This window comes from Anolis carolinensis, chromosome 1, assembly GCF_035594765.1.
Source record: "Anolis carolinensis isolate JA03-04 chromosome 1, rAnoCar3.1.pri, whole genome shotgun sequence".
In the NCBI taxonomy this organism is placed as follows: domain Eukaryota; kingdom Metazoa; phylum Chordata; class Lepidosauria; order Squamata; family Dactyloidae; genus Anolis; species Anolis carolinensis.
In genome coordinates, this window is record NC_085841.1 from 70710689 (window position 1) to 70940930 (window position 230242).

A 230242-nucleotide genomic window follows, 5' to 3' on the forward strand; every position below is an offset into this window, starting at 1 on the left:
CGCACAAGTTTGAGTTGTGCGAAGGCCCTCCCGGCCACCGCCGACACCTGAGCCTCAAGCGTCAACGCTGAATCCAGGAGGACCCCCAAACTGCGGACCTGTGATTTCAGGGGGAGTGCAACCCCGTCCAGCACAGGTTGCCACCCAATACCCCGATCCGACGCACGATTGACCAGGAGGGCCTCTGTCTTGTCAGGATTGATCCTCAGCTTGTTCCTCCTCATCCAGTCCGCCACAGCGGCCAGGCACTGGTTCAGCATCCGAGGGGCTTCCTTGGAGTCAGGTGGAAAGGAATAGTGGATTTGCGTGTCATCTGCGTAGAGATGGCAACGCCCTCCAAAACTCCGGATGACCTCTCCCAGCGGTTTCATGTAGATGTTAAATAGCATGGGGGATAAAATAGACCCCTGCGGAACCCCACAGGTCAATGGCCAGGGGTCTGAGCAGGTGTCCCCCAGCTTCACCATCTGGGAACGACCCTCCAGGAAGGACTGGAGCCACAGCAGAACCGTGCCCCCGAGCCCCATCCCGGAGAGCCTCCCCAGAAGGATACCATGGTCGATGGTATCGAAAGCCGCTGAGATATCCAGGAGAACCAGCAGGGTCACACTCCCCCTGTCCAGCTCCCTGCGGAGGTCATCCACCAAGGCGACCAAAGCCGTCTCGGTACTGTGCCCAGGCCTGAAGCCCGACTGCGAGCGGTCCAGAAAATCAGTGTCATCGAGGAACTCCTGGAGCTGCGTGGCAACCACCCGCTCCAGAACCTTGCCCAAAAATGGAAGGTTGGAGATTGGTCTGTAATTGTCACAAACCAATGGGTCTAGCGAGGTCTTTTTTAGCAACGGTTTTACCACCGCTTGCTTAAAACAGGATGGAAATGACCCCTGACCCAAGGAGGCATTTATTATGGCCACAAACCACTCCAACAGCCCATCTTTGGCCAGTTTAACCAACCAAGAGGGACAAGGATCCAGAGCACAAGTGGTCGCCCTCACAGACCCAAGAATCCCCTCCACGTCATCAGGAAGAACAAGCCGGAAAGAATCCCATAAGATGGAACCGACAGGTGCCTCGGTTACCTCCGCTGAAACCACAGTCAAGCTGGAGTCCAACTCATGACGTATCTGAGCAACTTTGCCTGCGAAATGGTGTGCGAAATCGCTACACCGAGTTGCCAAGTCATCGGGAAGCTCCTGGGCCTCAGGAGGCCGCAGGAGCTCTCCAACAACTCGGAACAACTCCGATGGCCTATTGGCTGCAGACGCTATGCGGGCAGTCGTGAAAGCTTTCCTGGCTGCTCGCAGAGCCACGGAGTAAGCCTTAATAGCGGCTTTAGCCCGTGCTTGGTCGGACACATCCTGAGATTTTCTCCAGATGCACTCTAGTCCCCTCCTCGTACGCTTCATCACGGCCAGCTCCTCAGTGAACCAAGGAGTCGACGTGACTCTACGCAGCAAAAGGGGACGTTCGGGAGCGATCGTGTCAAGTGCCCTTGCCAACTCGCTGTTATAACGATCAGCCAGGACATCAACAGGATCGCCAGTCTCCAGAACAGGAAGATCCCCAAGAGACCTCAGAAGTCCATCCGGATCCATCAGCCTCCTGGGGCGGACCATCTTAATGGGTCCACCACCCCTGCGGAGGTTAGAAGCCACGGCGAAACTTAAACAGATCAGATGATGGTCAGACCATGACAATGGAAGAATATTTTGCTCTTCCACTCTGACTGTCCCACTGTCCACAATAAAAACCAGGTCCAACGTGTGTCCCGCCTGATGTGTGGGCCCAGATATAACTTGAGTCAGCCCCATGGTCGTCATGGCAACCATGAAATCCTGAGCTGCACCTGTTAATGTGGTCTCGGCATGGATGTTAAAGTCTCCCAAAACTATGAGTTGTTGGGAGACCAAGGCCGCATTAGAGACCACTTCTGCTAGCTCACGCAGGGAGACTGCTGGGTCGCGGGGTGGACGGTACACCAACAGAATCCCCAAGCTGTCTCGGGCTCCCACCTTCAGCAGGACACATTCAAACCCCATAGATTGTGGAACGGTGCATCTGATCAGGGCGATAGACTGCCGAAAGATCACTGCAACTCCACCTCCCCGCCCCTCCACCCTGGCCTGCTGATGGACCCCGAAACCCGGTGGACACAGCTGGGTGAGATTCACCCCACCCGGTTCATCCAACCAAGTCTCGGTAATACATGCCAGATCCGCCCCCTCATCCAGGATCAAATCCTGGATGATAGCTGTCTTACCATTGACGGATCTGGCATTCAGAAGCAGGACCTTAAGGTTGAGGGGTCTGTCCTGGAGACTACCACACCTATTCCTCTCCAGGGTCGCAATAACTCTGTTGCGCTTCTCCCTGGGTTGTTGGTGACCGTTCTTCCTTCTCCCCCACACCACCTCAATGGGCCCCCCCACGTGAGAACCCTCCTCCTCCTGAGAGATTGGCTTGTTGAGATTGCCAATTGAAGGGGATAGTCAGCTATCCTGGGATGAAAGGCCTCCAAGTGTATTTGATTGTTTAAAAGAGAGGCTTATCTCCGCTGGTATGAGAGAGGAGGAGTCATCTAATATGATAACATCATCTAATGAGGGAGGGGGACTAGGCACAGCTAATGACTGATGACAGGGCTGGGGGGTAGAACAGACATGGCTTGAAATTAGAGACTCTTGTATTTCACGAGTCAGTCCAATGTCTAGGGGGCGGATCACTGGGTCTACTAATACCCTCTTAAGAATAATACCCCATTGTTGGAGTTTAGGCCCGTACAAAAACAGTTCTTCCAGTAACATTCTATCCTCCAGTCCAATGAGAAGACATAAGGAGCGGTTCCAAGATTGATAGTCTCTGCGAAGCCAGTCAATGGTCTTGATCTTCACTTCCGACCGGCTCATAGAAAGAATTTGAGAGAGAGATATATGGACAGCTCGCTTTGATGACCATCTGCCTCTATTTAGCAAAGAGTCTGAGACTTCCACTGCCACCTTGTTGGTTCGCAACAGATTGCAGGAAGTATCTCGAGATTGTCCAAACAGTTCTGGGGACAGTGTGTTGTTTGTCCTTTGGGAGACTCTATTAATTTCCTTCCAGGCCACCCTCCCCTGACCCTCTTTCCCAGATACTAGCCCATCCCCATCCTTGGCCACTTCCAAATCTGATCTATTAACTACTTTCTGCTCCTCTAGCTTTATTTTTCCATGGTCTTCCAGAGCGTTTAGTTCCTCATTGATGTTAGTGGAACTGGTTGGTACAGTTGTTATAATGTCTATAGGAGAAGGGTTTGTCGCAATCAGGGAGATTCCCTTGAAAAGATGATCAATTTTCTTGTTCAGTGTTTCCAGTTGATACAAAACAGTGCTGAACGATTTTCCCAACAAATCACATAGGTGAAGTAGTTCATTTTCCTTTGGAAATTCCTGCCAACTCATTCCTAATACTTCCTCAAAAACCTTCCTATAGTAACCACTCTAATCTTTCAAAATTAACACACCGTTCCTACTGACTCTTTCCACTCAGATGTATATCAACCAACATGCGCACACCATCATTCACATTCTAATACCAACAATATACCAGACAATTAACTTCCTGGAACTCACGAATCCTATGTGATCACTTCCTATGTTTAAGTACCAGATACACAGATCCACTTCCTATCAACAATCAAATCTGTCTTCCTGCATCAAGATAAAATTTTCTCACTCCTATCTAAATACACACACATACACACTCAGAAAGGGGAGGGGAGAAGAGAGAGAGAGAAAAAATAATAATAATAAAAAAATAATAAAATAAAATAAAAATAAAAAATAAAATAAAATAAAATAAAATGGAATAAAATAGATGGCGGCTTCAGCACTGAGGATCCTGACAACGCCGCTTCATACAATCCCCCTGTTCAGTAGAGCCGATGAAGAGGGCCCAGCTGTCTCTCTTTGAAAACTGAAGGAGAGGGTTGGGAGAACCGCCCGGTCCGGCGCGGCCCCAAAGCTCAACTCTCACCACGAAGAAAGCTGGGGAGGAGGCTGGGAGGCAGCACAACAAGGCAGCGGCAGAAGCAGGAGGAGCACAGGCCGGCGGGAACAACTCAGAGGGCCATCCAACGACGCAAACCACCGCAGGCCCAAATGTCTTCTCTCCATCCAAGCCGCTGGTAAGGCTCAAGGAAGCTGCCCGGATCGGCGCAGCTTCCAGGGGCTCGCGGTAACTTTAAAGGCCCAGGGAGGAGGTTGGAGACGGGGGGGGAGGAGGCCGCCCGGTCCGGCGCGGCCTAGATCTAGTTGTGGGGGCCTACCAGGGGTTGCAGGAGGGCCGGTAGGGAGTCGAGAGAGGCCGCCTGGTTCAGCGCGGCCTCCACCGTCGAGGGAAAGCTGAGGACGGAGCTAAGGGTGGTCGCCCGGTTCGGCGCGGCCACCCAAAGACAAAGGTGGGGGTCGAGGGCCGCCCGGTTCGGCGCGGCCTCCGCCGTCGAGGAGAAGTTGAGCAAGGACCCAAGAACAGGTCTCGTAAATCGTTGGAGATGTCCGCTGGCGGCCGCCCGGATTCGGCGCGGCCTCAGTTTCCCCAACAAGAGCTGGAAGCAGTCACCAGAAGCCTTCGGAGGCTCTCAGCTCTTAGAGGCTCCCTCGGGCCGAGCAGATAAGATGGCGCCCAGGCTTCTTCTCCACTTCTCCCTCTCGGTCCTCTAAAGCTCCCGTCGACAGCACTTACGGCCCTCACGTACCATCCAGGACCCCAAGAGTAAGTCAGCAATCTCACCCCTCAGGCGATGGGAGCGACGGGGGGTCCACAATAGTATATATAATAATTTTAAATTCCTCGCCAGTGGAGCTGATCATGGGGGCTGTTACTATGCCGCCATCTTTCTCTCTCTTACATATACATCTGTACTTTTTGTTGAGCAAAAGGTGTATTCAGTTTATGGTTTTATAACTAGTGTTTCATGAGTGTAATTATTTCACAAGAGCCAAAATCCTACTGTAGTCCAGACTAGACTACAGTCATTGAATCAATTGAATTTGCTTTATTTACTGGTATTAAAGTAACAGTCAGTGTACATTCTCCCTTGCATTGTGGCACACTGGCAGATAATCAATCAGCTGTACAATGTCAGTACTTAGTAGAAGTGTGGCAGAGCACAATCATCATATAAACTATGTGGATATAGATTACTTCCACACAAGGTCAATAAGTGATATTGATCCTTTGTGTTTTCTAAGAATGTCACTGAAATATCACTCCAGACCATAAAGGGGAGTCAATGGCTTTATTGTTTCAAAGCATAGATGAGTGGACTGTGACCCATAGACCACATATAAGCATTTATTAGAAGCACCATCTCCCCAGCTTTAAGGTCAAAAGTAAGTAGAGAAATCAATTAAACTCTGTTTAGCACTTACTCAGAAAACTAAAAGCCTTGTTTGAGTTACAGTCAACTCTGACCCTGTCTTAATGTGACATTTGATTTAATGTGACATTTGACTTATTGGGTTAGGGTTAGGGTTGATATTATATGTTATCTAAAGTGTGCTTTTTAGCTATAGGGATATAACAGCCTTTAAGGGGATGCCCCCAGTGAGGTGAGAGTAAACTTTCATCCTGATATTGTCCATTTTTGCAGAAGCAAGCTTGGAGAAAACACCTGACATGTATTTGTCACCATTCCCTTGATAATTTCTTGTCTCTTTGCAGGAATATAAAGTTGATGAGCATGCAGCCATACAGTCTCGGTGGGAAGAAGCATCCAAAGAAACAATAAAAAGAACAACCAAACCATGCCCCCGCTGCCATGTTCCAGTAGAAAAAGATGGTGGGTTTTATTGAAACATATCCCAACAGCTTCCACAACTCACTCTCGCAATGTCAGTTTTACTTAAAAGCCAAAAAAATGTAATACAGTCTGGGTTATCTCTTGTCCTCTCTAGATTAGCTCAGGAGTCCGGTTTGTTTTCTATGCCAGGATAATACTGGTGTTATGACTCTGGTCTTTCCAGATCCAATTCATAAATTTGTCTTCTGTGATCTATCTTATGAAAAATTGATGGGGCAACTTTGTGATTTTTTGTGTGACTTGCAGCCCACTTTCAAAACATACCATCTTATTTAGAATAATAATGAAATGGTAAAAATATAATTTACATGCCTATAAGCATCAGACATATAAAGCTGACCTTTATAAATGTTTTTTAAAGAAAATGTAAAACAACATTCATACTATTAGGAGTATCTCATGCACAAAACCCAAGCCTAACATGAGACCAAAAAAGACCCCTTAATAAACCACAGGCGTCATCCTAGCACTGTATGTCCTTCATTTGTAATATGATGGAAGTATTTCCTACCAGAGCTCTGGGCTGTTCATTCTTCTCTGCATTCAGGTGTCCATAGACATTAGCAACATTTCATTTTACTCCTGTAGCTCCTGTAGTGCCCTTGAACTTCAGTTCCCTTTAGCAAGTAAATACAAACCTCTGGGTGTGTCTTTAGCTAACTATACCGTAAGGAACAGTCAGATATTTTGTTCACTCTACATTGCAAAGTAAGCTGACCTGATCTTGCACTTCCCATACTAAAAGACTGGAATGTAGATACTCCTTCAGCAGCTATGCATTTGTGAAATCATAGGGAAGCACTTATGCTGCATGGCAATCCTCGATAGACTCATAAGACGCATCTTGCTCTTTCTGTAATTTTGAGCCATGTCATGTAATAATATGGCCATCTTGCCAGAAAATTGTGTCACCCTGTGACAGGTTTAAAATGGACTCTTTTTTTTTCTTCAAGCCGAAGAGTACAGCTTGCTAGGAACTAGATGAAGTTGCCCATTTCATGCATACAAACACATACATTGAGGGATGGTTCAAATGCATATAGAGATCATGTGTGTTTTCATTCGTTATTCTTTTGCTAATAAATTATCCTCTCATTTTACTTACCATATTCTCATTTGGTTGTGGATTTCCATTTTTCTCCAGGAGGATGCATGCATATGAAGTGCCCTCGTCCGCAGTGCAGATTTGAATGGTGCTGGAACTGTAGCCTGGAGTGGAACAGAACTTGTATGGGAGATCACTGGTTTGATTGATGACCATCTGAGCCAGTCAAGAATTTATGCAACAAATGAAGTCCTAACTGCCTTTTTTTTGGCCTACCTACCTACCTGTGCAAATTATCCATGTATATTCAGATAGTTTTGTTTCCAAACTTGAAAATCAAACCAGAGGATTGAAGTAGTCAGATGGCATTGACAGGTAGTTGCTTCCATTTCAGTGAGGCTGTAAATTTGCTGTGAACTTTTAATATGAACTCTAAAGCAGCTGTCCAAATGCTGAACCTTATTCCTCAAATAAGTTCAGCACCTTAGAAAACTCCTTTGAAGTTTGAACCAAATCTAAGTGAAAATACTCACTTCTGACATGGAAGCCACCAGCTGCCAGTGTTCATTTTTTATCTTCCTTCCATGGGAATATGGGTCATTTTACCAGTGGCAATACTACTTTTAATAATTTTGTTCTTTGATCTAAGAGTGGATTTCTGTACATATTTTATTCTTCAAATCTGAAATATGAATAATTGGGCCACTCACATCTGTTTCAACTATGCTGATGTTATATTCATTATCTGAGCTTGGTATGAATGATTCTTCTACAACAGTTCTATCCTCCCAAATAAATTTTAAGTTCAAAACTCAATCAGTGGCATTTTTTTGTTTTTGCGTGTGTTTGCCTGTTTGCCATCTTTCCACATAGTGTGTAGATTTTTCAGCATTTGCTAAGTTGAGGTGTTTTTGGATAATTTTTTGCTTAATAAAATGCTTAAAATATTCATTACACCTCCATGCAATGAAAAATATTATTTCATGTTGCCATGAAAAGGCTCCATTAAAAGAATATCTTATTGTCCTCACCTACTTTGCAAATCATTAATTGGTGGAGTGTGAACTTGAGACTACAGCAGGGTGGGCAAGGTCTTTTAGGTAAAAGCCAGAACCTGGATTTGCTCTGGGATCATTATAAGAGGTTGTTCTGGGTATAATATAGGGCTGCTGATTTTCATTTTTTTACCTATTTCATTTCATTTCTTTTTTTAAAAAAGCACGTGGTAATATTTGCTTCCAAGAAGCTTCTGCACATAGAGCTTTCCATGTAGTATACAGTGTTAAAGGAGTTGCATTTGGGGATTCAACTCGTTTTCTACAGGAATTAATTATGTATTTTTGTGGAATCTGCACCAGATTTTGATGTGTACTGAATGTTATACCTGCCCACGATGGGGACACTAGGACGCACAACAACTTTAGGCTGGAACTAGATATGATAGCAGCAGATACCTGTTCGTCAGACAGACTACTGACAAAGATCTTTAAAGTAGGGTGGGACAAGAGGGAAGAGAGGTTGTTGAGCAGGCAAAGAGTTTTGAACCATTCCTCTACCTGAGCTGTTTTTCTTCTAATTGGGCTTATTCTGTACTGGAGGAAAGCAGATGGGAGGAAAAAGTAGCATGACTAAAAGAAGTCACCACTGTCTTCTCTCTGTTGTGTTTCTTGTCACAGCTATATATCTATTGCTGAAGACAGGGATTTTCTGCCCGCAAATCACGTTCACTTCATCTTCTTTATAGTGAATAATAATTGTGTTACAATGATGTTATATCAAATAATGAAAACAGAAAGTGTTTTTTTATGAGTTGCCTTCTCACAGTGATTGTGATTGTGGGCAAATGTGAGGTGGGTCTACTGTAAATTGCCACAAATGTGTGTAAATACGGGATGAATTCCAGTGAAAGGAGAAAGAGAAGTAGACAGTGTGCACCACTTAAGAAAATGTGTGAAGAAGCAACCACAAAGTAAAGGATTAAGCTATGGAAGAGAATAACCGAGCCAGAATATCAGAATGAAACTGTAATTTTACAATATCTTGTACACCTTGCATTCATTTAATGGAGTTTGCAGAAGCAGGGTCATGTCTCCCTGGCATGAGGGGGGGGGGATTGCAACAGGGCCCCTGCTTCTGTCTGTCTCCCGGAGATAATTCACAGGAGGGGATAGGATCAGTGGTCAGCTGCATCCTAATCAGAGCCCTAATGATTACTTATGGAAATCCAGAATGAAGTATTTTGCATATTTTGATTGGTCCAACTGAGGTATTGGTACAAGATTGATTTTAGTTCAAGTGAAATGAAGAGGAAAACTCCTTCAATAGTTTCATCATTGATTCCTGTCCTAAACGCCGTTCCCTTTAAAGACACATAATAATTAGTGGATCCCAGTAATCAATTTCTTTGTAGTATAAACTTTAGAGGATGCTGAACTCAGAAGAAATAAAACTTGCTCTCAGTGATCAATGATGTCTTAAACTTAATTAGTCCTTCATAAAAGGCAACCCCAACACAGCTAAGTTAATATATAATACAATATTTATTCTGCTAAATTTGTTAATGAAGTAAATTAATACATGCCTCTAGTAATGGCTCACTTTCACTGTGTGTCAAGCTGATATGGTGATCAAGCCAGGAGCTGACTATATTACACCATATAACAATGTTACTGTGATGTTTTAGTTATATAATGCTCTGCTATAGGATTTAGTCAACTGACTAATCTTTTGATCAAATTCTCTTTGTTTTCAGTTTATACACCCCTGTATCAGAAGATACACCTCTGTATCTTTCTCTTATCAGAAGAAATCAATACACCTCTGTATCTTTCTGTGATCAAAGGAAGCTTTCTTTTTCTTGGTAATGCTGGTAGTGAAAGCCTCTTGTGGCAATCCTGCAATTTTTTACCTATTTGTGTTAAACATATTGGGTGAGATTCTTTGTGGCTCAGATGGAACATATCTGCTTCACATGTACAGCTCCATGCTGCCTTCCCACTTCCCAATATTCAGTGCTGGGACCACTGAATAAACAGGTGGTCAAGAAGTAGGAAACTTCCTCTCAGCCCCATTGCAGTTTAATAAAGGGAGAGAAATTATTATTATTATTATTATTATTATTATTATTATTATTATCATCATCATCATGATCATCAGCATCATTATTAACATCCCACTTTTTCTCTATTAAGAGAAACTCTGAGCGATTTAAAGAGGAGTGTTACCCTCTTCCTTTCTCTGTAATGAACTGCAATAAAAATAAGAGATAGTCCTCACTCCTTAGTTGCTTATTTCTGCCCCAACATAGCAGTCGCCTCAAAAGTTGTGATTATGGTATTTTTGACAAGGAGTAGATAATACACTCACTAAAAATATTCAGAGCATTTTAGAAACTTCTACCAGGGTGACTGGACTTCAGTTTGAATAAACTGTAAGTATAGTTCAAACTTAACAGGAAAATGCATCTAATTTAACCTAATGTTTAAACTTTATAGTTGTAGTTTAATCAGGATGCCTTCTCTTTTTCATTTCTTGAGCACTGCCTGAACCTAACGGTCTAGGAAAGCCAAACTAAATGAGAAAACCCTGTGCTTTTCAAAAGTTGACTGAGATCCAGTGTCTTCAGCCTTAACATTTTAGAGGGTGCAAATTCCAAAATCATTCTGCTGAACTCTGCTAAGGATTTTGGAGAGTATTTGATTATAATGTTACAGTACTGCTGTATTAATAGGATGGGTTCCCATTTCTTATCACATTAACCTTGTCCTGTTTCCTATGGCAACAGCATCTCTCAGTTTCTGGTAGAATGGTAAATACAACCCAGAAGAGAATATGCTGGGCCAACAGCTTGGAATAATTTTAAACAATTTCTCTAAATACTGAAGACGTTTTGTTTTTATAAACAGGAATGAGTCAAAATGAGTTCAATGACTACAGCACACAGTGCTATTAAGAGAGTAAAGACAAAATCAAAGCTTCATGTAATGCTGGTCTTGATTTATAAACTGTGATGTAGTAAAGACACATCTCTCAATTTCTGGTAGAATGTGTCTTAACATTGGATTGTATTTAAATATGATTTTAGGTATGCTTTTTAATTTTAATGTAAATTTCTCATGTTTTATGCTGTAGGCACTATGTAATGCCATTTGTAAGCCACCTTGAGTCCCCCCAGGGGTTGAGAAAGGTGGGATATAAATATAGTAAGTAAATAAATAAAGAAATAAAGACAATACTTTTTATTAGCAAGGACATAGGAATAATCTGCCACTCCCACTTTGGACATTCCTGTTTGCTTGAGGTTTAGCTTCAATCCCTAAAGTAATTGCAAAGAAAATGGATTTTCCCAGAATTTCCAGATATTGCTTAAGTTATCCCTGTTGTAGTCTAAAATATTTGAGAATGGCTTTACAAAAAGATAGGAGCCCCGGTGGCGAAGTGTGTTAAAGCACTGAGCTACTGAACTTGCAGACTGAAAGGTCCCAGGTTCAAACCCCGGGAGCGGCGTGTGCGGCCTCTGTTAGCTCCAGCTTCTGCCAACCTAGCAGTTCGAAAACATGCCAATGTATGTAGATCAATAGGTACCGCTCCGGCGGGAAGGTAACGGCGCTCCATGCAGTCATGCTGGCCACATAACCTTGGAGGTGTTTACGGACAACGGCGGCTCTTCAGCTTAGAAATGGAGATGAGCACCAACCCCCAGAGTCAGACATGACTGGGCTTAACGTCAAGGGAAACCTTTACCTTTACTTTACCTTACAAAAGAACTGTTCCTGGTGGAGCTGAAAATTGTTAGCAATTTAGATCTCCACTGCCACCAACCATGTTGGACTTTCTAATGTGGGTTGGGGTATCCCTGAAGCCCCTTTAATGACTCATATATATTGTGGCAAATTTTAGAGGTAACTTTTCACTTGAAAACCAGCCAAATGACTTCACATAGCAAGCCACAAATGCTATGTTACATTCCTCCCAGACCTTCCCCAAAACACTCTAAATCTCTCCAAAATGGTAACTGAAAGTAACCCATTGTGACATACCAATGCTTTTGGTTGGAAAAGTAATTTCTTTCTGATAAAGGTGTCTTTTAAAAAATCAGAACATATCTCGGGAAGGCAGGAGCTGAATAGGAGTCTCATCAAAGGCCATGTGCATTCTTGCAGGCAGCGCAATTCCAAATCCTTATCAATTCTCTAACAAGAAAGACACTGGAAAATGTGAGGGAGTTATTACAGTTTGTGATGCAAATACCATCTCAGCATCAAGTTTGTGGTTAATTGTTTTGGAAACTGATTCAACTGGAAAATGAAACGAACAATTTCCAGTTTCAAATTTAGAAATTGGGCTATATTTCATCCCTCTCCTCCCAGTTTACCAGAGATCATGATATACTAAAGGCCTATGAGATACAATTCCATTCAAAAAGATGCATTAGATCCCAGTCTGAAACATTGTGGTTAAAATTGTGTGCTTTTTAAGGCAGTTTCAAAGAAGCATGTGAATTGGTTACATTTTTTTAAGGTTACAATGCCAACCACACTTGACAGGGATGAACACAGCCAGACTTACTTCTTGAGAAGTGTTAAGAAGCTGCTTTCACTGAAGCTGTCAAATCCAACAAAATTCTTTTCAATCTGTACTGTAAACACTTTTCATTTCTAAAGTAGATCACTATAACAATAGGTTTAAACCTCTTTTACAGTTTCCATGAAAGCGTATTCATCTTCCAGTGTAACACTTCAAGAATAATATAATTTCTGTGAGAAATATCACTGAAGAATATAAAGCACAAAATTTTGTTCCCAGCTGATACTAAGAAGAGCTTTCCACAGTGATAAGGATACTTGTATTTTATCATTCATATGCACAGAATAGATACAATATTGACATAATCTCTAGGTCATTTAAACGTATCAGATCCCATATGATCTTGGAAGCTAAGCAGTGTCATCTTTGATTAATATTTGGATGGGAAACAACCAACAAAAAAACAGATACCGTAGACCGTAATTCAGAGAAGGCAACTGACAAAATAACCTGTAATTATTCCTTATCTAAGAAAACTCCATGAAATTCAGAGCCAGAAGGTGACTGGAAAGCACACACATATACCATGGCAGTAATTGTGTAATTGTGAGGTTGTGATCTGGATCTGTGATCTCATAACTGCTAAGGGTTCACATTTCCAACTGTTATCTACTGAATGTAACCTGGAAAACCTACCTTTTCAGCCTGGCTGTTGTGATTACGCTGCATTATCAGAGATACAGTTCACAAGACACACATGGCTGAAGTTCACACAAAGAAAGCCATGGTCAGCATTCAAAGTCAAAGTACCAAGTCCAAACAATAACTGATAGGGATAATCCAAAGTCCAGATTCAATTACCAAAATCAAAGCTGGAGAATTACAGGTGCAGGTTTTGAACAAATAATAACCAACCCAGAAAGATTGAATGGGTTAAGGACCCAGAAAACAGCATTGAAGACCACATGTAATCCATACAGCTGCATTGTGCCTACCCATGTCCACAGGATCAACCTTTCTGGCTGTACTGCCTATGCAAAGAAATAAGAGGATGCAGTCTTCTGATGCCTTCTGTTTGTACACTTTTTGAGTCGCATATATGCACTGAATGGGAAGATAGTTATACAGTGATACCTTGACTTAAGAGTTTAATTAGTTCCATGACCATATTCTTAAGTTAAAACATTCTTCTCTCAAAGCAAATTTTTCCATTGAAATGCATTGAAATGCTATTAATCTGTTCCAGCCTCCAAAAACTACCCAATTTTTTCGTTATGTGTTTTTAAATAAGAAAATGTACTTTATAAATGACAAATAATGTATAAAACTTTCAGAGATAGGCCATGCTTTGTTCCATCCAGCACATTTAAGACAACAAAATGTTTGTTGGCCAGTGTAACAAACAGCATCATTTTCTTCATACTGTAGTTTATTTGTTTATTTATTTATTTATTTATTTATGAAGTGTATATCCCATCTTTCTCCAGTGAAGGGCTCAAGGCGGCTTACAGCCAGTAAAACATACAATATAAAAATTAAACAAGTTAAAACCATAAATTAAACACTAATTAAAACCCCAATAAAATACATTAGAAACCACCCTGATAATATGTAACCAAGTTGAAGGGCCTTCCCAACCTTCGGATATCACTATTTTCTTCCAAAGACTTCCTTGAAAAGGAAGGTTTTTAGGCTCTTCCTGAATGCCAACAAAGAGGGTGCAGATCTAATCTCCCCTGGAAGGATATTCCAAGCCACTACCGAGAAGGACCTCTCTCTAGAGATCTTCAAATGAAGAGTGTCACGGATGCTTGAGGACACCAGAATTTCCACACTTGATCTTAATGCTTAATTTCAGCTTCCCTGCTTCCCTCTCTTGCTCTTTCTCCCTCTCTCTTTCTTAAAGAAAAACATACAGTACCATGAATAAAATGCACAGAAGTGAACAAACCCAAACTTCCTCAGTGGACAGAAATTTCTCAAAGGAAGATCAGGCAGGCAAAGGCATGTAGACTGCTCTGGTCTGCTGGAAGCCCTGTGCTCTCACATTAGACTGAGGCTCTACTGCACCAGGGTGGACTGCAATCTCTGGAATGGAGTTTCTGGATTGGATTCCTCCCGGAATGTTCAGGGGAAGCAATCACATAGAACTGGAGTTTCTGTGTTGCAGCAAAAGCCACAGCTGCTCCAGATAGGAATCCACCCCAGGTTGTGTTTCTCTTTGCCTTGCTGTTAGAACTGGTTGAGAGGGCAGAGAGGCCTCTTTTGCACTGTTAGTAGATCAAAACAACATTTGGATGTTAACATGTCACTCTGGGCCAGGCATGGACAAACTTAGGCCCTTCAGGTGTTTTAGACTACAACTCCCGGTTGACTGTTAGGAATTGTGGGAGTTGAAGTCCAAAACATCTGGAGAGCCCAAGTTTGTCAATGCCTGCTCTAGCTGAGTGATGATTTCAAAGTTAAAATGTACTTATGTTGGGACAGTCTTATACAGAGGTTCTACTGTACATGCATAGAGCTGTATGTGCATCAAAATTTGGGGAAAGCGCCTTTCTGCCAGTTCAGTAGCCATGATGGCTAGAAATTTTGGTAGATGGCCATGCAGTAATCTTCTCAAGCTGTAATATAGACAGCTTCTACTAACCAATCAGTTTAGAAAAAAAGCTTTGCCACTTCACTTATGACCTTATCATAAAGCCCCCGTGAAGCATACTGTTTTACCAGGCTTCTGGGGAGGAGAGAGGGAGTAGTGGGATAAATCTGTCACCCCACACAGCTCCCTCTCGGCAAGACTTTCCTCATAACATGGGGAAAGCATCACCATTGTGAGAAGCGTCCCGTGTTGCTGGAGAAAGCATCTCAGGATTTTGTGATCCAGTGCGTGGGATATAGTTGAAGGGGAGATACCAGGACCATAAAGGGGAGGTCCAGTCTCTCTCTGCCAGTACTCCCAGGAAGCATGATGACTGAAGAATTCTAGGAACTGCATTCCAAAAGCCTGCATTTTGAAAGCTCTGGCAGTGATGGTCATTTTGCCAGTATATGTCAGAGTGAAATGAGGCCAACATCTGGAGAAAAAAATCAGCGGAATCTGTTTCCGTAAAAGCAGCTCCAATGTCCAAGACAGGAGAAATATATTAAGAGGAAGGGGGTGGGTTTAGTTTGCTTGCCTCCCTCAAATTGCTTTGTCATGAGTTAGCTTTTTGTTTGCTCTGATCTCCTCATCTCCCTGTTTGTTTTCTAGCTCCTAGATTTCTAAATAATGTATCTGAAGTACTTAATGAAAGTTTAATAAAGAACCATCTTGGTTTCTGCTGTGAATGATGGTTTTTTTCATCCTGAAGAGGACTGCCTTCCTCCTACCCATGAAACTTATATAAAAGGTACAATAGGTGACTTAGTAATTTATTAGCTTGGTCTTTGGCTTTGAATCAAAAAACTTGTTGTTTACATTCCTTTACACTCAACCAGAGGCGGTCCACAGGTGAGCCCAATTAGGCGGTTGCCTGTGGTGCAATCGTTCCGGGGGCGCCGCCACCACCACGGGGTTGATGTGCAAGGTTGATGGTTGAAGGCTCACCAGCCACCCATCTGCGCGGGCCTTCTCAACCCATCTACCTTGCACTGTCTGTACATCAACTTCGCCGCCGCAGCTGCAAGTGAGGCCGCGGCACACAGCGGCACGCAGGGCGGGCAGCCCCATGCTCGCATGCACCCACTTGCCCTGCGTGCCGGCGGGCTCACAGTGGCATGGGCCTGCCTTCCAGGCAGTGTGTGCGCTCTCCAGTTGAAGCAGCTGGAGAGCACGCACATCGCCCAGAAGGCGGGCCCACACCTGTGTGTGCCCGCTCGCCCTGCATGCTGGCGTGCGCCACAGCCTCCGCCGCCTCTGGTTTGTGGGGGGTGGGCACCAAAATTCGAGGGGGCACCAGAATTAGGTTCGCCTACTACTTAGAATTACCTCGGGCCGGTTCTGCACTCAGCACAATTCAATGCTGAAGTGGCAATAACAACTCTAGTCCAAGATGCCAAACTTTGATGAGATTTTAGAGCATATTGGAGAGTATGATCTGTTCCAGAAAAGAACATTTCTCCTCATTTCCCTCCTCTCTGCTGCCTCGGCCCAGTCTATATTGGATTTGTTTTTCTAGGCTTTATACCGGAGCACCGTTGTCTGACTCTTGAAGTGGCTGAGTTGAGCCGCAGGTGTGGCTGGACTCTAGAAGAGGAATTGAATTCTACTGTTCCAAAGGGAGAGACTTTCATCCAGCAACACACAAGATACAATGTGGATTGGAATGCAACTGATCTAAGCTGTACGAAGCCACCGGAAAACTTTAGCCATCTGAATGGCAGTATCCCTCTCACCACTTGCCAAGATGGTTGGCTTTACGATTTTTCCATACAGTCCATTGTGAGTGAGGTAAGTAAAGTCACAGAGATGTTTCTCCTTAATTTTTGCATGTGTTTATACTGAGACATTTAGAACAAGGGATGGAATCCCAAGTTATGATTGCCCAGAATCCCTGATTAGCCATGCTAGCTGCAGCTTCTGGAAGTTGAAATCCAAAACATGAATCCAAAGCTCTCCAGAATTGTACTAAAGCTGAGGAGCAATATGAATCACAATCTACAGTGTGCTGGACAGTCTCTAGAACAAAACGTATCAACCTATCATCAGCCCCAGCCTAACACAATTAGTGGTCATGATGATCAGAGTTGTATTTCAAATTGGCGGATGGCACAAACTTGGAAAAAGTTGGTGTAATTTTATGTCCAAGGCAGGGGTGGGTGGGGTGGAAGCTGTACAAAGGGGCCAGTGTATATAATATTTGTTGACTGCTTTGATTCACTTTAGATAATTGTTTCCCAAAGCAGCTTGTTATGATTGAGCCTCATGGCTCTGTTACTGACAGACGTGGGCGTAAGACTCCTCGAGAGTCAGATACTCTCGAGGAGCGAGAGAGAAAAAGACTGCGAGACATATTTGCAGCACCATCTGACGAGGAGTCTTTCGAAGGGTTTACGGAGAGAATGGAGGAGGGGCTGGTTAGCTCAGAGGAGGATGAGATGGATTGGACTCGGGTAAGGGAGGAAGTGGGTGCCACTGGCCATGATGGGACAGAAGATGAATGGGGACCTTCAGGATTAGACCCATGGTTTAGCTGGAGGGATGGGACGGGATCCACAGCTGGAGATGCTGTTGGGCGTAGTCAGAGGTGTTCCAGCTCTGACGAGGAAAGTGATGAGGAAACGCCCGGGTTAAGGAGGACAGCTGACAGTGATGAAGATTTGTAACTGGCATAAAATGGGGCTTGAGAGCAATTGCAAATTGCGTTGGGCAAGGTAATCTGGGCAAACGCTTGGGATCCGTGTGTGTGTGGGACGCTTCCCTGAAGACTTGTGTGCTTTCCTGTGCTGTGACGTAAGTTGATTGGAATCCAGGGTCAGACGGCGGGAGGGATTGTGTGGGCATTTGTTTGTGCAAACCTGTGCTTACTCTTATTAGCTTGACCTTCCGTCGTCTTCTTGACGGACGCCATCTCCTGCTTTGAGAACTCGGACTGAACTGACCACGGCTTGTCTTCCCCCCTTCTTGGACTTGGAAAAACTACAAACGTCTGCTTCTGGCTTTGATCTACGGAACGGAACTGGTCTACTCAACTGCTACAATCCTTGGCTGATTTACTCGTGTTGGAGATCCTGTCTGCTGTGTGTGTGGGGGAGCGACGCAAGTTACTCTAAGCACAGTGTTGGCAGCAGAGAGGAATCTGCTGCCAATTAGTTGCATTCTTTGTATCTTTTGTTCCTTGGCTTTCGTTTCGTTTATACCCAGGCTGAAGCAAGCAGTTTGTTTTTACCCGGATTAAACTCCGGTTTAATCCGGTTTATCTTTTGAACATTTACTTTTGCCCCTTTTTGCTCCTAAAGGCAAAAACTGCCTGGCCCTTGTGTTTTACGGGCATTTTTGAGTTCTGTAATCTAATAAACTCTGTTACTTTGAATCTTGTGGCGTTCTGTCCTTGACAGATTGCCCAACGCCCATAAAAAGTTTATTGCAGCAATAAACCCGTCAGGAAGACGATGGATGAGTTAAGGGCCAAAGTAGACCAATTGCAAACGGCTTTTACCGTTATCCAAACAGCTCAGGCTGTGAAAGGACATGTTTTGACTCCTGAACGCTTTGACGGAACCAGGTGCAAGTTGCCAACCTTTTTGGCACAAGTGGAGCTTTATTTTTCTCAGCTCAGTGCTCATGCTTTTCCTACAGACACTAGCAAGGTGGCCTTTATTTTGAGTTTGTTGACCGGTCCCGCAGGACAATGGGCCACTAATTTAATTTTGGGAAATGACCCAGTCAAGGACAATTTGAATAATTTCAAAAAGTTGTTAACTGATACTTTTGGGGATCCTCTCCGCACGGAGAACGCTGGGTGGGCTCTGTATCGGTTGAAACAGGGAAAGGGGACTGTTTTGGATTACTTAAATAAGTTTAACCTGTATCGCCACCAGCTGGATTGGGGGGAAAATGCATTCATGCTTTTATTTACTGCCGGGTTAAGTGATATGCTCCAGGATGAATTAGCACGCTTGGAGCCGGCTGAAAGCTGGGACGCCTTAGTAGCTAAGGTGCTGCGTTTAGACGCAAGGTTCGAGGCTCGTAAACACTCAAAAGCAATGTGTGCGCCACCCATGCATGTAACCAGGGCACCTGTGGTGATGGGGGAAGGGCCCATGGAGCTTGGGGTCTTTAAAAAGCTGTCTACAGAGGAAAAGAGCCGTAGGAGGCAGCTGGGCTTGTGTTTGTACTGTGGGAATGCTGGGCATTTTGCCAAAAATTGTAATGTGAAACCTTCCCAGCTTTCGGGAAAAGGCCAGCCCTAGTGCGACGTGAGTCCAACGCACTAGGGCTCCTCAAGCAGTCAACTGAGGGGAGGAAGCATGTTTTCGTACCCATTACATTATCTGTTGGGGGAAGGGAACTTGTTTCTACTTTGGCACTGCTGGACTCAGGGGCTACGGTCTCCTATGTAGATATTGAGTTTGCTAAGAAGCATGGCATTCCTAGAGTGCGCAAGGCATGCGACGTGTGGGTGGAAGGAGCAGATGGGAGACTGCTGGAGACTGGGGTGGTTAACCATGAAACCTCAGCAGTAACGTGGGAGGTGCAGGGAGTAACGGGAACGTTTGTGTGGGATATTACGAGCTTGCCTAGATATGATGTGATCCTGGGGATGGATTGGCTAGCTGTAGTAAACCCACATGTAGATTGGGCAACACGTAAAGTGATCTTAAAGAGGCAGGATTGTTGCACTCTAAATGTTACTCATTCTGATATGGAGGGAGTGCCTGCTGAGTATGGGGAGTTCTCTGATGTATTTTGTAAAAGAGAAGCGGACAAATTACCACCGCACAGGCCATATGATTGCGCCATCAAGTTGGCAGAAGGTGCGAAACTGCCAGCAGGGAGGCTGTATGCCTTGACTGTACCGGAAAGGCAAGCTTTGCGGGAGTTTCTAGATGAAAATTTAGCCAAGGGGTTTATTCGCCCATCTAGTTCTCCAACTGCGGCACCGGTATTCTTTGTAGCCAAAAAGACTGGGGAACTTAGGTTGGTCTGCGATTATCGGATCCTAAACAAATACACCATTCGGGATAGGTACCCGCTGCCTTTAATCTCGGAACTGTTATCAAGGGTGCAAGGGGCTAAGGTCTTTACCAAGCTTGACCTGCGGGGGGCCTATAACTTAATCCGTATACGGGAAGGGGATGAATGGAAGACGGCATTTAACACGTGTTTCGGATGCCACGAGTTCCGAGTCATGCCTTTTGGGCTTTGTAATGCTCCTGCGGTATTCCAGAGGTTCATGAACGATGTGTTCAGGGACCTAATTGACCAATTTTTAGTGATTTATTTGGATGATATCTTGATTTTTTCTAAGGACGAGAAAGAACATCGTCAACATGTCAAGCAGGTTCTGCACCGACTGCGGGCTAATGGGCTTTTCGCCAAGGCTTCCAAGTGCGTCTTTCATGTGCCTGAAGTGGAGTTCCTAGGTCATGTAGTGTCAGGTAGGGAACTTAAAATGGACCCACATAAGGTTGACGCCGTCAACTCATGGCAGGAGCTGAAGACTAAGAAGGATGTACAAAGGTTCTTGGGTTTCGCTAATTACTACCGGGAGTTTATTCCGAATTTTGCAAAGCTCACGGTACCTTTGACGCAGCTTCTGCGCAAGAAACAGCCATTTGTGTGGGGGCGGGAAGCTCACGAGGCGTTTCTACAACTAAAGTCTAGTTTTCAATCGGACAACATACTAACCCATCCTGATGTTGACAGACCGTTCGTGGTAGAAGCGGACGCTTCTAGCTACGCGTTGGGGGCTGTATTGTCTCAGAAGGATTCCTCAGGGACCTTGCGTCCCTGTGGATTTTACTCGCGGCAACTAACACCCTTCGAGCAGAACTATACCATATGGGAGAAGGAGTTGTTGGCGATTAAGGTGGCGTTTGAGGTGTGGCGGCACTGGCTTGAAGGGGCACGGCACCAGATCGTGGTCAGATCTGATCACAAGAACTTAGAGCACTTGCAAACAGCAAAGAAGTTAAACCAGCGTCAAATCCGCTGGGCTTTGTTTTTCTCCAGGTTTAACTTCAAGGTGCAGTTCGTGGAGGGGAAGGCAAACTTGCGGGCCGATGCTTTATCCCGCAAGCCGGAATTTAAGACCAATGAGCAGGTAGTATGTCAGACCATCTTGCCTACTGCCTCTCTGTGTGTTGTAGATAATGAGCTTGGGTTACATGACCAGATCCTTGAGGCTCAGAAGGATGATGTATGGACTCAGGAGCAACTGATGCTGCTCTCTGCAGGTAACCGTACCATACTGCCGCATCTCCAGGATCAAGACGGGGTATTGGTGCGTAGGGGGCAGGTTTACGTACCAGTAGGGACCCTCAGGTTGGAGGTGATTAGAGCCCACCATGACGAACCCATGGCTGGGCACTTTGGCAGGTTCAAGACCGTACAGCTTATCACCAGGAGCTACTGGTGGCCAAAGATGCGGCAAGACATTCTGCGCTTTTGTGACAGCTGCGCCGTTTGTCAGCAGAGTAAGACGCCTGTTGGGCGCCCTAGAGGGTTGTTATCGTCTTTACCTGTTCCGGAGAGGCCATGGCAAATCATTTCCATGGATTTTATTTCAGATTTGCCTAAGTCTGGGGGTTATACTTGTATTTGGGTGGTGGTGGATTTATTTAGTAAACTGGCTCATTTTATTCCTTGTTCAACCATTCCGGCGGCCCCTACGTTGGCCTTACTATTTACAAAGCACATCTATCGTTTGCACGGAGCACCCGAGGTGATTATTTCAGATAGGGCTCCGCAATTTGTGTCACGCTTTTGGAAACACTTCCATGAGTGTTTGGGGACTAAGTTAAACGTGTCTTCAGCTTTCCATCCGCAAACGGATGGACAGTCGGAACGGGTTAATGGGCTCTTAGAGCAGTATCTGCGTTGTTTTTGTTTAGATCAACCCACGGCTTGGGTAAAGTGGTTACCGGTGGCGGAATTTGCTTACAACAATGCGGTGCACACGTCTAGTCAGCATACGCCATTTGAGCTAACTTATGGTTTTCACCCACGGGGAGGTGTGGCGCCGTCGACCAATGTGGTCTCTTCGGACCCTGTGTACCGCTCTTCGGAAATGGCTGCATTGCATGATGTTGCCCGTCGCTTACTGTTGGAAGCTAAGGCAACGCAGAAGACTCAGGCTGACCGCCACAGGCAGGCAGGGGAGGAGTTGGAAGAAGGGGATTTGGTGTGGTTATCTTCCAAACATATTAAACAGGCTGGGGGAAAGTTTGCGCCTCGGTATTTGGGTCCCTTTCCTATCGTTAAAAAGATTTCTTCTGTTGCGTTTCGTTTGCGTTTACCGTCTAGTTTAAAGGTCCATCCAGTCTTTCATCGTTCGCTGTTGAAACTTGATACCTCTAGTCGTCGTGGTGCTATAGCGGAGGGTATCACTGCCACTTCTCCGCCATCGGGGGAGGAGGCCTTTGTGAGAGGGGATAGTGTTATGATTGAGCCTCATGGCTCTGTTACTGACAGACGTGGGCGTAAGACTCCTCGAGAGTCAGATACTCTCGAGGAGCGAGAGAGAAAAAGACTGCGAGACATATTTGCAGCACCATCTGACGAGGAGTCTTTCGAAGGGTTTACGGAGAGAATGGAGGAGGGGCTGGTTAGCTCAGAGGAGGATGAGATGGATTGGACTCGGGTAAGGGAGGAAGTGGGTGCCACTGGCCATGATGGGACAGAAGATGAATGGGGACCTTCAGGATTAGACCCATGGTTTAGCTGGAGGGATGGGACGGGATCCACAGCTGGAGATGCTGTTGGGCGTAGTCAGAGGTGTTCCAGCTCTGACGAGGAAAGTGATGAGGAAACGCCCGGGTTAAGGAGGACAGCTGACAGTGATGAAGATTTGTAACTGGCATAAAATGGGGCTTGAGAGCAATTGCAAATTGCGTTGGGCAAGGTAATCTGGGCAAACGCTTGGGATCCGTGTGTGTGTGGGACGCTTCCCTGAAGACTTGTGTGCTTTCCTGTGCTGTGACGTAAGTTGATTGGAATCCAGGGTCAGACGGCGGGAGGGATTGTGTGGGCATTTGTTTGTGCAAACCTGTGCTTACTCTTATTAGCTTGACCTTCCGTCGTCTTCTTGACGGACGCCATCTCCTGCTTTGAGAACTCGGACTGAACTGACCACGGCTTGTCTTCCCCCCTTCTTGGACTTGGAAAAACTACAAACGTCTGCTTCTGGCTTTGATCTACGGAACGGAACTGGTCTACTCAACTGCTACAATCCTTGGCTGATTTACTCGTGTTGGAGATCCTGTCTGCTGTGTGTGTGGGGGAGCGACGCAAGTTACTCTAAGCACAGTGTTGGCAGCAGAGAGGAATCTGCTGCCAATTAGTTGCATTCTTTGTATCTTTTGTTCCTTGGCTTTCGTTTCGTTTATACCCAGGCTGAAGCAAGCAGTTTGTTTTTACCCGGATTAAACTCCGGTTTAATCCGGTTTATCTTTTGAACATTTACTTTTGCCCCTTTTTGCTCCTAAAGGCAAAAACTGCCTGGCCCTTGTGTTTTACGGGCATTTTTGAGTTCTGTAATCTAATAAACTCTGTTACTTTGAATCTTGTGGCGTTCTGTCCTTGACACAGCTAATGTAAATTAAAAAGAGAAAGAAGACCATGACACAAAGCTTTAAAAAAAAATAAACAAATAAATAGAAAACACAAAATGAAGTAGAGAAGAGAAAAATTAAATTCCTAAAAACAAAACAAAAAGATGGCATGCTACATGTAGGTGAGACTGATATAAAATTGCTATTTTTTTTGCATAAATAAAAAATGCTGCTTCTTGTGTCTTTGCCTCTTTTAATGATTCTCAACCTGGTGTCTCCAGATGTTTTTGGCCTTCAACTCCCAGAAAGCCTAACAGCTGGTAAACTGGCTGGGATTTCTGGGAGTTGTAGGCCAAAAACATTGGGAGACCCCAGGTTGAGTACCACCGGCCTAATTGAAGAAGGCAAATATTCATTTCTTTTAGTAATATTTGGACCTTGAGCAGATGGAACAGCAGAGTCTTCTTTCTGGTAGAAAGTAGAGTGAAAACTAATCTACTTATAGCTGCTTCTTCTCTTACCCATATATAGGCCGGATTGGTTTCCAGCTTGGCTTGTATTTTTTCTGGGAGGTAGAGGTGGGTGGCAGCTTCCAGATTGTCCTACATTCCTTGGCTGATGGCAGAAGTCAGAGTGGTCTTCTCTTCTACTATTCAGCCACAATTAAAATCTGACCCAAGAGCCCTTTGACTGTGCAAAATGTTCCTAATCATCCCTGACATCCCCAAGTACCTGGAAGAGTTGAGTACTAAGGTTTGAAGTGACTCTGTAACTTAATTAAGCTACTCATGATAACGAAGTTCTTTTCAGATGAACTTTCCTATTGTGTCCAGCTAAACTTGGTTGAACCTTTTAAACCCTCTTGAACCTTTATATTTAATGTGCAATATCTAGATTCTAGAATAATTTGGGGCAGGACTTACATGAGTGCTGATGTCTCTCCAGTTTGAGCCCTATGTGTGTCCTTGAGGATTTCTTACTTACATTCAGGGAGCATGAAAAGTCACAATGCCAAGCTTTTGCCTGAGTTAGTGTGGTGGTGTGTCATACTGGATAACCAGATGAACTTGGGTGAGTCATTTTCTTTTACCATAACCTGACTGATGGGGTTGTTGTAAGGACAAAATGTGAAGGAAGAGAGACATCATGTTCTCTGACTGAAAGCTGGAATATGAGTGTAACAAAAAGCATGATTTTGTTTCATTGAGAATTTTTACTACCCCATTCTTCATCCAAAAAAAAATTGGTTCTCACAACAATTTATGAAACCAGTACCAGTTCTCAAGTTTACAGTCTAAAGGTTAGCAAGTACAAGGAATAAGGACCAAGAGGAAGGAGAGAGGCAGATATACTGGTAATAGTAGTACTCAATTGCAGTGATCAAGTTCAATTGTCCAGACGAATGGAGATGTGCATATTCTGGAGTTGATTTTACTCAGATTTTTATCTTTAAGCAGTATATTTTTGGTAGTATGCTAATCTTCTCTTTTTGCCTTCTGATCTCAAGTTATTCAGTGAAAGGGTTTCTACTGTGTAAAGATGGTCCAGGCCCAGGCTATTTGGCTGACCGCATCCCCTTGTATGAATCTGCCTTCGCCCTGAGTTATTCAGGAGAGGCCCTTCTCTCAGTCTTACCTGCATCTCAAGCTCCACTGGTGGGAATGAGAGAGTGGGCCTTCCTTCTCAGTGGGTGTCCCTTGACTTTGGAACTCCCTGCCCAGGGAAGCCAGAAAGGCCCCCTCCCTGCTGTCCTTCTGGCAGCAGGCTAAAACCTTTTTATTCAAACTGCCTTTTAAAGATAAGGGTGTTTCAGATCTGGTCGAGGGTGCTGTGGTTTTTAACTCTGAATATGTTTAAAGGATTTTAACTGATTTTTAAATACTGTTTATGTTTAATTCTATTCTAATATTTCTATATTTGTAGATTTTAAATTGGATACCAATGATTTTATGTCATGCCGCTTTGAGTCCCCTTTGGGTAGATAAACGGGGTGTAAATAAAAATAATAATATGCTGCTGTAAGTTTTCTGGGCTGTATGGCCATGTTCCAGAAGCACCCTCTCCTGACATTTCGCCCACAACTATGGCAGGCATCCTCAGAGGTTCTGAGATCTGTTGGAAACTAGGCCTTCCATAGTTATATAAACCTCCCTTGCTTAAACTCATAGAAAACTCACAGCAACCACGTGATTTTGGCCATGAAAGCCTTTGGCAACACAACAACAACAATAACAACCTGACTCACAAATTTAATTCTTAAATGTTGGCTTTACTTGAACCCTGTAATCGCAAATTGACTTAAAGTGCTATGACAGATTTGCACAACACTGTCTCAACATTTTATTTCTGGGCTGAAGAAAAAGTTCTACCACTCAGCCCCAAAAAGGGATGATTTCCACTTCCAAACAAACTTTTATCATATTTAAAATGTTACCTTCAACAACTGTTGAGATGAATAATAAAAAAGAAAGATAAACTTTTAAATGGTACAAGCACAAAGTTGTGGCAGAAGCATCATTTTACATTTTAATATGTGGATTTGTGGTATTTTTATAATGTTTGTGTTTAAATTACTCTGTAACCCACCTCAAGACATGAGGAGAGGGAAGTAAGAAATAAAATTATTATTATTACTATTGTTATTATTTTCTTCATACTGTACTCATTTCAGCCTCTCTCCCTCTCCTGCTCTCTCTGTGTCTCTTTCTCTCTTCATGAAACCAAACATACCAGGAATAAAAACCACACAAAATCAACTAACCCAACATTTCTGAAAGTTGAAAAGAGCAAAGCAGACAGCAATCTCTCAAAGTAGACAAGGGAACAAAGCACAGAGGCATGAGGCACAGAGGATGCTCCCATGAAGCCCTAAAATCCTGTACTCTTGTGCTAGCATGCCTCCTGCACTAGCTCTTAACTCAAAATGCTGCTCGTATGTAAAGCAAAACCTGGGCTGAGTGACAGCTCTTAACTCAAAATGAATTTATGTCAAGGTTCCACTGTACTTGCATATACATTATGAAATTTCTTGGCGATGAGACCTCCCAAGACAAAATCCATGAATGTTTTATATCTGTGGACCTTGTTTCCAAAAGATACCAAATCCACCTGATCAAATTTTACAGGAATAAAAAATATGCTGAGGATATGCATTCTTTTGCTATTAAATTTTCCAAGTTCTGTACTCAAGCGATTTGATACATTCTGATAGTTTTAATCTGTACATATAATATTCTACTTCTTACCAAAAATGTGCTGTCACCTAAAAATCATGTTTCAATTGTTTATTTGGTACCTTTTAGAAACAAACTTCACATATGAACATCGCCTTTTGGTAATTTTATGTGATTTTAAAATATGTTTGTGCATGTAACCGTAAGTATCACTATCTCAACTTCCAACAAGGAGAATCTGAAATTTGGAATATTCTAGATTTTGGAATTTCAGATAGGGGATGCCAAACTTGTACAACAGCTCCTTTAAAATTATGTATGGAAAAAGAAGTTGTCAGACATTCTGTGTGTAAAAAGTGTTCCTGTGTTGCTATTTAATATGGGAATGGATTTCAGGTGCATAGCAAATTTCTCTATAACATGGGTGACTCAATTTGCTAATGATGAACACTTATCATTATTTTCTTTCCAATTGTGTCTCTACAGTTTGACTTGGTGTGTAAATACTCCTAGAAGCTAGATGTGTTTCAGGCATGTGTGAATGTTGGATTTTGCCTTGGGTCTATATATGTTGGTTATGTAGCAGACAGGTAAGCAGAGAAGGACGGAATCAGTTCCAGATCAAATTTGCTTAAATTGTCTATCTATGTTGTACTTTAGAGAAGGGTAAAGGATACTAAAAGATACTTTGGCCAAGTAAGCTCCTTTTTATAAATTCTTTTTTTAAGTGTCTAACCCCCATTCCTTCTCACCTGCTTTCCAGTTGGATGTTATTTTTTTAGCTACATTGGTATTGGGAGGATGGTGAAAGAGTGTGGAAAAACACATACTGTACTTTCAATATCAGATTGCACTAGTGTGTTTGCAACAAAATGGAATAAAGCTCAAGTTGGGAATAAATGTGATTCTACTTCAGGCAATCCTATTTTAGTTGTGCTTGCATCATTACAACAGGCAATTTATACAGCAGCTGCCTCGAGAATCCCATACTGAGCATGCATAAAGAGCAAAACAGAAAAAATGAGAGAGTAGATAAAATTACCTCTCCAGCTACATTCAATGTAGTTAAAAATGAAAATCATTGGGTAAATTTGCTGAAACACATTAAACCTTTCTTCTTTTTTGTGGTGTAGGAAGTTATCTGATTTCCTTTCATGTTATTTCTGCCTCTGATACAAAGTTTCTGATAAAGAAAAAGTGCCCAGGAACTCATGTGTTTTATTAACTGCGGTATAGCTGTAGTTTTGTGATGTTATCAAAGTTTTCTTGACATATAATAACCCATGACAGCAAATACTGGGAAAATTTATTTCATATATTCTCAATTTAATTTTTAAAAGATATCACTGCTAGTTCTCTAAGATTTTCAGAGAAAACCATTGTTGCAGTGGCTATCTGAGGAGGCTTCACGCTATACCGTTAGGGTTACTATTCCACTTAAATAGCCAGTGTTCCGTCCTATAAATCTTTTGATTTATAATCTAGTGCTTTGGCTGAGAATGCTAAATGTACCTCTTATCACTAGGACTATAGGATGAAACCCATTGAAATAATAGGGCAATAATACTATAGTGTGATTGGGCTCTTGGTGTCCATACAGGTGTGTTTATTCTGAGCAATCAAAATGCTTGTTCTAGAAACTGGAAACCCAGCTTATATATTTTTAACTCCCAATATGCAAGAACCTTTTGCTGCTTTTGAAAACAGGGTAGCAAAATCTAATAACAGAGACAATCACCCTTGACATCTTCATAAGAGTCCACAGAAAGAAAAGCATTTAGGATTCACAGAATGAAGTTAAATGCCATTTGTGTGACTTTTACATGTATATTTTCAAAATGGTATCTTTTTCATTTGTCATTTCCCATTTTCCAGGTTTGGCCGTAAGACAAGCATCTTGATTACCACCCTGGTTACACCTATCACAGGAGTCTTAGTGGCTGTACACCAAACTACATATGGACTGTCATATTCCGCTTCATGCAAGGACTCGTTGGCAAGGGGAGCTGGACAGCAGGCTACATCCTTAGTACCTCTAGCCCTTTCCCTGAGGATGGTATTGCTGAAAATGAAAGAATGTGATGTGATGCCCAATTAGTGAATCAACATTCTAGGGACACTGGGAAAATGATAGTTCATTTTCAGAGAATTCTACAGGGCCAGTCCTACCATTAGGCAAGATGGGAGGCCAGGCAACAGAGTTGGGTGTTGTGGGAGAGGAGCACATTTTTAGTATTATTTTCCTGATTTAAAAAATATTTTAATATGAGGAATACAGATGAGAGATCCTTTTCTGGAATTTCTCTGCCTCTTGTGCTCAAAAAGCTTGGCAAATTATGTCCCTTGTCCTAAGGGCAAGGGACGGAGGTGGCTATTTGCTTCTTTCTTTCAGGCTGCAAAATACCTTGGGTTGCTTCTCCAGTTGCAGGTTGTATAAGGAAGCCATCCTTGCATGCGCTTGCCTTTTTTGTTCTGTGCAAGTCTCTGGTCATATTGGATTCCCAACTTGTTGAAGTGCCACAAACAGTAGCTATCAAATTAAAAGAAAAGATAATGCTGCCAGAAAACTAAATGTTGCACTCCCCTCACTGTAAAAACATTTTCCCCATCTGTATAAAGCAAGGAGGGAAAGCAACAGAGTGGGAGAGCAGAGTTTCACTGCCTACCTGAAATTATGGTTTCACACAACAGCATCACAATAATTTGATGCCAGTGGCTGCAAAAAGCCACCTGTCACCATAATGGCAAGCTCCAGCTATCATGTATTGTGGAAATAATGCAGGTTAATATTCCAGAATACAACTTCAAGGAACTGTAAAGCCCAGCATGCTCAGCATCAAACTGAAAAAGCAGTCTCCACAGATCTCTTATCAGAACAAAATAGATTAATAATTTTACAAAAAGAGGTATTTGAATTATTTTGAAACCTGCACTGCTCATATGCACATTATATTTTTACCAATCATCACCCTATCCTTAAACCTAGTCATGGGCCACTGCCCATTTTCATTTATTTTTCCTGTACTCACCCCAACATACGGTACTCCCCAAAATGTGCTCTGAAAAGCTACAGAGGTGCTTTTGACTGGCACAGAATAGAGGGGAAGAAAGTTTGGTTGCACGAGCTGGCTTTAGGCCTTAGTAATAACTTCCCTCTTCTACCAACTACTTAAATATTACTGAAAATATGAAAGGTAAAAGAAGGGACCCCTTTGTTACTGTATAGCTATAGTTTTATCTTTTTAAGCTGAAATACAAAACACGTCTTCCGTTACTAAAGTTGTTCAGTACTTGAAACAACTATGACCACCTTGATCATACTTTCAAAACACACAGCCCTCTTTCTTTCTAACATCAACCCTAAGATTAATCTGTATTCTATTACTCTGGTATGACTATATTAATGTGGAAACAATTCCTTTATTTTTGCAGTCACAGAAATTGTTGGTGCAAGCTACCGGAGAACTGTGGCCATTCTCTCTCAAACGACATTTGCTGTTGGTCTCCTGATCCTCGATGCTTTGGATTATGCAATTCCTTATTGGTGGTGGATTCAACTTGCTGTCACTCTGCCAACTTTTCTAATTTTGCTCTATTACTGGTAAGATGGCCTTAAAAGCTCCAGTCTCTTATTTCGTCTACATTCTGGAGCCAAGAAACTGAACCTCAGAACAAACTGTGAAATGATGGGCCTACATAGCAAAAAAGAGCCATGGATCTCAGTTGCTTGAAAGCACCATGAACAGGCAGCCAACCTTTTATTGGTTGTAGTTATATTCCTGTCTGGGGCATAGTCTGGAACCTACCGGAAGTCTTCTGAAGGTCCAAAGTGATAACATCATTGCTGTCCTTCTAGCTTCATTGCTACTTTGTGCCTTCATGCCATAGCTGATTTATGGGAACCTTAAGGTTTATTTTTGGAAATATTCTTCAGACAATTTGCTACAGTTGTGTTCTTTTGAGACTCAGAGTGTGGATTCCCAAGGTTACCCATTGGGTTTTCTTGGCTAAGCAGGAATTCAAACCCTGGTTGCTGAGTTCTAACTCAATACTCAGACAATTATGCCACACTAACTTTTCCTCTGTTATACAGAAGATAAAAGGCAGTATTTAGAGGAAGTTTGTCACCATGCAAGGCTGGTTGAGGATTACACAAGTCCTTAAGAGGATACCATGTCTCAGGAACAGATCCAATACCATCAGCCATCATAATAGTGTTAATATTCTAAATGTGAGGCAACAGCCAGGGAGTAGTTTAGGTTTAATTCAGATGAGGACTTGACAGAGCCAGGCAACTTCCAACCAACTATGTATATGAGGTCACATGGTAAGTTGTGTTTATCTGAATGCCTCAGCATAAGATTGCCTGGCCCCGGCCCCAATAAAGGACCAATTATAGATCTGTTTTGATGCACTATTGGAGATCAGCAGTTTGTTTTAACACAAATGGAATAAATTGAGACGGCTGAAATACAAGCACGTCTGTATTACTAGCTGCTGTGATGATTTTACCCTGTGAGTCTCTCTGCTACAGGCTTGTCCTCTGGAATAGGACCCTTTGCTATTCTGCTGCCTTGATTCCTTTAGGTGCTTTCCCGAATCTCCCAGATGGCTGCTTTTTCGAGGTTAGAATGGCAAAGCTATGGAAATTGTGGGTGATATTGCCAAAAAGAACGGGAAACCCTTACCTCCCCATTTTGAAGTGAATGTCAAATGTCACATATATAATGAATAACATTCTTGATAGGCTAGTATATGAATAGAATCGATGGTGGTATTTGCAGCTGTAGCAGCAGACTCAAACCTGAACGAATTACATCATATGGGATAAGGAGTTGTTAGCTATTAAGGCAGCCTTTGCAACATGAAGGTATTTGTTGGAAGTCACTACACATCCAATAGAACTTCACAGTGATGGCTGCAAGACAGCTCACCAGCTGAATCAGCAACCAATACTATAGTCACAGTTCTTAGCCCAATTTAATTTCAAAGTCATAACTGGCTAGCCAATGTGGTATAGACTTCTGCATTGTTGCAATCTGCCAGGGCCCCTACCAATGAATGTTATGTACCAATACCAGTGCCATAATAGTCAGGCTACAGAGCATTTTCTTCTATTTTAAACCCTTCACCTTATGATTCAGGATTTCTGATTCCCTTCCAACTTCCTCCACCTCTACCCAGATACCTGAGATTCCATTGGTCCCTCCTGGCTCTAGCCCCCCACTCTGGAACTCCCTCCCTAGGGAGATTAGGTTAGCTCCCTCGCTATCTTCCTTCAGGAAACAACTAAAGACTTGGATGTTTCGGTTGGCCTTTGGTGAGACAAGCATTAGATAATCAACCCCAGATGGTATTATCCAGTATTTTATTAGGCCCCTAGTTTTATTATCTATGCATTTTATCTCATCATTGTACTCTTGCATAGATGTTTCAGTTCCTCCACCTATGTAGATGACAGAACTGTATTTGGTGGTTCACTGATATTATTAACTATTATCTCTGTTTTATATTGTATTTTGTTTTTTATCTTGTTATACTGTGAATTGTATGTATGCTGTTTTTACTTGATTGTATTGTTCGGACTCTGCCCCATGTAAGCTGCCCCGAGTCCCCTAGGGGAAATGGTGGCCGGGTATGAATAAAGCATTATTATTATTATTATTATTATTATTATTATTATTATTATTATTATTATTACTTCGGCAAATCCTTCCCAGGACCCCAAAGCTCTCTTACCCTTGATCATAGTGGATGATAAGGAAGAATATGAGGTGGCCAAGATCATGGATGCTTTCTATCACAGTGGTCACCTACAGTACTTGGTGGATTGGACTGGATGTGGGCTGGAGGAATGGTCTTGGCATGATGTCTCCAATGTCCATGCTCCAGACTTGGTGCTATCAATTCAACCAATGCTATCCAGTGAAATTGGGACCCCTCTGATTTGTGGAAGAGAGCCATGGTGAGGGAAATGATGTCATCTCTCCTTCCTTGAAAGTTCATTTCTCTCTGAAGATGCCAGTGGACGGGCAGATAGCTGATTGCTTGCTGAGTCCTCCTTTGATTCAGCAGATCATGTCGACTTCAGAGAAGAAAGAAAAGTTGAAGGAGAGGGCCATGAAGTCCGCAAGAAAGATAGAGGCTCTGCTGTGTGACTCAAACCATTCCCTGCAGACAGGGTCATAGCTGGGCGGGGGGGATTAATGGTTTAACCCCCCCTGAAAGAGTTCACACACACACCCCAAACCTGTTTTACTCATGAATTTTAACTGGTTAACAAATTTATGAATAAACCAGGATTTATTTTAGCCTGACACATTTTGAGGGCATTTTGAAATCTTAACCCCACGCCTCCGGCTATGGCCCTGCTGTAGACAGAGCAAAGACTACAATCAAGGTATCAGGAAGAGTACAGCTGTGTAATTCTGAGAATTTTTCATGGCTTCTGACATTGGCACTCTGAATTCTTGTTTGATGTTGAGATCAGAGCACTTCTCTTCTGACTGTAGATGTTGCTTTCCATCCTCTGATTGAAGGTTTCAGGTGTAGAAGGAAATTGTTCCACCAGTGGTATCTATTCAATTTGCAAACAAAGATTGTTGGGTACAATCAATGGTAATAATAAAAATACTGTTAATTATTCAGTGGCATTGCATGCTAGTTTTTAAATGTTGTCAGATAACAGTGATAGATGCTGGATATCAAACTTAAATATAAACATTAACATCTAATATTGTCAGATAACAAGTAACGAAGTCAGCCATATTCATGATTTTTTTTGGAAAATGCCCTATACTAATTTAATGTTCACCATATATCACACCATATATCAGTGGGTGAAATCTTTAAAATAGCAGAAATGGACAAATTAGCAATGATGAACAAAGAAAAAATAAAAAAATACTTTATCAAGGACTGAAAACCATTTCTAAACTATGTTTTAAAAAGAAGACAAAGTTTTTATAGAATGCTTCATAATTTAACCTGTTAGAATTTGTGTAGGGAATTTATAAATAATAAATATCAGACCAGAAGGAAGAATAGAAAAACAATGTAATAGGAAGAACGGAATTATATATGAATGTCTCCAAGCCAAGGGATGGGAAGTCACTAAATTGGGAGGGATGTAAGGTGGGGAGAGCATAACCAAACATGAATATTGTATAAATGTTAGGAAGTAGTGCATCGGTTCATGCACTGTTTTTTAGGAATATGTAAACTGAATATAAAAACATATTAGTCGTAAAAAAAGTGGCTATTGGTAATTTTTCTAAAAGGAGACAAATTCAAAGGGTGGGTTGGTCTTTCATTTGAATGTGGTGTAGATGAAGTTGTTTTTGATGGAGTGAAATGTTCCTTTAAGGAAGGTATAATGTCCTACCTGGAGGAGGTCTCTTCTGGTGAGGAATTGTACCTAATTTCTAAATATCTTTAGTAAGTATATTTATATTGATTCCCCAAATTTAATTTTAAAATTCGGTGAGTTAATGGATGTGGTGCTTGTATAGCTACTGGAGCTAACCTATCAACATTAATGGTTAAAAAACCATTACTGCTATGGATATGAGACACATTATTCCACTTGTCAAAATTAATATTGATGTCTGCTGCAGCCTTCTACTTCTTGAACTGAGGACACAGAAAAGTAAGTAAGGATAGTATCGAAGGGCCATTGCTAGTGCAGCAAAAGATCTAGGTCAGCATCTCTTATGGCAAGACAAAAATTTTAATGATAGGAAAAGCAACATTTAAGTATGTGTGATATTACATTTATGCTAATGCAATAGGATTACTAGCATTATAAGCTCACTGTATTAAAAATAAATTGACTTCTGATCTGTGAAACACTTCAGTAAACACTACTGAGATTAGCTGCAAATATGTGCACATGGTATACTCTGCCTGAAATTGTACCTCCAAATATTGGTGAAGAATTGCATGGCTGTCTTCATCCCCATAATTAAGACTCTACAAACTCTATGTCTGTGCAAAATAGTACATTGCAGGGAAAGAATGCAGAAAGCAGAAAGCCCCAGGGTCTAATCTCTATCATTTTCGATTAAAATTTTCCATTCACAAGGATATTTTCCCATTTTCTGTCTGTGTGAGATCTTTCCTCCTCCCATTTCTGTTTTGCATGCAGATCCCTTCAAGTGAGAACAAGAGTTTGAAAGTCATTCCTACCAAACAAATGCGTGGCTTGTAATCAATTCCTTTTTGCAACAACTAAAGTACAACTAAGTCATATTACTATTACACAGTGAAATAATTATATGATATAGTACATATAGAGAAGTGACTTCATGCCTTTTTGCAGTGTAAGTGGTTTAATTACTTTGTTGGGGAGTGTTAATAGGGCTGGTATGCCTTCACTAATTACAGGCCAACACTGGTTTTAAATAACAATTAACTATTACACTGCTCAACACACATTTTGGTGCCTCAAATGTTAGACCTATTTCTGGGTATATTTGACCTGCTGATTCCAAAAATGGCACCATTTTCCCCTATCAGCTCTAGTTTTTGAGATACAGAACATGTGTCATAAACCAGTCATCATCTGCTTGCCAATAGAAAATCATTATAACCATATCTAAGAAACTAGAGCTGCTGTGGTTTATCCAATGCAATTTTCTATATCAGTGCCCCAAATAACCCCAGGAACAAACCTAAAAATGAGGAAACGAAGATTTCTTTTTCTTGGTTAGACTGTGTTATAGCTGCCTCTAAATAACAAGAAAATGAAGTTTTTCCCCAAAAGATTGTAACAATAACATTAAGAACAACAAGATTCAAAATAATTATATAAGATATGTAAAAAGTGCAATTGCATAGGGGGATGGCACTATAAAACCACTTCTAAATGCTGTTTACCAATAAAATCCTATGATGAGACAATTCCCAAATAAATAATTCAAACTGAAACAAGAGGTAATGCAGGAAGATGAAGCTCCCAAGACATTCAAGCAATGACTGGAAAAGAGCAGAGGGCAAGTTATGTACGTAGTACAGTAACTAATGGATTCAAGATCAAAGGATGTTCAGCTGTTAACATGCCAAATGTTTAAGAAAAGTGCAAAGCTGCATAACATATGGAACAGGAAATGTGAGAAACATAAATCAGAGATTGCTAAACATTGTAAATTTTAAAAAAAAAACACATAAACATTACCACAGTTTGAAAGATCTTAGCAGAACTGTTAAGGGGTCTCTTATTCATAGGGTTGCCATAAGTTGAAATTGATTTGATGGCAAACAGTATGATGTTATTTTTGTAAAAATCACAACTAGAAGAGGAACTAGCTACCTTTCAGCGCCTTTGAAATATAACTTTAACTAATCCTTTTTTAAAGTAACTTCCAGCATTATATAAGCAAATTCAAATTACCTGAAAACATCAGTGAACAAAGGTTGCAAAACTGATAGAGAGAATTCTTTTCCTGTGGAATAATGGGTTGAATATTGGACTAGAACTCTGGAAACTTGTTCAAATCTCCAATCATTCATGAAAACACACTGCGTGACCTTATGTATACCACACTGAGCCCTAGAAAGCCCTGTGATAGGCTCAACCTGAAGGCACACAAGAATAACAACCCCCTAATTACAATTATTATTGAAAACTACAGAAAATATTTGTCCTGGAAACAAACACAAGAACAGGTAAATCCGATCCCTTTTGGGGATAAAAATTGCCCAGCTTCTCATAAATAGTTTGGAATCAGATGAAAGAAATATATATCCTATAGTAAACAAATTTCTGAACCCAGATGAAATTGGATTGTGATCATAAGATGTTCATTTCCCTCACTAACAGGTGCCATGCTTAAACCATCTGCTTTTATTTTATCAAATATTCTTCTTTGATTGGCACAGGCATCTTTGACACAGAACACGCTTTCTGTTTCTAATACACTGTAATAAATATGGACAAACTTCTGTGTTTCCTTTAGAATTCTTCTGTTTTGTTTTACATCTTTATCAATCCTGAGTCATTTTAAAGTGCAGTCTGAACAACTATACTGCAGCTCTGAAACCAAAAGCTAACAAGAAACCTGTATTGAACTCATTATGGGAAAATGATTTCATGAATATTGAATTCCAATTCTAATTTATGAATCAAATCCTAGATTCATTTAAGTTAATGGTAAAACTCCCATTCCTTTGTTTTGGCATTTATCTCCCCAAACAACAAAAAGAAATTAGAGTGGTGATAAGAGAAAGTAATGAATCAGACCACTTACTTTTATAGTCTCTTAAATTCTACATAAAAGGTTACTATAGTTCCACAATGTTACCAATTTTTGCTTCAAAGTCAACAGACATTACAACAAAATATTCCTTTGACTGGTTTATATCACAAGCAGATCAATTTTGATTTCATAATGAGGGCCATATTTTTGTATTCAGCTCAGTAACAGCTACTTGTTGTAATGTAATTAGAATTCCCTCTATAATACAAAAGTATATAGTGTGAGATGATCTTTAAAAGATAGATTTTATATTATTTTAGATGTAGCATGTACTACACCTAGGTTAATATTTATAATAGGTCAAATAATGTCAAAACAGATTAAATTTAAGAAGAAAATAAGCTCCAATAGTTTATCTTTGACCTAGGTGACTAGAAAGAAAGGATTAGCTCCTGGAATACAAGATGGTCACTTGATAAGGCAAAACCACAGCAATGAAGGCCACAGCAGGGACATCCATGACAGAAAAAGACATAGCAATTTAATGAAGATGTATATTGTACTTTGGAAGAGCACAATTCTGAGTTAAAGAAGTATGACATTTTTAATGTAGTGAATATTGAAATGTATCTGTATCTTGGAAATAATCTAGAAAGACAGGTAACTCTTCATATTTGGGAAGGGAAGCATAGTTGAAGCCAAGTGGGGGAATAGCACACACCGAAAGCAGCAGGAGTGGATCAGTGGAAAAGATAAGCAAAGCAGTTGAATTATCTAGGTGGTTAGTATGGGTAGGACACCTAACAGAAGAAGAAACACAAGCTGCTGATGGATTATGGAAAGTATAATGTCCTACCTGGAGGAGGTCTCTTCTGGTGAGGAAAATGGAAGCTTAGGTAACCGACTCAGGTCAAAGGCAAAAGAAGCTTGCATCCCTGCCCTAAAAGTAGAGCACAGACCAATAAATTTCGATCTTGAAGTGAAGGAATTAGAGGTAGAACTACATCCTTCTGAGCATCCCAAACCAAACCAAAATCACAAACACAGGCATGATCTGCCTTAAAATGCTGTGATAATTAGATCCGCTATACAGAGTTACTGGCTGTGAACTTAAACAGCAAAGGCAATTTCTCTGCTACAAAACAATAACTATGTTCTCTTTGATACTGTGACTTTCCCTGCTCTCTAGATTTCTGAAGTTTTTAGATACATCTACACTGTTGAAGTAATGCAGTTTGAAACTACCTTAACTACCATGGTTCAATGGTGTGGAATCCTGGGAGTTGCAACTTAACAAGGTCTTTTGCTTCCTCTGTCAAAAAAAAAAATGCTGATGTCTCACCAAAGTACAACTCCCAGCATTGAGCCATGGCAGTTAGTGGTATCAAACTGCATAAATTCTACAATGTTGACACACCCTTTGTCTTTGTAATGAATCACCAGGCTTGGACTGCAACTATACTTCTGTTCTTATGAATTCTCTATGTATTGTCATTGTTAGATTCTTGAACTAGAGATTTACCCTCCTGGACACTTGTGACTGTTTCCACTCAGGCAATTGTTAGTATTGCTGTTGTGTGTCTTCAAGTTATTTTTGACTTATGGTGGCCCTAAAATGATCCTTCTACTGAGATTTTGAACTGTAAATCACCAATCATTTCACCACATGATGTATGAATTGATAACAAGAAGAGAATGGGCCCTTGGATTGTTGCAGTGCTTCAACATATTTTCAATGTATATCTGTTCCAAACTTCATCATAGTTTAAATGATATAATTCCACTGGTTTGTATAGTTATATTTCTGAGAGCCAATGAATTTTCTGGAAAAAAGGTCTCCTGAAACTGTAACTGTTCAGAACATAGGTGTTTCCCCATGTAAATGTAGTTATAAGGAAGGGAAATACACAAAAACAAACCCTCTCTATTTTGCAAAAAAGCTATCTTGTACTGAACCAGAGTATTGGTTGCATGAATTTCAATACTGTCTGTCTGCTTTGTCTGGCAGCTGTCCAAAGTCTTAGAAGTCTTTCATATTTCTTGTTTGAGGTTTCAGATTTTTCGGGGCACAGTCTGAATTTAAACCACATTTAAAAATAAACATTTTTAAGACCGTATAAATGTTGTTTTCCACTCATCCCCTTGCCAATTACTATAAATGTTTGACTTCCTATGAATGCTCTGTGTCACATTTAAATCCTGGAGCAACTACAGTAGAGTCTCACTTATTCAACACTTGCTTATCCAATGTTCTGGATTATCCAACACATTTTTGTAATCAATGTTTCCAATACATCGTGATATTTTGGTGCTAAATTTGTAAATACAGTAATTACTACTCAGCATTATTGCATACTGAACTACTGTTTCTGTCAAATTTGTTGTTAAACATGATGTTTTGGTGCTTAATTTGTAAAATCATAACCTAATTTGATTTATAATAGGCTTTTCCTTAATCCCTCCTTATTATCCAACATATTCATTTATCCAACGTTCTGCTGGCCCGTTTATGTTGGATAAGTGAGACTCTACTGTATCAGTTTTGCTTTCTCCCCCCATTTAAATTTCCCCCCTCTTTCCATCATATAATAATTTTTTTCCATTTGCACAGACTGAACAGGTACAACTTTTCACATTAATGAGAGGACTGAATTCTGCATTAAAGATAAGGCATCTCGGGGGGGGGGGAGCAAGGTTAAATCAAGACCAAATAGACAGGAATTCAAATCGAGACTTTTAAGACTTAAGCACTCAAAGATCCAACTCCAGATAGATGAGTCTTTCTGTTCTGACTTCTTCCATGTTCAAATCCTTTTAATCTCAGCTTTTTCCCATATTAAAGACATTTATGAATCTTGTCAAATTTTTATCTCCAAAAATATTATTTAGAAATAGAAACAAAATTCTCACTTTTTTCTACTCAGAAAACCTAGAATCCATCAAGAAAATATTGTCACAATTTGCTGATTCATTAATATCAGTCATTTAACCCCACAACTTGCTAACTTATCTATGCAACTGTAGATATTTCCAATTTCTATGTATGGCTACGAAAGCTGAAAAAATGAACAAGGTTGATAGAAAGACAATCAGCCCATTGGAAACGTAGTGTTGGAGGAGATTTCTTTGCAGAGCCACAGATTCCAAAAAGAAATAAATGAGTCTAGGGTAAATCAGGCTTGAACTTTCCCTGAGAGCCAAAATAACTGGCAAAGACATTAATGCTTGTTAAGGCAGAGGGCAGTAGGAAAAAAGGAAGGCCGCACTATGGGTGGGGTGAACAGATTCAATCAAAGAAATCATGGCCCTGATTCTGCAAGATGTGAGCAGGGCTGTTGATGACAGGAAGATTAGGTAATCTCTCATTCACAGGGTTGACATTAATTGAAACAATAACAATCTTGAATGATAAAGGATGCAGCCACCATCAGCACTTGTAAACCTTTTGGTTCAATTCATGTTGTTGTTTATTCATTCAGTTGCTTCCGACTCTTTGTGACCTCATGGACCAGCCCATGCCAGAGCTCCCTGTCAGCCGTCGCCACCCCCAGCTCCTTCAGGGGCAAGCCAGTCACTTCTAGGATACCATCCATCCACTTTGCCCTTGGTCGGCCCCTCTTCCTTAATTCCTTCCATTTTCCCCAGCATCATTATCTTCTCCAAGCTTTCCTGTCTTCTTATTATATGGCCAAAGTACTTCATCTTTGCCTCTAATATCCTTTCCTCTAGTGAGCAGTTGGGCAATATTTCCTGGAGTATGGACTGGTTCATTATTTCCTGGAGTATGGACCAGTCCATACTCCAGGTTCAATTCATATGACTACATAAATCTGGAATACAGGTAATTAACCCCTCTAATGGTTTGGTTTTGCAGCATTATAAGATAAATGAGTTTGTAGAGAACTGATAATTTCACCCCATCTTTCTTTGGGGAGTATAATAATAATAATCGTAATAAATGTTAGGGCACAGCATATAGTCTCATGCTATCCTTGCCATTATCTAGTAAGATAGGTTGTGCTGGGGGGGAGGGAGTTTTGTTTATTGAATTTATAGTCTGTCTTCCTTTTGGAATAGGAACCAAAGTTAGAAATTAAATACCAAGGTTATTAAAATGGTTAAAACATATTTAAGATAACATTACTAATAAATAAAAATATGCATAAATAAGCAATAAATATAAATAATAAATATAAATAAATTAAAATTCAGTGCACCATTTCACACTTCCCATAGCAACAGAATTCACATCTCATAGGTGCGTCTGAACCAAATGATGGAATAGGAAGATAATAGGAAGAAAGCCAAGCCAACTGACCTTCCTGTAATAACAGCCATGGAGAAAGGCTGTTTCCTATGTCAATGAAAGTCGTGAAACCAAAATAAAAATACAGGGAGTGAACACTGTGAGTGTGGATTTGAATCAGGGTCTCCTTTATCCTCATCTAGCACTCTAACAATTACGCTGAGTTGTCTTATTAATGAAGTGGAGTCTGGATTATAAGTAATAACTGCAAATCGGATGTACTAGACTAGATTTATCTTTACTCCTGCTAACCTGAGGTTTAGGATTGGCTCTGATGCTGAAATAATTTTATTCAGCTTGTGCAATGTGAGAGAATTGCAATGTAAGAGAACAGTTATAAGCCTTAACAATAGTCCAATTAGTGCAATGTTCTATCTACTCAGTACATACACAGCTTATGTTATATGGTGACATTGATTCCATTAATCTCCAGCATCTGGTATATTGCTGCCAAAAGCTGAGACATTCTTTCCGTGATTATAGACAGTAGTCACCTTGTATATATCTGTCATTTATTCTTAAGTGCTTTTTATGCTACTTGCCATTGCAACATCCTCTGTCAATGGATTCCAGTGTAAATGCCACTTTGCAAAAAAGTATCTTATTTTTTTCTTGTTTTGAATTCATTTTTTATTTAAGCAAACACGTTTGTGCTGTTGCATTATGAAAATGCACAGAACTTATCCTTAAAATCTATCATAACTGTGTCTCTTCCATTATTTTTTTCAAAAGAGAAATAATCTAATCTATTCAGTAGCTTCCACCAATTGTTTACAAATGGTTTATCATGGAGTTTCTTACAGTCTTGCTGTATCAACTAAAATGGCCAATAGTTTCAATTTTTGTTTTCAGATAAACAATACACACTATCCATAGTTTCTTTAAAAAACATTTGCCTGGATGTTATTTGTCTGAAGTAAGGTGAACATATCATAGCATGTGTGACTTGCTGACAGTCACCCAGTGGGTTTTTCTGGCCAATCAGGGATTTGAACCTTTGTTTCCAGAGTTATCGTCCAGCACTCAAACCACTAAGCCATGCTGTCTTTCCATCGCATTTACAAGAGCCAAAGCTTCCAGAGGCCAACTACTTAATTCTTTACAAGTCCCCACTGGCTTGCCTTTCTGAGAAACCAGGTCTGTCTTTTGTGCTTTACCAAATTTCCAGACAATCATTTGCACATTCGATCTTTTGCTTCTGGTTTTTTTTTTAATCATGATCTAATTGGAAAAATGGCACTCCAGGCATGACACCAGTTGTCAGCCTGGAAAGCATAACTAGGTTCTTTCCTTCTCATTTCTCTGGTGCATGAAAGAGAGATTAAGAGGAAAGATGCTGTACAAAAGGCCCTTTGTCTGAGGGATGGTTTCTAATAACAGCCGAAGGCCATGTGTATGTGTTTTCAGGTATGTGTGTGTGTGTGTTGGAAGAGACTACATGGGCCATCCAGTCCAACCCCATCATACAGAAAAATCACAAAGCACCCTAACAAGTGGTCATCTAGCCTCTGTGTAAAAAACCTGTGTGGATGTGTGTTCATGTATGTATTTGTGTGCTTCTGTATGTGCATATATATGACTGCATATATGTGTTTGTATGTGTGCTCATGTATTTCTTTATGCATGTATGTATGTTTCTGTGTATTTCAGTTTATGCATGCAGGTATGTGTTTGTGCATACATTTGTGCGTTTCTGTATATATGTACTTGTAGCTCTGTGTTTCTGCATATGCATTTATTGTTTATGTGTCTGTATTTTGTTTCTACATGTTTATGTATATGTGAATGTATGTGTGTATACAGCATACAGTATCTGCATGTATATACATGTGTGTATGTGAACCTTTCTGTGTCTCCATGTGCATGTATGTTTATGTGTGTCTAGTTCGGATTCTTTGTGCATGTGTGCTTGTTCATGTATGTGAATACATTTGTTTGTGCATTTTTCTGTGTACCCATGGTGCATATTATGTATGTTTCTTTGTTTTTAGTCTTGTATGTTTGTGCATGTACATGCATGTTGTGTTTTCATGTGCGTGTCGATGTATGTGGTTGTATATGTGCATGTATACTTTTTTGCATCTCTCTGTATGCCTGTTTCTGTGTGTCTGTATTTGTGTGACTTTGTACATGCATGTCTACTGATTTAGGTATATATGTGTATGTGTATGTGTGTGTCCGTATCCCTTTGTTTGTGTATGTTTCTGCATAGGTAAAGGTAAAGGTTTTCCCCTGGCATTAAGTCTAGTAGTGTCTGGCTCTGGGGGTTGCTGCTCATCTTCATTTCTAGGCCGAAGAGCCGGCGTTGTCCGTAGGCTGGCATAACTACATGAAGCGCCATTACCTTCCCACTGGAGCGGTACCTATTGATGTACTCACATTTGCATGTTTTCGAACTGCTAGATTGGCAGAAGCCGGGGCTAACAGCGAGAGCTCACCCCACTCCCCGGATTCGAACCAGCAACCTTTCAGTCAGCAAGTTCATCAGCTCAGCAGTTTAATCCGCTGCGCCACCGGGGGCTTCAATGTTTCTGCATATATGTGCCTAATTATTTCTCTATCTGTGCTTGTTTGTTTCTATGTGTCTGTAGTGTTGTTTGCGCATGTAGGTGTATTCAAGTGTATGTTTCCATGCATCTGCGTGTACGTATGTGTTTGTACCTGCACGTTTCTGTGACTGGATTGCTATTTGTGTATTTATGTGTGTGCTTTTGTATGCCTTGTTTATCTCTACATGGATACATGCATGTGTGTAAGGACATGCATGTGCTTTGGTGCATCTCTGAGTGTGTGTTCTTTTATGTTTGTGAAGGTGTGTGTGGCTTTGTGTGTAGATTTGGGTTATGCATGTGCATATGCATGTGCTTGCATGTGTGTGTGGCTGTGTGTGTGGTCTTGGGTTATGTATGTGTATGTGCTTCAGTGCATCGCTGAGTGTGTGTTCTTTTATGTTTGTGAAAGTGTGTGTGGCTTTGTGTGTAGATTTGGGTTGTGTATGTGCATATGCATGTGCTTGCATGTGTGTGTGGCTGTGTGTGTGGTCTTGGGTTATGCATGTGCATGTGCTTCAGTGCATCTCTGAGTGTGTGTTCTTTTATGTTTGTGAAGGTGTGTGTGGCTTTGTGTGTAGATTTGGGTTATGTATGTGCATATGCATGTGCTTGCATGTGTGTGTGGCTGTGTGTGTGGTCTTGGGTTATGTATGTGCATGTGCTTCAGTGCATCGCTGAGTGTGTGTTCTTTTATGTTTGTGAAAGTGTGTGTGGCTTTGTGTGTAGATTTGGGTTATGTATGTGCATGTGCTTTAGTGCATCTCTGAGTGTGTGTTCCTTTATGTTTGTGCACGCGTGTGTGGATTTTGGGTTATGTATGTATAGTGTTGTTTGTGCATGTAGGTGTATGTATGCACATGTGTTTCAATGCATCTGTGTGGACGTATGTGTGTGTGTACTCCTTTGTGTTTGTACCTGCACGTTTCTGTGACAGAACGGCTATTTGTGCATTTTTGTGTGTGCTTTTGTATGCCTTGTTTATCTCTGTGGATACATGTGTGTATATGTGAGGACGTGCATGTGCTTCGGTGCATCTGTGTGTGTGTGTGTTCCTTTATGTTTGTACATGCACGTTTCTGTGACTGAATGCTATTTGCGCATTTATGTGTGTGCTTTTGTATGTGGATACATGTGTGTATGTGTGAGGACGTGCATGTGCTTCCGTGCATCTCTGAGTGTGTGTGTTCCTTTATGTTTCTGCAGGTGTGTGGATTTGGGTTATGTATGTGCATAATGCTTCAGTGCATCTGTGTGTGTTGCTTTATGTTTGTGCACGTGTGTGGATTTTGGGTTCTGCACGTGCATCTTTTTGTGTTTATGTGTCTATATGGTGTGTGTTTATGGAGCGAGGGAGGGCTCCTTGGCTCAGGTTACAGGAGGTAAGGCGCCTTTTTCCTTTCGCTTCCCCCCCCCCCCCCGGTTTTTTGAAAGGAAGTGACAGAAGGGGGGGAAAGCGAGGCATCGGCTGAGGGCTCCTTTCTCTTCCTCTTCCTTCCTTTCTCCCCCTCCTCCATTTTCTCCCTCCCTTCTTCTCTCCCTCGCCGCCTCACCCTGTGAGGGTGGAGCCTGGCTGGCTTCACTTCTTCTTTCTCCCGGACTTCAATCTCCTCCTCAGCCTTTCTGCAGAGCATCTTGATGCCCAAAGCTGCCTCCCCAGAGAGGTACGTCCCGCTTTAAATCTTCTTTCATATCTTCCTAAACTTCTTGGCCTGAATAGGGCGAGCCCTTCCTCGCCATCCTTTGAAGTCCCTTCAAAAGGGTCTGTGCTGAGGCGGAGCTCGTTGCAATGGGAGTCTTTGTCACTGTTTCAAGCAGGCCTGGGCCAACTTGGGCCTTCCCTCCAGGCGTTTTGGACTTCAACTCCCACCATTCCTCACAGCCTCAGGCCCCTTCCTTTTCCCCCTCAGCCGCTTAAGCGGAAAGGGCCTGAGGCTGTGAGGAATGGTGGGAGTTGAAGTCCAAAACTCTGGAGGGAAGGCCCAAGTTGGCCCAGGCCTGCTTCAAAGCCATTCATTTGGGGAGGGGGGAGAGAGCAACATGTTTGTGCCTGTGTTTGTGTGCCATGCGACACGTTATTCCTAGGCCTCTCCTGTTTCCATGGAAACAGCCAAATCATCCTAATAACAGCAGCAGCAATACAAATAAGAATGGGTTGTGGTCCTAAATGGCACTTGATGGAACATGTTTTTGGGAAAAGGATGCGTTTGTCCAGGTGACTCTTGGCTCTGCCAAGGCTCAGCGCTACTGGATCCTGGGGAGTTGTCGCTTTGCGCTGTCTTTATCCTTTTTCTGCTAACCTGTAGGTCTCCAGATATTTTGGCCCTTCAGCTTCAACTGGTAAACTGGCTGGGATTTCTGGGAGTTGTCGAGACCTCACTGCTTGAGAACCACTGTGCTAAAGAATGTTGAGGCCTCACCAAACTACAACTCCCACGGCTCCATGATATTTTTTGTGCTCATTATTTTTTTTATTTTGTAAAGAAACATAATACATCGAAAGTGGTGGAACAATATATTGATAGGAAAGTGAGGGAGGTGAAAGGGTTCTGAAAGTAGGTGAAGAGAGAAAAACGGAGGGGGGGGGGGAGAAAGAAAGAAAATAATAGAAAGAAGAAGAAAAGAAAGAAAGAAAAAGAATTTTAAAAAATTGGTTTGTCATGCCATCTGGGGGTTTCTGGCTCCATGATATTGAGCTACTGAGCAGTGGAAGCACTGTCAAACTGGGTGTAGATACGCACCCATAGCGGCTCATAGCGGATACACACACACACACACACACAGAGAAAGTAAAGACTTTGTCTATATATTTCAGATTTTGATATTAATGTTAAAATACGCTGTGTGGAAGGGGCCTGTGGTTGTTTTAAAATTTAACAAATGTGTGAAGATAGCGCTGTCTATATTTTGTTTGGTTCTCTTTCAATATTTACCAAAAGTGAGACACTACTAGATAACTGTTGAAAGTTGTGCCTCAAATGATGTGTTTCCCTTCTCTCTGGGAGTAAGGCCTCTCCACACAGCTGAATAAAATCCCACAGTATCTGCTTTGAACTGGAATATGTGGCAGTGTGGACTCAGGTAACCCAGTTCCAGGCCTGTAGCCAGGATTTTGATTCGGGGGTGGGGGTGGGGGGCTGAGTCTGAGTGTGATAGAATCTACCCTAGCAAACCTTTTGTATCGTTATCCCAAAACCGCCATGCATATGGGATATATTGAGCATGGTGATCAGATCATGATATGAATAAACATAACAGTTTAAATAATAAATATAAGGCCTTCTCTTGGACCACTCTGAGAATTTCAGAGGCGGGGGCTGAAGCCCCTCAAGCCCCCCCCCCCCCCCCGGGCTACATGCCTGCCCCAGTTCAAAGCAGATATTGTGGTATTTTCTGTCTTGATATTCTGGATTATATGGCTGTGTGGAAAGGCCCCAAGAGAAAAATGTAGGGAGTGAATAATATGTTGAGTGTGGATTGGAATCCGTGGTTGCATTCACACATCAAAATGAATGCAGTTTGACACCACTTTAACTACCATGACTCAATAGTACCAGTATTTTTACAAGGTCTTTGGCCTTCTCAAGAGTGCTGGTGCCCCATCACACTACTAATCCCATGATTCCAATGCATTGAGCCATAGCAATTAAAGTGGTAACATTTTTGTGTTTGTTTGTGGGTGCTGAACAATTCCGGCAAGAGACAACTCTATTAGAAGAGGTGTTTTAGGCAAACCTGGTTGATTTTGTAGTTTCATAAATTAGAATCAGTTCAACAGTTGGAAATTTGCTGATATAAATCTAGAAACATGTTTATAGACTCTCTTAAAATGAACCCAAGTTGTAGTAATATTTAACCAGCATGATGTTTCCCCCCCTGCTTGGAGGTACAGTATTTATCAGATTTGTACCCTGCTTCTCTCTTCAAAATTGGGACATAACATAGAAAAACTGTAAAATTGAAATAAAATGCAATAAAATAGTTATTTGCTGATATATGTTTGTATGGCATTGAATTGTTGCCGATATATATGTGAGCCGATCTGAGTCCCCTTCGGGGTGAGAAGGGAGGAGTATAAATATGGCAAATAAATAAATAAAATGCAATAAAAATACATTAGAATCCCAGTGTTGGAAGAGACTCCAAGGGCCATCCAGTCCAATCCTCATGCCATGCAGGAACACACAATCAAAACTCTCCTGACTGATGATAAAATACAATAAATGTTACACTTATTGAATGTCCGAAATCTGAAATATTCCAAAATTGTCCTTGAGTGACTAACATTTTTGCTTTCTGATGGTTCAGTGAACACAGACTTTGTTTTCTGCACAGAAATTGAATGTTATGTGAGACTTGGGTCCCACCTCCAAGATACCTCATTATATACCAATTTGCAAATATAAGTACAATCGAGTTCAGGTTATCCGACTTCCGCATATCCGACACTCCGTATTATCCAACATGCTGGCTTCTCGCCCCTCCCCACGGGTGCCCGGCGCTTGGAGAGGCCTGCTGCATGTTGTTGTTTTTACTGGCAGCAACGCGCAGCAGCTTACCAGGAGGGACGAGACTCGGCTCGCACAGACATTTCCCTCCCGGAAAGAACCAGGCGCTTGGAGAGCCCCCCTGTGCATTCTGACTAGAAAGACAGCTGCTTTTCTAGACAGCCAGGGCTTGCCAGGACGGAAAAGTCACCTCCCTCCCTACCAAGCACTGGGCTTGAAGTGTTGCTGCCTCTTTCCAAGCTCCTGGCTTCCTCTTTTGCAGCAAGGGAGGAAGCCCAGGGCTTGGCATGGAGAGAAGCGTCCCTTCCCTCCCTGCCAAACCCCAGGCTTCTTCCTTTGCAGCAAGGGAGGAAGCCTGAGGCTTGACACAGCATCCCTTCCCTCCCTGTCATGCACCTGGCTTGGAATGTGGCCTCCCTATTATCCAACAGTCCTGGTTATCCGGTTATCCATCATTCAGCCCGCCCCTTTATGACAGATAACCAGAACTCTACTGTATCCTGAAATTCAAAACACTTTTGTTCCCAGTGTTTTGAATAAGGGATACTCGGCCTACATTTAGACATTAAATATGACAAAATTAAAATACTGTATTAAAATACAAAACTGATTTTAAAACATTAAAAATGAATTTTAAAAAGAAATTATGAGAAAAGACAAAAATCTCCTTTTGCACCCAATCAGGTTGATTGCCTTAATAAAAAGCACTTTTACTGATGTAAATATGTATCTGTAGTAACTACTATGTTGCTCTAATGGTATTGGACAGACACTGGGTTGGAGGGAGGGACCCTTCTTGTTCTCCTTCATCCTTCCATTAATGCACTGGAGCAAGTATGTGAATTATGACTTCTGATGAGTTAATTACATAGGAGGAGTAAATAAAAATAGCTATACCTGGCACGCAGGCAAAATATTCTAAAGCTAGACATCAGTTCTTCTCATTGTGAACAGTTATTGTCTGACATGTTTGCACAAATAAGAATGTTCAGATTTGGATCTGGCAATTTCTCTCATATCTAAATATCCTAAAGTAGGTCTGATCTTGGAAGAGGAAGGAACTAGCAAAACTACCTCTGAATATTTCTTAGCTACGAAAACCCAATGATATTTTTAATTCTGTTTTTATCATGTACTGTTGTTTTATATGAGGTGTTAAAATGTCTATGTGTTTGATTTATATGTATTTTAAGTTTGTATTATCCTAGGTTCGAACGGTATCAAATTGTTGCTGAGTGTTAGTCGTTCTGAGACCCTCAATGAGGGAGAGAAGGTGGGGTATAAAACCAAGTAAATAAATAAATAAATAGGGTCACCATAACAGCCAACTTGAAAATGCATATATCCACCATTTTCTCATGCGCAAGAGCTGTGGAATTTATTTTGTCTATAATGTTCATTTGTTTTCTATTCATCTAAAACCCCATCATATGTCTCTTTCATGCTGCTGTGGTATATTTTGAATATCATTACTCAGTATATAGTCTGGTGTTTTGAATATATAATGTGGAATGATGTTGTAAAAATTCACTGCAATAAATGCGCTCAGTGTTTAAAATGAAGTCCTGCTGTGTTATCTGCTACCAGGCAATTGTGTCTGTAAAGACAAATAAATGACATTTTAAGGCTTGCCCAGCATAGCCTGTGTCCTCTTGACAACTAGACCATAACTTTATCTACCATCCTGAACTGGCTAAAAATGGGATATAGAATGCTGATTGGTTTGCTTAACTTTGCCCCTAGTAACTGACTTAGTTCAAATTATTTGTAACTATAGCCTGTACCAGGCTGGTATTCTTAGAGTGGAAGGCAAACATAGAAAGTACAGTGTAGAATATTGAGTCTTTTCTTAGCTTGATACTTGGCCTTTGTGTAGTCCCTCCCCCACCCAATACGTTAAGCCAAGTTTTTTAGCCCCTTTTTTGAACTGAAAAAGCCTCCCTCGGCTTATAATGGGGTCAAGGCCAACCTGGAGGCCATTGCTTGCAATATATGATATATTTCTCTCTTGCCCTCCCTTATCAGTGTGTTTTCCAAAGCCTACCTCACTCTTAACCAAGGGAATGTTTTGAAAAGGGAAATACGCCCTTGCAAGTTAGGAAGAAGAAAAATATAGATATCCATTAATCTTATAAAAGCATTTCCCCCTGAAATATTTGTTAATCTCTCCTACAGATATATAGGCATTAACCCCCGCATGCATTTGCAATCCCTGTGTACTTATATATCTGTATCTATCTATCTATCTATCTATCTATCTATCTATCTATCTATATATTATATATGAATTTTCCCCTCATATGTTTGGAGGTCCTTGCAAATCCTATATACATATAGATCCATGTACCTATATAGCTGTATCCATATATATACATTATTTAACATATTGTTGCCTCAATTAATGTAATTTTATTGGTATCTATTTTTATTTTGAAATTTACCAGTAGCTGCTTCATTTCCCATCCTCGGCTTATACTTGGGTTGATAAGTTATCCCAGTTTTTTGTGGTAAAATTAAATGCCTCACACAGAAAGGGAGGTAATATTTCATATAAGATCCCTTTCCCCTTCTCTACATGCAAAGTGATCTAGGCTTTTTTTCCCCATCCACTTGCTATGGAATCAAGTCCACTAGTCTTGGTGGAAAGTACACATGAATTAGTTTGCACTATTCTCACTAGATTCAGTGAGTCCAATGATGCAGTCTCCTTTCAAAGCATTGAGGATTTGTCTGTTAACATGAATGGGGTGTGGAAAGCTTCCCAAACCTGCTGTAAATGTAGGTTTATAATTCATGTTAATTTTGGCAAGTTTAGGTGAGCCTATGTGAGGCCACTCTGTAGCTTTGAGGTTGTAACATGAATATGCTTACAGAATATGCTATTTCCTCCATTGCTTGGACAACTGAATTAGTAATAGTCATAATACAGTAAGTTTATATGGGTACTGAAAAACTGTGGTGTCCACATGTTGTTGAATGCCAATGCCTCGTAGTCTGACGTCATGGCCAATGGTCAGGGATGGGTGAAGTTGTGGTGCAATAATATCCAGTGAAGCCAAATTTCTCCAACTATACTAAACTGCTTTCTTCCACATTCTACACATGGAGCAATTTGTGGCAAAAGCATGATGAAAACCACATCCATATAGAGCAATCCAAAGCAGTTTCATGATATAAAATGCAATGACACCAGTCTTATATCATTGCCTTGGGAGGAAGGTCTTTTGCTCTTCTTGACATATACAGAAAACATTCATGTATATCAGACTTAACACCCTCCTTGTTGCTGAGCTACCAGAGAGAGTGCTAGCATTAAGGGGCAGAGTTGCAGAGTAAGGCATATGTATGCATGGAAGAAGATAAAAGGGACATTCTGCAAAGGTGGGCATTTCTCTGCCCAGGGACCTCTTTGGACTGCCAAACTGCAGACAGAGCAAAATAAAGCTGGAGGTGGCTGGAAATTCACTTCTTTTAAAAAACAAATTAAACATCTTGCTGTTAATAGTAAGTAGCTCCTGAAACCTACTGAAAAGGTGAATTCTCAGTGATGGAGATTTCTAGGAAAGCCAATTCACCCTGTTTTTACATACAAAAAGGATGGTTCAAGAAACTTGGGAAGGGTCAAGTTCCACATAAACAGCCAGGGATTGGGGGTTGGTACAAGCCATTTTTCTGCTGGAACAGAGCCAAAATGCTGCTCAAAAATATCTTGTAGTGCTATTGAGATACAAATTTTTGTCTTCCACTCCTTTTACATTCATCTGTGGAGACACATGATGCAGGCTTCATCTCTGTACATTCTCAGTCTTCCTGGAGAGGCTAGAAATGGATTCTGGAACCTTTTAAACCATTGGGTTATGGCAGTGAGGAAGCTAATTAGAGGAACCAGAACTTCAGTGTGTGTACGTTTTAATATGCACACAGCTGATGTTTAATTGAAATTGTAGTAAGGGATATGTTAAACCAATTTAGTTTAGATGGACTGTTTACCTGTTACCTGCACATTCCATCACACTGCTCTTCCATGCATGACTTCTGCCCATTGAGTGTTGATGTCAGCAAAAGGGAAGCCTCCACATGTAGACCTCTCTAGATGTAGGCTTCCCTGGATTCAGGAACCCTGATCTGAAGTGTGTGTGTGTGTGGGGGGGGGGGGGGGTGAAAATATTTGTTCAAAAAGGTTTGTGTGTCTCTTAAGTATGTGGAACCCTTTTGTACGTGAGTAATATATACATCTGCTTGACTCCTTATATAAATACAGAAATACTAGGTTGCATATATGGGAACCTAGTTAATAGATATTCTGGGGACTATTTGTTCCTCTGCAGTCTGCATTTCCTTAACCATATGTCTTCAACCAACTAAATGTATTTATGAAGGTGAACCTATATCTCTCCTTTCTTGAAAGTCAACATAAGTCAAACAAAATATAACACTGGCATAAAGGCTGAGATCTAGCTGAACACCACCACAGTAAAAGATCCCCGTGGTAGCACTGGATGTTGCTGCACATTATACATCTGACAGTTGCCAAAGGCACAAAGATCCAATCAGCAAGTGCTGCCAATGCCATTTGAAGACAAAAATACTTGATGTGTGCTGGTCTCAGCTTCTACAAGTGAATTTTTGTAAGGCTGTTTAGTTAACGAGAAATTCACTATGGATATACTGCCTGATTCCTGTGATCCAGATGCTTAGATAGCTGTGGTGTAGTGTTTGTGTAGTCTTTCATGGGCACAGAATACATGACCACGTGCAGTTGTCTTAATGCCTGCACAAGTGGGTCATTCTTCCTTGTGTGCAGAATTGGCAGGAACACCAAAAATACTTGGGTTTACCTAGCTGGGTAAATCAAACATTTTTATTGGCAATCCAGCCATGTTCTCAGCACACCTGTATAATATAGGTGTTTCCAGGACTGCACAGTGGGGAAAAAAAACAATAGACATTCATATAACCACACTATTTTGCTTTAATTGTTCCCTTTTAAATCCTCCATTAATTGAATAGGAAAACATCTAAAAAATTGCTACTTGAATATATTCCTTTCTCTTTTTTTCTATGAAGGAGATATTGTGGAAGATAATCAGAGTGGTCTGCCAAAAATGCTTGAGAACACAGCCAGATAAACTCAGAATTATAAATGGGTTTTTATTATGGAAGTTATTGAAGCTTTTAAAATGAACTGTTATAACAGTATATGAATGTGTCTTTTGGTATCTTGTGATGACTTACTGAACATTTTTCTTGTTTAGACTTCTAGACAAGAATAATGCAGGTCATGTATGTTTAGTGATTGTTCTTCCAAAATGTGGAAAACCAGGGATATGTATTTCCTTTAACTTGGGAGAAACTTTCATTAATTTCAAAGTAGACATGCATAAGTATGTGCAGTGGATTCAGGAACCGCATAGCTTGGCAAAGTGGATTATTCTGTGAATATTCTTCAAATCATCCATGGGTCCTATCAAAATCCATAATGTTGCTCCTAAAACCTGCCCTTGACTTATACATGAATATATACAGTAGTTACTTCCTTCACCTTTCTTTCCCTCATGGCACAATGGGCAGGATAGGAAAAATTGCAAATACATCCTGGAACGTAGAGGCAGAGGAACCTGGAGCGATCAAGACTGGGTGGAGCTGACCCCCCCTCCCAAGTGACCCACAAAAACTCCTTCGCAATTGAATCTCCTCAGATATTATCAGTTCGAAATGTACTGAGTGATTAAGCACCGAGAGATATTAAGACAGGGATTAGATTTGAGTTCTGCCAGGAGTAGTAAAGTCTGCAATCCATTCTGTTTACACTGAACATAGGGAGAATAGTTGTACATATTTTATGTGCTTCTTCCTCCTTAAGGATGGTCTAGTATTAATGGATGGGAAGAGCAATTTTACCTCCTTCTGAAGGTAGGCAAAATTAACAATAATTTGGTTGGCAATGTGTTACCCCCTCCTGCAATCCGACCTGTTTGCCTTTTTTTCAAAAGTTCTTTATGTTTCTATTCCACATTCTTCATGGAGCCAAAAACGTTATTAAACAAATATATTTTTAATTGTTTCCCTTTCATGGCTTCTATGGTTTCTGCCTGCCCACCCCCTCACCTTACAACCCAGGAGTTGCAGTTCCTTCAAAACATGGAACAAATACCTTCTGAATTCTTCTCTTTTGTATTGATGGTGTTGGTTTCTTTTTGCCGGTCCAGTGTTTATGGTTCCATACATTAATTTTGTACTAAACCTGACTGGCTTTAAATTAGGACTTGCCCTGCCTTACTATTTCTGGAAAACTATAGTCATACTTGTAAGCTGGTACCCCCTCCAACTTCTTCATTAATATTAGAAATGGAAATTAGAAAATCTCATCATCGTAGCAGCTGTATTTTCTATTAATAACAAGAACCCAGAAGTAACTCTAATTACACTGGTCACAGGAAATGTTTGTTTTCAAATGAAGCTTTGTAATTTCCTCCTGTTTTATCATAATTGAAATAAATCTTTTAAAAGCCAGTAACTTTCTGTGTCTAGCCATTTTAAAATGTTCTAGATGAACAAAATATGGAGATCAACGGAGAGCTTGGAATTAACTGCCTAATTAACTTGTTAAATTATTAATTCTCTCAATTTCTGTAGTTATTTGCCTTTTCTAAATTCTCCAATTAACAATGAAGTTAGAAATATGATTTAGTGAAATAAGCTGTTAGAATTCATTAGAGTATATACCTCTTCCATCTGTTACAGTCAGAAAAACATTCGTAAGGTTTGCTGTCCAAAGAGAAATAGCATTAGGATCAGAGGAAATAGATCATGTGGCTCAGTTGTTAGATAGCCTAGAAAAAACGAATTTTCTGGAGCTGAAGTGAGGGATTTTCTTCAGTAGTATATTCTCTATTGATTATAATGTGGATTATACTTCATGTTATTATATATTATATGGACCTGTGTAGTATTAGGTGAGTTCAACTAGAATTGATCCCTTTATAATTTTACTTTGCTCATATAGTGTTATGGAGTTGGATAATGATGTACAATATTTTCCTCCTTGTGTTTCTTCTTTCTGGACATTTCCTTTAAGTTATTCACCTTTTCCATTTTATTTCCATCCCCTCTCCCCTTTTAACTAAACCCCAGTTAATTTTGAAACCTAGCATTCCAAGCTCTGAATAAGCTGAACAATTGAATGAAGGAATATATTTCAAACGTGGCTTCATTTTCTCCAGCATGTGATAATGTATTGCAAACTTGGGAAATGGAAGTGATCCTCACCTTGATATGGACTTCAGTTGTCATGAACGGCATAATCAATACAGTGGAGAATTATACTCTTAAGAGCATCTGTCTGACCACATACCCCCAAGTATATTATCTTCAATACGTTTTAGCATAAGTGATAACTGGTGATTCCTTGGAACCTAGAAGGGAGATCTTTTCTACCATAGATCAAAATTTCAGTCTTTGGGTGTGTGCCAAGATATTCTGCACCTTTGAAGTATGGGTGTGTGCCAAGATATTCTGCATCTTAGAAGCATGTGTATGCACACAGTGGCCAAGATCCTACTCAAAATCGGAGAAGCAAAAGGCCTTGGTGGTATAATTATACAGGATTGGAGGAGAGAAAAACATCCTTTAGTATCGTGGTGACAGTGGGGTAGTAGTTTTGTTCAGACCTTGGATTGGCATATAGTTGTCCCTCCATATTTGAAGTTTTGCTTTTGCAGTTGTGATTTTTCATAGATTTGATTAAAATGTTATGTCTGGAAATCTTTATGTCTTCCAGCATGACTTTATGGATTGCTTCCTCCAGTCATGCTGGAGGATCTAGAAATTTTTAGAGAGAATACTTCTCTAGGAATCTCTAGGTCCTCAAGAGTGGCTCTGTGGTCAGCTTCTAGCTGAAAGACTTATACATTCCTAGGATAGTGTTTTCTCAGCTATAAAATTAGCAATTTATTTATTGTTTTTTTCACTTTCGCAAGTCCAGGTTCAAATCCCACTCAGCCTCAGAAAGCCCACTGAGTGGCCTTGGGCAGGTCCCACTCTCTCAGGTATAGAGAAAGGCAGTGGCAAAACTCCTCGGAATAAATTTTGGCCAGAAATCCCAATGTTAGAGTCATTGTATGTCAGAATTCATTTGAGGACATTTAACACTCAATGTGTGATTTCCTTATCTTTTTGCTGGGTGTTGCAGCCTGACTTATTTTTAATCTGGAAATGCATTTAAATGATCTCTATAAATGAACATGTTTAAGTTTAGAGTTGGAACATAACTGGAGATCATAAATAATCTTCACTGATGTAGTATTAGTTCTTTAGGCTAGATTCCAGATTGTTAATTTAGTTGTGCCAAAATACTTGCATGCACACAATAGGATTTCTGGTACTGCTGCTTGCATGCTTTCCTCCACCTCAAAACAGCAGAGATTTATGCCATATCATTGTGCTTTAAAACCTTTCCCTCTGGTCCAGCAGTCTTTCAGTTAATAAACTGCACTTTTTAAGGAAGTCAGAACTGCACGTAAATGGCTTCTAGGCAGTCTTCTATCAAGATGAATTGAGAAAAACAGTAATGCTTCAAAGCAAAGAGCCTGGAGAAAGTGTGGTGGTGGGTGATCCTTCCTGAATTCTATACACCAACTGTTACTTCTCCCCCTCCCTGTATTTAGCCACTTCTATATTCTTGTACCACAAGGAATACCAGCCCCATTTACATCATCTTCCATTAAATGAATATTGCATTGCATCTGATGACATGGGTCAAATAAAACATAATGACCTTAATCTCACCATGAACAGTTCACATGACATAATCCAGAGTATTTTGCCAAGTTGTAGATACAACTTCTATAATGCAATATGTTGCCATGGAGTGTTTTGGAGTCTCCTCTAGAGGTTTTTAAACATAGCCTGGATGGTAATCTGTCGTAGTGCTTTGGTTGTATATTCATGCATAACAGAAGAGGGATGGACTGGATGAGCTTGGGGTCTCTTCCAATTCTAGGATTCTATTGTTCTATTTTGTAAACTCACACCATTCTTTGAGCTGAGTGTCTCGTGATGACAAAAAAGCTTATTGAGAAGGCTTATTTTAATTATGTATTTCTAAGTACAAGCTCATGTCATGCCAGTATTTATTTATTTACATTTAGATCCCTTTTTACTGTTAGGAACTCAAGGCAAGGTATATTTCCCTCCTCCCGCCTCTAATCCTTATCAACAACATTGTAAAATAGGTTCGGCTGAAAGATCCACCTGGCCCAAGTTCACCTAGTGAGTGTCATGGCTGAAGAGGGATTTGAATTCTGTCCTCATATGGTTCAAAACCATTATTTGGGGTCCAAATAAATCAGTGGTTCTCAACCAGTGGGTCCCCAGATGTTTTGGCATTCAACTCCCAGAAATACTAACAGCTGGTAAACTGGCTGGGATTTCTGGAAGATGTAGGTCAAAACACCTGGGGATCCACAGGTTGAGAACCACTGAACTAGGTGATTGCTTGGCACCCTATCTCCCATGAGGGCACAAGAAGTACCTACCTTGTCTTATCTTTTTCTATGTAATTTTATGCAATTTTAAAATGCTGCTTTATTTTTATATTGTTTGCCTCGTTATTAACTACTGATTTAATTTAAATTGGATATATTTGTGTGTATATATTATTGTGAACCACTCCTAGTGTCCTTAAGGAGTTGTGGCGGGATACAAATAAAGTTGATTATTATTATTATTATTATTATTATTATTATTATTATTATTTCCCTAAACAGCAATAACAGGTTCATGTGTGTGTCACATGAAATTCCAGATAAGCCACCTATCAGGCAAATAAAATAATGCCATTTCAGAGACATACCACCAACCAGGTGCAACTCCCCATTGGTATATTGAGAGGAGACAGGAAAATCCCATCACCTAAGGGAAGCCTACCACTCCCGTCATCCACGACCAATCATTGTTCCTCCCGACCACTTTATGTTTTCTCTAGAAAAACCCAACCCACAATAGAGGAACAGGATATGACTGGCCAATGACAGCATGAAATCACCAAAAAAAACTTTTTTAACATCCTGTCATAAATGATCTTCCAGTCATAGTTGTCAAAATTTCCGATTGTATTTACACTAAACCAATAAGAAACTATTTATGTACAGTAAGCCAATAAGAGTAAAGTACATTTTTGTTACAGGATAAAATACAGATGGGCTCTATATATATATATAAATGTAATGTTCGTTTTACTATGGAGTAAACAACAATACCACTGAACCAAATCACACCAAATTTGGCCACAAAGGACATAGTCACCTAAAATATGTCTTTCAATCAAAAATATACAGAAAAATAGTCCAAATTACAGAGGATGAGGAAGAGCCTTTCTCCCCCTAACTGCCAGTTAGAAAGGTAGGCTCTGCTGCCTTTAGCCCCCCCCCCCCCACCAGAACCACTGCCTTTAGGCCTCGCCCTCTTCATATCCTAGCAACTCCTTCAGCCAAAATGGCGCCCAGGACAGAGGCAGAGTGCACTTAGGCCTGATCCACACTGCCTATAAAATACAGATTATCTGATTTGAACTGGATTATATGGCAGTATAGACTCAAGGTCCTTCCACACAGCTATATTACCCATTTATAATCTTATATTATCTGTTTTGAACTGGATTATCTTGAGTCCACACTGTCATATAATCCACTTCAGTGTAGATTTTATACAGCTGTGTAGAAGAGGCCTCATATAATCCACTTCTAAGCAGATAATATAAGATTATAAATATAATATGAAATAATTACTGTGGTATAATAATACAGAACAATATAATCTCTAAAACCAGGACAGTAAATAAAGAGCAACCCTCTGAAAGCAGGGAAATTGGGAATTCCAGAAAGGAAACAATCTGGGCCAGCTAACACTTCCCAACAAAGGATTCCCCCAGGCAGGAATCAGCCAGGCTTTGAAGCTGCAAGGCCATTAAATGCTAATCAAGGTTCCTAATTGCAGCATTCATACCTGCCACACCAAGACTATTAATTGCTATTCAAACTGGCCAACCAAGGATTCCACAAGGTAGAAAGTGGCCAGATTTGCAAGCAGCAAGGCTATTCAGTGCTTTTCAACCTGGCCAACCAAGATTTCCTCTAGGTGAAAAATCCCCAGGATTTGAAGCCACAAGGCTACTTCGTCCCATTCAACCTGGCCTAGCAAGGATGCCCTATGTAGAAAGCAGCCAGGCTTTTAAGCTGAAAGACTATTCAGTGCAATTCAATCTGGCCAAACAATGATTCCCGTACAAAGGAAGTAGCCAGGCTTCAAAGCAGCTCTGATTGAGGGTGCTACTCCAGCTACTCCAGAAAACGGCCAGGCTTTGAGGCTGCAAGACTATTCACTGCTATTCAATTTGGCCAACAAATGATTCCCATAAGCCACAGCAACGCGTGGCCAGGCAAAGCTAGTATGTATATATAAGGGCATGTCAGATTTGGCAACCTTCCCCAGGCTTTTTCTCTGATCACTAAAGAATAATAACCTCTGATCTGGCACCCGCCTCTGATGTCTTCTGTTTGGAAGATTAGAGCATCAACACACTGGAACCGGACCTTCGCCTTCTTGGACAACACTTCCAGTCTAAGGCCACTAAACGAAGCACTGTATGAACTAAGCTCCTGAATGGAGACCAGCTCACAATGGATGGCTCACAGTCCAAAATGCCACCCAGGGCAAAGAAAAGAACCTGGATCAGCCCCAGCAAAGAAACAGGGACCCACAAATCATCCAAAACAGACCAACAGATGAGGTTTTGTTGCCTCTCCCTGTCTCAGCAGGCATCTGCAGTATAATGCTAGACAGCTTTCCCACATATAGACTTAGCTAGCAGAGTTGGAAAATATACTTTTGGAGAACATATTTCTCAAAACTCCCTGGTTAACATGACTGACTGTGCTGGGCTGAGGATTCTGGGATTTGTGACTCAAAAATTACACTTTCCAGTCTCTGAGAGAAGGGCACTCATTAGTGTATCATTATCCATTTTATTTTAACTTTCTTAGTTTGTGCATAACTTTTGAGAGCTATAACCTTTGCTTGATGATATTTGTCAAAATGGGTTATTTCTTTTGTCAGACATGCCTGCAGAGAGGAAGTAGTGAAGGGAACATGATATTAATAATACTGACCTTGGAGGAGAAACCAAGATATTGGCGATAACACCACCTATCACTTTCAGCAGTCCATGCAGAAAGTACATGTAAGCTCCTGAGAACATGCTGGCATTCAGGTGGAAAGGAACATGAAATTCTTAGGTTTAATTGCTTGGAAAAAAATCACAACAGGCTGGAATATCTAAAGTGAAATTTTAAGTTCTAAAGAGTAGAAAGAGACTATATTTAAATAATGTATATATTTCTTAACCAGGATTTTAGACTCAAGAGTGATGTGCTAAAGTGCATTTTCAAGTAACATTTCTCTTCTGTCAGTTTGCACAGTGCTGTAATAGTAGAGCCCTGAAAATGTTGTTTATTTTATCAAATCACATGCTGTGAACTATTGCAGCACTGTAGCCATTACATGTGTGAATAAATCAGAAAAATGAAACCCACTTTTTAAAAAATCAAATTATAGCTCTCTTTCATAGGATCATAGAATAATAGACTTGGAAGAGACCTCATAGGTCATCCAATCCAACCCCCTGCCAAGAAGCAGGAAATCGCACTCAAAGCACCCCCGACAGATGGCCATCCAGCCTCTGCTTAAAAGCCTCCAAAGAAGGAGCCTCCACCAGAGTCCGGGGGAGAGAGTTCCACTGCTGAACAGCTTTCACAGTTAGGCAGTTCTTTCTGATGTTCAGGTGGAATCTCCTTTCCGGTAGTTTAAAGCTATTGTTCCACATCCTAGTCTCCAGGGCAGCAGAAAACAAGCTTGCTCCCTCCTACCTATGACTTCCCCTCACATATTTATACATGTCTATCATGTCTCCTCTCAGCCTTCTCTTCTGCAGGCTAAACACACCCAGCTCTTTAAGCCACTCCTCGTAAGGCTTGTTCTCCAGATCCTTGATCATTTTAGTTGCCCTCCTCTGGACACATTCCAGCTTGTCAACATTTCCCTTCAATTGCCGTGCCCAGAATTGGACACAGTACAGTAGAGTCTCACTTATCCAACATAAACGGGCCGGCAGAACGTTGGATAAGTGAATATGTTGGATAATAAGGAGGCATTAAGGAAAAGCCTATTAAACATCTAATTAGGTTATGATTTTACAAATTAAGCACCAAAACATCATGTTATACAACAAATTTGACAGAAAAAGTAGTTCAATATGCAGTAATGCCACCGTGTTTCCCCGAAAATAATACAGTGTCTTATATTAATTTTTGCTCCCAAAGATGCTCTAGGTCTTATTTTCAGGGTATGTCTTATTTTTCCATGAAGAAGAATTCAAATTTATTGTTGAACAAAAAAATGAACATTTATTATATACTGTACAGTAGTTGTCATCATAAACCAGCATAACCAGACAAACTGTGAATCCTATCAAGAATTTCTTGTTACTACCAATATTTCCATGTACAACACTTTATGGTACGCACATTTACCGATCTTGCATGTTCTGGTGTTCTTTTCAGCGGGCATGGTTCCAAACAAAAACTTTGCTAGGTCTTACCTTCGGGGGAGGCCTTATATTTAGCAATTCAGCAAAACCTCTGCTAGGTCTTATTTTCTGGGGATGTCTTATTTTAGAGGAAACAGGGTATGTAGTAATTACTGTATTTACGAATTGAGCACCCAAATATCACAATGTATTGAAATCATTGACCACAAAAATGTTTTGGATAATCCAGAACGTTGGATAAGCGAGTGTTGGATAAGTGAGACTCTACTGTATTCCAGGTGTGGTCTGACCAAGGCAGAATAGAGGGGTAGCATGACTTCCCTGGATCTAGACATTATACTCCTATTGATGCAGGCCAAAATCCCATTGGCTTTTTTAGCTGCCGCATCACATTGTTGGCTCATGTTTAACTTGTTGTCCACGAGGACCCCAAGGTCTTTTTCACACATACTGCTGTCGAGCCATGTGTGAAAAAGACCTTGGAGTCTTTGTGGACAACAAGTTAAACATGAGCCAACAATGTGATGCGGCAGCTAAAAAAGCTAGAAGTTTTTTATTTAAAAATGCCATTTTATCACTTTTATATTTTTCTGTCTTTCCATCCCTCACAGTCCTACCAATAAATGTACTTGTGTTTGGTTTGTGCGTGTATCATACTCTTCATGTGGAAGGAGCAGTGGATTTCAGAATAAATAAATTCTAAGTTTAAAGATTGACAAGAGGGTATTGCATAGACTGTTTTGTTTGAGAAATAGATTTAACATCAAATTTAGTACAATACATCTGGTGTTTTGTACAGGTAAAAATGAATCCATCTATGATATCTTTTGTGCAAATGGTATGTAAAGATTTTGTTGCTCAAGTAGAAAATAGATAAAATAAGTGCAGAGTTTTAGAAGTTTGTGTTTTCTAATGATAGGATTTTCTTGTTGACTTTTTTTACAGTTACCTTCCTGATTTCCTGGATTGTTTTTCATTTTGTGGAAGCTTTGCATTGCCACCTGTGTAAACCATGAACATCGCTGGGTTTCTGAAGTCTCAATTCATTTTCCACCTTCTTATCAGTTACATATTTATAGCCTCGGGACTGATAATCAACTTCATTCAACTCTTCACTCTAATTCTCTGGCCATTCAACAAGCAACTTTTCAGGAAAGTCAACTGCAAGCTGGCTTACTGCCTTTCAAGCCGTAAGATAACTTTATATCATTTTTGTTTTTGTAAAGATTTGTGTTTTTTGGGAATATGACAACATATAAAGGTGTGAAACATTCTGTATTACTTTTGTCAAGTGAGAGTTTTGATAAAATATTTTGACAAAATAATCTTTGGAAGACAGCATGAAAGATGTAACTTTTTAAAATTTGCTTATTGAAATGTGCATGAAAGATGCAACTTTTTAAATTTTGCTTATTGAAATGTGCATGCTTCACACACAGAGTACCAGCATAAGCTCAGCTGTGCTAAAATGAGTCTTGGAAACAGTATCCAGAAGGCAGTTGCACTTGATGATAAAAGATATGTATTTGCATTTGCATAGTGTTCTAGCACATACAGATAGTTGAGATTTTTAAATGATGCAACGGGGAAGCTGGAAGGTTTCTCTAAGTTTTATTAGTTCTATTACATCAGAAATGGCAGTCAACCTTTCCTGGAAAACACTGGATCCACTGTTATGTTCTGCAAAATATTGTATCCTAAGGCTCCCAGAATCTCAGACCACTGACCAAATAGATGGAACTGCTGGGACTAGGAAAAAAAAGACATTTGGAGGCTCAGGATTTGTATGCTTGCAGTTTTCAAGAGGTAAAATTTGTATTTAATGGTTAATATGTAGACACTGAGAGTTCACCCTACAGCATGGATGGGCAAAGTGGAGCCCTGAGATTGTTTGGGCCCCTGTATGGCCCCCTAAAACTAAGTGTTTAGCACACGAGCCCTGCCGATTTCCTAGATTGTTCTTTTTTCTGAACCGAGAAAATAGGCGGATGGGTTGCCTCTCCTGGAAGTTTTTATAATGGTAATTTACTGTTAAACTAGGTTGCAGGATCCACCTGTCCAGGGCCATAGCCAGAAAAAAATTTCGGGAGGCGGGGGTTTGAACCCCTAAACACCCCCCCCCCCCCCGGCTACAGACCTGTCAATATCTGCTTGAGATAGTGCCTGGAGGGACTCTTATTTTTTTTGCATCTCATAGACTTAGCATGGGCATTTGGTTAACCAGTTAAAATTCATTTAACCTGAAAAATTTCGAGGGGGGGGGGGTTAAACCCCTAACACCACCCCCACCCCCCCCCACCCCCCACCCCCGGCTACAGACCTGTCAATATCTGCTTGAGATAGTGCCTGGAGGGACTCTTAATTTTTTGCATCTCATAGACTTAGCATGGGCATTTGGTTAACCACTTAAAATTCATTTAATCTGAAAAATTTCGGGGGGGGGGGGGAGGGGTTGAACCCCTAACACCACCCCCCACCACCCCAGCTACAGGCCTGCACCTGTCTCATTTATCTTTTTGCTGCTCCTGGTTTTGATTTTGTCTGTTATTTTGCCTCTCTGCAGCTCTTGAAAGATCTGGAAGAGACAACTGGCTTTAAATTCAACTTAGTTGCCCATTGGCCAACAAGTTGATGTGGACAGGCTTCCTTGACAACAAGATATTTGAAGTGCACTAGGTATAGACTGAATTAAATAGATGAACTCAATCTTCCCCACACCTGTAGTTTCTATAGTTTTACTTCCTGTACTTTACCTACTTTCTCTGAATGCAAGCAAAGCATTTTTTTTCCTGTCCTTTCCATTTTTACCAGCCCTTTCTCCTTCCTCAAAGGGACTTACAGGTTTAGGGTTCATAGTTTAGCTTGCTCATACTGCTTTTGGGGGCTGAAAACATTAATCACTAAATTAGTCTCAACCTACTCTCCCTACCACATTTTGGTGGAGCAGAATAAAATCCATGTAGAAATGACTAAGTCAAACTTATTATTCTTATTACAGTGGAAAATTCCAGTTACAGTAGAGTCTCACTTATCCAAACTTCGCTTATCCAACGTTCTGGATTATCCAACGCATTTTTGTAGTCAATGTTTTCAATACATCGTGATATTTTGGTGCTAAATTCGTAAATACAGTAATTACTACATAGCATTACTGTGTATTGAACTACTTTTTCTGTCAAATCTGTTGTATAACCTGATGTTTTGGTGCTTAATTTGTAAAATCATAACCTAATTTGATGTTTAATAGGCTTTTCCTTAATGCCTCCTTATTATCCAACATATTCACTTATCCAACATTCTGCTGGCCCGTTTATGTTGGATAAGTGAGACTCTACTGTATTAATTTAATGAATCAAAGGGCAGATATTTTACCTGATTCGACAAAGGATAGTAGAATTAATATGATATCTGTTTATTAAAGCCAACTAGAGCATCATAGAGCAATTACAGTGCTATTTCCTTTGAAGTTTTCCACAAATGAACTAGGCTAGTGACCTGTAATTGTTGTCTAATATAAAAGTAATAATAGATAGGGTGGTGTGTATGTGTGTTTTTTGTCTTTTCTCATCTCTTTCCTGTGCTTAACTGTTAGGTGGCTTGGAAGTCCTTCTTTGCCTCTTTCTATAAGTTAATTATTCTCACTAATATCTCACCTAGAATGCATTTTAAAAGAATAATAGAATAGATTATGCAGCATCCATATTGCATTGAGCCCTATATGAGGCCAATCAAAAGATACAAAATATAAAACAGACTTCTTCAGGCAAAGATAAAATGCATGTAGAGGAAAGAAGGTTAAAATCATGGATTCTTCATCTTGCTTTAAGGTGGTACAGAATAATCAGTGTAGAGCAGGCATGGGCAAACTTGGGTCCTCCAGGCGTTTTGGACTCCAACTCCCACAATTCCTAACAGCCTATCAGCTGTTAGGAATTGTGGGAGTTGGAGTCCAAAACACCAGGAAGACCCAAGTTTGCCCATGCCTGTTGTAGATCAACCCTGGGAAACTTGTCAATAATAAGGAACCAAAATTAGATAGGATAAGGGACCACAAAATAGGTTTGTAGCACCTTACTTTCCAAGTAAGGTACAATTAATGATTAATTTGGATTGTTGCTGTTGTATACCTTCAAGTCATTTCAGACTTAGGATGACCTTAAGACCACTCTATCACAGAGTTTTCTTATCAAGATTTATTAAAAGGTGATTTTCCTTTGTCTTCCTCTGAGGCTAAGAGAGTGTGACTTGCCTAAAGTCACCCAGTGGGTTCAGAGTCATAGTCTGAGCTTCAAACCACTTACACCATGCTTTCTGAATTCTGAATTCCTTCCCTCTCTTTCCTACCTCTCTTCCTTCCTTTTCTCTCTCCCTCCTTCCTTCTCCCTTCCTTCCTTCCTTCCTTCCTTCCTTCCTTTCTTTCTTCTCCCCTAGGATTCTAGATGTCAGATTTTAATTTTTTTCAAAAAGAGATTATAACAAAATACATTATTTCAAAATAAATAACAGCCTAGATAAAATCATTTTAAGTAATAGTTTTCATTTGAGTAGACTGAATTTACTTAGATTTTGTCACTACAAAATATTCCAATTTAAATGGATATCTACATAAACATACATTTCAGCTGTAATCCTAAATTGTGGGCATGGATGGCAGAGAGTTTCTGGGTAATTTTGTCCTTGTCGGTTCTCCAGCATCCAAAAGACACTTGGTGTGTGGTTAGACAAGCTGCTTTTAAAATTTCTCCGGTTAAATTTGAGGCAATGAACCATGTTTGTATGTGGTGAACTTCTGTAGGGTTTTGCTTCAGCTAGTGGTGACCTGTGGGGTATGTTTCTTTTACCCTTTTCCCCATTGTGTATGCCTTGTGTTTGCCTGGATCCTTTCTTATTCAGTGTGACTGCAAGGAATGAAGTTGCAAAGTGATGTTATTTGCGAAAATAATTACCGTATATACTCAATTATAAGCCGACCCGAATATAAGCCGAGGCACCTAATTTTACCACAAAAACTGGGAAATCTTACTGACTCGAATATACGTGGGGGTGGGAAATGTTAAATTTCCCTGTTAAAGCTACTGTTAAATTTCAAAAATAAAAATAGATTCCAATAAAATTACATTAATTGAGGCATCAGTGGGTTAAATGTTTTTGAATATTTACATAAAACTGTAATTTAAGATAATAATAAGACTTTAATAAGATAAGACTGTATAAATCCAATTACTTATTACTTATATACTTGAGTATAAGCCAGCCGAAATATAAGCCAACCAAGACCCTCACTCGAGTATAAGCCGAGGGCTGAAAAATAGGGCGGAAAAAATCGTCTTATACTCGAGTATATATGGTATTCTTATTCACTATGTATTGTAATAACTGTGTTAATTTGTCTGGAGGGTATATAAATTGATGTCAGTAATGGAAACTGTCTTTGTTTGCCGTGGCAGTAGTGATAATGAAACCAAATGTTTTAAAGTTCAATAGTGAAAATAAAATTTAAAAAAAAAACAGGAAATACCTGCTAAGATGGTAGTGGAATATGTTAGGACTAAACTAACATTGGGTTAGTAGAAAATATTGCAAAAATATTGCCTTGTTCTTTTAGAAAGCAATTGGAAATGTTTTTCCCATTTCTGTTCCTATGTTTGGGAGGAGAATCACAAGGCTCATTTTGCCTCATTTTCCAGGTGGCTACAAGGAAACAATAGGTAACATGATCTCTGCCTTTAATTCCTCCCTCACTATTTTTGGAGAAAAAACCTAACACTCTCCAAATTCCTTCTTCCAGAATGCGAAAGGGAAACTATATGTTAACTGCCCTGAGTCCCTCTGTGGAGAGAGGGCGGTCTAGAAATAAAGTATTATTATTATTATTATTATTATTATTATTATTATTATTATTATTATTAATAATAATAACAACAACAACAACTATGAAATGCATTAAGGCAAAGTTTTTGTAAAGCTTTTCAACAATAGCTTGATCAACTTTTTTCACAATTTAACTGAGTTCTAAATTATTGGTATTTTATATGATAGTTTATTCCGTTGAAAGCAATTCTTTACATGTTTACTTTATTTATATCACATGAGATTTCTAGTTGCATTTTGGTATAAGCCAGCCATCTTTGGTCCCATACCACAAAAAATGTGGGATATAAAATTAATGGATACATATATGAAATCTTAATAAATAAAAGCAGGAAGGGTTTTGTAGTATAGTTTTATTCTTAATCATGTCTGCACAGAAATCTTAGTTGTTTGCATACATCCTTGAGCTTATGGAGTTCAAGAATTGCTGTATAAAACCAAAAATCCAGTAGTGGAATTCCAGAGATTTCTCAATTGTACAAGTTTTGGAGAATATTATTGCAGAGATGATTTACTTTAATTTATATCATGGGGTGTCTACAATCCTGTAAGATGAATTATCAGATTTCAACAAGGTTAAATTCCTAGCAAGCCCTATTTTCTTCTGGCATGACAGTACTGATGCAAAGTGAGGTTGCCGTAACCAGATTAGTTAACTTTGTTGTGATCTGTTCCTGCAATCAACAGAAGTGATTTCAAGCAGAGAACACATGGCCATGTTACTGCCTTATGATTATCTATTTTTAAAAGGGGGTAACAAAAGGTAACACAGGAAAATAACATAAATGAGGTTAGTGTAACTATCACACTTTGTCAGAGATGGCCCTTTTATCAAAACATGAACCAGGAAGACTCTTCCAGTTGACACTATCTCTTTCTATCACAAACAAGGACTGAACTCTGTGAACCAGCTGTGTAACAGGCTCCCTTGTGGTTATCGACATAGGAGTGACTTTTCTCCTCCACAAGCTTCTTTGATGGCAGGTGCATTTTGCCTTTCAAAGGAAACCAAAGAATAACAATAACTACTTGGTGTTGAACAAATGCCTGGTAGTTTTCTTTTTGTTCCGTTTCTTTTACATTACCTTGGTTCCTAGGTTTCTTTATAAATAAATAAAGGCAGTGCTAATAACAGTTCTTGTGCATTTCAAAGGGGCATTATTCACCCCGGGATAAAGTTACACTATACAAATTGTAGCTTGTGGATCACTGTATTTGGAGAGTTGTGGCAAATTGGTTTACAATGAATGTTGGGTTTGAAATGGAAGATGGGATGGGATGGTGGACGAGGAATATGAACAATTATTTTATAATATAAGATTGACAGAAATCCCTAAATATAATTAAAACAACTAAAATTCTTTAAAAAGAATGCAGAATCAGGAATTCAAATTCTAATTTCCAGTACTAAGACCATAGAACTATCTAAACATGGATGATAATTTTAAAATATAGTCAAGGTTAAAAATTTGTCAGATTCTATCTATGTGTATAAAGTTTGAACAGCAGACTTCTGCTAAATGAGCTGGAGACTGCTATGAACAATAAAAAAGCAAAGTTATTTGGATGACACTTAATTGTCCAGACTGATAAACTCCAAAGCAACTGAACAATCATACTATGCTTTTTTCCAAGGCGAAGTGCGTTAAAGCACTGAGCTGGAGACCGAAAGGTCCCAGGTTCAAACCTTGGGAGCGGCGTGAGCAGCCGCTGTTAGCTCCAGCTCCTGCCAACCTAGCAGTTCGAAAACATGCCAGTGTGAGTAGATCAATAGGTACCGCTCTGGCGGGAAGGTAACAGCGCTCCATGCAGTCATGCCGGCCATATGACCTTGGAGGTGTCTACAGACAACGCCGGCTCTTTGGCTTTGAAATGGAGATGAGCACCAACCCCCAGAGTCAGACATGACTGGACTTAACGTCAGGGGAAACCTTTACCTTTTACTGTGCATTATGCTATACTGTATATATTGTGTATAAGTTGTCTTCATGTATAAGTTAGGGGCAGATTTGGGGGTCAAAATTATGGATTTCTCTATTCTAAGTCTAGGATAAAAATTCACATAATGTAACAGATCTCTCCTTTTAAAAATAGAGAGAACATCTAAGGAGAAGGTTTGTATCTGTTTGAGGAGATTCAATAAATGTAAGTGTGCAAATTGTGGTGCTCATCTTAAAATGTCTTCATCTACACAGATAGGGAAAAGAATATAAATGAGGAAAAATAATGAGAAGGTGTCCCAAATGTAAAGGATAGTGGTAGCAAGGAAACCAATCTTCCTACATTAGTGCAAAGGGAGTGGTGTAGCAATAGAGCTCCCACCCCATTACTCTTCTCTTGCACAAACTGGAGTAAGAAAGGTAGCCCTCTGTTCTTCCTTTTCAGCTCATTTGGCATCCAGTAACAATGGGGAAAGACAGTTTCAACATTTGAGGTGGAATGTGGCACTGGTCATTTTACTGTATAACTCTCACAAGGCTTTGCAGTCTCTGCAGAGAAGTTTATACAGTTAACCCCCATTAAAAATGGCCACTGTAGTCTCTCGAAGTTACTTGATGCACACGCACACACACACGTGCCAGTTGACCTTCTCTACTGTGGATCCTGCGTCCTGAAGCAGCCAGGATAGATGGCAGGCCCATTTCCCTACCATAATGTTAAGGACAGCATCATGCTCTACAAGATTTAAGATAAAATAAATCAGTTTAAAAGATGACATAAAAGTAACATTTATATTAAAAACTTTGGATTTACATAATAAAACATACAATTATATCAGAAATTATCTCAAAGTACTATATATACTAGCTTTTGTCATCACAGTTTTTTCAGTAACTTCAGTAAAATCAACTTACTTAGCTAAATCATTTTTGATGTATAAAATTGTGAGATGATTAAGTCACTCTTAACTAGTTGTACTTTGCCATGGCTGCTGATCCTTCAGTTTAGAAAAAAAATTTTGTTCGATGGACAAAATAAAATCCAATATTTTATGAAGTTGCCTTTGTCTTCTGTTCATCTGGCTAATTCACCACAACAGGCCCCCCTAATTTTGGGCCCACAGAACTCTGTCTGCCCCCTCCTTCAGGGGCCATGTTCTTCAATATCATCACTTTATATGTCTGAGGTTATGCAAGTGTGAAGGGGTTTGGTTTGGTTTTGCAATTTATAGAGATAAGGCTTGCTAGTCATAATCCTGGCACATAATTCCTACTGATAAGAGTATGAGCTTAGAATATGCTTTCCTGAATATGCTTTTGCCATCTTTGAATGGGAGTCATTTTACTTTGCTTTGCATTTCTCATTCACACACCTTCTACAATAGTGGTTCTCAACCTGTGAGTCCCCAGGTGTTTCGGCCTACAACTCCCAGAAATCCTAGCCAGTTTATCAGCCGTTAGGATTTCTGGGAGTTGAAGGCCAAAACATCTGGGAACCTACTGGTTGAGAACCACTGTTCTAGAAGGAAATGGCTTGTGCCTTTGCAATAGATATTCCTTACTTTGGTCTTTTACTAATCAAGCCTTCCACTTTTGGTTGAACCTCGGGCTGTGTCTTGGTGTGGGACCTAGTGGCTTTGAGGGCGCTGCTGTCATAACATGTGGGGTTTGGGTACATCTGCACTCTAGAAGTAATGCAGTTTGACTCCCCTTAAACTGTCATGGCTCAATACTGTGGGATCCTGGGAGTTTTATAAGTTTGTAAGATCTTTAGCCTTTTCTGGCAAAGAGTGCTGTTGCAAACTATATATTCCAGGATTCCATAGCATTGAGTTACAGCAGTTAGTGGTGTTAAACTCTATCAGTTATACGGTGTAGATGCATACTTAGTTATACTCAAATTGGGGAGTGCTTTTCTCTGCAATAAAACTACCTACATCAAATAATTGTGGATGAAATCCAATTTTACACAAGTACCTTGTATCTTACTCTTTTAGAAAAGCCTGGATTTGTTCAAAAGATCTTCATAAAGTATATGTTTTTTTAAAAAATGAAGGTTGAAAAGAATGAACCAGTAGATTCCCAGTTTACTGTGCTATAGTTCATTTTTTCCAGCTTCTGTGGAGTAGAGTAGAAGATGTAAAATATTTCACTTGTTTTTGAAGACTCGTTCCCCCCACTTGCACATAATTAACAAGTCAGCACAGCTGGTTTCCATGAATATTGCTATGACTGGACAGCATGAGATTTTAAGCTGACACTGTTATTTTGAGAAATATCTTTTAAATTGTATATTCCTTTTGAACTCAGGGTGTTCAGAATAGAGCAGGAAAAGTCTGGAAAAATCCTAGGAACGCATTCTCCATTTTCTTGTCCTGGGGGTAGGGCTATGGATTTTTAAAACACAAATTAACTGTAATTTTAGCAGATTTAAAATAACTGTTACTTTAGGCACATCCCTCCACAGCTTGAAAATATTAAAATATAATTCCAAAAAGCACATCTTAATTTTGCTATTTTTATAATATATTGGGACTTTAGCATCCATGAATTTTGGACATGTACAAACACAGTGGATACCAAAATCCAATGTGCATTTTTCTTTCATTCCCAGTTACAAGGTGTAGCCTATTCACTTTTCCTCCCCTATGATAGTTACAAATAAGATAGTATAATTGTTTGCGCGCAAAATACATGTACAGTATTTGTACAGATTTGGGGGGAAAACAAATGATTGATTGGAACAGAGATGAATCCTTGACCAAAAAAAAAAACGCACAGACAACTACTGCCAAAAGCATTGACTCAGCTACTGGGCATGGCATACTCTCCAATAACCACGTATCATCCAGAATGGTTGCACATACTCTTTCTGGGCTTTCAGTTTTGTGTTTTCCTTCCCCTCCTTCCAAACAACCCAGAGCTGCTAATTACTTTTTACTCAGTTGAAATTTGACATGAATTCTAGTAGGAGTATGCCTCAAAATGGCTAATCTTCTGTTTCAGTATTAATGATCCAGTTTCATTGTCTACTCTCTGTTTTTAATATCAGGGCAAATCATATTGAACTGTAGAATTGTAAATAATCTGATAGGACTGATGAACTAAAATATATACATGTTTGCCGACTCAACTTCTGAGTTTAAGTTTTAAGAATGTAATTCTTAAATAAAGAATTTGTTGTTATAAATAAATAAAGTTTGTTGTTGTATTTTTTCAACTTCAATTTGTAATGGATGAAATGAGAAATATTACTGGTGACTGTGGAAAGTCCTCATAGTAATCAAACTTCATAGAGGAAAGATTCAATACTTTCTTTGGGTTATTTTATTAAAGTGTCTTTATTGCTGAGAGAGTAAAAGAGATTCCATCTCAAAAAAAAGCTGGCTGCCTTCCTCTATCTACACCGAATAGTGTTTCCTGCATTATATTCCTGCTCCCTAATATTTACACTTTTGAAATGTTTAGAAGTGATATATTGAGGACATATTTAAATATTGAGAGCTGCCTTTAAATATCTAAAGGGCTGTCATATGGGAAAAAAGCATCCTTGTTTTCTTCTGTTACAGAAAATAGGCTGGCTCTACATTAGAATTAATGCAGTCTGATAACCACTTTTTACTGCTATTGTTCTATGCTATGAAGTCCTGGGATTTGTAGGCATGAACTCTCTTTGGTAAAGCGAGATAAAAAAAGTTGTAAAACCACAATTCCCATGGGTTGATAGGATTGAGCCATGGTAGTTAAAGAAATGTCGAACTGCATAAATTATGTAGTGTAGATGCACCCTGGGAATTGAACCAATTGATTCACCTTACAGGAGATTCCATCGAAACATGAAATTTGCCAATGGTAAGATATTATTTGCATCACAGTCCTTTGTTGGAGCTTTTAAAACTTTCATCTTTTAGTTGTTGATTCCTGCAAGAGGCTAAACTAAATGATACTTAGGTTTCTTCTGCATCTATGATTCTATGACTAAAGTTGTATCTGGTCTAAAGAACACTCTAGGCTTGGGGCTGTATTAGCAATTATTTTGCAATATTGATGAAAAAAGCTCAAGCCCCCTCAGAATATTACCTAGATTGGTGCTGTTGAATTTGCATGATATATTTGTAAGCCTTCTAATAGTGAGAAAATTTGATTAAAGGCTAGCTATTTTTATTTACAAGCCATGGGAATTTAAAGGGCAATGATGTTAAAAGAACCTTCATGTGCCAGGGTCCTGCAAAGGTTTTTCTGTATTCTTGGACAGGAATCAGAGTCTGTAGGCAGAAGGAATCTGACAGTGGTTGTAGATGTCTGTGTTTTCATTTTACAGTCACTTTGTAGCAGTCGGTACTGAAAGATACGAGGTCAAATCTTTATTCAGTTAAAATAGAGAAACAGCTTTCCTTTTGGTCTATTTTATTCCAGTGATAGTCTTTCTCACTATGTACACCTTGAAATAATACAATCTCATGAAATCCTTTGTTAATAATTATATTTCTGGCTTTTACGGTACTTCGAAATAATGTTAAGATAGTGGTGGTTGTTTACCTATGTGGAAGCCAGCTTTAGCAGTTCCAGTGATTATTCCTACCCCAGTTAGTAGGACAAGAGTATATGAGATTAATCACACACATAATATATGCCTTGATGCCATAACAAGATAATAAAGTGTGAGGTTCTCCTCCTTTCCCACCTGCCCCAGTTCTTCCAAATGGGATCTCTCTTTTTAGCTCTAAAATCCATACTAATATGCTGCACAGCACAGCAAAGACATAATAGCCGAATTAGAACATCCTTCAGTGCAAAATGATTTTCTTTGTAGGCACAGAGCCATCCTAACTGGAAAAAATGGGTTAGGGTGACTATGCATGCATAGCTCAGTTATCAAAGCCTAGGACAAGGAAGATCCTTCTTACAAAGTCTTTTTTATAGGAGCCCAGCCTAGCTCCTGACTCTACTGTCTAGTTTGAAGTGTTTTTTTAATGCAGCATTGTAATGGAAGAGGAGTGAAGGAGGGATGGAGAAAGACATTCATTCATTAATAGGTTATGGTGCCATGGCTGCAATAAACAATGGAAAAATGGGGTTTCTTGTTGATACAGTCTGACTTTAAATTGTCCTTTAACCTTCCCCAACCTCAGAGCCACAAGTGCTGTTGGATTGCAATTCCCATTATCCTCAGTCCACATGGCGGATAATAAAAAGCGATGGGAGTTATCATTGAATAACGTCTGGGGACCCAAACTGGGCAAAAACTAAAGAGCATTTGCTACTATGTAAAATATTTATAATTGTCCCTCTGTATCCACAGTTTATCCATCCATGGATTCAATGGTTCTTTGAAGGCAACTATAAGGCTGATGTGTCCTTCGATCAAAATCCATTTCATACTCTTGTTATAGGTCAGTGGTGTCAAAATTGTGGCCCTCTGGGTATTTTGGACTTCAGCTCCCAGAATTCTGGCCATTGGTCAAGCTGACTAGGGTTTCTGGGAGTTGGAGGCCCAAATATCTGGAGGGCTACAAGTTTGACACCTCTGCTCTAGGTGACCCTGCTGTATCTGGTTTTTATGTACAAGAGGCAGTGTGAGCTTTGTTTCTAGAATCACTTACATGAACAGCAAACGAGAACTAGTGGTTTCACCAGCTACCCTGGGTTGTTGAAAAAGCACAGGTATTAACAATTTGCCATCCAAATGGAAATCTTAAGAAAAGCAGAGTGTTGATATAAATAAATAAAATTCATCTCAAGATGCATTTTGGAAGAACCTTTCCAGTCGAGTCTAGAAGATTCAAAATGTTTTGCTTACTTATGCAAGACTTATCTTAACTGCTGGTAATGTTAGTTTTGAGGAAAATGTTTGCTGAAAACATGAACTGCTTTTCTTTTTTGTGGTGTAGGAAGCTCTCCCTATTCTTTCCATGTTATTTCTACCTCTGGTACCAAAGTTTCTTTTGAAAGCAGTAAGGTCCAGGAACACTTCTACTTCATAGTGGCAATATACTAATATATTCTGTCTATGTATCATTGGGGTTGCAGAGCAGAAAAGTAGTAAAATTCAACTAGTCTTTTTGAAGGTGGTAATAAAGTATTAATGCAATTTTATTATTTCTTCTTGAGTGAAGCTATGACACAAAATCTTCTGAAATATGCAAGTTATTTGTGTCTGTTTTAGCTAAAAACAAAATGATCAATATGGCCTTGAAAAAAAGCATACAGTTTTTGAAACCAGAAAAAAGTTAAATTGCCTGAATGCAAAATTGGTCAAAGCGGGGAAGCTGAGATTTTTTTTAAAAAAACAGGAAAATCTTCTTTGCATTTATAATGCAAGCTTTCAACTGTGTGAAATCTTTTTCATACTGCACTACTTTATGGAAAAAAAGAAAAGAAAACATCAGACACATTTAATGTTTAATGTCTAGCTGTTTTGTTTTATTTCTGGCTTCAGGCGTGGGGGAGGGGAGACAAGAACAGCTCTTCTAATGTATTGGCTCTGATCCACAGGTTTTGATATCTTTCTGTAAGCTATTTAGGCTGCTGTTCTAACATAGCTCTATAAAATTGTTTCTTTCCATCAGATTTCCCTGTGATTTCATCTCAGGAAGCCTCACTTATCTTCTTGCATGCAAATGCAGCTGCTACAAATAGTTTATGTTCCTATTAAGATCTGGCATGAGATTTTTACTACTTGTCATGTTCCTTGGGAACTTTTTCTACCGTTATCATTTCCAGAAGTTGCAAATACAATAGAGTCTTGCTTATCCAACATAAACGGGCCGGGTTGGATAAGCGAACATGTTGGATTAAACATCAAATTATGTTATGATTTTACAAATTAAGCACCAAAACATCATGTTTTACAACAAATAGACAAAAAAGCAGTTCAATACACAATAACTTTGAAAATCCAATTACTGTATTTACTAATTTAGCACCAAAACTTCACAATGTATTGAAAAATTGACTACAAAAACATTGACTGCTAAAAGGCAAACTGTGTTGGATAATGCAGAACATTGGATAAATGAAGGTTGGATAAGCGAGACTCTACTGTAGTACAAAACACACTATATCTGTATCATTCTCAGTCTATACAAATGAAAACATTACACAGCCCAACAAAAAATAGCTTGGTATCTTGGATTTTAGGCCAGTTCTTGGGTTATTTGGGGTTCTGATTTAAAAAAATTATTGGTTAGCCTGCATAAGCTCTCGTTTCTTAGATATGGTTATCTGGTTTTCTATGGGTGATCAGATGGCAACTGGTAGATGGCATATCACCTCTAAAAAACTAGAGCTGATGGGGAAAACTGATGCCAACTGGACAAATATCCCAAGAAACAGGGCACCAAAATGTGTGCTGATCAGTATTATGCCTCTCAACATGCTATTTGTTGTCTTACGTTGATTGTTCAAAGTATATATGGCATCACATTTTCTGACTTTCAATTTCTTTTAAAAAGATACCAGGCTTGCAGCATTTTGGTGACTAAAAGGGCATCAGATTGGGCTGCTTTTAATAGTGATGTTGCCTGAACTGAAGGTCACTTTTGCCTGTGCAAGGCCCTACTGATGCCTCGTGTCTCTGCCTTAGAAAAGCTGAAACTTGAGTTTGGAGGGTCCACCAGAATAGAATTGGGTAGGAACTACAGGGTTGTAGAAGGTAGTCGAGCAATCTGATTTGGATGCCCAACCTGCACAAACAGAAGCACTGGCTCCTGAAGGCAATTTAACCATTGCATTTTGTGAGGCACTAATTCTCTTTTGCAGAGAGGCTGAAAAAACTTGTAAAACTACTATTCCCATGATTCCATAGTTGAGCCATGACAGTTACAGTCCAACAGCATTCATTCTGCCGCTTAGATGCAACCTTGGAGTATTTTTGCTAACTACAGTAGAGCGTTGGATAAGCGAATATGTTGGATAATAAGGAAAGATTAAGGAAAAGCCTATTAATCATCAAAAGCCTATTAATCATCAAACACTCTCCCAAATTCCTCATGATATATTTTATTCCTACTAATTATGGTATTTAGCATTTTTCCTTTCTTTCCCTGAACCAAAAAAGGAGTGTACATTACTTCTGCTTGCACAAGGACACCTAAGCAGTCATTTTGTTATCCTGCATAGGAACACCTAATTTAAGTGTCGTTTGTCAAGTGAGCGAGAGAGATCTATTTTGAGCTTCATGCTGGCTTGATGACCTACATGGCATTAATGCTTAATAAGAGGGAAAAATGCATTCAGGATTGTTTCAGACATGAAAGTCAAAATACTGGAAGTGAAAAATGCAGCCATGTTTGCACAGTCGCCTGTTTGCGGTGAGAGTACACAGGTAATTGTTGTATTGTCTGTTCAGTTACTACTTCTACTATAGTCCCAGGTTTGACTCTAGCATGCCCCTCCTTCCTTCCCTCCTTCCTTTTCTTCCAGGTAAGCAATAACAACTGACTTCATATTCTGTCCCTCTCCACCCACCTTCATTTATAGTGATAATGGTTTAATGCTAGTGACTTCAAATGCCACAAAGACTAAAAATGTTTGCATTTCCTTATCCTAGTTCTGAAGAAGTTTCCTAGCATTATCTCTTGTCAAAGTGTGATTAAAATCTATACAATATAGCAACCAAACACTCATTAGTTTGTAGTTCTCATGCCGTTATGCTCTTGCTATAGGAGAAAGGACATGGTTACACTTTTAAAAATAGTTTCAGATCTCTAGTTTTACCCTATAGTACATTCCTGGGGCACATATTTTTGTAGATCTTCAGACTATCCTTTTCCTGGCCAAGTGAAAAGAAGAGCAATTGTTTCTCTTGGAAACTCAAAGCAAGCATGATTCACTTTTTAATAGATTGTAACCCCATCCCAGCAATGTTTACCATTAAAAATATATTTAAAACAGAAGTAGATTTCCAAGTCACTTTGTTTTTGTTTTTCTGACAGTCCGTGTGGTTTCTGGAGAGTCCAACAGCCAAAAATTCAGTCATAGACCAGCCATAGTTGCCCAATACTGGGCTAAAATAAGCTCTATTCTTAGTCCCAGTTGGAAGGGCTGTGAACCAGTCAAGAAAAGTATCTCAGAGCAGAAAAGTACAGCACAGTAATCAGGATTGGGGATCTGTGCCCTTCTAATGGAGTATAAAGTAAAGGTTTCCCCTGACGTCACATTTCTAAGCCGAAGAGCAGACGTTGTCCATAGACATCCCCAAGGTCATGTGGCCGGCATGATTGCATGGAGTGCCATTACCTTCCCGCTGAAGTGGTACCTATTGATCTACTCACATTTGCATGTTTTTGAACTAGGTTGCAAAAGCTGGAGCTAACAGTGGGTGCTCATTTCGCTCCCCGGATTCGAACCTACGACCTTTCAGTCTGCAAGTTCAGCAGCTCAGTGCTTTAACACACTGCGCTACCGGAGGCTCCAATAAAGTATAATGCAGTTGTAATTCATCAATGGGCGGGGGGGGGGGGGGGGAGGCAAAGACCATCCACCTCTGCACAAGATTTTCGGGACACATACAAGCTGGTTACCTTGGCAAGGTAGCAAGCAAGAATGTGTTCACTCCATTTATGCCTGGGAAGCCCTCCCATTGTCACCAATGGTCCAAAATGTTTCATTCTTTTGGATAGCGGAACAAAAGCCAGTTCAGATAGGCACCCTGTTTTCAAAGCGGTAAACAAAACGGGGCCAACAAATGAAACAAAACAAAACAGGTAGCGATTTCATACAAATGCACGAGACTACTAAATACCATCCTAATACAATCCTAATGAACAGCTGCCATGATTTATTACCACTCATATCCAAGGTTGTTATTACCACTCATATCCAAGGTTGTTTATTACTACTCAAATCCAAGGTTGTTATTTGTTTTTCAGTGAACTTTAATTTAAAAATACCTTAAAGGCTAACATGATTTACTTGACCAAATCCTTCATGGACTGCAGCCCACTGTATGCCCAGTAATCACACACATGCATACACACAAATACAGAAAGAGAAAAAAAAATGGGGGAGAAGGAGATACAAATGGTGCCACCGTAATGATGAAGGCTTTAAAGGACCACAAGAATTCCTTGTAGGTTTTATAATAATAATAATAATAATAATAATAATAATAATAATAATAATAATAATAATAACAACTTTATTTTTAAACCCCGCCCCATCTCCCCAATGGGGACTCAGAGCGGCTTACATGGGGACCAAGCCCGAAAACATACAACAATAAAATGATGAAACAATTTTCCTATAACAGACCAGCACAGCTATTTCTCTTAATTTAAAATATAAATCTAGGGATCAATCTTGTAATTATCTGGCATCATATAACATGTTACGTTACCCTGCCACAGAAATCTGAAGTGTTGGTCCTGGCATGATATGGATAAAACTTGTTGTTTGGGGCCTGATTTTACCAGCTGCTTTGAGAGGATGCTGGAATCCAATTGGAGCAGACTTACCTGGATCAATTTACCACCAATAATGCGTATCAGACAACAGTGAAGTGGATCTGTTTTCATCATCAAACAAAGCCACAGGATACCTAAAACTGAAGCCAGTTCCAACTCAAAACAGGAGGAAATATTTTATTCTAGTAAAATAGGAACTGTGTTTGGGAAAGGTTTGGCTAGGACAAATGCCAGTCTTCTTTTGACAAACCTGTGAAGATAATCACTTCTTTCATGAAAATTCTTGGAGTCTACAGAGTTTGTTTAGGGTATTGGGGACATGATCTGTTGATTGTAATAAAGACAGATGATGTTGTCTCGGTACCGGGAACATGCTTTTAAAATTCTCTTATATAAATACTGTCTGCATTGCCACGTTTTCCTATGACTTCACTAAGATCCCTAGCAATGCTTTCATTTGCAATATTTAGTGAAATATACTGTAGCTCTTCAGCCCAAGTTTTCTTTTCAGGGGAAATCCCAATGGAAAACCACACCCCCATTTTTTTCAACCAGTGTGTTCCTTCTCTTAATTTATCCTTCCTACAGGAAGGTCCTGCCTATTATAAGTGTGGGTTTGATTGCTGGTACCAGAATTTAGGAACGCTGTTTTGTTGGACTACAACCAGAAATGCTGGAAATGGAAAAGATGGGGAAAGCCTTTACCACTGTCTATGTATTGTCTGTCCTTGTTAACTGTATAACGACATTGAATGTTTGCAGTATATGTGTTCTGTAATCCGCCCTGAGTGCCCTCAAGGAGATAGAGCGGAATATAAATAAAGTATATTATTATTGTTTTCATTATTATTATTACAATAATTTATCAGATTCTCCAACATGAATGGGAGTTATTGGACATGTAGTCCTGAAAATAAATTTTCAAACACCTCAGTTAGTGTCATAGGATTTGTTAGGGACATTTCAGCTATTTTCCTCATTCCTCAAGAAGAAGAAAAGAGAATGCTCTAACAACTGGTGATACAGACCCATGCATACTGTGTATATTCATTGATTTATTGTTGTTTGTTCCAGAATTGGTGATGTTGCTGGAATGGTGGTCAGGCACTACTTGCACCCTCTACACGGACCCAGGGCATTACCACAAGTATGGGAAGGAAAATGCCATCGTAATCCTTAATCACAACTTTGAAATCGACTTTCTCTGTGGTTGGAGCTTTTGTGACAGATTTGGGGTTTTAGGGGTGAGTTTTGTCCAGTATTTCAACAATTGCATTTCATCTTAACTCTGTTTTTACCCAGAGCTTTTGGCAGCTCGTTGGATTTCAGTCCTTTTGGGCAGACTGCATAGTTTTTCCCTGTTACTCGTTTGTTCAGAGGAGAGAGGAACTACAACCAAGCATGACGTTTTTCTTCAATCCTGTTCAACTCGCAGCCAGTCAAGGACCCCCAGTTGCCATAAATTGTGGCTACTAGGTGTTTGACAATACCCTATTCAAATAGTTCGAGGCAAGAAAAAACAAATATATACTTTTTATGATATTCTTAATGAGATCTTTTAGTAACACATTGTATAATCCTGGTGTTGATAATAGTGTTGTTTGGACCAAAATACAGTGGCCAGAGTGATATCAGGGGGTGGGCCCAAGACAGAATAGCAAATTGCACTCAACAGTCACCGCATACAACCCCCCCCCCCCACACACACACACACACAACAATTTGCTGCCCAGTTGTGATAACCAAAATCTGCCTCCTTAGACAATTACTTGAACTTGGCTAATCGTAGGGCTGATTCTGTTAGGAGAATGCATTCTGGGGACACATCAGACCACATATGTGCTCTACTCATTGCAGGGCCCAGTACAGAATATTCTGTGTGGACAGTGTTTGGCAGGTAGGGATATATAAGCGGGCCTTTCTGACTGCTAGTGCCAGGCTGTCGAATGTCCTTTTCAAGAAATTGTATGAGGCCGAAACATGGCTTTTAAAGAAGGCCTTTGTGCTTATATTTCAACAGAATAAGGATGTATTCTTTTAACTGCCATGACAAGTTCTTTGTTAAGAGGTTGTTGCTTTTTCACTTGTTTTTGAGCAGATGTTTTAAAATAGTTTTTAAAATCACATTTTAGAATATTATTTAGTATTACAATATATTCTAATAAATCAAGTACCGTAGTACCTTGAAAACTTTTCATTGAAATGGTAAAATGGGAATGTCTATGTATTTATAATCCTAATCACTGCTCATCTATGTGAAGGGACAATTCTCTACTACATAGTGCCAGTGTTGCAAACTTCATATTTTTTCCCCTGAAGATGACAAAAAATCTGCAGGTGTAACCACTACAATACAGTGTTCATTCATTAGAGCAGTGCTTCTCAAACTGTGCTCCTCCAGGTGTTTTAGACTTTAGCTCCCAGAAATCCCAGCCAGTTTACCAGCAGTTAGGAAGGAGGAGCACAGTTTGAGAACTACTGTACTAGAGAACTGTGGCAATTACATGCAATTCTACCCACTTCCCAGCCCCTAGACCACTTCTGGTCTGTTTCAAATTAGTGCTGATGGCTTAGAAGTGGCAAGATTAAACCAAAGCCTTCAAAATGGCTACCCCGGGATAGTAGTTTTGTTATTTAGCAATTTAAACAGATAATAATACAGTGTACAACCCCTGTATATGTGGGAACAAAAATCTTATAATTTACCTGGCCTTAAATGTATATTAAGTCTGGCTCAATAGTAAACATAACCTATCCCTTTTTCTTACTCATCTCCACACTTTGTCAACAACTGAGTCTTAATTTAATTTTAATAATTTGCTCCGTTACTGCTGTTTTGTCTCATGGTCAAATATAGAGTGAAATGTATGTGTGAACTTGTAACAAAGAAACACATATAGGAATAACACCATTGCAATTTACCAGTTTTGAACTGTAAGTGTAGAAGCTTCTCTGTTCTCTAGGGGAAAATCAAATTATTCTGGAAAAATCAAACCCTGTACACATTATAGTCAACAATCCCTTCCAGCTTTCTCAGTCTTACAGCAAATTGAAATTAACTAATGTGAGGGGTTGATTTTTTCTGAAAACAATATACTGTTTTAATGCTAAGACTTTCAGAGAGCTTTTACAGAGTCAACAATGTTAATTGTAGATATGAGGACATAAAGAAGAAAGGGAAGAGGATCAAAACATCCTGAAAATAGGAAGGCACTCCTACTTTGATCAGATGATGTCCAAATGCATTAGTCGTCACTTAACTGGTGATCCAATGTATTAGTAGGTGAAAATCTTTCACCATTTGAATAGGAACCAAACCCTTCGGAATACTGTAGAAGAGGAATCAAATGGCCCCAAACATTGAATGACCGACAAAGATGGGACATACAGGGACAAATGCTGACATTTTCCAATGCATTTGTGGTGTCTGGAAAATCTTTTTGTATCTATTTTCTCCAGTTGTCTACATGAATGCATAACCTTTTGATTTTGTTTGAACAATGAAGTGTGAAAAAGACCTTGGAGTCCTTGTGGATAAGTTCAACATGAGCCAACAAAGTGATGCGGCAGCTAAAAAAGCCAATGGGATTTTGGCCTGCATCAATAGGAGTATAGTGTCTAGATCCAGGGAAGTCATGCTACCTCTCTACTACCACACCTGGAATACTGTGTCCAATTCTGGGCACGGCAATTGAAGGGAAATGTTGACAAGCTGGAAAGTGTCCAGAGGAGGGCAACTAAAATGATCAAGGGTCTGGAGAACAAGCCCTATGAGAAGTGGCTTAGAGAGCTGGGTGTGTTTAGCCTGCAGAAGAGAAGGCTGAGAGGAGACATGATAGACACGTATAAATATATGAGGGGAAGTCATAGGGAGGAGGGAGCAAGCTTGATTTCTGCTGACCTGGAGACTAGGACGTGGAACAATGGCTGTAAACTACAGAAAAAGAGATTCCGCTTGAACATCAGGAAGAACTTCCTAACTGTGAGAGCTGTTCAGCAGTGGAACTCTCTCACCCGGACTGTGGTGGAGGCTCCTTCTTTGGGGGCTTTTAAGCAGGGGCTGGATGGCCATCTGTCAGGGGTGCTTTGAATGCGATTTCCTGCTTCTTGGCAGGGGGTTGGACTGGATGGCCCATGAGGTCTATTTCAACTCTATTATTCTATGATTCTATGTGTTGAGGTGTAAATGTAAATAAAATCACAGATGTTGGTGAGTGTCAAGCTGATGGTACAGGAGGGGGGATTTGTACGAACAAGTGAGGGATAGATAACTTCCTCCAGGGAATAGCATTTTCAGTCTGACTCCGTTTTGTGCTGCCCTCATATTGTCAGTTCTGATTAGGAGAGTGATGAGGATGTCAAGAAATTTAACCAATGTGAGATTTTAATGAGTTGCAGTCTTCAAGAGTTATACTTACTAAGTTACACTACATAGATTAAAGCTGGTAGAAATTCTGAATAAAATATGTGGCCTTCTTCATACCTTAAAATAAAAAGCTAAGGTGAGCTGTTTGTAAAACTAATGATTTTTGTTGTATTGCGTGAATGTAGTCAATAAATTCTTATAAAATTTAGAGCCTGTCTAATCTTGGAAGCTAAGCAGAGTAGCCCTGATTAGTACTTTGATGAGAAACAATCTTTGAAAACCAGGTGTTGTGGCCTTTTGGGAGGAACTGGCAAAATCATCTTGCATAGGAAATGCTTTATGTGTGAGTCTTTCACATAATGTATAAATCTGAAAGCATGGCTTCAAGTATTCAAATGAAAAATGCAATACACAGGGTTGAAAGGCAGTGAGTTTGCATCTTGCATGATTGATCTTCATTCCTTTTCTGCTTTTTACCAGTGGAATTACATGAGAATACTTTCAGGCAGTTAATTCCTTGACTTGAAGAACTTACTGCCAGCCATGAGCTCAGAAATACATTGATGGTATACTATAAGAGATTGCTCATTCCTGCACATTAAGATTAAATAAGAAATTACATACGAACATGAAATAGGAAAACAGAAATCAAAGGAAGCATGGAATATGAATGTTAGAATGTCCAGAATCCCTATTATGTAATTGAGCCTAAATTGGCATTAGGTAAATCCCCCCAGTGGCGCAGCTGCTGAACTTCCTGACCGAAAGGTTGGCGGTTCGAATCCAGGGAGTGGGGTGAGCTCCTGCTATTAGTCCCTGCTTCTGCCAACCTAGCAGTTCGAAAAAATGCAAATATGAGTAGAACAGTAGGTACTGCTCCAGCAGGAGGGTAACGGTGCTCCATGCAGTCATGACCTTGGAGGTATCTACGGACAACGCCGGCACTTCGGCTTAGAAATGGAGATGAGCACCAACCCCCAGAGTCAGACACAACTAGACTTAATGTCAGGGGAAAACCTTTACCTTTGCCTAAATAATGTGAACAAATTGAACAGCAACTTGAACTTGATTTTAATTAGCTTAATACAATGACAATCTATTTGCATCTCTGTGATTAGTGTGAGACCTATATATGGTAAGAGAAATGGTCAGCTTCCTGTCAGAGTGTGACAGAAGCTTTGAAGCTTTGGAGCACAGAAGAATTGACACTTTGAGACTTCAGTAAAAGCAAACAGTAGAGTAAATATAGAGTAGAGTAGAGTAAATATATAGCACACACACTAGCATTGACATCCAACCTAACAGACAGAAACAAGACAAAAGACACTGAAGTAAGAGGAACTAACGAAATCTTATCTCTGAATCCTCCCTACGTGTTCCAGGCACACTCAGGGTCACATCTTCACAGTTCATTAGAGGCTTGACTGATTTCCCTTTCAGTGTCAATACACTTTTTGCTGATGCGATCAGGTTACATTCACAAGCATTGCACAAAATTACATTTAAACATTCGCCTTACACTAATCTTACATTAAAACTTCCCACTTGCACTTCTTTTTAGAGCTAAATCTGCAAGACAACCTATTTTTCTTCCTTTTCATTATTTTTGATAGGAATTTCTCCCAATAATTAATAACTACTTTTCCTTGATCTTATAAATTAGCCAGTGTATAAAAATTGATATCTTTTCCATCCCATCCCTTACTTGAGATGATATAATCTCTTCTTCAAAATCTGAAGTGGATTTTTCCAATTCAAAATTACATTGTCTATGTGGAGTAATACTTTTCTCCCTGCCTTTCCTCCCTTAGAATTTGGTGGATAAAAAACAGCTGAGACCTCAAAAAAAAGTGTGGGTTTTTTATGATAGGAAAAATTGTTGTTCAAATATGTCTTGTCCTAATTTGTGCTATAAAAGCAGCATAGCATGAAAAAGTCACAACAGTGATACCACTAAATATAATCCGAAAACCTTTTTTTCACTTTTGTGAGCCTTGCAAACACAATCACTTTTTACTACAGTTGGAAAGTGAGTGATATCCCACTATGAGGTTGTTATCAGTCTTTTTCATAACGCAGACACTGTCAAGGGCTACAGGAATTATAGTGTCGCATGTGAAACTACATACTATTTCCTATACATTCGCATCTGGAAGTGGGACCAGGATCTGTTTGCCAAGATAGCTATGTATGTGGCAGAGGAAAGGATAGAACAGCACCTAAATCCATCCTCTCTGGGAGAGAATATTTCTCTGCTGTTTCTACTCTGCTTGGGATCTGACTGGAGAGCTCTATCATCTGAGATTCATAGCTTTTGCTTCCAACCCTGATGTTGCCATTATACCTGGGTCAAAAGGGTAGTAGGTAAGTCTTAGACTGACATAAATCACCACTTGGATCCCACCAAATTAAGCCTGATACATGTATTTAATATATGCCAAGGGTAAGTCCTTTCATGCTTTAATGCATACCAGTGGTCACCTCATAACTCCCTTTTTACTCCCCCGGAAGTATATGAATATTATTAGAAGAATGATAAATTGCACAAGAGGATACTTGATGAAGTGACTGATTATGACTGCTTAAATTCTTGTGAATGCTATCAATCTGATAGGATATGTAGACATTTCTGTATCTTTCTGATTTATGCAATACCATGCAATACGTCAGGAGAGAATACTTCTGGAACATGGCCACACAGCCCGAAAGACATACAACAACCCTGTGATCCCGGCCATGAAAGCCTTCAACAACACTTCCTACCTGGATTTATTTGTATTATGTTGTAATGTGTTTTCCAATGGTCTTTCCTCCCTTCCTCCCTCCCTCTCTTCCTTTTGTTCTCTGTATAAAGGGAGGTGTGTCATACTGTTATGCACACCAACAAAACGGCTCATGCACCTCTTAAATAATAGCAAACAAGATAGTTAGGGAACATAAGGAGGTCCTGGAGTGCAATTTGTAATGTGTGGCATGGCGAGCTTGATGTAGAGTCTCACTTATCCAACATTCGCTTATCCAACGTTCTGGATTATCCAACACATTTTTGTAGTCAATGCTTTCAATACATCGTGATATTTTGGTGCTAAATTCATAAATACAGTAATTACTATGTAGCATTGCTGCATATTGAACTACTTTTTCTGTCAAATTTGTTGCATAGCATGATTTTTGGTGCTTAATTTGTAAAATAATAACCTAATTTGATGTTTAATAGGCTTCTCCTTAATCTCTCCTTATTATCCAACATATTCGCTTATCCAATGTTCTGCCAGCCCGTTTATGTTAAGTGAGACTCTACTGTATTAGAAAAGGATCTCCAAACCCCTTTTATGTGATCTAAAACATGGTATGAAGCCATTTGTTGCCCATGCTTAAGTTCCTTGTTGTTGTTTGTGCCTTCAAGTCATTTTCTACTTATGGAGTCCCTAAATTGGTACTATCTCTAGGTTTTCTTGGCAATGTATTGTTCAGATGAGAATTATCTTTGCCTTCCTTTGAGACTTGCTACATGACTGAGTTGGGGATTCAAACCCTCACTTCTAAAGTCATAACCCAATGCTCAAACCAGTATGCTACGCTGCCTACACTGGTGTTCCCACTACAACACTCTTTTGTGGGACACAATGTTTAAAAGGCTGATCAAGTGAAAAGTGTAATGAAATGGCTACATTCACTTGGAATAAGAAGGAATTGTTTTTCCCACTTGGCATTGAAACAACATTTCACACTATTTGTAGTTCCAGTTTCTATTAGACAGTTCAATAATGCATCTTACATAACAAACTGAAGGCTGACTGACTAGAAGAAAGAGCATTTTGAAACAGAATGCTAGCATTACAATTCAGGCAGTGTACCTTAATATTGAACAAAAGATGAAATTTAAAATTGTTATGATGCCTCTACAAATACTGAACGATTGCTTAGCTCCATAGAAATTTAATATAATATATCAAGTAATGTGACTACAAACTCCCTTTAGCAGAAGTGTAATTAAACATGCATGTTTTTTCATGCTTATATCTTATAGAAGATAGAAGGTTATGTGCCTTTGAATCTGTTTGATTTTCCAGAAATTTTCATGTTGGTAGCAAGAGGTACCTAAGGAAGCAAAGCCCAGTCCAATCCAATAGTCAGATCAACATCTGCATTTTGTGGTCGAAAGCTTTCATAGCCGGGATCACAGGGTTGTTGTATGTTGCCATACAACCCGGAAAACATACAACATCTGCATTCCTCTTAAGTATCCATTAGCCCAGGCCTATCAAGAAATTAATAGAACAAACTGTAGCTTTATTTTAATATTTATTCTAACCTAGGTAGCACAAATAAATATGTTATTCTCAGTGGTGCAGCTTGCATAGGCCTTGAATAAATCTATATTCTTACAACAAAGTTATATTACTATTAAAATTATCTAGTAATGTGTTGTGTTAACACTCTCCTAGTATGCCTGTATAACCTTATTTCTGTATGGCTCTCTGTTTAGTTTAGATAACAAGCTCCATCAAAAAGGCAATATCTTCCCACATATAGGTGTTTGAGTTATCAGCAGCTACCAGACAGCAGAAGTTGAACCAGTTTGCAGAGAGCAAAATCTAGTGCTTTGCGTTTAAAAGACTTCGGTTTTATACTCTCTCCAGCCTTTGCTTGGCTAATCAGCCAAAGGATCTCACTCCACTTCCAGTTGTCTCATCCAGTGAAAATATGAGTCTTGTCTGTAACCTCAACTACAATATAGTAGGAGTTACTTCCCTCCTACCAGTCTCAGCTAATGGTTCCTCTTCACCCACAAATCTAGTAATGTCTTCTAGAGTACAAGTACTCAGGCATTTCTGCTGACATTAGACCAGTCAATTACTTCAATTTTCCTTTACATGTACAACTTTTATCTTTATTTATAATCAGGTTGGCTCCATGACTGAAGCTAGCATGGGTGCGTGTTTATAATAGACTACTATCTCATGCATATTCATTACAGTCTGTAAATGTGGCAAAACATTCTAAAAAGCAGCCCAATCTGTCACAACGAATTGATAAAATCCAACGTCCCTCTACATCGGGACTGAATGTAGTGTAGAACAGTAGTGGGTAAAATTAGTAAGTGTCCTGTTTTGTTGTGAACCTTGATCCATTCAGATTCCAGGACCATATTTTTCTGGCAGAGAAAAGGTTAATTTTCTCTTTTGAAACTGACTGTTGATATTGTATACTTTGTAAGATAAATAGAGTTGGATTGTGGCTGGCATTTCTGTGTGGCATATGGCAATCCCTGAAACTAGACCTTAAAGAGTGGTGAGCAAAAGGTCGTCCATGACCTTCATTCTGCTCTTTCGAGGCCCCTAAATACCACTCCAGGTCCAGCCCCATTTAAAAAGAAATCCCGTTGTCAGGTATTTTTTTCCCTAAAACCATTAAGAAATTGTTCCCCCGTTTATGAAAATGAACAAACTCTACTTCCACTTCACCTCCAGAACACTGTACTATCCTAAAGGAAAACATTTTGGTTTGCTTTGGAGGTGGCAGAACTGAAGGCAGGGGAGGCCTAGGAGGAAAATGATCCCATGACCTCTACACAGTTGAGCACCTTGTCTTAATTTAATGAACTTTACAGTTGTCATTCACTTCCTATTCTAGAATTGTTTTTGGAGAAGGTAATGACATCCTCTTCATATATTTGCCAAAGGTGTAGGGGGAACTACTCTGGGTCCCCCTGGGGGACAAGAGCGGTATATAAATAAATAAATATCATTTCTGTCTTTCCTTTACCATACCCCTAGAAGTTTGCTTTTCTGTGGAAACATAACCGGTTTTTTCCCACCTGTTTTGCAGAGTTCTAAAGTCCTTGCAAAGAAGGAACTTTCATATATGCCGATCATTGGGTGGATGTGGTATTTCCTTGAAATGGTTTTCTGCAAGCGCAAATGGGAGGAGGATCGGAAGACTGTGATGGAAGGCCTGCTTAATCTCCGAGACTATCCTGAAAACTTCTGGGTAAACATTGGCAGAATTAGTTAATAATCACTGTTTCATTTTCAGGAGGAACAGGTTGCAAATCTTCACTTTTTTAAGTTTCACAATGAATGAGGGAAACATTTTAAACGGTAGGCATTGAGCAAGATCACTTGTGGTTTTGAACATTTTAAAATGATTTTTTACATAACTTTCTGCGAAAACATTGCAATATACCATGGAAGTCTTCCACACAAAAACACTCTTAGCAAAAACGACAAAAAACGCTGTTAGTTTTACTCTTGTGCTGAAGTCAAAAATCTTGTGGCAATTTTTCCAAATCTTATTGACCATTTCTTGATGGAGTAAGAAACCTTTTCATGACCTCAAGCCACAAGGAGAGGTAGGTAAGAAATAATAATAATAATAATAATAATAATAATAATAATAATAATAATAATAATAATAATAATATGGACAAGAAAAAATGGATGTTATCTACACAGAAACCATAAAATATTGGCATAAATATATTTGATAAAAGTGCAAGAGCCTTGCTAGGAGACATTAAAAATGTAGAACTGTCTGAATGTGGGGCACATTATGTTCTATATATGTCAACATACATTAAGTGAAGCTGGTGATTCCTCCTTCATTTTTCTGCTAAAAATGCAGTGCAAAGGGCATACTTGAGAGTGAAAATAATTTATCATGCCATAATTAAGGGAAAATAAATTGCTTCAGAATATTCAGCAGTCATAGACACTAGGAAAAAATCCAAAGATTTGCTTACAAGTTAACAAACAGCATTAGTTGTATAATACTTTATATCTTTATTTTGCTATGCATGTCATCTTTTTGAAACTCCATGTGGTCTGTGCAAGACTTAGACTGCAACTGGAAGCATGTCAACTCAAAAGTAAATCTCACTGAAATAAGTCAGTTTTGCTCCTAGATAATATCCAGGATTGTACCTTAAACTATTTGCCAGTTAGATGTCCCCTTATTATAGTCTACATTACAGTTTCTTAGTGAATCCTGACCACAAATGAGTTCTCCTTAGCTCATTGTTGAAGTTCAGAATTTTTTTTTGTATGTCACCTAATGGCTGTTTTAAACATTTATACAAATCTCTTGTGTAGTGTTTACAGCAGACTCATCTGCACTGCATCATCTGTACTTCATAAAAAAGTAAACTCACACTGTTTAGCAAGCCTTGCAAGTGTTGATTTGTTATTGGTAAAGGCTTGATTTTTAAAATACGTATTTTATTTACCAATGTATCCAGGGTCATGCAAAAGAGGTCCTGAGTAGAAAAGTTTAAGAAGTCCTGGTCTGTACAACCAAATAGTCTGCATTTTACAGAATTCTCTGGTATGGTCTAGAGCAGGAATGGCAAACTGAAGACCAATAGGTTGCACTTTGTTTTCTCCAGTTCACTTCCTACCACACCGAATCGGTCTAACAAGCTGCCTCTTTGCAGGCAGGAGAGGAGAATTGTCTTCTCATTTCTCGCTCAGAGTGGCACTTACTGGCTGACAGCCTGTGTCTCATATGGCCCTCAGTCGGGTAGGTTGCTTCTTAATGGTTTCTGCAGGGAAGTTGGCCTGGCAGGGCCATATAAGCTTAAATGAAAGGTACCAGTGGAGTTTCCCACTAAAGCCAATATAATTTCAGACAAGATTTCCCCAGTGAATTCAGTAGTGGGAAAGAGGGTTAAATTCTCTCTTTTGGCCTAGTTGAATCCCATTAATTATCTTGCCTTTCCTCTGAATGATGTCCTTTGATTTTTTTTGGAAAGAATATTCACCAGCAGATGACTGCAGAGGACAAGAAGAAAAGCAGTTAGGAAAAGATTAAACTTCCCATCCCTGCACATGGTGATCCCAAAACAAACGAGATTCCTGTGGCCTTACTTTAGAGCAGTTGTTCCCAACCTGGGGTCCCCAGATGTTTTTGGCCTATAATTCCCAGAAATCCCAGTCAGTTTACCAGCTGTTAGGATTTATGGGAGTTGACGACCAAAATCATGTGGGGACCCCAGGTTAAGAACCACTGCTTTAGAGGATTTGGAAGGAGGAGAACAGCTTGCTGTATTTTTTTTAAATATCCAGTAAAATCATTCTAAAGTCTGAAGACAGCATTAAGTTCATGTTGAAAAGATGATAGAGATAGTAATAGAGAGGGAGTAGTGGGACTATTTTGGCTCTAAAAATAACACAACTATTCTGCCACAAGTAGTGTTCTCTTGGACCAGACAAGAATGATGGACAACCTATCTGAAAGCTTCATTTGGTGTTAATATAGCACAGATACATAACTTTATTTTTTCTTATTGCATAGTGGTCATCAGGGCCATAGCCAGAAAAAATATTCGGGGGGGAGGGAGTTGAAACTTTAGCAAATAATGAAGAGTAGTTCCATAATGCAAAATAATTTAGACATCAGGCTCCATTGATCAGTGTACACTCAAGACAGATAAACTTCAGTGGACACTCATGGGGATTTTGTTAATCAGTTAAAATTCATTAGTAAACCAGGTTTTTAAAAAAACTGAATTTTTTCAGGGGGGGTTGAACCCCTAATTCTGCCCCCTGGCTACAGCCCTGGTGAGCATTCATTTACAGCAGAATTGTATAGCGATTTTGTCATGCATTTGAAACAGGACTCTGTAATGTTATTTGCACCCTGGTGCTCCCCATTTTTAGCCAATACAGCTTCTGAAGCTTAGTGCTTATTATGTCTTAGTATAGAGGTGCAGTTTCATGATTTATCTCCAGTGCTGCCCGAATGCGAATCAGCAGTGATCATTTGTTTTCTTCTGGGCCAACCATCCACCAGGACACAGTAAAATAATTGGTTTTACATTTTTAGTGGTTGTTGCTGTTATTGTTCCCATTTATTTTTCTTATCAAGCTGCTTATTCCTTTCTTTCCCTCTTTCAGTTTTTAATTCACTGCGAAGGCACAAGATTCACAGAGCAAAAACACGAAATCAGCATGCAGGTGGCAGAAGCCAAAGGCCTCCCCAGGCTCAAATACCATCTCCTGCCACGGACAAAGGGATTTGCTGTCACCGTCCAGTGTTTGAGAAATGTAGGTAAGGAATGGCACACAGAGGAAATTATAAGACATTTAAAATCTCTTTGCACTGGATGCTGTATCCCAGAATGAAATAGGTATCTAGAACTGAAGAAGGATTCGATGTTGCTTTACACCAGCCCTCAAATTAGGCATTTTTTCTATACATCTTTGACGATATCTCTACTTTTGCTTTTTTTATGCACACATACACACTTCTGTCCTTCCTGTGGAGCAGTATCAAATGATCTAGGAAGAATCCTTTGTAGTTTTCCATTTCAGTCAAACCAGAAAACTTTGACTAACAGTGTAAGCCAGAAAATAATACCTTGATTTCAAGATGGTTTAATATCTTGGTTTATTCTAAAAACTTTCAAGTGATTTCTTAAACAGAGATGTGATTATTCAAAACTCTCCTATCTCTTATCACGAAGAAGTTGTATGGTTTATCTTTTTGGAACTCATAGTCACTTACAGCAGATTTGATCTTATTTTTCTTGTTTATTTATTTTATTATTTTTATGTCCCATACTTGTACCCCACCCTTCTCACTCTCGAAGGGGGACTCAGGGCAGCCTCACAACCAGCATGAATTTGATGCCCACATACAATTTTCAGAATAACAGTTACACTTAAAACCAAGCATTAAAACATAACTTATTAAACAACAATTAAACTCAAGCAAATTCATAATCAAAGTCATGGATCAATCCATTAGTCAGTCACTTTAAGAGTTACTTTAAGAGTTACTGCTATGCTTGCTGCTCAAACGCTTGGTCTCATAACCATGTCTTAGGTTTTTTTTTTCTGAAAGAAAGTATGGAAGGGTCTGTTCTGATTTCATTGGGGAGGGAGTTCCACAGATGAGGGGCCACCACTGAGAAGACCCTGTTTCTCATTCTCACTAATCGTGCTTACGAGGGTGGTGGGACAGAGAGCAGGGCCTCCCCCAACGATCTTGACTTTTGAGGTAGGTCATAGAGGAAGATACATTCGGACAGATAAGCTGGGCTGGAACTGTTTAGGGCTTTATAGGCTAAAGCCAGCACTTTGAATTGTGCTCAGTAGCAGACTGGCAGCCAGTGGAGCTGACATAACAAGGGGATGGTATGCTCTCTGTACGCTGCTCCAGTGAGCAGTCTGGCTGCTGCCCATTAGACTAATTGCAGTTTCTGAACAGTCTTCAAAGGCAAACCCACGTAGAGCATTTTGCCGTAATCTATTTGGGATGTAACCAGAGCATGGACCACCGTGGTCACGTCAGACTTCCCAAGGTACGGGTGCAATGGGTGCACAAGTCATAGTTGTGCAAAAGCTCCCCTAGCCATGCCGAGACCTGCAATGAATCTGTGTCTTCAGGAGGAGTGTAACCCCATCCAGCACAGGCTATAACCCTATACCCTGTTCGGCCTTACAACTGACCAGGAGGACCTCTGTCTTGTCTGGATTCAATTTCAGTTTGTTCGCCCCCATCCAGTCCGACACAGCTGCCAAGCAATGGTTCAGGATCTGTACAGTCTCCTTAGTAACAGGTGGAAAGGAGTGATAGAGTTGAACATCATCTGCATACAGATGACAACGTACCCCGAAACTCCTGTTACCCTTATTTACCTTTCCTGGAATTTTGCCATTGTCTGTTTAGGATGTAAATTTCTTGTTATTTTGTCCCTTTCATACTTTTTTGTAAAGTGTCATAAATGTGGGTGCTGTATAAAATAGTAACAACAACAATCATTTCTTCAGCTTCAGTAAACCTCTCTTACAATTCATGGGATACTGTATGCATTCAATAAAAATTATTATTTATGATAGACAGTCCTTTTATTATTATGAGAAATATTTCTGGGTGATATTTGTAGTCATGATGCATAAATCCGTGAGATGTGAGCACTCATTATTTTAGTTTCATACTTGCTTTATCTGCCCATAGTTTTTGTTTACTTGCTTTCCTTTTCAAGGATTGTTTTAACTGGTACATGAAGCTCTCTCAACCTTCCTTCCTCTGATCCCTAATTCAGATTGTCACTTCACTTTCCATTACAGCTTTACAGCTACTGCTACCATGGTAGCAGTTATTGGATTACCCATCACTTCCAGAAAGTGAAAGCAAGCATACCCTTTGAAGGCCCCTTTTTCATTTTTATATTTTGCAACATTTTAGGCTTTAAATAAGTTGTATTTCAATCCAACTTCTGTCATTCTCTCCCAGGTAGCTCTATGCAAACTTGTCATTTTATAAAAACAAGCAAATAAACCATAAGCTATCAAAAACTGGGATCTTACTGATGTTCTGAATGGGAATAATGACGTGTGGTATACAATTCAGGCCCAGGCTGTTTAAGGGACTTATCTTCCCATGTGAGCTTTCCTGTACTTTACAGTCTGCAGAAGAGCTGCCTAAAGTTAGTGGGGATTATAGTTGAGCACAGATGGAAAGCACTGTTTTGGATAAGCTGGTTGGTATGTAGGATTTGACACCTCAAGGAAGTTTGTAGAAGAAAGTTTCCTATCTTTTCTCCACACACCATGTCAGGAGGATACTTCACTCCTTTAGAGATATCTTTTTGGGATCATCCATGTCTTGAAGGGATGGAATAACTTCCATCTATCAATTCAAACAGGAAAATATATATGACCACATATAGAATGAGGTCATTGCAATTCTTTGTCTTGATTTCCTTTGTCATTTTAAAATGAAATATATGCTTCTTATCTACTTGAATTACTAGAAGAGATGAAACAATTTCCCATGTTTTACTCATACTGCTTATTTCTTCTGTTTTTGTTGTTTTATGCCTGGTCCTTATAAAGTGGCAAAACAAACAATTTCTTCCATTCAGTTATGGTGTTCATCACAATTCAGGACCTTGTAACCTTATTTATAATAGAAAATATATCTATATAAAAAGATAATGGAATTTGGGCCTAGAAGCAAGCAACAAAATTAAACGCCTGAACTACACATTTCCAGGACTCAACATCCAGAGACATTTTTACATTGTAACTCCAGCTGTCTGTATGTATGTCTGTGCGTGTGTATGGCTGGATTTACACTTTTAAAATGTCCCTGTTCAAACTTACAAACACATTATATTTCTTTAGATAATGCATGTCTGTATAATATATATATTACATTTGTGTTTTTGTGTGTGAGAGAGAGAGACAGACCGACCCCTTGGACAGATAAGCCAGGTAATTATATAATATATATGTATATGTATATATGTGGGTGGGTGTATGTCTATGGCTGGAATTGCACTTTCAAAATGTCCCTGTTCAGACTTACAAATTATATTTATCTAAATTAACAATCAGGGCCAGCTAACACCTCCAAACAAAGGATTACCCCAGGGAAAAAACACCCGGGCTTTCAAGCTGCAAGGCCATTACATACTAATCAAGATGATTAATAACACCATTCATACCTGCCGCACATAGACTACTCATTGTATTCCAGCTCACCAAACAAGGATTCCCATAAGAAGAAAATGGCCAGGCTTTGAGGTTGCAAGGCTAGCCTGCAGAAGAGAAGGCTGAGAGGAGACATGATAGCCATCTACAAATATGTGAGGGGAAGTCATAGGGAGGAGGGAGCAAGCTTGTTTTCTGCTGCCCTGCAGACTAGGACACGGAACAATGGCTTCAAACTACAGGAAAGGAGATTCCACTTGAACATCAGGAAGAACTTCCTCACTGTGAGAGCTGTTCGACAGTGGAACTCTCTCCCCGGGGCTGTGGTGGACGCTCCTTCCTTGGAGGCTTTTAAGCAGAGGCTGGATGGCCATCTGTCGGGGGTGCTTTGAATGCGATTTCCTGCTTCTTAGCAGGGGGTTGGACTAGATGGCCCATGTGGTCTCTTCCAACTCTACTATTCTATGATTCTATGATTCTGTGATTCACTACTATTCCACCTGACCAACAAATGATTCCGAAAAGCCATAGCAACACGTGGCCGGGCAAAGCTAGTACATATTTAAAATATAAATGCAATTTATTACTGTCTGCATAAATGATACTTTTAAATATTCAGTCGGCCTTCCATATCCAATGATTCTGCATCCTTGGAACCTACCATCCACAGCTTGAAAGGGGGGGGGGGTGGAGAGAGAAAGACACACACACACATACATACCATACATACCTAAAAAGCAAACCTTGATTTTGCCATTTTATGTAAGGGATATCATTTCAGTACACCATTATATATAATGGGACTTGAGCATCCCTGGAATGTTGCTATCTATAATAGGTCCTGGGCTCAAACCCCAACAGGACCCACTGAACCACGTAAGATTTTATGCCAAATCAATTTATACACAACACATTTTGTATTCCTTAGGTAATAAATTTTCAAAATCATTTTTCTCCATGTTTGCAAACTTTTCCCATTGTTTCCCTAAAAAACCTCCAAAAACAAAACAGAGTAGACATGCCAACATCAAGGAGCTCTGGACGTTTGTTGGCTTTAGTCACATAATCAAGCAAACTTCACTGTGTATCTCGCTGGTGTCAACAGCAAGAACTGCTCTCAGTGGTATTTCTTTGGTATTTAATGGATTTGGATTCCTCCTTTTGACTGAACTAAACTCTTGGAGAGAGATGGTATAACATCATACCCCCATATGTTATTCCTTGTCACAAAACATTAAATTGTAAACTGCTTACAAGCCAATTTTTTCAAAGTCCAATTATCACAGGGATAGAAAGTGCGATGAAATCTTCTGAATAAGGACACGCAACAAAACAAACCCCACAGGTGTGTTAACACTTTCCTGTGCTATCCAAAGCTAGAGAGAGGGAGAGAGAGAAAGGGAGAGAGAGTGAAAGAGAGAGAGAGGTTGGAATTATACTAAAAATGTACCTGTTGTGACTTACATACAAATTCAACTTAAGAACAAACCTAGAAAACCTATTTTTTCATAACTTAGGGACTGCCTGTACAGTCTTTTGCTGCAGAAGGCTGCAGTTGTCAGTTTGGGATCCAGTACATTTTAAACAGTGTTCATTTTGATACCCCGATAATGATAAAAACTTATCTGTGGGAGCAATCACAGTGCATTTCTTCTTTGCAGTTTCTGCTGTGTATGATTCTACACTGAACTTTAGAAACAATGAAAATCCAACTTTGCTGGGAGTTTTAAATGGAAAGAAATACCATGCAGATTTGTATGTTAGGCAAGTATTTTTCCCATTGTGCTTTCATTTCCTGAGCTATGAATTGTATTTGTAAGCAAAAACAACTGATGTTAAAATTCAAAGCAACAAATATGTCGTCTGTTCCAAAATAAATGAGTATGATTTTTGGGCAGTGCAGAAGGGCCAGGAAAGGAAAGTGGGGTTGAGACAGATGGAGGGTGAACCCAGGCATACAGTTTGACATTCTTTAGTTGAGTCCCTTTGTAGCAGTCGAAATGTTAGCAAAGTGCATTAGTAGTTTTTGTGTCTTGTCACAGGCAAATATGCTGAAGAGTCTGAAGCAGCGTTCTTCAACTTCAAGAACTGAGGCCAATGTGCCTGTTTGTGAAAAGCCTGTTCCAAACACTTCCCCACCCATCACACAGCCCTAACTTGGCTCATGCAATTTCTATCCCCAAATTCAAAGCCCACCCCTAAGACATCATTTGGAAACAGATGAAAACATCCAGGCAGCTGCAACAAGGGCTTTGTATAACATCTCAAGTGAAGACTGCTATGAAGAGTGGCAGCATTGTTGGAAACACTGTATTTAATCACAAGGAGTTGATTTCGAAGAGGATAAACTAATTGGATGTATGTCCAACAACAGAAAAAAGCACTCATGACTTTTGGGACAGACTACATGGATTCTACTTTACTTTTGACATATTAGTTGTTCATGAATACTTTCATATTTTTTGAATTGCTACTGTTTAAATTCCACAGTGAAAGAAAGGGGGTCACTGGCTTTTTTGTTCTGTTTCTTCATGCCACCCTTCCCTTCCTTTTGTCCATCTATAGGCGGATTCCATTAGGGGAAGTCCCAGAAGATGAGCAAGAATGTTCAAATTGGCTTCACAAACTCTATCAAGAAAAGGTTGGTTTATTATTTAGGAGCCCCTGCAATGATGAAGTATTTATATGGATTTAGTCTCTTTGCACACAGCAGTGTCTCTTCCAGTGCATATGTTAAACTGTGTTTCTTAATGAATTAATATTAGCCATTCATAATGAGGAGGAAGGAAAAGCAAAGGAAAAGGGAGGCCTCTGCTGTTTTCGTCTGACAGCACAAAAGCACACATCTGCTGCTGGAACTCTTTCATTGGGCTGTGCTATGGATTGTGTATCAAGCATTGTGTTTAGCACTATTTCCCACCCTTTCCCTCCCTCCACTCCACCTTTCCACAGACATCAACTGAATACCCGTTTGGGCAATTGTGGTTCAAATTGAATCAAAATTGTCAAGCAGCCATATTACAAAGAAATGAATTGTACTCAATCATTCACTTGCCATGTCTCGATGGGGACTCAAGGTGGCTTGCAGATAAAAACAAATTGAAATAAAATCACATGTAACTAAAAATGTACAGAAATCAAAGTTAGCTGTAGAATTGACATCATTTAAAAATTTAAAAATGTAGAATAAATGTATACAGCACAGTAGACCATTTTACACAGTTTCCATGTAAAACAGTCTCCAAACCCTTGCATATATAGGAAGAGTTTTAATTGATTCTGATGAGACAGCAAATCTGCCCTCCCTAGAAATTGACAAATGATAGCATTCTGAGACACATTTGGGTTGATTTGAGTGTATTGTTCCAAAATGTGTAAATGTCTATAATTCTTTAGCATAAATCCACCAGAGGAAAGCTGCAAATTATGAAGAATCACAGAATGTTAATGCGTAAGCAACAGAGCCTGTAAATATACCATTAAATCACATGGTTTTGAAAACTAGGAAAAGAATGTGAGCTCTGCTGATCAGGTTTGGTTTGCGGAGAAACCTAGCAGTGATGGATTATTCCCTGTGCCATCCCTGCCAATGTGGTTGGATCCTAAATATAGTCCTGATTACTTTGGCCCCCAACCTCCCAAATCTCACAAAATAGGCATAATCCTTCCACTTCTTTCAGAAGGAGAATTTTGATGCCCACTAGAAATGGATGGACTTTGGGGGCAACAAATAATGTATACTTCTATTTCTAGCAACAAAAGAGGGGAAAATAAAGTAGGATCTTACATAGTAAAGGACTGAAGCAGGTATGGTATACATGGATTGTGCATTGTTAAGGTTTTAAGTAAATGGCAGACATCTGAATTTGCATATGAATGTATAATGTGAAGATGAATATAAGTACACAAGTTATTATTATATGGCTGTATTGTGTTGCAGTGTTCCTTCATTCTTTGGATTTCTGTGAACTTCCTGTTGAACATCACCCTGAATGCCTTTTAGGTAGACAGTAGATGTTTAAAAATACAATGGCTGAGATTTTACGTCAGAAAGGTGGCACTCACCAAATTACAAGGCAGTTGTCAGTGAAAGCTCTCCAGTGAATTGCAACCAAATGTATTTTTGCACTTGGAGGATCAGCACAAGTCTCTGGCAGGTTTGTGTGCTGGGTAGGCAACACAGCCCCATCATTTCAAAGTTATGCATTAAAGACTGTGACGTGAGATCTCAACCTGTATTTATGTATCTCCCTTTTCCTAAAATCTGAATTCAAGGACAGATTAACTGATACTTCAGGCAGTTGTGCCCTGTGTTCTTGGATTTCTGGACCAAGTTATGAGAAAATGACAGTTGCTTTTTTTTTTTTTGCTTGTTCATTTTAGTAAAGGAAGCATATTCATGTTATGCATATCCAAAGGGGAGATGAGTATTTGTGGACTGAAGTGCCTTCTGCTCACTGATATCACTCCTGTCATTCCTTCCTTAACTAGGATTCCTTTCAACAGGAATACTACAAAACAGGAGTCTACCCTGGTACTCCAATAGTGCCATCCCGGCGACCATGGACTCTCTTGAACTGGCTTTTTTGGGCCTTATTGCTTCTATATCCTTTGTTCAAGTTGCTCATCAACATGATCAGCAGCGGCTCTTCACTTACACTTGCCACGTTTGTCTTTGTTTTTGTAGCAGGTGAGTTGTGTGCAAACATAAGGGTGCATCTAGAAAAAATATTGCAAGGAAAAAGTCCCTACTCTCTATTGTGGTCTTATCTAATTCTCTTGAAAATGTATATTCTGCACTACATACAAAATCGGCAGTTGGATTCTGGCATGATATTTGTGTGGGATAAATAGTGCTAGAATGCAGTTGGCTGAAGTTTTGCAGTATTGTACTAACCATTGCTCAAACATAATTTCATCTTCCCCTTCTGTTTTATTCTTCCTTTTGAAAAACAAAAATTAGGCTGGAAAGTGCTTTTGAAAAAGTATGTAGACCAAAGAACATAATTTTCTTCTGTCCAGGGAACAAAGAGGAAAGGAATATTTTGAAGTTAACACATTTTCAAATACACTGGTGTTTGCTTCTTGGTCTAAGAAGGGACAGGACTAATCTTTTTCCTCCCCTCAGCCCTTTTCATTATTTAAAGATTGCTCCTTGGAAAGAGTAAATAATCAAGTTAGCCAAACTATGGGCACATCACTCTGGAGTCCCTACTTAACCTTTCAATCTTATTTGATCATCATAGTATTTAAAAGGAGGTAGAAGGAAATGTTTGCCTGATTTCCTTATGATACAGTCGTGTGCATTACTCAAGCACCTATTCTATTGATATTTTATAAGAATTTTGTTCTTCCCCATTGATACATGGCTGATTGCTATTCTTATTTTATCCTATTCTACAGAAAAAGAAAGAGAGAGAGTAGGTTTTTTGTTTGCATGCCCCATCTTCTTCTCTTTCTGGCCATTTTAATCAGCATGCTTCATGGGGATGTGGGGATGTGAAATTGGATTGCTCCACTCCTAAACCGAAGATATTTGTTGAATTTGCGTTTCCCTACAAAAATATCCACCTCATTTCTCAAGACATTATGGGACACATCCCCCTCGATGGATTGTCACCTTGACGTGGTGAGGGGGTTTGCATGTTCCAGTGAACCTGAGGGCACAACCACTGGAGTCATGCACTCCCAGGAGTGGCTACAGGGGAGGATCCAGACCAAGAACAATCCAAAGACCCTAAGACCTCAACGGCGGAGCAGGCAGAGGATAACATGCTACATGTTACAACTGCTGTAAAGGCAGAAGAAGGCTACAACAGACTGAGAATCCACTCTCGTTGTGTTAATCACACCACTGCTGGGACCTCACTCTGTGAAGACTGTGTGTTGACCGGCCATGCACCGACCTCCACACATTAAAAAAAATCATGCACAGGTGTCTTCCAAGAAAAAATACAACAGAGACGGAAGACAATCATCCTTGAACTACGAGGGATCGCCTAACATAACAACATAACAAACATGGGATACAACATAGGAAAATAACTAATAAGATAAATAGCTCTCAAAGATGGTACTGCAGGCTTCCACGCTTGTGCTGTGGTCTTCAACGTACACTTTAAGGCTACGCTGTCAAGGATTGCTCTTGGAGGTGTCTTGGGTAACCATGGCCTGTTTCTGTTGGCATTTGTGCCCACTCATCGGATCAGGCTTTCTTTGCCTGTTAAGATTGTGCTGATTTGGGTGTGGATGAAATTTATACACTTCCTTCTCCAGAATATATCACAACTTGGTGGAGCTTGATCAACTAGAAAACTTGGCAGACTAATTTATGACATTTCCCCCTATTTTTCTTAATGAAGGCAAAAATGAAAGTGCTGAAATGTCTTAACGGTGACTGAAGTGATTTTGGGGTCTCTGTTGCTGGCAGCTTCTCTCGGGACATTCAGTTTCAGTTTGCTTTTTGTTTTTGTTTTATAGGATTTTTTTTTGTTCTGATAACTTTTATTTACTGAATAGGATTTATACACTGAATGTTGCATTTATCAAATTGCAGGCTGATGCTGTCTAACAATAACAGCCAGATCATGAAACTCTCTTATTTGAAAGTATAGAGTGCAATAAAAGATCCCCCCCCCCCCTTAGGTAATGGAAAGTAGAGCAGCCTTTTATAGCATGTTCTTTCATAGACAACCTGGAGTAGGTGTTTGTAGTTCACACGTTTCTTTGTTCTGCAACATCCCATTCCAAAATGTTCCCTTATGAGATCTGCTTCACTCTTGTCAAAGCAGGCATTTCAGGATTGAAGAGTGCCATGCCTTTTCATTATAGATGTGTTCAGGTAAGATGTCCTAGGATAATTCAAAGCAGTCTATGAGAAAATTGGTTTGCTTTCTCTTGCCTGTAATTTTCCATTTTTTAAAGTTTCGTCTCTTTCCTCCCTTTCTCTGCCCTGGCCTGATCTTTAACTTGTGGCATTCACAGCATGCAACAGAGCAAAGCAAATTGGTACTCTGTTCAAATGGAAGCTGTAGTACAAGACTTTATGAGCTGCGATTACAAAGAGCCAGAAGTTTGTTCCTGTTGGCAGGAGTTTGCTAGCCCGCCAGCTTTTGCAGGCAATGTTCTGCTTTGCCCTTTTGCAGTTGCGGGTGAGGTTCACAGCTAACTTCAATAGATTTTATGGGTTTGTCAAAACTAAAGAGGCCCTGGTTTTGTGGAGCTTATTTAAACAATACTAGTTATAACATCTCACTGTCCTGGACAGCTAGATTATGATATCTTTATTAACGACTTAGACAAATGGTTAGAAGGCACAATAATCAAGTTTGCAGATGACACCAAACTGGGAGGGATAGCTAGCACTCCAGAAGACAGGAGCAGAATTCAAAACGATCTTGACAGACTAGAGAGATTGGCCGAAACTAACAAAATGAAATTCAACAGGGACAAATGTAAGATACTTAACTTTGGCAGAAAAAAATGGAATGCAAAGATACAGAATGGGGGACGCCTGGCTAGACAGCAGTACATGTGAAAAAGATCTTGGAGTCCTTGTGGACAACAAGTTAAATATGAGCCTACAATGTGATGTAGCTGCTAAAAAAAAGCCAACGGGATTCTGGCCTGCATAAATAGGGGAATAGCATCTAGGGGAAGTCATGCTACCCCTCTATTCTGCCTTGGTCAGGCCACACCTGGAATACTGTGTCCAATTCTGGGCACCACAGTTGAAGGGAGATGTTGACAAGCTGGAAAGCGTCCAGAGGAGGGCGACTAAAATGATCAAGGGTCTGGAGAACAAGCCCTATGAGGAGCGGCTTAAAGAACTAGGCATGTTTAGCCTGCAGAAGAGAAGGCTGAGAGGAGACATGATAGCCATGTACAAATACGTGAAGGGAAGTCATAGGGAGGAGGGAGCAAGCTTGTTTTCTGCTGCCCTGGAGACTAGGATGCGGAACAATGGCTTCAAGCTATAGGAAAGGAGATTCCGCCTGAACATCAGGAAGAATTTCCTCACTGTGAGAGCTGTTCAGCAGTGGAATTCTCTCCCCCGGACTGTGGTGGAGGCTCCTTCTTTGGAGGCTTTTAAGCAGAGGCTGGATGGCCATCTCTCGGGGGTGCTTTGAATGCGATTTCCTGCTTCTTGGCAGGGGGTTGGACTGGATAGCCCATGAGGTCTCTTCCAACTCTACTATTCTATGATTCTATAATGGGAGATATATTAATTTGGGGTTGTTGGGGGACAATCTATTTATTTATTTATTTATTTATTTATTTATTTATTTATTTATTTATTTACAGTATTTATATTCCGCCCTTCTCACCCGAAGGGGACTCAGGGCGGATTACAATGAACATATATGGCAAACATTCAATGCCATCAGACAAACAACATACAGTATAGACACACACAGTGGCAATTTTAACATTTCCAGTTTCATGAGGGTATTCTCAGGGGGAGCTGTTGCTTCATCATCCATGAGTGACACCAAGTGCTGTACTTCCTCATTCCTTTCCACGTGCTGCTGGCAGTTTTATGGTGTTACAAATTAGTTAAATTAGACTCCTGCATAAAGCGTACCTAAATTTCCTAGTTGACAGACGCAACTGTCTTTCCGGCTGCTTAGGTAAACAGCAAGCCGGGCTATTTAATTGTCGGGGGCTTAACCCGACCCGGGCTTTGAACAATGAAGAAGGGCTTGCCCTCTATACATCTGTGTAATCTGGGCACCTCTGAAGGCTCTACTGTGATGTATAGTTTGCACATGGCTCTCAAAAAGGAAAACTGCATTGATATAACCCAAATTCCTATAGTGGTAGGGACACCTTTCAGTCTGAAATGATGCAGAAGAATTAAGGTCTTGCTGTTCGTCAGATGGTGGCCCTGTGGGCCAGTCAGCGTGAATATACAAAACCCAACTGAAAACCATGTCCTGAATCTTACAGATTAATGGGTCAACTGGCGTAGGCCTGCTGAATATCAATTTTTCACAGGTGAATGAGTATTTATGTAAATTACAGTCATTCAGTGGGGTTATTCTAATTTGCCCAATAGGACTCGTGCCTATTTTCAATTTCTCTCTAGATTTGGTTTGTGGGCTTAGCCAGGGGAGCCATCCTGGTTATTTGCTGCAGGCTGTTTGTTCCTATCATCTGTTCAACCTACATTCAATCACTAGGCAAATAGGGAGGTCAGAGACATGAACCTATTGAAAACAATAAGAAAGACTCTTCCATTTAATATATGTGCCATATTCTTTTCGGATTGGCCAAATGGTGCAGCTCCTAAGTATAACATGGCTCCTTTCCATGTGATATATTATGTCTAGAGGGCTGTTTTGATGTCATGTTTGTTACAACAACATAAAAACATTACGTTCTTAAGGCTTACATGTCTTCCACCTAACCACAATATGAAGTGAGGAAACAACTCTACTTACACTGTTATGCAATAATTTGTTTGATTATTTCCCAAACTATCATTAATATTTAGGATAATCTCACAAACTCAATACTGTAAACAGATGTGTTGGATTTTTAAAGGAGAGATCAAGATTATGCTTCTGAGTATTTCATAAAAGGAGCATCTGAGGTGCTATGTAATGTCTCCATCCTATGCATTTTTACAGGCAAGAGAATGAACTGATATTTTAAAAACCTTGCAAATAATGATAGATAAAAGAGCATGAAAAGACTTACTAAGGCCAGATTTGATTGTTTTAATGGAAAGGATTTAAAGATGTTCTTCAGTCTGTAATCATACTTCTCTGTGGATAGCAGGGTAAAGATTCTAAGAGGTAATTCCCCGCTTTTAAAACCTATACAAGGGATTGTTCCCAAAACTACACAAACAATTGTCTGTTGAATAAATTACAGAAAGAAGAAACATTTTTTAATTGCTCATGTTGCATGAACTACTGCATGTTCAGTGCATGCAGTTTACCTGAAGCTACTTTGAACATATTGCATTTTAAACTTTCAAGCAAGTATGCATCTGAAACATTATTGAACATGCATAAATAGTCATAAAGCAAAGTAGCCCTATAACATGTTGATGACACAGATGTCATTGAAGGCATATAAATGTTCTGAAACAGCAGAAACATGCCATCCTTACAGTATTTTCAGTATTTTGCAATAGAAGTTATGGTGTGAAAATGCCTGAATTGACCTCTTAAGAAACCAGAATATGTTTTAAATACCAATGTGATACACAACAGAAATAACACAGAATCCTGTTGGAGCATTATACCCTGACTTCCCTCTGGCTGTACTTTTTACATATTTGATAAGGAGGCATCCAGTATTTTTTTGCGCGACAACACCCCCACTGTCCTGCAGTGCAATATGCCAACATAAAGGCCGGTGTAGCACATCGCCACAGCTCCTGACACAGCCACTGGAACAGACATTACAATGTCATATGGAATAATCTCCCATAGTCTTACATTTCACAGATATTGCACAGGATATTTGCCATAATCTTGAATAACCATGTTAGATTTATACCTTTTATTTTGTGGAGAGGGAGTAAATCCATAAAGAAAGGTTAAATGCTGATGTTGGATGTTGTTGTTATTTTAAAAATAATACCCTTTCCCCCTGAAAATAAGGCCTCCCCCAAAAGTAAGACCTAGCAAAGTTTTTGTTTGGAAGCATGCCCAGCGCCTGCCAAACAAACACCAGAGCATGCAGGATTGGTAAATGTACATACCAGTTGTACATGAAAATAATGGTAGTAACAAGAAATTCTTGACAGGAGTCACAGTTTGTTTGGTTTGGTTATGTTGGTTTGTGGTAACAACTACTGTACAGTATATAATAAATGTTCATTTTTTTGTTCAACAATAAATGTGAATTCTTCTTCATGGAAAAATAAGACATCCCCTGAAAATAAGACCTAGCACATCTTTGGGAGCAAAAAATAATATAAGACACTGTCTTATTTTCGGGGAAACACGGTAGTAGTTGTCACACAGACGCTTTTCACTAGTTCTAGAGCCTATCTGAACTTAGAAGCTAAGATAAGTTGGGTCAGTCCTGATTACTGCTTAGATGAGTAGACACCAGTTAATACCAGGTTCTGTAAGCTATCTTTCAGAATTTGGAACTGACAAAGCAACCTCTGAGTGTTCCTTCCCTAAGAAAACCATATGAAATTCATGGGATGGCTGAAAGTTGACAGTCAACTTAAAGTCTTTTACACATACACATACATAATCCATGGTGAAGTAGTGGCACCTGTCCTTGGTCAAGTCCTAATTTTAGTGTTTGTAAGCTGTTCTTCTGAAAGGCCACTCAGAAGTGGTTCTGAGAATGGCAAGGCTGCTGGTCACTCACAGTTGTCACTGTTGCCATGACAGGAAGATTTCAGTGGGTGGAAAGGCATAGTTTGGAAATCAGGTTTGCCAAAACCACTTAACACTGTAAATTAAAGTGGTGGTGGATGGTTACTGCTCATTGCTTCATTGTTAGATTTTAATTTTACAAGGTTTGTCAGAATCACCTATTTATAATAATGAACACAAGAGTTTTTCAAAGGAAGCTGCAAGAAACCCAACTCCAGGCTGCAGGGAGAATAACTCCTTTATAAGAACCATCACACTTTGCATGTGAACACATTGGTGAATGAATGGCAAGGATGGAAAACTGTTATTAGAAGAGGCAGAAACATGTTTTTTTTATTTTAGGTTTCTGTGAGACTACTATAGTAAACTGTTGTTTTATCACAAACACTTTTTTTGATTGATACATGAATTATTTTCTTGACTTTTCAGCTATACAACTGGGAGTGGTTACTGTTGATACATCTGGCTTTCTAATTTATATAGCTGCGTATTATCCCTTTCTCGGTAAACATTGCAAAACAACATCCTGCAATACTGGATCCTGCAATACTGGATCTTATATCAATTTTAATGCAGCCTAATAATCACTTAAAGGTTTGTATGATTGTGACCACATATGCTTTTAATTTCTAGCAATACTTTTTTCAGCTGTGAATACTCTCTTACGGGAATTAGGCAGCCTACTGTTAAATAAACATTTCCATTCAAATAGCCATGGTGTAATATCAAATTACTTTCAGCTAAGGATTATAAAATTGCTCCACTATGTTGGGTTTTTGCTCTTTCCATCAATTTGCTGTTGTTCTACTTTGAAAAATCAGTGGGAAGTTATAGTTGTTGTGGGATCAGCTCTGTGTATCTGAAATTCACTTTGGTCCCAGTGCAGCATTAATGAAGTCTACATCCCATTGAATCTCTTTGAAACCAATGGAACGCTAGGATAGAATTGGTGCAGTTTGAACCCACTGTAATTATCATGACTCAGTGCTATGGAATCAGAGGAGTTGTAGGTTTACAAGGTCTTTAACCTTCTCTACCAAAGAATGCTGGTGCCTCACTAAGTCTTATTGAAAGAAATAGGCTTGAGTTAAGCTTCTACTGAATTAGAACCTCCCTGCCATACCTATCTTTGACGGAAGATGTACAGGTATTCAGGAGGTAAAGCATGGCAAGCTTCCCTTTTTTGCACTCATATCTTCACACTTGCACCATTTGTTGTTAAGGTTCCTATTGATAACTTCTCTTTCCATTCCTGCAGCCCAAAGTGTTTGTTTCTAACAAAAACAGTAAGAGTTTGGATTAGTAATTTGCTACTCAGGTAGGAGGTGAGAAGTGGGTCCTACTGGAGAATGCATAATCTTTACATAACGTTGGTAGCGGAGTTTAACTCAGCAGAATTTTTTCTAATATAACTGCATGAGCATGCCTCTCTGACTGAACTGTGCATGTGTTTTCTGTGTGTGTGGATGTGTCTGTGCTCCTCTTTCTCTTTCTCTCCCCTCCTTCTTTCTAGGACTCTGCTAGGTGACTATTGGTTAAGGACCTTGGACAACTTGGCGAGGTGGCATTACCTGGAGGAATCCTCCACCTTGTGTGACTGTGGAGCAGAACAAACAACTCCGCATATGTGTGCTTGCCCACAGTGTCCTACCTCATTTACAGAGGAGGAGTTGCTTAAAGCTACGGACAATGCAGTTGCTGTTGCCCGCTTTTGGTCTAAAACTATTTAGTTGTTTTGTGATTTCCTCTATTTTTTTCATCATTTTTAAAATGTATTTGTTATGCAATGCTTTTGACACAAAATAAATAAATAAGGACCTTGGAGAGCGCTTGTAGCTAATAAGTGACATTGTTTGAGGCCGCACAGCAGCCTAAAATATTTAAGGGAATTTAGAAAAAATGTAGGTTGGACTGGGTGTGCCAAAGGCTGAACTTCCTCTGTTAGACTTCTACCAAAATTTAAATCATGTTTACAAAAAAGAAGTAAAGTATAGGAAGCTCAGGGTAATACTTCTGTGACTCCCAAAAGCTTTCTGTAATCTGTGGGGCAGAATAGCAATATAACCTGGATAGGTAAGCAGCCTGGAGAGGTTCGGAATGCAAGATCAGTCCCATTTTTTTTCCATACAAACCATTTTAAGATCTATCACATTGTTATATCTGTTAGCAAGCACATTATTACAACTTACTAAGTGATGAGAAAAAGTGAGCTTAATATAAATCTCAATGGAAAGCAGTATCAAAGGCAAAGGGAGGGAAAGGTTATGAAATGGAGACCTAACAAACTCAGATCTCAAGAAAACACAGACAACTGTGGTGCCAGTTGCTCTCTGAGGAATTACAAACTGGAGTGGCAAAACATCAGAATGAGGTTGCCATAAACTCATTTTATCACATACTTCGTTAACAGAAAACATTGTTTTGCATGGGGAGGGTTTCAGGTTCAATTTCTGGTGTCTAGTTAAAAGAATCAGATAACCGATGATGGGAAGGACACCTCTCTACCTGAGAATATGGTGCCACTCACGATTATTAATATCAGTTATGGAATAAATAAATAGCAAGGCTTGGTGTAAATCAGGTTTTTGTGTGGCTCAAACTGAGTACTTTGTATTTCCTGCATTTAACTACCTCTACGTTTTCTTTCATGTAGGCGGGTTTATATATGCGATTCTAACATGCCATTAAATGTAATGCATAGTTGCATACCTTGATTTTGGTGATGCAATTTAGCCAAAAATGGAGAACATTAGACTCAAGCAAATATAGTATATTGTCTCTGCTTTAGTGGTTTTCTTGCAGCTGAGAGATACCAGCTTCTGAAAAGTCTACTTCATTGTATTATTCTTGTGCCTTTCACTCAGGCTATAATAAGAGCATTCTAATATGGAAATATGGCTGCAAATAGACTGGCTTGTAGTGTAGTCTAGGGTGCCCTTACTTTTAAAGGCCTTACACAATGGCATATGTAGGTCTAGAAGAGCACTCTTATCCTTTGAGACTGATTTCTGAGCTCTTGAGTACATACCACTTGGTTTTTTTTAAATCTCTGCAGGAGTTTGATCTTTCCTGTAAAATGTCTCTTCGGTGTTTTTCATTCCAAGTGTTTTTAAGATTTCAAGTCAGAAAGGTACCTTTTTATTTCTGTCACACTAAATTCCAAAGATATTTCTTGGAGAGCCAAAGACAAAAAAAAATTGGGCTACAGCCACTTTGGGTGTTTGCCTAACCCTATCTGGCACTGTTAATAAGGTGCACAGTCAGTGCAAGGGCTTGAATGACATGTCATTTCTGAGTCTAATGTTTTCTTCTGCTTCGATCTTTGACTTAGAACAAGAAATGACTATTTTACTAGTCAGACGCCTTTCTTGTGCCTGGATGGTCCTGTCTTGTTTCAGTGATACCTTTGATGGCCAGTCATTCTGCTCTAGCAAAGTTGTTACACTGTCAAAGTACCAATGTTAAAGCTTATTAAGATCCAGCCTTCCTGGCTGATCAAACAGCCTGGAGGGGGACTGCCAAAGTGGGCGAAGGTGGTGGTCAATGCCTCCTTGGAACAAGGCAAAGTTCTGACTTGCTTAAAGGAGGCAGTTGTAAGTCCTATATTTAAAAAAAAACCATCCTTGAACCCCTCTATAATGGGAGAGTTGTTAGCTAGTGTCCAATCTTCTCTTTCTAAGCAAGGTCTTGGGATGTGTGGTGGCTTCCCAACTCCAGGGATTTCTGGATGAAACAGACTTATCTAGATCCATTTCAATCTAGTTTCAGGCCTGACTATGGAACAAAGACCACTTTGGTTGCCTTGGTGGATGACCTATGAAGAGAGCTAGACAGGGGGAGTGTGTCCCTGTTGATTCTCCTGGATGTCTCAGCGGCTTTCAATACCATTGACCATAGTATCCTTCTGGCCATCTCACTGAGATGGGATTGGGAGGCACCGTGGCTCCAGTCCTTCCTGGAGGGCCGTACTCAGGTAGTGCTGGTGGACTTCTGTTCTAACTCCCAGACATTGATCTGTGGGGTACCACAGGGTTCCATTTTGTCCTTCATGCTGTTTAACATATACATGAAACCGCTGAGGGAGGTCATCCAGAGTTTTTGAGTATCGTGTCACCTGAATGTAGATGCCACCCCGCTACTACTACTCCTTTCCACTTAATGTCAAGGAAGCTGTCTTGACCCTAAACCAGTGCCTATCATCAGTAATGGACTGGATGAGGGCAAACTAATTGAAACTTAATCCAGACAAGACAGATGTGTTCCTGGTCAGTCAGAAGGTAGACCAGGAAATAGGGATTCAGCCTGTGTTGTATGGCGTTACCCTCTCCCTGAAGACACAAGTCTGCAGTTTGGGGGTCCTCCTTGACTCAGTGTTGAATCTGGAGGCCCAGGTATCAGTGGTGGCCGGGAGAACCTTTGCATAAGTAAAACTCTGAAGAGTGCTTGGAAACTTCAGCTGGGCCAAAGAGCTCCAGCCAGGTTGCTAATGAGCTGGCTACAGGGAGCAGGCCCCCCCGCCCCTGGTTAAAGCAGCTCCACTGCCTGTCAAGTATGTTTCTGGGCACAATTCAAAGTGCTGGTTATGACCTTTAAAGCCCTAGATAATTCAGATCCAGGCTATTTGGCCGACCGCATCCCCTTATACAAACCTGCCCGGGCCCTGAGATCTTCAGGAGAGGCCCTTCTCTCGGTCCCATCTCCATTCCAAGCTCGGTTGGTGAGAATAAGAGAGGCCCTTCTCGGTGGCTGATCCACGACTGGAACTCCTTGCCCAGGGAAGCCAGAATGCCCCCCTTCCTACTGTCCTTCCAACAGCAGGCTAAAACTTTTTTATTGAGGCTTTTAAAGATGAGGGTGTTTCAGATCTAGTCAGGGGGTGCTGTGGTTTTTAACTCTGAATTTTTTAGTGTAGTTTGTGTTTATGTTTTAATGTTTGTATATTTGTATATTTCCAATTGTATACTAATGTTTTTATGTCAAGCTGCTTTGAGTCCCCTTTGGGGTATAAAGCAATACTACTACTACTACTACTACTACTAATAATAATAATAATAATAATAATAATAATAATAGTCCATCTGGTCACATTTAATGTGTTTTCTCTCATTTGAAGCTTATGCTTACTTTAGAGGAAAGACATATTGAGTTTTGTTTTGCTTGTTTTTCTTTTGGGGCTGGGGTCAGCTGTAGCAGTACTCTTGTAAGAAGCACTGCCACCTAGAATAAGGGAATCATGCTAGCCAGCATAGTCATTGCTAAAGAATGCTAAATATCGCCAGGGAAGGAGCGCATGATTCCTGCCCAATGTATGGTATGGATTACCTGAAAGGTAGAATTTAACTTCAAAAATAGCAAAATAAACTTAATTAGATTTTAACTTTTTTACAGGTACAGAATGAAAAAAAATCCCTTTTACTTCTTTACTTGGATTTTACTTTTGCTGTAAATATCTCCCCTTTTCTCAGAATTATATTTGGGAGACTATAGATTAAGCCTGCCGACCTCCAGGTGTTTGGGAATCCAATTCCCAGAAGCCTTAACCAGGTTGTCCAGCTGAGAGGAATTCTGTGAGCTAAAGTCCAAAACATCTGGAGTGCCAGTGGTAGTGCAGCCTGCTATAGATCTTGCTTTAAATCAGGAGCTGACCATTAAAAGGATTGCACTGTTAAATTTCTTTAAAACTCATTCTTTTAAAGAAGTTCTTATTGTATAGTATTTGTCCTTTAATCCTGGAGAAAGTACTCTTCTGGATGTTGGCTCTGCCATAGAGGGTATATTTGATTTGATATTAATAACAGACAAAACCAGATTACCAATAATAGTCTTTGTGCATCAAAATATCTGACAACCATGTTCCTGATCAATTTCACACAGAAACATTTATTTGTACCACAATTCCCCGAAAACTAAGCAGAGTGTTCCCTCACTACTTCGCCATTCGCTTTTCACAGACTTGCTGTTTCTCAGTTTTTTAATAAACACTAAAATATTATAATAAAAAATTATGATTTACAGTGGTGGTGGTCTGTCGGGTGTGGGCAGCAGGGCGGAGAAAGAGCCCAAATGGCAGCGGGGGAGAAGGAGGCGGTGCCATGTTCCCCTGCCTCTTTCTTCCCTTCCTTCATCCCTCCCTCCCTCTTTCTACTTCCTTTCTAAGGAGAAGCCTAGCATCCCTACTTTGTGGATTTTCATTTATAGCGGGTGGTCCTGGAACATAACCCCCGCAATAAGTGAGGGAACACTGTAATGCTTTCTTTTTCTGTTCTTTGGCATAGCTTTCTAAGGTGGCAGAACTGTGTTGACCACAGTTTATGATTGTACTTATCAGTTACTTTGGCAAAACATTCAAGCATGAATATGTTTGGTACATTGTTGTAAAATAGTCCTTATTTGTTTATTCCTTATGTTCCTGTATTACAAACTATAATCTGTAACTACTATTCTATTCTGTAATACTAGTGAGTAACAGGACAACCTTATATTTACACTTAATTCATAGATTTCTGTGTACGTTAGTGATAACTTTCTAAGGTGGCAGAAGATTAATAAGGTGAATAAGAGCGTTTAAGATAGTTTCCTCTGCGAGAAAATTTGTTAATGGTTACACTTCTTTCTTGAGCAGTTCTTAAGAAAATACATATTTCCTTATTTCAGCTTCAGCTGGTGTTCGATGGATGATAGGAGTCACAGAAATAAACAAAGGGTCAACTTATGGCAACCATGGTCACAAGGGGAAAATAAAGTGAAATATACAGAGACTGCTTCACACCCAAAGGAAATACACATGCCTGTTGGAAACTGTTGTGCATATCAATTTCTTCAAACACGAGAATCAGGAAGACTAACAGAGAGAAAGTCACGTTTGCTGAAATCATGCTCCTCTTTCCCCTTCGGCATGGGAAGTTCATCAATATTCTGGCCAAGAGTTTAACATTTTTCCTACCTGGTTTTTCACAGGAAGAATCTGTTGAAAATTAAGGAACACAAAATATGCCAAGAGGCAGTATAGCAAGGAAAGATTCAAAGGAATTAATGTTTGTTTCCCCCCCTCACCCCATTTCAGTGGATTAATAATAAATAGATTAATAAAATTTACTTTTGTACAAGGTGACTCAACTTGATATTTTCCATGTAAGAACATGAGAAGATCCTTAGTGGATCAGATCAAAGGGCTCTCTCGCCCACAGCCCTGTTTCCACAGAAGCTTCCAGGTGTTCCTGGGAGGCCCACAAAGCAGGACAACAATGCAGTGGCACCTTCCGGCCTGTATCTACTTGACAGATGGTTCTGAGGATCACGCTGCCTTGGATTCTGGAGCAAAAATAAAGCCATCGTGGCTAATAGCCACTCATTGCCTTACCGCAAAATATTTTCCCATTCTCTTTTCAAGCTGTCCAAGTTCAGACTCTGTGTTAGATCTTGTGGAATCCATCCCCAAAGCTTAACCATGCATTCCATGAAGTTATACTTCCTGCTTTCTGATCTGAATTTCCCAATATTAAAACTCAGTGGATGACACCTGGCTCTAGAATTATGAAAGATGGTGAAAACTCAATTTCAAATGTTTTTGTTATATTTATATTATAAATTTGCACTGTGTCCCATTTCTTATTCATTCCTCAAATCCTTAAAAAGTTGTAACTGGTTTTTTTTCTTCATCTTGGTGTGCTTCTGCTTTTTTCATTTCATTTGCCTATTTTTATAACTTTATACAGTCTTTGAGATGTGACTACCAGAATTTTTAAACTGTTCTCATACCACAAATTGCAATAAAGGTATTCATGGTACAAATAGTTTCCTTTGCGATCAGCCCCAGCATAGAATTTTAATTTTTCACAGCCTATAAACCCTGAAATGATACCTATAGTATACCCTACCAGTAACTGCCAATATAGACCTTGCTGTGTATTTGCAGTTGGGTGAGTTAATTTTGTCTCAGCTCTCTCAGATGCCTTTGGTGAAAAACGTCCAGTTATTTGAAATTGCAATTACAGAAAATGGTCTATCAAATCATTATCCAAATGGGCATTCATGATTTCAGAATACACTTAAAGGCTCTTTTTATCTTTTGCAAAACCCATGTTTTTGCTCTAAACTCCCATCTGTAAACTTGTTCATTTAAGTTTTAATAATGTGGTCAACCAGATTACCTAAATAGAAACACCTGCAATTTGGTTTTTGGAAATGTGGACAAACCTATTTTACTCGATGCAATATTTAAGGAAGATTTGGATTTTTTTCCATTCCCTGTATTAATGTAGCATTTCAAGGAAAACTACAATTTTCTGTTTCTAATCTAGTAGCCTAAAGTTAGCTTCCAGGGCATTACATAATTTGTACTGCCCTCCCCAACATAAGAAGCCTATCTAGATAAGGCATGCTATCTGCTGCCTTTGTGTCAGACAGGCAAGTTATCATTCATTCATTCATTCATCCATCCTTCCTTCCTTCCTGCTTTTCAATAAGCCATCTCTGCAAGTTTGATGATGAATATGGTTTCCCCCAAGAAGTTTGTATGACTTCCAGGCTTTCAAAAGGAGGATTCTCTTCTAAAGGATCGCTTTCTTCTTGCAACAACACCCTCCTTCCCGAAGAATCATATTCTACTATCTCTGAAAGCCTGGATTCCAAACATTTGTGTCCCTCATCTAGATTAATTAGGTCAGCCCCAAGAAATCTCACCGCACATGACTCATGCCCAGCAAGAACACAGTTATATGTGTGGCAATCTCTTACAGATGCTTAACTCATCTAGTTGCCGTTTTTAATTTGGCACTTTTGACAGAAATGGAAACATTTCATCAGATGGGGCTTTCTTTATGCTTGCAAGCTTGCCTTACTTTTGGCTAGCTCTCATCAATTTTGTTGAAGCTATTTAGATTGGGATGGCCATGTTTTAAAAACTAGAAGTTACTTGGGATGTATTTGGCAGCATACAAAGGGAACTTGTAGCACTGTGGAGACAGAGAACAAAATTTGTAGCTTCAGCTATCATAGGCCTAATTTACTTCCTCAGACTGTGTTTCCAAGCTCAGTTTGTTTAAATTGGTATGTTAGAAGCTAGAAAAAATCCAAGATAACACTTATTTCTCAAAAAATGAGTATTTAAGCAAAAATAATGGTGTTGAAATTATTGAGAAATTATCCATTTAAGATTAGATAATTTTAAATGCCCATTTATAGTTTAAAGAAAGGGTCAACAACTTTTGGGAGCCAAGGGGCCATATTAGCTCCTTAAAAAGGCTTCCACCCAGAATATTTTATTTTACAGCCAACTGCCCTCTAGGGGCCATAGGGAGAGTTTTCACTTGGGCTTATATTTCAGTTCAGTCTTACATCTAAAGCAGTGCTTCTCTACCTGGGGTCCCCAAATGTTTTTGGCCAACAACTCCCAGAAATCCCAGTTAGTTTACCAGCTGTTAGGATTTCTAGGATTTGAAGGCCAAAAACATCTGGGGACCCCAGGTTGAGAACCACTGACCTAAAGCAAGCATAATTCATTCCTGCAAACAAACTCGAAAGAAGTGACTTACTATCTCGATGGATAATAAGGTAGGAAGTTCTTAGTGATGTTTGACAATAACTATGAGGGTTGAATGAAAAGTAATGCCTCCACCTTCATAACTCCTCAACAGATGGCAGTACTGATATGCGGCAGGTACTGGCTTGTTCAGTAGACTCTCCTCTACAGTTCCATTTGGTGGGAAGCCTTAGCATTGAACGGTTGTGTTGTTGTCCAAAGTATGGAACCCTGCGCAGATGGTCGGTCAATGCAACTTAAGCAACATGCAGTCACTGAATTCTTGACAGCAGCAGGTGTCACCCCAAAGGAGAAAGGCGTCACGTCACCTTCATTCCCGTAATGTGAGAGGAGTTTCTGGCAAATTTCAAGTCTGTGCGCTTTCATTTCATGTGTCAGCATCCTGGGTACCCATCATGCACAGATCTTCCGCTAGCCAAGCAAAGCAATAATGTGACCCACACGTTCTTGTGAAATGTCGATTATGCTTGAAATTTCTCTCCGAGTGATACAATGATCGTCCTAAATCAACCTGTCAACCTTTCACTTGTGAAACTGGGTGGACGTCCAACTCTTTGTCATGCAAGTCAAATGTTCCCACCTCAACATCTTTAAACTTAACTTGCCCAACAACGCACAGTACTCATATCAACACAATCAACATGAATCTCCTTTGGGGTGACACCTTCTGCTGTCAAGAATTCAATGACTGCATGTTGCTTAAGTCTGCGCAGGGTTCCATACTTCGCACTTTAACAACAACCGTTCAATGCTAAGGCTTCCCACCAAATGGAACTGTAGAAGAGAGTCTACTGAACAAGCCAGTACCTGCAGCATACCAGTACTGCCATCTGTTGAGGAGTTACAAAGGTGAAGGCATTACTTTTCATTCAACCTTCGTACAACAAAAGATGAACTAGTTTGTTTAGAAGAGGGCAAGGAGAGACAGGGAAACAAAGTATGTAAAACTGCACCTACTGGAACAAGTTATATTTCAACAATAAAATAAGGAATAAAAGACATCCTAAAATAAACAATTTATTGAGAAAAAGCCTTTAAATTTTATCAATCAGCCTTAGCATAACAAATCTGAACCTGGCCAATAAAAAAACAAAACAAAAAAGGTAGAAGTTCACAGTCAGTGCACTCAACAAACAGGAGATAAAAACAAGATCCAGAATGTCTGAAAACACTAACCTTTTTTTCTTTCTTTTTTTTGAACCAAAAAAGTTCAAAAATACTACATATTAACATTACAAGTCTCTCAATCATATGAGAAATGGCAGAGAAGGGACAGAAATACGGTCATGGTCCATTCTACAGTAGTAATGGCACTTTCACTGAAACATGCAGCTTCTTTAAAATCGTGGCGCTGTCACGGGAGCAACGTGTGCCAAGGGAAACATACAAGAGCAGCAAAAGAAGTGACCGGATCACTTGTGCAGTCTTCAGTCAGAGTTAGGTTTTGAGTTTGTACACTGTTCAACAGTCTTTATGTAAATATTACATACAGTAACGATTAAGAGAGATTTCACCAGAGTACTGGAGGCCACGTGTTGGGTATACCTTCATTCTTCATCTGTGCACACCTGGAGTGGTTTAGAGAACCAGAAACAAGTTCAAGAAAAGTTCTAAAAGCCTATACCACATTTTGGCAGGAGTAGTGCTCATTTGCATGAAATGATCTTATGGCATCTTCTACTGTAAATTGTCAACTCAAAAAGTAATTACTAACATGGTAACATTAAACAATTACATTTCTATTTCTTTCTAGTCCTTATACATGTGAAAATTAATTCACCTATGCATTATTTCCTGCCTAAGAGGAAAATGAAAACATGTTGCACATGTTTTATAAACTAACTAGGTTGCTATAAATTAACATTATGAATTAGATAATATTGGGGTATTATTATTATTATTATTAGTAGTAGTAGTAGTATTACTATTTATACCCCACTTTTTCTCTCAAAAAAGAGACTCAAAGCAACTTACAGTAAAACTAATAGAATCTGAAACACAAAAACATATAAATATTAAAATAGAATTAAATATTGACATTATCAAAAATAAACACTCTCCCAGGGAGATAGTTCATATATTCCATTCATTGCAAAGGAAGAATCCACTCCTTCTGGGACATAAGAAAAGGATAACATCTTATAAAAATATCCAATTGTCTTAGCATTTCATGCCTCCTCCTGGTTATTTACTTCCATCAGGCATAGACCCATGTGGTAACATTTTAAGGAAAAAGGGAAGACCATAGAGCTGGTATTATTAGGGGAACTTTTGGTATGGAGAACAGAAATACTTCTGGCTTTTTATATCCTTCTTACTGTTAACTCTCAGTGACTCCTGTCTGCATCTGTGCACTGACACACAAGAGACAGATGTTTCCAGTAATTCCAATAAACTGTGAGGAATTCTTCTGAAAGCTGTTTTAGACCAGAGATGTTAAATCATTTTTACTAAGGGTCCTATCAGCCTTATGGTTGCTTTCAAAGGGCCAATTAACACATGGATGCAGAATTTGTGGTTGCAGAGGGCAAACTAATTTATTTATTTTTTACATACTGGTCGGTACTCTTTCATTATTATCTGCCATGCAGACTGAGAGTAATAGGAATTGCAACTTAATAGTACTTATGTCTCTGAGGTTGGGGAAAGGTTCATGGACATATTAAAGCCAGATATCATCTTCACAAGCCTTGTATCTAAATTCAAACTCCACTATCCTGACTAAACTGCAGTCTTCCAGATGTTACTATATCTCGCATCAACTCTGGCCATGTCCAATGAGGAGGAATAAAGGAGTTGCAGTCCAGCATCTGGAGGGCCACATAAAATGACATGGCGAGATAGATTTGGTCCATGCACCTTCAGTTTGAAACATGTGCTTTAAACCAAGAAGAAATAAAATTTGTTATTGCTCAAGACTGCAGCATCTTTATTCCTCCCCCTCAAGTTTCCTAGTTTTACACGTACCTTGCCCAGTCAGCCAGCATTCCTTTTTGGACAATTTTAGGTCAAGAGGCGGCTGTCTTTCTTCTATAGACTTTTTGTATTTCTTCAGACTTTGGAGTCCATATGAATACTTCCCAGAGTGGCATCACTCTACAAGCAATGACACTCCAAGCATAAGGGAGGAAATGAAGAGCACTATCACTTTGAACACCACCCAACTGGTCTTCAGAAATTAATCAATTTCCTGTTACAGACCCCCACTGACGTCTCATCCACAGTTGCTACCACACAACAGGCAAGGCCAAACATTACAAATAAGAGAGTAAGTGTGACAGAACTGCCTGCTACTCTTTGTAACATCTTGGGACAGGATTTTACTATGTATCTTCCAGAATAAGGAGGAGACTGGATTAATACAAATTCCATCTCATAGTGACGTACCAGGGCCATCACAAGCTTCATTACCAGTTTGAGTTACTGCCAAATGCTAATGATCTGTTTGTATGGGACTGTCTCCAAAATTGCCTGTGCTTTATCAGAAATATTGTTTTGTTGTCTTTGAAATTAGATATGAGGGTCCAACTTGTGCAGACCAGAGTGGAAATTCACAACTTTTGAATGCAGACATACTTGATTTTGTTCTATCCAAATCCCAGCCAAATGTATTTGGGCTATGAGCCTGATCATCATAAGAAAGAAGAAGAAGAAGAAAACAAACGTAACCAACCTTGACAAATGGATGATCGAGGAGCTGGCTAGCAGTCCATCTCATCTTTGGATCACTTTCCAGGCAATGAGAAAGAAAGTCCTTCCCTTCCGGACTTATCCTTTCTGGTATGGGAGGTTTATGCCCCATTCCTACTCTATACATGATCTGGAAGTTGTGCTCAAATTCATGCCAGGGCCTCTGCAATAAATTGAGAGCATCAGTGTTTAAAACACTTCTTTGAAATGCGCTGATTAAAACATGGTTAGTAGGATGCCCTAGTACTATAGTTCTCCTCAGATAGCATGAACCCTAAGGAGGAAATTTGACTTCAGATATTCATAGATAAGTGTGCAGTCTGTTGTAGAACATTGTGTTCATTATCCAAACACACAGCTATGTCTCTATTTTATTAAACAAATATATTAAGAGCCAATGTGTATGTATAGAAGGATTAAATAAAGTATTCCTACAACTTGAATTAAACAATTAAATGGCATCAATAACTCTTTTATATAACGATCACATACCCACACACATAAATGTAAGTGCAGGATGATGAAAATTATCCACGATGATGTGTAAAACAGGAAAGAAATGTCTAATGCAAACACCAGTAATTCTGAAATGAAAGAACCATTCTCAGTGGGCAAAATATTTATATTATTTTAAAAATGTACTTAATAGTAATAGTTCTCCACCTTTAGATCTTGCTTTGAACTCCCAGAATTCCTGCTTAGTGGTCAAAATGTTTAGCAGTTGAAGTCCCAAACATCTGAACTATAGGCTGCATTAGAGGCTGAGAAGTCTATGAAACTAATATGTTAGTAAGTTGACATTACATCGAAGTTACATACTATTTTGTAACAATATATGTCTCCAACAAGCTATATAACAGAAATGTGTTTTGCTTCTATACAGCAAATATCAGATACATAAAACTAAGAAACATAGATTTTCAAATTTTCTTGGCATGGCTACTGGCAGCACACAGAACATTCTGCTCTCCTCCACAAATTTCTCTAAATTCAAGGTTGTATTGATTTAGCACATAGTAACTGTTTTCTTTATGTGCAACAGAAAAAAATAGCTTCGTCACAAGTTGTTGGGATTGCTAACACTCTAAGTAAAATATAATGTTGCATAATAGATAAAAGTACAAAATCTACTTGATTTATCTATTGAAGAAGTGAGAAGAATGATAGCTATATATTTCTGCTACCATTCATGCAAATAATGGGCATGCTTTACTTGCAAAAGGATTAATCACGGTGAAGAATAATACCATGAAGCCATCATGATTGTGTATTATGCCCAATTTCAGGATGGGACAAAATATTTTTGAAGTGTATGCAAGTTCTTAGGTCTGCATGTTTCATTCTTATATCACCTATTTCCTCCTCCCTAGTCATGCATGTTTACATAACTAAGGAAGTGCTCATTAACTAGGAGTTGCTGTAACATCCAACTATGGGCATTACAAACAAGAAAACCTACCATCAGCAGATTCAGAACAAGCAGGGATCCTAGACATTGGCTTACCATCTTTAAACTTGACAAGTACAGATTCCAAATTCAGATATATAAGGAAACAATGGTTAGTTGAAGATTTTCTGACTTGAATTGGTGTACCAAGAAGAAATGTAGAGCAGGGCTCCCAAAGATTCTGCATCCACTCATTTGACAATCCACAACATGAAAATATTTTTTTAAATGCCAAAAAACCAGCATTGATTTTGCCATTTTACGTAAGGGACATAATTTTACTAGGCCATTGTATATAATGGGACTTGAGCATCCATAGATATGGGAATGAATGAATGGTTCTGGAACCAAACCCAAGCAGATACCAAGGAACCACTGTATGTATGAAGTGCACTTTTGTGTGAGAAATGCATGACAGTGGACTGGTTAAATAACTTAATGGGGGCTCAGCTTGTGCCGCATTTTCTCACCCATGAGTTAAAACAATGTAACAAAAGTTGCAGAAAATCCTATCTGAAAAGATCCTACACTTGAAAGTGTTTTTCTGAGTCGGGAACAAAGTTAAAATGTGAATTCTTCTGGGCTCAATCAACTTAAAGAAATGGGCTTAAGAAATTAAGACTGTGGGTTTTATTGTACTTAAATAAAGCTTCTTTAAACTGTATCTTAGTTATTTTTGCTGGCTATCTCCTGTTTCAGATCTTCTGATATATGGAACAAGAGAAATATCCTAACAAAGAAAGTACCACGGTATTTTAACCTACCATACTACTAGTATAAGATTTGCTTAGTTTCATACAACATGCTTACCTTCCCTGTGACCATTTCAATCACAACACAGCCTAGACTCCAGATGTCAGCTGCACGCCCATGACCTTCTCCTTTAGCTCTAGTTATCACTTCAGGAGCCATGTATGCTTTGAAACAACATACATGATCACATCAGTTTATGCAACAAAAGGAACAGGAGATGTCTAAACAAAAAATTTCATCTGAGAAACGAAAGCATGGTCAACAGAAAGCTATGTATTACTAGTGAGCACAATTTGCCTCCTGGATGCAACAAGTCATTATTACTTAACTTTGAAAACTTGTTCAAAAGTTTGGATTTTCTCCCTCTCCCTTCAAGTCTCCCTTTTGAGGAAAGGGAAGGGAAAGTTGCATCTCCATTTGGAAATATCTAAGTCTCATTTCTCAAGACTGCCAACAGAAGCATAAATACATAAATTTTCCTCAAGAGATCCAAGACACTTTGGGGCACACAATCCATTCAGAGAGGAAAAAAGTAATACAAAAACCATGCTATGCATTTCAAAATGTACACAGCAAAAATGTGCACATTCTTAAAATGGGTAGAAATGCCTTTGTCAACACTGGGCACGGAAATGCATGCATTACAGAAATACATACAAAATTGCACACATTTTGAGGGGAAAGACCACAAATTATGTATAAATTTCCATGAAAAGTGAAATTCACTGCCCAGTGTGGAAATGGAAACAGAATGAATACACTGATGGGAAACTGAGAAACCAATTATGAATAAGACTGTCACATTTTCATACCCCTACAAGATATAATTTTGTGCATACAGAAGAATAGGCCATGGAAGCAGTACGTTCAAATCCCCTTGATCATTATGAAAGTTATCATTACAGTAAAAGAACATCCAGCGTAGACAATCAAAACAACACTACCATCAGAGTTCATTTCATGATTTATTTTTGTGGTGTTTGTTTCCAAAGGTACCAAATCAAAAAAAAAAATTACTTATAGGTTACAGCACATTTTTGGTCAGAAGTAGAATATTACATATACATCAAAAGTATCAACATGTATCAAATCACTTTGGTACAGGCCTTGGAATATTGCATTTTATAGCAAAAGAATGCACATCCTCAGCGCATTTTTTCAATCTCTGTAAAATTTGTTCAGATAGATTTGATACTATTTGGAAACAAGCTCCATATTTACGAATAGTAAATCTAGGCAAAAAAAACTTATTACAAATCTGAAACAATTTGAACAGACAGAACAACACCACAAAGCTCTACACTTACTGCCCATTAGTTAACACTATCCATAAGTGAGGGTTGGGGAAGGAATGTTAGGGTGAGAGTTTGCTTTCTCTTACCTGCAGTCCCAAGTGTACTGTTCACTTCACCAGGCATCGTCTGTGTATTATTTTTTAATTTTACTGAACAACCAAAATCCCCCAGCTTTATTAATCCTGATGATGTGAGAAAGATATTTGCTCCTGGAGGAGAAGGGCAAAAGAGTGATTTTCCAGATAAGACTTCAAACCAAAGATGACAGATTACTACAGTTAATAAAATGAGAAGTGATTTGAGATATTAATGCTGGGCTCCTGCTACCAGCTGCAATTCTCTTCTTCATCATAGGCTTAAAACATTTAATTATCAGAAATGGGGAAGAAACTCAGCCAGGACAAAACCTTTATGGCATAGTATGAAAAATTGAACATGTCCTTCTATTTGCTCTCCCAAAATATGAGTGACTGGCCACAAAGGAAGACAGAGCAAATGGGAATGCATTCACAAGTAAGAGAGAAGGCATTCAAGACAGGGACATCTAACTCGCTGGGCTAGAATTTTTTTTGTCCTAGCCTACAAAGATGTGAAATAATTTTTCATTCTAACCATTATTTCAAGACCAGCCATGTTCATAAAACAGCTGAAAAGGTGACCTGGATTCTAAATGAGAGTCTCAATAATTAAGCAAAGCCATTTATTTATTTATTTATTTATTTATTTATTTCCAATATTTCTACCCCGCCCTTCTCCCCGAGGGGATTCAGGGCGGCTTACACAACTGGCAGGATCACTACCAGTATATCATAATACAATAAAATAATACAACAATTAAAATAGTTAAATAACATAGTAAAATCTATATATATAAAAGAGTGATGGAATTCGGGCACCGAGCAAAGCAACTAAACTACGGGCCCCCCAACCTTGACACTGGACAACACAACCCATCATCCACGCCTTAAGGTTGAAACAACACAAAATCACTTCACGCACCTCCACATGGAGAGAACTCACAACGCCCCATCGGGAGCCATGCCAGGGAGGGAAAAGAGAAGCCCTCATGGCCGCCGGCAATAGGGAAGGCGGGCAATGGGAAAAAGCTGTCCCCTGGGTCCTAGCGCCCGCCCATCATCCAAACCATTTATCTCCACTCCAGCCTTTTACAATATCCAACCCATTTTAATACTCTATATTTTAAATATATGCTATGAACCATGACAATCAACACAATCTCTCTCCTAATATTTTAACAAGCTTAAAATCACAACACCAAATAAAAAACAACACTCTTAAAACACGGGAATGCCAGACACTAAACAATCAGGGCCAGCAAACACCTCCCATGATCTGCCATGCAGGACACAATCCAAGCACTCCCAACAGATGGCCACCCAGCCTCTCAATAATAATAATAATAATAATAACAACAACTACAACAACAACAACAACAACAACAACATCATCATCATCATACAATCCTAAGGTTTGCAGAGGCTGACTATTTCTGTGGCCCTGACATGTCACATCTCTTTTTATGTTTGGAACCTTTAGAGTGTTTCCTAATCTTTTTCACATAGAAAGAAGATGGCTGTATACTCAGAAAGGCCTGACTATTTCTGTGGCCCTGACATGTCACATCTCTTTTTATGTTTGGAACCTTTAGAGTGTTTCCTTATCTTTTTCACATAGAAAGAAGATAGCTGTATACTAAGACAGGCCTGACTATTTCTGTGGCCCTGACATGTCACATCTCTTTTTATGTTTGGAACCTTTAGAGTGTTTGCTTATCTTTTTCACATAGAAAGAAGATAGCTGTATACTCAAAGAGGCCTCACTATTTCTGTGGCCCTGACATGTCACATCTCTTTTTATGTTTGGAACCTTTAGAGTGTTTGCTTATCTTTTTCACATAGAAAGAAGATAGCTGTATACTCAGAAAGGCCTCACTATTTCTGTGGCCCTGACATGTCACATCTCTTTTTATGTTTGGAACCTTTAGAGTGTTTCCTTATCTTTTTCACATAGAAAGAAGATGGCTGTATACTCAGAAAGGCCTGACTATTTCTGTGGCCCTGACATGTCACATCTCTTTTTATGTTTGGAACCTTTAGAGTGTTTCCTTATCTTTTTCACATAGAAAGAAGATAGCTGTATACTAAGACAGGCCTGACTATTTCTGTGGCCCTGACATGTCACATCTCTTTTTATGTTTGGAACCTTTAGAGTGTTTGCTTATCTTTTTCACATAGGAAGAAGATAGCTGTATACTCAAAGAGGCCTCACTATTTCTGTGGCCCTGACATGTCACATCTCTTTTTATGTTTGGAACCTTTAGAGTGTTTGCTTATCTTTTTCACATAGAAAGAAGATAGCTGTATACTCAGAAAGGCCTCACTATTTCTGTGGCCCTGACATGTCACATCTCTTTTTATGTTTGGAACCTTTAGAGTGTTTCCTTATCTTTTTCACATAGAAAGAAGATAGCTGTATACTAAGACAGGCCTGACTATTTCTGTGGCCCTGACATGTCACATCTCTTTTTATGTTTGGAACCTTTAGAGTGTTTGCTTATCTTTTTCACATAGAAAAAAGATAGCTGTATACTAAGAGAGGCCCGACTCTACTGTACATACTAAACATAAAGACAACCATACAACAGACATTCAATACCACCACTAACTCAAATTTCTCACCAACACCACCAGACAACGCCACAGCAACGCGTGGCCGGACACAGCTAGTACAATATATAAATGAAACAACTTCCTGTTGTTTCTCTTCTGTTTTTGTTCTTAATCTCAAATTTAAATTATTTACTGCATAAACTTTTTTCTAATTAAACCTTAGTAGAAATCAAAATTGCTATTATTATGAAACTTGTATTAGATATTTTCTATTGCTAAGCACCATCCTTTTTTAGTAAAAGAAGGATAATAATCACTGGCCTAAAGCTAAAGTTGACCATGGAATTTGCTGAGAGGGTTCAGAATTGTCTTATAAAGGCAGTCCCTGAGTTACAAACTTCCGTCTTACAAATGACTCATAGTTAAAACAGGAAGTGAGAGAAATCTACTCCTCGGAAGGAAAATTCACTCCTGAAAGAGTTATCATGACACTGAAGCTTCATCACTAATCCTTGTTTCCTCAACAAGCTAATTTTTTTTCAAAACCCAATTATCACAGGGACAGAAACCTAATCAAGGGCACAGAAAGCAAAACCACAGGTGTGTTAACCCTACCCTATGCTATTCAAATCCACACACACACACACACACACACACATACATGGATGAAGTTACACTTTAAAAATGTGCCTGTTCTGATACAAACAAATTCAACTTAAGAACAAACCTACAGAACCTATCTTGTTAGTAACTTGGGGACTGCCTGTATAATGTACCGGTCACACATTAGGAATTATTAATAAGCATCAAATTTTACCAGCTTTCAACGAGCTTTCATCAAGTAACAATGATTAAAAAAGAAAGGAAAGCAAAAAGTTACAGAACCTATTGTTTGTCCTGAGATGATGCAGAGAAAGGGTTTTAAATTACCAAGGTAAGCCACACCCCCAATGAGATGCTATCTAAATGGAAAAGCAAACTTCTTTGATTTTCATTTTGTTCCATTGTGCCTAATCAATCCATGGCCTGTGGAGTGTGGCATAACTTTTTCATTTGCATAGATATTTTTTCTACATCACATCAAAACAAAATGTAGACACTCTAATTAACATTGCCACATTTTCCTGGATGTTTGTTTTCTGTCTTTGCCTGATGAAGAATCTTGAAAGTTTTGGAAGCCAGTTACTGTCATATGGATTCTGAGTTTTGCTTGACAGCTGAGTTATACATGTTATGGTTGAGCCTTATGGCTCCGATACTGGGAGACGTGGTCGTAAGACTCCTCGAGAGTCAGACTCTCTTGAAGAGCGAGAAAGGAAACGGCTGCGGGACTTATTTGCAGAACCAACAGACGAAGACTCCTTTGAGGGTTTTACCGAGGGAATGGAGGAAGAGGTGGTTAGCTCAGAGGAGGATGACATGGAATGGACTCGTATGAGGGAGGATTTGGGTGTCACTGGCAATGCTAGTATGGGAGGCGACTGGTGGGCTGCAGGATCGGATCCGTGGACGAGTTGGAGGGATGGAACGGGATCCACAGCTGGGGATGCTGTGGGGCGTAGTCAAAGGTGTTTTAGCTCTGATGAGGCACCTGGAATTAGGGTAACAGCTGACAGCGATGAGGAGTTGTAAACTGGCATAAAATGGGGTTTAGAATCCAGGGCTAATTGCGTTGGGCAAGGACGAACGCTTGGGCTCTTGTTGGAAATTTCCTGAAGACGGGTGTGTTTCGTTTGCTGAATACGTAAGTTACCAAGGACACTGGGCATAGACGGCGGGAGGAACTGTGTGGGCTTTTGTTGTGCAACCTGTGTTTAATCTTATTAGCTTGGACCTCCGTCGTCTTCTTGACGGACATTATTTGCCTATTCTGGATTGACGCTGGACTGACTGACTGACTACGACCTCGGACTACCCCTTCTGTGGCTTTCGGTGGAATTGCTGAACCAAAGACATCTGTACCTGGCTTTCGACCTCGGACCGGACTGGGACCCTGCTGACCGTTGCTACCCTGATTGAAGTGCCTGGATCCGGATTCCGTTTGTTGCACGGAGGAGTAACACCCTTAGTTACTCATTTGCAGCCTTCGAGTAGCAGAGAGGAATCTGCTGCCAGCTTTTTATGTTTCTTTGAATCCTTGTTTACCAACTTTTGTTTGTTTAAATTGCCGGGCTGAAGTAAGCATTTTCTGTTTAACCCGGATTAAACTCCCATTTAATCCGGTTTAGCTTTTGAACCGCTTTTAGTATCAGCGGAGTCTTTTTTGTGTATCTTTTACACTGTAGGCAAGTGTTTGCCTAGTCCTTTGTTTCATACGGGCACTTTTTAGTTCTGTAACTTTAATAAACTGTGTTGAACTTTATCTGGTGGCGTTCTGTCTGTGACAATACATTTATATAACTTTCACCAAGTTACCAAGAATACCCACTGTTTATTTTGTGTCAAAAGCATTGCATAACAAATACATTTTAAAAATGATGAAAAAAATAGAGGAAATCATAAACAACTAAATAGTTTTAGACCAAAAGCGGGCAACAGCAACCGCATTGTCCGTAGCTTTAAACAACTCCTCCTCCGTGCATGAGGCAGGGCATTGTGGGCAAGCATACATATGCGGAGTTGTTTGTTCAGCTCCACAGTCACACAAAGTGGAAGATTCCTCCAGGTAGTGCCACCTCACCAAGTTGTCTTTTGATCTGCCCACTCCGCTTCTGAGTCTGTTCAGGGACTTCCAAGTTGCCCATCCTTGGTTTGCCCCTGGAGGAAGACCCTCGTGGGGGGCCATCCAGTTGGAATTGCCAGGTTTAGCTGCCCAGAGGGACACCCTTGCTGCTGCTGGAGGAACATCAAGAGGAGTGGTGGTTCTCATGAAGCCATTCCTTGATTTGAGTCTGGTGGGAGGAGGCTGATAGTCATGCAGTGGATGGCTTTCACAATGTTCGACCTTATTTCTCTCACAGTTAGCAGCAACTTCCCGTCGCACGTCAGGAGGGGCAATGCCAGCTAACTTGTAGAGTTTATCAACAGGTGTAGGTTTAAGGTATCCTGTGATTATTCTGCATGTTTCATTTAGTGCTATGTCCACCTGCTTCGCATGGGCAGACTTGTGCCAGACAGGACAGGCGTACTCTGCAGTTGAGAAAGACAAGGCCAGGGCTGATGTTCTTACTACTTGTGGGTCTGCACCCCATGCGCTGCCAGTCAGTTTCCGCAGGATGTTGTTGCGTGCAGCTACTTTGTGCTTGGTGTTCATGCAGTGTTTCCTATATGTTAATGTTCGATCTAAGGTGACACCAAGATATTTAGGATGGAAACAGTGTTCGAGCTCTTGGCCTTCCCAAGTAACTTTCAGTTTCCTGTTGGCTTCACGGTTACGTAGGTGGAAAGCACACACTTGTGTCTTGGCAGGGTTAGGCTTCAGGTGGTTCTCTTTGTAGTAGCTGGAGAGATCTTTCAAGGCATTAGTGAGTTGCTTTTCAACTGTTTCAAAATCTTTCGCTTGTGTTGTAAGGCCAAGGTCATCAGCATATATAAAGCTCTTTGTGAGTGGTGGTTGTGGCTGATCGTTCGTGAAGATATTAAATAAGGTCGGTGCAAGAACGCTGCCTTGGGGCAAACCATTCTTTTGCCTCCTCCATCTGCTTTTCCGGCCCTGAAACTCCACATAGAAGCTACAGTTTTCTAGGAGGGTCTGGACAGTTTTTGTAAAGTCAAAGTCCCGGGTGATATGGTAGACTTTATGCAGCATTTTTCTATGTTGCACCGTGTCATAGGCTGCCGGAAGGTCCACAAAAACTGTTCCCGTAATGCAGCCTTTCTCATAGCCTTCCTCGATATGCTCAGTCAGATGAAGAATTTGACCTGTACAGTTTTTCCCTGGTCTGAAACCTGCTTGTTGTGCAATAAGCTTGGGTTCGATAACAGGTCCTAGTCGATTTAATAGCATCCTCTCATAGACTTTATATAGATGACATAAGAGGGAGATTGGTCGGTAGTTCCTGGCATTGGAGGCATCTTTACCAGGTTTTAAAATGGCAATGATCATGCATTGGATGAATACCCACTATAATATTGGGTTTGACATCTAGAGATCTTCACAATTTGAGTCATTCTTTTAGAGATCACCTTATACCCATTTCCCATCGCAAAAATCCTAGATTATGCCTCATACACTATTACATTGTTCTTGAAAGGGGAAGCAATAATCAATAAGTCCTCAGAAAATAAAACAGCATGTCCAGAAGCATTAAAAAGTTCCTACTTGCAGCTGACAAGATAAACGGAAGATGGGATTTTTCTTGGGAAAATTGGATTTTGTGCAACTTGCTTCCTTTGTTATGTTCTGACCATTTATTTTTACACTGTATCCTGCTAGGCAAATTTGCTTATTAATCCAGATTTCTAATTAATTTGAGAATCCTGTTTTACCTTTGATGTCTCGGTGCACTATGCCATGTTCATGCAGCACATTGATGGCAGTTGTAATCTGCTTTGTGTAGAGTCTAATGACGTGTTCCTGGAGACCCAGCCTTGACACTTCTTCCAGAGTTCCTTCATCACAGTATTCCATGAAGATGTACATTTCTTCCTGGAGATGAGGAGAAACTGGGTTACTAGCCTTGTTGCATGTACAGCATGGAGAATACATATATTTCAATGAGGTATGTTTCAATAACCTGTAAATCTCTAAATACCATATTTACTCAAGCATAATGCAGCATTGATTGGAATGCACACCTCAAGTGTGAAGACATGCATTAAATATGTGTGTGTTGTTGTTGTTGTTGTTGTTGTTGTTAAATGCAATGCATGGCTTTCTCTTGGCTGTCGGCCTATATGCTGCCTGACTTGGAACAGCTGACAGGTAAGGGGAAGCCATGCCCCTCCTTCAGGCTGAGACTGGCAAACTTCCCAACGGCCTAATTCACGAGGTCTTCAAATTCAAGGAGGGGTTTTTTAAAAGCTTCATGAATGAAGCCAGCCATGCCCCTCCATCAGGCTGAGACTGGAGAGTTTGCCATCCTCTCTCTGAGGGGTGCAGGCAGATTTACATGCACAATTCTAATGTGCCATTGAACCTAGTGCACACCTCACTTTTGGCTATGTAATTTAGCCAAAAAGGTGAGCATTGCATTTGAGTAAGATGGTATTGTGGTTTAACCTAATAGTTATCTTTGCAATCAGTACCCACTTGTACTACAAGTATTTTCTACAAGCAGGTACTTATGGTTGTGTTCCTTCAAGTTGTTTCTGACTTATGGCAACTCTTAGGCGAATCTATCACAGGATATTCTGGGGCTGAAAGTGTGATTTGTCCAAGATCGCCTAAACAGGTTTCCGAGTAGAAAGCTGGTCTATAGAGAGGTGGCACCACTACAGCTACATACTGGGAAAACAGAGACTGTTTTGCTTTAGTGGTTCATGCATATGTTCACCACCAAATACCTTTGCATATATATTAGGATCAATCTAAGAGTAATGTGGGATAATTCTAATGCAATTTCCCAAATTCAAATCACATTCCATTGCAAACTACTATCAACTGTAGAGAAAAGTTGTTTAAAAAAACAGTTATGTAACTCTTGTGTCTCAGTTTTAATCCCATTTCCATCTTACTTCAAGTAAATAACCAGCTACTAGAACACGGAATCATGTCTCTTTCACTGCACATCTACTTAAACAGCAAATATAAGTCAAAAATTAACCATCTATCAGTCACTTTCAGAAATCATGCACTGACATCTTATATGATAAAATTTGGTGTAACATTAAATGGGTTAAAATCAATTTAGATGTTAGTAACAATAACCAGAGCTTTGCTTACCCTATGGAGCTCTACACCAAAGTACCGAACCAAGTTAGGATGCTTAATGCCTTCAAATATTTTCAGCTCATCTGCAGTTTCTTTGATGGTTTTATGATCATTTGGTTGAAATCTTATCTGAAAAAATATAGGTTTTCATGAATATTGCTATTTAATACAGCACAGAAATGAGAAACACAACCAATAAGTGACCTGTAAACCTCTTCAGATACTGCCAGCAGAAAATGCTGTGTTGATACCCTCTACTAAAAGTGTGGGCAATTTTACCTTGTTTTTGTTCCTCTTCTCACATCATTTTAGACCCAGGGGAGGTCTTTTCATAATAAGAAGTAATACAGTAGCAAACTTTCAGTTTGCCACCTCCCCTTGATCTAAGAAGAACCCATATAAAAGCAACAGACACTTTCTAAAAGTATTACATTTTCATTTATCATCACAATACTTACTTCTTTCATGGCCATCAATTCACCAGTGTCAACACTGATACAGGTATAGACTTTTCCATACTGGCCTTCTCCTGGAAAATTAAAAGAATGATGACAAATCTAAGCAGACAAAAATAATACTCCAAAAGTCTGAAAGTAAACCAACAGAACAGTTGCCGCAGAATCTATATAAAATTTTTGCAAACTATGAATTCTAAAAAATTAACTGTAAGTTTAAAGACATTTACTAAAACTGAAGTCTTCAGCTTTTAAGTCACGAATTCTTCTACACACAGAAAGCATTCTAGACAAAGTCCTTCATGAACACATGAAAACCAAACAAATGGCATACAAACATATCTGAAATGTCTGACAAATTCATTCATTAGCTTGGTACAACTAAGTATTTATAGATTACACCTCTCCCTCTACACCAACATATACTTCTATAAGGAGAAATATATGTAAATGAACCCCAAATACTTCACTGCTCACAACAGAATGCCATGTGAAATTTTATTTATAAGTTGATTTAAGTTATACTTAAATTTAACATTAATGTAATTATACATTTACATAATGGAGATGGGGAACATAATTTATACACAACTCCAACAACACAATGTTACATTTCCTTGTGTTGTAGAACAAACTTCAATTATAATTACCCAGATTAATAGAACAATACTCTGAATATACAATATGAGATTCTACATATGAAACTTGAATGCCATGCAATTTCATCTTATGAATTGAGAATCATAGATCTGAATCATACACCATTATATATTCAAATGCAAGTCTTTTCTATACATACATACTGCATTGCTCTGCTTCCTCACAGATATCCTACCATAACTAGATAAGTGTGTGCACCATCATCATCATCATCATCATCATCATCATTATTATTATTATTATTATTATTATTATTTACAGCATTTATATTCACCCTTCTCAACCCGAAGGGGACTCAGGGCGGATCACATTACACATATAGGCAAACATTCAATGCCTTTTAACATAGAACAAAGACAAGACAAACATAGGCTCCGAGCGGGCCTCGAACTCATGACCTCCTGGTCAGAGTGATTCATTGCAGTGATTCATTGCAGCTGCTCTCCAGCCTGTGCCACAGCCCGAGCCACCATGCTTTTGTGTCGTAAGGATCAGACTTTTCCTACTTTTGAAATTTCAGAGGCAGCTTAAGAGAAACTTACCAATTTTGTTTCCTCTCTGCCACTTGAATGTCACCTTTCTCAAACCTACATGCATTACGTTGTCATAAGATTTCGGAGTGTCACAAACTTGGCCAATAATATTTTTCCGCCTCATTTCTCGATACCTCTTCTCTTCAAAGAGCTGAACAGATTTCTGAACTGCTTCCATGGGTCCCTGCCTGGATGCAGTATCTAGAAAAAAGCGCAAAGTCATACACTAATGCCATTACTGAAACACTAACTACATATAAACCCCAGTCTTACTTATGTGCAACTAATATGAGATATCATGACATTAAGGATGCTTTAGAGGGTTTACCTATGTAATGAGCTTATTTGCTGAACTTAAGCTGATTGATTTATGTTTTTATTAAAAGAGAAAAAGAGAAAATGTTTTTCTATAATCTCTTCTCATCCCTTACCTCCCAACCCACTTGCATTACTAGGCTGCATAAAGAAGTGTGAGAAATTCAAAACAACCAAGGAGATCCAAAACACTCTTGTCAGAAGGAAATGGGGAGGAAGGTGACTTTAGCCATTCATTCTCTGCAGCCCCTAGCCTGGAGCAGATCCCAAGAGCAGATGGAAGAGGGGATAGTGGTCTATAGGAGAAGCAGGGAACTGATGAAAAACATTTCCATTTTCTCCAGCACAATTGATTCACTAGATTGGATGTCTCAGGTAGAGCTAAGGAATCCATCTATTGTCCAGGGAGAGATTCTGACTTTAACTCATACTTTAATGGAAACCTGAACTACTGACAATTCAGCCTCTGTTATATGGTTGCAACACATGAAGGGATAATAAACACCAAACAAATGAAGGGGTGGCTAGATGATCTGAAAACATTAACTATAGTCCATAAAAGTTTATGCCAAAATAAACTGGTTTATCTCTTGCTTTACCTATTTTTATACAGAAACAGATTAATGCAAAAAGGTTATGGGCTAAAGACTGGGTTTTCTTTTCCAGCTAGACTTTCAACAATGTGTATCTGGAGTGGTACAACATCTAAGGACCAGCTATTCAATCTCAGGTATCATCAAGTGAAATATCTGATTGACAAACTCACTAAGTCACAGAGTAAGTTTCATTTACCATTACTAATATGAGCACTGGAATACATTTCTTGATTAAATACACATAATGAGAAAGATATACTGTATTTACATGATACTAATGCACACCTTTTTTGGGTAAATAGTCCTGACAAAATGTGGGCACGCATTGGATTAGCATAATATGATAATGGGCTTCCTTGTTTGCTTCAATCTTCAGCCTCCTTGGCTTGCTGGGTCCGTGACATCACCAGGGCCGGTTCCCTCGCCAGCCATTCACCCCACAGGCCCCAGGAGCCAAGGAGAAAGAGGCAAAGGCGAAAAAAGACCAGCCTCTTTGTCTTGCCAGGACCACCACTTCGGGGCCTGTGGCCAGTGCTTGGCAAGGGAGCTGGCCCTGGCAAAACAGTGGGCCCAGCAAGCCAAGGAAGTCAATCCTCCTCCACCTTCACCTTTCTCATTAACTCCGAGGCCTTCGCAGAGCAGCCAGCAAGGGAGCCAACCCAGGCAAGGCAGCCCTGGCAAGGTGGCAAAGTTGGAGGAGGGTCCTCTGGCTTGCCGGGGCTGCTGCCTCACCACGGCCAGCTTCCTCACGGACAAGTCACCACAGGCACCAAAATGGAGGAAGAGGAGGAGAAAGAGACGAAGGCACCTTTCTTCGCCCTGGCTCACCTGAGCCTCCCCCTCAGCAGAGCTCCTTTCATTTTTCTCTCTCTCCCTTCCACCCTTCATTCTCTCTACCTTTGCTTTTCCCCCTTCTTTCTTGTACCTTCCCTTCTATCCTTTTTCCTTTCTCTGCCTTTTCTTTCAAGGCTCCTTGAGGGAAAGGTCATCTGATTCCATGATGTCACTCTCCATTGCTGGATGTTTTGGTGTTTTAACACTTCTTACTTTAAAAGAAGGAATTCTAAGGGCACAGCAACTACCTTTTTGAAACAACTTACAAAGAGGACAATTTTTGCCTCTGCACATTTAATTCACCAGCAAATCTTTTTTATCTTTCTTTTTGGTTTCAGAGTCTTGAAATCTGAGGTGCGCATTAGATTCGATGGCACACTAGATTCGAGTAAATACGGGTAGTATACTGACAGTATACAAGAACAACCACCCACTGAAGTTTATATTTTCTTGTGTTTTCTACAAAGGACTAACAAGGCTACTGCTGATATCTTCAAATTCGCAAAACCATGGCTTACAGCCTACTAATGATTTACAGTAACTTAAACTAGACTTATTAGGTGGGGATTGTTATTGTAGAAATGGTTAGAATTCTCTACCAACTTAACATAATGGCTAAAATCCATCCAGGACTCCTGTTTCAGCTGCTTTAATGCTCTATTATCATACTGGTGGAGAGCAAGAACATAGGAGAAAGACATGGCTATGTTTCTATAGCCAAATACAGAACAATGGCATCAATTACTGACCCCTCCCAGTTTTATCTTTACCTTTGGTCTGACTGATGAGAGTTCGAAGTTCCCAACTCCTTCGGGCGGATCCGCTTGAATCCCCTTTTGGATAAGATGGTTCTGTGAAAGAAAGAAAAATGAAAAATAGGTAGTACCCAAGAAGACTTGTGAAGCGAAATCTCTCCCATTGTTCAAGTGAGCTTAATGGCTGCATTTTTTTTATTTAGCCATGAAAATACTAGTCAGAGAAAGGTAAGCAGAAGACTGGTCTAGAATCATTGGTAGATCTCTAGATGATCTGCAGTATTTGGCAATGATTTCTGTCTCACAATTACTTAGCAATACCATTAAGAAAATGCATGAATACATATATACTATTATGTTCTTCTGATATTAAGAAAGGTTGAGGTAACTTGGAATTAATAACTTAAATTTCGAATGGAAGGGATGTGGGTCCCATTTGGTTCTTGTACTCAAAATACACAGAATTTTCACTCTGCCTTTTGCACAAGGCGTCAGTGGCTAGATCTCAAAGTACTCTTTTTTTAAAAAAAAAACCCTGCCCATTCCAACTTGGGAAATGAAGATGTTATTGGGGCTTACAATAGGAGATGCTAGTCTCACTTATAGATCTCTGTCCTAAGAATTTATTTATTTACAGTATTTATATTCCGCCCTTCTCACCCCGAAGGGGACTCAGGGCGGATCACATTATACACACATAGGGCAAACATTCAATGCCCATAAACACATCAAACAGAGACCGAGACAGACAGACGAAGAGGCAATTTAACCTTCTCCTGAGGGGATGTTCGATTGTGGCCACAGGGGGGAGCAGCTGCTTCATCATCCATTCTGACGGCACTTCCTCATTCCAGGTCGTAAATTAGTTAAACTTTACAATCATGAGTGTGGAAATAAGCAAGACCCATTTAGCTGGGCCGGAGTCTAAGGCACTCACAGCAGTACTGTGGATTAGGATGTCAAGGCCTACTAATGGAGTTAAATTATATCAGTTTTTTCTTACTTTTTATTAGCAAAACCATTTCTTTTTTGGAACAGGTAAAGTGAAAAGATGATGCTCTGGCTATTTATTGTTGATGCTGTGGGAACAGGCCTCAATCATGCTGCACAACTCACACAGGAGTTGCTTACAAATATTGCCTCCTATAGAACTTTGTTTCGTTTCATTTGTTCTCGCCTTTTTATTTGAATATTATTTTTTAATTGCCAGAGCTCTCGGTTATCTGATAAACTGTTGCCCAGGTTTAACAATACTCTTAACACTTATATTGCTAGCTCATTATATATTTTTTCAACTGCAAAAGTTCACATTTAACATCGGTACATAAGTAATGCAAACAAATGAATCAAATTACAAAAACAGATTCAGTGGAGGGAAAGACATAAGATTTTTTGAAAAAAATATCTTATATGGTTAGATGCTTATATCAGAATGAGTAAGTCAAATTACGTATCTGACAGAATACTACTTTAAAGCAAATTGATTTAAGTACATTTCAGAGGGAAATACCTATCTACTACATCACAGATTTCAGAGCAACTCACTCACCTTCTCTTTCTTCAGTGGGACTTGAGTGGCGGCTTAATGACCTAAACTGTAATTCAGCAGCAATTGAAGCTAGTCGATCATTTTCAGGAACACTGGAACCTCTGTTTAGAGAGGACACACACAACTGCTCCATCATTTAGTACTTTGATCCTTCCCCTTACTAGTAATGAAAGCTTAAATAAGATATATAATGTCATGACAAATGAGGAAAGTAATCTGAATATTTATAATCCAAATTCTTCCAGTCTTGGATATATTAAAAAAAAACCTTCAAATATCTTAGCTCAGCCCTTCATTTTTTAAAGAATATACTACTATTTAGATTGAATACAAAGGAACAGTATGTTGAATTGACCTGGTATAAATTCATCAGTAATCTTGCAGGGAGGTGATGGACCAAATGCTTTGGATTAACCACCCCTCAGCTTTTTAAAATAACGCTACATCTCACATCAGAGTCAGACACATGAACTACAATGGGAAGGAAGGTGAGATAACACACATTTTTGTCAATAGTGTGGAAAGTAATGGAATGAAAGAGAAAGAAAAATCTTTATGATGTCATACTGTTACAGCTACTTTTTTAAAATCTGGAGAAACAGTTGGAAGAGAGCTTCAGCAATTCTACTGATACAATAGCTTTGCTTTTGAGCTGCTTTCTAGTTATCTGAAGTAAGAAGAACTTAAAATCATAGAAACAGAGTTGGAAGAGACCACAAGAATCATCCAGTCCAACCTCCTGCCATGCGGGAGCACACAATCAAAGCATCCCTGACAGATAACCATCCAGCCTCTACTTAAAAACCTCAAGAGAAGGAGACTCCACTGGACTTCAAGGCAGCAGATTCCACTGCCTAAAGCTGTTACCATCAAACTTGAAAGAAGAAACCTATCATGAAAACAACAGTGCACTACACAGCACTAAAAACCCTTATCTCACATTAGATTTCTCACTTGCTAAATTTTCTTTTAAAATGTTTACACAATACTGCTTATATTTTACAAATTAATATTCAACTAGTGCATTCTTTTCAATACAAACTCAATCACAACTAACAACTATAAAGCTGCATAAGAACTAAGAAGAAAGAAATGCATGCATTAATGATGCTAAAATGAAACAATTAAAAACATGCATAGACAAAATGTATTTTTTTTAAAAATACCATTAGTTGAAAATATAATACATGCATTCCACTTCACTGATTGGAACAGTAATGAGAAAGTTACATGGAAAACACAAGGGAACCAAAAGGAACTACTGGGATCTAAGTACAAGCAATTCTGGATGGGTGACATAAACAGGAATGGTTCCACTACATTGTGAGGTGGAGCTACCTGATATCATTTGCACAGCTGACAGGTTTTGGCTGAGCAGAGTCACCTCCAAAGGGAGCGGGGCGACTAAGAGCAGGGCTGCAATGGTTCCGTACATCGCATGGGACATTCCTTGTGCTGTAGTGAGAAGAAAAGCTTGAGAAAAGGGGGGCTGGGTCCATTCTGAAATGGAGTTTTAAAACAGGGAGACTCAAAACCAACAATCTAAAAAAGTGTCATTTTTTAAAAAAGAAAAAGAAGTATTTTGAGCTCTAAAAATATTTATTAGTAGTCCAGGATTTTAGACTACTCTCTAAAACCATGCTCACAACTGAGAACTTAGTATACAACATGCATAAATGCATAAATGTGAACTATTGGAAATGGGGAAAATAAGTAAGAACATACAGTATGAGTGCCTCACAAGGGAACTGGAAGGGGTAGGAAAAAGTCTTTATGTGTGAAGCAACACTGTCTAAAGACCTTAGTAGGGTATATCTCTCATTTCTAAGAAAGAGATACCATGGGCCCTTGGAATCTGCCGGTGTTTTGTTCCAAGACCCGCATGGAAACCCAAATCCGTGGATGTTCAAGTTCCATTCTATCCAATGGCATAGAAAAAGGGTGTCCCAGATATAAAAGGGGAAATTGATATTTATTTTTACTATTTTAAAACTGTGGATGGTTGAATTGGTTGAATCTGTGGATACACAATCTATGTATTCAGCTAACTTCCAGTTTTCACCTGGGATGGCAAGAAGGCATCCCTTAAGACGAGAAATGCTAGGAGCTGGAGCTTTAGAACATCTAGACAATCACATTTTATCCATCTTAATACAAAGCAGCATTGTAACAGACAACTATATGCATATATACTCTTATCAAAGAACAGGAGAGTAGTGCATCAAAAGAATGCCAAATCTCCTAGTATGTCAACAATTAAGAAAGCTGATTTTTTAAACTAACAGGCTTATATTAATGCCAGGATATGACTAGATTATTTAGCACACTATATCGTTCTCATTCATACATTTTAAGAAGAGTATGCCTGTTTGAAGGAAAGTCTGCAGCCTTTGAAGGAGAAGGAAAACAGGAAGCACCATTACAGAGGCAATGTATCCTCTCCCCCCAAAATATCCCAGAAAATCAGGGCAACACTGAAGTAGTCATGGAAAGGGGGGGGGGGGGCTATCTGCATTACTTTTGTTCCTTTTTGTAATTTAAAAAGGTAACAAAAGAGCCTAAGCACCAGATTGGTATTGGCAGACTGGAGAGTCACAAATCATGAGCAAAAGCATTAAAAATATAGTATAGGAAAAAAAGGAAAGTAAAATAAACATTTATGAAATGGTTCAAGAACAGAAAGAGGGAAAATGATGTTGCTCATCATTACATATTGTCACAAGCATCATCCAATTACAGACAGTCACATGTCATTCAGCACTCAAGACAACAAGATGTTACTAGGGTGCACAGGCATAACACTGTAGGATTGAATGCTGACAAATTGATCTCCATTAGTGAAAGACAGACAGATTCTGATAGTAGTTGCTGGAAATGCTTCAGAAATATTGGTTGCCTCTCCAAACCAGGGGAGCGCAACCTTCCACTGAATCATCCTCTCACCAGATACATCATGTTTGTCCTGCTGCTGAAAAAGGAACATCTAACTTTTTCATGATTGTGGGGATGGGTACATGTACTCATATGTAAATATTAATATACCGTATTTTCTGGCATGTAAGACAACTTTTTAACCCAGGAAAATCATCTTAAAAGTCAGGGGCCAGGTATAAAACAAGAAGAGCAGCAAGCAGTGAGTTCCGAGGTTGGGCAGGAAGAGGGTGGAAGGATAGAAACAGTAGGAGGATGGGAACATGACCTGAAATCACAGTAAGCCTGTGATTCCAGCCATGAAAGCCTTCCAGTGACAAGTGCCCACCACCTATCTCCATGGCAACCCCTCCCCCAACTAGGCCTCAAGACGCTCACTGGCCTTTCCTTGCCTGTGATCCAGTCCTGAGGCGAGGAGGCAGCAGAGGAGGTGGGGGTCTCGGGGCAGGAGGTGGCAGTGGCGCAGCAGAGGAGGAGCTGACTCCTGCCTCCAGCTTGTCTGGGTGCGGGCCGATGGCGCCGGAAGAGGCAGGGCCCGGCTACGCCATGGCCACTGGCAGCGATGGCAATGGCGCCAGAAGAACCAGCAAGGTGATGGCGCCAGAAGAACCAGCGACTGTGTTGGTGTCTCCCCCAATTAAGGGGTAGTCTTATACAACAAGTATATACTAAACTTTATATTTTTACTTGAAAAATTGGGGGTCGTCTTATACGCCCAATCATCCTATACGCCAGAAAATACGGTATGTATATATAGATAGATATCTGGTGCTAGGCCCAAGTTCTTGTGCATCCATTTAGACCAAGAAGGCTGTGCCATCTGTTCCAGGCCATAGGGGAAAACATTATGCAAAAGTTCTTAATACCTGAATGCTTCAGGAGTTGGGATGATGAGGTGAGGATTTGGGGGATCACTATGACATCGAGGTACTTTAACAGGACGGGGACTATTCCGATGAAGAGCTACAAACAAAAGAAACAGATGGCGATCTTTCAGGTGGCTTAAGAGAACACCCAATGCATGCATGTCATATTAACATGGGCACACTGTTACTGAGATCAAGTTTATGTAATCTAAATGGAATGGAAGTAGCAAAATTGAAATGATCACAATTATTTATATCTTCATTAAATCAAAGGCGGATTGCTGAATCATGTTTTATACGGGTTTACCTTTGATGAATGCCCAGAACTGGAAAAATGCAGCTTGTTGGAAGAATACTTACAACATGTTACTATATTCTACCAGCTTTACTGATTTTCAGTTTGTTTTGTACACGAAACCAAATGTAATGGTCAGTACTTTCTAAAGTTTAAATGCATTTCTAAATACCTTAGTTTTAGGATACCATACCCTACTAAATGGATCTGCATTTCTTTGGACTCATCTATAGAGGCCCTGTTGTATATCCTATTCTTTTCAAAGGCCTAGATGTCACAAATATGCAAATGGCCTTTTTTACTTGCTGCACAAGGCTTGGGAATTGCATACTAAGGAAATCTGCCAAAACCTGAAAATCTTGCAATTCCAGCAAACTTTGGACCTGTTGGATTCTTAAGTCTTTTCTTTGTTATGGCATCTATGTCTTTGCCTTGGAAACAGATGAATTGGCAAAGATAATTTATTTTTGTGTATGCGTTGTATTTTAGGGGGCATGGTTACACATTTTTGAATGGTTACGATCATATTATCATATTGTAACCATTATGATTGCCTAATAACGAGACAGATGGCAGAATTTAACTGGTTAAAGGAGACAGTTTAATGTTAAACTATAATGGATTACTTGTAGTTAAAATGTTTATAGAGTTCTATAATCTATAGCTCTAATGTTCCAGAAGAAGATATTTTAGCTGCTGTCTTACCAAGGTACAAACCTGTTACAGGACTATGAGGCTTTCCAATGACATGCCCAATACATTCATTCATCAGTGCCTGTAAGCTCTAGAAAAGAAGGAACAAGTACCATTGGGATAATTAAACAATCATATTATTTCTCATCTTACCTACTATATTTTTTCAAACTGTATAGTTAGGAACAAATAATTAATCACGGAAGATGAACGTGGCGAACCATCAAAGCTCAAGCTTCCTTCCCCGGCATCATTGAGCCCATCTTAAATGCAGCCTATAATGCTTTTAAACATGAAATGTAAGAATGACTAACATACCAAGAAGTCATCTTCTGGCAGAGCAGAAATAAAGGCTGGCTCAATGGCTTGAAGAAAATCAAAACCCTGTGTTGCCCACCTGTTGAGCAGACAAGCATTATTCTTTCATCAAAAGTTATTTTTAATACTTATATAAGTCATTCTGTTTACTGAGAGAAGCAATCTGTGTTGCTATGTTACACAAACACTTGGCTTTCTAAACACATAAGAGTAAACCAAAACCTACTCACAATTCTGTCCTCTGAAACCGTATTTTTATGAATATTCACAAGATCATGCTAGAACACTCCTAATTAAACGGGCTTCTTAAAATCAGAGAATGAAAACAGTCACTTTCCCCCAGTCTAACCACAACATAAGGTTGTGTTCTTTTGAGACTGAACAATAGAACTGAAACTACAAATAAAAATGGTTAGAGAGTTAGAGTGCTGGATTTTGACAAGGAAAATTTGGGCTCAACTTAGCTAATTGGGTGGATTTACTGAAATCAATAGTGTCCCATTAATTGTTTACCAAGGAGATTTATTACTTTAAATGCACAGGTAAAAAAAGTGCACAATATGGCAAGATGTCTATACATAGAAGTCGCTTTCCATAAGTCAAAACACAAATGGTGATGTAACAAAAGACTCTATTTTAGATTAAGTTCTGTTTAATCAGAGCATAACTGAGGTGGACATTTACCCAAGATCAGATGAACCCAAATATTTAGGGTAAATGCTGCAAGTTATTGTAGGCAAATATTAATTAGTTTTTAAAAATTTGCATATATCATACTCATGCACCATTCTGTTTCTCATAATAAATATTCCTTCAAGTAGTTATACAGTCAAGTAATATGGGGATTTCACTCTATTTGAGAAAGCAGAATCCATAGCTCTACACAATTTTCCTTCTTCTGTCAATAACTTGTTTCCTACCAACATTTATTATGTCCATGATTAAAGATTTTGCCAAAGTCTGTCACATCACAAACCACAACAGTCATCTCTTCAAATTTAAGAACAGGAAATTTTAGAAAGAGAATGTCCTCCTGAGTAAGGACAGTCAAACCTTTAGCCTTAACTAATGTAATCCCTGACTATTATGTGATTAGTCAATGACCAACAAATTATAAGAAACTGGCAGCAATTTATCATTCAGGCAATAAACAGAGGATAATATTCTATGCTGTGCCATTACTAAGCATAGCTGCCTTCCCCCATACTAACTGTGTGACAATTCAATCCTTCCTTTTCACGTCAATCCTGAATGGAAATCTAAACAATCTGGACTTTTAGTAATCTCAGGTAATAATAGTAATATAATAATAATAAAACTTTATTTATACCCCGCCACCATCTCCCCAACGGGGACTCGGGGCGGCTTACATGGGGCCATGCCCAGACACCATACAATATAACAAAATAAAACAACATATCATAACACAATATAACAGTGCAAAAATAATCATATACATTACAGCACAAATCAGAGAAAACAGTAAAAAACAGGGCGGGCCACATGAACACTTAATTAAAAACTCGGGAGAGAGAGGCATACGAATAAAGGGAACAGGGATATAAAATGGTGGAGCAGTCTAAAGGATAGAATCCAAGGGGAATAACCAAAGAGGTATATAACATTTACTCCCCAAAGGCACATCGGAAAAGCCATGTTTTTAGATCTTTCTTAAAGGCTAACAAGGTGGGGGCTTGCCTGATCTCAGTGGGCAGTGAATTCCACAGTCGGGGGGCCACAGCAGAAAAGGCCCTCTCCCTCGTTCCCACAAGACGGGCCTGGGATAAAGGCAGTGGCGAAAGAAGGGCCTCCCTGGATGAACGAAGGGATCGGGCAGGTTTATGATAGGAGATACGGTCACTAAGGTAGGTGGGTCCCAAACCGTTTAGGGCTTTATAGATGATGGTCTGCACCTTGAATTGGGACCGGAAAGTGAACGGCAGCCAGTGGAGCTCTTTGAACAGGGGAGTAGATCGTTCCCTGTAGCTCGCCCCTGTTATTAATCTGGCCGCCGAACGCTGAACCAATTGTAGTTTCCGGGCCGTCTTCAAGGGAAGCCCCACGTAGAGCGCATTACAGTAGTCCAGTCTAGAGGTAACTAAGGCATGCACCACCGTGGTCAAGTCAGACTTCACGAGGTATGGTCGCAGTTGGCGCACAAGTTTGAGTTGTGCGAAGGCCCTCCCGGCCACCGCCGACACCTGAGCCTCAAGCGTCAACGCTGAGTCCAGGAGGACCCCCAAACTGCGGACCTGTGATTTCAGGGGGAGTGCAACCCCGTCCAGCACAGGTTGCCACCCAATACCCCGATCCGACGAGCGACTGACCAGGAGGGCCTCTGTCTTATCAGGATTGATCCTCAGCTTGTTCCTCCTCATCCAGTCCGCCACAGCGGCCAGGCACTGGTTCAGAATCCGAGGGGCTTCCTTGGAGTTAGATGGAAATGAGTAGTGGATTTGCGTGTCATCTGCGTAGAGATGGCAACACCCTCCAAAACTCGAGTATATACCCGAATATAAGCCAAGGCACCTACTTTTACCACAAAAAACTGGGAAAACTCATTGACTCAAGTATAAAATAAGGGTGGGAAATGCAGCAGCTACTGGTAAATTTCAAAAATAAAAATAGATACCAATAAAATTACATTAATTAAGGCATCAGTAGATTAAATGTTTTGAATATTTATATAAAACTGTAATTTAAGATAATAGTAAGACTTAATAAGATAAGACTGTCCAACTCAGATTACCTATATACTCGAGTATAAACCGACCTGAATATAAGCTGGCCAAGACCCTTACTCGAATATAACCCGAAAGGGGTTTTTTCAGCCCTAAAAAAGGGCTGAAAAACTCAGCGTATACTCGAGTATATATGGTATCTTAGTTCTGCACAATTTGTTACATTGGCATTAATAATACTCTCCCAAAGTGATATAGATGTTAACTGTGCTCTGTTAAAAGACATCACCAACAAAAAGAAACAAAATTAGGTCTGTTTAATCATTACCTGGGTCTGGTGCCTCGACCACTCTCACATTTTGTAAGGACATAATTCATCCACTTCCTTGCAAAACTGATATACTGGTCTCCAATTTTCTGTCTGAAATCTCCGGACATCAGACGAATGACTTCTTTATGATACTAAAATATATTAAGATTATTCTTCAAGTTCTGAAATTGATATTGCTATTTGCAACTGATAGAAAAATTACACCATGTTATCCTTAACAATGATATTTTGATTTTAAAATTCTCAAACAATCTGAGATCAGTAAGAAGCACAATATAGTTATCATGAAACACAGTAACAGAATAATGAAATGTATCTATGGAACAACTTGTAAATCAAGACAATTAACATCTGCAGCAAAATAAAATTAGGTCAGTTAAAAAAAATCATGACACTCAACAAACCAAGTGTTCTAATCAAGACAAATGTATTTTAAGCATTTCTTTTGATTTTTATAAAGTTATAGCAGTTGTGTTGAATCTACCATGCCAGACTATACTTCAACTTTCCAGGAGATGCCTGAAGTGAAAAGCAATGAGCATATCACACACAACTAATAAAAATATGACAATCTTGCTTAAAGACAAGTTTCTCTCCCCTTTCTTCAAATGATACAGGAGAATGCTTCAGAAACTTTCCATTATCAAAAATAATGGGAAAAATACTCTTGAACCCACCTCAAAACCAAAATTGTAACACTGAATCATGGCTTCCCGATAATATTGCTGCAAAGTAACTGATTCTGACTCATCAATCTCTGCATCAAACTCAGATGTGAACATGCGCTCCACTCTGTCAAGTGCACTGCTTATCTTATTGCACAGCTGCAAAGCATCACTCTGGAAAGTAGAGAAAAATCTCAGCCTCAATGTTACTTGTACAAAGAACGATTCCAGAAGAACATTATGTTAAGCTAAAATAACTACTTCTTGACAAATGCACAAATTACCATGTCTTGCAATAATTTACACCGCAATCCCAGATAAAATACTTGTTTATCTGGGAGCATGTCTCACTTTATTCAGTAGTACTTACTTCTGAGTAGACACATACAAGATTATATCATTAAAAATTAAAATAGATCGTGGCACGGTTTTTTTATGGAAAAGCCTATTTCATCAGAAGCACCATAGAGCATGTCCCAGCAGACATGCCACTCATCTACAAATTGTAAATATAAAATTGTAACTCGTGTAAGAATTTTTTAATATGTTGTCGAAGGCTTTCATGGGCGGAATCACAGGGTTGTTGTGTGTTTTTCGGGCTGTATATATGTACCTCACAACCTCTGAGGATGCCTGCCATAGATTTGGGCAAAACGTCAGGAGAGAATACTTCTGGAACATGGCCATACAACCCGGAAAACACACAACAACCCAATAATTTTTTAGTTCTTCAATCAATCATTCTGTAACTATTTGTTGAAACACTGGACAAGAAATGATGAGACTCATAACTGCAGCAATTATTGTAATCTTCCAACCTTACAGTCCTTTTCGAGAATGGCACTGTCACCACTGTGCCTTACTGTCATATTAGAGCAATTTGATACAGGGCTTCATATGTCAAATCAACAGGAGATTATAGCTGATCTATCAATGTTTAGACAAGTGATGTCTTAAGCTATACAAATAACCCAGGCAGCATTTTGTAAATACATTCAATTTATTTACATGAAACTGCCATTGCAAATCATCTTTCTTCTAATTGGTTTGTGGTGGTAATTTTATAAAATGTGCTTAAAATGATCAACAATAAAAAAGAATCAGGATGATACCAACCTTCAATTGCTGTAGAGCTTTAGCAATGACTGGCTGGCTGGATGTTTGCTCCTGATGCAAAGAGATCAGCCCTTCAAAAACCTGTTGGAAAGCCTTTCTCTGGTTCACAAGATGAACAGGTTGCATGACGACAAGGAGTAGGTTATCAACCTAGGAACACAAGGTTAACTTGTTATTGAAAACTGGATCTGAATGAATTAAGTAACACCTTATTTTGAAGGTTAAAATACAGTTGGCCCTCTACATTGGTTGGTTTAAAATTTTAAACTCATATTAAACAGTTTAACAATGTGGGTTTAATGTTTTTAGATTTGATTTTTGCGGATTTGATTAATGTGTTTTCTTTCTTGGATAAGTGAGACTTTACTGTACTTCCATAACATAAAATAATTTTATGGGAAATGTTTATAGTTATACTTTCAGATTTTCTAAGGATGTTTCTTTAAAATCCAGAAAGCTCAAGTAAGTAACAATTCCACATCCTGTTTTCTATATACTATTTACCATGCTACACTGCCAGTTATGGAATAAAAATCCCAGTATCAACCAGTTCCAAAGACCCTTTTTATTTTCCCATATATTAACAAATTCATTAACCTATAAACAGCATGACAGTGCCACATCTGTCCTCAGCAGCAGAGAAGATGACACAGGCACAGCTCTATCTCATGCCTTAGACCAGTGGTTCTCAACATTTGGTCCTCCAGTTGTTCTGGACGTCAACTCCCAGAAATCCCAGCCAGCTTATCAGCTGTTAGGAATTGTGGGAGTTGAAGTCCCAAACACCTGGAGGACCAAAGGTTGGGAACCACTGCCTTAGACCCATCCACAGATGAGAAGCCCTCCCTCCATCCTAACTGTATCACTGTGACCTTTAGAGAGCAAAAAGAACAGGCAGTATGCTTCACTTAATTCCATTTTCCTTATGTTTTCTGTTATTTTGATTGGAAGCCTGAGGGCAAGAGAGCCGTTTAATTAATGATTTTTAAGCAACCCTGGAATGTTTTTTGACTGACAGGTGGGGAATAGACACTCTAAATAAATTAATAAATCAATAATGCTACAGTTACAATTATGTACAGTAGAGTCTCACTTATCCAACACTCGCTTATCCAACGTTCTGGATTATCCAACGCATTTTTGTAGTCAATGTTTTCAATATATCGTGATATTTTGGTGCTAAATTCATAAATACAGTAATTACTACATAGCATTACTGCATATTGAACTAATTTTTCTGCCAAATTTGTTGTCTAACATGATGTTTTGGTGCTTCATTTGTAAAATCATAACCTAATTTGATGTTTAATAGGCTTTTCCTTAATGCCTCCTTATTATCCAACATATTCGCTTATCCGACATTCTGCCGGCCCGTTTATGTTGGATAAGTGAGACTCTACTGTAGTTCTAAATTTTGTTCCTTTATGAAATGAAAAACCATGCACACTTGTAACTACTGCATAAAGAAGCAACCATATTGGTGATATTCTCCTCCCTCTTGCTCAAGCATACAATGAAAAAAAGTTGGGAGAATTTGGCATTTGAAAATGAGGGCAAAGTACATTACATAAATGGTAAAAAAAAAAAAGCATTGAAGGCTCTGGTTCATAGCCTTTTATGTGATTTAAGAAGACACTGACAATTTAATATTCCCTTATTTCACATGTTATGGAAAAATACATTCTTTTTTGCAAAAATAATCTTACTCAACTAAAGTCCCTTTATGGGTGGCTGAAAACAGAAAGTCAAATTCTCAAATATCCAGGATCCTATGCAAATTAAGTAATATTTCCAGTAAAATTTATCTGTGAAATATGAATCAATCAATCAATCAATCAAAACTTTATTTGTATCCCGCTCCCTCTCCGAGAAATAATAAACAAAGCAAATGGGTAATATAAACAATCAATCATAAAATGTATCATCATACAGTCAATAAAACACAATTACACAAGCCACATTAAAACAATAAAACAAGGTTAAAAGCCATGTCCAAAGTTAAAAGCCAAATTCACAATTAAAAGCCATATCTGATAAAACAGCCCTTATTTAACAAGCCAGTTTTTCAGATGTTAGGTTCTTCATATGCCTGGGAGCATAGGTGAGCATTGGAAGAGAGTTCCAGAGGCAGGGGGCAATTGCAAAGTTTGAGACGGGGGGGGGGGGGGGTGATTTGAGAGGAGGGCCTCCTCTGATGACCACAGCATCCAGGCAGGTTCAAATAAGAGAGGTGGTTTGTCAGGTAGTCTGGACCCAAACCGTTTACAGCCTGTCTTAACTTTTGGAATCCATGAGCAGTTACAATTTAGAATAACATCAAATACTATTACAGAAAATATTTACCTGCACACTTCTCAGTGTGTCAATAGTTTCCACCTGAGGAACTATTTTAATAGGCTGTCCTTCCCAAATGCTCCAGCTGTCAATAACTTCATGATCTTTTTCACTGTATTTTGTCATAAGTAAAAATGGTTCACTTGCAACTTCATCAGAGTCTTTTGAACAGTCTTTTCCTGCAGCTGTATTAAGCAACTGCAAGATAATAGGTTTTTCCCCCACAAGGTTATCTGGCACAAAGATCTGTAAGTTTTCAAGTCCAGGGATTTGTACCTGAAGAACAAACCAATATAGTCCCAGTTATTAAAGCTAGAGGCATATCAAACTTTCAGACAGGGAAGGATATTTTCAAGGGATGACATGTAACATCAGGAAAAATACTATTCTGACTCCAGTTTTCCTCCTTATGTAATGATTCCAACCAATGAAGGAACAAATAATGTGTAGGATTACACAGCAAAGAGGTGTGGGGCAACGAAAAATACTACGCTCACTTACATGAATGAAAGGGAAGGCATTCTCACATTGCATCTTACCATCCCTGCTTAGGAAGACAGGGGCATCTCCGAAGTGTTTCTCCATTAAAGGACCTACCTATCTATTGCCTTGAGAAGCAATAAAAAAGCAGCAATACAGCACCTTGGCAGTGTAGGAATGCATTCTCTTCCCCTTTCTCTTATCACAATGTACAAACACCATTGCGTATTTGGCTTGAAATCTTCTCTTTGCTATGTGCAAGACATGTTTCATAGAATAGTCATTCCATCATGTGAGCATCCATCTGCAATCAGTAGTGATATGGCTAAAAGACAGGCCTAGCATTTCCATTAAATAGATCCTGTACTTAATATTCAAACATGCATAAACCCATACTGCACACAACTTCCCATTTAGCACGTTTTGGCTAAAATGCTATGCACCTGTAGTATGGAGTAGGCCTCAGTGAATATTACCTCAGAAACATTATAATAGTTATTATTATATTATATATAATTAAACATAATACCTCAGAAACATTATATTAAAAACCATTAAAGTCTCTAGAATGATTTTACCTTCATATACTGTTGTGCTTTCAGGGCACTGAGGAACTCTCTCACAGAAGCAGACAATGTGAACTCTGCTGCTATTTCAAGATCCTAGAAATAAGAAAAGTACACTTGTTATCAACTTGAATTGTTGAGTGTATCAATGCCACTGAAAGTGAATGTCACTCAAAAATGCTCCACCACCCTATGATTTTTACCTTTCTTAACCTCTTGGCAAAACCAAGAGCTTTGGATGCTCTTTCTCTAGCTTCATGAAACAGCTCTTTTAGTGCTCGGCTGGTCTCTATAACAGACCTCCTATAAAAATAGAACAGAATTCAAGTCATTCCAAAATATCTTCATCTGTGTAGTCAAAGAAGACATTCTTTTTAAAACAAAATAAGGAACATTCTTACAAACAACTAGCTAAAAACGAGTTGAGGAGTCCTAAAATGACATATTTCACTTTTAGAGGTTGAATACAAAATACATTTGTTTTTTTAAAAAAAAATGCACAAAAAATCTTCAAATGTCCTTAGCCATTAAAGTAAGAATACACAAACTGGAAGTTTTGGCTGTACATTTTAAACAAAATAGGCTAGCATGTTTAGCATGTTTTACAAAATTATAATCTGGATTTACAAGACCACAACTTTTGGGATTCACAATTTATTATGTGACTCAAAAAACCTTCTATTCTCAACCAGACAGCACCACAACTGAAAAGTTTCTGATGTTCTACAGTTTGGGGTGTTGGGAAACAGCATCTGGGGTGCTATCCCAGTCATGGGGAATATTGAGAGAAACAGTTGCAGCAGGACGCTTTTAAACTAGGCATGGGCAAACTTTGCCCCCCCCCCCCCCCCGGGTGTTTTGGACTTCAACTCCCAGAAATCCCAGACATCTTACTGGCTGTTAGCAATTGTAGGGGTTGAAGTCCAAAACACCTGGAAAGCCAAAATTTGCCCATGCCTGTTTTAAACAGAGGCTGGATGGCCATTTGTCTGAGCTGCTTTGACTGTGCTTCTCTTGCATGGAAGGGGGTTGGATTGGAATGCCCATGTGGTCTCTTCCAACTCTATGTTTCTATTATCCTAACGGGTCTCCCAGTTATCTGCTCTTAATGAGAAGGAGTGTGACGCGGCCATCATTTTGCAGCATCCTGACTTGCAGCATCTTAGAAACACTTCAATAGTAATGTTGCCTGGTTGAAAAGGCAAGTTTTGAGGGGATGGCATCATCAGACGTAACTATGAAAACAAAGCTTCTGTCAGCTGTTCAGAGGCTGAAACAGAATAAAAACAAGAGGAAAAAAGTGAAAGCCCAGGGGTACCTGATTTCATCTGAAGCAGCACTATCATCAGCACTAGCCCAAAACTCGGCACAGCTCACTTGTAAGCCAGCATCCAGAAAGATTCCTGTTGATTTTAATAGCACACCTGCAATGTCACTGAAACAAAAATTAAATTGTTACTACTGTGAACATCATAGACAACATTTATGTAAAAAAAATTCCATGGCACTCTGGATTACAGGGATGTTAATATTAAAGTATTGAATATAAATGACATGGAAAGGAGTTCAAGTAAGGAAAAGCTCTTTGATTTCTTCGCTATATCTACCTAAGGCTCTATAAGAGAACAGAAAAAAGTATTTACCTGTTTTACTCATGCTGATGCTAATATTCTATTTTTAAATATTTTTATTGCTCTATCTAAATTAGCAAAACCACAAAGGGCCCTTACAGTTCAAGACCTTGTAGCTCCATTTGTAAAAAACAAAATTCAATTTGTAATTATTATCTGAATATCAGTTTTTCCCAGTAAAAGAGGAGAGGATTTTAAAAAAAACTTTCCAGAATCTTCATATTTCTAAATATTGAAAACTCTACTTTGTATTTAATGTACTAGAATTTCACAGATACAACTACAGGCATTCCCTGGGTTCTGAACAAGACAAGTTCTGTAGGTTTGTTCTTGAGTTGAATTTGTATGTTAAGTCAGAACAGGTACATTTACAGTTCAGTAAAAATTGTTTTGCTATCTGTGCCCCTGTTCAGAAGATTTCACCTCACTTTCTGTCCCTGTGATAACTGAATTTTGAAAAACATGGAAACAAGGAATGGCGATAAAGATTCAGTGGAGACATCTTTTCCCCACGATAACTCTCATAGGAGTCAACTTCCTAGGGGTAGATTTCTCTCATTTCCTGTTGTCGCACCCCTGTTTATAATTAGAAGTCCTCCCCCTTCCTCCTTCCATTCTTCCTGCCCTAGTTCCCCATACTATTATTCCTTACCTCCCCCCCCTTTCCTACCCTCCCCTCCCACTACCATCTCCCCAAATTTTATTATTTGCACCTGTAAAATGATTCAATAAAAATTACTTAAAAATGAATAACTAGGAGTCATATGTAAGTCGATGTTCGTAACTCGGGAACTCCCTGTAGTATTGAAAAGTATTAAATCTCCTATTAATAAAATGTAATTCAAAGCTAAACAAACATGAGCATCAGAATAACTACCAGAACAGCTTTCCAGCTTGAGCTTCACCCCCTCGTATATAAGGAGTAATTTCTTTAGTGAAATTCCATTCTTCTTCCAAGAGATTTTTTAAACTATGAGATGCTTGAGGTAACTGCTGCAGCATTTGGATCCAGCTTCGCATATAATCAAAATAAACCTTGAAATGTGAGGAAAAACCATTTAGACAACAGCTTCAAAGTGTGCTCATAAACTCACAAATGTGCTACAGTAAAAACAAAACCTTTCCCCTTGTTCAGAGCTCCAGCAGACATAAAAGTCTTTTTCTGACAACTCTGAAAGCTAAAATATAACTCACTTTTTTATTTTTCTCCATGTTTTTAAAATGACATCATTAGTATTTATAGTCCCTGGAAGTAAAGGCCCTTGTTGGGTCCCTTTTTAAAAAATAGCAGTTCCTCTTAAGTTATTGAGATCATCATTACATGGACAGGTTACTCACTTGTAACTGTGTTTCTTCAAGTGGTACTCTGTGAATTCACAAATATGGGTTTACTTCACCTGCACAGATTCTAACAAAAAGCTTCTCAAGATCTGATGTTCAAGTTTTGGCAGCAATTCCACCCACTCCTCCCCAGGGCATAAAAGGTGCCATGGCCCCACGTTCTTCAGTTCCTGAGCCGCAAGTAGCAGCTAGAAGGAAGAGGTTTGCATAGTAGAGGGAAGGAATGGGTGGGTTTGTGTAAATTCAGAAGACCACTCAAAGAAACAGTTATCGGTGAGGAACCTGTCCTTCATGGTCTCTGTGAATACACACATAGGGAGACTAGCAAGCTGAGATATAGGTAGGTGGGACATATGTCAAACCAACACCAGGTAGTGTGTAAACCAAGTATAACATTTATTGGCACATAGCAATAGAAAAGTGTGCAAATACTGCAGTGCAAAAAAACACATTACCCACCAAGCCAATGGTAAGTACAGAAGTGTCAAACGGAAACAATAACCCCTTCTGGCAACAGCAGAAGTTACTCGTAGTTAGGAAGGAATACCCTTCAATACAAACAACTTTAACGAATGGTCTATCAACTTAGTGCAACAATAGGCACCTTATACAATGGGACATAAGCAAGAGAAAAAGCTTTATAGTGTTCTTAATATAGACATTACGAAAACTCTCGATAAAGCATTTGTTATAATACAGAAAATATTTGTTGGTCTATCATTGGCTTGGGTTTACATCCAAGAGGGGGCATTAACCCTTGTGGAGGGTATGGTCGGCCCCGGTGGCTGGGACAGGCAAGAAAAAAGAACCGATATGCCAAAGGCAGTGTCCGCATGTGACCTTGAGTCCAATCTGTAATGAGACACAAAAGTCAAAGAGTTGGCCCAAATTGTTGCCTTGGAGATCAAGTCCAGAGGGATACCCCAGAAGAAAGCTGCCGAGGATGTCATGCCTCTTGTTGACTGAGGCCAAACAGTGGCCAGTTGGTAACAATGTTCGATGGCAGAAGCGATCCAGTGGGAGAGCCTCTGAGAAGAGATATGAAGACCTAGCTTGTCTGGAGCATAGGCTATGAATAATTGATGAGTCTTCCCTATAGACTGAGTTCTGCCTCTGTAAAAGAGCAGTGGCCTTTTGGCATCTAGGAGATGGTGTTTTTTCTCCAGAGGAGATGTAGGGGACTGGGAAAAGGCCAAGAGCATCATCTCCTAGCTAGTGTGGAAGGCGGATACCATCTTAGGGAGAAAGGTGATGTCTGTGCAGAGAATGCCCGGTCCCGGTGGAAGACCGTAGGGCACGTTGACCCTCAGAGCGCCAGCTCAGAGGGGCGATGGGCTGATGTGATGGCTATGAGGAAAGCAACTTTCCATGACAAGGCATGCAGCCTTCTGTGCCTTAGACATCCTTTTTGAAAGCAGGGTGCTCTTCAGCCCTGTAATTCCAGAGTTACATCTACAAGGATCTATTTGAAACATAGGAGCACCACCTTATTTTGGGATGGGATTCAAAAATGTAGATGTCTCAGACTGGATCTGTAGGAGACATATTTCATCAATTTAAGTCTACTTCATCTGATGCATGGAGTAGAACGATTGTCTTTTTACTTTTGAAATTATAGAGGTGCCTGCTTACACAGGTTTAGTAAGAATAATCTTAGATTTTGCTGAATGCAACATAAACCATTGTGCACTCTTAACACAGAATCCCCAATAATATGTGTGGTTTTTTAAAAAAAAGTCACAAAATTTGGAGTGAAAAGCTTATCACTAGAGAAAACAAAATAAAGATTATAAGAGGCATCAAGTCAGATGGACAAGAGTATAGGCTTGAAATACTAGAAGTTATGAGGAACCACTACTTACCATTAACATCTTATGCAGATCTTCCTCAAAAGAGTCAATGTTGCAGTTGTTCTTCTGTAAATCATCTAACACCTCACGTAACATAAACTGATAATATTGCTTCATTAGCAGGCCACCCTTCAAGACCTCTTTACATTCTCGTACTAACTGAAATGAAACAGTCCATAAATAGCAATAAATTTGATGTTTTTTTATTTAGAATTGTGAAATTTCTCTAACAGTTTATCTTTGGTATTAACACCAGCTCATTCGTAGCATAAGAAGATCAAGCAAAACAAAATCTACAGTTGCAGACTAGCCAGTTGCTCACAGTGCATTTCTATAGTCCTTAATTATGCCAAATATTTTTCAACCCTTTCCTCATTCATCTTCAAAATGACACAGGGCTACTTTTACTTTAATGAATGCTACAAAACAACTAGTGCTCATAAACACATCTCTTCAGCTCAAGTCTCATTGTCTACTACAAAATAATCGCTAATTATTAGTATGACTTTGAAAAAGAACTCCAGATCTGCCTTCAAATTTTCAAACTTCTCTGCCTCAACTGTAAGGAATTAGTTTAAGCCACTTTAAAATTCCAAAAAAAAATCTTAAAAGCCAAATATATCAGAAGAAACAGATACAGAATCTCACAGATTTCACAGAGACAATAATACATTTTTATAACATAGTCATTGAGTCGGGGGAGCGTTGGGGTCGGGTGTGCAACATACTGTGTGTATGTTGGGGATACACTGATCATGCCCATAAGCTATGGTGTTACTAATTTATCACATCAATCTCCAAATTGTCAGCCTCCAATAGATGGGGGAGTATGGTTCCTCGGGGGGAGAGGGGTTGGTCCTGTGTAGGGTGCTCCTACAGAAGTCGTTCTGGGGAGGAGGAGATACAAAAACACTACAATAGAGGGAAGCGCAACAGAGTCCTTATGACACTGAAGCGCCCCTCAACCCAAAATAGGCTGGGCAGCCAAAATTACAGCCCCTCTGGGCTTAAGATCCTGTTGTTAAATGCCACATCCGTAAATGGTAAGACAGCAGCCATCCAGGACCTGATCCTGGGTGAACATGCAGACCTGGCTTGCATCACCGAAACTTGGCTGAACAAACTCTGGGGGGGGGGGGGGTCAACCTCATCCCAGTTTGTTTTGGGGTGCACCAGCAGGGGTGGGAAGTGGGGTTGCAGTGGTCTATTGCGATTCCATCTCTCTGGTCAGGTGCCCTATACCGCAATCGCCTAGATTCAAATGTGTCTATCTCAAAGTGAGTAACTGAGACTAAACAGAAATGATAACACATTTTCTAATTAACTGCTTATAATAGTAAGCAACTCAGTAAAATGACAGATGACATCAGTGTAATCTTTAATAAGAGGAGGGATTTAGCTTCAAATAATGTCTTCCTTCATTCTATCTTTCCCTTCAACGAGATAGTTATTAACAAATTCTAGAATAATATTAGCTTTTATTAGAAAAGAGGACCAATATTAGAAAGAGGACCAATAAAACATATCAGGCATACCTGCTTAATACTCAAGAGAGATGGCTCCCCTGCAGGTCGTTGTTCCAATCTTAATTTGAGACATTCATGGATAACATTGAGGAGGACTCGGCAAAGAACTAGAAATGCGGGCTCAAAAGATGGTAAATCCATGGCTTTCAGTTCTTCCCATGACACAGTACTGCATTTTTGATCTGAAGAAGGCGGAGAATTTGACAACTGCACGTAATCTGAACATAAAATGGGATCTGGATATTCTGAAAACTAATTAAAAAAACAGACAGCATGAAAGTAATTTCTCCAACTTATTAGGAACTTATTAGGGGAAAATCTCCCCATGCTCACTCCCCAAAAAACACTTTAAAAACCACTATAAGAAATCCATCAATACTGCCTCTAACAAAGTTGCAAAGCTGTAGCTGTAGATGAAAGCCACAATTCAGAAAGTATAGCACACATGATGGGCACCTGCAGAGCATTTGAACATCCTCATAATCACACTATTACTAATTGATAAACAATACAACACAATAAAATACATGCAAGTCTTAGGGGTGTATTAAAAGAATTTAGACTGTGGACTGATGATATAAAATCTCTCTTCCCAAAAAAACTGTTTCCCAAGACAGCAACAAAACTGGACTAAATAAGAATGCAGAAAGAGGACACAAGTGAATTACACATTACACACCATAACTTGAAACAGGTCTAAAGCAGATCTGTGAAATATCTCCAAAAGAATTCCATTGAGTGTTAAATGAGATTAAGCTGAAGGAACAGCTATATCAACTGTCAAAAATCCTGCAAAAGCTTAAAATGACATTGCAGGCTTGTCTTAATTTATTAATGTTCAACTCAAAATATTCAATGTACCCCAAAATAATGGTTGCTTCTTAGATTTAGGTGAAATTAAAACTCTAACAATGTGCACATTTCCACTGGGATTAATGCTGATGAGGCATTTGAAAAATAAACTATATTAGCCTGAAAAAGTATGTTATAACAATATCCTTGATTACTGGTTGGGGATGATGGAAGTTTTAGTTCAAAAGCTGGAGAGCATAAGGTTGTCTATTCTAACATAGACAGAAACATGTAAATCCAACTTTGTGTCAGACCTAAGGCAGCTTTGGAAAAATTTAGCTCTAAGGACCCCCCTCATGATTATTTGGAAGTCAAAAATGGCAAGTAAAGTGAGTGGAAGCAGCCACATCGTTTTAATCACAATACCCTTAAACACCGGAGATATTGCAGACATTACAACAGATGCTTACTTACTAAGCTGTCCAAGACAGATATGTTCTATGAAAGCACCTAGGACACCGCTATTCTAAGATACCAGGTATTAACGCACAGTTGAACTAGAAAGCTCCTTCAGTTTTTATGGGACACTACACTACATAAACATATCCCAGGGTACATCAACACTGACCATTTAGGTCAGTTCCAAAGTGCAAGCATAGAAACAGGCTTCACGGCCTGGATGACTAAACTGTTCTCTGTGGAACCAATTTGAGACTTGGATCATGATTAGGCACCAACAGAGGCTAGCCTCAAACCAGTTGCAGAATCTACAGTACAGTGTTCCATCACTTATTGTGGGGGTTAGGTTCCAGGACCACCCACAATAAGTGAAAATCCACAAAGTACGGACACTATATTTATTTTAATATTTGTACATTATTTTAGTAGTTATACACTATTTTAAGTCTTTATCAACCAATCGTGTGTTGATAAATTGCCTCCTTCTCCTCCCGTTGCCGCTTGAGCTCCTTTACTTTCCCTTTGACTTCTCCTTCCTTCCTTCCTTTGGCTGTAAATTGTAATTTTTATGATTTATAATAATCTTTTAGAGTTGATTGAAAAACCGCAAAACAGCGAATCCGCAAAAAATGAATTGCGAAGTAGTGAGGGAACGCTGTACAGCATGACAGCCTCAGAGAATACTTTTTGTTTCCAACTCTCTCCACAATAATGTGGATCAGTGCAGCACTTCGGTGTTCATACAGTAATTTGTATTCTATGGATAACTTTTGCCATAATGTGCTGATGCACATTATGGACTCTATTTTGGAGTATTCACGACTTTGTTTATCCTAGTTTAAAGAGTACAACAGTGCATTTTTACAGCATACAGCCACAATAATACCAGAAGCTCTCTTATATCTTGCCTCTTCTTTCTGAAGTGTATAATTTAAACCAATAAAACAAGAACAGCCAGAAACTATAGATGTTAGACAATGTGTGACTATTGTCTTGTCCCCTCCCTCACCCCCTCCCCCATTCCCCATAAAGAGTTTTGATGTTTTGTCCACTGGCAGTTAAATTATTGTTCTTCGTCATAGTATAACTTCAAAGGACAGAACCAAGTTTAAGGAAGGGATATACAGTACTATGAAATATATTTTTACTAAGTATTAGTTTCATGACTTCATTCAACACTTTGTTGACACAGATTGCCCAAAATATTTACTGAAAAACAAAAATGCATTTTAATATTAATATGTTTAATGGTTTTAATTTTAATGACACAAAGGGTTTTTTTTTAAATGATACATTAACATATTTAGTGTTTAATTTTGCACTGTGTCCTAGTTGTTACTTTTCTTGAATCCCTATTTCGGAAGAAAGGCGGGATAAAAATAAATCTGTGTATAACAAGGAAGAACTGGCTTACCTGGGTTTAATCTTCTTAATTAAAAAGCTCTTTTAAATGCTGTTATTAATATTACTAATATTTTCCCAGTCTAACACCTGGAACATGGATTCATTCAGTACCTCAATCTTCTAAAAATCTTGCTGTTTTCTCTCATACCCCACTTCCAAAATACAATCGTTTTAGAAAAGATTCTTAGCATGCCGTGTAATTCAATTCTCTGGTCATTTCAATATTTATATTTAAAATTCAAGTATAACATTGTATAAACCATTGTTACTTATCATCTGTTGTCACTGCATGATTAAAACAAAGGCAACAAGTGGGCAAAACAACAGTCTATAACAGGGGTCCCCAAACTAAGGCCCGGGGGCCGGATGCGGCCCATCGAAGCTATTTATCCGGCCCCCACGGCTCAAGGTAAAAGGGGTTGGGCTAAATGACCCAAGGGGTCCCTTCTTCTCTTACAACCATTATTATTATTATTATTATTATTATTATTATTATTATTATTATTATTATTATTACATTGAGGCTGGGTGGCCATCTGTTAGGGGTGCTTTGCTTGTGCTTTTGGTGCACAAAGGCAAAAGGGGGTTCGGCTAAATGGCCCAAGGGGTCTCTTCCAACCCTCTTTATTATTGTTGTTGCTGTTGTTGTTGTTATTATTAATAATAATAATAACATTGAGGCTGGATGGCCATCTGTCAGAGATGCTTTGGTTGTGCTTTTGGTGCACAAAGGCAGAAGGGGATTGGACTCAATGGCCCAAAGGGTCTCTCGCAACCCTCTTTTTATTATTGTTGTTGTTGTTGTTATTATTATTATTTATTGCTCAGTGGCCAACTATAGTCCGGCCCTCCAACAGTCCGAAGGATCGTGAACTGGCCCCCTGTTTTAAAAGTTTGGGGACCCCTGGTCTATAAGCTTGTATCTGAATTACAAGAAAAATTCTTAAAATTAGAAGACCTATTGTTTCATCCATGGAACAAGTTGCACAGGATAGTAACAAAACTCCTCTTGGCACATTTCAGAAAAAGGACACAGCAAACAAAGTTTATAAATATAATAAACAGTTTCTTAATATTTGTGCCAATTCATGTTTTAAAAACTGAACAGACTCCACGCATAAGGCCCACTGTACAGCTATCATGGGACTTCACCTAAAAGTAGAGTGACTGACACTGGCATATCATATTATGGTTTTACATATGATAGTTCACATAACACATTACACTATTAAAATGAGTCATTAGCAAGCCAATTCATACCACAGGACAACTGTTTACACATATTCAATATGCAGAAGAATTATTCTAAAGGGAAAAGTAGAACAGAACTGTTGTTGAAAGCCTTAAGGTGAGAACAAGGAAGAGGGCCTTCTCATCAGCTACTCTCGGTCTTTGGCACACCCTTCAAGCCTTGCTCTCATTCCAAACATATCCATGTCAACAGGCTTTTAGGAACTGGCTCCAAAGAGCTTTAAATAATGTGATGTTTTGTTGGTTTTTAAGCCCTGACTTTTAATGAAGTTTTAAATAATTTAAATTCTATAGTTTGCACAAGAATCTTAGATGCATTTTTAAATAATGACTATTGTATTCTTCTTTCTAATCTGCACTGGTTTAAATATTTTGTAAGACATTGTGGTTCCAGCATGGAAGGAAAAGCATTAGATATAAATGAAAGAGGAACAACAGCATCAACCAATCATGTGATGATGAGAACAAGAGAAAATAACCAACTGACACATCTACATTCCCAACCTACCTCCAACTGTTGATCATTCTTTATCAATGCCATTCGGGCCCTTTGCAAGGAGCCATGCATTAACTTGTGCAGTCTTAAAATTAGCTTTCGTAACCCCATTTGTTTCAGTGCTTTATCTACAAATGGCCTATAAATAGAGGTCAAACAGTGTCTGCTGCAGCCGGCCTCACCACTGCATTCTGTGACAACCCAGGAGGTTGAGTCATCCTCGGATTCAAGCCTGTCAAGCTTTCTGGACAAATGATCCTGTGCCTCAAAGTCAAAATTTGGCCTACTAGGAAAATTATTCTGGATGGCTTGCCTGAGTTCCTCCATACTCTCCTCTGAGATTTCTTCTTCGTCTTCACTTTCCTCTGTGCAAGCCCCGGAGGTTTCCCTATCCTCATCTTCTGGGTCCATGTCCCTGAACGGACCAGGAGAGGGGATTTCAAACACTGGCCAGCCAATGTCAGAGAGATCCTTAATGCCCAAAACAGTTCCCATAATCCTTAGTTTCTGATTTAAGTCTTTTGTAATGTTTAACCAAAGACAGAGTGCCTGCACCCTGTCCTGAAAATCCTTTGCAGCGTATTTTTCATAGTCACTTTGAAGGGCCTTTAGAGATGGATAAAGTGCTTCTACATATTCTAGCAGCTCCATTATCCGCTTTACCTGTTCAAACGAGACCCGCTGCCGATGGAGGTGTTCATGGTAGCTTGAGTAGCCCACAGCACTAGCTCCATAGGCTGCTTTACACAGTCTTCCCGATGTACCATTAAGACTGGCTCCGTTTCCTATACAGGAAAGGTTCCCATAGTTCACTTTGAAAGTAAGGATTTCATTGACAATATCTGGGATGGCTTGACGGGCTGTGTACAAATAAAAATCTTGGTCGTTAATAGTCCGGCCTGCATGCCAAGCTTGCAGTTCAAGCCAGATCAATTCATTGGATCGGTTTAACTCAACAGAGGAAGTGCTTTCTTGGCCTTTTTGCTCCTTGTCCTTTTTCTTGGAAACTGAGGTAAGCTTTAACAAAAGTCGTAGGGTTTCGAAGAACTTCAGGCGGTCCGCTGGGTAATCAGTTCGAGAAGTCTGCCGTGTGGTTTTGGCTATAGGCACAGGTACAGATACTGGCGGCTTTGCATTGCTGCAGCCAAGGCTGAGGTAAGGCTTATTGAGATCAACATCTAGAATTGACTTTTTTGGCAAGGACCCACCAACTGATTCCAGCATGAATGAACACTGTACGTTTTTCTTGTGATCCCTCTCTGTTGTCCTTAAGGTGGCTCGGATCTTTTTCCCTTGCTTGTAGCTGTGTTCTTCTGAGTTCTCAACGGGTTTGAAGCTCTCTTTGTTAGGCAGCTGGTTTGGTGAGCTCATCTTTTCTGAAAAATCAGAAAATAAAAAGCATTTGGTGCACACACAAAAAGATGCAGAAAGTTCATTTTAAAATTATTAATACTTTCTCTCTATTCCTTCCATCTCTAAGGGTTTTCAGTTTTAACTGTGCCATGCTAAATGTATAAAAAATCTACTAGAAATTTCAATTTGTAACAGGTCTTTAAAATTAAGTAATGGTTTCCAAAATAAAGAGGTTGCCAATATAACATATGCTTCTAATGGTTTACAATTTTATTATCATAACTGAAGTATTCAAAATAGTACTATATTTGAAAAGTTTATTTTTACTAGCTGCCATAAAAAAACATGGTATAATGGAGTATGGCAATAAAGCACAGTTATACCCCACATAATTAAAGATAGGGCACTGTGCATCAATAAATGCTCTGAATATGTATTTCCAGATCTGGATTCTTCAGTCTAGTATGTTGTAGTGGTTTAAGTGTTGAGTAGACAAGGGTTTGAAACCCTGCTCCATCATGGAAATTTGCTGGGTGATTTTTGGAGAAGTCACTGCTTTCTCAAGGATCAAAGGAAGGTTATGACAAAACTTCTTAGAATAAATCTTGTGTTCCCCCTTCCCCAAAAAAATACTACAAGACTGATTGCCCCAAATTGAAGTTGACCTGAAGGCACAATGGCATAACAACTGATTTCTTAATTAACTTCTCCCCTTTGTATTACTACCCCCCCCCCCCCCCACAAGTGAACTGTGACTGTGGTGGAGGCTCCTTCTTTGGAGGCTTTTAAACAGAGGCTGGATGGCCATCTGTCGGGGGTGCTTTGAATGCAATTTCCTGCTTCTTGGCAGGGGGTTGGGCTGGATGGCCCATGAGGTCTCTTCCAACTCTACTATTCTATGATTCTATTAACAAGAATCTTTTTGAGATCATCTAGGTACATGAAATAGATGTCCCACACTTTTTTTGTTTCACATTAAACCACAACCTAACTTAACACCTCAAATAGATGTATTTTGCTTAACAGCCATTAATGATTTAATAGTAATAATTATTAATGCCACAGAAGAAAATACCAGAACACATTTCCCAAACAAAAATCAAGCTGATGCTGAGTCACTTTGTAAATAAAGACAGACATAACTATACTGTAGAGTATTTTAAATAATAGGTTTATGTCTGAAACCATGCTAATGGAAACATTGTGCTCAACTAATTGCAATTATAAGAAATGACTTTTTATTATAATCATCCTTTTGCTGCACATAGCAGTTGGAATCAGTGACTAACTGATAGTTCAGAGACCATAACGTCTGATGGAATGGAGAAGGATTTCATATCTTCTTACCTCCACCTACATTTTTTTTAAAAACTGACACTTGGAAGTTCTAAAAATAGAAAACAGTAAGGTTCCACATACAATTTTATAAAATTGTTTTATCTGAAAGGTTTTATTTTTGCAACACCTTTTGTATATACCGTGTTTCCCCGAAAATAAGACAGTGTCTTATATTAATTTTTGCTCCCAAAGACTCTCTAGGTCTTATTTTCAGGAGATGTCTTATTTTTCCATGAAGAAGAATTCACATTTATTGTTGAACAAAAAAATGAACATTTATTATATACTGTACAGTAGTTGTTGTCATAAACCAGCATAACTAGACAAACTGTGAATCATATCAAGAATTTCTTGTTACTACCAATATTTCCATGTATAACACTTTATGGTACGTAAATTTACTGATCCTGCATGCTCTGGTGTTCTGTTCGGCAGGCATGCTTCCAAACAAAAACTTTGCTAGGTCTTACTTTTGGGGGAGGCCTTATATTTAGCAATTCAGCAAAACCTCTGCTAGGTCTTATTTTCGGGGGTGTCTTATTTTAGGGGAAACAGGGTAGCATCGGTTAACACCTGAATGGGGAATAAAATGAGTTCCACTGCCTTCTCACAGGCATGATTGGACTGCTAAAGAATGAGAAACAGGACTTACTGTGAGGATTCATTCTGGGATGGCAAGAGGAGCAATCCACTATCCAATCATAATGGGTTGCTGATCCGTGCCAACTTAAAAAGGAGGGCAGTTACTGAAGATGCTACCTGGCTAGGCGATTTTAGAGCCTACGATGTTCAAGATTCTCCTCAAATACAGTCATGGTTACAGATATGGCAGGAGTGAGCAACCTTTTGAGAGTGGTGGTGATTTCAGCCATGCAAGATCCATGTGGGTCCTCACATCAAAGTCCTCACATGAACCATTTCCACATAGAAAACAGGCAAGGAACAGAACCAATGAAACATATTCAGCTGACACTTCCAATGAGCCAGCAAGCACCAACTTAAACTGAAATGACACATGGATGGACCAAAGGGAATCTTACAGTTGTAGCTGCTCAATTCAATTAGCAAAGATTTCTCTACCCACTAATTGCCATCAGGTGGCAACTGTGGCTATCAAACTTCAACCCACTCCCCGCATCACCTGAAACTCAATAAGCAGCAAAACAGCAAAATAATGCTCTCCATTTCTCCAATAGGAGAACAAGAATGATGTCATTCTACATCAACAGACCCTTGGGGGAAAAAGTAGCTTCTATGGATTAAGACTTAAGTCACTGGATACTACATGTAGCATGGGCTTTAGCACAACCACATCAGAGAAAGGGAGAACAGGGAACAGACTGGTTCCACCTAGCCATCCTACTCCTTAACCACATAGTACTGACATTCCATTTTCCAACCACTGCTACACTGAATTGCCAGTCAATAATAGGTAATGGCATCTTTTGATTAATCCTACAATACAATTTTGGAAGGATAAAGATAATATAGAAAACAGTTAGACATCACTAAAAGTAAAAAAGCACTGGAAAAGTGGCAAGGTATGCCAAATTTTTCAATATTGTTTTCTACAGTCTTTTGCATGCAAACTTATACACCAGTGGTTCTCAACCTGTGGGCCCCCAGGTGTTTTGGCCTACAACTCCCAGAAATCCCAGACAGTTTACCAGCTGCTAGGATTTCTGGGAGTTGAAGACCAAAACATCTGGGGACCCACAGGTTGAGAACCACTGTTATATACCATGTCTTGTACACACCTTTCAGAGCAGAACGGCTGGTAGGTCTCCCAACGTTACTTTTCAGGTGTTTTGTTGATAAACGTTTCATCTGCCGTGGGGTGCTAGGAGGAGAGGTTCCATAGAAAGTTTCAGTACTTGTTTCATCTGATAACTCCTCAGGATCAGACTCCGAGATCTTCCACGCAACATTTTCAGGCCTGTTCTCCTGCCTAAGCAGTCAAAAGAATTAAGATACAGAGGTCAATACAGAAACAGAAGTCCATGAGTTTATCTCCACCTCAACAATGGGAGCTTTCTGTATTCTTGCCACTCTCTATGAAATACAGTGATTCTCCAAGAAAATGTTTCTCTATCCCAGTTTTTAATAGAACAATTTGCCTCTGGTTGAAAAGTGTTAATGGTGAGAATATGATGCTAGCATTTGCCCAATTAACAGAAAGGTAGAAGTGATAATATTCTTATGGTCAGCAAACACACAACCATATGCACACAAAGTGTCCCACAAATACCTGTAATATAAACAAGATTAATATGAAAAAGCATTAAAAGGAATGACATATATAGAAACATGCCTATCCCCACCAAACAGATGAGCTTCTCACAAAATACACAAAATACAATTCCTATTTCTGTTTTTCAGACGAGCAGACATTCTATAGCACTAGAGAAAGTAAACTGCACAAATAGATGCTTCTCAAATTCAAGACACTTTATTGTTTGAGTTTTTCAAATGTTACATGCTGCCTATACTCCAAAGAGAGAACCTAAAGATGAGAACAGATAAAATCAGGACTATTAAAAAGAACTTCCAACTTCCAACTCTCTGCCAGTACCAAAACCAAAATACATGGGAAAACGCAGTCATTTATAATGGTTTGAAACGCCTATGGATTATTTTTACACAATGTCTAAAACCATACACCATCAGAGTATGAAGTGATGGCAAATATTTAACCTCAAATAAACCAGGGATGAAAAAGCTAAATAAACAAAGTGATAAGAAATTATTTCTGGCCACCCATAACCTTACTTCTGGGTGTCCCTACAGAACAGAAGAATTTGAAAGGATCACAGAGGTCATCCAATCCAACCCTCCGCCATGCAGGAATACATTGCTAAAGTACTCTCTCGCTCTCCAATGAAGTCTTTTTGTTACAGTAAAAAGTTCTTCCTAACATCTGGGTGGAGACTCTTTTCTGGTATTCTGAATCCAAAAAGAGCAATGAAATTAAACTGCCAGCCCCAGCTGCCTGTCTAACTTCATGAAGATCTGAAGACCAGAGGATAATCAAAGCCAACAGGTGGAACAAATTGAAAGAGAAAGGTAATTCTTAACTGCATATATCAGGTTTTTAGGGCTTTACAAGTCTTCAAACTATGACACCAAAATTGGACTGTAAAGTATTAAAGTTTAACAGCAGCACATTCAACCAAACCTGAAAATGAAACACAAGTCAAAATAATTTCATTAAAATAATCATAACATGTTCAAAATGCCCACCTCCCACCAGCACTTTTCATGCTATATCTTGCCTTGACTCCAATTTCTATATCCCTTTCAAGGGCAATCCCATGCAGAGTGAGAAATTTTAGCAGTAAGTAATTTTAGCATATTCATCTCATGTTAAAAATGGTCACCTCCCACCAGCACTTTTCTTGGTATATCTTGCATTGACTCCAATTTCTATATCCTTTTCAAGGGCAATCCCATGCAGAGTGAGTAATTTTAGCAGACTAATCTAAGGGAGAAACAGCATAAATTACAGCTGGTAAAGTACTGTATTATACTGCTTTATTTATTAGTTGTGTGTTGTCAAGTTATCTTCAGTTCATGGTGACTATGAATGAAAGACTTTCAAAAGACCTTGTTATTAGCCTGCTCAGTTCTTCCAAACTTATACAGCCTCTCTCTTCTCCTGGTGCCTTCATCTTCAAACTGTATCTGTAGTTAAACTTTACTGCAAAGGTAGAACACCTAAATACCAAATTGGTCAGAACAAAAAAAATGCTCTTTGCATCTAACATCATTTGACTTCTGAGAAGAAGAAGTTTGGATCAAGGACCAGCCCAAAACTACAAATCTGATCTTTTAGGGTGCGTGTATCTCCCTCCGAATCCAAACCACACACCTAATTTTTATTCAAGCATGTCACAGTATTTCCATTCACAAGAATTAAGATTTAGAGTCCTTGTCTCCCACTCAAATTTATCAATAGACTACCAGACCAAACATAGTGAAACATCATCAGAGCCCAGCCCAGGATGCAATCCCTATTACTGTGAAGAAAAAACTGAAAGTAGATAAATGCTATGGATATTTACTTCCTTTTATCTATGCAAGTATTATCTAGATTTTGGAAGAAACAATCAGAAGCAATACGCTGAATGTCTGGACCTCTTGGCCTGCCTTTAGTCTACAGAAGAAGATGATTGAGGGATTAAACTAGCACTGCATGAGACTGAATGGAAGAGAGATTAATTTTCCTCTATTTCATATTATCTACCTAATCAAAACTACAATTCCACTTGTGCATAGGCAAAAAGAAAAGATGGTACCATAAACAGTGCTTCTGACAGGATCTGCAGACCCTGAAATTAAAGTCTAATAATTAGGGGTTTAAAAATATTTCAGTCAATTTTGATGCAAATTTGGTCAATGAAACATGCACATTCTTGCATAAATGAAAAGTAATGAATAACATTTGTATAAAAGCATTAAAGCCCTAAACAGTCTGGGTCCTCCATATTTGAAGAAGAGCCTCTCCCTACATATGCCTGTCTGAAGATTGAGAGCTGCTGGAGCAGTCCACCTGCATTTCTCTCTAAAAGGAAACATATATTAAAATGGGAGAGGGCCTTCTCTGCTATGGTGTCCTAGTTGAAGAATTCTTTCCCTTAGAGGCCTCCTTGGCACCAACACTGGCATAATTCCAGCACAAAGTAAACATGTTTTCTTTTTCATATAAAAAAACAAAAAAACTAAAGCCTTTGGGCTTACTCATTTGGTCCAAATCTACAGCCCATGTGGTTTTAAATTGCTTTAAACGATTTAAGTTTCAAACTACATTGTTTCAAGCATTAAATTGCATAACAAGTCTTTAGCCTGTTGTAATTATTCTTACTGTTTAAAGTGGTTTCACTTGATTTTACTGTGCATCCTTCAGTGTAGGCAGAACATAAATATTTTGATAAATAAAATACTTCAGAAATGTAGAATAAATGTAATAGTAGTTTCAGGATGGAAATAAGAATTCTCGGAGATCATTAGATTATATTACGGCATGAGGGACGCTGGTGCAGGAGAGGACACATATTACAAGTCAATACTGTCTCCCACGCACTGCTATTTAACATCTAGACAAAACCACTATGTCAGGTCATTTGAGGATATGGCCTGCAGGTGGTATTCATCCTCTCTCTCTCAATTCCTCGATGACTTTCATTTTTATCAGAGTCTAAGAAGGTAGCAAAAGTACTGAACTGCTATCTGGTAGCTCTGAAGTTGTCCAGAAATTATTATTAACACTTCTATATGCATTAAGAAATAAAAGTCAATTGTTTATTAATAAATAACAAATATCAGGCCAGAAGAGAGGATAGAAAAATAATGTAATAGAAAAGAAGAATGGAATTATATATGAATGTCACCAACACATGGGATGGGAAGTCACTACATTGGGAGGGGTGGGAGGAGAACAGAGTATAACCAAATACAAATATTGTATAGATGTTAGGAAGTATTGTATTAGTTCATGCTCATATACATGTATATAGATTTGTTTCATTGTTTTTTATTAAGTAAATTGAAAATAAAAAACATATTAATTCCTCCCCCTCCCCCCCCCCCCCGAAAAAATTACATATATGCCAAAGAGAGGGGTGGAAAGAAAAGAAATAAAAATCAAGCCAATTCATTAAAACAATGCCTATCACCTTATTTGATCCTGGCATGAGCTTTCAGACATGGCTTTTTGCAATCATACAGAAATGCATACAAACCACATGATGTTTGGGACAAAATTATTTTGCAATAGTATCAAACATGAAATTATCCCTCTTCGAGTCTGATTCGTGTTAAGTACTTAGTCTATGAACCTAATAATAATAATAATAATAATAATAATAATAATAATAATAATAATAATAATCTTCATTTATATCCTGCCCCCTCTCCCTGAAGGGACTCAGGGTGGCTCACAATAGAAAAAAAAGTATACAGTATACATAATAATACTCAACCAATCAAGACAAACAACATTCATCAACCAACAAATTAGCAAATAATGATACATAAACAAAATAAACCAGTAATAACATTAATTAAACAACAAAAATGTCAGAATAAATATAAACTTGATGATGAATCAAACATGTTATACACCAAGGGCAAAAAAGCTCCTATTAATAAAATAGTTAAAATCCCATTAGTATTGGAATAAATTAAAACTCCATCACTTAAGTTGTAGTTAATCGTTGTCAAAAATCTGCTTTCACGCGCATGTTTTTAAGTTCCTTTCTAAAGGTCATTAGAGTGGGAGCCAGTCTGATCTCTTTGGGGAGAGCGTTCCAGAACTGAGGGGCCACGACCGTGAAGGTCCTTTCTCTCGTCTTCACCAGCCGTGCCTGTGAGGACAGTGGGACCATGAGCAGGGCCTCCCCAGTGGAACTCAGAGCTTGAGTAGGTTCAAGAGACAAGGTCACACAAATAGGCAGGACCCGAACCATAAAGAGTTTTTTATGTAGTAACCTGCACTTTGAATTGGGCCCTGAAATACATAGGCATCCAGTGGAGCTGCTTTAACAGGGGGCAGTATGCTTCCCACATTCAGCTCCTGTTAGTAATCTGGCCACCGCTCTTTGCACTAGTTGCAGTTTCTGGGACATCTTCGAACACAGCCCCACATATCGTGCACTGCAGTAATCCATTCGAGATGTAACCAAGGAGTGGATCACTGTGGCCAGATCAGACCTTTCAAGGTATGGGCACAGCTGGTGCACAAGTTTTAATTGTGCAAAAGCCCTCCCAGCCACCGCTGACACCTGAGCTTCAGGAGTCAGGACTGAGTGCAGGAGGACCCCCAAGCTGCAGATCTGTACCCTTAGGGGGAGTGTAACCCCAATCTAGAACCTTCAACAAGATTTTCCTGTATTTTCAGTTTGTCAGATTTCACTATGATTCAAGAGAGGATTTTTAAATTGACATGCATAGCTAACCTGCTCTCAACTGAAACTTCGAAGAATAAATCTGAAATCATTTATAATTTTATGTTTACATCTGCGAACTTAAAACACATTCCCAAAAGGATTAAACTCCAGTGTTGATTCTGGTAAGGTATCATAGATACAGTTCTAATTTAAAAATTATCTATGATGTCTTATCAAAATCAGTGCTGCTATATCATCTTTCAAAAATCATTAGGAAATTCTGTCTAAAATTCATATATTCTAACTTCCTGTATAAAATGTTATCTATACTACGTCTCATTTAGTCATGTTTCATCTGATGTAGTACTCCCACAGAATAACTTAGAACTGAATCATTCCCTTATCTAAAGGAAATGTATATTAATACTGTTTGTTGGTTAAATTGTGACTCTCCTATCTCTCAGCTCTTTGTATGATTTTTTCAACCCCAACTAATGGTTACTCCATTTTAAATACAGCTTTTCACTTGTGTTGGACTTAATGTTATCAATACATAACATAATATTTTTTAAAAATAGAGCTTTCTTTCTAATTATTATTTTACTGCACATTAATGTATTAAAATAAAAGATTACACTGATTTCTCTCCAGGAGCATTTATCAATATTAATGAGCAGATTTATAAGAGCAGTCATAATTGGCAAGCTAGAATCTACTCATCCTACTGTAACGTCACTATTCTATCTTTAGTAACATTTGCAATCACAAAGGTGAAAAAACTAGACCACAGAAATGCAACCATAGCTGCATTGGGAAAAATGTGCCTCTGTGCATCAGCTTCTACTATACCTGCCACAAGTGCTGAAACTAGGAAGCCTGACATCATCATGGGCTGTTAATAGTTTAGCAGCAGCAATTTCAGCAAGGACAGCAGAAGCTGATCTGCAGACAGAGCAGTATACTGTCCCCTACTGCACCTGTTGAGGCTGTGAGACCAGAGAAGCCATGTGCTTGGCTATAGCCCCAGACCTGCTTTTACCATAACTGCAGCAAAAAAAGAAGGGAACCTATGAAACAACTGAACAGTGCAACTCAACATCAGCCAACAGCTAAAGTAACAGAAATCAAAGCTTCTGCAGTTACAGGATTATGCTGATAACTGTTTCCCGCTGCAACCAATAAAAGCCTGTGTACACAACTGTATAAATACTTTATAATTACAGAATATTCCATGTGATTACAGTCACGCATTTTATAAGAATGCAAGAGGAATTTAAACAAAAACCTTGCAAAAAGGTGGAGAGTTCACCTGTTTGAATCTGACACACTTTCCCACTATAAACATATTTAAAAATTGGGTGCATTTTAGAATCACAGGTATGTGTGTGTGTGTGTATGTATGTGTGTGTATATATATATTCATTCCGTTGGTGGTACTGAATTTAATGTGTTTCTTATAATTGATGGTGTCTTAGAATCAAAGAAATATAGTAGGCACAAAAGAAAAAAGAGCAAGTATTTAATTTATGTCTCAGGAAAAATGAACTGAGTTTTAATGTCACCATCTGTCAGGCTAATGACAAAGGGAGGAGGAAATCCTCTCTAAATGATAAAGTCAGCTCAGAGGTAGTAAGAATGTAGAAAAGCTCAGGATACTTACAGCTTAGAAAGAGGGTGTACTGAAGCAGGGAAACAATCAGCTCTAAAGGAACTAATAATTACCCTAGAATGAGAAATTTAATATTCATCAGATTAAATTTCACTGGAAATCTGGCTGTTCGGTGCAACAATGCATCATAGTATATGTCTGAAAAATTATATTTACTCAGTACTACAACATAACTTCTAGCAAGGCAAAAAAAAACCCATTAAAGAGCTCTAACATGTAAATATGAGAATAGCTGTTACCTATGTTTCTGTGACCAGCATTTCTAAAAGATTATGAATCCACTGAGCACAGATTTTTGGGCACTTGTTTATTTTGAAGAAACAACAACCAAAATTCAACAATGGAAAAATGCCTTGAGCAACATTAACAAATTGTCAGTCAATAGAAAGTGAAATCACTGAAAATGTCCCTCCTAATGTTTAGAAAACAACTAAACATGCAAGCATTCTGGGAGTGAAATGAAGTAGTTAAATGACAACCTCAGGATTGGTGCAATGCCTAATATTTTATGTTTATATCTATGTCCGATGTTTAATGGTTTAATCCAAAGTTATATGTTATTTAAGATATGTGATGTATTTTATATTATGTGAGGCACTGGATTTTGCCATTACTATGTTGTGAACCTCTTTGAGTCCCCCCCAGGGGTGAGAAAAGCGGTATAGAAATGAAACAAACAAATAAATAAACAAACTTATATTTAAACATAAAGGGGAAAGGAAGAAAAATGAGTTTCTTCTAGCCCTTGACATAAACAGAATTTTAGAGTACTTAAGCACTTACCAAACTTCTGTACCTATGAGATCACCAGCTAAATACATTCCTTTAATATTTTTGGCAGTTCTTCATGTTCCCACAACAGAAAAATATAATCAGAACTCTTAGTTCTCTCTTAACTGGCACAATTAGAAACTAACAAATCTAATTTTTCTCCACATTCAGTTTTCTACACAGTTGCAAACTTTAACAGAAACAACATTAAACTGATTTAATATTTATGACAACAGAACTTTGAACTGACAAAGTTAAGTAACTGCATCTAAAGCAAAATAAAAAGAATTGTTTCCACTTAGCCAAAAAAGTTATCTCTGACCAATTTCTGACCAACTGTTTTACTGCAATGAATCCAGTTCTTATCAACTAGTGACCCACAAAACAGGGCATGAGCTTCAATGTCAAGAGAAGACGCAAAACTGGTTTCATGACCAGATGTTTCACACCCCTTAGGCCTCTTGATGACACTGTTCAAAAAGCTGACTGAGCAATTTGGTCTTTGTGTTACTGAGTATACTATATGATGTTTTCCTCTCTCGCAAGTTTGAACAGTGTGAACATCTGTTCTCTAGCCACTAGTTAGCAGTATTTTAAACAAGGCATGAAAATACTATTTCTCAAACACCTTCAGGTAGTCAGGATTCGATGGTCAGCAAGCATAATCAGTCTTCACTGAGACATTTTGAGGATTCTGCCCATCCACAAATTTTTCATATGTATAACAAGTCCTTGGTATCTATTCACTTATGGTTTCAGGACTTCTTGGGAATACCAGAATCCATCAAGCCTTATTGCATATAACTACACAATAAAATGATGTCCCTTAATGAAATGGCACAATCATGAGTGACTGGACGAATGGTTGCACAATGAATAGATAAAGAGGGCTGAATGCACACAAGATTTAGGATATGTCTTGAATGTGATGATGCCTCCCATCTGTGTGGGTGTTACTGTTTTGAAAACATAAGCTACAGACCTCATCTCAAACTCAAAAAAGTCCCAGAACAAATGATGCAAGGTGAAAACCGATTCAAACTAAGGAAAAAATACCAAAACAAGAAACAAATCATAGTGTTATTTTTTTAAGTGTTTTTGTAGAAACTGACATCGCTATATTGTACAACAGATAATGAGATTGGACCAAGAACCTCATAAAATTAGAACAACAACGCTTACTATAAGGCAAACATTTTTCAGTACAACACAGAGTTATATAAGATTGGGTAACAGCAAGAAGGATATCTGCAAGAGTCTTTTGTTGAAATAGTTCTTGCTCTTCCTTCCCCCCCTCCCAAATACAACTGCATTCCACTCCTAGAATTGGAAAATAAGTTAAATAACACCTATGGTATACTTCTTCCTTGCAACCTTGCTCTCATCCTATCAAATATGCTCAGATTTATGGGATAAAAATTCGTTAACTAAAATGGATCGTTAGTGTTCAGAGAACTCATCCCTGCAGCGTGCCAAGCTCTGCATTCTGCCTTTGTTATCAAGAAATGAAATGTGATGAGGCAAACCTGCCAACACACTCCCCCACCTCTTGCTTCTCACTCTCCCCTCTCCAAACCTGTACTAAAATGCTGGGGAATCCCCCAAAATATATTTGGAGGGTGTAGAAGGGAGACCCTCTAGAATAGCAGTGGTCCACTTGGAACACTCACTTTTCTCACAAGTAAGTCATTAATTTTTGTGGGTTATTGTCATATTGTCTAACCATCACCAACATTTTATTTTGTAACTGAGTAGAATTAATGACATATCACCAAAGGGAAGAAACAAAATATGCAACAGCTTAAGGGAATACTTGCAATATGTGAGATGAACCCCCAAAAAGGCATATTTTACTATTTTTCCTAAAATCTGAATAATTCTACTTCTTGCTTGATAACTGGATGAACTCCTTAATTTTAGCCCAGAGAAAATCATTACAACAGAATAGTCAGACTAAAAAAAAGGATGCAATCATTTTATATTGCTAACTTGAAAATTATTAACATTCTACCAAAGACCCAAGTGAACATGCAGCAAAGGTTTCACATAGAATCTTGTTTGAGATACCATACCGATTTTTTGTGAGCAATTATATGAATAAATCTTAGCCACATAGTTTTTCATTCCTCTGTGTTCTCTGTAACTCCTACTTTTCCAGAAAATTAGTTTGTTGTTAACATCTAAATCTGAAAAACTACATACCGCAGAGATCACAATTTGCCTGGACAATGAAATTAGAAATTATGCTCAAACTGTGGTCTCCAGTTCTGATTTCTAGGCACAAATGGTTCAAAGTCTGTTTTACCACGGACAACTTGGGGAAAGAATCAGATTAGATTAAGGGAGAAAGTGATTTGGCATTACAACTGAACAATATTGATCATTTCCCCACAATCTTGAAGTGGGGATTGGGAAAATATACATGAAAAATGAAAACGTACTAACCAGAGAAAAATACAATTTGCTCTTTCGGTTGAGGAAGTTTCTGTATGTGACACAAAAACTATTCCCAACAGAGACCTATCAGTAAAATTGGTGACATTTTTCTATGATTACCGTTAACTTCATCTGTCCAAAGAAAAAATCAACATACACACAAGAATTATGAGAAGCAAAAGTCAGGTTAGGATGCCCATAAAACTTTGCTACAGGACAGTCTTGAAATATGAAGAATAGACATCCTAGAACACTGACTAACACTAACTTACACAGAAATCTATAAATGAAGTGTAAATACAAGGTTGTCCTGTTCGTAATTATTATTCTATCCTGTATTACTAGTGAGTCTATAGTAACAGGACAACCTTGTATTTACACTATCCTAGAACACTGGCCATTCATTCTTCTTCCATCAGTTTAAGAGACCATTATTTCTTAACATTATGTACTAGGTAGGCATTCAATACGGGGAAATGAAGGCAAGGCATAGTATAGTAAATTTGTTCCTATATTATGAAATTCCACAAATATTCATACAAGTCTTTTCCCTTATCAAGAGGGATTGTTTTGTCACAACAGCATAGTCAACATTCCATAACAGCCAATATTGCTTGGTTACATAACAATACAGTCAGCCTTGACACTGAAAGCATTAATTAACATACACAAAAATAATTGAGGCAGTCATACAATGTAGCGTATTTCTTTTTGCTATAACAGCTGAAGATATATTAGCCAACAATCTATGAGTTTCTTATCATACAGGCAAATATTCATCTGACATTCAGTGTTCACATGCATGCACACACACGCGCATGAATTTAAAAGTTGAGTGACCATCCCTTGAGTCTTTACATAAATAAAAACAAAAAACTTGGAGACCTCTCTTTGTTAATCTTCCATCTGGGAATATTATCTCTAGTAACATTATCATTCAATTATTTCTGAGATTGTTTCCTTTTTATCATGCACCTTCTGAATTAATCAACATGAAAATGCATGTTAACTCCAATTAACTGCAAAAGCTTAATTAACAGAACAATTCCTCAACAGATTAAGAGCCAGGCTGTTCAATTCCCTAGATTATCTAGGACCATAACAAATAAAATAGGGAGCTCTGGCCACTCAGAATTCAGCTAAACAAAGTAGTATAGAGGCCCCTTAAAAGCTCTAATCTGTTCCATAGAGAAAAAGAGGGTTAGAAGCAGGCAGGTGCAAGTTAAGCTGATTTCTTGTGTTTTGCTTCTAACAACCAACACAGCTGGTCTTATGACTATCATCTTCCATTGATTATTACCAAATAAATCTCCCAAATAATTGAAAATTAGAGCATGTAAAAAAATGAAGAAAATGATTACAGTACTTAGATCATTAAGACAGAAACCACCTATCTACAACCATCATACTATCTAATGCTGGGGAAACACTGTGTTAGAACTTACAGGAATTTTCTGCTCCACAGACAATGACTACTGGTGTTATTCTCCAATTACAGTTGACATTAATAACAAAAACACCAAGGTAATGAAAATCTATGGTTTTAAACATGTCAGATTACATAATATTGTAGTTGACATACTTTGTTGCTTCCTGTGCATTCATTTTCCTTATCACCATGGGAATTCCATTTCACCCATGCTACAGGGCTATGTAAAGGGTTGAGCTGAGACTTCACAATGCTTTAAAATGCTTGTAACCTGCTGCAGTATTTGGAAATAGCAACAATATCTGTGATGGACCAATTATGTTACAATGCGTGTGCAGCACAGTGTTCTGATGTGTAATTGAGAGAAATTAGTTTTTCTTCCTTAAAACTGTCAGGAACACATACAATAGTCTCACTTATCCAACATAAATGGGCTGGCAGAACGTTGGATAAGCAAACATGTTGGATAATAAGGAAGGATTAAGGAAAAGCCTATTAAACGTCAAATTACGTTATGATTTTACAAATTAAGCACCATGTTTTACAAAAAAATCAACAAAAAGCAGTGGAATACACAGTAACGTTATGTAGTAATTACTGTATATAGCACCAAAACATTGCAATGTATTGAAAACATTTACTATAAAAACCTTGACTACTAACAAATTGACTACGAATAAAGATAAAATTGCATAAAATGAACTTACAGTAACAACATTGTCGAAAATTAAATCTGTAAAACTTTCAGTCCTTGCTGCCTAGAGAAAGAGCTGTGGATCCAGGTGGGAGGCAGACTGCTTTGGATAATCCAGAATGTTGGATAAGTGAATGCTGGATAAGTGAGACTCTACTGTAATCATATTGCAGTCTTAAGTATGCCCACCCCTGTAAAATGAGGCCTTGCTATTATCAAGCACTACAGTATACAGAAAAGAGCACAGTGCATAATATATAGAAGGAAGCACAGTACCAATCTTGAAAATTAGAAATATAACGTATATTGTGTGGATCCAGAAGTGAAAATGCCAGGCAAGCTTCCACGAGAAAGTATCCCAGGTCACAGCTCATTATGTTTGTATCAATGACAGGATCCTAAGAAAGAAGCCTCTGAAGATGAATTCACCAGACAGGCTCAAATGCATCCATATCTTTGCTCACAATATTCTTCCTGCAAACTTTGTCACTCACTTCTGGATAACATGATAATATAACATGAAGCTACAGAGGTAGTTGGAGCTCAATGAACTGGATAAACTACTGTACAATCTTTGTGCGCAGATGAACCACTGGCAGAAAGGCAAAGGGCCAGGATGCTTATAGCACTTCAGTCTTGGAAGAGGCAAACTAGCAAGCTTCTGGGTCAAGAGTAAAGATATCATGGCAAATACTTTTCAGCCACTGATTGGTAGATTTGGCTGGAACACTTCAGCCACACAGCACATAAATCAGGAGAGAGATAGGCCACAATGGTGACTTCAATTTTTGGGTTATCCAGAGATACCAACCAAACATTTGCCACCCACATACAAACCAGCTATGGGAATATGATGGCAAAACTAGCATGGGAGGATGCTTAATAACTTTTAGCAAAAACCATATTACAACCAAATGCTTCACCAAAGCATCTACCAAATACTTTGTATATACAGTAGAGTCTCACTTATCCAACACTCGCTTATCCAACGTTCTGGATTATCCAACGCATTTTTGTAGTCAATGTTTTCAATACATTGTAATATTTTGGTGCTAAATTCATAAATACAGTAATTACTAGGTAGCATTACTGTGTATTGAACTACTTTTTATGTCAAATTTGTTGTATATCATGATGTTTTGGTGCTTAATTTGTGAAATCGTAACCTAATTTGATGTTTAATAGGCTTTTCCTTAATCCCTCCTTATTATCCAACGTATTCGCTTATCCAACGTTCTGCCGGCCCGTTTATGTTGGATAAGTGAGACTCTACTGTAATGTAATATGATACACACACACACACTGTATACTAACCAAGTTATTACATTCTCAGACTAATATCTAATTTGCACAATAAAATATCTTTTCCAACTTCAGTTCAGCTGGAAAACCTGTTTCATAAATTATAATTTATGGGCCGAGGTGGTGCAGCTGGTTAGTAGCCAGCAGCAATAAATCACTACTGACTAAGAGGTCATTGGTTCAATGCCTGTGTTGGGGTTAAGCCTAGCTTGATGCCCACGTAAGAAGCTCAAAAACAGTTGTGGCTGTGAGTAGAGAAAGCTAGGTACCACTTAATGCGGAGAGGCTAATTTAACTTAATTTACAACACCATAAAAAAAACTGCCAGCAGCAAGCAGAGCTATGAGGAAGTACTACCATCAAACAGGGCTCAGTGTCACAGTGGATGATGAAGCGGCAGCTCCCCCTGTGGTCGGAAGCGAGCATACCCTCATGAAGCCAGAAGCTGGAAAATGTTAAAATGCCTCTATTGTCTGTCTGTATGTTGTATGTCTAATAATAGTATTGAATGTTTGCCATGTAGATGTGCATTGTAATCCGCCCTGAGTCCCCTTCGGGGTGAAAAGGGCAGAATATAAATACAGTACTGTAAATACAATAAATATAATTTCCCATAGTATTCAGAGTCGTATTATAACTTTGCCATGATTTTTTCCGATATCTAGTATAAATAAAAAATTAAAGGTGTTCCTGATCTTTAAGGATGAACCTGTCACGACCCAGGCTGCAGAGCACCAATAACCATACACAGAGGCCAGAATCTATCTAATATCTTTATTAAGGAAATATATAAAGTTAATAAAAGCAAGTGTATGAAATAGTTCAGAAGTAGACCTTTCAGGAAAGGTCAAAATTAGTCCAAAGAAACAATGTCCAATATAAAATATTAAGGTCCAAAGTTGTAATCCAATAACCGAAACACTCACTTTGCCAGGCAAAGTGAGGGGAGATGACAAGGTCCTTTAGTCCATGAACTTGAGCAAGGCTAGGAAATAACTTGAAACAAGGCTTAATACAAGGCAACAAGGAACGAGGAGCGAGAACAAGATCCGTGGAATTACTTGACAAAATCCGGAAAACAAGGCAAGGTCCGTGGAGGTAAACAAGGCTGGAAACGGGAACGAAGGCTTGGAAACGGAGCGAAGGCTTGGAATCAGGAACAAGGCTTGAAACAGGAACGAGGCTTGGAAACGGAGCGCGCTGTCCACACACAACTTACTCCAGTAGCTGACGAATTGACTCCGCAAAATCCCTTTGTGGGTAAAACACCTAAATAGGGTCTAGTTTTCCCACCAAAGAGCAGTTCTCTGGGGAACCAGAAACGAAAGCTAATCTCTGAGTCCAGATGCATGACTCCTTAAGGTTTCCCATGGAAAGCAGGCTTAATCAGCTGAATTCTTAGCAGCTATCCTAGCACTCCTACGAGAGGCCGCTTGAACTCCTCTCTGTTGTTTACAAAACTCGTGGCGAGAAAACACAGGAGATTTAGACTCAGGGCTTGTTTGACAGATTTCTGGAAGACAAATCTCTTGCAGGTGCAAGGTTCCCAAATCTGGCTGGGAAGGTTCCAATTCTGACTGAGACGGTGAAAAACCCAAGTTCTCCTCTTCATCTGGGACTACAGTGCCATGAACGGGACTACATGGCCCATGACTCATCACACTATCCCCCTCCTCAAGCCCCCTCTCAAACCGGGACTCTCTCCCCGAGGCGCGAGGCCGCGGCTTGGCGGGATAGGTCTGATGGAAGCGGCGGGTTAGATCAGGAGCATGGACTGTGGAAGCGTCTTCCCAAGAGCGTTCCTCGGGGCCAAAACCCACCCAGTCAATGAGATATTGTAGGCGGCGGCGGTGAAAGCGAGAATCCAAAATGTCCTGAACCTCAAACTCCTCCTCCCCATTCATCAAAACAGGAGGGGGGGCCGGCCGGTCTGTATCAGGGCGCACACCATCCGCCGGAAGGAGCAGGGAGCGGTGGAACACTGGATGAATGCGCATTGAACGCGGAAGTTGGAGTTTGAAAGTCACGGGGTTAAGTTGCGCCACCACTGGATAGGGGCCAATGAAACGGGCATCTAACTTCTGGCAAGGGCGATGGGAGGGCAAAAAGCGAGTGGACAGAAGAACCCGGTCTCCTACCTTGATTTCGGGGCCCGGCTGGCGATGTTTGTCCGCGTGACGTTTATAGTCCTCCTTGGCTTGGTTTAATTGCTGGAGCAAGAGTTGTTGCACCGCTGTGAGTTCCTGCAGCCAGTCCTCTGCTGCGGGAACTTCTGAGGTTTCAATGACAGGGGGAAAGAAACGTGGATGGAAGCCGTAGTTTGCAAAGAACGGCGTTTCTTTAGTAGAAGCCTGGACCCCATTGTTGTAGGCAAACTCTGACAGCGATAACAGGGAAGCCCAATTGTCTTGCTGGTAGTTCACATAACAGCGAAGGTATTGTTCCAAAGTGGCATTGGTGCGCTCAGTTTGCCCATCTGTTTGGGGATGATGAGCCGAAGATAAACGAGAGTCTATGCCCAATAGTTTTTGTAGTGCTTTCCAGAAACGAGAGGTGAATTGGGACCCACGGTCTGTGACCAAACTCTTGGGCAATCCATGCAATCTGAAAACATGTTGGAGGAATAGATCTGCAGTTTCTTTGGCCGTGGGAAGGCCATCACAGGGAATGAAATGGGCTAACTTGGTGAAAAGGTCCACCACCACTAGGATCGTGGTCAATCCACAGGAAGGTGGTAGATCAGTGATAAAATCCGCAGAGATTATTTCCCATGGGCGGGATGGGGTAGGGAGGGGATGCAGAAGCCCTGAGGGCTTTTCTCTTCTTGTCTTGGAGCGCTGGCATACTGGGCAGGTGTTGACATATTTTTCCACATCCTTGCGGATCTTGGGCCACCAGAAATCTCTTAGGATCAAATGCATGGTTTTAAATAGCCCGAAATGCCCTGCTGGCTTGCAGTCATGACACAGACGAAGTGTTTTTTCCCTGCCCGGTCCTGGGGGAATGTAAACATGATTTCTATAGCAAAGTAGCCCATCCTTAAGCGAAAAGGGAAAACGTAGTCCTTGGCGAAGTTGGTCCTGTGCCCAGGCGTCTGCTTGCTGACTAGCCCTGATTTCCTGAGCACAAAGGGGTCCTGGAGTAGGGGAAGTTGATTCAATGGGAGTGGATTTGGTGTTTCCCACTGTGAGCGTGGCAAAGTTCTCGGGTTGTAGCAGCTGGGACTCAAAGGTCTCCTTGCGCCCTGCAGCGTATTCCGGTTTCCGTGACAGAGCATCTGCTTGCTTGGTCTGGGCTGGGGTTACATAATGAATTTGAAAGTTAAAACGTTCAAAGAATAAAGCCCAGCGTTGTTGCCTTTGATTTAGCTTGCGGGCAGTTCTTAGATGCTCTAGATTTCGATGATCAGTATGGACTTCAATGGGAAATTTGGCCCCTTCTAGCCAATGTCTCCAAGTTTCAAAGGCTGCCTTTATGGCCAATAGTTCCTTTTCCCAAATGGTGTAATTTCTCTCTGGCGCGGTCAATTGACGGGAATAAAAGGCACAAGGATGAAGATGGTCTCCCACTGGTTGTAGGAGTACAGCCCCAATTGCCACATCGGAGGCGTCCGCCTGCACAACAAAAGGGGTTTCAGGATCTGGATGCTGAAGGATTGGCTGGGACGTGAATAATTTCTTTAGTTGCTGGAACCCTTTCTCTGCTTGATCTGTCCAGCGGAAAGGCTGTTTCCCACGGATGCAGCTGGTGATTGGGTCAGACCAGCGGGCAAAGTCTGGAATGAACTTGCGGTAGTAGTTCGCGAACCCCAAGAATCGTTGCACCTCTTTCTTGTTGGTTGGCGCCCGCCATTCCAATACTGCTGAAACCTTAGCCGGGTCCATGGAGAGCCCTAGTGGTGAGACGCGGTACCCCAGGAAATCTACCTCTTGTAGATCAAAAGCGCATTTTTCCAGCTTGGCATAAAGTCCATGATCCCGCAATCGTTGTAACACCATTCTGACGTGGTTCTCATGCTCTGATTGTGATCTAGAAAACACCAAAAAATCGTCCAGGTAGATGATCAAGAACCGATCTAGATAATCCTGAAAGATGTCATTGACAAAATGCTGGAACGTTGCAGGAGCTCCACATAATCCATAATTCATAACTCGGGACTCGAATAATCCGAATTTAGTCTGGAAGGCGGTCTTCCACTCGTCCCCTTCTCTGATGCGAACTAGATTATAAGCCCCCCGAAGATCCAGCTTGGTGTAGACCTTGGCTCCTCGAAGTCGGTCTAGTAGGTCCGAGATCAAGGGCAGGGGATAGCTGTTCCGCTTAGTGATATTGTTCAATGCTCTATAGTCCACCACCAAGCGTAAGTCCCCTGATTTCTTTTTCACAAACATCACTGGGGAAGCGGCTGGGGATTGAGAGGGTCTGATGAATCCCTTGCGAAGGTTTGACTCTATGAACTCCCTGAGAGCTTCTTGCTCCGGTTCAGTCAGGGAGTAGAGATGTCCTCGCGGGATCGGGGCCCCCTCCACCAAGTCAATGGCACAGTCATAAGGTCTATGTGGGGGTAATCTCTCAGCTTCTTTTTCATTGAATACATCCCAATATTCTGAGTACTTCTTGGGCAAGGTGATAATGGGTTCAGTGTCTGTGACATGGCAGACCTTGGCTACAAGGCAATGGTTTTGGCAATATTTTGAAGCAAACTGCAGTTCTCTGTTGGACCAGGAGATGCTTGGGTCGTGAAGTGTCAGCCATGGAATTCCCAAAATCACAGGGAAATGGGGAACCTCGGTAACAAAGAAGGAAATCTCTTCCATATGTTCCCTTATCCACATTCTGGTGGGTTCCGACCACTGGCTTACGGGACCCGTCTTGAGGGGGCGGCCATCGATGGCTTGCACCACACGGGCATTCTTGAAGTCATGGTATTGTAATCCCAGAGAGTCGGCATACTCTCTATCAATGAAATTGTTTGTAGCTCCTGAGTCTATCATGGCATGGACCATGACTGGCCCCTTTTTTGCTGACCACAAGGTGACCACTAGAAGAAATAGGACCCCGGTTGGCGGCTCTTGAGTGGGTTTTTTGACCGGGTTGGCGAGCCTCTCTACGCCCGGTCGCTGGCTTCCCCCGCCGGCTGTGCGCCAGCCGCCTCAGACGTCTTCGTCTCCGTGGAGGACGCCGCCGCCAGACGGGCGGGGGGCTTCCCTTTGGCTGGGCACTCTCTGGCGAAGTGGCCCCCGTTTCCGCAGTACCAACAGAGATTTAGGCGTTGGCGGCGGGCCTTCTCGGCGGCATCTAACCTGGGACGCACATTGCCCAACTGCATCGGCACCTCCTCGCTCCCCCTGGGGTATGGGGCTGGTGGCGGGGGTCTCCATACTGGACGCGGCTGGACGCTGGTGGGAGCGGGAGGTTTCACCCCAGCTCTACCGCTCTGGCCTCGGACCCATTGTTTTCTGTTGGCAAGCATGACTTCAGCTCGTAAACATTGATCAATGAGTGCTTCAAGAGAGTGGGGGGGATCCACTTTGGAGATTTCTTCCAACATCTCGATGTTGAGACCCTCCCGAAATTGTCCTCTGAGGGCTATATCATTCCATCCGGTGCTGTGGGCCAGCACTCGGAACTCGGCTATGTACTGGGACAAGGGTCTGTCCCCCTGAGAGAGGCGCCGGAGTTTATGGCCGGCTGCCTCCAAATTGTCTTCGATCCCCCAAGTCGCCTTAATGTGATCCAAGAAGTGTTGCGCTGATCTTAGGTGTGGGGAAACTTGGTCGAACAGTGCCGTCGCCCAGTTGGCCGCTGGCCCGTCTAAAAGGCTGTAGATCCACGCCACTTTGATGTCTTCTTGGGGAAACTCGGCATTGCGGGCCTCTAGATAAGCTTGGCATTGGCGACGGAAAACATGAACCTTAGAAGCTTCTCCAGAAAACTTGGTTGGCAATGCCAGGGCCGGGAGTCGGATTCCGCGTTCCTTCAATCCCTTTATTTCTCCCTCCTGCGCATTGAGCTTATCACGGATGCGGTCCACTTCCTCCTTGTCGATGGTGTAGCTGAGCGGCTGGCCTCCCGGTCCGGCTCCGGTAGACATTCTGGCCTAGGTTAATTGGTGCTTAGGGTGGCGGAGTCAAACTGTCACGACCCAGGCTGCAGAGCACCAATACACAGAGGCCAGAATCTATCTAATATCTTTATTAAGGAAATATATAAAGTTAATAAAAGCAAGTGTATGAAATAGTTCAGAAGTAGACCTTTCAGGAAAGGTCAAAATTAGTCCAAAGAAACAATGTCCAATATAAAATATTAAGGTCCAAAGTTGTAATCCAATAACCGAAACACTCACTTTGCCAGGCAAAGTGAGGGGAGATGACAAGGTCCTTTAGTCCATGAACTTGAGCAAGGCTAGGAAATAACTTGAAACAAGGCTTAATACAAGGCAACAAGGAACGAGGAGCGAGAACAAGATCCGTGGAATTACTTGGCAAAATCCGGAAAACAAGGCAAGGTCCGTGGAGGTAAACAAGGCTGGAAACGGGAACGAAGGCTTGGAAACGGAGCGAAGGCTTGGAATCAGGAACAAGGCTTGAAACAGGAACGAGGCTTGGAAACGGAGCGCGCTGTCCACACACAACTTACTCCAGTAGCTGACGAATTGACTCCGCAAAATCCCTTTGTGGGTAAAACACCTAAATAGGGTCTAGTTTTCCCACCAAAGAGCAGTTCTCTGGGGAACCAGAAACGAAAGCTAATCTCTGAGTCCAGATGCATGACTCCTTAAGGTTTCCCATGGAAAGCAGGCTTAATCAGCTGAATTCTTAGCAGCTATCCTAGCACTCCTACGAGAGGCCGCTTGAACTCCTCTCTGTTGTTTACAAAACTCGTGGCGAGAAAACACAGGAGATTTAGACTCAGGGCTTGTTTGACAGATTTCTGGAAGACAAATCTCTTGCAGGTGCAAGGTTCCCAAATCTGGCTGGGAAGGTTCCAATTCTGACTGAGACGGTGAAAAACCCAAGTTCTCCTCTTCATCTGGGACTACAGTGCCATGAACGGGACTACATGGCCCATGACTCATCACAGAACCTTGATGAAATCATGTCCTTCTCAACAAAACTGCCTCAAAATACTGTAGGTGAATTTCTTTTATTTATTAAACAAAATTATTAACAACACAAGGAAAGGAAAACTCCAAATTGTCTGGTCCAAAAATCTAAAATCCTAGTCTTAGATAATGGGTGTACCACTAGATCAGACCGAAGGTCTGTCCAGGTTTCTTTTTATTGTTGCCAGTCCTACAACTAGATCTATATGAGGTGTCCATCCAGTGTTTATGAAGTGGATCACACAAGGTGTGTTTCACATTTCATAAGAATATGAAAAGCAAGGTCTTGATTATTTTGTGAAGGACCATTTACATGTGTGATGCTATCTACATAAATTTTAAAAAATAACATTTATTTCTCACTTAGTTTAAATAAGAGTATAGTAGCAATACACCTCTCCTTAATGCATATTTATAACATGCAGTATTTGACTGGATCTAAGGTGCCATCAAATGAAAGATGCACTTCACTTCTGAAACTCTAATTTTGCAGGGGAAAGAATTTTTTTAAATATGTTTTTAGAATTTTTTCTGCACATGCTATACCTTCTTTCTGTTTTAACCTGCAAGTCATCTTGTCTGCTTGAATCTTTTTTCCTGGCTCTGTAGACTCAGTGGGGAGGCATGGGAAGCAAGAAGTGGCACTTAGCTTAATCAGACTAGTAAACAGCGGTCTGGCTAAAGAGTGGAACAAAATTGTGGGGGTCTGGCAAAGCCATTGTGGCTGCCGCCCTTCCTCCTCCTCCTTAGAAGTAAGACAATTTTAAAAAAAAAACCCAAATTGGTGAATCTACAACACCATTGATTATAAAATGCACCCCGTTTTTTGAGCAGTAAAACTGGAGGAAAATGCACCTTAGAATCTGTGAAATATGGTATAAATGAATCACAATAAAACATAATACAAATTACATTTTCTATTGTTAAGAGAAATCATCCATATTGCTCAGAGTAAAAAATAAGTAAAAGTAGTCAATATAATTTGTTGGAAAACAGTTGTCATGCACTAATACGCATATCCAAATCTCAGAAATTACTAACAAGAAAGATTCAAGTTGCTCCTAATATGTTCTATCATGAAATTTATATGACACATCATCCGAGATCCAAAATAGCACGAAGTTAAGGTTCTCCATTTGGATGACAGAGGACATTCATGGGGCTGCCTGTCTCCCTGCTTGTTCCAGTGACACACTGTATGAACATGTAAATTGCCTGGTATGCGATACTGATGGTCTTTTATATAAGAAATAATAATTCTATAGAAAGTACGTACACATACTTAATTTGCATTCCAATTTATAGTTACATAAGCATAAATTACTCTGCTTGATTTATTCGGCTTAATGAATTAACCCACATATGAATCATACTGGCAAAACCTCAGATTAGTACCTCTTGTGACAAAAGTATCTACAAGGTGTAACCCATGTCCTGCTAGGTAAAAACAGCCTGCTCATTTACCTTAGAATCATAGAATAGTAGAGTTGGAAGAGACCTCAAGGGCCACCCAGTCCAACCCCCTGCCAAGAAGCAGGAAATCGCATTCAAAGCACCCCCGACAGATGGCCATCCAGCCTCTGTTTAAAAGCCTCCAAAGAAGGAGCCTCCACCACAGTCCGGGGGAGAGAGTTCCACTGCCGAACAGCCCTCACAGTGAGGAAGTTCTTCCTGATGTTCAGGTGGAATCTCCTTTCCTGTAGTTTGAAGCCATTGTTCCGTGTCCTAGTCTGCAGGGCAGCAGAAAACAAACTTGCTCCCTCCTCCCTATGACTTCCCCTCACATATTTGTACATGGCTATCATGTCTCCTCTCAGCCTTCTCTTCTGCAGGCTAAACATACCCAGTTCTTTAAGCCTCTCCTCATAGGGCTTGTTCTCCAGACCTTTGATCATTTGAGTTGCCCTCCTCTGGACGCTTTCCAGCTTGTCAACATCTCCCTTCAACTGTGGTGCCCAGAATTGGACACAGTATTCCAGGTGTGGTCTGACCAAGGCAGAATAGAGGGGTAGCATGACTTCCCTGGATCTAGACGCTATTCCCCTATTGATGCAGGCCAGAATCCCGTTGGCTTTCTTAGCAGCCGCATCACATTGTTGGCTCATGTTTAACTTGTTGTCCACAAGGACTCTTTTTCACATATACTGCTGTCTAGCCAGGTGTCCCCCATTCTGTATCTTTGCATTCCATTTTTTCTGCCTAAGTGAAGTATCTTGCATTTGTCCCTGTTGAACTTCATTTTGTTAGTTTCGGCCCATCTCTCTAGTCTGTCAAGATCGTTTTGAATTCTGCTCCTTTCTTCTGGGGTGTTGGCTATCCCTCCCAGTTTGGTGTCGTCTGCAAACTTGATGATCGTGCCTTCTAACCCTTCGTCTAAGTAATTAATAAAGATGTTGAACAGAACCGGGCCCAGGACAGAACCCTGCGGCACTCCACTCGTGACTTCTTTCCAAGATGAAGACGACGCATTGGTGAGCACCCTTTGGGTTCGTTCGCTTAGCCAATTACAGATCCACCTAACCGTAGTTTTGTCTAGCCCACATTTTACTAGTTTGTTTGCCAGAAGGTCGTGGGGGACTTTGTCGAAGGCCTTACTGAAATCCAGGTATGCTACATCCACGGCATTCCCTGTATCGACCCAATTCGTAACTCTAAAAGAGATCAGATTATTCTGGCATGACTTGTTTTTGGTAAATCCGTGTTGACTATTAGCAATGACCGCATTTGTTTCTAAGTGTTTGCAGACCACTTCCTTAATGATCTTTTCCAGAATCTTGCCTGGTATCGATGTGAGGCTGACCGGACGGTAATTGTTTGGGTCGTTCTTTTTTCCCTTCTTGAAGATAGGGACCACATTTGCCCTCCTCCAATCTGCTGGGACTTCTCCCGTTCTCCAACCTTAGCCAGTTGCACCCTGTTTGGAGGCAGCCACAGTACCAAGCACTGCTACACAATTCTTTCATGGTTGGAATTAACTGAATACTAAACACTGGAATCACCTAAGGAATCTGATTTATAGTCATTTCAGAAAAACAGTGCATAATTAGAGTATGGAATTTCCCGAAACAAGATATGCTGCTAGTAGCCTTGTTTAGTTCACAAAAGACAAGTCTATCAATGGCTACTAGCTACGGTAATTAACTGAAATATCCATGTTCTGTTGCAAACTGTTCCGAGGCATCAGATACTGAGAAGAAAGGGGGCCTTTCTGATTTATATGCAAGCTTTCAGAAGCAGCTGGCTGGCTAGTCACTGATGGAAAAACAATTCCGGGCTAGATGGATCCTTGATTCAGCAGGACTCTCTTATCCCCTCACTGTGCACTAGCCTCTCAGAACATAAAGGTGGATTGATGCAAAAGTGAATTTCAGAAGCAGAAATGTAAAATTTAGTTGCTTGGCTTAATATGCCACAACAAGGTGGCAATCTTATGCACAAATATTTGGCCACAAACCAGAAACTATCTAATTATATATGATTCATCATAGCGGAATGGGGCTGCTTAATGTAAATGTAACTGATAACATCACTGCTACTGAAGATGAGGTTAGGGTCAAAGTTGTCAGGTTGCCTTCAGAACAGGGTTCAAAATGCTTTGAAATCTGAATATACATTTACATGACTCCATCGCTTTAGCAGGATTAAGAACGTAGTATTAAGACAAAGAGTCTCCAGTATTAATAACGAACAGTGATAAATGATCATGTAGACATAAGGGTCATGATACTTAAAATTTCCACCAACTATGTACAGCACACAGATTATGTTGGTAAATATAGTTTAATGTTTTAATAATGCAGAAATGGCACAACATACAAAATGGAGTAAGAATATTAAAATTAACACATTTTTAAAAACAAAATAATTTTCCCACATTACAATGCACATAACTGGCAGGTAAAAAGGCTGTCAGAGAAAAGATGGAGCAAACTTCTTTGCTCCAGCAGGGAGCCACCAAACCAATGGACTCAAATTGCAAAGGAAATCTCAGCGAAATATTAAGAATTTATTAACACAGCTATTCTACAATTGAACAGACCACCTTGGAAAGTGATAAACACTTCAGAACTGTAGATTTTTTCTTTTTGCAAGTATTCTTTCATAGGTTTCCAATCAGTTCTACTGGTTGATGTTCTACCCTGCGCTAATTTTTGTGTTAATAAATCCATGTTCATCACATCCATCACTTTGTTAAGCCATTTCTCCATACTAGGTACTACTTCTGTTTTCCATAATTGTGCTAGCACTATTCTCGCCGCCGTGGTGAGATAGAATATTAGTCTGTCAGTGTTTTTATCCATGTGTGAGTCAGTAATTCCCAGTAAAAAGCATTCTGGCTTAAATTCAAACTGTTTTTGTAAGATTTTTGTCCTTTTTTTGGTGTATTTCTTGCCAAAAAATTTTGACCCTCTTACATTCCCACATGTGGAGAAACGTGCCGCTGTTCTTTCCACATTTCCAACAGTTTCCGTTGGTTTTCCCTCTATTGTATCTAGCAAGTTTGTTTGGTGTCAAGTACCACATATGAAACATTTTATACCAGTTCTCCTTTATCTCCGTGGCATAGGCCCACCTCAGCTTTTTTGACCATATCTCCTCCCATTGACTCATATAAATTGTGTGTCCTATCGCTTTGGACCATTTTACCATAACTTCTTTTATTTGTTCTTCCTCTAAAGCCCAGGTAAGTAATTGTTTGTATATTATTCTTATTAGTTTGCTATTTATTTTCAAGATTTTGTCCCAGAATTTTTCTGTTGTTTCGAATCCTTTCTCTTTATCTTCTCTGTATTCTTCTCTAATCTGCCAATATTGAAGCCAATTTATAGTGGGGTCTATTTTTTTTAATGATCTTTATTAAGGGTTTTCAAAATTACATAGTTGTTTACTAAAGGATCAAGGGGAGGAGGTAAATGCTTAAAAGCATGGTAAGAGGGATAGTGAAAGAGATATAGGGAAAGGGGGGGGGAAGAGGTAGAGCCCTATAGGTTGGGTAGATATAGGGGGTGAAACGAGTGTAATCTATGGACACAGGAGGGGTAGAATAGGGAAGGAATGTTGGGTGAGGGACAGGGTGGAAACAGAAGGGAGTCTGAAATCAGGCGCCCAGGGCAGGTATCCTATGGGTGGAGGGGGGGGTAGATTTCCACTCTTCTCTTCCATTTGCTTCTCATGTTGCATCGTCATTTCATTTCTTCTTGTATATAATCTTCAAAATTTGCCCAGTCCGTTTCTCTTATAGCCCTTCCAGTGTTATTTTTTTTTAACAAGTAAGTTAATTTATCCATATTTTTAATGTCCATCAATTTCTCCAACCACATTGTTTTGGTTAATTTAATTGTACTTTTCCAATATTTAGCCACCACCATTCTTGCAGCTGTTATTGCATATGTAAAGATTTTCTCGTTATTCTTGTCTTCTTTCGGAGAATCTATCGCATCATCCTTTTGTAAATTTAATAATCCTAATAAATAATATTCAGATTTGCAGTCAAATTCAATTTTCAAATTTGTTTAACATTCCATGTGGATTAATTTCCAATAATTTTTGATTTCTTTACAATTCCACCACATGTGGAAATATGATCCTACCTGGTCATTACATCGCCAACATTTATTATTTTCAGTCTTATACATGAGGCTGAGCTACCATCTGTGAATTAACTTTATCCAGTTTTCCTTTAAATCAGTAGAGTAACAATACTTAATTTTTATGTTCCAAATATTTTCCCATTCGTCTAAATTAATTGATCTACCCACATTTCTAGACCATTTTAACATTGACTCTTTAATTATTTCAGCTTCTGTGTCCCATTCTAGTAGCTTATTATATAGTATCATTATAATTTTCTTATTTCTTTGCAGTAAATTATCCCAAAAACCATTAGTCATATTAAATCCTATTTCTTTATCTTTTTTGTAACTTTCTTTTATTTGGTGGTACTGAAACCAGGATATATTTTATACTCTTTTTGGATCTCCTCTAAATCTTTAATAGGTGGAGTGTCTGTGAATGTAATTGTCCTTTTGATAATCTCTTTGTAGGATGGCCACTTATTCCATCCCAATAGCCTCAGCTGTTTCGCTTCTAGGGGGGAAAGCCAGAGTGGAATTTTCTCATAAAAATGTCTTTTATATTTTATCCAAGTTTTAATCAAACGAGATCTTATAAAATGATTACCAAATTTTTTATTCAATTAATCTTCTCGTAACATATAGTTGGGTCTATTTTTTAATCTCTTCATGTGTTTTTAGTTTTACCTCTTGATTGGTGAATGTTAGTAGTTGTTTGTATGTAAGTCATTTTTCACCAGAGTTTCTCTTCTGTGATTTGCTTCACATGGTGAAAACCACATGGGAATTTTAGAGTGGAATCTGGCTTTATATTTGTCCCATACCTTTTTTCATATATTTTTTTTGTTTTATCTTTCCATAAATAACTGTGCCACCCCCGTCTTAGGTCTTTTCCCTCCAGTGCTAAGATTTTTTTCTTTTCTAATGTAGCCCAATCCCTCACCCAAGCCTCGTAGTATAACTCTAAGTCTGGGAGACCCAGACCCCCTCTTTTCTTATCATCTTTTAAACTATGAATTTTTATTCTTGCTTGTTTATTTTTTCCAAACAAACGTTTTAATAGCCTTCTCCCATTTTGTAAACATCATTTTGGATCTTATTACCAGGATTGTTTGAAACAGGTATAATATTTCTGGTAGAATATTCATTTTAAAGACAGCTATTCTGCCTAAAAGAGACAGATTTAAATTATTCCATCTTTTAATTTTCTCTCTTATCTCTGTCCATTTTTTCATAGTTGTTTTTTAGAAATGGGTGTTCCTTGTGATGATCTCTATTCCTAGGTATTTTACCTTCCTAACTACCTTTACTCCAGTATGTTTTCTAGTTCTTCTTTATTCTTTCTTGAGATGTTTTTGTTAACATTTTCGTTTTTTCTTTATTTATTTTGAAACCCGCTGCTTCTGCAAATGCTGTCAATTCTTTCCACCATTTAATCCATTGATTTGCTGGGTCCTCTATAATACAGACCACATCATCTGCGAAAGTACAGAATTTGTAGCTGTTGTTTTTTATTCTTAGTCCTTTTAGATCATTACCCTTTCTTATTCTTATTAACAAAATTTCCAGAATCATTATAAAGATTAGTGGGGAGAGGGGAATCCCTGTCTCGTCCCCTTATATATTCTAATCTCTTTAGTTTTGTGACCGTTAACTATAATACTTGCAAATTGTGAGTAAATTGCTTGGATTTAAAATAAAAACCAAGGCTTGATCTATCAAGGTTCCCAACATTTGCAAGATAATAAAGTAAATGAACCCTGGATTTCAAATCTAATTTTTTATTTTATAATCAAACATATTGTTGTTCCACATCCAAGGACCAGTAGAAGCCTGAATTTAAGGAACATATTGATAAGCATGTGTGCACATGTGCGTGTACACACACAGAGGTCCTTTTGGCCTTTATCACTGCAATCGTCAAGACTGCCAGATCACCATGCTATAATAATAGCAAATACTACAGTTCCCCCTCTTTTTGTAATCTCTAAAGGCAAAGGAGTGCTACTAAGTTATAGCTCACTGGTGTTTCTCCCTGATGTTTGGGGCTCTTAGTTCTAGAATCCTTGTTTGTTATGCTGGCTTGGCCAACTGGAATCAATAAAATTCTGAGGACAAAAGCTTCAGAAGCACTACAATTTAAATAATTCTTAGTTCCCTGTCCTGGTATCCATCCTTCCATTCCTTCCTTGCCTTGTCTGCAAATGCTATGAATGTTTCACTCTACTGAATGAGGTCTTATCCTGTCTCTTTCTCCATGTCTGAGCCACTCATTTTTACCCTCAGTTTCAGGCTTTTTAATCTCTTGCCCATTTTATGTCACTCCTTCCTACTATTGTTGCATGACTTTTAAGGTGTTTCTGACTTCAGCCCTAAGGCAAACCTGTTACTGGGTTTTACTGGCAAGATTTGTTCAGCAAGTGTTTGCTTTTTCTATCCTGAGGCTGAGAGACTATGACATGCTCAAACATCTGTCTCCAGAGTCATAGTCCAGCACTCAAAACTATTACAACATCATGGTTCCCATTCCTATGGTAGCCAATTTGCTTCTTATCTGTTTCAATGGTCTTACTTTCCATCCACAACATATAGTTCCCAGGATGACTGAATCCTATGGGTCCTTTGAGCTTTCCCTGCTGCTGCGTCTCTCCAAATCTTCCATTTCCTTCCACTACCAACTCCTCATGTTCATCCCTACATTCTAGGACTTCTTCTCAATCCTCAAATAATCATCAGTCCTACAGTTTGTGTGAGGTTTTATTCCAAGCCAAACTAAGAAAACTTCATTTCTTTATGCAAGGACTATAAATATTATGACAATTCAAATTCCCAAACAGTTGGAATGATCATACATAGACAGCAAATTATCAATACACCAAGATACATACAAAATTTCACTCGATCAGAAGAAACAAATTCAGATTATCTTTTTTAGCACTTGGTAATGGGAACTCTCACAGCCATTCCAAGATGAATCATGTAGATCAGTTTCTCTCCCCAGCTATATTGACTGCATATAGTGCTAGCATTTTAAAAGGAGACATCTGTGAATGTGTGCTGGTGATAAGTAAATGAATCAACAGGATGTTATCTAAACAAGAAAAATAATTGCTTGAGAATTACAAAGAGTTATGCAGCAGTTTGATAGTTAGCTAGAAACCTGAAGACATTAGATTCATGAAGCTATTTTCATTCTCATCTCTAAATATCAATTCCCACTAATGTGTAGTTATGCAATGCAATGGTCACATGATGTTTGCAATTATATATTGACTCCACCAAAAAGAAGGCAGTCATTTCAGACAAACAACCCACATATTCCAGTGCTACTGAAGATTTGATTCCTACATGTATGTTGATAATTTATATCTTTCATTAAGCTTCAGTAAGCATAACTGATCCTAGAGTTTGATGCGGGTTTACATGAGTTTTCAGTCCAAAATTTCTTGTCTTGGCATAGTATTTGCATACATCTGATTAAATGGGTTGGAGTTCACAAAAATCTTACACCAAATATTATTCTTATATTAGTCTTTAAGGGGCCACATTGCTTTTTTGTTATTGTGGAAGTTGTACATAGCATGGCATCCAAATATATTCCAACGAGCACATGTGCTAAGTCTACAGAACTAGGTTAGGCTACAGAGTGTGTAAAAAGAAAAAAAAGAAGGCAGGGTCAGTCTTGCTTAACACATACCATCCTGATTCTTCAATACTAGGTTTCTCTCCAGGCTAAATAAACTAGTAAAGCATAGTACTGTTAGTCACAATTTTGAGAGACTTGTTAAGACTGGAACTATTAGCTTGGCGACAAAATATTCTGCTGCCTAAATTCATGTGTGCTGCACCTTCAGTGGATCAGTGTCCTCTAGCTGAATTAAACACAGCATTCTTTAAAACCTTCAACATCACTCCTCATTAATTTGCATTAAGCAATGTATGTGAAGTATGACTGAATTTTATGTGTTGGCAAGGGAGGGTGTGGATGGGAGGAAATGGAAGATACAAATTAGTGGGAAAATTTACCAAATATATTTATGTATAAGTTGACCTCATGTATAAGTCAAAAGAAAGTTTTAGTGGACAAATTGTGGATTTTGATAAGACAAGGGTCACTCCACACAAGGTGGAAAGTACCAATACCAACTCACGGGGCCAGCTGCCCAAACATTTAAAAAGGGCCCAAAGTGGCACCATGGTGAAGAGAGTAGAAGGAATCAGTGCTTGTTTTAGATTTTTGAAGAGAAGAACTAAGGAAGTTCTTCCCTTTTGTTAATCTATTCAGAAAAGAGATGGTTACATTTTAAAAGGAGTGTAGGTACAGTTCTTACACTGATGTGTGGTTAGGTTAACCCAGATTTTGGGTTGTTTTTTTTACTAAAATTTCTAGGCTTATACATGAATATATAGGATAACTGAAATTGCCAGTAATGTTAATCTTCAATCATAAGCAGGCAACAGGTGCTTTGTAGCGCATCTAAATAAAGGTGCCAGATTGTAGTAAAGCAACTTAAAAATGATGACGCGCTTTTGAAAAAGCCAGAACAAAATATGTTCTCAAAGGGGAAAAGTAACACCCTTCCTGTAATTCTAAAGAAATCCCACGAACAGTTCTAAAATGAATGGTTTAGCAATTAATTAACCAATGTTACTTCATTAAATAAAATTATTTCAATGACTAATGCCGGTGCAATGAATCAATGGTGCAATTCCTGATATTCAGTATTAACACATTAATTTTCAAAGCTAACATTCCTACTTCTGGTTAAATTCTAGTCTGCATGTTCTTACTCCCCCTCCCCCATTTCAAAACCTGTGTAACTGAGGTTTGAAAGTGAAAGTTAGACCTGCATTCTGAATATACACACCAATATTCATTAAAATGTCTCTGTATTTAAGAAAGATGGAACAAAGCATTGCATTCTGCATTTCCATCTTCCCATTTGAAACTAATAGGGGAAATTTAGCACTAGAAATAATCTCTTAATGTATGCTCAAAATTGCATTGTAATATGCCAATCATCATGAAAACTCTCTTCAATAAAGGGAATCATTTGATAAATTGACATGAAAGTTGGCTTCAATAAATATTAGGAAGACAACCTGCATGAGTTAACTTCACACCTGCACATTTGGGAAACAGTATAAAGTGTGAATCTGAATGTTATCAACTTTCATATAGAGTTTGCAAAATGATAGTTCATCTGTTGAATTACTGAAAAGAGAAGAACCTCAGAAGAAAAGTAACTACCAAAATGGTATCTTATCTTTTGAATTACTGCAAAAAGCAGAGCTTCAAAATAAAAAAAAACCCACCAAGAAAAAGATCTTGGAGTCCTTGTGGACAACAAGTTAAACATGAGCCTACAATGTGATGTGGCGGCGAAAAAAGCCAACGGGATTCTGGCCTGCAAAAATAGGGGTATAGCATCTAGATCCAGGGAAGTCATGCTACCCTTCTATTCTGCCTTGGTCAGGCCACACCTGGAATACTGTGTCCAATTCTGAGCACCGCAATTGAAGGGAGATGTTGACAAGCTGGAAAGCATCCAGAGGAGGGCAACTAAAATGATCAAGGGTCTGGAGAACAAACCCTATGAGGAGCGGCTTAAAGAGCTGGGTATGTTTAGCCTGCAGAAGAGAAGGCTGAGAGGAGACATGATAGCCATGTATAAATATGTGAGGGGAAGTCATAGGGAGGAGGGAGCAAACTTGTTTTCTGCTGCCCTGGAGACTAGGACGCGGAACAATGGCTTCAAACTACAGGAAAGGAGATTCCACCTGAACATCAGCAAGAACTTTCTTACTGTGAGAGCTGTTCGGCAGTGGAACTCTCTGCCCCTGACTGTGGTGGAGGCTCCTTCTTTGGAGGCTTTTAAGCAGAGGCTGGATGGCCATCTGTCGAGGGCGCTTTGAATGAGATTTTCCTGCTTCTTGCAGGGAGTTGGACTGTATGGCCCGTGAGGTCTCTTCCAATTCTATGATTCTATGATTCTATAAGACATTATGATTTTATGTGAAAACATACAATATATTTATCATTTAAAATTACAAATGCTGGTTGATCTCTATACAGTACTCTGATGTAATAATGGGAGAGAAATCAATGAGAGATACTCAAAAACAATTTGGAATTGCAGAATTTAGTCCAAGGACTTTGTGCACTCTATGCTGTATGATCGCATACTTAAACAAAAGCTTTTTATTTTAAATGAAACTACCAGGTGCTGCAGGCTATATTTTAGAGGAAGGAACTGGCAAAACCACCTTGCTTAAGAAGACCCTATGAAATTCATGGAGCTGACTCAAGTCGACAGGTAACTTAAGGGCACGCGCGCACACACCCCAATCAAATTACTACTATGTGCTCACTATTGCATCAACACCAGCAACAGCCACTGTACAAATATTGCCCTCACAACTTCCTTTTGTAGACAGGCTGAAGCTGCAGCTGATACTAAACTGCAGAGACTATCATGCCAAAAGACAGAAATACTGGCTATAATTCTGTACATTTACTTCAGTGTGTGCATGACTGAACTCCTGCATAAACATGCACAGAACCAGATTGCTGCAGGTATATATTCCATTCTCCATCTCAGCTTCGAAAGAAAGGCCGGAAGGAGTCATCTATGGCAGGAAAGTACAAGTTGAGCATCCCACCCTTACTTGGAATTCCAGCATTCAAAACACTCCAAAAACCAAAATCATCCACATGGAAGGCAAAGATAATGATCCCTTTGCTTTCTGATGGTTCAGCAAACAAACTTTGTTTCATGCACAAAATTATTAAAAAATATTGTGTGTTCAGGCTATGTATCTGAGGTAAATCAGAAATGTAAATTTTATTGTTAGACTTGGGGGGCATCGCCAAAATATCCCATCATGCACTTACATGCAAATATTAAACACTCTGGGCCCCAAGCATTTCAGATGGGGGAAACTCAATCTGTATTAATAATACTGGACTTCGTGTGGTGTTTTAATTTTGGCAGCAGTTTCCCCATCACTTAAGACTAGAAGCCAAAGGTTCTGTGATGCTCCCCTGCACCATAAAACACCAAAGGCTCAAATTTCTTTTAAAAGCACAAATAACTATGAGTAGGTAATTCCCTTTAATTGGGTTGGGAGGGAAACTTGGGCCCTACAGACCTGGGATACATCTATACTGCAGAATAATTGTGGTTTGATACCACTTTAACCACCTTGACTCAATGCTATGGAAATATGGGATTTGTAGTTTAATGAGGCAGCTGCCCTCTTTGGCAAATAAGACTAAAAAGTTTGCAATACTATCACTCCTTGGATGATAATGATGATGACAATAATAATAATTTCACTTTTATATCCTGCTACCATCTCCCCAAAGGGACTCAGTGTGGCTTACATGCGGGACCAAGCCCAAAGCATACAGCAAAATTACCAATAAAATTCAGTTAAAACATAGTCACATATAACAGACTAATTTAACAAATTAAAATAGCAGGGTATAAAACATTGTTAAAAAGTATCAAAGCAAACCTCAAGAACCAGAATCAGGAATATGGTGGGGATTATCAGAATTAGAGAGGGCTGGCATGGTTTGTGCAAAAAGCAGATTATAGGGCCAGGACTGGGGTAAAGTGCGGAGTAACAATATATCAGTCAATTAGGCCTGGACATTCATAAGCAGAGCCTAACCATCATCAAATGCACACTAGAACATCCAGGTTTTCAGATCCTTATGAAAGGCAGACAGAGCCTAATCTCCCTAGGGAGGGAGTTCCCCGGGGGGGGGGGGGGGGGACCACTGAAAAAGCCCCCTCTCTTTCTCTCCCTCTTGTCCCCAAAAACCATGCTTAATCTTAAGGCCCATGCTGGCCCCCACCAACCATGCAGTAGATCTTAAGGCCCGCACTGGTTCATAGGGGAAAATGTGGTCACAAAGATAGGCAGGATCCAAACTGTTTGGGCTTTGTAGGTAATAACCTGCACTTTGAATTGGGACCAGAAACTTATTCCCTAGCACTGAACCATGGCAGTTAAAAGTGGTGTCAAAGTGCACCATATGACAACTTCTGCAACTGACTTCTTTATCTCAGGCTGCATCCACACTGTGGATTTAGTTTGATCCCACTTGCACTGTCAATGCTAGGGAATCAGGGGAGTTGAGTTTAATAAGGTATTTATACTTTTCTGCCCAAGAGTGCTGTTGCCTCATCAAACTACAGCTGTGATGTAGCACTGAGCCATGCAGTTAAAGCGGTGCCAAAGTGCATTAACTCTACAGTGTAGAACAGGCATGGCCCAAGTTGGGCCCTCCCTCCAGGTGTTTCGGACTTCAACTTCCACCATTCCTCACAGCTTCAGCCTCTTTCCTTTTCCCCCTCAGCCGCTTAAGTTGGCCCATGCCTGGTGTAGATGCAGCCGAGGAGGCAGCCTCAAATAGCCGTCCACCCGTCCCTTGCAGAAGCAACAGGGCAGACAGCCGGCAGTTTACTGCAAAACCAAGGGATGCTCCAATTCCTTAAAACGGGCACTGGGCCTTCCACAGGGGCCTTCCTGACCTGCTGCTGGTGGTGGTGGTGGCCGAGTCGGAGCCGCACTTGGGCTCAGGCTCCTCCATGGCGGCGGCTGCGGAGTCTCTCATGCGTGCAGCCAGGCTGGCATGGCGCCCCCGGAAGCCCCTCTGCAGCCCGGCCCGGCGGGAAGGAAAGGGGAGGAAGGCCGCCGCGGTCCGGCCGCCTCTTTCCCTCACGCTCCGGCTGCAGAGCCTCGGCCGCGCAGAGCCAGCCCTGCCGCCGCCATCTTGTAAAGAGGCGCTCCGACTGAGAGCGGAGCCGGGAGCCTCAGAGTACGGAGAGCGGCGAGGGACAAAGCCAGCCACAGGCGCTCGCCCGCTCCCTGGGTCAGAAGGGAAGGTTTGGAAGGGAGGGAGCGCCACCCGGAAGGAAGGGAGGGAGGGAGGAAAGAAGGAAGGAAGGAAGGGAGAGGGCAGGGCGCCTCTGATGCCTCTGCAAGGGACGGGAGGAGGAGCAGGGTCTCCGGGAGGAATGCCACTTTACTCCCTGCAGATGCAAAGGCGCATCCGCTGCACAAAGGGACCTCGGGGTACCTTTAAGGGTGCATCTACGCTGCAGAAAGAACTCTGCACCAGAGTAAAGACAGAGGAAACGTGTTCCTACCATACATCAAGGGAACCACTGACCGAATAGGGAAGCTGATGAAGAAATACGACCTACAAACCATCCACTGACCCACTAAGGAAATCCAACAAATGCTGCGTTCAGCCAAGGACAAGAGAGATCCTCTCTCACACCTCTGCAGGAGTCGACCAAACACAATGCAGCTGTGGACAAGTCTACATAAGGGCCACCAAACGCAGCATTGCTCAAACACCAATCCAGGAACACGAAAGACACTGCAGACTGATTCAGTCAGAGAAGTCAGCCATAGCAGAGCACCTGATGAACCAACCTGGACCCAGCATATTATAGTAGTCTCACTTATCCAACATAAACGGGCCGGCAGAATGTTGGATAAGTGAATATGTTGGATAATAAGGAGAGATTAAGAAAAAGCCTATTAAACATCAAAATAGGTTATGATTTTACAAATTAAGCACCAAAACATCATGTTATACAACAAATTGGACAGAAAAAGTAGTTCATTACACATTAATGCTATGTAGTAATTACTGTATTTACGAATTTAGCACCAAAATATCATGATATATTGAAAACATTGACTACAAAAATGCGTTGGATAATCCAGAATGTTGGATAAGTGAGTGTTGGATAAGTGAGACTCTACTGTACTTGAGAACACAAAAATGCTGGACCACTCTTAACAACCATCATGTCAAACTACACAGAGAAGCCATTGAAAACCACAAGCATGTGGGTAATTTCAACAGAAAGGAGAGGACCATGAAAAGGAACAAAATCTGGCTTTCAGTATTTAAAAAAAAACTCGAAAATCAGGACAGTAAATAAAGAACACTCAGAAAACAGGGGAATTCCAGACATGAAACAATCAGGGGCAGCTAACACCTCCCAACAAATGATTTTCCTCAGGCAGGAATCGGCCAGGCCTTGAAGCTGCAAGGCTTTTCAGTGCTAATCAAGGTGATTAATTGCAACATTCACACTTTCCTCCAACAGGCAAGAGTTCTATCTCCCACTCTGGACATGATTCAACAGATATACATAGCTCACTTGCCTAGTTTCCAATATACCTCACAACCTCTGAGGATGATTGCCAAAGATGCAGGTGAAACATCAGGAGAGAATGCTCCTGGAACATGGCCATACAGCCCAGAAAACTCACAGCAGCTCACTTTGACACCACTTTCACTGACCTGGCTAAGTGCTATGTAACTGTGGGAGCTGCGCTTGGTGAGGTTCCAACTCAAGACCTTGTGAAGCTACTAGAACTCCCTGGGTTCTAATAACATTGAACAATTGCAGTTAAAGTGATGTCAAACTGCATTGATTCTGCACCCAGAGAAGTTGGTAGCAGAAGTGCTCACAGGGCATATCTACACTGTATAATTAATACATTTTGATACTACTTCAGCTGCTATGGACCAGTGCTATGAAGTCGTGGGAGTTGTAGTTTTCCAAGCTCTTTACCCCACAGCTCCCAGGATTCCACAGCATGGAGCCATGGCCCTTAATGTAGAGCCATGGAATATTAGAGTTGGAAGAGAACCCCAAGGGCCATCCAGTCCAACCCCATTTCTGCCTTGTGGGAAAACACACAATCAAAGCCCCCCTGACAGATGTCCATTTAGCCTCTGCTTAAAAACTCCCAGAGAATGAGGCCCCTTCCACACAGCTGAATAAAATCCCATATCTGTTTTGAACTGGAATAGATGGAAATACAGACTCGGATAACCCAGTTCAAAGTAGATACTGTGGGATTTTCTGCTTTGGTATTCTAGGTTATATGGCTATGTGGAAGGACCCTGAGGCAGCCTATTCTGCTGTTGAACAGCTCTTGCCCTCAGGGAAGTGGTGCCAAATTGCATTAATTCTGCAATGTAGATGCACTCAGTGCCTCCTGCAGCAGAAAGAAAACTCTGCTTTTTCTCTCAGTGATAAAAGAGAAATTTTGTATGAAAAAATGGGATTAAGCAATAGTGGGAAGGTTTGAGGCATTACCTTCCTCTTCTTTTTTAACAATTTCTGCAAAGAAGTCTAGTTGCATTTTTTGTTGGGATGCCAGTCCTAAGAAAGGCAGGAGGATCCATGGTACAGAGTGGGCACATTGCAGACAGAACTTCCCAATCAGGTTCACTCAGGGAGACTTGCTCATCTCTTTCTGCAGGCCCATGGGATCCGTCTACTTGGGACTATTTCACATTGCATAGTGTAGTGGCATTGGACTATGACTCCAGGGACCACAGTTTAAATCCTCACTCGGCCATCAAACTCACTGGATGCCCATGGGCAAGTCACACACTCTCAGCCCCTTCTGAACAAATCTTGCCTCAAAACTGCCTTCAAGTGCCTGTTGACTTATGGCAACCAGATGAAGTCACAGAGCATTCTTAGACAAGTAACAATCAAGAGGTGGGTTTGCCAATTCCTTCCTCTGAAATTATAGCACCTGGCATTTCTTGGCAGCCTCCCATCCAAGTACTAACCAAAGCTGACCCCACTTAGCTTCCAAAATCAGATAGGATCTGGTATAGGATATAAAGTAGCAATATATTAAACCCAGTATTGTGGTTAAAATAGCACTTTAAGGACTTTTTCATAGATTAAAGGGTTTTCTATGTACAGGTAGTTCCTGCTGTTTCTCCAGACATATGATCCCTTTCCAAACACTCCTGTTTTCTGGAAATGGGTCCATCATTCAGTACTCTTGTTCAGGTTAGCATGAGCCCCAACTATATTGCAATATATTGTTGTTTCGAACTACATTATATAGCCACTGTAGACTCATATAATGCAGTTCAAAGCAGTTAAACTGTATTGCAGTGTAGTTGGGGCATAATTCACTTGCGTTTCTGCTACTAAAAGCCATGTGTGAGCCAAGAGGCCATTCAGAAAAATCCAAAATCTACTTTCTGCACATTTTTCCTTTACAATGTTTATGGAGGACAGACTAGCAATTCTCTCAACCACATAGGAGAAGGAGCATAAATCAAGGCTGGAGTTGTGATCATTACTAATGATACCAGCCAAACAAACGCAGAAGGGTAGCAACAGAATCAGTTCTTGTCTTCCAAGCTTAAATCTTGTGATAATTTTTTTACTGTTCTATTGGATTATCTTCCAAGCTGTCAGAATCTTGCAATCTTTTTTACTGTTCTGTTGAAAAATTTGATATTCAACATGAGGGCTACTTTGTTTCTGACCTAATCTATTAAAGTGATAGACACATTTGTTGCCCTTCTCATTTATAAATGTGGAATATTAGTACATAATAAAATAGGCAGCATTATTTCAAAGACCACATTATCGCAATCTATCTTTGTGAAGGCAGTTCTCTGATCAAGCTGCAACAAAGCCAGTGACGAAAGAGACAATGGCCCCAACTCCACTGCCATATAATGCAGTTTGAAACTATATCATACGGTCAAGTATAGAGTCATATAATCAACAGGCAGTCCCCAAGTTACAAACATCCAACTTACAAATGGCTCATTGCTACAAATGGGGGTGAGACAACAGAAAGTGGGAGAAATCTACCCCTAGTAAGGGAGAAACACTTCTGAAAACGTTATCATGGGGAAAAGGTGTTTGAACTAAAGTTTTAGCGCCAATCATGGTGCCTCTCTATTTGGCTTTGGTTAGACCTCACCTGGAATACTGTGTCCAGTTCTGGGCACCACAGTTTAAAAGAGATATTGACAAACGGGAAGGTGTACAGAGGAGGGCAACTAACCAAAGCCAAATAGAGAGGCACCATGATTGCTGCTAAAACTTTGGTTCGACCACCTTTTCCCCATGATAATGCTTTCAGTAGTGAATTTCCTTTCCTAAGGACCATGTCCTATGAGGTATGTTTAGCTAGGTATGTTTAGCCTGCAGAATGGAAAGTTTAGAGGAGACATGATAGCCATATATACATTTGTGAAAGGATGTTATAAGGAAGAGGGAGCCAGCTTGTTTTTTGCTGCCTTTGAAACCAGGACTCGGAGCAATGGGTTCAAATTACAGGAAAGGAGATTTCACCGGAACATTAGGAAAAACTTTCTCGCTGTAAGAGTTGTTCAGCAGTGAAACTCTCTGCTTCAGTATGGTGTTAACTCCTTTGGAAACTGTCGGGAGTGCTTTGATTGTGCTTTTCCTGCATGGCAGGGGGTTGGACAGATGGCCCATGTGGTCTCTTCGAACTCTATAGCTGTATACCAAGTTGGTCTGCTCCTTCATTTCCTTGGGATGCATCAGCAAGACCAAGGCTAGTAAAGGATGATCTTCAAATATTTCCCTTGCCTTAAGCATGGGAGAACTAGAGAACTGAAAGTCTACTTCTCTATAAATGCCAAGATACCATTTTTGGTTAGGGGAAGTCAGATTTTTTTTAATGTTTCCCTAGGTCAGTCGTTCTCAACCTGTGGGTCCCCAGATGTTTTGGCCTTCAACTCCCAGAAATCCTAACAGTTGGTAAACTGGCTGAGATTTCTGGGAATTGTAGGCCAAAACACCTGGGGACCCACAGGTTGAGAACCACTGCCCTAGCTGGTTGTCCCAAGGTGCTTTTGCAATGTAATTCGTTTCTGTAACTTGAGAAGAATTGTCCAAGAAATTATACCCCAAAACCTGATGTAATCCTTACTGAGAATAAAATTTACTTGAACTTTCAATTAAGCCTTGTAATGAAGTGTATGATTTTATTTTGTTTATAGATGACATGTTTATTTGATTTTGTTTAAACAGTCAGGTTTGGCTAAGTTTAAAATGGTGAGTATTAGAGTGGATGATGTATGGGGGAAGGTAGCCATCTTAAGGCGGGTTACCATAGCAACAGGGGCGGAGCCAACCGCCGCTTGGAAAGGAAAAGGGGAAGGTTTTAAAACCCAGCGGGCAGTCTGTGATTTCCAGTCACAGTGAAGGAACTGATTCTTGTGTAGAGGATCAGCGTGGCTCAAATAGAAGAATTTGAGTTAGATCTAAAATAAAGAGAATTATTTTAGACAGACTGTGATTTTAAATCACAGGGGACAGTCTGGTTTCAGGTGAAGGGAACCAGGAAGAACAGACCTCTATTAGGCCAGGCTAAGCAAGTTAGGGGACTTGTTTAGGGTCATTTATAGAGTCTGTGGATTAGGGAAGTTAATCCCAGTGGATCCAGGAGGATCAAGTTTCAGTGTAATTTGGAAGAAGAAATATTTTGAAAGTTTGACCACCTCATATCTGTTTGTAACCATTAAGCTAAGTGCCTTTAACAAGTTATAAGAAACCATCAAGCTCTGTACACGCAATAAACTTGTTTTGATTTTATTCCAACTAAGCCTCTGTCATACTCTTATATTAAGTTAAGCAACATCAACATCTGAAGTAAAATAAATAGAGAAAGCTAAAAAAGAACCAGTGCCATCTGCCTGACGTCTCCTCCATTGGTGGCAGCGAAAAAGATAATCAAATAAATAATTAATTAACATCATCCTCCATAAGACATCTTATTAACTGGTAGTATCTGTGTGTTTGGTAAGATCAAAAGGATTCCATTCCTGTCAGACACCTCCTTACAAGCCTCTTGAGTGCTTTTGGCATACAGATAGATTACTTTCTGATCCAGGAGGTAGGAAGGGTAAAAGTGGTTTTACTTTGGGTTGCTCATATCTCTGCCTTCCATGGGAAAAGGTGGAGAAGGTCCTTGGGTACACATGTAAAGACATGGGGATCTGTTAGGTAATCTCTTTTTTGTCCAAGGTTTTATGTTCTAGTAAATCTCATGTGCTATGTTTCTCCCCTGTCCCTTCCTCATTTTTTTGTATTTCAGGGTCTGGAAATAGTAACTGAAAAACAAAAAATACAATTTGGGAACTAAAAGCATTTTGTAGAAGGGAATGCAAAGAGAAATACAGTAGAGTCTCGCTTGTCCAACGTAAATGGGCCGGCAGAACGTTGGATAAGTGAATATGTTGGATAATAAGGAGAGATTAAGGAAAAGCCTATTAAACATCAAATTAGGTTATGATTTTACAAATTAAGCACCAAAACATCATGTTGTACAACAAATTTGACAGAAAAAGTAGTTCAATACACAGTAATGCTATGTAGTAATTATTGTATTTACGAATTTAGCACCAAAATATCACGATGTATTGAAAACAATGACTACAAAAATGTGTTGGATAATCCAGAACGTTGGATAAGTGAGAGACTACTGTAGTTAAGATACCAGGAACTGTGAAGAAACCACCAAAGAGAGTATATAATTAAAACAAACAAGCAGCAATTGGCAGATGAATATAGTTTTGAAAGGTTTCACTACTTGCAATTATTTGAATGATTTAAAATAGTCTAAATTGTGATTACATACAACAGGTGTAAAATGCAAGTACAGTGATACCTTGAGTTAAGAGTTTAATTCTTTCTCAAAATGCTCTTATCTCAAAGCAGTTTTTCCCATTGAGATGCTATTAATCCGTTCCAGACCCCTGAACTCCCCCCAAACCATTTTTGTAACTTAAATAAGACAATGTACTTTATAAATAACAAATAATGTATAAATTAACATTCACATGGAAAAATAAAAAGAAAGATCAACTTTAAAATGGTAGAAGTACAAAGCTGGGGCAAGGAAGCTCAATGCACAAAGTGAAGAGGCAGAAGCATCGTTTTCTTCATACTGTACCCATTCCAGCCTCCCTCCCTCTCTTGCTTTCTCTGTGTGTCTCTCTCTCTTCATGAAGCCAAACATGCCAGGAACAAAAACCACACAAAATCAACTAAGCCAAAGTTCCTCAACGTGGACAAGACAGCAATCTCCCAAAGTAGACAAGAGCACAAGGCTGCTCTCTTGATGCCCTAAAACCCTTTACTCTCGCACTATAACTCTCTCTGGTGTTAGCTCTTAACTCAAAATGCTTTTCTTATGTCAAAGTGAAACCAAAGCCAAACAACAGCTCTTACCTCAAAATGTTCTTAAGCTGGAGTGCTCTTAACCCGAGGTTCCACTGTACAGACAACATGAGAGTGGTAAAATGTATAAATTATTGTTTAAATTTGATATGGAAGATGAAGACATGAAAGACTTATGATAAAATGGCCTAAGATATTTGGATAGCATATAAAGGTGGAAGAATGAGAAAGGATGTGGTAAAGGGGTCTGAAACATACTTTATGCTGTGACCTTAAAGAGAACATGTTATGATTGAGCCTCATGGCTCTGTTACTGACAGACGTGGGCGTAAGACTCCTCGAGAGTCAGATACTCTCGAGGAGCGAGAGAGAAAAAGACTGCGAGACATATTTGCAGCACCATCTGACGAGGAGTCTTTCGAAGGGTTTACGGAGAGAATGGAGGAGGGGCTTGTTAGCTCAGAGGAGGATGAGATGGATTGGACTCGGGTAAGGGAGGAAGTGGGTGCCACTGGCCATGATGGGACAGAAGATGAATGGGGACCTTCAGGATTAGACCCATGGTTTAGCTGGAGGGATGGGACGGGATCCACAGCTGGAGATGCTGTTGGGCGTAGTCAGAGGTGTTCCAGCTCTGACGAGGAAAGTGATGAGGAAACGCCCGGGTTAAGGAGGACAGCTGACAGTGATGAAGATTTGTAACTGGCATAAAATGGGGCTTGAGAGCAATTGCAAATTGCGTTGGGCAAGGTAATCTGGGCAAACGCTTGGGATCCGTGTGTGTGTGGGACGCTTCCCTGAAGACTTGTGTGCTTTCCTGTGCTGTGACGTAAGTTGATTGGAATCCAGGGTCAGACGGCGGGAGGGATTGTGTGGGCATTTGTTTGTGCAAACCTGTGCTTACTCTTATTAGCTTGACCTTCCGTCGTCTTCTTGACGGACGCCATCTCCTGCTTTGAGAACTCGGACTGAACTGACCACGGCTTGTCTTCCCCCCTTCTTGGACTTGGAAAAACTACAAACGTCTGCTTCTGGCTTTGATCTACGGAACGGAACTGGTCTACTCAACTGCTACAATCCTTGGCTGATTTACTCGTGTCGGAGATCCTGTCTGCTGTGTGTGTGGGGGAGCGACGCAAGTTACTCTAAGCACAGTGTTGGCAGCAGAGAGGAATCTGCTGCCAATTAGTTGCATTCTTTGTATCTTTTGTTCCTTGGCTTTCGTTTCGTTTATACCCAGGCTGAAGCAAGCAGTTTGTTTTTACCCGGATTAAACTCCGGTTTAATCCGGTTTATCTTTTGAACATTTACTTTTGCCCCTTTTTGCTCCTAAAGGCAAAAACTGCCTGGCCCTTGTGTTTTACGGGCATTTTTGAGTTCTGTAATCTAATAAACTCTGTTACTTTGAATCTTGTGGCGTTCTGTCCTTGACAGAACATTTTTAAAATGATTCACCACTCTGTATTTTGCCTGGGAAAGTGGCCAGAACATTCAAGCATACTTTGATTATATGTGTGAAATACAAACAACAAGAAGTTTTACCATATGTGGTGGACAAGTGAAAAGGCTAAAAAGTAAGTGGTGCAAAAACAGCTGGTGCTCAATTTTCATGGGGTTAAGGACACAGGATCCCTGTGAAAGCGAAAAACCCACAACTACAAGGACTCCATTGCATAAAGGTGCCTTGCCATGGCATTAGCACGATCATGAACTCTTCTGTAGTTCTGCAACTGCAACACTTCACTACTTGGTGAATACTGCCCTCCCAAAGCTCTATAGCTGCATAATTTTTTAAATTTTTTTTTTACTGACAGACAGAATGGAAGAAAGAGTGGAAGAAATGGATAACTCTGCCCCTGGTTTGACTTCTGTGCCAGCCAACTGACACAGGAGTGGCTGAGATCCTTGCACAACTAAGACCCAGGATCACAGCATGATCAGGGGCTATTGCTGGGTCTTCCCCTTCAATAGCATCTTTATACTGGTAGTTTAGTTTCCACAGTTGCAGCTCTTTATTTATTTGTGCTTCTCCTGTGTTTTATTTTTTATATGGTAAGCCTTTGGTTTCCAGGGGGTTGTGGTTCTGGGATATACGCACCCTTCACCCATAGATATTTAAATCCATGGATGCCCAAGTCCCATTATATAGAATGGCATAGTAGAATGATATGCTTTACATAAAAGAGCAAAATCGAGGTTTGCTTTTTTGAGTTCCTTTTTTAGGGAACTATTTTAAAAATGTGGATAGTGGAACCCATGGATGCTGAATCTATGGATTGAGGGCCAATTGCATTTTATTTTATTGCTGTTTCTTAGGGTTTTTCTTTTTTTCTTTTTGTGTGCATGTTGCACTTAACCTGTATGTAAAACTTTAATTAAAATTACTTTAAAAATAAAAAATAAGGGTGAAGCAATCTTCCACAGATGCCATTTTCATAGGATGATGACTGACATTAGGATGTAGGGGAGGGGTATCAGGATGCTGGTGGGAATTGAATGGAATACAGAATGACCTCACTATGTACTTGGAAATTGAAACAGAAACACTCTCTTTTGTGACATTTTTTGCAGATCATGATTTTTGAAAAATCATTACAGATTAAGCATTCCTAAGCCAGAGATTTCTGCGGCAATAGATTATTTCCTGAAGCCTGTTACAGCCTGATCTGGTGAGTTTTACCAACCAGGCTATGTAAGGAGCAAATACAAAACAAAACATTGACCAAAGAGAGTATTTCTGCCTCAGCATATTCCCCTGTGTCAGATCCTGCAAGTCTCCAGTGCTATTAAGTCATTGCTATTCTAGGAGTGTTTAAGTCATGGTACCATAAGGTCAGAAATATTCTTAGGATTCATTCCCTCTTGGGTTAGCTAAATAGCTAAAGTATTCATTACACTTCCTGTCTTGAAAAGTTATCATTCACTATAGTGCATCTTGTCTACTTATATAATAGCTTTTAGGTGTTTGAATTTTGTTTCCCAGTAAAGAGAATTTAATGTGCTCTGTTTGTGCTCAAGTAGGTATTATGCCACCAAATGTCAAAAACTGTTTCTACCAGCATAGTTTCCCCTACATTAAATTACTGTTCTTTATCATACATAAATGTCCTGACTGTTCTTCAAAGAGTTCAGGAATGTATTCAAAGTGGTTAACCTATTCTGTTTTCACAGCAATCTTATGAGGCATGTTAGACTCATCCAAAATCTACATTGCCATATAATGCAGTTTGAAACAGCATTATATGGTCTATGTTGTAGACTCATATAATGCAGTTCAATCAGTTAAATTGCATTATATGAGTTTACGATTGGATCTATACTGACTTCTTGATCCCAGGTTATCCGATTATTCCAGATTATCTCGCAGTGTAGACTCATACAATCCAGTTCAAAGCAGATAATCTGGGATCAGATCCTGAGATATAGCGCAGTGTAGATCCAGCCAACATTGACCATATAATGTAGTTTCAAACTGCATTGTATGGCTGTGTAGATGGGATAGAGTCTTGGTGAATTTGCATCTAATCAGATCTCCTTATATCCATTTTTAATTATTCTAATTGTTACAGAAAAGGGGGTCTTTGTAGAGAAATACATTTTCTCCTAAATTTGTTCAAGTTTTTTTCCAGGCCTTTAAATCTCTACCAAATATTTTCAACCAAAGCATATGGTGCTATTTATTTATTTGATTTATCTGAAGTTCTCCGGAATATGAAATTCTTCCAACAGAGGAAGCATTGCTGAGCAACACATCTTTAAATCTGTCAGAAATACTATATTTGATTAGCTACAGTGTTCTGTCCAGAAGTTACATAACTATATCTTGTCTGCATGAAATCATAGAGCTATTTATCATCTAATTCTCTAATTAGGTATTTAAAACTTGAGTCAGTCTAAAATTAGCTACTGACATCTTTTGATCACCTTCTTGGTGAGAAAGTCCCCAGATGTAAACTCTGTCTACAGCATAAGCAGTAAAAATATAGAAATATATAGAAATCCATTTCAAATGAATTTCATATAATCCTTATAATATACTAGCTGTGCCCGGCCACGCGTTGCTATGGCGTTGTCTGGTGGTGTTGGTGAGAAATTGTTGAGGTAATGGTGGTATTGAATGTCTGTTGTATGGTTGTCTTTAAGTTTAGTATGCACATTGAAGTGGATTATCTGGCAGTGTGGTGTCAAGATAATCCAGTTCAAAGCACATAATATAAGATTCTAAATGGGTTATATAGCTGTGTGAAAGGGCCTTGAGTCTACACTGCCATCTAATCCAGTTAAAATCTGATAATCTGTGGAAGAGGCCTAAGTGAGGCCTAACTGTGCCTGTCCCCTGGGCTGAGGAGGTTGCTACGAGACCAAGTGGTTGTTTTTTTTCGTGTCAGGAGCAACCGGAGTTGCTTCTGGAGTGAGATAATTGGCCGTCTGCAAGGACGTTGCCCAGGGGATGCCCAGATGTTTTGATGTTTTTACCATCCTTGTGGGAGGCTTCTCTCGTGTCCCCGCATGGAGCTGGAGCTCATCCACACTCTCCCCAGGTGGGATTCGAACCTGGCAGCTTTCAGGTCAGCAACCCAACCTTCAAGTCACTTAGTCCACTACGCCATCTGGGGGCTACCAAGTGGGTGGAGCTTAGCCTTCAAACTGGCAGCAATTGGATAAAAAACTATTATTCCTCTCCCTGTAATTAGGACTTTATTTTTCTTTTCTTTTTTGTTGTATCAACCTAGAGCCATGAATGATGAGTTGTGTTGTCAAATTTCGAGGTTGGGAGCCTGTAGTTTTGTTGTTTTGTCTGCTGCCCTAATGCCATCACTCTTTTATATATATAGAAGGAAAAGAATCATGCTGTTTGACAGTTAATTCTACTTTTTCTGAAGGAACAAAAAGGTTCAAAAAGGAATACAACCAATATAACAAGTCATTTGTTTTTTAAAAAGAAATTAATTACCAGTACTTGTTAAAAACTATAATGCATTGCAGGAGTGAATTACAGTCTACCACCCACATTGATGGTGTTGGGGGTGTATATCCCCCTCCCCCACTATAAAAGTGGGAAAAGGACAAATTAAAAAACACAATATTTTAATCTGAGAACACCTCTTCAGGAAAGTTTAGGTCCATTGGCGAAAGTTCAGACTGGAGGACTTAGAGATTCTTACGGAAACTATATTGCCCAAATCTGCAAAGGTTATATCTGCAAATGTAGAAAGCCAAACATACCTTTTAAAATAATTTTTCAAACTCTGGCTCACAGACTTGATATCGCAGACTATTCATTAGTAGTCCTTATAACTAGTGGACGGACACCTAATGGCACACTGAAATCAAAGAATAGTCTTCTGTAACATTTCCTCAAAGACAACCATTTGCACTCTTGGCATACTTATTTTCTGAATTAAACAGAGACATTATTTAGTCTGGACACTTTATTTTAATATTAGAAAGCAAAGCCTACCTGCAGGGAAGGCAAAGCATTCAGGGAAGGAGAGGTTTGTATGGTGGGTTACAGCCCAGTGGCAAGTTCATTGGCTGCATCCCCCGATAAAAAAGTTAAGATTGAAAGTGATGGAGAAAACTTTGCCAATCAGAGTGGATAACAATAAACTGCACTACTCAATAGGTCAAACTTCTATAGCACACTCTCTTATATTTCTAACTCCAATATTGTTACATGAGTCACTGGACTGGGACATGCCTCCTGGCTGGAAGGAAGGCACGTCTCAGAGAAATGACTCATGCAGACATGCAAAGGTAGTCTGTCGCCTCCTCCAACAAAACTCTCCAGGTAATCCACATGTATTGCCACAACACTAAAGGGAATTGAATGATTGAGTCACACTTCATGCAGCAGACCTTTTCTGTCTGTCTCTACCTTTTCCATTCCCTTTAATTCAAATTTGTATATAACCACCAATATGTTAACAAAAAAAATCAAAGGAGGAATATCTGTCAACACATACAAAAGACATTTAAAACAACACTGAAGGCAACTTTCAGCTGTTATGTAACTCTCTCATCTACATGACAGTACAGTACAGTTTGCTCCCTGCTTTCATTTCATTCAAAGATTGTGAACTTTTTACTCTCCAAATGTTGTTCAACTCTCATATGCTGTAGTCACAGAGCAGAAGTTGGTCAGAAATGATAGGACTTGTAGTTTAGCCATACAGGGAGGACTGCAGGCTTCACATCCCTGGTTTTAATATAAGGTGCATCCATCCGAGATGGAGAACATGCAAAGAACCAGATCTGTCTGATAAGCTATCTGATGGCACCAACATTAAATAAACTAGATGTGTTGGGAATGGCAGTGACACATGAAAGATGATAGCCCACCCACATATTGAATCTGAGGCTATCCTGGGGCAGATTTTCAAGCTTTTGGTTTTTGTTTTTTTACAGTAACAACCTGATCCCATCCAATCCCATCAGAATTGTTTGTGCCTTTGTTTTTTTCGTGTCAGGAGCAACTTGAGAAACTGCAAGTCGCTTCTGGTGTGAGAGAATTGGCCATCTGCAAGGATGCTGCTGAGGGGACGCCTGGATGTTTTACCATCCTGTGGGAGGCTTCTCTCATGTCGCTGCATGAGAAGCTAGAGCTGACAGATGGGAGCTCACCCTGCTCCCCAGATTTGAACCGCTGACCTTTCGATCAGCAGTCCTGTCAGCTCAAGGGTTTAACCCATTCTGCCACCTGGGGCTCCTATCAGAATTGTGATGATAGTGAAGAAGTGCTGGAGAAACACCTGCTTTTGGTATCAGATTGCACTGGTATATGTGCAATAATTAATGCAATAAAGCATGTGCTAGGAAAGAATGGTTCAGCTCTAGCTGATCCCACGGAAGCTGGGTGTGCCTATCTACAACAGACAAGGCAAACAGCAGCTAACTCAAAATCCTTTATTGAACATGTGTAAACAGTAATATAAAGAGAAAAGGGGAGAAATAAATCAGCTTGCCTCATCATAGATCTGTATGAGCTTGGCCACCAAAATGGAAATAATAAGAAAGTGCATAGGTATGAAAAAAGGTAATACCCGGAAATGTCAGTTTAAATTTAAAGTTCTAATATTTAAACGTAAGTTTAAATTTAAACTGAATTTTTTATTTAAAGAAAAATTACACCTAAATTTAAATCAGTGTTGACAGTATTATAACACTTTAAATTGGACATTCCACTGATATATAAACCCTATTTGCCTAGTTTCCAACAGACCTCACAACCTCTGAGGATGCCGGCCATAGATGTGGGCAAAACATCAGGAGAGAATACTTCTGGAACATGGCCATACAGCCCAGAAAACTCACAGCAACACACTTTAAATTGTGTTCAGCAATTCACACCGATTTTATTGTATGCTGCCATGTGGTCTTGTTTATACAGAGGTTGAGGAGGATATTGAGTTGAGGAAGATATTGCCTCAGAGTTTATCCATGATTAATTATTTGAGCACACTTTTCTGAAGACTAGGGAAGTTACTGACTGCCAAATCCCCTTAATATACACACAACCCACTTTGGTTGAAACATATGTAGAATGAATAGCATCAAATTACATCCAATGCTACAAGCCCGTCAACCTTCCTAAACATATAGAAAACAGTATGCATATAATGGGTGCTTCCATCTAAATATTTAGTCACAAGAAATGTACATATTTCACTAATCCACATACATGCTGTACATATCAAATATATCATTGACTTCTCAAATCCCACTGATATAAATACACATGCCCATTTTCTCCCATTGAGTAACACTCTGTTCTCAGAGTTTGGGCCATATTATCACCATGTGTGTGTGTATATATACATACACACACACAACCCTAAGGGGGCATAACCAAAACATGTTAATGATAGATTCATCAGGCAAAACCCACACATCAATGAAGTCATCTGTATTTTAAAAACAGCATCAGGAAATGCCAGAACACTTGTACTTGTAAGAAAGGACAGGGTTTCCTGTGCAGGAAGAAAGAACAGGTTTGATTTCCACCCATTCTTGCCAAGAGAAGCCCTGGAACTTGCTTTTGGAGCCCCAAAATAAAGGCAGAAGTGTTATGCTCTGGTTGTATAATGAATAGATTATGGCTACAGGGAGAGGGGTCTCAGGAACATACTGAGGGGGAACATACAGGGGGAAGAACAGCTATCAAGCCTTTCTGCTGGGTCGGCAGAGACCGGGGAATGTGCAAAGCTGTCAAACTCAGCAGCATAGAGGCTTTTGCTTTTCTGGCACTGAGCTCTTTAGGACTTGGGTCTGCTTTGGATTACAAGCTTTTTCCCGGCAAAGAATAGTATATGCAATTGCATTCCCATGTACATTTTTTTTAAAGAAAATTATGCACTTTTTTTGTATATGTTCACCTCCCCATGGCTATACCATAGTCATTGGGGAAATGAAAACACACATACATTCATTTGAAAACAGTGGGCTCTTGGTAGCCAATGGGCTTTGTTTCCAGAACTCCCTCACCCCCCCCCCCCATGAACACCATAATCCATGGATGCCCAAGTACCATTGTATATAATGACATAGTAAAATGATACTGCTTACCGTATATAAAAGAGCAAAACCATGGTTTGCTATATGGAATTTCAGAGAAATATCTTCAAGCCAATTATCATTGAATCTGTGGATGCAGAATGAGTGGATTCAGAGGGCTTATTATATAAACACATATGGTTTAAATTTAATCACAAATGTGCATGTTTTTCAAACTTTTCATGCATAGATTCAAAATGTGCATGTTTTCGTTTGTGAACTGCATTATTGTTGTTTTATGCTTTCAGTTTGCGTCCAACCTGTGGCAACCCTAAGGCAAACGTATTACAGGCTTTTGGGGGCTGAGAATGTGTGATCACCCAAGGTCACCCAGTGGGTTTCCATTGAGAGCAGGGGTTCAAATCTGGTTTTCTACAAAGTCCAATACTCAAACCAGTGCATCACCCTGGATCTCTGCCTGGAAATCCAGAGAGCATATGGATCCCTGATTCCAAATTGTTTTCACTTCCAGAAGGTTCAAATTAGTCAATTCTTGCATTCAGGTTCATTCAACATATTTCTCCCTCATCCTCACTAAAGACTTCTAAGTTACAAATAAAGTTTGCCATCACATGCGGTCTAGAGATCAAGTTTTCAAAATCTGACTGCTTTCGAAGAAATTACTTTTAATAGGGCTCTGTAACCCTTTTAAGAGTAATATTTTAAAGTGTTTTCTTATTTTTAATGTAAATTTTGAATTATTTCTAATGTTACTGAACATGTAATTACATTTTAGCTTTCATATTTTGCATATTATGTCTAGATTGCATTTGTTTTAATTTTTAACTGGCATTCGGGAAAGTTGGGATATTAATATTTTAAAATAATATTAATATTAATATTAGAAACCTTGACAGAATTAGGCTGTTGTCAAGAGGAAAATATAATTTTAATTTCACTTCTTTTCAATCATTGTTGGCCCACTGAGAATAATTTGGAAGATAATAAGATTTCGCGCCCCCTGTACAATTAGAGCCTTTGCATGTTTACCAATAAATGAGTCTTAGTACTTTAAATGGGGTTTACACCCAGGTCAGCAAGCACAAGAGTGCAGCCTTAATGAGAAGGAAAGAGATAGATTGCAGAAAAAAGGAAACATTGCTAGATGTAAAGGACAGAAGGTCTGGAGACTGATTCAACAGGTTAACAAAACTCTGATAGCTAGAAGTGCAAAACAAATAAAGGAACATGTATGGAAAATAAAAAGAAGCAAAGGGAGCCTATGTGTGCGCGCACATGCCCATGTGCATGTTTGTACATGTATGTCTACTAGTGTTGTGCATTTGTATGGAATTGCTGTTCATTTTGTGTAGTTTCATTCATTTCATCTCATTTTCATATTTGTTTCCGCTAACGAAAATGGGGCCCCTATACGAACAGAATTTTCATCTGGCTAACGAAAAAAACGAAATTTTTTGTGCCACTGGCAACAATGGGAGGGCTTCAGAGGCTCACCCCCTCCCCACTCAGATTTAGGACAAGAGGGGTGAAAATCACCACACACGGAGGGCATATGAACCCCTTTTAGCCCAACAAACTTTTAAAACATTTGCATCTTCCCCCGATTTCTAGAGATTTTTTCCCTTTTTAGAAATAAAATCTCCTATAAAAGCAATCCCTTTGCCTTCCAGTTGGCCTGGCCTTCTTTCCTGATATTGTTTATTTTTAATTACTATTAAGTTGTAGAATTTTTAAAATAAGGGAAGAGCGGAGGACCAAAACAGAGGCAGCAAGCAGGCTACTGAGCCTGCGAGATAAGCAGAGAAGGTAAAGGAAACCCAACAAGGAAAGGATTTTTTTTAATGAGGCAAGCAGCAGCCTGTCCAAATCCCCCTAAAATCCCAAATCTCACAGTAGTCCCAGAAGTGCCCTCACCAGAGGCAAGGCACAAAAAAGGCAAGCCAAGTCAAGGCAAGCCCAAGCAACACAGCAACAACTCAGCGTCCAGCAGCGGCAGCAATAGCTCTTTTGGGTGCAGTCCAATCCTTATAGACACTCCCTGCCCTCCCTGCCCAGCCCACTTCATGATTCCTCATCCTCCGATTGACCAAGGATCACCTCCTCCCCACCTCCTTCTCTGATGCATGAGGAAGTGAATTGTAGACATGGAGGCCATGTGGCTGAAAACGAAAACCAGCACAATGACTGTGCCACTTTCAATATCGTGTCACCTATCGTTTCGTACGAAAATGTCGTCTATAGTTTCGTGTAAATGAACGTCAACACAAAATGATAGCACAAAGAAAATGAAGGAAAATTTTTTGTGTATATCTCTCATGTCTACATGCGTGTCACAATAGTAAGAGGCAGAGTTGACATTGGGCACATAACTGTTACAAGAATATGAGAAACAAGAAAATAAATCCAAAAGAAAAAGAAAGAGGTCATCCAATGAGAAGCAAGTAGTGTTCCTTATAATGATCTATAACTGGCACCATTAACATTACTCTTAACAATATCAATAAACACCAAGATTTCAAAAGTCAGTAGAAATGTTTCAACACAAACTATTTTACTGTTGTATCAATACAGGATGAACATCCCATATTCTGAAATCTGAAATATTCAAAAATCTGAAATGTCTGTCTGAATGTACAAAATTATTTAAAATATTGTATAAAATTACCTTCAGGCTCACACCTTCCAGTGTAAATGAAACATAAACATTTTTTCATGGTTAGACTTCATTTATCATCTCTGTCTACACAAATATTCCAAAATCCAGAAAAATGTGAAGTTCAAAACGCTTCTGGCCCCAAGAATTTCAGATAAGGGATACTCAATGAGCATTACACTGTCCAGATACCATTGGTGTTTCAGTGCTTTTAAATTGATAACATTCAGTTAAGACAGAGTTTTTGTAAGCCAATGGTAGCAGGAGTTACAAAAACATCTGTGCTCTTCTTTTTGGAGGGTGGGAGGAATCATCCGCTTTTTGCCCTGAATAGACCATTTCTTCATTCAGAGAGTTTCCCATCACATTTTCCCATCTTCTACAAAGAACCTTCTTAAAAGCTCAAGATTTTTTCCTATCAAATAAATGCCAGCCATTTTTGGAAAGACTGGGGCATAGTTTTGCATTCAGAAAGAGAAGGACTTCTAACAGATGTGCATTTGCAACTGGGGATGTTTCCACTGTGTGCTGAAAATGAACAGCTTTGTTTAGTAGCAGCTTTTTACCCCCATATTTTGAATAAGCTATAAACATCTAGCATTCAGTTGCTGAAAAGAGTTTTTAAAAACACGAAACAAGCACAAACTAGTTGTAATGGTTTCTATTAAAGGTTCTGGTTCTGGAAACTAACTATAAAGGGCATTCGGTGACAATTGTGTACTCTGAAAACTGCCTCGGGGACACACACAGAGTTGACAGAGTACAGTCCTCAAGTGTGTTGTTTATGATCAATGTATGGCCCTTCGAATGTTATTGTACTGCAACTTCCATCATCCCCCAACAATGACCATACTAGCTACAATTGATGAGAGTTTCAATCCACCCATTCTCCACTCGTGGTTTAAGATCAATGGGCTCACTTCTTCAGCTGAGAAACCATCAATATTTTGGAGTGTTGTGTGGTTTCCGGGCTATATAGATGTGTTCTAGCAACATTTTCTCCTGATGTTCGCCTGCATCTGTGGCTGGCATCTTCAGAGGATCCTCATCTTCATGATCCTCTGAAGATGCCAGCCACAGATGCAGGCGAAACATCAGGAGAAAATGCTATTAGAACATGGTCGTACAGCCCAAAAACCATACAATATTCCAGTGATTAAAGCCGTGAAAGCCTTCGACAATACATCAATACTTTCTTTGTTAAACCCAGCCAATCAAGACAACTTCCTCTGAGTAGAGCCAGAATTTAAATGTATTCCAAAGCATTGGCAAGTTGAAGAAAGAACAAGAAGAGATGGTATTAAGGTAATACAATACGATGCCCCTGCCCCATCCACAGAAACCAATATATATCCTTTCATTGTCCATAGATCAAAACAGAGGCTACCATGCTCATCCCCACAAAATGCATTTATTTCTTTATTTGCTTCTCTCAATATTTTCTGTTGTTTTCACTACAAATTATATAGTCACTGGAAGATACCTCAAAGATCTTCTAGTCTGACCCAATACACAGCATTTGCTATCTACAGCAACCATGACCAAGTTCTATTTCTGAAGCAAAAGAAAACCAATTGTTCGTAATCTTTTCTTATTTTCTCCTTGACAATTAACTGTGTTGCTGGGACATCTCCAAACCAGAATTCTGAAGTATCTGGCTGAAGATTTCCCACTCTGCTCTAGAACATCTAAGTCGGACTGAATCTACACTGTAAGAAAACAGAGATGGAGATGAAACTGCATTATGTAGTCATTGTAGACCAGTGGTTCTTAACCTGTGGGTCCCCAGGTGTTTTGGCCTACAACTCCCAGAAATCCCAGACAGTTTACCAACTGTAATGATTTCTGGGAATAGAAGGCCAAAACATCTGGGGACCCACAGGTTGAGAACCATTGCTGTAGACCCATTTTAAGTGGATTGAACTGCATTACATGAATCTACACCAAGCATGGACAAACTTCGACCTTCCAGGTGTTTTGGGCTCCAAAACAGCCGGCATCATATGGCAATAGGCAGTAGGCCGGTAGGCTGTTAGGAATTGTGGGAGTAGAAGTCCAAAACACCTGGAGTGCCAAAGGTTGCCCATGCCGGGTCTACACTGATCATATAATGCAGTTTCAAAGTGAATTGTACGGCAGTGTAGATCCAGCCTCAGGGTGTGAATTATGTGAATTTCAGGACATTGTTGGAGTCCAAATCCCAGTATCCCTTCCCATTTGCTATAGGCTTGGGTACTTGCAATACAACCATATCTGAAGGGCCAAAGGATTCTCAAGTCTGATCTAAATGAGAAAGAATCTCAGAGAGATATTTGGTGGGGATGTGAAAGAGGGCTTTTCTTGGGGGTTAATCCTAAACGGGGAAATGTACTTCTAAGTGCGATGAAGTTCTGGGATCCTGGGAGAGAAGTTAGCATATAAATAAATGGAATGATAAGTACAAGGGCTACTACAACCTGAGTATCCTGACATGTCGTCTGGCTGCACTTTTTTCAGCATCAGTGGGCATGGTATTATGAAAGAGGCCCAACCCAGGGTTCCCAAAAACAATGGAAAATCTGTCATGCCTCTGTCTGCAGAGACGTCCCCTTTCAACAAATGCCAAACCCACATAGATGGGGAATAGGCCCAGCTGGGATGTTGGCATTTGGGGTTTGGGTATCCAGCATGACTGTGACAGACCCAACACCTGTGACCTCATCCCAGTGTCAGGTGGCTTGCGGTTTTCACCTGCCATTCAGGAGCTACAATTTGGAAACCGAAGGGCTGCAGCACTTGCTTTTTGGAATAAGAGGTAAAGTAAACACAGAGACTAACCAACATGAGTTGTGATTTGGGAAGTCAGATCTTGCCTTGTAATAGTTCAGATAAGGAAGCCATCATTTCTAATCATAATTATTTTCCCCAGTAATAACTGTAATACTGATCAGCTTTACAGGGTTGTTGTAAGAGTAGCTCAGTAAATTAAATACTGTGTACACTGAAAAAATAACTTTGGGATCTAATTCAGAGCAAAAATAATAGTGTGTACTGTTAATATATGTTTTGTATTTGTTTCCCAAAATAGTGGAATTCCAAAAGGAAAGTCCATATCTGGCTCAATCATACCTTCCCTATCTAGTTGCAAAGCTGTGCTATTTAAAATCTACCCACCACCAACAGAAAGAGCTTGCCGAGCACTTAATAATCAAATGCACAACCAGACATTCTTTTGTTCTCAGAGCACTACAGACAGCTGACTAAGAGCCCAACACGAACATGTAAAAACTTATTCAATGTAAATGTGATTTAATGTTGCCGAAGACCAGCCCTGGCCTGAAGAATCTCCCTAGCTTGGAAACCAAGGACATTTCCTTATTGAAGCATGTTTATGCAGCTCTTTTAAAGTACATACAGGCAGTTATAAACATCAGACTTACAAACGACTCATAGTTACAAATGTAAAGGCCTGACGAGGGTTCGCCCCTTGGGAAGCACCCTGCAAGCGTTGCTAGGCAGCAGCGATCGCGGGGCGATTCCTCCTCCCTCTCCTTCTCTCAAACTCGAGAGAAGGAAAGGGAGAGGGAGGGGCCCCCCAGCGGCGCCTCGGATAATACGGACGCTTGGTTAACCAGAGTTCGGTTAACCGGGGCTCTACTGTATATATATAAATACAGTGGCGCAGCAGGTTAAACCGCTGAGCTGCTGAACTTGCTGACTGAAAGGTTGCCAGGTTCGAATCCAGGGAGTGGGGTAAGCTCTTGCTATTAGCCCAAGCTTCTGCCAACCTAGCCAACCTAGCAGTTTGAAAACATGCAAATGTGAGTAGATCGATAGGCAGAGGCAGTTCAACCACCAGGCCAACTAGGCAGCTGCCTGTGGCGCCATCTTGTTGGGGGCGCCATCGAGGCAACTCCTGTCTCCTGCGGCCTGCCTCCGCAAGATATTGAACTGCTTTTTCTGTTGATTTGTTGTAAAACATTATGTTTTAGTGCTTAATTTGTAAAATCTTAATGTAATTTGATGTTTAATAGGCTTTTCTTTAATCCCTCCTTATTATCAAACCTTTCCGCTTATCCAACGCTTTTATTTTTCAGTGATTGGTTTGGAGGGGGGGCGCCAAAATTCTGTTCGCCTACACTTGAAAAATACCTAGGGCCAGCTCTGTCGATAGGTACTGCTCCGGCGGGAAGGTAACAGTGCTCCATGCAGTCATGCTGGCCACGTGAACTTGTAGGTGTCTACAGACAACACCGGCTCTTCAGCTTAGAAATGGAAATGAGCACCAACCCCCAAAGTAGGACACAACTAGACTTAATGCCAGGGGAAAACCTTTACCTTTACCATATATATATATATATAGTGGCTGGAGTCACACTTATAAACTGTACCTGTTCCGACTTACAAACATACTCAATTTAGGTGTTGTGACTCAGCTGGAGTCCCAGAGTGACTCTGATGGGGATTGTGAGATTCAGGTTCCAGATGCTCAAGATGATGGGATTCAGGTTCAAGATGACTCTGATGGGAATTATGGGATTCAGGTTCAGAGTGTCCCTGCTGTGAGAGATGAAAAGCAGGGAGGCATTCCCACGGCAGGGAATGATGTTGATGATACTGGAGATGATACCGAAGCTAGCCAGGTGCAAAGGGAGGACAGGTCCCAGTTAGATAGCATGCAGACAGAGGCTGCTGCTAACGAGCTGTCTGGCCTTGACTAAACTGAATCTCTGGATCAAGCTGGCCGTTTGGAATTTCGGGTTCGCAGCAGTGTCAGAATAGCAAACAGGAAAGAGGTCAGAGGCCAAAGAAATGCGTTCATGCTATGGAGGGAATATTAAAGGGTGTGCTGAGAGAGAAATCTTTGTCAAAAGCAACGTCTCGTTTGAGTTAGAAGCAGCTCTTGCTCTCTTGGATTATTCTGCAGCTTGGTGTATTCAAGTTCATGGGACTATGTCATGTATTAATGGAACCTTGTTTTATGCCTAATGTTTTCTTGGATTATTCTTTATAACCTTGGTTTTGCAACAATCTTTTGGATCTTTACTTTTGCTTTTTAAGAACTATTTGTTTCCTTTTTCCTAATAAACTACAAAAGACTTCAACCTGGTTACAGCCTGGTGTGTTCAGCAAGGTGAAACTAACCTGAGGTGCGACATTAGGAATAAACTTATAGGCCTTATCTTGTTTGTAACTTGGGGACTGCCTATATATGAGTCCCAATTCTGCAAGATATAAAACATCTGTGCACGGGATTTTACATTATTATTTCCGCTCTATAAGCACTTATTCATAAGACAGTCCTAGTAAGATCCATGGGACTTCTGAGTAAATCTGACAGGATCAGTCTATAGTCCTTTGGTATATGTGCCTAGTAAACTCTCTTGGACTCACTCTTCCAATAGAAGATGCATAGGATTCAGCATCCTTACTATACTCCACCTTACACTTACGTGCAAGCAAGTCCCATAGAACATCTGAATAAACAATAAGTTCAGATTTCACTGTTTGGAACAGAGATTCAGAAAACTGCCAAATGGCTGGTACTAGTTGAGCCGATCGCAGAGGTAATATTACCAATTATACAATTCTCAGTACAAGACTGGAGCCCCCGATGGCGCAAAAGGTTAAACCCTTGTGCCAGCAGGACTGCTGACTGAAAGGTCAGCAGTTCAAATCCGGGGAGCAGGGTGAGCTCCCATCTGTCAGCTCCAGCTTCCCATGCAGGGACATGAGAGAAGCCTCCCACAGGATGGTAAAACATCCAAGTGTCCCCTCAGCAACGTCCTTGCAGATGGCCAATTCTCTCACACCAGAAGCGACTTGCAGTTTCTCAAGTCAAGACACAAAAAAGTACAAGATTTTATCAAGCTGACTCAAAGTTTAGCCAAGAACTGAAGCAAAATAGTACTACCTATGCAAGAGATCCTAAATTTGAATTCTAGAATCACCAAGCAAGGTTGAAGATACCTCTTCTTGAAAACCCAGGAAAGCTGCAATAGACAACAACGAATGAATGGCCCATCTTAGTACAGGTTGAATATCCTTATCTAAAATGTTTGGGACCAGAAGTCTTCTGGATTATTATATTATCATTATTGATTTTGAAATATCTATATGCAAATAATGAGATGGAGCCCCCCGATGGCGCAGCGGGCTAAACCGCTGAGCTGCTGAACCTGCTGACCGAAAGGTCAGTGGTTCAAATCCAGGGAGCGGGTGAGCTCCCTCTGTTAGTTCCAGCTTCTGCCAACCTAGCAGTTCGAAAACATGCAAATGTGAGTATATCAATAGGTACCGCTCCAACGGGAAGGTAACGGTACTCTATGCAGTCATGCCGACCTTGGAGGCATCTATGGATAACGCCGGCTCTTCCGCTTAGAAATGGAAATGAACACCAATCCCCAGAGTCGGACATGACTAAATGTCAAGGGAAAATCTTTACCTTGACTACATAATGAGATATCTTGGAGATGGGACCCATGTCTTGAACATTCTGACTCAAACACTACGTCAGCCCTGTTGGCTTGTCGCAAACTGCCTTTTTACGTTTAATGTTTTAACTGTTTACTAATATTAGTAAACATGTCCTAAATGTTTGATTTATATATGTACATTTCTAATTTTGTTATTTTTGAGTTGTTTTATAAGTACACGTGATGTTGTTTATTTTATTGTTTATGATTTGATCTGTTTGTTATGTTTTCACATGTATGTTTGGCATTAAATTTTGCCATTATTATGTTGTAAACTGCTTTGAGTCCCCGTCCCCCCCCCCCAGGGGTGAGAAAAGCGGTATATAAATGCAGTAAATAAAATATAATAAATAATAAATAAATGTGAAATCAATGTATATTTTCTATAGACCTTACCCATAGCCTGAAGGCAATGTTATTTGCAGTATTAAGTACCTCGTCACACCAGAGTATGAATTCGGTTTCTGCCTCCTGCAGAATTCTGGGGCTTGTAGTTTGTAGGATCTGAATGGCTGAGCTGTTTAAAGACCCCCTCCCTAAAGTGGATTCAAAGTGGATCCAAACTCTAGTGTGATGAGGTGAAAAAAAATCTTGGAGTCTTCATGGACAACAAGTTAAACATGAGCTTACAATATCATGCAGCAGCAAAAAAAGCCAATGGGATTTTGGCCTGCATTAATAGGAGCATAGTGTCTAGATCCAGGGAAGTCATGCTACCCCTCTATTCTGTTTTGGTCAGACCACACCTGGAATACTGTGTCCAATTCTGGGCACCGCAGTTGAAGGGAGATGTTGACAAGCTAGAAAGTGTCTAGAGGAGGGCGACTAAAATGATCAAGGGTCTGGAGAACAAGCCCTATGAGGAGCGGCTTAAAGAACTGGGTATGTTTAGCCTGCAGAAGAGAAGGCTGAGAGGAGACATGATGAGGGCCATGTATAAATATGTGAGGGAAGTCATAGGGAGGAGAGAGCAAGCTTGTTTTCTGCTGCCCTGGAGACTAGGATGTGGATCCATGGCTTTAAACTACAGGAAAGGAGATTCCACCTGAACATTAGGAAGAATTCCTCACTGTGAGAGCTGTTCAGCAGTGGAACTCTCTGCCCCAGAGTGTGGTGGAGGCTCCTTTTTTGGAGGCTTTTAAGCAGAGGCTGGATGGCCATCTGTCGGGGTTCTTTGAAAGCGATTTTCCTGCTTCGTGGTAGGGTGTTGGACTGGATGGCCCGTGAGGTCTCTCCCAACTCTATGATTCTATGATTCTATTTAAGTTTCATTCAAAAGCATCAGAAAGCAAAATTGTCACTATCTCCGCCACTTAGTTTCAGATCTTGGGTTATTCAAGAGTTCTGGATAAAAGATACCCAACCTGTACTTTTTAGGAAATGGACAACTCGGAGATAAGTCTCACTGAGAGTTCAATGGAGCTTTACTCCCAGGCAAATGCAAACAGGATGCTTGCACCCAGAAGCAATCCCCATTGTCTCCAGTGAGTTTGCTCCCAAAGGGGGTTGCAGATGGAGCCTTGAGAGGATCTCAAGAGACTTAGGGGGGGCCGAGTTGGGTCCTCCCATCCAGGTGTTTTGGACTTCAACTCCCACCATTCCTCACAGCCTCAGGCCCCTTCCTTTTCCCCCTCAGCCACTTAAGCGGCTGAGGGGGAAAAGGAAAGGGCCTGAGGCTGTGAGGAATGGTGGGAGTTGAAGTCCAAAACACCTGGATGGGAGAGCCCAAGTTGGCCCATGCCTGGGCTAGAGGGCCAATCTCAGCGAGGCACCTTCAGGGTTTAGAGGCCAAGGGCTGGGGGCGACCTGGCTCAGGGTTTCACAATCCCAACCCACGTGGCTTCTGGCTGTTTCCTTCTGAAAGCTCAGCTGTCATCCCGTGTGGTCAGGTGGGCTGCTGGAAAAAACACGCGCGGGCGTGACTCCCTTCTCCCTCCGGCTGTGGACACGCGGGAGCGGGGAACAAGAGGGGAGGGGTGCCCCTGGCTTCCCCTCGAGGAGACCCCAGACCCACTGACCTGCTTCTCTCCTCTGTCCTCTGCAAAGCCGCCCGCGGAGGGAGCGCCTGCCTCGTCCTCCTGTGTGGCGTGCTGCCACCTGGCGGGCGTGGACGACACTGCGGGCTTAACCAGGGACTGACTACATTGAGGCCCGATCTGTTGAGAGAGGAGGCTTAAAGGAGTGATGCTATGGGTTATTACTGCACCGGGTGACACCAACTCTAGTGATGTCGCTGTTCTTATTTGCAATTTTAAAGAGGGTAGAGAAGTTACTTTAGGGGCGACAATTCCCCTCCAGCAAACCACAAAATTCAAGGAACTGTAATGCAAATAGGTTGGTAAAGGTTTTCCCCTGACATTAAGTCTAGCCATGCCCGACTCTGGGGGTTGGTGCTCATCTCCATTCCTAAGCCGAAGAGCCAGCGTTATCCATAGACACCTCCAAGGTCATGTGGCCAGCGTGACTGCATGGAGCTCCTTTACCTTCCCGCCAGATCGGTACCTATTCATGCACTCATATTTGCATGTTTTCGAACTGCCAGGTTGGTAGAAGCTGGGGCTAACAGCAGGAGCTCCCTCCACTCCCTGGATTCAAACCGCCAACGTTTCAGACAGCGAGTTCAACAGCTCAGCGGTTTAATCCGCTGCGCCACCGGGGGCTCCTGTAGGTTCCTCCATAAACCACAAACCCCAGAATTCTACAGGAGGCAGAAACCCGATTTTAAGTGGATTTTTTCTCTAGTATGATGAGGCTATAAATTTTAAAGTAAACAATCAATAGATATAATCAGTAATAATTTATATTACTTCAAAATTTTGCTTTTAATGACTTTTTTAT

At 39.8% G+C, this 230242-nt stretch overlaps 3 protein-coding genes and 2 long non-coding RNA genes across 20 annotated transcripts in view; 3 read left to right on the forward strand and 2 right to left on the reverse strand.

The window, feature by feature from the left end:
- The window catches only part of prkn (parkin RBR E3 ubiquitin protein ligase), a 990653-nt gene extending 982950 nt beyond the window's left edge, over positions 1 to 7703 (forward strand). For all 3 annotated transcript variants that reach the window (XM_062968967.1, XM_062968966.1, XM_062968965.1), the window contains 2 exons: positions 5704 to 5821; positions 6987 to 7703. In XM_062968967.1, coding sequence (XP_062825037.1) covers positions 5704 to 5821; positions 6987 to 7096 — 228 coding nt within the window. In that variant the 3' untranslated portion in view covers positions 7097 to 7703. The remainder of the gene's footprint in view (positions 1 to 5703; positions 5822 to 6986) is intronic.
- Positions 7704 to 26570: 18867 nt separating this feature from the next.
- On the reverse strand, positions 26571 to 45519 carry LOC134297839 (uncharacterized). Its single transcript, XR_010004718.1, has 3 exons — positions 45381 to 45519; positions 37829 to 37912; positions 26571 to 33353 (listed from the first exon to the last, which is right to left on the reverse strand). It is a non-coding gene; the product is annotated as an uncharacterized LOC134297839 (long non-coding RNA).
- Positions 45356 to 123657, forward strand: agpat4 (1-acylglycerol-3-phosphate O-acyltransferase 4). Of its 11 annotated transcripts, none has more exons than XM_062976549.1 (11): positions 45356 to 45491; positions 62884 to 63128; positions 81230 to 81399; positions 90354 to 90515; positions 93419 to 93572; positions 98626 to 98728; positions 99530 to 99605; positions 101456 to 101654; positions 103753 to 103805; positions 108745 to 108909; positions 109829 to 115421. In XM_062976549.1, exons 2-10 carry the CDS (start codon positions 62951 to 62953, stop codon positions 108787 to 108789), a joined length of 1140 nt encoding a protein of 379 aa, XP_062832619.1. In that variant the 5' UTR covers positions 45356 to 45491; positions 62884 to 62950; the 3' UTR covers positions 108790 to 108909; positions 109829 to 115421. The 11 variants fall into 11 exon arrangements, with proteins under 11 accessions (XP_062832619.1, XP_062832622.1, XP_062832627.1 ...); XM_062976552.1 differs by having other exon boundaries at positions 114970 to 115421; XM_062976557.1 differs by having other exon boundaries at positions 103756 to 103805.
- Positions 63136 to 72969, forward strand: LOC134297841 (uncharacterized). The gene is made up of 2 exons (XR_010004723.1): positions 63136 to 63744; positions 64502 to 72969. It is a non-coding gene; the product is annotated as an uncharacterized LOC134297841 (long non-coding RNA).
- Positions 118861 to 202799, reverse strand: map3k4 (mitogen-activated protein kinase kinase kinase 4). Of its 4 annotated transcripts, none has more exons than XM_003215784.4 (27): positions 202307 to 202799; positions 167655 to 167845; positions 163219 to 164582; positions 158814 to 159056; positions 157291 to 157437; positions 154965 to 155122; positions 153775 to 153891; positions 152660 to 152759; positions 152469 to 152552; positions 151420 to 151686; positions 149077 to 149226; positions 147973 to 148134; positions 147293 to 147426; positions 144284 to 144362; positions 143978 to 144056; positions 142978 to 143074; positions 140519 to 140635; positions 139181 to 139281; positions 137647 to 137727; positions 135141 to 135332; positions 133942 to 134012; positions 133496 to 133612; positions 132100 to 132259; positions 125128 to 125250; positions 123804 to 123910; positions 121530 to 121709; positions 118861 to 119424 (listed from the first exon to the last, which is right to left on the reverse strand). In XM_003215784.4, exons 1-27 carry the CDS (start codon positions 202387 to 202389, stop codon positions 119404 to 119406), a joined length of 4725 nt encoding a protein of 1574 aa, XP_003215832.2. In that variant the 5' UTR covers positions 202390 to 202799; the 3' UTR covers positions 118861 to 119403. The 4 variants fall into 4 exon arrangements, with proteins under 4 accessions (XP_003215832.2, XP_008121401.1, XP_008121411.1 ...); XM_008123194.3 differs by having other exon boundaries at positions 143990 to 144056; positions 202307 to 202742; XM_008123204.3 differs by lacking the exon at positions 140519 to 140635 and having other exon boundaries at positions 143990 to 144056; positions 202307 to 202741.
- Between the last annotated feature and the right edge of the window lie 27443 nt (positions 202800 to 230242).

Coding starts and splice junctions, on each gene's coding strand:
- map3k4 (XM_003215784.4), bottom strand. CDS start 202,389: ATGAGAGACTCCGCAGCCGCCGCCATGGAGGAGCCTGAGCCCAAGTGC. Junction 151,687..152,468: donor AAGCACAACAGTATATGAAG/GTAAAATCATTC, acceptor TTTGTTCTTCAG/GTACAAATCCCTGGACTTGA. Junction 135,333..137,646: donor TCTCATCAGTCAGACCAAAG/GTAAAGATAAAA, acceptor GCTTTTTTCTAG/ATACTGCATCCAGGCAGGGA.
- agpat4 (XM_062976537.1), top strand. CDS start 62,951: ATGAACATCGCTGGGTTTCTGAAGTCTCAATTCATTTTCCACCTTCTT. Junction 63,129..81,229: donor GGCTTACTGCCTTTCAAGCC/GTAAGATAACTT, acceptor TGTTTGTTCCAG/AATTGGTGATGTTGCTGGAA. Junction 93,573..98,625: donor CCAGTGTTTGAGAAATGTAG/GTAAGGAATGGC, acceptor TCTTCTTTGCAG/TTTCTGCTGTGTATGATTCT.